The 288,358-nt window shown below is 46.5% G+C and overlaps 1 protein-coding gene across 2 annotated transcripts; it reads right to left on the reverse strand.

Annotated features, from left to right (window-relative positions):
* Positions 1-36,521: 36,521 nt before the first annotated feature.
* On the reverse strand, positions 36,522-208,904 carry LOC144783479 (G-protein coupled receptor 22-like). Of its 2 annotated transcripts, XM_078662440.1 has the most exons (3): positions 208,754-208,858; positions 44,175-44,339; positions 36,522-39,273 (listed from the first exon to the last, which is right to left on the reverse strand). In XM_078662440.1, the coding sequence occupies exon 3, from the start codon at positions 39,218-39,220 to the stop codon at positions 37,928-37,930; it is 1,293 nt and encodes a 430-aa protein (XP_078518566.1). In that variant the 5' UTR covers positions 39,221-39,273; positions 44,175-44,339; positions 208,754-208,858; the 3' UTR covers positions 36,522-37,927. The 2 variants fall into 2 exon arrangements, with proteins under 2 accessions (XP_078518566.1, XP_078518567.1); XM_078662441.1 differs by lacking the exon at positions 44,175-44,339 and having other exon boundaries at positions 208,754-208,904.
* Between the last annotated feature and the right edge of the window lie 79,454 nt (positions 208,905-288,358).

Consider the following 288,358-nt stretch of genomic DNA (forward strand, 5'->3'; position numbering starts at 1 on the left):
TCACTATGTTAGCCTCACTGGGCATGAAACAGGCTTCATGAGCTTGGCACACGTTACTACATAATCATGTTTGCTTTTGTGCCACATTATATTTTCACACAGAACATGCAATTGTTTTCTTATTCTGTTCTTTCCTGGACTTTGTCTGAACAGTAGACAAGGTCAAACATGTTCTGGTCAAGCACTTGCACAACACAGAAATGCAGCATCTCTCTCGATAGACAAATAAGTTGCTGTTTTATTTAATCATATTAGCTCGAAGAGAAATATGCAAATTATGGATAAAAGATACCGCATAAATTTATTTAGATTGGATTAATTCAATTGAGTTTATATTGAAATTAGATTGCACAAATTGAAAGAGAAAAAATATTTTTGGGCTCCATGTATCTCTTGGTTGGACAAGCTCTAAGCTTTAAGAATAAGGTCCAATGATTATGCCTTTTTGTAGTTTAAAGTACCCTAAGATCAGTTCTATGGTGGTCAGTTTGAGGAACTGAATTAATGTATTTCGGATGGGTATCTATAAAAAGTGCTTACAATAAGATCTTCAGAGGTTATGATTATTCCTGGTTATATTCGGTATCAGTGGTTGGTAATAAGGGAAAGATCTTCGAGAATATCTTTTGGCAAATGAGGACAACAAAAAACAACAAAAAAACACAGAAATGCAGCTGTTGATTATGAACATTTAAGCCTTGTCATACAGGGACCCACCTAACCATAACAGAGAGAGAGAGAGAGAGAGAGAAACAGATATTTCATGAGAGAAGATAACGGCTGTATCTGAGATGTTGAACGTCCGTCTGTGTATGCTAAGGTACGGGCCCACTACTTATCCCAGAGATCTTTGCTGTGTAATCAGTTTTCTTCCGTAGAAGGGGAGGGGGGTTTGGCTAATCTGTCTTATAATGTGACAGGGCTTTTCATAATATATGGTTTATTGACAATGCTGATGGTATTTTGTAGCCAGTTGTTTTCTAATTGTGGCACGTATACTGCATTTTAGTGCACAATAGTTTGAATAAACATTTCAAACTTCCTTCGTGTCTCATTCATATCTTATTGTGGACGAGCACGAGTGTGTGAGCAATAGAGAGTTTCCCGTCACCACGATCCCTGAGAGGGTAGGTAGTGCTGTGTTCTGGGGTGCCTATTCACTTGTTCCTCTGATTATGAGTAAGACACTATAGCTAGTTGGACTCGGGCTCATGGTACTGAGGTGGTATGGTGACGCAGTCCCTAGCTACTAATGCTCTATAGTCCCAAGTATAGTTCTGTTACTGAGCAGAATCCCTGCAACATGACGCCACCAACGTGTGGTCTGGTACTTACTTGCATAACCCCTGAGTAGTGCTTGTGATTGTCCACAACACCCTCACACAGTTCTGCAGAGACTTCCGTGGTGCTTGGGACTTTTCCTCCAAGTGTTTAGGACACACCTATTTCTGTTTGTTTTTCAAGCTTGAAAGTTAAAAGAATTGTACCCTCTTTTGTGCTGCATTTTTTAAACCTTCGCTTATTGATTATGAGTGTAGCCATTATGGCAAATTGTCGCCCTGCCGTTACTCAACATTTGCTTGAATGGGGTGTCCCTAATGCAGGGGCATCTGTGGTTTGTGTAATGGAGGCGAACGCAGCATACTGCTTCGAGGTTTTTATTCCTGGGTCACCTTACCGGCTGTCAATAATGCTGCTAATAATATGTTTCATTCTTATACACAGCTGCTGTGCCGAATGCTTATCGTCTTTATTAACTGTGGACGGAGAACTCCGCTGCACCTGCGGAGTGCGCAGAGTTTTGCCTACTCCGTGGTCCACAGAGAACGCTGCATAGGCAAAACTCTGCACCCTCCGCGACGGAGCGGAGTTGGCCCGCTGCCCACCTCCAACCCCATTTTAAAAATGAATTAAAGTACAATAAAGAATTAAAAAAAAAACTTACCTTCACTGCGGCATCCCAGGCTGCCATCCTCCTCTTCCTTGCATCTCAAAGTGATCTGCGCATTCACGCGCGCACACGCATTTGCGTTCCTTGTGAGAAATGCGCATGTGCGGGAGCGCGCGCATGCGCAGATCACACTCAGACACGAGGAAGAGGAGGACGGCAGCCCGGGGACGCCACAGTCGAGGTAAGTCTGTTTTTACTTTACTCCTTATTGTATTTTTATTTAATTTTTAATATGGGGGTGTAGGCGGGTGGCGGAGCGGAGTTCCTCTGAGTTTGTCCCCAACTCCGCCTAGTGCTGCTCTGCCAGCTCGCCCAGGGTTAGTCCTTATGCACTTCTTGAGATTCCTCTTACAGTATGGGAACACCGGAGTTGGTTTAATGGTGCCCTTCCCCATGTCCATGGCATCGTACCTATGGGCCCCTTAAGTGTTGATGGGGCCACCTGGCCTACTCTTGAAGGCTTTACACATTTCCTGAATTTAACTGCATTGGATCTGGCTGAAAAGTTTGCGTTATATGAACACATTGTTCATTTGTACAGACGCTTTTTACAATTTTTTTCCTGTGCCTTTCTGGCAAGTCCACATAGGGCTGATACGCCTGCTGAGGCACAGCAAGCCGCAGGTCTTCTAATTACTCCAGTTATTGGAAATTCATTCATGGGCAAACGCCAACCTAATCATGAGGATGTTCCATTTTGGATTGCCCAGAAAATTGATCATCTTGATGCTGTGTTTCCCCTTATGGGTCCACAGGAAAAACTTAGAATTTTAAGCATGTGTCTGCCTAATGGTCTGGTTCTCCCTTTAGCCGACTGCAACACCTGAGGGACCATGTTTGCCACAGTGTATACTTTCTATTATGGCACTGCCTTGATGGGTGTTCAACCGAACATCCTCAAACAAATACAAAATGAACATGGGGCAGGTCTTGCTGAAACTGTTGAGAACATTTCTGGTTGTCTCCAAAATAATTCCCGGAAAGTTGTCAACAGAAGGAAGGGGACATGATAACCTACTGGCTAGTGACCGCATGGCCCCCTTGGAGCACTTTCCTGGGATAAATATGGCACACCAGGCAACCTGAAGCTCAGATCACATCGGAACCGGAACAAGGACGAAGGACTGCTCTGCTGCCCCTGGACTGCACAAAGAGAGGCTACGCCGTTTTCTGGACTGCACCTGCTGCACCGTGGGGCTCCTGGCATGGGGAAAAGTCAAACCCCAGACCAAAGCAGCGACTCCAAAGATTAGTTGCTGATCCCCTGGAACCAGCTTCAGGGACAAAAGAGCTGAAGAAGCCCATACCAGCAAGTTGGCAGCCATTCCACAATGTCACCGCTGGTTGCCGCTTGGCACCCCAAGAGACCAATCCTTGATGGATAAAAGTTGCCCCCGAGTCGGTTGGGCCTGGGAGTGTCATCAAAGTCCAGATTGGTCACCCAAGAGGGACACTAGGCCCTGCTAAAGCATTTCACTCCAACCACGGTGCTTGGAGATCAGTATCCTAACCCCAGCTGGCCATCTACTGTCTTGAAGAGGACTTTGTGGGACCCCAACCCCTGTGGCCAAAGTCACTCCACATCACCCGTGGATCGAGCACCGGACAGTCTTGATCTCCCTTATCTCAGGTGTGCATCCCTCCCCCCTCCCCCCCACCAGCTCTCAGGAATGTAGCAATCCACGAATCTATCTGGAGGTCCTCCAAGTGCCTCTTCAAAACCTGCTTTACATTATGGAATCCACATGCCTCCACGTGTTGTACCACTCACAAGCACACATACATGACAACACACTCACGCAAAGGAATGTGCGCTGCACTGTTCTACATATTGACATGATGTGGGCCAAGGGTGAGTTAAGTACATAGTAGCAGAACATTACATGGGTGGGCACTCCAGTGATGCAGATAAAAAGGCCTGTTCACTCTACTGATCATAATTACAAAAACACGGTATGCTGCCACCAACGTGCTCTTCTACTTAGGTCTTTGGTGAGGGAGCAGCCCTTTTCCACTGTGTGGGTAGCGCACAGACAGCAATCCGTGAGATAGGCCAAAGTCATGGCACACACGCATGATCCGAACATGGTTTACAAGGTGCTGAAAAGTGGCAGGAACAATCTTGAGTCTGAAGGTCATCACCTTAAACTATTACAACCCCTCTGGCGTAGAAAATGCAATCTTCTCTGGGGCACCTGGTACTAAGGTGATCTGCCAGTAACCACTGGTCAAATGAAGGTGCTCAAGTGCCTTGCAGCACCTAACTGGTCCACAAGCTCCTCCACTCTCGGCATTGGATGGGCATCAGTCTTGTTACTTCATTGAGAGCTCGGTAGTCCACAGAGAACTGCAAGTCTGTAGACCCTTGCTTTGGTATTATCACCACAGGACTAGACAGCAGACTACAAGATCATGGCAACTTCCACTTTAATACATTCCTGAACCCGGTCAACCATTCTGTAGTTTCTGTCCTTCCCTGGCAGACTGTTTCCTGTGTTTATATCATGCACGCAGACAGGTGTCAACCCTGGAGTCAGTTGAGAAGAGGTTGAAAAACCGTCCCAGTCCCTTTTTAGGTCTCGCGACCTGTCAATGCGCATGCGCATTGAGCGGAGCGAGACTATAGGGGCTTAAACAGACTTTAACTAACTGGCGATTTGATGCTGTGCCCGTGCGCTTTTAGGTCAATGTGCAAGCGCATTGACCTAAAATGCGCGTGCACAGCATCAAATCGTCAGCCATCTGTTGCCCAGCTTGGTGCCGCTCCACCCCCTGCGGCATCAAAGGCTGTCACGGCCGGCCGTCCCTGCTTTCAGTTTGCCGCTCCACCCCCTGCGGCATCAAAGGCTTTCACGGCCGGCCGGCCGTGCTTTCAGTTTCACGAGCGCTGCATTGTTTTCACGGCCGCCGGCCGTGACTCGCATTTCTCCTTCCTTCGTGCCCAGCCCCCCTCCCAGCGCTGCCTTGTTTAGTCCATGTTAAAAATGTATTTATAGCACTTGAAGGTGATATAAACTGTCTATGCTGCGGGGTCCCCGCACTGCCTGTCATTGTGCCAAAAGTCATCATACACGTTTTAACAGTCCAGTGTCTCTAAAAGCGGGTCACGTACTTCACCCGGTGTATATGCTTATAACTCCTCACGCATATAAACATGCCTCGTGCTCGCTTCTCTTTTTCAGTATACCTGAGCCGCCTCACCCTATCCGTCTGTGCCTCAAGCGCCTCACCCTTTCTGTACACACCTCAAGCTTCTAACTCACCGGTCTATATGACTGAGGCTCCTAACCCTATGTATATATTCCGCATCCCTCCTCATCCTCTCTTTGTATAACCTGGCATAGCTCAAGCTCCTCACCTCTCGGCATATACCTCAAGCGCTTCATCACCCTGTGTACATGCCTCGAGGTCCAGCTCACCCTGTGTATATATATTCCTCAAACTGATCCTTATTGTATAAACCAGCTGTAGCTTCCTGAAGCTCCTCACCCCGTATATATGCCTCGAGCTCCTACCTTGTACCACCACCACCACTAACACCACCACCACCAGTACTACTACAACCAGTACCACCACCACCACCAGTACTACCACCACTAGTACTACCACTATCAGTACCACCATCACCAGTACCACCCCCACCAATACCACCAGTACCAGTACTACCACCACCAGTAACACAACCACCAACACCACCAGTACTTCCACTAACACCACCACCACCACCACCACCAGTACTACCACCACCAGTACCACCACCACCATTACCACCACTACCAGTACTACCACCACCACCAGTACTACCACCACCAGTACCACCTCCGCCAATACCACCACTACTACCACCACCACCAATACCACCACTACCAGTACTACTACCACCAGTACCACCACTATCAGTACTACCACCACCAGTACCACCACCACCACTACCAGTACTACCACCAATACCACCACTACCAGTACCACCCCCACCACCACCAGTACTACTACAACCAGTACCACCACCACCACCACCACCAGTACTACCACCACAGTACCACCACCACCACCAAAACCACCACCACCAGTACTACCACTACCAGTACTACGGCCAGCAGTACCACCACCACCACCACCACCACCAATGCTACTACTACCAGTACCACCACCACCAGTACTACCGCTACCAGTACCACTACCACCAATACTACCACTACCAGTACCACCACCACCACCACCAATACTACCACTACCAGTACCACCACCACCAATACTACCACTACCAGTACCACCACCACCACCAATACTACCAGTATCACCACCACCAGTACTACCACTATCAGTACTACCACTACCAGTACCACCACCACCAGTACTACCACTACCAGTACCACCACCACCACCACCACCAGTACTACCACCACCAGTACTACCACCACCAGTACTACCACTACCAGTACTACCACTACCAGTACTACCACCACCAGTACTACCACTACAAGTACTACCACCACCAGTACTACCACCACCAGTACTACCATTGCCTGTACTACAGCCACCAGTACTACTAGTGCCATCACCACCAGTACCACCACCACCAGTGTGACCAATACCAGTACCACCACCACCAGTACTACCACCACCAGTACCACGACCACCAGTACCACCACTATCAGTACTACCACCACCAGTACCACCACCACCACTACCAGTACTACCACCAATACCACCACTACCAGTACCACCCCCACCACCACCAGTACTACTACAACCAGTACCACCACCACCACCACCACCAGTACTACCACCACAGTACCACCACCACCACCAAAACCACCACCACCAGTACTACCACTACCAGTACTACGGCCAGCAGTACCACCACCACCACCACCACCACCAATGCTACTACTACCAGTACCACCACCACCAGTACTACCGCTACCAGTACCACTACCACCAATACTACCACTACCAGTACCACCACCACCACCACCAATACTACCACTACCAGTACCACCACCACCAATACTACCACTACCAGTACCACCACCACCACCAATACTACCAGTATCACCACCACCAGTACTACCACTATCAGTACTACCACTACCAGTACCACCACCACCAGTACTACCACTACCAGTACCACCACCACCACCACCACCAGTACTACCACCACCAGTACTACCACCACCAGTACTACCACTACCAGTACTACCACTACCAGTACTACCACCACCAGTACTACCACTACAAGTACTACCACCACCAGTACTACCACCACCAGTACTACCATTGCCTGTACTACAGCCACCAGTACTACTAGTGCCATCACCACCAGTACCACCACCACCAGTGTGACCAATACCAGTACCACCACCACCAGTACTACCACCACCAGTACCACGACCACCAGTACCACCACTATCAGTACTACCACCACCAGTACCACCACCACCACTACCAGTACTACCACCAATACCACCACTACCAGTACCACCCCCACCACCACCAGTACTACTACAACCAGTACCACCACCACCACCACCACCAGTACTACCACCACAGTACCACCACCACCACCAAAACCACCACCACCAGTACTACCACTACCAGTACTACGGCCAGCAGTACCACCACCACCACCACCACCACCAATGCTACTACTACCAGTACCACCACCACCAGTACTACCGCTACCAGTACCACTACCACCAATACTACCACTACCAGTACCACCACCACCACCACCAATACTACCACTACCAGTACCACCACCACCAATACTACCACTACCAGTACCACCACCACCACCAATACTACCAGTATCACCACCACCAGTACTACCACTATCAGTACTACCACTACCAGTACCACCACCACCAGTACTACCACTACCAGTACCACCACCACCACCACCACCAGTACTACCACCACCAGTACTACCACCACCAGTACTACCACTACCAGTACTACCACTACCAGTACTACCACCACCAGTACTACCACTACAAGTACTACCACCACCAGTACTACCACCACCAGTACTACCATTGCCTGTACTACAGCCACCAGTACTACCAGTGCCATCACCACCAGTACCACCACCACCAGTGTGACCAATACCAGTACCACCACCACCAGTACTACCACCACCAGTACCACGACCACCAGTACTACCACTACCAGTACTACAGCCAGCAGTACCACCAATACTACTGCTACCAGTACCACCACCACCAATTCTAACACTAGTACCTCCACCACATATACTACCACTGCCAGTACCACCACCACCAGTACTACCAGTACCACCACCACCAGTACTACCACTACCAGTACCACCACCACCACCACCACCAGTACCACCACCACCAGTACTACCACTACCAGTACTACAGCCATCAGTACCACCACCAATACTACTGCTACCAGTACCACCACCACCAGTACTACCACTACCACCACCACCAATACTACCACTACCACCACCACCAGTACTGACCACTACTGGTACCACCACCACCACCAGTACCACCAACCACCAGTACTACCAGTACCACCACTACCAGTACCACCACCTCCAGTACTACCACCACCAGTACTACCACTACCAGTACCACCACCGCCACCATTACTACCACCACCAGTACCACCACCACCAGTACTACCACTACCAGTACTTCAGCCAGCAGTACCACCACCACCAATACTACTGCTACCAGTACCACCACCACCAATTCTAACACTACCAGTACCTGCACCACATATACTACCACTGCCAGTACCACCACCACCAATACTACCACTACCGGTATTACCAGTGCCACCAGTACCATCACCACCAGTACTACCACTACCAGTACCACCACCACCAGAACTACCACTACCAGTACTACCACTACCAGTACCACCACCACCAGTACTACCACTACCAGTACCACCACCACCACCAGTACTACCACTACCAGTACTACCACTACCAGTACTACCACCACCAGTACTACCACTACAAGTACTACCAACACCAGTACTACCACCACCAGTACTACAATTGCCAGTACTACAGCCACCAGTACTACCAGTGCCACCACCACCAGTACCACCACCACCAGTGCGACCACTACCAGTACCACCACCACCAGTACTACCACCACCAGTGCCACCACCACCAGTACTACCACTACCAGTACTACAGCCAGCAGTACCACCACCACCAATACTACTGCTACCAGTACCACCACCACCAATTCTAACACTACCAGTACCTCCACCACATATACTACCACTGCCAGTACCACCACCACCACCACCACCAGTACTACCAGTACCACCACCACCAGTACTACCACTACCAGTACCACCAACAGTACTACCACTACAAGTACCACCACCACCAATACTACCACTACCACCACCACCAGTACTGACCACTACAGGTACCACCAACCACCACCTCTACCACCACCACCAGTACTACCACTACCAGTATTACCACCACCACCAGTACTACCAGTACCACCACTACCAGTACCACCACCTCCAGTACTACCACCACCAGTACTACCACTACCAGTGCCACCACCACCACCATTACTACCACCACCAGTACCACCACCACCAGTACTACCACTACCAGTACTACAGCCAGCAGTACCACCACCACCAATACTACCACTACCGGTATTACCAGTGCCACCAGTACCATCACCACCAGTACTACCACTACCAGTACCACCACCACCAATACAACCACCACCAGTACCACCACCACCAGTACTACCACCACCAGTACCACCACCACCAGTACTACCACTACCAGTACTACAGCCAGCAGTACCACCACCACCAAGACTACTGCTACCAGTACCACCACCACCAATTCTACCACTACCAGTACTACCACCACCAGTACTACCACCACATATACTACCACTACTACCACCACCACCAGTACCACCACCACCAGTACCACCACCACCAGTACCACCACCACCAATACTAACACTATTAGTAGCAAAAGTACCAACAGTACCACCAGTACCAGGCCCACCACCAGTACCACCACCACCAGTACTAATACCACCACCAGTACCACCACTAAAACCACCAGTACAACTACAAGTACCAACACCAGTACTATCACCACCACCAATACTACCGCTTCCAGTACCACCACCACCAATACTACCACTACCAGTACCACCATCACAAGTACAACCACTACCAGTACCACCACCACATATACTACCACTGCCAGTACCACCACCACCACCAAATCTACCACTAACAGTACCACCACCACCAGTACCACCACCACATATACTACCACTACCAGTACTACCACCATCACCACCAATACTACCAATACCAGTAGCACAAGTACTGACAGTACCACCAGTACCAGGTCCACCACCAGTACCAATACCACCACCAGTACTACCACCACCAGTACCACCAGTACTACCACCACCAGTACCACCACTAAAACCACCAGTACAACTACAAGTACCACCACCAACACCAGTACTACCACCGCCACCAATACTACTGCTACCAGTACCACCACCAATACTACCATTACCAGTACCACCACCACCAGTACCACCACTACCAGTACCACCACCCCAATACTACCACTACCAGTACCACCACCACCAATTCTACCACTACCAGTACCACCACCACCAGTACAACCACTACCAGTACCACCACCACATATACTACCACTACCAGTACTACCACCACCACCAGTACAACCACCACCAGTACTATCACCACCACCAGTACCACCACCCCCACCAGTACCACCACCACCAGTACAACCACCACCAGTACAACCACCACCAGTACCACCACCACCAGCACCACCACCACCACCAGTACCACCACCACCACCAGTACCACCACCACCAGTACTACCAGTATCACCACCACCAATAACACCACCACCACCAGTACTACCAGTACCACAAGTACCACCACCTCTAGATTATATGTAACTCTCACTTCACACTTTGTGTCCGTGTAATTTACAACACTTACACATCTTATTCACTGCACAATTTATCACTACTTTGAAGATGTTGCAGGCCGGACTCTTCCTCTGATATTTACAATCTAACAAGCTGTCTAGAAGGCCCTTTATTGCAATGCAATAAGTCTTGCATTTGCAAAAGTTTAGGTATTGTAAATAACAATGCCTTTTGTTTGTTTTAGAACACAAAACATAAATAAAAGGCATTGTCATTTACAATGGTAATGTCTCAAACTCGTTTTCTCCCGGGACCAAAATAAACTATGTCCGAAAAATATCTAATAAGGCTGCCACACCTCAAAGTCTTGGAATTTGTTCTGGGTAGCAGCTGGCATCTACGGCGAATAGTGGGGTAGGCAAATGGGTGGTGGTTGGGTGCATGCAACATCACACGCTACATGTAAGGTGCAAATAAAATAAATTAAAATAAAAATTCACTTACCTTACGTGCTACACGACACGTTCTCTTTGCTCCAGTCCGGTGTTCAGCACAGGCCCCAGCAAACTCCCTTAACCTATCCTGGCGCTGCTCTCATGCTGTTAACCAGCATGAGAGAAGCACCAAGATTAGAGGGAGCGGCCTCGCTCAGCACTCCCAAGGGCACTGGATGCCTATGCTTGCTCTCAACCCAACTGTCTTAAGACAGCAGGGTTAGAGAGGTTAAAAGTGTGCATGTCTGGCCGTCACAAGACAGCCGGACAAAGGGACATGCACATTTTAAACTTAAGTGCACAGGCAGCCCACCACCACTCCATGACCCTGCCACACCACAGACCCTGTCCTGACACTTGTTCGGGACGGGTTGATGAAAAATAAAATGGTAATAAATTAACTTTATTTTCCATTTTCTTTTCTGGTGGCATTTTATTGGGGGGGGGGTGAGGCACCTCTGCTCTAATGGATGACACATCCCTTTCCGTTCCAAGGTTATGATCATCTTAAAATTTTCAATATTTATGAAGATCACATTTCTTATGGATAGTTTTTACTATGGTATCTCCGATGTACATATTTCACTTTCCAACATATGACATCTTTTTTTAATCCATTTGCAATAGCATGACAGTGCAATAAAAAAATGGCAGATTTACTTTAGCACAATCAGCACATCATAAAAATATCTCCCTTGTTAGATTATGTAGACAATATCAGTTCATATACCTATGTTGGAGTGCAACCCAATATGGTGCTCATCCACCTAATAGCACCAATCAACGATCTTCTACCCACCCACGGTGTGATAGAGTATCATATACAGTTTACAAACTAATACCAGGGCACATCCTTTTCAGCCGACGTGTGTTGCGGTTGAAAAGAGTAGCCTGCTTCCGCGTTTCCTCTACGTAGTTGAATGGCGATGGAACTTATCAAGGCTCCATACAGTGTGCCAAAACCCTGAAAAAACTATTACACGGCTGGATCCAATACGAAAATTAAAACAGAAAGGCTTGAAGGTACAATGACCAAAGATCTCCACTAAATATTGACTTATAATATACATGCTACTCATCTAAAAGCAGCTTGCCTTGAAAAAGCCCGCGAAGGGCGAAACGCGCGTCGGCTGTGACGGATGTAACCAGAAAAATACCAATAAAAGAATATTGAATATCAATGAACATTGTACACGTATACTTTGGATCCTAAAGACTTTTGAGATATTGAATTTGACCTGGCTGGATGCCTATTGGATAATAGTGACTGAAAAGGATGTGCCCTGGTATTAGTTTGTAAGCAATAGCATGACAGATTCATAAAACACTAGAGAGTCTGGTTTGTTGATAATTAACAAAATTATATAAATGCAATATTAAAATAACAAGCATTTGCAATGCAATAGGTATCGCATTTGCGAGAGATTAAGATATTGGCATTGTAAATGACAATGCCTTTTATTTATGTTTTAAAAACCAATACATAAATAAAAGGCACTTGCATTTAAAATGCCAGTAGCTCAAACTCTCACAACGGCGAGACCTATTGCATTGCAAATGTTTGTTTACCTTCACTCTGCAGCTCAGGCGTTTACTCAGGGGCTAACTGCACCCTTTTGACAGTGCACTCCTTCACTATGCATCAGGTCAGAAAGAGGCTCGTCGTCTTCCTCATTAGGGTGACCCGAATTATTTTAAAGCCAAAAACAGGGACATATCACAAAAATAGAAGAAGGACTACACTTTTACTTCAAGCGACGAGAGCGCTCCTCAGCAGAGAATTACAGAACAGGCAGTAAGAACATACATAAAATGCAATTTTTAAAGCCAGTAGCTTGCCTGTTAATTAAATTGTTTTCTTGAAACAATTGCTAACTATCCTTGCAAAACATAAAAAACACCTCCCACCGTTTTCAGTCGACCTTCTTTAAAAACGGGGACATGAGCTACATTTCTTGAAATTTGCTGGGACAGCTGGCTAAAAACTGGGACCGTCCTGGCAAAACGGGGACGCCTGGTCACCCTAAGTAGCCATGATATTCACTGTGTACCCTCTTCAGAGTTAAAGCTTCAGCTCGTTCCCATGGATCTCCATCTGGGGTTCCCTAAAGCCACTTGTGTCCATCAAGTTGTTAAATTCAGAATCTTCTGAACCGCATTGAATCGCCCACACCATGTGTCTTCCAGGGACGGATAGAGGTCAGCACCAACACATCCTGACCCTCCTGGGGCCCGATCAGCATAGCTTTCTAGTCATACCATTCCTTCATTAGCGCTTGGCTGGCCTGAAGGTTTGCTTTTGCCTGGTACATGTATAGCGCTCTAAACTGCCTGAGGCCAACCCAATAGTCCAGCACATTCTTCTGTGGAGACTCTGAGGTGCTGTCCCACCCTTCTCTTACCAAGGCGAGTGGACCCCACACCGGGTGTCCATACAAAGGTTCAAGGTGACTGAACCCTACTCCCTTCTGCAGAATCACTTGGGAAGCAAACACAAGACTTTCCAGGGGAAGATCCCACTTCCTCCAGAGGTTCTCTGGCAGAGTTCCCATCATGCTCCTAAGTGTTTTGATAAACGGCTCCACCGAACCAGGCTTTCCGAGTGAACTACCTGATCCAGAATGCACTGCGGCTGATAATCTGTATCCACAGAAGCACCTTCAAATAAATTATGATAAAACCCTCTGAAGAAAGATTGTAAGATGCCACAAACACAAGAATGTGTTATCAGTCAGAGAGAACCATCAATAGATCAGGAGCAGACATTTGTCACAATAATGGAGGACAGCATAGGGGCCTGTAGCAAGAAGGAACAAGGATAAAGGGAGCTGTCTTTAACCCCTCCGCTGCGCTGAACATTCCGCCCCAGTGCGGAACGTTCTATTAAGCGGGCTGGGCCGCGACGGTCAGCGGACGTGCGCAGCACTACCGAGGTAGTGCACGCGACGTCGGCTGAACGTGCGCAGCACTTAACGGGTTAAAGAGGAAGGAACCTAAAATAGGGACTGCAACAAGGCCACTGCAAAGTCTAAATACCTAAAGAGTGAATGCAGGAAAGCAGACGCAGGACTGGACCACAGGGGCTGTCTTAGCTGGATGTCTCTTGGACAAAGGAAGTTCAGGAGATACCGCTCTCCTGGGGTTGTGCCTTTTATTTGCCTTTCCCGGGTTACTAATTGGTTTCAGGATGTACTATACAAGCTGAGCTTGCAGCCAGCAGCTTCCAGCTCCCTGCATGGTGTTGGTGTATCCAGGAGCCCCTCACTCCCCCAATGCCCAGAGTGCCCATTGTGCTTTTACCCGCTGTTGCAGACTTCAAATGCCACGTCTTCACCTGTAATGAGGCCTTGTGGGTAAGTCTTTGGATGGTGCTACTTTGTGACTATCACAGCACCCACAATCTGCCCCATTGAAGAGAGCCTGTAATTGTAATTGTAATTGCATTTATATAGCGCTTACTACCCCTGTCGAGGCGTCGAATCGCTTTTTCGGCGGGTAGCATGCTACTCCGGGACCCATAGAGGATTAGTGTTGAATTAGTATAGTGAAACATGCAAGTACATTTTAAGTGGTGGACAGGTTATTCAGTTATTTGGATTTGGAATGATAGCAGAAGGATAGAGTAGGACAAAGGTTTGTATTTATTTATCGCTCGCTTGTTGACGCACGCTATTCAGGGAGCCTATAAAGGATTAGTGGTGAATTAATATGGTGAAATATGAGGTAATTTCAGTGGTGGATATTAGTCTGTTACTTGGAGTGAGAAGGATAGCGGAGGGATAAAAGGGGAAAGATTTGCATTCATATAGCACTTGTTACCCCTGATGGGTGTTGAAGCACTTTTTTGGCGAGTAGCACGCCACTCCGGAACCCATAAAGGATTAGTGTTGAAAATTAGTATAGTATAAATATGAAGTAATTTGAGTAGTAGATATGTTATTCAGTTATTTGGGCAGTATAGTTGAATATGGAATATGGAATTTGAGAAGTGAACATGTTAGTCTGTTAATTTTGATAGAAAAAGGATAGTGGAGGGATAAAAGAGTGAAGTTTTTTTTTGTTTTTTTTTTACAAGTATGGGGTTTTGCTAGCAAATTCTGTTTATTAGACTGCCAGCATGCTTTAAAATTAATTTTTTTCCCTGTGTGTACATTGGCAGCGGTTTCCCATATAGTCTTATTAAAGAAAAGCAATTTTCAAGCATGCCTGCAGGACAGGTAAAGCTCCCACCCCAGGTAGCTCCTCTTGCTTAGCAGCAGGGGGTGGGATGCATGGAAGGAAACAGGATGGTTCCCCTCAACACACTGTCCCCCTCCCCCCTCATGGGTCTGAGCTGCACTGTGGTTCTGGAATGATGGCATCAACATATGCCACTCAAAAACCCCTGTAGTGCAGATGCAAAGCTCCATCCCCCCGCCCCCTCCTGCAGCGCAAAGTGCACCGCGAAGCGGGAAACAGGAAGGTGGGATTGTGGCGGGGGCTGCGTTAATGAACTGCTACAGGAATTAAAATTGCTTTTTAATTCAGTTATGGGAGATAGGCAACACCTGTCCATCTGCCATTAGGAGAATTAAAGCTCCCCTACTGCTTAAAGTGCAGGCACGCGACACATCTGGCACTTACACTTGGGCTGATTTAGATCTTGACGGACGGGTTACTGCGTCACAACGGTGATGGTTATCCCGTCCGCCGAAGTATACATCCCATAGGATATAATGGGATTTATTTTTCGGCAGACGAGAAATCCGTCAGTGTTGTAACGAAGCAACCCGTCGGCCAAGATCTAAATCAGACACATAGGGGCATATGTAGGTAATTTCCATTTCCATTTTGCGATTCCCAAATAGCGATTTTTAAGGAATCGCTATTTGAGAATAGCAAAATGGAATGTAGGTAAAAATTCGCAATTTTTTTGCGAATCTCTAACATTCCTTATTTGCGATTAGCAAATTGCGAATCGCAATTAAGGAATGAGTGTCTAATTCATTCCTATAGGCCAAAAGGCCCATAGGAATGAATGGGGATACATTCTCAACTTGCAATTTTCTGTGTGAAAATCGCGATTTGAGAATCGCAATTCCAAGGGTGCCAGGGTGTCCAAAGGACACCTGTTGCACCCCAGGAATGTGCCTATAAGTACATGTGGCGCACATACATGCCCTAAGGGCATGTCTGTGCGCCACATGGCACTTTGAATTTTAAAAAAAAATGCATTTTTGAAGGAAATCGCAAAATACCATCTACCTGAACTAGAAGGTATTTTGCGATTCATTATGCAAAAATCGCAATTTGTAAAGCACCCCTACATAGCATTTAAGGAATCGCAAAATTGCGATTCCTTAAATGGTATAAGCAAAATAAGGAATCGCAATTTTTGCGATTCCTTATTTTGCTAAGTGGCACCTACATATCAAAACGCCGTTTGCGATTCGCAAGCGCCAAATTAGCCCAATTTCGGCGTTTGCGAATCGCAAACGGCTACCTACATATGCCCCTTAATCTGTTGCAGCTTGGTACTAAAGATAGTGCACAGTAGTTACTTAGGGCCAGATGTACAAAGCATTGTTACAGTCGCAAACATTCTGATACAAATGTTGAAGCTGCAAAAATGCTTTTTCTAATGTATCAATCCCTTTTTAGAAGTTGGTAAATTTTTTCCGACTCGTAAAATGGGATTGCGACCCCATCTTGATTTGGTATTTAGAAATGACATGTTGTGTGTCCCCCATTTAAATAACAAATTGGTATATGATAAATTAATTAATTTTGCTTTTATTTTATTTTACAGAGTTTTATATAGCGGGAAATGTTTTGCAAATGTATCTAGTCAACTTCTGAATTGAGGTGGTAACCCATTTGCAAAAAGGAAGAGCCAGGGGTCATCTTTCTGAAAGTAAAAAAAAGTTGTTGAAGAGTATGGAGAGTAGACAAAGGATTTAGGGCCATATGTATGACCCAGTTTGTGTCACTCCTACACAACACAACATGGTGCAAGAGTGATGCAATCCTTAACCCCTTGCATGCTTATGACGAGCTCAGCTCCTCAGGAGGCACAATGGAGCTGTGCTCATGACGAGCTGATTTCGTGATAACTGCCGCGGCCCTCCCGTGCACAGCTAATTCCCCACCTGTGCGGGTGTTCCATGGGAGTGGGCGGAGTCATGACGAGCCCAGCTCGTCATGAGCACAGCTCCACTGTGCAGCATGACGAGCTGGTCTCGTCACGAGCACCACAGCGCCGTGCGCGGTCCCTTCCCCCTCGCACCGCGCGAGAATTAGCCCCGTGTGGAAGGGGTTAAGTCAGATTTTTGAAGCCATGCAAAGCCCCTTTGCATGGCTTTGAGTGGCTCCAAAACTCTGGAGTAATGCAATGCAATGCAAAGCGCTGTGTTGCGTTACTCTGCCATGGTCAGGCATTTCATGGGTGTTGCGCGGGTGTTCACATGCAACTTTCATGGTTTTTTATGCATTCCCAGATTTACAAGACCTTGTAAACCTGGGAATTGCACCAAAAAGATGCGCCTCCTCAGGTAGGACATAAAGAGGAGAAATATCTTAATTTCTCCTTGTTATTTCCTCTTTCTATGTGCGATGCATCCTGCAGCACACATAGAATGAGGGAAATGCCTCTGGGTTATTTTTGTGCAGGAAGGTGTCCCTTCCTGCACAAAACCAATCCTGCCTGCAATGCATGCACTCTTGCACCATGGTGCAAGGATGTCTGCATTGTTGCTAGGCTGCCAAAAGGGCACCAGTGCAAAGAAAAAGGACAGGAATGCACTTTATTGGATAAATACAGCGCCTTCCTGCCCCTTCCCTGTGACACAGGCACAGCAAGGTGACTTTTGCGCTGCCCTGCTCCAAAAACTCATAAATATACCTCTAAATCGCAAAGAAGCTTTGAAAATAAACTTTTTTTAAACACATCCCTATTTTCTTTAAGAAAAATAGGCTTTTTTTAAAAACAAAGCTCTACTTTATTTAAATCCGATCACTGACATGACAGTCTGCTGACCGTAGGAGGCCATCATTCTTGTGATGGCAACCCATCAGAGCGCGCAGTTTGGGGGAACATCCTTTACAACGTGGATGTTACCTCGCACTACAGTTACGACGCGTCTTTTACAACGCAAGTCGTAACCACGGCTTGCGCTGGAGGGCGCTCTAAGATACGGAATAGTAGATTCACTATTCCAACACCTTCCCTACTGTACGTAGGCTGGTGTTGGAATAGTAAATGTAACTATTCTAAGTCCAGCACCCCTACAGCGCAAGTCATGGTAACGACTTGCGTTGTAAAAAACGCGTTGTAACGGTACGCGTGGTTATATCACGCGTTGTACCATCGTACATCCGCAGTTTGTGACCTACCTCATTAATATACACGAGGCCGGTGAGATTGCGATGCACTCTCAACTGGAACTTTACACTACGCACTATTGGTACATAGGTCAGTGTGAAGAAATTTACACTGGTCGCAAATTGTGACCAGTTTTCATACGACCAGTTTTTAATTACATTTAATAAAAACAAAACCTCTTACCTTGCGCTCGCCACATCACTGAGTCGGCGATGCGGCAGTGCAAGGTAAGTGGTTTTATTTAATTTTATATTGAATTTTATTTATCCCGTCATATGTCGTCTTACCCGACCCCAACCCCACCCTCCCCCGCCCCGCCACTCACTGTTGTTGCCTTTGTTGGCCGCTACTGGTTTTACGACCACTGGAAATACTGTTCAGTTGTTGAACACCTGCTATTTGCCCTGTCCTAATGGTGATTCAGTGAACCATCTGTAAGGTGCTTTGGCAAAGTGGCTTTTTTCGACACTGCTTACCGGAATACTGGAACAGGTGTTGCACGTTATAGTAGGTCTTAAAGCCATGGCCCCTGGAATTAAACGTCAAATTATCCGGCAGAGTTGACAAACTGATGCTGCAAGAACGCGGCAAACTCTTAGACAGAATTATTTTGTTATTTTGTGATCTGAACACCTATTAATATTGTGTGGGAAAAGTGGCACCTTGCTAGTACCAGGTTATCATCTGAATACAGCTATTAGTCACTGAATGGTCATCAGTGAACATTTACAAAAGGTCTGCCATTGAGCAGAACAAGATTTTAGCACTTTATTAAAAAAACTTTGATCCATTATAGCTAGATACTGTTTTTTGGGTGCAATCTGAAAGCTATGCAGCAGATGGTGAATTAAGTGACAAAGTGCCCACTTGCCAGTCCCTAAACCTTCCCTTGACTTCATATTAGTCACCACTATGGTAGGCCCAAGGGCAGGGTGCATTGTAAGTACAAGGTAGGACAAGCCCTGATGTGTGTGGCATGTCCTAATAGTGAATTACAGCCATTTTCGTTTTTCACTATTGTAAGGCTACCTGTTCTCCATAGGCCAGAATGGGATGTTAGGATTATTACATTTTATAATCCTAGCAGTCTCAGAGAACATGGTAACAAATTCGAGTTTAGTATGCCTGGACTCAGAATAATAAAATACATCTTTTAGTGATGTTTATTTTATTATTCTGTGTTTGCAAATACCACTTTTAGAAAGTAGATATTTGCTTGCCTAACCATTTGAGCCTGCCTCTGCTAAATTGTCTATTCCTTCGTCTGGTTTTGTGAGTGACAGGGATGGGGGATTCCAAGAGACAGGCTGGGGCAGGGAGATCTGCATCTAGATGGGAGGAAGGAGTTGCACCTAGGACCTGAACAGGGCTTGGCCTTCCCTCTACAATGCTGGCTCCACCTCCTGTGGTGCGTCTGATGTCTCTGCCCTACACCCTGAAAGAAGATAAGGAAGACTGTCAACAAAGTGCTCTAGGACTGTACTTGCCTTCCACAATGCTGGCTCCACCTCCTGTGGGGCATCTGATGTGCATGCCCTGCGATGTGAAAGGAAAGGAGAAGTCTGGTAAACAGAGTGCTTCAGAACTGGCTTGAACTGGGCACATGCCCCCCTCCCCTCAGAGAACAAAGGATTTTGGGGTATAAGTATTGGAGGAACCCTGATCCCAAGAGATTGGATCACTTCTGGACTTACAAGACGAAACAGCTGCTGAGGAGAAGGAACCTGAAGAAATTGAGGAGAGACTATTCCCAAACTGAAGTGCTGCTTGGGGGATTGGCCTGCAGTGGTTGCCTGATTGCCAAAGGGAGGAGAAAGAACTTTGTGGACTTTTCTTTTCTTTCAACTTGTGCAAAGATCTCCAAGGGCTTAGAAGAGAGCTTGCCCCCTGACCGAAGTTCCAGGACCAGCGGACTTCACCAGCCTATGTGAATTGCTGCTGGAAACAAGTGGCTACAGAGGCAGGGAGCTGTGACCGACTCTCACGACCGGCCCGTTGTCCTGTAGGCACCGCATCAAGCAACGTCTGCCTCGAACAACGCAAGCTCTGCGCTCACCGACTCCGTCCTGACGCAGTCACTGAGCTGTAGCCTTGCACCGGGACTGGAAGGACACCGCGACATGCAAAGCCTCGCTACACCAAATCGAACTGGTCTGACTGACGCGGTCACTGCTGCTGACTTCGAGTCCTGTGACCGCATGCTTTGCGACGCACCGCCCGACTCACATCGCTGTCCGGACTGATCGACACCAGCTCCCGAACTCCGGCTCGTTCGCCTCAATGCAAGCTGTAAGCACCGCATCGAAGCACTGCCTCGCCCTGCAAAGCAATCCTTGGATCCACTGACTCTGTCAACGGGCCGCTGCCTGCACCGCATCGAGGGACAACGCGTCCTGCAACGCAACCTTTCTGCACAAGACGATCACTGGGACCGGCTCGCACATCCGTGCCGGCCGCCCCAAGTAAAAGGTACTGTTACTGAGTCTGTCGACATTTGTGTGGGCCCCTACCGGCACGGTCCACTGGATTTGCTAGACTCTGTTATTTTCAACAACGCTGTAGCCCGTCCAGGCTACCGACTCGCACAGAACCTTGATTTCAGCCTTTTCAACAAGAACTCTTGAAAGCTAGTACTGTGGATTCTTTTTGTCGTTTATTGGTCTTGTGGTAACTCTATATAAAATGTACTTATTTTTTATATAAAACCTTGTGTGGTGTCCATTTGTAGTGTTGTCACTGGGTTACTGTAAGTGGTCACAAATGCTTAACACACCGCCTGAGAAATAAGTCTTGACTGCTCGCGCCACGCTACCTAAATGGTGAGAAGGGGTTCTTTTAGGAGTGTAATCCCCCTTACTCTGACTAGAGGAGAGGGTCCCTATTTGTCACAAATACCTACCTGTGCCAACTAGAGACCCCCAATTTTAACAAGGACCTCCACAACCACTGCAGCCGCATGTTGATTCGCCAGCTAGACATCTTGTCTGTGCCCTTTAATGCACATTCATGCAATTTAAAAATGCCCTAGTGACGGTACTAAATTCACAAATACTGCTGTCTGCAAGTTTATTCCTTCACATCAATCAATTACACCAAAATTAACGTTCCCTATACTATAAATTTGAAATTACAGCCAGAACAAGCGCGTTTAATTGTGGATGGCACACTGCAGCCAGATGAACATTTTTTTAACTTTTATTTTACAGAGTTTTATATATCGTGAACTTGACCCGAATCGGGTATCAGAGTGCTTTGCATGGCACCAGTTGCCTTACATGAGGACACATTCATTTTTTGTGAGGCACGTGGAGATTAAGGGCTTGATGTAGGTATCTTCAATTTACCGACTCATAAATACCGAATTTTACCGATTCGGTATTTATGAATCAGTAAATTAGAAGGAGGGAGATGTAGGTAAATTCTTTTTTTGAATTACCGATTCTGTAAAAATCGGTATTTACCGAATCGGTAAATACCGATTCGGTATTGCCCATTGATTCCTATGGGCCTTGAAGCCCATAGGAATCAACGGGCAATACCGATTCGGTATTTACCGAATCGGTAAATACCGAATCCTGCAAGGGTGCAAGGGGTGTCACTTTGACACCCTCTAGCACCCCAAATACAGGCACGTGTAACATGTGGCACACATACATGCCCTAAGGGCATGTCTGTGTGTCACATTGCACAGGTGTGCATGCACAGATGTGCATGCACACCTGTATTCGGTATTTTACCACCCAATAGGAATAGGTGGTAAAATACCGACTCTTAAGGGTCGGTGGCACTCTGTGAAGTGCCACCTACCTCTCATTTACAGAATCAGTAAATTTACCGATTCGGTATTTTACTGATTCTGTATATTTACCGAATCGGTAAATTTACCGATTCTGTAAATGAGATGCCCCCTACATGCCAAATCCTAAATACCGGTCGGTAACGGCCGAAATCGGCCGTTACCGACCGGTATTTGGGCTCCTACATCTGGCCCTAAGTGATTTGAACAGAATCACTGGATTTTCAGTGTCATTGCCTAGACTCGAACCCAGTTCCCCAGTCGAGGTCGACCGCCCTAGCCATTAGGCAACACCTCTGCCCATGGCACTGCCCCCCTGTAACCTGAGAGCCAGTTCAGGCTCCATTCCTTGATCTTATATAAGACAGTGACAGTGTATTTTATTGTCTGCAGCCGCTGTGGGCGTGGCTTGTAAGTGAATAGTAACGCGGGCTGTCAGGAAAGACCTGGGAAATCAACATGTAGAGTGCCACACTTTCCTTAAGTTTACTTTTGGCAGGGGTGGTTCCTCTGTTATGGCCTAAAAGCATTGCCCCCCCCCTGCTGAAAGCCAGCAAAGGCAAAGGACATAAATAAATTCATAATAAAACATTTTTATTATCATTTTAATTTCCGTTCGGCAGGCTGTCAGCCGAGCCGAGGGAGGGGCGAGGGCATCCATAGTGACGCAGCAGAAAGCACCAGGGAGGAGGGGGGAGTGGTGGGCACTGCTAAGTGCGCATGACAGTTTAGTCGGACCCAGAGGTCTGGCCAAAAAGCCATCCGTACTTAGCCTTTTTCCAACCCGAGCTGCCTTTCACAGCCGGGTGGAGAGGCAACACAGACTCTCAGGGGCAGAATTACAAGCCGCTTGTGACACTTTTGCGCTGCCATTGCATCACTTTTGTGACACAACCGCGGCGTAACTAATTTGCCAAATTTACAACGTCACAATGTAAAGCCCTGCGTCACATTATAACTGCATCAGGTATAATGTATGCAGGGTGGGCGTTCCCACGCAGGAAAGCATCATAAAAGTGACGCAGTGAAATCTACAAGATTTCACTGCGTGACGTTTAGGACGCCACTGCGTCAAAACGTTACTCCTGCTTGAAGCAGGCGTAAGGAGTGACGCAGTGTATTGGTAATAGACCGCAACACGCATTGCTGGAGTGGCGTCGTACTTGGGACACAACTCCAGCAATGCGTGACTTTTCCGCCAACAGATGCGTCAGAAGTTTTGACGCATCTGTCAATCCTTGCCCCATAGTGCGCCGTATTGTAAATACAGCGTATCTATAGTGGTGCAAGGGTTTTTCATGCAGGCGCAGGGAAACTGACATATCTATACAGATGCGTCAGTTTCTTGTAAATCTGCCCCTCAGTATCTTTCTGAACGCCGAACCATGGCGCTCAGACCAATTCCCAGCATGAAAGCGGCGCTGGGATTGGCAGCTGGGAGCCAGCTCAGTGTGCAGCAGTTCCTGGAAGGAGGTGAGGATCGGGATGAAGGCGGCGGCTGTTGGAGCAGGTAAGTGCTATTTTATTTATTTATAATTCAGTCTTTTTTGTGTTCTCCTCCCCCGTTCCTCCACTTTATAGTACAAGCGGCCGCTACTGACTTTCTTTTGGTCCTTGAAAAACAGCACATATGCATTTTTTACACCACATTTTTTTTTCTAGAGTGCTTTATCCTAACATTGTTATTGTGATTGACCTACAAAACTTGTACTTAGCTTGTTTCTCGCAACATTTCTCATTTTCTGCCATGTAGGTAGTGATTTATTTTGCAAAGTATTCTACACCAAATGCCAATTTTCTAGGAATGTGTTGTTCTAATTTATCTCTTGAAGACTACAGTTTGCCCCAAAAAAAACCTTTCTTTCCTGTAAATTCAGAGAGAGGAGAAAGTAATAAGATTTTTTTATGTTGCTTTTAATCCCACCACACCGCTGCCATTTCTAATCGTTTCTAGGAACAGCCTGGTAAACCTGAGTGAATTTCACACATTATTAAAACTATATCCCGTTCAAGGTCGTAGAACTCCAAGTACAGATTTAGGGCCATATGTAGGAAGCCTAATTACGAACGCAAATGCTGAAATTTATTTGCAATCGCAATTTGGGCAGTGTGCTATGTAGCACACAAAAACCCACACGCAAAATAAGGAATCACAAAATTTACAATTCCTTATTTTGCATTTGCATTTAAGGAATCGCAAATTGCGATTCCTTAAATGCAATGTAGGAAGCTCCCAAGTTGTGCAAATTTTGGCTTAAGGAATCGCAAATTACCACCAACTTCAGGTTGGTGGTAATTTGCGATTTCTTTGAAAATTTCACTTTTTTGCATTTTTCAAAGTGCCATGTGGTGCACATTCATGCTCTTAGCGCATGTTTGTGCGCCACATGTGCACACATGTTTATTTTAGGGGTGCAAAAGGGTGTCCTATTGACACCCTTGCACCCTTGAAATTGCATTCTCAATTTGCGATTTTCTAATTGAGAATCGCAAATTGTGAATGTCGTACCATTCATTCCTATGGGCCTTCTAGCCCATAGGAATGAATGAGAAGGTATTCCTTATTTGCGAATCACAATTTGCTATTCGCAAATAAGGAATAAATGGGATTCGCGAAAAATGTTGCTAATCCTACCTACATTGCTTTTTGCAATTCTCTAAAAATTGCAATTTGAGAATCGCAAAACACAAATTACATACATAAGGCCCCAACTGTTTTGTTTGCAAATCTGGTCACTAATTTTGGTACACAAAATGTGAGTAAAAATAAGTAAAGAAACCTAAGGCCCTCATTATAAGTGGCCACATAAATGGGGGGCATTTTCCCCACTCAGAATTACTGATGCCTGGGTTATCGGTAAGTCAGGGAGTGGGAAAAATCCAAACCATTACAAGTTGGACTCTGAGGGTCTACTAAGAAATGAGGAAGTATTGGATGAGTGGGAATGCTGGGTCTGATTTCCAAGGTAATCCCTAATCTTCCTTCATACCTTCACATGGTGTTTGTTTGTTTTCAGCTGCCAAGTACTCCAGGTGAAAGTGAAGGGATCCTTTGTATTCCCACGAATCTCATGACTGTGATTGACCTGCCGAAACGCCTCATCAAAGGTTGAGGTATTTAACACTTCTGATAAGTATTGGATAAATGAAATACCTTCCAACTTGTAGTTCCGATCTGTGCGTAAACAGGGGCGTATGCTCTGTTCGGAGTACACCGCGATCAGGCCCTTGGGAGTGTAAAGCTATGCATAAAAAAGGTACTAGGATGACAAATATGTCCAAGAGTACCACCTCTAGGCCTATACATTTCATTCTTTCATACGTCGATGTTGACTGCTTTCGTAATATTTTGTGCTTAACTGCCTGGTGCTCCTACAAAAATTACTTTTTCAGTGTTATCCGTAATCTCTAGAACTGAGTAATGGAAGAAGGCTTTCAGATCTTATGAACCCAACCCGTCTGTAATAGGTGAAATCGCAGAACAGCTATTAAAGTCATCAGGAGAGAAATGATGGGCGACGGTGGGATCTAACCGCTTGGATTCAGAGGCACACAAATCCTGATCCTTTTCATTGAATTGCCCTAAGCTTCTGGTATTCTCTGTAATGCTGCAGTCTAGCCTTGGCGTATTGGATTTCTAGATTTTACGCACTACCTGGATGTTTTCTTATCATTTTTCAGTCTTTTTCGGCTTTTCAGTCTCTATTTTGAACGTGTCTAAAGTAGTAGCCATAATTTTTTATTTATTAGCCATTCAATTCAACATCTTGGTTGGAGTGGACAACATTAAACTAGACATGACTGTCATCAATTATTATTTTCCCTCTGGAGAAGATCGTTCTCGAGGTCTTCTCGATAATCTGGAAGTAAGTGTCTGCAGCACTTTCCAGTGATCTTTCCACTTTGTCTGGTGGTTTCAATGCCAAGGTTGCTCCTGGCTGTATACGGACGGTACGCTGCTCCGGAGCAGGATATGCGCTGGCCTATTCCTGATCCTGTGTTTAATGAAGGTCAGCCAGGTAAAAGGGGTGAGCTCGGAGACCTTTTAGAGGCGGAGCTATTTAACTCGTTATGCACCTGAGCAACCAAAGTTCAAGGTGTATCTTATTCTGTGATTGCTTATACTTTTATCTCAGGTCACTTTTTTCAATTTCTATTGGTTCTTCTCTGTTGCCCTGTGCTCACAATTAAATGCTTTATACTTTAGATAGGAAGATTAATTCAAATTTACCTCAGTCAATGAAACTAGGTCAGATAAGAGAAGCTCTCTACCTGTCTCAGTGTCCAGTTCTTTCGACAGGCGATCTCTAAATATGCACTTATGGTCTAAGAAGGAAACGGTGTCCCGGACGTTTTCTCTAGAAGCTATCATATCTAAATACGATGCAGTCATGAACACTTTTATTAATCAGTTAGTTAGCCTTTGTGTGGAGCTTCAGATTATCTCCATGGCCGTTTCCCACCTCTACTAGGGCTGGACTGGGAACCCAAAGCAGCCCTGGCAAGTTTTGTCAGACCGCCCCGTACGGTGCGTAGGGAATGCAGCGAGCGAGCCTGACCTCTACAAGGAGGGTTAGGGAGGTTCTTCCCCCAAGAAAATGTGTGCAAAAATGGTGCATTCTACAACACATATTCGATTGTATTTGCTTTTAAAGCATAGTAAATGATGACCTTAACCCTTTCCCTGCGGGCTAATTCCCCCGCTGTGCTGGGGGGACGCGCCCAGCACCCCGGGGCTCGTGACAAGCTTAGCTCGTCACTCAGCACGGTGGCGCTGTGCTCATGACGAGCTGAGCTCGTCACGACCACGCCTGTTTCAATAGAACGCTCAGCACAGCGGGGGAATTATCCCCGCGTGTGAACGCTGCGCGGGTCATGACGAGTTCAGCTCGTCATGAGCACAGCGCTATTGTGCCTCATGACGAGCAGAGCTCGCCATGAGTACGGAAGAGGCTAAAGCGTACCAGGATGCAACAGTCTTTGTTGGGGCTCTTCAATGATTCCCTCACTATCACCCTCCAACAGTGCCTCTCATCTCTCTATATCTCCTCTCTCACATGCATTTCATGTGTTTCATAGCGCCTCTCATACCAGTGTAGGGTGTCAGAGCACTGAATCATACATGTGTAAATTAGTGTATAGAAAAGGTTATGTAAGGCAAAGGGGACTTCAAGGTGTAGGATTCCCATGTCAGCCTTACTGGTAGGCCCTTGTTAAGAGTCCTTGATCTGGAGAAGCACAAACACAGCACTCAACACATAACACAGTGGTTAGGGTTAGCTTTAGTAATAACCCCTTACAGCAACATTAGGATAATGAAAGACTCGGGGTGGGGGGGCATAACTTTCTTACCATTACCATGTAGTTTGCATGCAGCACTTTGATGGCAGGTCATAGGTCACTATGCTACATTATAATTGTAATTTATGAACTGCACAGTAAGAAAAGGGTCTCAGTGACAAAAGCAGTAACCCACTGAGCTATGCACATCAAATACTTTTCCGTGGGCTGCACTGTACATGTTCTTTGCAGCAGGCATATTAACCCTTTGTGCTATCTTAGATAAACCGAAACTACCGCTAGACAAAACTGATCTCTCTCCAGCAGGTGCATTAATCACCAGCGTTAACTTGGCACTTTTATTGTTGCCTGAAAACTACCGGATACACAAGGAACTCTGCCCTGGGTGCTTCCAAAACTGCTGCACTGCTTCAAAGAAAGACCCCCAGTATACCCGGTTCTGCCGACCGTGACCTCTGCAGTTAAGTTGTGTAAAAATAATATAATGTAATTGCTACATTTCTACAGTCTGCTTGTGCAGGGGAGGCAGGCATGTGCTTTGCATATGATAGAAAGCTAAAAAAAAACGATAATAACTTATGGTCCGATTCACAGAACTAACTTAAGACAAAATCCTAAACGTACTACCATTTTGGTATTCACAGATGGCACTTACTCATTGACGAGTAAGTGCCTTCTCTGAATACCAAAAATCCTAATTTTAAGACTTTCGGTATTCACAGAAGGCATTTAGGAGTCCTAAAGTTAGGAGTCCTAACTTTACTACTACTAAATTGAGAAAAATCCAAATTTTAAGACTTTCGGTATTCACAGAAGGCATTTAGGAGTCCTAAAGTTAAGAGTCCTAACTTTACTACTACTAAATTGAGAAAATCCTAATTTTAAGACTTTCGGTATTCACAGAAGGCATTTAGGAGTCCTAAAGTTAGGACTCCTAACTTCTGTGAATACCGAAATGAGTAAGTGCCTTCTGTGAATACCAAAATGGTAGTAGGTTTAGGATTTTGTCTTAAGTTAGTTCTGTGAATCGGGCCCTTAATTAAGTGAAAGAAAAATAAAGCTCATGTAGCCAATTGGAACAGGATGCTTTGTGCAATAAAAAATAATAAATACATCTGCTACTCTCCGGGAAGTGTCCAAACATCTCTCTATTTACAATTTACTGTTTGGTCTTACTAAAATACATGTTAAAACGTGTGTTGAAATTTGAGCTAATACCGCCTTTCTTACACTGCATCCATTAGCACACATTTCAGCACTGCCTAAGTAGTAAGTGAGTTGTCTGGCAATGAATGACCACCATGTTACCAGCAGTGCCCAAGGACTTACCTGCTTTATGTGAAACTATGTCTTCTTCCACGTGGGATCCAGGCACAGGGCATATCCATATGCAAATATAAGGAATACCACCAGTTTGCCTATCTGTGGTGCTAAAACCGGCGGCCATCTTGCGGATGTCTGTAATTTGGACACTTACCGTAAGTATTTGTAAGAGTGGCAAGCCTTTACTGCCTGCTTTTGGTTTTTGCTTTTTGTTGGATATTTTCAGCTGATTTAAGGGTTACTGAGTCACTTTAAATGTGGAGGAATGACCTCATGGATAATACAGAATTTGGGGCATATTAACAATGGCCAGCGATAATTATCGCTGGCCGTGCTTAGCGATAATTATATTATCGCAGGCAATCTCTGGAATTTATCACCCTGGTAGCGCGTTATTAACAACACGTTACTCCAGGGCGATAAAAATTCCAGAGATAGCGAGGTCATTGCCCTTTTCCAGGGAACATCGCTGGTTTTCCAGGGATGTTCCCTGCAAAAGGGCGACAACCTTGCTGATACGACCCACAGGGTCGAATCAGCATAATCCACCCCAATGTTAGGGATAGGTAAGTCTGAATTTTAGCAGATGTTAGATTTTGGAGAAAACAGACGTTTTCGCCAAAATCTAATGTGTGCTAAAATCCTGTGGGTTGCCTAGTAAATATCGCGATGTGCACATCAGCGATATTTGCAAGGTAGTCCATCCGGGGTATGCCAGTAACGCCCACTTTGTATCTCATTAGAGATGCAAAGGGAGGCATTGGGGAAAAGGGTGCTAACATTCGATTATGCATGTTAGCACCTCTTGTAAATAGGGCGCTGGTTTTATCTCCGCTTTTTTGGCTTTGTAAGCCAGAAAAGCGGAGATAAAGCCCTTGTAAATATGTCCCCAAGACACTAGTGAATGTAGGTTATTATCAACTGTAGGGGAGTGCCACAAATTCTGAAATTCCCAGTGGTGGTTTTGATTCTGTTGCATTTCAGAATTACCTGCATCCTCTAAACGACTACTAAAGTTTGGACACAACAATGCACCAATATTCTCTCAGAAGGATGATGTGTGAAGTTCACAGTTGCACAAACGATAGAAAAAATGTACACAAAATAGAAGAATTTGCCAAAGGTTCGGTTAAACACAGTACCTACGCCTGATTCAAGAACAACTCTGTAAATTTGCTCTGCTAGGGTACTTCATGGCGATCTAGGTATTTACAAAGAATTCCGGCCCTCCTGGAGATTTTTCTTTCTGAACTGTCACATGCACATTCTTTAATGGTGAACCATAATGCACAATTACATTTGCACTGATGAGCATAACATTGTCTTTCTAAAACCCTTGCTCTGCACATCCGGCAGTTCTCTCCATCTTTTTACACTGAAAACAAAATTGTTCCTGCCATTTTTTGGAGTAAATGTAAGGCCAATAGCTGTTTGCAAAAGATTTGAGAACACTCACAAATTTCTGAGTTTTTTATATTCTTGCAACATTTTCAGGTAATCCTGCCCAGGACACCCCACATACCGTCCCTATAATGAGATTTATATTCTCTGAAAATTATAACTCACTTGTGTCATTTAACATGTTCGTAAAACCATTTACATGTGAAAAGCCTCATTCGTATAAATCACTAATTTAAATTTGTAAATTAGGCTCTTTTCATCCGTAAGAATCCCTTAGGTGTGTTTATTCCTTTGTGATTGAACTACCTACTACTCAAAGTGCACAATAAAACGGTTTCAAGTGCAAACCAGCTTTGAGACATTTTTAACATGTTTCGGTTGGCTAAAATCTTATCAAGTCTTCTTCAGAATGCAACTAAACTGTAAAAGCTCAACTATCTTTAAATAATCTATTAAAATAGCTCCTTATACTATGCAAAGGCACAGTCAATGAAGTGTTCTAATCAGTGCTAAGGTTATCAATGTGTATTCAGCTAGATTTCAGCTAGATTTGGTAAATCTGAGGTAAATATATATTTTTTTCTGTGATATGCAGAAAAATAGCCACAGAGATTCAACATTCACCAAAATGCCTGATGGTTTCTTTTTAGACCCCTGTTTGGAGGAAAGGAGAGGCTTACATTTATGGTTGTGCTGGATATTTAGATTGGTTCAATTGAAAGTGATAAGGTTTCAACCACAAAAATCAAAGTATAATGAGAGCACATACCAAGTTCTTATAAGTTGGAGATCTATCAACCTTTACAATGAACAACTCGTACACAGGCATAGTGAGAGTATTTTTAAGGTGGGGGTTTGAGGTGAAATGCAATTTTTGGTTTATGGATTTTATTGAATGCTTTTATTAGTTTAGTTTGTCAACATTTTACCAAATGCAAATTGATGATTTTTCTGCACAACATTTGAAGCAAGCGGTCATCTCAAATGCTTGTGATTTTTTTAATATGAATAGCCCTGTTATTGGTGTCCCACTTTTGAACATGTTAATATTACATGTGTGTGTGCAGAAAGTCAGTTGAGTGGTGGCTCACATGTATCTCATATCTGCTGAGTTTAGATGAAGCATTACATTTCATAGTGTTCAAATTGCAGATTTCTGTCTGAATTGGTCTAAACCTCCTTAATTGTTTCTTATAATATATCTCGAATATTTTACATCCTTTTCTGAACTCTAAATTTGTAAAAAAGTTCTAATAGCAAAAAAAGGAGATGCCTCAAAAAGTTCCAGCACTGCACACCTTGAGGGGCACATACCACCTTAAATGTCTTTCTGTAACCTCAGCTCACACTTTAAAACACTCTAACCTTTTTCTTCCAGGAAAACAGGGCCCGATTCACGGAACTAACTTAAGGCAAAATCCTAAAGTTACTACTTTTGGTATTCACCGAAGGCATTTAGTAGTAGTAAAGTTATGATTTTGTCTTACATTTGTCTTAAGTCTGTCTTAAGTCTGTCTAAGACAAACTTAAGACAGACTTAAGACAGACTTAAGACAAACTTAAGATAGACTTAAGACAGTCTTAAGACAGACTTAAGACAAACTTAAGACAAAATCCTAACTTTACTACTACTAAATGCCTTCTGTGAATACCAAAAGTAGTACGTTTAGGATTTTGTCTTAAGTTAGTTCTGTGAATCGGGCCCACACTTCCTAGTAAAAACAAAGCCTGAAGCCCAACTCTCCTCCCCTCCTAGAAAGTCAGAAAGGGAACCACACAGCCCTGCATTTAGAGTGCATCTACATTAACAGGCTGCAGCCATGCAGTTTAATAGACAATTTCTGTAAAGCCCCTAAGGTCCGACTCCATTTCTGAGAAGGCTTCAACTTCATCTTAGGAAATCGTTGTCGCCATTTTTTCCACTTTATGCAGCATCATTATCATGTCTCCCATTGACGCAGATGTTGTCTGACCTTATCATTCTAAGAACCGTGAAAGTGTCTCTTCATTCAGACAATGGCTTAGATATCACACCTGACACGACATCAGTCTGGGACAAGTGTTTAGTTATCACTATGTCAAGGTAAAATAAGAGCAAACACTGACAAATAGGGCCCGATTCACAGAACTAACTTAAGACAAAATCCTAAACTTACTACCATTTTGGTATTCACAGAAGGCACTTACAGCCCGATTCATGTACAGGCCGTTTTGCGTGGCCCTAATAGCGAATCATAGCGACTCGCTATTGAGGACACGCAAAACGGCATTCATGTAGGAATTGCTAAATAAATAGCGATTCCTACATGTTCTTTATTTGCGAGTAGCAATTTGCTACTCGCAAAAACTCCCCATTCATTCCTATGGGCCAAGAGGCCCATAGGAATGAATGGGGAGTATCCCTTATTTGCGAGTAGCAATTTGCTACTCGCAAATAAGATAGCGATTTTAAGGGTGCCAGGGGTGTCCAAAGGACACCCTGTAGCACCCCTAAAATGCACATTTGAACAGGTGTTGCGCACACACATGTCCAAAGGACATGTGTGTGTGCAACATGCAACTTAGAAAAATGCTTTTAAAAGCATTTTTCTGAGTTTTTGCTATTTACCGACAGGTCTGACCTCTCGGTAAATAGCGGCCCCAAAAGTGCAAAATCGCAATTTGTCAATGTGTCATGAATAGCATTTGAGGAATCTCTAATAGAGATTCCTTAAATGCTATTCCTCGAATATTTGCTAATTCTTAAATGGCGATTTTTGCATTTGGGATCATGAATACCAAATGCAAAAATCGCACTCGCAAAGGGCCAGATTCTCAGAATCTGGCCCTTTTGCGAGCGCTGTTGGCTACATGAATCAGGCTGTTACTCATTTCGGTATTCACAGAAGTTAGGAGTCCTGACTTTACTACTCCTAAACTGAGAAAAATCCTAACTTTAAGACTTTCGGTATTCACAGAAGGCATTTAGGAGTCCTAAAGTTAGGATTCCTAACTTCTGTGAATACCGAAATGAGTAAGTGCCTTCTGTGAATACCAAAATGAGTAAGTGCCTTCTGTGAATACCAAAATGGTAGTAAGTATAGTATTTTGTCTTAAGTTAGTTCTGTGAATCGGGTCAAAACAGCACAGTCTGAATTTTCGTCTATTTACCTTAGATGGTCATCAGGATATGTTTGGAACATACACCTTGATGCACATAATTTATGTCAGAAATTTCTGAACTTATGTCAGAAATTCCAGTTCCTGATAAGAGGTAGTATAAAAGTGCTGCGACTTGACCACTTGTCAGGAGAGTTCCTTCACCCACATTATCGCACAAAATACTGGATCGTGGCTGCTGCCAGTGGCCCAAGAAGACGCTACATCACACTTAATTCAGATAACGAGCTGAGGCCAGGAGAAAGGACGCTGCTGTGTGATTTCTCTTTCGCAGGGAGCACTGCTTTCGCACATCTCTGATATTCACAGTTTTTGCTGTCAACAAGGTATGCAGTGCGTTGTTTCTTCCTAGGAAAGTCTAGATTGCAAGTTTTACTCCTAGAGTAGCGCAAAGAAGTAGGTTTTAGGGTGTTAGGTTTTACATGACATTTCAACTATATTAGAAATGTTCATTAAATTCTTATTGTTCACAACATGCCTATTTGCTGTTTTTATGATATGCTGTGTGGTTGTTTTAGATGTGCTGGGAAACAGGTTTACCCTCTGACACTAAGGGCCCGATGTAGGTAATCCCAGATTACCGATTCGTAAATACCGAATCATACCGATTCGGTATTTAAGAACTGGCAAATGGGATGTAGGTAATTTTACCGAAAAAATTACCGAATCGGTAAGTTTCGGTAATTACCGAATCGGTATTTATCGATTCGGTAATTGCCATTGATTCCTATGGGCCTTGAGGCCCATGGGAATCAATGGCAATTACCGAATCGGTAAATACCGATTCTGTAAAATTACCGAATAGTCAAGGGTGGCAGGGTGTCACTTTGACACCCTGTTGCACCCCTGATTGAGGCTTGTGTGCCATGTGACACACATTCATGCCCTAAGGGCATGTACGTGTGCCACATGGCACAGGTGTACATGCACAGATTTGCATATACACTGGAATTCGTTATTTACCACCAACTAATAGTTGGTGGTAAATAACGAATTCTTAAAGGCCTGTGGCACTGTTTCCAGTGCCACCTACATCTCAATTTACAGATTCGGTATATTTACCGATTCGGTAATTTACCGGATCGGTAAATTTACCGAATCGGTAAATTTTAAGCCCCCTACATTCCAATCTCCAAATACGGGTCGGTATCGGCCGAAATCGGCCGTTACCGACCGGTATTTGGCGACCTACATCTGGCCCTAAATGCTTTTAGTTAAAAGCGTCTTTTTTTCATAGTACTATTTGTGTGTATGAAATTGTAAAGAGCAAAATAGATTTGTCTTTGGTACCGCAGTGCCCCAGATGTCGGTTTAGGGAGTGTTATTTACCCATAAGCAATGATTCCGCTTCAACAATGTATTGAGTGGGATTCTGCGGGGCTACAATAACCTGTCTTTCACATTCAGGATTGGTGCATTGAATCAAGTTCATCCATGTCACCATGATGGGAGAGCAAAGCTTGTAGAGCTACGCTAGAGTTGTCGTTTACACAACACAATATGTTTGGAAACAGTAAGTTAATAAGTCTAAAAGTGGTGAACCCCAACCTCAGTTTCAGCCTGCTACTTTTACATGCATTGAAAAAGCCGCAGATGGTTCTTCCAGTGGATGTATGACGTTACAACGGATACATTTACATCGCAGTACATTACATCGCGGTTTTTACAATGCAAGTCGTTCCAATGACTTGCGTTGGAGGACGCTGGACTTAGGAGTAGTATAATTTACTATTCCAACTCCAGTCTACGTACAGTAGGGGATGTGTTGGATAGTAAATTATACTAGTCCTTGTCCTAGAGCGCCATCCAGCGCAAGTCGTTGTAAAGACCTACGTTGTGAAAAGCGCAATGTAATAGTATCGCGATGTAATCCCCACGGTGTAAACGATGTTTCCCCTTCCAGTCATTTGCATCATAAAAGGGGAAAAGAGAGAGTGGTCCCGGGGCACACCTCTAGGTTGTGTTTAAAAAAATATTACTTTTCACGGTGCATAACAGCCAGAAGACTTAGAAGTATAGTTTTAAGGTGTAGCAGAGCCCAAACAGCTTTTGGCTTATGTCACTAAGATAGTCAAACAAAGTGGTAGATGTTCATTATGTTCTAATTTGATGTCTCTAATTTGGCTGGTGTCTCTCCTAATAATTTTATTTTGTGATGAGGGTGCATATACTCAATGACATGCCAGTGACATCTTTAGTGTGTGGAGTCTGGAACAATAGACACCTTTGTGGCTGGCGGCTTGCCCAGAATTGGAAATTTGTCCACATACCTGGGCTGAGCTCTGAGGGCCTGATTCACAGAACTAATTTAAGACAAAATCCTAAACTTACTACTTTCGGTATTCACAGAAGTTAGGATTTTGTCTTAAGTTTGTCTTAAGACAGACTTAAGACAGACTTAAGTTAGGAGTTTGTCTTAAGTCTGTCTTAAGACTGTCTTAAGACAAACTTGAGACAAAATCCTAACTTCTGTGAATACCAAAAGTAGTAAGTTTAGGATTTTGTCTTAAGTTCGTTCTGTGAATCGGGCCCAATATGTCTTGTCCAACAGTTTTAAATTTTCTTTCCAGTGAGGATTGCTCGCTTGCTCATCTCAAGTCCAGGTTGAATGTGCTATTTATTGACCACATTTAGAAACTTACACACTCCTTCACCACCTCCTAGATTGTGAGTCTAACGTTTAGTAACAAATAAGTGATCGCATCAGCATGTCGCTAGAAGCCACGGACTTCCTGGATGAGGAGCTTTCTATAAAATAAGTGATCAATGCTCTGTCTCAGCAAAAGTATCTGATATTTATTAGGGAACATAGAGAAAGTGATTGTTAATGCATGATATGGTGTGCATTTAATGGCTCTCTAAAGTCAATGGCAAGGCGAGGTCCACAGCTCCGATGCGCCATTATATTGCACCAACCTCCAATGGGAAATTTCCATTACACACCTTTCCTTGAAAAAAAAACATTTTTGTAACTTGCTTCTATTTTTCCAATGAATCATCAAGCCCTGAGTCATCTTCCTTATAAAATGCAGAGTCTGAGGAACATTTCTCTCCATTCAGCGCTCTGGCCTTCCCCGCTGCCATTTCCCGCTGCCGACGAGTCAGTTAAGCGTTCTTTGTCGGGGCACCAGTCGGCAATCAGCGTCTTCCTGGCAGTGATTCACCATGAGATAAGTCATGAGACCAGATGGTAGACACACAAAAAGACCTCTATAGATGAAAATAGACCTCTATAGATGAAAACAGTAATCTTAAGTGTATGAGGACAAGGCGAAGCTGGACAGTTATGTGTCTTCTAGTTTGGCTTGAATGGCGCCGACAGACTGTGTTTCAGTAAACAAGACAGTGGAGGAAAACAGCAATGAACAACTGAGAAGTTCTTACCTGTGAACAAAACACAACATCATTCGGAATCGTTCGACAGTGCTCAGATTTCTTGGTTCAAAGTTAATTACGATTATCCTACGACAACAAACAACTTTTTTCTAATGGAAATGGGCAAATTTTTTGATTTCCTAAACTAGGCTTGCAAGAATTGGTCCAAACTTGCAGTGGCTCCTACTTGTACAACTTCAAAGAAGAAATGAAAAAGAATCTCCTAAATATAAACATTTCTGCTGGTGTCCTTTCTAAGCCAACCGGGCCGGGTCCTGGCTGCCAACATGGTGGCGGCTTTGCCGGCTTCAGAACAGAGTGGTCTTCTGCTGGGTGAACTTGTTCAGTACACCTCCTTCCCCAAATGCTTTTCCACTTCTGGTAAGTAAAAACACTTCAGTTTTGAAGCACACAATGAGAATAATTTTTATGACAATTCACAATATTTTCTAATCTAGTTAATAAATTTGACACAACGGCCATTTTGGAAGTGGGCGCGTTTGCTGTCAGCAGTTCCTCTCATTACTGGCTCTGTGAGCCATCTACAAATGGCAAAAATCTGCTTGGTTTGGACACCGTTTGCGAACTGGTACCTTTGCTGAAACTAGGCAACAGAGGTGAAATGGCAGTGCGTGAAACGTGGAGCAAGGATTTATACTGTGATAATCTTTACCACGCGCTCGCCACCCTGTGTGTCTGGCTTGGTTATACAGGCTTTACACTGAGAAGTAATCAGGTTACACTGTGACCCAGTTGTCCCTTTTTTGTCCAGAAAAAGTCAACACTTCAGCCTGACCTGCGGCGTGGTCATTCTTTCACTGCGTCCGTTAGGCAACGGTCAGTTGCGTCACTGACTTCCAGCTTGGATCTCCTTTTCTTGGGTTCGATCCAGGAGTTGTGGATAACTGTCCCCCCAGGAACAGGATCGACCTGCAGGACGGAGACCACCCTCTTTTTCATTTTGCTCTTCAACACATTGCGGAACTTTTGCCGCGTGAAGGCGTAGAGGAGCGGGTGGAAGATGGTGGTGCCGTAGGCCATGGCGACGAAGCAGATGCGCATCTTGACTAGCAAGTCGCTGGGCCCCACACAGAGGATGAGAAGGTTCACAATCGAAATGGGGGCCCAACACAACAGAAAGGTGGTGATGATGATAAGGGACATCCGGAAGACACGTTTCTGGCGTGCGCGCCTGTCCCTGTGCCGCTTGACGGCACGCCTCAATGCGATTATCACGGAGACCGAAGCCTGCACTCGCATGGGCGCATTGGCCGCCGCTGCTGGAGGCTGTGTGAGTCTCTTTGTTTCTCCTACACTGCTCTGATCCGAAGGTTTCCTCTTCTTCCGCCTCTTGGTTTTACGCCGTTGACTTCTCTTGAAGTGGTTGCCAATTTTGATGTTCAGAGCCTGCAGGATTTTGTAGTACGTCACCAACATGACCGCCACGGCAGCAAAGAAGATGGGAATCTGGATGACCAGGTGGTAATACATGCCCAACTCTGTGTGGTACTCGTTGACGCTCACGCAGAGCAGGGTCTTGTTCTGCCAGGTGGCCATGTGGTCTGGGTCACCAAAAAACTCTACCTCAAAGAAAGGGATAAAGAAGACCATGAGGGATGCAAACCAGACGCATGATAAGAGCAGCACCATCCGGCTTGGCGTGAGCACTCGATTGGCTGGTCGCACCGAGATGTCATACCTGTCCAGGCTGATCACCAGCACATTAATGGCTGTCGCAATGCTGCTGAATGTCACACAGGCCTCGTGGAAGCAGCAGACCAAGGCAATGTTGTGCTCCAGTGGGATCAGAATGATGACGATGGTCAGCGGGACGCAGACCACGCAGATGATGATGTCCAGCACGTGGAGGTTCATCGTCACCATGTTGCTGACCGAGTCCACCAGGTTGGACTGCATGCAGTACAGCACCAGGACGGTGAGGTTACTGCTGAAGCCAAGGACAATCTCCAGCATGAGGAAGCTCGTAAGCGTAACTTGGAATCCCAGCGGGTATGGTATGTACCAGCTGGCATCTGCACGGGCTCCATCAGTGGTCTCCAGGATCGTGTCGTAGATGTCGGTCTCCATGGCTGACACCATTCTGGGCTCATCTGCATAGTCCCAGAGATGTGGATGTTCTCCCGGACACGTATCTGCGGGAAAAGGAATACACGCGTGTTAGACTGCAGCCGACTAATGACTTTTTACATTTGAATACAAACATGGAACATGAAGGTAGCTCAGGTCCTAAATCTGTACACTCTTTGCCCAAATTATTCCTTCCATTTACAGAAAACAATAAGGGGCATATTATTATCAAGAACAGCGTTAAATTGATCGCCGCTTTATCGGCAGGAAACTGCCACTAAAGCGGCGATAATGGGCTTGATAATATGCCCTTGAGAATTCCAAGAGAAGTACTACTAATCAATGAAAGGGAGGAAGAAATAACTGATCCTTCAGTTTCCTTATCTCAATCCAAAAAATCAAATGGGGAAGGATCACTTGTCCTGCATGAACCAGGGTATGCAGGAGATAGAGCAAAGGTGTCTCCAATAAAAAACCCTCATGCACGTGTTGGGAAGCATGGATAGCAGTATATCTTGGTTCTCCGCTCTTCATACACGTGTGTGCATAATCATAGGGTTAGTTTTGGTATGCAGCCTCCACCAGGAGGATCTTACCCTTGGTTAAAAACAGTAGTGACCCAGTGACGTGGACAGTGTTCAAAATTTTTAAAAAACACCCGGATATCCAGAATTTGAAATTTATTGGGTCTGGGTTCGGGTGAATCCCATGAGGGAATCCTCAAGATCAGTACGTTCTGTTGAAAAGGATTAGGTTTTCTGGACGCACTAGCATTACTTTGAAATAAAAATGGCCGACATGTTTCAGCCCTATCTGCCGGGATTCGGACTTAAGGGCTTTCTTCAGGACCAATAGTGGTAGGTGAAAGTGGTACTGGTTTACTAAACTTTAGCAAGCAAGTGGTTGAAAAAGGGAAATTCTCAACCTGTTTTCTTCTTTGAGGTCTTGATGTACCTGTGAAACAGACATTATATGTACAAACACAACAAGGGAAAAGGGTAAGGAAGACACATAACGTAGTGAATTCACTACTACACAACGCAATTTTGATGCAACTAAAAATGGCAATACTTCATAACCCCCAGTAACTGGCAGTGTCAACTCTCTCTTTCTCCACAAACGTGTACCATGCAAAAAGATTTTTGATTACTGTAGTGATGGTGTGTTCTTATGGTCATGCAAGGTAAAATGGAGCTCAACTATCTCTTATTGGTCAGATAAGCGTGTTTGTCATCTTGAGTCATCATGATCTCTTTAAATATGGACTATAGCGATTTTTCATGCAAAAAAAGTTGAAATTTGTGTGTTTATACAAAAAGCTCATTTTCCATGTGATATTATCGTCCGAATGTTCTTTTCCAATCTAGCCCCCTCGAAGCCCTTGTAACACCCGAAGGAGGTGTAATTGATCTACACTTCAGGTACGCACTCTCGCGCCTAACGCCCATCGGCATGAGCGGCTTAATATACCTATAAAGCGCGCACGATATGAGTATTTTTGACAAGTCGGGGGAGGTGGCTTCTTCGGTCATACGCTCTGAGTACCTGACGAGGACCATATCCGACCATAATCCATTACTGGTCGATCTCCGGTGGCTTCGTGGCGCCTCCTGTGTGCCGACCTGGAAGTTACGCCCAGAATTGCTGGACGACCAGGTGTTCCGTAGTGACCTGGAGGACAAGATTGCGGGATACTTTGAGACGAATGAGGGCACGACCGCTGAGAGAGCCACAGAGTGGGACGCCTTTAAAGTGGTCGTTCGAGGTTATTGTATAACGCAGAAGGTTGGAGTGCGCCGCATAATTCTGGAGGACCTGGCGAAAGCTGATCGAGTCCTCCGCGACCTGGAACTGGCCCGCCCGGGCCGCCCGGAGCTCCAACAACAGACCCTAGCGGCTAAGGAGGCTGTGGCCGTAGAAGTTGAACGACTACGGAGCTATGACCATAAAACTTACCTGACTAGATCACTGGCTGAAGGCGACAAATCGAGTAAGCTACTAGCTTGGCTTGCCAACCCGACGAGACGAACATCGCCGATTGTGGCCATGCGCACTGCGGAAGGCAATGAGGTCTATACTCAACCCGAAATCCTTCACTGCTTCTGGAATTACTATGAGCAGCTCTATCGTAGTCGCTTAACCCCGGACACTACCCCGACGGACACCTTCCTTAGCGATCTGCCGATCCCCGCTCTGGATCCGGAACGGGCGAAGACCCTGGGACGAGACGTGGAGATTGGAGAGATCAAACACGCCATAAAAAACATGGCGCGAAACAAAACACCGGGCCTGGATGGGATCCCAGTGGAGTTTTATGCGGTATACGTTGAGCTCCTGGCCCCCAAACTCCTACAGGTATATAAGGAGGCGAAGACTTTGGGGCGATTGCCGGGCTCGATGCGAGAGGCCCTGGTGATACCTCTACTCAAGCCTGACCGTGAGGGCGTAGAGCCGGCGTCTTATAGGCCGCTCTCCATGCTCACGGTCGACTATAAGATCTTGAGCAGCGTATTGGCCACACGACTGATGGACCACATGCGCTCACTAGTGCATGCGGACCAGGCGGGCTTCATCCCCGGACGTAATACTTCGATGAACATTCGACGTTTGTTCCGACTGTTGGAGGGGGATCATGCCTATGCTCCTGATCCTATGATTCTCTCGATCGATTTGGAGAAAGCCTTCGACAGCTTGGAATGGGTTTACCTCCACAGAGTGCTGGAGAGGTTTGGTCTAGGTGAGGAGTTCCTAAGGTGGACTGCGGTTTTATACTCGTCAGCGGTGGCTAGGGTGAAGGCGGGCCCACTGATTTCTCGGCGTTACCCCGTTGAGCGGGGCACGAGACAGGGCTGCTCGCTCTCCCCATTACTATTTGCCCTGGCGGTGGAGCCGCTGGCTATATCGATCCGCACTGGGGCCCACTACAGGGGATTACAGTCTCCGACGGGCCACCAGTACATATCCCTCTACGCGGATGACTTGTTGCTTTTCCTAAAAGATGCTGGGGCGGCCCTGGCTGGAGCTGATTCAGTGCTCACGACTTTTGGATCGGTGTCGGGGCTTCGAGTAAATTGGGCTAAGACCTGCCTGTTCCCGGTCCGCAGCGATAGTCCCGAACCGGACATTCATAGAGAGATCAGATGGGAGCCGGTTTGCTTTCAATACCTGGGGGTGCGCGTTTACCATCGTCCTGCTGACATACTTGAGGGCAACATATCCAGAGGCATCCGAGCGCTCCGAGGTAGCACGGCCTTTTGGTCCACCCTGCCCTTGTCGGTGGCGGGAAGAATTGCGCTACTGAAGATGGTGGCACTCCCTCGCCTGCTATACTATTTCAGAACGCTGCCAATCTGGATCCCGAGGGCTAGTTTCCAGGGTCTGGAGTCCATGATAGTAGCGTTCTTATGGGGCTCAGGCCGCCGACGAGTGGCACTAAGAACCTTGCAGAGACCTAGGGCGGAGGGGGGATTGGCGGCGCCTGACTTTGAGACGTACTACTTAGCTGCTCAGTTGCAGGTCTATACCCAGGAGGTGGCGCGTGAGTTTCGGGGACCGGAAGAGGTGCGGGGCACTGGCATGCCCAGACATGTCCTATCGTATATTGCACTCCAGCAGAGGATTGATCTGCGAGACCTCACTCAGGAGGAACGCACCATACGCTCGTGTTGGAACAGGACGCATCGTAGACTGGGAAAACTGAGACCTTATGCCCCGGAGATCCCGATGGGAATGCTCACGGCGTTACCCCATGGTGGCGACTGGTCACTATTAGGTGAATGGGAGGAGCTAGGTCTACAGACCGTAGGTGACCTCTACGAGGACGGGACGTTGTTGCCCTTCCAGGAGCTACTGGACCGCTATGATGTCCCTAGAGGCGATTTTCTGCTCCATGCGGCGGTCACGAGGGCGCTCCAGGCGCATTGGAGGATGGGTCAGGGGGAACCGCAGGTGTCGGCGGCGTGCCAATACGTCATGATGTCTGCAGGAACGGTTACAGCTGTCTCCTGCTTATATTCTAGAATGATAGAGGACAGACTGACCCCCTTGTCGGATCTTAGGGCCCGGTGGGAATTGGACATAGGAAAAGACATCCCGGAGACCGCGTGGGCCCAGCTGTTGCGACAGGCCTGGAAGGGCACGCGTAACGCCCGGTTCCAACTGGTCCACTTCTACATTTTACATCGAGCCTATCTGACACCGGAGAAGTTGCAGAAATACTTCAACCTAGAGACCGCGGCATGCCCTAGATGCAGGGCGGACGGAGTGGACCTCATACACATGCTGTGGTCCTGCCCTATGCTGACTGCTTACTGGTCGTTTGCGGGAGAGACACTGACTGAAGTGACAGGTCGGTCGATACAGATAGATGCAGCTGTGGGGATCCTACACTGGTTTCCGCATACCCCTAAACACAAGATTACAAATAAGTTTATAGATTTAGGGTTGCTCCTTGCCAAACGGGAAATCACCAGACACTGGAAGGCGCGAGTTGGTCCTACAGGTGATAAATGGCGTAATGAACTTCTCAAGTGGGCGGGAAGAGAAAGTACGTTGAGATACCAACAGGTGCAGCGGCGAAGGGATGAGAGGGCTCTAGAAGCGGCGCAGGCATGGGAGGCGTTGGTGCAGGCCCTGCGCGACCATGACACACATACTGACTCTGATTATACAGTTGGAGAGGGACCCGGGCCTCAATAACAGATCATGGGTGGGTTGGACCCCCGAGAGAGAACTGAGTCTCTTCTCACGAACTGGTTGACCACACGATACGCTGCTGATGACGAGGGGGTGGGGGGAGGGGGAAAGAGGAGTGGGAGCGCTCTCGGTTTCCGAGGGCACTAGACTACTGTACGACTGCATCTAGCAATTACCTCCTCTGGGGGGATGAATCTGATTGGGGACTGGGGAGGGGATGTTTTGTTTTGTTGGGTTGTTTAGAAAAGCGGACGAGATATACTCATTTCACCTGTTGCACTTTACTGGAATGGAGAATTGCTCCCCTGTGGACTGCTGGCACACGCCGCCCGACCCCCGGGTTGTGGGCTGAATGGCCGTGTATAGAGCTGATTCTATTGACGTCCTCCTGGTTTTTCCTACGTATCAGGTGCCACTAATGTGCCAACTTTATTACCTGCAATAAAAACAAATTTAAAAAAAAAAAAAATGAGTATTTTTGACAACATTGAGGACGATAATATCACATGGAAAATGAGCTTTTTGTATAAACACACAAATTTCAACTTTTTTTGCATGAAAAATCGCTATAGTCCATATTTAAAGAGATCATGATGACTCAAGATGACAAACACGGTTATCTGACCAATAGGAGATAGTTGAGCTCCATTTTACCTTGCATGACCATAAGAACACACCATCACTACAGTAATCAAAAAACTTTTTGCATGGTACACGTTTGTGGAGAAAGAGAGAGTTGACACTGCCAGTTACTGGGGGTTATGAAGTATTGCCATTTTTAGTTGCATCAAAATTGCGTTGTGTAGTAGTGAATTCACTACGTTATGTGTCTTCCTTACCCTTTTCCCTTGTTGTGTTTGTACATATAATGTCTGTTTCACAGGTACATCGAGACCTCAAAGAAGAAAACAGGTTGAGAATTTCCCTTTTTCTACCACTTGCTTGCTAAAGTTTAGTAAACCAGTACCACTTTCACCTACCCCTATTGGTCCTGAAGAAAGCCCTTAAGTCCGTATCCTGGCAGATAGGGCTGAAACATGTCGGCCATTTTTATTTCAAAGTAATGCTAGTGTGTCCTGAAAACCTAATCCTTTTCAACAGAACGCACTGATCTTGAGCATTCCCTCATGGGATTCACCCGAACCCAGACCCAATAAAATTCAATTTCTGGTTATCCGGGTGTTTTTTAAAAATTTTGAACACTGTCCACGTCACTGGGTCACTACTGTTTTTAACCAAGGGTAAGATCCTCCTGGTGGAGGCTGCATACCGAAACTAACCCTATGATTATGCACACACGTGTATGAAGAGCAGAGAACCAAGATATACCGCTATCCATGCTTCCCAACACGTGCATGAGGGTTTTTTATTGGAGACACCTTTGCTCTATCTCCTGCATACCCTGGTTCATGCAGGACAAGTGATCCTTCCCCATTTGATTTTTTGAATTCCAAGAGAAGCCCAGGTTCACACCAGAACATGGGCGTCTATGGGAATTCACAAGGGCATATTATCAAGCCCATTATCGCCGCTTTAGCAGCAGTTTTCTGTCGCCAAAGCGGTGATAATTTTAACGCCGTTTCTTAATAATATGCCCCTAAATGGCCTTTTGATGTTATTAAAGTGAACCCCATTGTAAAAAATCTGATTTTGGTAGATCCCTGCTAATACCATGAGTTACTACAATTCTTGAGCACTGTTTGACCTTGGAGTCAGACCTATTGGTAAAGGATCAGCCATTTAACAAGCAAAGCTCTCTGATGACAAAGGTTTCTGAACTTAAAATGCAACAGCATTAAGGGGAAACACCCAGAGCTGGTGCAAGGGCATTGGCCACGTTGGTAGGTGCAGAGACAATGTGATGCCCCTCCCCACCACCGCCCAGCCTTAAAATCTAGGCGCCAGATTCACTAACACAGTTTCGTGTTACAAACTCCGGGGTCGATTCACAGAACTAACTGAAGACAAAATCCTAAACCTACTACTTTTGGTATTCACAGAAGTTAGGATTTTGTCTTAAGTTTGTCTTAAGACAAACTTAAGACAGACTTAAGACAAACTACTTAAGACAGACTTAAGACAAACTTAAAACAGACTTAAGACAGACTTAAGTTAGGATTTTGTCTTCAGTTTGTCTTAAGACACACTTAAGACAGATTTAGGACAGACTTAAGTTAGTATTTTGTCTTAAGTTTGTCTTAAGACAGACTTAAGACAAACTTAAGACAAAATCCTAACTTGAGTCTGTCTTAAGTCTGTCTTAAGACAAACTTAAGACAAAATCCTAACTTCTGTGAATACCAAAAGTAGTAAGTTTAGGATTTTGTCTTAAGTTAGTTCTGTGAATCGGGCCCTCTGTGATTGGGTAAATTGATGGGTGTGCACAAAAAAATTTTTTTTTAGAATGTACTAAATTCATTTAGCAATTTGATGCCATGTTGCCAAATCGCTAAATGGGTTTAGGAAATCATAAGGAATCATTGTTTGAAAGGGGCATGTTTATAATGCCACTGCCAAGTAGAAATTCCTTGTGGTATGTATTAACGCTTTGCGACTGAAACATTTTTTTTACAGGTGTTTTTTTTCCTGGTTTCCCTTCAAAGAAAACAGGCTGCATTGACCCCCCCCGAAAAAAAATAGCTTTATTTAAAAGCAGTCACAGGCAAGGTGGCCTGCTGAAACCAGCAGGCTACCGTCCCTGTCATGGCAGTAGTGGGTGGCACTTTGCAACCTACCTCATTATTATTCATGAGATAGGTTGAACTGCGACCCATTGTGATTCGGTATTTTCCGTACTGACCTACTGGTACAAAGGGAAGTTTGCAAAATACACTTGGATCAGCTAAAACCTGGTGCACAAATTGCTACCACTTTTAGCTAATACAATGTTGTTCATCGGGCCCATAATTCTGCCCTGAACGGTGGTGCCCTCTGGTGGCGGGCACTCAAAACAGTCTTATGGATTCAGCTAACAGGGAAACATCCTTTACAATGCAACTTTTACCACGCAGTGCCTTTACGACGCAACTTTTACAACGCAAACCATTACAACGCATTGCGCTGGGGGGCGCTCTAGGATAGGGAATAAGTTTAATTTACTGTCCAACACTTTCCCTAGTGTCCACGGGGACTGGAGTTGGAATAGTAAATTAAACTATTCACTATCCAGCGCCCCAAAGCACTATGCGTTGTAAAGGTATTCATTGTAAAAACCGCGTTGTAAAGGCATGCGATGTAAAAGTATGCGTTGCAACGTCATACATCCCAGCTAACACCATTTTGCGCTTAGAAATATCCATTCTTGCCTGACTTGAAGAGTATCGCTACCTCTGCAGGTCCCTCCACCCTACAAGAGTGGGTACCTACTGTGTGTGCGCCGGAGTTTACACAGTGACCCTTTTACTAGCAAACAGTTCAAAGTTTGGGTTATTTCACTTATTAATGGGTGCATACTAGTGCTTAATTTGAGCCGGTAGTTTCCAACGCTCCATACCGGCACTTAATCATCAACACAGGGACTTATGATAGTCTGCCACATGGTGGCGCTGTTTGTCTGATTTATAGACTAGCACAAAAACATTTGTTTACAAATTCAATATACTTTTAGAATGACTAATACTTGATGCCCACGTTTTTTCTTATAATGTTGGGGCCCTGGAATTCTGGATTTTCACTACTAGGGGTCGGATAGTTAGTAGTTGTGTTGGTGGTGTCATTGGTGGCGCTGGCGGGGGCAAAGGGTGATGAAAGCGGTGGGGACCTCCTAAGGAGGGCCCTAGCACTCATTTTTTTTTACAAATTACTCACTGGTGCATGCACAGATGTTTTCACAAGTACATTAACCCCTTTACTGCGGCGGCTATTCCGCCGCAGTGCTAAGGGGGCGGGGCGGCCGCGCGGCGGCCGCATGCTGGTGCCCGCCCCGCTCAATAGAACCCTCAGCGCAGGCGCGGGATTCGCGCCGCGCATGAGCGTTCTATCGAGCGGGGCAGGCCATGACGGAACCGCTCCGTCATCAGCACAGCGCACCCGCAGCTGATGACGGAGCGGTTCCGTCATCAGCGTGCAAGGGGTTAAGTTTTTCTTCAAGTTTTGCATTTTCCATGAAGGGTGCATAGCTTGAAAGCATAACTAGTCTTTAACTGCTAAACGCATGTTGACAGGGCAAAAAGTCAAGGGAAAAGTAGACCTGTCATTAAAGAATTCCTGTTTGAAATGTTTTTCAGAGAAACCACAGAAAGTCCTTTCATTTTTTATAAACGCCTAAAGCAAGGCTGCTTGAGCAAAGTTCAGAAACGTGGCACATTTTACAACCCGCACAGTTCCGTGGCTTTGTGTAACTTCGAGACTTAAGGGGGCAGGACTGGCTGGCAGTGAAGAATTTCTCAGAAGTATTTAAAATCCTGCCTCAAAACAAGACCTTTGTAGTTTAACAGCTCTGAATGTATCATACAGAAGTCTCATGTAACCCGGGGGTGACATCTATGTGGGTTTTATAATACTTCTGCACAAGAAAGGTGTCATGATTTTCGGCACACCAGACAAAACTGAATTTTGACAGCTTGAGCCCTCACAATACACTGAAATAAAGCTACATGCTCGGCCTCATTTCAGTAAATCGGCCCATCTACTACACTATGGGCCCGATTCACAGAATGAACTTAAGACTCAATCCTAAACTTACTACTATTTTGGTATTCACAGAATGCACTTACTACTTTCGGTATTCACAGAAGTTAGGATTTTGTCTTAAGTTTGTCTTAAGACAGACTTAAGACAAACTTAAAACAGACTTAAGACAGACTGAAGTTAGGATTTTGTCTTAAGTCTGTCTTAAGTCTGTCTTAAGTCTGTCTTAAGTTTGTCTTAAGTCTGTCTTAAGTTTGTCTTAAGTTGGTCTTAAGTCTGTCTTAAGTTTGTCTTAAGTCTGTCTTAAGTCTGTCTTAAGTTTGTTTTAAGATAAACTTAAGACAAAATCCTAACTTCTGTGAATACCAAAAGTAGTAAGTTCATTCTGTGAATGCCAAAAGTAGTAAGTGCCTTCTGTGAATACCAAAATAGTAGTAAGTTTAGGATTGAGTCTTAAGTTCATTCTGTGAATCGGGCTCATAGATCCGTCTCACAGGTTAGGAAGGGGGCGTCCCTCCGCGTTACCAGGACAGGTTTGCCTTGGCTGTGTGTGAATTTCCACAAACAACTTCTTGTGCGAGCGTTTACAAACTTGTCACCTTTCACTTTTCACCATAGGTGGGGTCGCATTTTAATTCCAGCCCAGGGGTGCTATGAATCTCTTTCCAGGACGCGAAGGGAAAGAGAGCTTCACCAAATTTGTTGGGGGTAGGGAAAGGATATAACCCCAGAGGAAAAAACATAATACAAACCATGGGGCAGATTCACAAGCCCCTTGCGCCTCTTTTGCGTCACTTCTAACATGGGAAAAGTGACGCAAAAGTGGCGCAAGGGGGTTGTAAATCAGTCCACATGTGTCCTCCAGCTTGTGTTCTCGGCCACACAGTGTCCTGTGCAGAGAGACGGGTATTTGGACCTCTAAAAGTCAGGTAACTCTTGAAGGAATCTGCAACGAACTCTACAGATTCCAACTGAAATGTGTGGGTTCCACAAAGCAGTGAAACTACACTTGAGTTTGAGTTTAAAAATATTTCTAGAGCGCGCGTACACCGAGCGGTTTCATGGCGCTTTGTAGTACTACAAACCCAAGGAAGGAAGAACTAGGAGCCTGGGACCGATTTAAGAGGGGAATGCCTGGGAAAAAAGAAAAGTTTTAAGAGCTTTGTGGAAAAGGGAATACAGGGGACAAGATCTCAAGCAAGGCGGGAGAGAGTTCCAAAAGGCAGGAGCCACAGTGGAAAACTTGGATCCCCCCCATTTTTTTCGTTTGAAGCGGGGGACAATGAGAAGTTGTTGGGTGGCTGAGCGCAATTCTCTGTTCGGGGTGTAGTCGTGGATTGCAGAACTGATAAAAAACAGGGGCAGAACCGGACCGGGCATTGCAGATGATGCAGCCCAGCTTGAATAGGGCACGTTGCTGAACTGGGAGCCAGTGTAAAGATTTGAGAAGGGGCGTGACGTGATGTGATTTGGGTAGGTTAAATACCAGGCGAGCTGCCTGGTTCTGGACCAACTGGAGACGCCTCACGAGGTACGCCGGCATGCCACAATAAAGGGCATTGCCGTAGTCCAAGCGGGACGTCACCATTGCCAGAAGTATAAGTTTGAGGGCAGATGGGGTGAAAAACCGGGAGACTTTGCGAATTGTCCGGAGGGAGAGAAAAGCTGAGGATACAACCGAACTAACTTGGGAATGAAGGGAAAGTTGATTATTAAATTTAAAGCCGAGGGTTTTAACAGAGGACACGGGAGTGGGTGGGGGACCTAAAGAAGGGGGCCAGAAGAGTGAGGACCATGGACTGGAGCAACCACCCGTCAACACCAATTCCGTTTTATCGGGATTGAGTTTCAGGAGGTTGTGGTTCATCCAGTCCTGAATGAAGGTCATAACAGAATGAAAATTGGATATAGACACGGAAGAAGGGGATAGTGAGAAGATAAGCTGGAGATCATCTGCATAATTGTAGACAGAGACCTCCAGCTGTTGTAAAGCAAAAATAAGAGGGGCAATGTATAAATTAAATAACAGTGGTGACAGTGAGGAACCTTGGGGGACCCCGCACTGCACAGGCCGGAAGTCAGCTGAGTAATCGCCCAAGCGAACTGCTTGAGTACGGCCACTCAGGAAGGAGGATAAACAGACCAGGACCGACCCCCCGATCCCCGCCACCTCGACACGTGAAAGTAAGATGGCATGGTCCACCGTGTCGAATGCGGCGGAGAGATCGAGAAGAACCAAGGCCTGGGGCTGATTAGTGTCCATACCCTCTCGGAGGTTGTCCAGGACAGATATAGCCACGGATTCTGTCGAGTGTGCAGGGCGGAAGCCAGCCTGCCTGGGGGCCAAGACACTGTTCCTTTCCACGAAGGTGCTCAAAGTTCTAACTACGTGGCGTTCCAGTACCTTGGCCAGGAAAGGCAGAAGTGAGATAGGGCGGTAGTTGGCTGAAACAGAAGTCTCAGCACCAGATTTTTTTAAGATAGGTACAATTACCGCCGATTTAAGGGATGGAGTGACAATACCCTGGGAAAGTGAACTGTTCAGAAACATAAGGGGTGGTGTGGGACAAAAGGAATACATCTGTTTCAGGATGTAAGTAGGACAGGGATCCAGCGGGGAGCCGGACTTGACCAGAGGAAGAAGGGACAGAAAAGAATCAGCCGTGAGAGGAGGAATAGAATCTAAACGTGCTACAGCTGGGGGAAACGAAGGATTAGTGAAGGAGAGGGACGGGGGGAATATTGGCTCTGATCGTGCTGATTTTATCAAGGAAAAAAGAGTTAAGAGAATCACAGAGGAGTTGTGAGGGAGAGGGTTTGAGTGAGGCCCTGTCGGAATAGGCTAGATCTTGGATAATGTCAAAAATTCATCTTGGCCGGTTCTCGGCGAACTGGATTTTAGATGAGAAATAGGCCTTAGATGGAGATATAAATATCCAGGAGCTTATTTACAAGGAAATGACGCAACGCAGCGCCACAAGGCAGCTTGCAGCGCCGTGCCATAAGGAAAGTGCAAGGATGCGTCGTTTTTACAACAATAAGGTGTATCTCTGTTGTTCCTTGGCACCGTTTAGGCAGCCTTGCGCCAATACAGACACCCTTGCACCATGGAGCACGGGTTCCTGCGTTCAAATCTGGTTGTTTTTGTGCAGGAAGGGACACCTTCTTTAACAAAAACAACTGTTGCGCCTGCCCTGGGGAGGCGCATATATTTGACGCATACCCAAATGTACGCTATGTTCTTTGGGAATGAGCTAAAAACCTTTGTGGGTGAGTGGGAACACCAACTGGATCGCCCACGGCATGACTCCCCAATGCACTGAGAAGGCAACGCAGCGACTTGAGCTGCATTGCTGTGCACCATAAAAGGTCACACAGGGGGGCTTTGTGTGCCTCATAGTTATGATTGAGAGGCCTTCATTAGAAGTGATGCACCAAGGGCGAGGCCTCTTGTAAATGAGGGCCCCAGTGTAGTTGTGCCACCTTCTGTGTGAGTCTAGCCTCTCGGAGAACAGCCATAACAACGTGGGGATTACAACGAAAGCCGTTACAACGACTTTCGCTGGAGGGCGCTGTTGGATAGGGAATAGTTAAATGTTCTATCCAACACCTTCCCTACTGTCAACGTGGGCTGGAGTTGGAATAGAAAATTAAACTATTCCACTATCCAGCGCCCTCCAGCGAAAGTCGTTGTAACGACTTTCATTGTAACCCCTGCGTTGTAATGGCATGCGGGGTAAAAGCCCGCGTTGTATTGACATACAACCAGCCTCTCCGGTCCCTCTCAGGTTGTGCCACAAAACCTTAGATAGACTCCCCTGAGAGCCACCTCGTCACTCAATACCTCTGATTCAGGACGTCCCTCACCTACAAGGTCTGCCGCAAGCAACTCCTCTTACGCAAGGACTGCTCGAAAGAGCTCTCTTGCCCAATGGCTGTTCAGGTGCAAGTGATGTAAACGGGCCAGATGTATCAAAGAGTTTGACCCATTCTGTGTCTATGGGAAAATGTGTTCAAACATCTGGCAAGCTTTAGTTTCTTTTAAATCTTACTTCTCTCGCTCTCTACCCCAGCCTCTTTACAATGCCTAGGAAATGGTGATGTCTCTTTCCAGCCACTAATATTAGTAGTAACATCTCCAACGATTTATTTTAGGAATTATAGTCATAATAAGTATTTATTTCAACTTTTATAGACACAAATGTATCTTTATCATGATACAGAACACATAACATAAAACAATAATAAAACAATGGTACATATTAAGACCAACAATTAAAAAAGTATAAAAGCTTCAGTCTGTTACATGCAGCATCTAAAAACGACTGTAACTGTCCATTATAAAGTGACGACATGCATAGAACCGCAAACATATACTATATAACCGCAGTTCTATAAGTGCAACCACTTAAAAATATCATCAAGGATAGTGGAATGAAAAATTTACAAACATCACATTTCAGTTCACAAAACCCTAGAAACACTGTATCCGCTCGCTTAAGCCCAACCTCCCTCAAGAGGTGATGACCATCAGAAGAAAAATAGAAAAGTAAACATAACATATACCTTTTCATAGATACAGATAGCCTCAGGTTTTCTCAGCAAACTTAACTGTTGCACCGGTCCTTTGTCCCCTACAGACAAGGTAGCAAACATTGCGACATGGACCCTTCATGACGCTCCTAAAAACACTTCAAGCGCAGTCAATGCGCTGCTTGGCTCAGACCTAAGAAGACTTCTTGTTATGAGATACAGATCTGCACATCAAAATGCCTAAATGACTCCGCCCGCTCTACTTGTCAGATGCGTCACAACGTGTAATCACTCAAATTATAGTCAACCTCAACCCTTGGTTACCCCTCAACTCATGGTTAACCCTCAACTCATGGTCAACCCTTCAACTCATGGTCACCCCTCAACTCATGGTTACCCCTCAACTCATGGTCACTCCTCAACTCATGGTTACCCCTCAACTCATGGTTACCCCTCAACTCATGGTCAACCCTTCAACTCATGGTCACCCTTCAACTCATGGTCACCCCTCAACTCATAGTTAACCCTCAACTCATGGTTACCCCTCAACTCATGGTTAACCCCCAACTCATGGTCACCCCTCAACTCATGGTTAACCCTCAACTCATGGTCACCTCTCAACTCATGGTCACCCCTCAACTCATGGTTACCCCTCAACTCATGGTCAACCCTTCAACTCATGGTCACCCCTCAACTCATGGTTACCCCTCAACTCATGGTCACTCCTCCACTCATGGTTACCCCTCAACTCATGGTTAACCCTCAACTCATGGTCACTCCTCATCTCATGGTTAACCCTCAACTCATGGTTACCCCTCAACTCATGGTCACTCCTCAACTCATGGTTACCCCTCAACTCATGGTTAACCCTCAACTCATGGTCACTCCTCAACTCATGGTTACCCCTCAACTCATGGTTACCCCTCAACTCATGGTCACTCCTCAACTCATGGTTACCCCTCAACTCATGGTCACTCCTCAACTCATGGTCAACCCTCAACTCATGGTCACTCTTCAACTCATGGTCAACCCTCAACTCATGGTTAACCCTCAACTCATGGTTAATCCTCAACTCATGGTCACCCCTCAACTCACGGATAACCCTCAACTCATGGTCACCCCTCAACTCATGGTTAACCCTCAACTCATGGCCACCCCTCAACTCATGGTTACCCTTCAACTCATGGTCAACCCTCAACTCATGGTTACCCCTCAACTCATGTTCGCCCCTCAACTCATGGTCATCCTTCAACTCATGGTTAGCCCTCAACTCATGTTTGCCCCTCAACTCATGGTTACCCCTCAACTCATGGTCAATCTTCAACTCATGGTCACTCCTCAACTCATGGTCAACCCTCAACTCATGGTTAACCCGCAACTCATGGTCACCCCTCAACTCATGGACGCCCCTCAACTCATGGTCAACCCTCCACTCATGGTTACCCCTCAACTCATGGTTACCCCTCAACTCATGGTCACCCCTCAACTCATGGTTAACCCTCAACTCATGGTCACCCCTCAACTCATGGTCAACCCTTCAACTCATGGTCTCACCTCAACTCATGGGCACCCCTCAACTCATGGTCACCCCTCAACTCATGGTTACCCCTCAACTCATGGTCACCCCTCAACTCATGGTCACCCCTCAACTCATGGTTAACCCTCAACTCATGGTCACCCCTCAACTCATGGTCACCCCTCAACTCATGGTCAACCCTCAACTCATGGCCACTCCACAACTCATGGTCAACCCTCAACTCATGGTTAACCCTCAACTCATGGTCAACCCTCAACTCATGGTCACCCCTCAACTCACGGATAACCCTCAACTCATGGTCACCCCTCAACTCATGGTTAACCCTCAACTCATGGCCACCCCTCAACTCATGGTTACCCTTCAACTCATGGTCAACCCTCAACTCATGGTTACCCCTCAACTCATGTTCGCCCCTCAACTCATGGTCAACCTTCAACTTATGGTTACCCCTCAACTCATGTTCGCCCCTCAACTCATGGTTACCCCTCAACTCATGGTCAATCCTCAACTCATGGTCACTCCTCAACTCATGGTCAACCCTCAACTCATGGTTAACCCTCAACTCATGGTCAACCCTCAACTCATGGACGCCCCTCAACTCATGGTCAACCCTCCACTCATGGTTACCCCTCAACTCATGGTCACCCCTCAACTCATGGTTAACCCTCAACTCATGGTTAACCCTCAACTCATGGTCACCCCTCAACTCATGGTCACCCCTCAACTCATGGTTAACCCTCAACTCATGGTTAACCCTCAACTCATGGTCACCCCTCAACTCGTTACTTAAAAGTGCTGAAAGTCTAACCAGTGAAACCTAGATGGAGGAAGCATTTAACACAAGAATATTATTGAATGAGACGTGGACCTTGTTTACATGAACTTCAGGCCCTGAGCAGCATACACTATGATCCAGCTCTCAAGCTGAGCTTCAAAATATTCCACAACATATGACTTTTAATTTCTAAGGATCTGCTCCATGTTATAGCCCTTTAAAGTTAGTTAGTCGATTGAATGTGGAATCTCTGAGGGTATGTCACTTGTTGGGGCCTACTGGTGGGGCCAGTTCCTGCAAGATGGTTAAGTGAGTGAGCAGTCACTGAATGTGGATCCCTGGTTGGTGCCTATTGCTATGGGCAAGATGGTTGATTGAGCATAAAACTATATATTTTCCAATTCTGTCCGACCTAAGGCACCTATTGGTGCAAGCAAGATTATCATTGCCTTGAGTCGCTGGCCAGATAATAATGATGGTGCCGATTCACAGAACTAATTTAAGACAAAATCCTAAACTTAAAACTTTTGGTATTCACAGAAGTTAGGATTTTGTCTTAAATTTGTCTTAAGATAAACTTAAGACTGACTTAAGACAAACTTAAGACAAAATCCTAACTTAAGTCTGTCTTAAGTCTGTCTTAAGACAAACTTAAGACAAAATCCTAACTTCTGTGAATACCAAAAGTAGGAAGTTTAGGCTTTTGTCTTAATTTAGTTCTGTGAATTGGGCCCCTGAACATTATGTTTGTCATATCTTTAACATTTTCACATCCCTATGGCTTGACCCTCACTTGGCTCTCTGCCGTCTCTTGCGTGTGGGGGTACCAGACATGTATACATTTTCCATTGCTTGATGATGGCCACAGTGGTCGGCACACACTTCTGTGCCCAGCAAGGAATCTGACATTGTTTGGACTTTCCTTAGGCTAAGAAGGAGTCCCAACAGCTGCCGGCTCCTTGCCGGGGCGCAGATCAGCGTCAAAGGTGTATTTCCATGCTTTGCCTCGATACTGGAGAGGACGCTACGAAATACCCCATAGTTTCTATACTTTCTCTTACAAGCAAAGGGGAGCCAGAGAAATGAATTCTAGCAAGGCGACAGAGGCATGCGATGGCTCACTTACAGGTAATATCATACACGTTTCGGTCTAGTACATATAAATGAGGTATACAGTGATCATTGGGTGCTTGTAAATTATCACTCACCCAAAGAGATATTTCTAGTGACGAGGTACAAGGGACAAAAGAGTCTGTGCTTCTCCTAGTGTAATTGAGAATGTGACTCACTTGCCTGCCCGCCTCAAGTGACCAACGCAATGAAGAAAATGTATGGTATAGATTGAACTAGGGCGAATACCCTTCCAAAGGTAACCAAAGTTGTATTGGTAAATATAAATCATATTGTTCCCTAAGTGCATCAGGCAAATACAACAGAAAGTGTGGTGTGTCATAAACTACGAAAGAGCCACAAGGGACATCCCCTGCCACAAAGTCCAAGATTAAAGGACTTACATTGTAGAACGGGGAGTTGTGAATCCAGCGATTGATACTTTCAGAAGGTCCAAATGTGGTGGATGGTCAGGGACACGTGTTTAGGTCCTTATAGGGCTTTCTCAAGGCTGAAAACTATTTATAATGAATAGGCACCGACACTGTAGTGTATAATATTGAGAAAAAAGGACAGAAGAATGTGCAGATGATAACAAAGAAAGGATTCGTGAAGGAAATCGAAAAAATATGTAAATAAAATGAAAGCAACCCTAGGCCGAAATAGTAAATTTCAGGTGTAAACAGAGAAAAGAAGAAATGGCCAACGTGTAGATCAAAATGTAAGTGAAAGTGACATAGGTGGAAAAACGGCCCCATTATGGAGAAAGGAAGCTGTCTTGAAGAGATGAGGAAATGTAAATTGTGTAATGAAGTGGAAACTGTCTTGTTTTCCAGTAACTCTATAAGTTACTATGTTGAACTGGTGAAGTTTACATGCATAACAGTTGAGAATATCAAAGAAGGTCAATTGCCTAAAAGGTCATATTTAATAAGGAGCAGAAGGCTAAAAAAGAGAAAGTGCTTGCCTTCACTGATAATTGAAGAAAGCAGCCATGGTGGTTGTCATTGTAACTGTCATGGCAGAAAGTAGGTTAATTGGTTCTGTTACTGCAGGAAAAGGTGGCTTGAGACAAGTGCAAACTAGGTTGTTAATTATAACTCATAAAATGGGACCAATAGTCCGCCGAAGGGCAGATTGTAGAAATAAAATGTATAGTAACAGTAGATGAAAAAAAGTAAGTAATTATAAGAAATACAACTTGAGAGGAGAGAAGGAAAATAAGGAGAAATTAAAATTAAAAAAGAAATTGCCAATCAAAAAGGTTTGCACATAATACACAATATTCACAGGACTGAGGGGCATATTACCAACGTTAAGCGATATTTATCGCTAACGATGCTTAGCAACGAATTTTTTACCGCTAAGCATCGTCAGAAATTATCGCAGATAAACCTTGCTATTATCAAGGTTTATCGCAAATGCGATAAAAAACAGCCGCAATGCATGAATATCGCTGAAAAGTCAGCGATATTCATCCATTACCGAGCTAATGCTCTTAGCCATGTTACCCACCTCCCATTGGATAACATGGCTAAGAACTGCTCAGGGCAGGTGTTAGTTTTTGGAGATATTCGCGCTTAGCGCGAATATCTCCAAAAGTTGGTAATAGGAGATAGCGATGTTAGCGACTGTTTCCAGTTGCTAACATCTTGGCACGCCCACTTTGCATGTCATTAGTGATAAATATCACTGACATGCAAAGTGGGGCCCAAGATGGTTGCTATCTCCTACTAGCGGTCGCTAACTGGTGTTAGCGACAGCTAGGTAATAGGGAGATAATTTTATCTCCGCTTTCTTGGCTTTTAAAGCCAAAAAAGCGGAGATAAACCCCCTTGATAATATGGCCCTGAGGGTTTGACGAATCCAAACGAACAGATTAAGGGGCATATTATCAAGGGGATTTATCTCAGCTTTTTTGGCTTTAAAAGCCAAGAAAGCGGAGATAAAATTATCTCCCTATCAGCAACAGGGTGCTAACACGCAAATTCGCATGTTAGCACCCTTTTTCTCTACGCTTCCCCTTGCATCTCTAATGAGATGCAAAGGGGACGTTCCAGAGAAAAATAATAGGAGAAATGTTGTTAAGCGACATTTCTCCTATTATTAAGGAGTTCGCTAACCCTGTTAGTGATAAAAAAGCAGCGCTAACCGCGGTTAGCACTGCTTTTTTACACCTGGTATTTTCCTGACTTAGCCATGATATCCTATGGAAGGTGGATATCATGGCTAAGTTTGAGAGCCCCTATCATCAAGCTAACGGCAAACTTCGAGAGATTATAAAACCAACGATAATCTCTCATTTGGCAGTTAGCTCGAGGATTTGTATCACTTCTGAGATAAACCTTGCTAATAGCAAGTTATCTCTGCGATAATTTCCGGCGATGCTTAGCGTTAAAAAATGTGTTGCTAAGCATCGTTAGCGATAAATATCGCTAATCGTTGGTAATATGCTCCTAAATTCTGTAAGTATGTAGAGTGGAGGGAAAGAGGGGAGATGAGTACATATTTACAGACTTAAATCAGTAAAGTATTAAACGAGGGGTGCTATCAACAACTGTACAATGAGTCTGAGGTACACAGAAAGAAGAGTAAACGGATCAGAAATGAACTTACCCAGGAAGGCACACACGGGCCGAGTGCAGCGCCCAAAATAGCAAGTCATCAAAATAAGCGAACAACAGATGTTAACATACACGGGTCAGAGATGTGAACATACAAGGGTCTGTGCAGAAGTATTGAGAGCAAGGTATTGTTCATAATTGTAAACTATTTATATAGTGCTTTATATAGCGCTTGCCACCCCTAATGAGGCGCTACTTCAGAACCCAAGATTAGAGTTGAAGTTAAAGTTAAATAGTTTGGGTCTCATTTATCAAAAGTGACGCATCTCTGCGTGAAAACAGCGATGCGTCACTTTTCATTGCACCCTCCTTTCGACATGCTGGATGCCCAAGGAGTTAAAGATACGTCAGTATTTCTGACGTATCTGTTAGGCGCAAAAATGACGCATTGCTGGAGTGTGTCACAAAAGGGACGCAAATTCATCAATGGGTCATTTAACATGGGAAAGTCCCTTTTCAATGTGCCTGCGTCAGTCTTACGCCTGCTGTGAGGCAGGCGTAAGATATTGACACATTTGCATCCTAGAAGTGGCGCAGGTAAATCTCATAAATTTCACTGCGTCACTTCTACGAGGATTAATTGCGTCAGGACGCCCACCCTGTATACATTATACCTGGCGCAGGTATAGTGTGGTAAGTATAAAGCCAGGGAACTCCCATGTATAGTGTGGCGCAGGGGTTTACACAGTGACGCATATACCTAGATGCGTCACTTTGTAAATATGACGCACCCTGCTTCATTTCTTTATGCCTCTGCTGCGTCACAAAAAGTGACGCACTGGCGGCATAAAAGTGATGCACGACCTCATAAATAAGCCCCCCAGTATATTAGTAACATGTGCTTTCTTTCTTCCTTGTAGAGCAGTTCTGTTAAATTGATTAGGATTGTGCACTTGAGTTCTTATGCGTTCCGTGGTGTTTTGTGTAGGGACAGAATGATGAGAACAGATCAGAAAAGGGAAGTTGGAAACTGTTATTGGGAGTAGCGGACAAGTGAGCCTGTTTGTTGGGTGAATTGGATAAAAAGGAGAGTTTGAAAGGATGTTTGGCAGTTCATAGTAGTTAGAAAGGTTTGCGATGAGTCAAATTGGAGGAGGGATGGGCCAAAGGTTGACGGGAGTAGATTTCTTTTAACAAAGAACTGAAATGAACATATAATAATCCACATTTGTAAAGCGCTAACAAATCACCCGTAAGGGTCTCTAGGCGCTGGGGGCCGTCGGGAAGATTAAGCAAGCTATTGCCCAGAGTCACATGGTGCTGGGCTAATCCACCACCAGTGCTGGGGATCAAACCGTGATCCCCAGATTCCGGAGTCATTCTTTTGGAATAATTGCGCCACGATATATATATATATATATATATATATATATATATATATATATATATATATATATATATATATATATATATAAGGGTTAAACAAAAGTACGGGGCGGAGGTCATTTGACTCCTCCTTTTCCCCTTAACGGAAATGGTTAAATATCCTCTGTTAATTCCGCGACGCTATCATGTTACCAAGCCTCGTGTCGGAGGCGAAACGCGTCATGCGGACTTGCTGGGTCTATTACTTAAAATAAACCACTGAGTTCACGATACGAATGGGTTTGTTCTTTTCGTCCTTTTTGAGCTGCTGATAAAGAAATTGGCAGTGGTGAGGCGGCGTCTCATCAGGCGGAGATTGCGATATATATATATATATATATATATATATATATATAAAAAGCTCCTGTACACCAGTAACACGAGTCACTCTAATGGCGGGTGCTGTAAACGCGGCGGTGTCCCGCAATACAAATAGTAGCTCCAAATCCTCTGAAAAATACCCAGCCGGGCCAGACAGAAGAATACAGCACTCTCGAGATTTAGGTAGCTTAACAGCACGAATTTATTCTTTAAACAAACGCGTTTCGGGAGAAAGTTCCCTTCGTCAGTGTTTACATCAGAACGTTTTTCGCGGCATCATTTTATAATTGCATTCTGGGTGGTCATAATAGAAATAGGACCAATGTGGTTTACATTTAGGCCCATAGGAATGAATGGGGAGTTATTCCTTATTTGCGATTAGCAATTTGCTAATCGCAAATAAGGAAGCTGTAGGAATCGCAATTTATTTTGCGATTCCTACATGAATCCCGTTTTGCGAGTCTTTAATAGCGATTCCTTAATAATCACTATTAAGGACTCGCAAAACGGGACATTGATGAATCTGGCTGATAGTCCCTACCTGGAAACTAAAAGAACTAACAGAAAATTGCCGGATGTGTGGATACTGTAAGGAATCAATATGTCATTTGATGTGTGTTTATGATCATTTAAAAATAGAACGAAGGAAGTTGTTACTAGCACATTTTAAGGTCTTACAAACTCATACTTGCAGGCAGGCGGTAATAAGCTGGATGAGAGGCACTTCCAATATTTTAATTTGTCGTGATGTAAAATTTATGACCCAGGTGGACACCCTCTTATTGAAAGTAGATAATGAATAAATGCATGGGGGGACCCGCTTAGGGATTTTTAGATTTGGTAACGTTTTAAAACTTTAACTGAAATACGATGCTTTCTATTGGGTGCTATTTATATTTTTACTTCAAGCTTTATGGTTATGATAAACCAAATAAAGTTGTTTTTGACTGACTGACTGACATAGTAATTGCTGGCCAGTGCCCAATAAGTATTTATGCACTTCTAACCCCTGTTGCCACTTAAACATGCAACCAGATGTGTCCAATTCTTGTGCACCTTACATAACCAACCTTGATATGCTCAGGTTGCATCTATCCTCCCGCTGCATGGGCATTCAAATCACCAGTATCCCCAAATCAATGTCTAGTGACATAACAAGGATGGTGACATCACCACGCCGGTAGCTACTGCCTGGTCCTGTACAATCCGAAATTAATGTTCCTTTATCGTTCCACGATATTGTCCAAAGGATAAACATTGAAAACACCACTAGGTAAAAGTGAAAAACAAACATAATAATGAAAAAGAAAAGGGAAACAAACACTACTCTACATGTGTCATTCTTCTAGGAACAATTTGCCATAATTCCTGCCTCTATAAAGGTCTATTCTACGAGTTAACAGCCAAAGAGACTGAAGCCACGTGGAATACCAAAGAAGACAAAGAGGACTATCTCAAAAGCACATTGAGCTCCTCATCCTGGTTGAGGCCACCTGGATGCATGCTGCTGAGTCGAAAGATGTATTTCGGTACAGAATAGTGTAATTATTAGGTTAGCTTGCGTTCGAGATGATCACTAAAGTAGAGTTTCAGTGGTGGCCCTTATTGAATGGTAAAGGTCAAGGTAGGAATAGTTGAAAAGACAAAAAGTATCCAGTACGAGCACACAGAAACATTGTACATTCAATGAAAGGAATATTCCCAAAGTGAAGCACAGCTGCAATGAGAGAGATCCAATCTTTAAAATTCAAAGTTATTTTGCGGCACATTTTGATTAACACCGAAGTATGACATATATGATAAAATTCCCAAATCTGAGCAGACATTTGTTTCCCTGCCTGCGTGCTTTCCGCCAGTGAAACTTAGATTTCCCCCACCCAGCAGGAGCAGAGAAAAAGCATATTTTCTACAGGCGTAAACAAAGCCGTCTCGAGTCCTGATGCACAACACTAGCTACACTACATGAACTATAACTCGCCAGACTACCATACGGATTGTTCTCACAAATGAAGTAATCTGAGATGCCACAACTGTAAATTTAAATGCTATGATTTCATATGGTATAAGTGATGTAAGATGAGTCAGCATTGCAATGTAAAGACATGAGTTATAGTTAATGTAGTGGGATTAGCACATTGACATCAGTGTGTATGGAGGTACACCAGTTATAGTAATTTGAAAGTGACGCGTACATTTTAAATTTGAGGTATAACTATGACTTTAGAATTTCAAATGTTTGTATAGATTAAATTTGTTTTGTATATAAAGAATAAAAACAATTATAATAATCTGAAGGCGGAGTGTGAATTATACTTTTAAGATATATCTATAACTTTAGAATTTCTAATGTTTTTGTACATTAACTTTTGTTTCTATAGAAAGAATAACTAACTATAATAATATTAAACCTTTGGTTTTTCCATTGAATTTCAATGGTTTTTATTTTTTAATAAAAAAGTGTTTCAAATCGTAGAGTGGAGTGTTGTCAACTGAAGTGACTTTAAGTGGACTGTAATAAAGCATAGTAGACTAGGGTGGCGTACAGTATAGGCCTGGGTGTAGTTTGAGAAGTTCCTCTATGTGTACTCCACAAAGTGATAAAAAAACTCTGCGGAGTTCCGCAAGCGGCGGAGTGCCGTGCGAACTGCTATTCGCGCTGATCTTCCTGCTGCTCCAGTAGAAATTCTACCCGAGGGGCAGCTCCTGCTCTCCAACTTACTGTTGGCGAGCACGAGTGGGAAGAAAACTCGGCTCCACTACATGAAGCAGAGTTTTTTCTGCACACCACGAGCTCGCAGAGTGCAGAAATCTCCACAAACTTCACGAATGGAGCGGAGATTGCAGCCCAGGAATAGCGTACAGTGGAATATCACTGAGTGGAGTCGTGTAGAGTGGAATTCGGCAGAGTGGAGTTGCATAGAGTCATGTGTAGTGGAGTGGCGTACAGTAGAACAGCGTACAGTAGAATTGCATAGAGTGGAGCGGTGTATGGTGGATTACCATAGAGTGGAGTGGCATAGAGTCATGTATAGTGGAGTGGCATAGAGTGGAATAACGTAGCATGGAGTGGGGTACAGTAGAGTGGCATAGAGTGGACTGGCATAGTATCCAATAGCATAGAAACGAGTGGGGTAGGGTTGAATACCATAGCGTGGAGAGTCACAGAGTCACATATAGTGGAGAAGCATAGTTTTGAATAGCATAAAGTGGAATACTTTAGAGTTGAATGGCGTACAGTAGAGAAGCGCAGAGTGAAGTCCCATAAAGTCGAATAGCACAGAGTGGAGTAGCATAGAGTGGAGTTGCGTAGAGTGGAATAGAGTACAATGGAGTTGCGTAGAGTGAAGTGGCATAGAGTAGAATGCCGTAGAGTGGAGTGGCGTAGACCGGAGCGTCATAAAGTTGAATAGCATATGGTGGAGTGGGGTAGAATGGGATAACATTGTGGTTCTGTAATTCTCAAACCTGACTCCATTTTAGTCTTGCCCTCACGTAGGCCTGTGAAGTAGGCCCAACGAACAAGTAGTCTGCCCTTCTGAGTTCGTGCATATATTAACTTGGGTTTTTCTGACTCTGAATGAACTGCAGAGAGAGTAACCCTTTTCACCTGAAACTGACCTTTTGCAAAACCAGTTTCATTAGCTGATCGTTGTCTGAAATTGGCAATCACTGTTCAGGACCTCTTTAACCTTTAGTTTCCTTGCACATATCTTATCCTAAACAATATCTAAATTGTTTCTTTCCTTACGACTTTCTTTTCTAAACATGGGTTTTTGCCATGTGTCGTGACTGCCATCTGGTGTTGCCTTTTACTAGGCCTCAGGAGTTAGTCTGCGAGCAAAGCAGTCTGACCTTTTTTGGGTCATATATACATTAACTAAGGTTTTGTTCGTGCACTGGAGTTAATTTCAGAAGCTGGCCTTTCACCTAGAATTGACGCTGCCAAGCCAATTTCCCTGCAAGATCGTTTCCCAATCACCATCCAAGACATTTGTTAACTTTTAAGTTTCTTTACGTTTCTGTTATCTTGCACATTATCTGAAACTACTTTTCTTTACTGTTTCTTCATTTCATGGGTTACGCTTTCAATTAAGGGTTTGTTCGGCCCTTTCAGATTATTATTTAGATATGCCTAAATATTAACTTGTGGGTGGGGACACTGTAAAATGAGCTTTACTGTATGATGCTGTGTGATGTCATGTATTTTCTATTGGTTGAATTTTGGTGCAGGGGCGTGCATTTTAAATGTACCTTTTTGTGTATAAATAGGGATGTCTCGCCTTAGTAAAATTGAGCAGTTTCTTGAGTTGTACACCGTGCGGTATTACTGGGATTTCTGCTACTAGCTGCAGCTAATAAATTTGATCTCTGACGCCACCTAGAAGTATTCCGTGTCTCTGTATACCATGGGCAAGGGAACCCAGGGGACTTTGGGCATGTCCCTGGCGCCGCTGGGTACTTGAAAACCCGGTTCTTCAACATAGAGTGGAATGGTGTATAGTGGCATAGAGTCAAATCAGGTACAGTGGAATAGCGCAGAGTGGAGTTGCTTGGGTCACTTTATATAGCATATGTATGTGTGTATATGCATCAGACAGCAGTTAAATGTGATTAAAATTGTAACACTTTGGTAAAAAGCTTTGCCATTTTTCACCTGGCATAGATGGGACTGGCTAATCCTCTGCTTAAATACTTTGCTGTAAAAATGCAAAAAAATCTCCAAAGGGCTTTGTCACTTGCTAGCCTGCTTCCTACTCAATTTTCTGGATTCAATATTTTGGCAAAAGAATATTTAAAACTCAATATTCTGGTAGAAGACCTACAGAATGTGTGAGGTTTCCAGGAAGCATAGGAATATGTTCACGAAGCTTCAACTTTATTCATTCAACCATTTATTCAAACAACGACTGGCTCTAAGGTGAGAATGATAAGAGATGCTGACCTTGGGAGTGATTCACTGAAGGTGCATAAATCTATGCACGGTGCACTTACACCTATGGCTCTAAGGCGAGAATGATAAGAGATGCTGACCTTGGGAGTGATTCACTGAAGGTGCATAAATCTATGCACGGTGCACTTACACCTATGGCTCTAAGGCGAGAATGACCAGCGATGCTGACCTTGGGAGTGATTCACTGAAGGTGCATAAATCTATACATGGTGCACTTACACCTATGGCTCTAAGGCGAAAATGACCAGTGAGAATGACCTTGGGAGTGATTCACTGAAGGGCATAAATCAATGCACAGTGCACTTACACCAATGGATTTAAGGCGAGAATAACCAGCGATGCTGACCTTGCAAGTGATTCGCTGAAGGTGCATAAATCTATGCATGGTGCACTTACACCTATGGCTCAAAGGAGAGAATGACCAGAGATGCTGACCTTGCAAGTGATTCGCTGAAGGTGCATAAATCTATGCACGGTGCACTTACACCCATGGCTCTAAGGCGAGAATGACCAGCGATGCTGACCTTGGGGGTGATTCACTGAAGATGCATAAATCTATGCGCAGTGCACTAACACCCATGGCTCTAAGGCGAGAATGACCAGCAAAAATGACCTTGGGAATGATTCACTGAAGGTGCATAAATCTACGCACGGTGCACTTACACCAATGGATTTAAGGTGAGAATGACCAGCAATGTTGACCTTGCAAGTGATTCGCTGAAGGTGCATACATCTATGTACTGCGCACTTACACCTATGGTCCTAAGACGAGAATGACCAGCGATGCTGACCTTGGGAGTGATTCACTGAAGGTGCATAAATCTATGCGCAGTGCACTTACACCTATGGATCTAAGGCGAAAATGACCAGCGATGACGACCTTGGGAGTGATTCACTGAAGGTGCATAAATCTATGCGCTGTGCAGTTACACCTATGGCCCAAAAGGGAGACTGACCAGCGATGCTGACCTTGGGAGTGATTGGCTGAAGGTGCATAAATCTATGCACGGTGCACTTACACCTATGGCTCAAAGGCGAGAATGACCAGCGAGAATGACCTTGGGAGTGATTCACTGAAGGTGCATAAATCTATGCGCGGTGCAGTTACACCTATGGTTCTGAGTGAGAATGACAAACGATGCCGACCTTGGGAGTGATTAACTGAAGATGCATAAATCTATGCACGGTGCACTTACACCTATGTCTCAAAGGCGAGAATGACCAGTGATGCTGACCTTGGGAGTGATTCACTGAAGGTGCATAAATCTATGCACGGTGCACTTACACCTATGGTTCAAAGGTGAGAATGACCAGCGAGAATGGCCGTGGGAGTGATTCACTGAAGGTGCATAAATCTATGCACGGGGCACTTAGACCGCTGGCTCTAAGGCGAAAATGACCAGTGAGAATGACCTTGGGAGTGATTCACTGAAGGGCATAAATCAATGCACAGTGCACTTACACCAGTGGATCTACGGCGAGAATGACCAGCGATGCTGACCTTGCAAGTGATTCGCTGAAGGTGCATAAATCTATGCACGGTGCACTTACACCTATGGCTCTAAGGCGAGAATGACCAGCGATGCTGACCTTGGGAGTGATTCACTGATGGTGCATAAATCTATGCATGGTGCACTTACACCTAAGGCTCTAAGGCGAGAATGACCAGCAAGAATGACCTTGGGAATGATTCACTGAAGGCGCATAAATCTACGCACGGTGCACTTACACCAATGGATTTAAGGCGAGAATGACCGGCGATGCTGACCTTGGGAGTGATTCGCTGAAGGTGCATAAATCTATGCACGGTGCACTTACACCTATGGCTCTAAGGCGAAAATGACCAGCGATGCTGACCTTGGGAGTGATTCGCTGAAGGTGCATAAATCTATGTACTGCGCACTTACACCTATGGTCATAAGGCGAGAATAACCAGCGATGCTGACCTTGGGAGTGATTCTCTGATGGTGCATAAATCTATGCTTGGTGCACTTACACCTATGGCTCTGAGGCGAGAATGACCAGCAATGTTGACCGTGGTGTGATTTTCTGAAGGTGCATAAATCTATGCACGGTACACTTACACCTATGGCTCTAAGGCGTGAATGACTTACAAAGCTGAACTTAGAAGTGATTTGCTGATGGTGCATAAATCTATGCACGGGGCACTTACACCTATGGATATCAGGCGAGAATGACCGGCGATGCTGACCTTGGGGGTGATTCACTGAAGGTGCATAAATATATGCACGGTGCACTTACACCTCTGGCTCTAAGGCGAGAATGACCAGCATTGCTGACCTTGGGAGTGATTCACTGAAGGTGCATAAATCTATGCACGGTGCACTTACACCTATGGAACTAAGGCAAGAATGACCAGCGATGCTGACCTTGGGAGTGATTCACTGAAGGTGCATAAATCTATGCACGGTGCACTTACACCTAAGGCTCTAAGGTGAGAATGACCGGCGATGCTGACCTTGGGAGTGATTCACTGAAGGTGCATAAATCTATGCACGATGCACTTACACCACCGGCTCTAAGGCGAGAATGACCAGCGATGCTGACCTTGGGGGTGATTCACTGAAGGTGCATAAATCTATGCACGGTGCACTTACACCACTGGCTCTAAGGCGAGAATGACCAGCTATGCTGACCTTGGGAGTGATTCGCTGAAGGTGCATAAATCTATGCACGGTGCACTTACACCACTGGCTCTAAGGCGAGAATGACCAGCGATGCTGACCTTGGGAGTGATTCACTGAAGGTGCATAAATCTATGCGCAGTGCACTTACACCTATGGATCTAAGGCGAAAATGACCAGCGATGACGACCTTGGGAGTGATTCACTGAAGGTGCATAAATCTATGCGCTGTGCAGTTACACCTATGGCCCAAAAGGGAGACTGACCAGCGATGCTGACCTTGGGAGTGATTGGCTGAAGGTGCATAAATCTATGCACGGTGCACTTACACCTATGGCTCAAAGGCGAGAATGACCAGCGAGAATGACCTTGGGAGTGATTCACTGAAGGTGCATAAATCTATGCGCGGTGCAGTTACACCTATGGTTCTGAGTGAGAATGACAAACGATGCCGACCTTGGGAGTGATTAACTGAAGATGCATAAATCTATGCACGGTGCACTTACACCTATGTCTCAAAGGCGAGAATGACCAGTGATGCTGACCTTGGGAGTGATTCACTGAAGGTGCATAAATCTATGCACGGTGCACTTACACCTATGGTTCAAAGGTGAGAATGACCAGCGAGAATGGCCGTGGGAGTGATTCACTGAAGGTGCATAAATCTATGCACGGGGCACTTAGACCGCTGGCTCTAAGGCGAAAATGACCAGTGAGAATGACCTTGGGAGTGATTCACTGAAGGGCATAAATCAATGCACAGTGCACTTACACCAGTGGATCTACGGCGAGAATGACCAGCGATGCTGACCTTGCAAGTGATTCGCTGAAGGTGCATAAATCTATGCACGGTGCACTTACACCTATGGCTCTAAGGCGAGAATGACCAGCGATGCTGACCTTGGGAGTGATTCACTGATGGTGCATAAATCTATGCATGGTGCACTTACACCTAAGGCTCTAAGGCGAGAATGACCAGCAAGAATGACCTTGGGAATGATTCACTGAAGGCGCATAAATCTACGCACGGTGCACTTACACCAATGGATTTAAGGCGAGAATGACCGGCGATGCTGACCTTGGGAGTGATTCGCTGAAGGTGCATAAATCTATGCACGGTGCACTTACACCTATGGCTCTAAGGCGAAAATGACCAGCGATGCTGACCTTGGGAGTGATTCGCTGAAGGTGCATAAATCTATGTACTGCGCACTTACACCTATGGTCATAAGGCGAGAATAACCAGCGATGCTGACCTTGGGAGTGATTCTCTGATGGTGCATAAATCTATGCTTGGTGCACTTACATCTAAGGCTCTGAGGCGAGAATGACCAGCAATGTTGACCGTGGTGTGATTTTCTGAAGGTGCATAAATCTATGCACGGTACACTTACACCTATGGCTCTAAGGCGTGAATGACTTACAAAGCTGAACTTAGAAGTGATTTGCTGATGGTGCATAAATCTATGCACGGGGCACTTACACCTATGGATATCAGGCGAGAATGACCGGCGATGCTGACCTTGGGGGTGATTCACTGAAGGTGCATAAATATATGCACGGTGCACTTACACCTCTGGCTCTAAGGCGAGAATGACCAGCATTGCTGACCTTGGGAGTGATTCACTGAAGGTGCATAAATCTATGCATGGTGCACTTACACCTATGGAACTAAGGCAAGAATGACCAGCGATGCTGACCTTGGGAGTGATTCACTGAAGGTGCATAAATCTATGCACGGTGCACTTACACCTAAGGCTCTAAGGTGAGAATGACCGGCGATGCTGACCTTGGGAGTGATTCACTGAAGGTGCATAAATCTATGCACGGTGCACTTACACCTGTGGCTCAAAGGCGTGAATGACCGGCGATCCTGACCTTGGGGGTGATTCACTGAAGGTGCATAAATCTATGCACGGTGCACTTACACCACTGGCTCTAAGGCGAGAATGACCAGCTATGCTGACCTTGGGAGTGATTCGCTGAAGGTGCATAAATCTATGCACGGTGCACTTACACCACTGGCTCTAAGGCGAGAATGACCAGCGATGCTGACCTTGGGAGTGATTCACTGAAGGTGCATAAATCTATGCACGGTACACTTACACCTAAGGCTCTAAGGTGAGAATGACCGGCGATGCTGACCTTGGGAGTGATTCACTGAAGGTGCATAAATCTATGCACGGTGCACTTACACCTAAGGCTCTAAGGAGAGAATGACCGGCGATGCTGACCTTGGGAGTGCTTCACTTAAGGTGCATAAATCTATGCACGGTGCACTTACACCTAAGGCTCTAAAGCGAGAATGACCGGCGATGCTGACCTTGGGAGTGATTCACTGAAGGTGCATAAATCTATGCACGGTGCACTTACACCTATGGATCTAAGGCGAGAATGACCAGCGATGCTGACCTTGGGAGTGATTCACTGAAGGTGCATAAATCTATGCACGGTGCACTTACACCTAAGGCTCTAAGATGAGAATGACCGGCGATGCTGACCTTGGGAGTGATTCACTGAAGGTGCATAAATCTATGCACGTGCACTTACACCTAAGGCTCTAAGGAGAGAATGACCGGCGAGGCTGACCTTGGGAGTGCTTCACTGAAGGTGCATAAATCTATGCGCGGTGCACTTACACCTATGGCTCTAAGGTGAGAATGACCAGCGATGCTCACCTTGGGAGTGATTCACTGAAGGTGCATAAATCTTTGCACGCTGCACTTCCACCTATGGCTCAAAGGCGAGAATGACCAGCGATGCTGACCTTGGGAGTGATTCACTGAAGGTGCATAAATCTATGCACGGTGCACTTACACCTCTGGCTCTAAGGCGAGAATGACCAGCGATGCTGACCTTGGGAGTGATTCACTGAAGGTGCATAAATCTATGCGCTGTGCACTTACACCTATGGCTCTAAGGTGAGAATGACCAGCGATGCTGACCTTGGGAGTGATTCACTGAAGGTGCATAAATCTATGCATGGTGCACTTACACCACTGGCTCTAAGTTGAGAATGACCGGCGATGCTGACCTTGGGAGTGATTCACTGAAGGTGCATAAATCTATGCACGGTGCACTTACACCTATGGCTCTAAGGCAAGAATGACCAGCGATGCTGACCTTGGGAGTGATTCACTGAAGGTGCATAAATCTATGCACGGTGCACTTACACCTATGGCTCTAAGGCAAGAATGACCAGCGATGCTGACCTTGGGAGTGATTCACTGAAGGTGCATAAATCTATGCACGGTGCACTTACACCTATGGCTCTAAGGTGAGAATGACCAGCAAAAATGACCTTGGGAATGATTCACTGAAGGTGCATAAATCTATGCACGGTGCACTTACACCACTGGCTCTAAGGCGAGAATGACCAGCGATGCTGACCTCGGAGTGATTCACTGAAGGTGCATAAATCTATGCACGGTGCACTTACACCTAAGGCTCTAAGGCGAGAATGACCGGCGATGCTGACCTTGGGGGTGATTCACTGAAGGTGCATAAATCTACGCACGGTGCACTTACACCTAAGGCTCTAAGGCGAGAATGACCGGCGATGCTGACCTTGGGGGTGATTCACTGAAGGTGCATAAATCTACGCACGGTGCAGTTACACCTATGGCTCAAAGGCGAGAATGACCAGCGATGCTGACCTCGGAGTGATTCTCTGAAGGTGCATAAATCTACGCACGGTGCACTTACACCTAAGGCTCTAAGGCGAGAATGACCGGCGATGCTGACCTTGGGAATGATTCACAGAAGGTGCATAAATCGATGCACGGTACACTTACACCTAAGGCTCTAAGGAGAGAATGACCGGCGATGCTGACCTTGGGAGTGATTCACTGAAGGTGCATAGATCTACGCACGGTGCACTTACACCTATGGTTCAAAGGTGAGAATGATCAGCGATGCTGACCTTGGGAGTGATTCATTGAAGGTGCATAAATCTATGCACGGTGCACTTACACTTATGGTTTATATAGATGTACTCATTTTTGGTAATATAGGGTCACATTTCCTTATGCACATATATTCCACTATGCACACTCCTGGGTACGTAAGGCGAAAATGTGAACATACTTTTTTATGTTACTTTTTTCCTACTTGTGTAAAATATTAGTGTTTTTCTCATGAAAGGGTGATGCAAGATAAGGGTTGACTATAATATGCATCCACAGGCATAAGAGAGTCTGTTATAGGTGTTGATTTCCGCGTGGGCTATCCTCCAGCGAAGAGGCAGGCTTGAGGCCTTCTTCTACAAGGAGAGGTGACATGGGGACAGCTTGGCATCTTTTCCACCAAACACGGTGACAAATGTGCCTGCTAATGCCAAGTGCCGGGAGTGCTAAATAAATTACACACAAGTGGATACAAATGAATAATTTAGGCCAAAACAGGCACAGACGAAAAATCCACAGGGGAGCAGAGAGTGCTTGAGGGGGTTATCCAATGAGCCACCACCAGAGCTGGGAGGACCAGGGGAGGAGTTTCTGTAGGTGGAAAAACTAGCAGTGAGCAAACTTTAATCTTCATCCGCGAAGTAAACCCTCCCAGAGGAAGGGGAAGTGTCCCAACTTTGTCCTAAGTGAAGCTTAGGAAATCAGGAATTGGCTGCTCAGCAGCAAATATATTCCCTGCTACCCCTCTGGGCGGCCATAATCAGACATGACAACATTTTAGGACAGGAAAGTGGGAGATTTTTCAATAGAAATAGGGAGATTGTAATATCCCCATTGACTTCTATTGAACCAGATGCAATTTCAGGGAGATAGTTAAAAGGAAGCCATTTTTGGCTTGAAAAAGCGGGAGTCTCCCGCCTGAATCGGGTCTATTGGCATGTCTGCATAAGTCATGAACGGCAGCAGGTAAAAGCTACAATGCCCGCAGCAGCCGTGAACCATCCATATCCTGCCTGTTCCTACAGGACTTCCGGCTCCTGGGAACGCGCGCGAGGCTGCAGAGCATCGGCCTTTTGTCGGCCATAAGCGAGCTAACACGGTTAGAAATGCCCCCTCTTCCTTAAAATGAAAAAAAACCAAAGGGGCATATTATCAACAACTAGCGATATTTAAATATCGCTAAATGGGCTTAGCGAGTTTCTTTTATCGCCAAGCATCGCCGGATATTATCGCAGAGATAACGTGCTATTAGCAACGTTTATCTCTAAAGCGATAAAATATCCGGGGATAGCAGCAAAATGTGTGAATATCGCTGAGAATACAGCGATATTCACGCATTAACGCCAGTAGGGTCTTAGCCATAATATCCACCTCCCATTGGATATTATGGCTAAGAACTGGTCTGAGCAGGCGTTAGCTTTTGGAGATATTTGCACTTAGCGCGAACATTTCCATCGCTACACCTGCCTTGCTAATAGGCGATAGCGACGTTACCGACTGATTTCAGTCACTAACTGGTTGGGTACGCCCACTTTGCATGTCATTAGCGATAAATATCGCTGACATGCAAAGCGGGCCCCAAACCGCTCGCTATCGCCTAAAAGCTGTCGCTAACTGCTGTTAGCGACAGCTTGCTAATTGGACGATAGAATTATCGCCACTTAGCGGCCGAAAACGGCCGCTAAAGCGGCGATAATCTCTTATCGCCCACCTTGATAATATGCCCAAAGCTTCTCTAGCTTAACAGCTACGGAATTCTTTAAACACTTCGCAAAAACAACGGCGGTCAGAATTTTATTCAAGTTGGTGGGAAGAATTAAGATCCTGCCTCTGATGTTGTTTGAGAGGCCTAATTTTCAATTTGTTAAGGATGAGAAGCTCATGAACGTTGCACAAATTTCTTTTGTGGTCCAATTTTCCAACAAAAAGAAAAATTATAAAATAAAAAGTAAAAAAACACAATTTATTTAAAAGTTTTCCTGCCTTTCAGCGCCAAAGTTCTGCTGTAGAAAGTAACGTTTTTTGCAGGGTTTCACAAACAAAAAACAACATTTTGCACGCTTCTTTAACCAATTTTTCAAGTTTTGCAAATTTACTACAGTTCAGGATTTTAAAAAAAATTGTAATGAAAAATTGAAATTTTGCAAGATAGGTTAGAGAGGGCCTATCCTGTAAGATAAAAGTACCACAACTGTCTACTTTACTTCTAGATGTTACATCCACACTGTGTCTTTACCTCCGCGCCAGTGGTCCGGCTCATGTACAATGCTCTCAAAATGGGAGCATAAGGTTGGTGATGGGAAAGGATGGATTGCAACCATGGAGCTCAGGCCAGGTCATTGTGATCTTCTTTGTTGTGCTTGGCCGACTGGATTGCATTTTTTAAAGTATCATTACCTTTATTTCTGAACTGAAAATATTATGCCGTGATTTGTTTTCCTCACTAGGGGGCAGATGTATCATCACCATCATTTGCGATTCCCAAATAGCGTTTTTTTAGAAATCGCTATTTGGGAATTGCAAATTGGGATGTATGTAGAAATTCGCTATTTTTTTGCGATTTCTTAAAATTTCTTAATTGCGATTAGAAAATTGCTAATCGCAATTAAGGAATAATTTCCCATTCATTTCTATGGTCCAAGAGGCCCATAGGAATGAATTGGAAGTTATTCTCAATTTGCGATTCGCAATTTGCGAATTGCAAATTGAGAATAATTTCAAGGGTGTAGGGGTGTCCAAAGGACACCCTGTTGCACCCCTGAAATATGCATGGGTGCACATGTGGCGCACATACATGCCCTAAGGGCATGTATGTGCGTCACATGGCACTTTGAAAAATGCAAAAATGAGCATTTTTCAAGGAACCAGCAACTTACCACCGACTAGAAGTTGGTGGTAATTTGCGATTCCTTAAGGTCATTTTGCTAATTTTTTTTGCTACATACATTGCATTTAAGGAATCGCAAAATTTGCGATTCCTTATTTTGCACTAGATTTTGTTTCATACATTCCATTTAGCAAATTCGCATTCGCGAATTTCGGCCTTTGCGAATGCAAATTTGCTTAATACATCTGGCCCTTATCTATTTAATCTCTCCCAATAAAATGTTCTAGTCAATTGTAACGTTCCAACATTTTGCATGTCTACATGTAAATAGAGAAATATTTATTTTTAAAAACACGAGAAGATAGAAATGATGCCTTCTGTTGAGTAGGTCCCCATTTCCTGGCACTACAATGTTATGTCTCTGATGGTTGAGTTGCATACTGTGAATTATCGCACTTAACCCCAAAAAGTATGCAAGTGTGTGCGCACACTCACACGCACACACACATTGGTTAATAACATCTATATAAGCTGTATATAATTCTCTTATTCACAGATCAAAAGAAAATCAAAATCGATAAAGGTTTATAAGGTGATGAAAAATACATTTCTGTACATATACATTGAAATGTTTAAAAAAAAATAAAAAATTTTAATGCTGGTTTTGTAGGGTTGTTTAGCGCCAGTCCCGCTTGAAAAAGGGGCCTTGCAATCTCCGGAGATCTTTCACTATTTCCACTTTATTAGCTGGATGGAGGCACTAGTATTTTTAACTCTTTAGGTCCCAAAAATTGGAATCCTGCCACCCCATCAGAAAATGCTAGGAACACCTGTAAAGTTCTGAGCAGTCCATAGACTCAGAGTACGTTCCTGCTGTCTCCTCGTTACATGCATGGATGGTGTGGTTCCATGCGGTGACTACTCCGGCATCACGCGGCTCCGCGACGTTCCCCCTTGAGGTGTACAGAAGAACACGAACCGTGTACGCTTTGTGGAGGGTGACGCGAGATTAATGGGTACATTTCCATAATGAAGGAGCTGCTGATAAGGGTTGGTCTCTTGGTACTCCTCCGACGATGTAAAATGAAAAGCGCGCGTGTCTACTCGACGCGTCTTCGCCGCCGCCATGTGCGGTGACTTCGGACGAGCTAATGATGGGCACTTTGTCTTCTCAGCACGAAGGCAGCTCCCTTAGCATTCTGAGTGAGTCACATCAGTCCTGAAGCATGGAGATAAATGCAGAGATAAATGCAGGGTTCTCCTGACCTCAGCAGTGCAGGCCACTGGTCACACTCTACATCTCAAGCTCCTGCAACTCTAATTAACAAGGAGATTTTTATTCATTCGTTGCAGGCGTTGGGGAGTTCATTATGAGTGTTAGAGATCACACTAGTTATTTCACGAGCAGGCGCGTGAGAGTTGTGCTTTTAGCAATAAACGATGACAGATGTGTATCATCCACTTGTGTTCTGATCCACCTCCTGCCAGATACTGGCTGGCCTCGGCTTTACCTAAGATCAGGAAGGAACAGCAATGTATTCAAGTGCTGGACAACCTTCATGCTTCCCAGGCCTCTCTTCCTCTTGGTAACCATTGTTGCTTCATACCAACACTTCTCAAGTCGTGTCTGAGGCCTTCCTCTTCGCACCAGGCCCACTGTCTGTACACAAAGCCTCCTGCCTTCACTCCAGCCTCACTGGTATGAGGGCTCTTGGCTTCCTACATTCCAGGCCTCTTTTTGTCACATTAAGTCTACTCACAAAGTTAATTTGCTTCATGCCAATCCTTCTAGCTTCATTCAAGCCTCCTTCTGTCTAGGCAAGTCTCCTTGATTCATACCAAGCCACCTTGCTTCCGACTAAGGGGCATATGTAGGTAATTTCCATTTTGCGATTCCCAAATAGCGATTTTTAAGGAATCGCTATTTGAGAATAGCAAAATGGAATGTAGGTAAAAATTCGTAATTTTTGTGTGAATCTTTAACATTCCTTATTTGCGATGAGCAAATTGCGAATCGCAATTAAGGAATGAGTGTCCCATTCATTCCTAAGGGCCAAGAGGCCCCTAGGAATGAATGGAGATACATTCTCAAATTGCGATTTTCTGTGTGAAAATCGCAATTTGAGAATTGAAATTCCAAGGGTGTAAGGGTGTCCAAAGGACACCTGTTGCACCCTTGGAATGTGCCTGTAAGTACATGTGGCGCACATATATGCCCTAAGTTTATGTCTGTGCGCCACATGGCACTGTGAATTTAAAAAAAAAAAAATTTGAAGGAAATCGCAAAATACCATCTACTTGAAGTAGGTGGTATTTTGCGATTCCTTATGTAAAAATCGCAATTTTTTAAGCACCCGTACATAGCATTTAAGGAATATCAAAATTGCGATTCCTTAAATGTAATAAGCAAAATAAGGAATCGCAATTTTTGCGATTCCTTATTTTGCTAAGTGGCACCTACATATCAAAATGCCGTTTGCGTTTCGCAAACGCCGAAATTCGTCGAATTTTGGCGTTTGCGAATCGCAAAATGCTACCTACATATGCCCCAATGTCTCTTCTCTTCCCACTATGCTTCACACCCAGCCTCTTTGGTTCATACCAAGCCCCCTTCTAGCTAACTAAGACTCCGTGCTTCACGTCAAGTCTCCTTGCTTCATACCAAGCCCCCTTCTGTGTACACAAGATTTTTCTATACATTCCATGTCACCTTTGTTCACGCTAAGCTGCCTCTCTTCACACCAAGTTCCTTGGATTCCCATCAAGCCTCTTTTCTTCCTATTAAGCCTCCTTCTGTCTACCCCAGACTCCTTGCTTCATACCAACCCTGCTTAAGCCAACATTCCTTACTTCACATTAACCTTCTTTATTCACAACAGGATAATTAGCATAACACTAAGCTTGATACTTACCACACTTACTTTCTTCACAACAGTCTTCCTTCCTTTACATCAAGCCATCACACTCCTCACCAAACCACCTTGCTCCACAGCAAGCCTTCTTACTTCACCCCCAGGCACCCCAACTCCATACCAAGTATCTTTTCTTCACGCCCACAAAACAGGATTTTCGTTTTGAAAACAAAAAAAGTAATGCTCCCCTTGCCATGGGAGACATCTCTCCTGGTGAGGGAGCATTGTTTGTTTTTTACTGTCCTTCACTTCCAGGGTTTACCTGGAGGTGACGCACAGTGGGTGGACATTTAGGGCCCGATGTAGGTAAATCTGATTTACCGACTCTAGAATACCGAATTTTACCGATTCGGTATTCTAGAGTCGGTAAATCAGATGTAGGAAAAAAATCGGTAATTTTTACCGAATCTGTGTGATTCGGTAATTACCGAATCGGTATTTCCCGATACGGTAATTGAGGCCCATAGGAATCAATGTCAATTACCGAATCGGTAAATATCGATTCGGTAAAATTACCGATTTTGCAAGGGGGACAGGGTGTCACTTTGACACCCTGTTGCACCCCTGATTCAGGCTTGTGTGCCATGTGACACACATACATGCCCTCAGATGTGCATTTACACAGGAATTCATTATTTACTATGCAATAGTATTACATGGTAAATAACGAATTCTTAGGGGCCTGTGGCACTGTTTCCAGTGCCACCTATATATAGATTTACCAAATCTGTATTTTACAGAATCAGTAAATTTACCGGTTCTGTAAAATATAGGCCCCCTACATCTCAATCACCAAATACCGGTCGGTAACGGCCGAAATCGGCCGTTACCTAACCGGTATTTGCTGACCTACATTAGTGCCTTAGTCATTTCTCCTATGGCCCTTACTCCGGCGGGCCAGTGGAGAAGGTTGGCGATATACATCCCACCATCATTTAAATTTAGCCCTTAGTTTGGGAAGCAGCACTGAGTGAGATACAGTATCAAAGGCTGTGGAGAGGTCTAGCAGAACCAGGTTGGCCAAGACGCCTTCATCCAAGATCTGTCTAATTTATCCATGATAGCCAGCAATGCATATTCCATACTTTGTGCTGAACTTTGATGAGTCAAGTATAGAATGTTCTTCAATCTAGGTTAGAAGTTGACCCTTCTTTTTTGATGATTTTAGAAGGAAGGGCAAGAAGAGAGATAGGTCTATAATTGACTACTTCCAATGGTTCGGCGTTGAAGAATCAGGGAGCAAAATGTTTCAGGGCTCAGATCCCAAAGAACCACCATACTTTAAAAAATACCTCAATAGTCTAATGCCCACAACCATAGAGCGTCATTGACAGCCATAGACTACAAAGCATCTGCCAAGGACCACCACAGAGCAATGTAGATGACCCCTAGCCACAATACACCACTGCCGCAGTCAACTATACACCACAGCGATTCACCACACTTTGACAGACCCCATTCCAGAGCAACGTAACGCACTACGCATCAGCACAGACAAGTCATAAGGCTCAGGAATCATAGTGGAGAAGTGTGGCTCAATGGTTAGAGCGGCAGACTCTGATGCTGAGGTCTGGCCCGGGACCAGGGTTCAATTCCCCGCCTCGGCGGGTCTTGGGCTCAAAATTCCACAGACCTGATAATTCTCGCCTCGGTGCCTATTCCAATCATGGAGTCCCACTCTGCAACTCTGGGCAATAGCTTGCTTAATCTCCACAACGGCCCCCACAACGCTAAGGATGCCTGGCCTCCACCTTGGGGGTGCCCAGGAGTGGACACCTCACAGGGAAAGCCAGGATGGGTTCCACAGCGGTATTCGTACAAGCGCCTTGAGACCCTTGCGGGTGAGTAGTGCGCTATACAAGTATCAATTTTATATTTTACATTTTAGGTGCCGATTCACAGAACTAACTTTAGACAAAATCCTAAACTTACTACTTTTGGTATTCACATAAGGCATTTAGTAGTAGTAAAGTTAGGATTTTGTCCTAAGTTTAACTTAAGACAAACTTAAGACAAACTTAAGACAAACTTAAGACAGACTTAGGATAAACTTAAGACAGACTTAAGACAGACTTAGGACAGACTTAAGACAAACTTAAGACAAAATCCTAACTTAAGTCTGCCTTAAGTCTGTCTTAAGTCTGGCTTAAGTCTGTCGTAAGTTTGTCTTAAGTTTGTCTTAAGTGTCTTAAGTTTGTCACAAGTCAAACTTAAGACAAAATCTTAACTTTACTACTACTAAATGACTTCTGCGAATACCAAAAGTAGTAAGTTTAGGATTTTGTCTTAAGTTAGTTCTGTGAATCCGGCCCATAGTTTTCCAAATGCCCCCATAGACCAATGTGGACCACAATACACCACCAACCAACACCACCGCCACAATCACAGGGAATCATCGTGATTTCCCAAGGACCACCACAGAAAGCTGTCGACCATCATAGACTTCCCCAGACTGCCATTGAACACCATCTGCCATAGAAGATATGGAAGGATTATATAAATGTTTTGTTCATTTTATCAATGTTTACTCATAGACAAGGCCATTGGCAGAGAAGATCACTGCTACTCTGATGCCTTCTACAGCTGCAATCCAAAGAAATTGATCCCAAAAATACCCTTCCATTGCCTTAGTGAAGAAAGGCGCGTATACCTGCACATCGCCCATAGTACAATGGCTTGATCGGTTACCAGGAAGCAGTAAGATAGGACTTGTGTTGTTATTTTTGATTAGAGAATAACGTCTGATTACAGCGTGGAGTTGTCTGCATACCTGCCCCCTGTACACTACCGAACTCATTTAAAGATTAACCCAACCTCAGGAAGAGGCTGTGAAAGCCTCCCCTTCAGTGGTCCGGTCCAACTCAGAAGGCCTGATCTGCAATGCTCTGTCCAGCTGTGGAGATTAAATCAGTAGTTTTGTGCCCTGTATTGTTGGCTGCACACCTGGAAGCTTCCTCTCAATGACTGTGTTCAGTTCTGAAGGCCACCTATGAAATGCTGTTTGGAAGTGGTTGTTCTTCATGTGGGCATGTTTCGTCCCACGATGCTTGTTTCCGGTCCAGGGAAGACATGGCTTGGCAGTTCGGGCTGGAGTGTTCCCATGAGGCACAGGGTCAGACTGATTTGCATATGGCCATGTCTGAACTGGGGTGGCAGAGTGGGCTAAAGAATGATGATGGATTAAACCCAGATCAGTTGACTGGGGGTGAGTGCTTGCAATGTTCAACACTGCGTCCATCATCCCCTTTGGTTTTGCCTTTTTTTATTGCATGCAGATGGGTAACAGGATGGATGGATGGATGGATGGATGGGTGGATGTGTGGATGGATGGATGCATGGATGGATGGATGGATGAATGCATGGATGGATGGATGGGTGGGTGGATGGATGGATGGGTGGATGGATGGATGGATGGATGGGTGGATGGATGGATGGATGGGTGGGTGGATGGATGGATGGGTGGGTGGATGGATGGATGGGTGGATGGATGGGTGGATGGATGGATGGATGGATGGATGGGTGGATGGATGGATGGATGGATGGGTGGGTGGATGGATGGATGGATGGATGGATGGATGGGTGGATGGATGGATGGATGGATGGATGGATGGATGGGTGGGTGGGTGGATGGATGGATGGATGGATGGATGGATGGGTGGATGGATGGATGGATGGATGGGTGGGTGGATGGATGGATGGATGGGTGGGTGGATGGATGGATGGAGGGATGGATGGGTGGATGGATGGATGGATGGATGGATGGATGGATGGGTGGATGGATGGATGGATGGGTGGATGGATGGATAGGAGAGGGCATGGGTAAGGTAAGCAAAGCTCTGGGCTTTTTAAACACTCTGAAGTGTCAGCTCAGGCTTTAGACCTGGATTGTTCCCTCCACTCTTTTCCAGACTCATGAAGTGCCCTGCACAGCTCTGGGCTGTATCTCTGTCTTCAAAGACATGCATGGCACCTGTTCACGTTACCAGGTTCCACTATTGCCCATCAAGCATTATTTTATTGATGTGTCAGCATCTCTGCCTTGACCATGTTCCCACATGGTTTGCTGAATCTTCTCTGATTAACACCGTTCTAGTTGTACTCACACACACATTGCACCCACTGCCCTTCTAGGTTGTTGTTTATGAAGCCTCCCAAATGTTTAGTCCCTTTGGCCCTCACCAGCTGGACTACCTGTGACACAAACCATCCATGTGAATCCCTACTAACAGAAACCATGAAACGCATCAGGGAACCTGGAAATTAAATTATTGCCACCTGCTGATTACAATTATGTTTTGCTTCTGGGGCTTCTGGGTGCTGTGATGGAAGGATGACTGTGGCTGGAGGGTCAGAGGTGAAGGGGTGGAGTCTCATGAGAAGCAGTCACTGAAGGCTCTTTGCTTATGAGTATGTTGTTTGCAGTGGGTTGTGAGGGCTGGGAGGAGTAAAGGAGGGCATCCTCAGGTACTGCTAAAGGAGTACGACTGGGTCCAGGGAGGTGCAGAGGCACCAGAGCCCCATAAGCACTAAGATCCACTTTGCATAATCCATTAAACATAGAGAAGGGACTAAAGTGTGGAATTACTTCTGCCCACATTGTTGGAAAAAAAAGTGCCAACCTTTCCAAAATGATAATGATGCATTTCCATAACACAGAATGATTGTGCCATACTTAGACCAATGTGCATTGTACCAGCTTTACCTACAAGAGTAATTTGTCTTTCAGAAAATCCAGGAAAAAGATGCTTCGCTGTTCTTCTTTAAGTTCCTCTCTTTTGCACTATTTCCGAAGGAAGGTGAGTAGCAGTTTTGGCATTGCACGCTGTTGGAATCATCCTGAAAAGGCCCTAAGGACCACATGCATCAAGCATTTTTGTCTTCGCAGAATCGGTACGGTTGGGAACGCAAAGAATCGGTACGGTTGGGAACGCAAAAAATGCTTTTGCGATGTAGCAAACTCTATTTTGAGATTCGGTAAACGAATTGCAAAATTGGTTTGCGATTTGCTATTAGGAAGGGGCGTGCCTAGGGGGTCCCTTCCTAATAACGAATCGCATTGATATGCATGAATGTTTTGCGCCCGAAAAGCAATTGCGAAACATTCACATTTTACCACCTGCTTTAAGTAGGTGGTAACCCATTCGCAAATGAGAAGACATTTTAGAATCTAAACCGCAACCAAAACTTGTAAAATAAAGACCTGTGTCAAACCTAAAATGTAAAAGACATCATCAAAGACAAGGGACCCCTTCCCCTTTGTGAATGTTTGGACCACTGCCTGCTCTTGAAGAATGAAAGAAAAACTTTTCATTATTCTCTTTGTAAAGCATCCTGTTTTCCTTCAAGGAAAACGGGCTGCTTTACAAAAAAAAGATTGCTTTATTTAAAAGCAATCATGGATATGGTGGTCTGCTGACCCCGGCAGGCCACCATCCCCCTGATTTTTGCAAAACATATGGGGTCGCAAATTGCCACCTACCTCATTCATTTTCATAAGGTAGGTAATTTGCGATCCCCTAGGAATCGCAAAAAGTGTTCAACACACTTTCATGCATGCCGTTTTGTGATTTCCTAATTGCGAATCACAAGAATTCTCAATTAGGGAATCGCAAACCGGTTTCTTCATGCATCTGGCGAAATATGTTTTAAGATATAGAATGCAGGTCTTGTCGACGTAGACCGTCTCGCCAACAGTCACTAAAAATAAATGTTCAATAATGTCATTAGCTCCCAAAACTTCTATCCGTCTGGGTGTGAAAGACCTCTTGTGGGCCTTACTAGAAACTTACTGTGGTGGGCTTACAGCAGTGGCAGCTGGTGTGGCATTTAAGTGATGGGACGGCGCAGGGGAGGGCAGTGCGGAGGAGGTGGAGCAGGGGAAAATAATAAAAAAGATAATGTTTACCTGCATTCTGCGGTGTCGGGGCTATTCCGTCCTCTGCTCCTCGACTCACAGCATGCCACAGGCTTTCCTACCCAAATCCAGATGCTGCTCTCATGCTGGTATTACCCAGCATGAAAGCAGCGACGTGAATGGTGGGAGCGCCTTAGTTAGGCGCTCACTAAGGCCCTACAACCCTCTGCCTGTACTCCAACCAACTGTAAAGCTCAGCTCAAGTGGAGACGGCTGGCCAAACTGTGATGCACACTTGAAGCAATGTTACCACTCCTCCTCCTTCCTGCGACTGTGTCGCCATGATTGGACGGCCCGCCCTCGTATCACTGCAGGAAGTAAGCCAGGAAAAATAAAATGAGAATAACCTTTGTTGCTATCATTTTTCACTGCTCAAAAGTAGCGGGCCGATGCTCCTCCGCCTTAGCGGAGAAGCCGCCACTGGCTTACGGTACAAAAGGGGGTGGTGATGGACGGAGCATCTGAACCAATCAAACACTCACACCCAGTCAAAAGATCTGGGTTTGATCCATTACCGTTCTTTAGCCCACTCTGTCACCCCAGTTCAGACATGGCTATACGCAAATCAGTCTGACCCTGTGCCTCATGGGAACAGTCCAGCCCGAACTGCCAAGCCATGCCTTCCCTAGACCGGAAACAAGCTTCCGAGGAAGTTTTTTTCCGGTCCAGGATAACCAGAAGTTGGCAGTTCGGGCTGGACTGTTCCCATGAGGCATGAGGCCTCCCATGAGGCACAGGGTCAGACTGATTTGCATATAGCCATGTCTGAACTGGGGTGGCAGAGTGGGCTAAAGAACGGTGATGGATTAAACCCAGATCTTTTGACTGGGTGTGAGTGTTTGATTGGTTCAGATGCTCCGTCCATCACCACCCCCTTTTGTACCGCCACTGGCTTACAGCACGTCTATTGCTTACCATAGGCTGGCTTTATTGTATTTGTCATTTCCTGGCTTCCTATTGCCTATTTTTTTTCTTTCAGCATGAGAGTGCGTATGTTTTAGCCTTCTGTGCTGCTGTGTTGCTTTCCCCTTACAAACACCTGTGCCTGCTCCATGTTGTTCCCTCTTCACCCCAAACTTGTCCATTCCTTTCCCCACTGCCCACTAACTTTTGTTTTTTAATAAAGAATTAAAAAAAATAAAAAATAAAGATTCCTTAAACCTAGGTTTTTTGATTACTACCTCAAACCACCCACTCCTTGTTGCAACCCCACCCCCATCAGCCCCCTCAACCTCCTCCATTGCTCCCCCACGGTTTGAGATACTCTACATTTGTTTTCTAGATTTAAGAGTTTTGTAAGACCCAACAGCTGCCATTTGTTGCTGGGCCGCACATTATGTCACAACGGGGATTCCTGAAAGTAGGATTTATGTTATTAATTTACTGTTCCAAGTGGCATCTGCTATCTCGGATCAGTAAATAAAGAATCGAAGAAAATGGCGCCCCATCGTTCTATATGCCCACGCAAGTGCGGTGATGCGTGACGGCATCCAGCTTACAGACGTTGCTGCTGGTTGAGATCAGCTCTCATCATGCCTTCATCCTCATCCTCATGCTGTACTACATCAACAGTTTTGCTTTTTTTTGCCAATGCTGCACAGTATCACCAAAAAGCATTGGCAAAGCCAGTAGGTCTGAAAGGCACAATCTAATGGTTTTGCAAATGTTTGTTTTGTTAGATGATATCTGGTTGGGTAAGATTGCAGAACATCTCTAATAATGTCTGATTAGGTTTTACATTCTGGAGTGTCCATTAGGTTGGTGATGCCTGGTTGACTTCTACATTGCAGAAAGTTTCTCAGTTTGTTTTCTAGTGTCTTGTAGGGTTTTGACTGCTTGTTTATGTATTTGATTATATATTTGGGGTTTTAGATTTGAGACATGTCTATCTTTTACAAGTTGTGGATGGGTTTAGATTCTAGAAAGTTCCTTTGTTTGATAGCATTTAGTTGGGGTCTAGAATGTTCATTGGTTTGATGAAGCTAGTTTGAGCTTTACATTCCAGAAGGTTTCTCAGTTTATCGTCCGATGTCTGGTGGGGTTGTGACATGCTAGCTTATGTCTTTGATGATATCTTTTGGGTTTTAAGTTTGAGACAGTCTTTATTTTACAAGTTTTGGTTGGGTTTAGATTGTAGAATGTCTTTTTGTTGGATTATGTCTGCTTAGATTTCAGATTCTATATTATATCTATTTAATCAATGTTTTAGATCTCTTAGATGATGTTGAAGGGTGTTAAGTGGGGTTTTGAATACCTAGATTTCCCTTTGTTTGATGGATTCTGGTGGATATGGAAATACCAGAATGTTCCTTTTGCTCAATGATGTTGGTGGGTTTTAAATTCCAGAATATCTCTTTGTTGGATGACAGCTGGTGATTACATTACAGAATGTGCTTTTGTATGAAGATACCAGTTGGGTCTTAGATAACAGAATACCTCTTTGATGAAGGCTGGTGCGGTTTTATATTTCAGAATTTTTCCTTGCTTGATGGAATCTCGTGAGGTTTTAGATACGAGGTTGTCACTTTGTTCCATGAAGGCTGTTTGTGGTTTGAAATGAATTGCAGCATTAGTCACTACGTAGCATAACCGTGTGTCCTCCACTAAAACAGACTTCGGGAACTTGGTTTTTATAGCAGCATAATGCAAGGCTTTCAATTGTACATACATATCCACCTCTATGATGCTCAGGGGAAGTATAGAATCTTATCCCTCAAACACAGAACTTATTCAAAGGAATTCGAACGAAGCAATCTAGACTCATTTTATTTAGAATTTAATTATCTGATATTGAGGTTATTCACAGGTTTCTGCAGTTGTCATATTAAGCCTCAAATCCACACCAGCATCATGGCTATGAGGGTTGTTTTCCCTCACCAGGCTTTTTAGAGATGGTGCAGTTGTTACCTGCCACGCTAAGCTCTGTCTAGATGCTTTCGTTCAGCCAATACTTTTTTGGTCAAATTCTCTCAGATTGGGCACTCCGGAGCAGGACGGAGGTCCTTTTCCTTCTTAGGACCATCAGCATGGAACAAACTACCCCTGGTGTTGCAGGCCATCTCAACCACTGCTAAGTTTCGGAAGAAATTGAAAACTCGGCTCTTCAATCAGGATTATTGGTTTTGGGTATTTTTAGTTCGAGCCCTGAGACAGCGCGCAAGCGCTGCTCGGGAGTTGATCTATTTTAATTCAATACCTGTGGGAATCCCCGCCTGTCTTTTTCATTGGCTTGTGTCTTTGTCCTTCCTAAATGCTGCCTTCTGATTGGTTTATAGGCTTGTTAGTCCCACCTTATGACGGCATGTCGTCATTTGTATCCTTCCATGGCTACTGGCCCCTTTACTTCAAGTGTTGCACGGTATGTGTTATTTAGATTGTGAGCACTATTTTCTTTAATGAAGTTCTCTTACGTCCCGTGCCTTCTCCACCACCTCCCGCAGTTTGTGCCTTCTCAACCCCCCCCCCCGGCACTCCCGTTTGCAATGCAATAGGGCTCGCGTAAATGCGAGTCCTGTCGCATTGCAAATGGTTGTTTAGTCAGTCAACATTAGAGCTGAAAGGATGTATGACATTACAACGCATGCTTTTACATCGCATGCTTTTACAACGCGGTTTTTACAACTCATACCATTACAACGCATAGTGCTTTTAGGCGCTGGATAGTGAATTGTTTAATTTACTATTCCAACTCCAGTCCCCGTGGATAGTAGGGAAGGTGTTGGATAGAATATTAAACCTATTCCCTATCCTAGAGCGCCCCCAGCGCAATGCGTTGTAATGATTTGCGTTGTAAAAGTTGCGTTGTAAAGGCACTGCGTGGTAAAAGTTGCGTTGTAAAGGTTGTTTACCGAGCTGCAAGCACCAGGACCCTCTTTGGAGTAACAGAGCGCTTTACAAGTGCCCTTTATATTACATTACATAAAACGCCAAACCTATGTTTTAAATGCCGCAACCAGTAATGGGCAAAGTGACTTTAACTGGGGCTGAGAGGGTTTCTGGAGTTCAGGCGAGGCTCTGGCACTCTGTATACTCCCTCTGCCCTACTTGGAGCCTGGCTGTCTCTTAACCACATAGTCCCCTTCCTGTCAGGAATGTGACAAGATAAATGCCCCTTGTTCCAGAGACGCCTGTCAATTGGCTTGATAGGAACGTCTCAGGATCCCTAAGGGAAGGCAAGAAAAATAAGACTGTTGTAGTCTTGGAAACCAAAGTTAAGAGAAGCGAATGCAGCACAAGATAAAAATGGCACAGTAAGTGCCATTTAATTATGTCGAGGGTTTTTTCAGTGAATACTTTTCTTTTCAGCTGGAAAGAGCTGGCGCTCTCTGATGTCCAAACTTTTTGTTAATAAGGATAATAGAGCCACGCGAATGATCATAATACAGGTGGAAGACACAGGCTACCGCCCTGTGGGGTTTATTCCATGGCGGGTGCATTATAAATCCCCAATTCGATTCAGGACTCCAGCTGCCTCTTTCTGTGCATTGTATAAGTGACCCCTTCCGGTCTGTTTGTTCCTCCACCGGAAGCTGGGGCTTTGTTCTGCACTCAGGCTGTGAGAGAGGAAATTTTAAGGGTGCAGCCAGCAGGCTCTTTTAAGAGGGGAAGTGATGAACGGTCGCTGTCAGCAAACGTTTATATTATAAAAAATATAATATTAAATTAAAAGATATATTATTCTCGAAATGCATGAGATTAATAGCGCACATTATATACCTATTACAAGCAGGCTCCATAATTACAATAAAAGTACTTCCATGTGATGTAAATTTGCCTATACGTAACATTATCAAATTAAATTTTTTAAATAAAAAATATAAAAAATAACAGTAAAACAAAACATGTGGACCGTAACATGTCCACATGTACAAGTTCTCAAAAGAATCACATTTGAAGATATCAAACAGTGAGGAGCCCCGAAAGGGGCCCCTAGGCTTTACTTTTCAAGAGAAGGGCTGAGCTAATGTATATTTTTTTATCCGTGATAAGTGGAAGCAAATGCAGAGCCAAGTGCAGTTTTTTGGGGGATCCACTTCCGCCTCTTAATCACAAAAAAACCCAAAGAGAAGGCGTGGATCTGCAGCAGTCCACAGACCGCTGTGAGGTCACATGCAGGCGCGAGATCTGGGCTGTTCTTCTCAGGACATAACACAGGGTCCTATTCTAATTGGTTGAAAGAGTGGCCAATCAGATTAGTCTTTCATAATCAGTGTGAGAATCAGGGGCGGCTCCTCCACTAGGGCGGAGGAGCGTTGCCCCACTGCTTCGCGCAGGGCGAAAAGCAGAAACATAAAATGATAAAAAAAATTCCGTTATTACCATTTTATGTTTGGTTGCGGGAAGGAGGGTGGGACTGCTCTGAGAGCAGGGGTGGGGAGGAGTGGTGTGCCAGCCCACTCCTGAGTGCACAAAGACTGTTTGGTCACCCCCCTGGGTCCGCCCAAGCCAGTCATGCGCACTCTGCCTTTTCTCCATGTAGGCTGCCGACTTGAGCCGACTGGTGAGGAGTCTGCCCTCCCTGGATTGCTTTTTTTGGGTTCTGGCAGACTCGGGCACTGCAAGCATGACTTGTTTTTTCTAGCCCAACTGCGGAGCGAATTTAACAGGTTTTGAAACTAAATATCATCCCACGGTGGTCTAATAAAATAGCATATTGCACCAATTTTACTTCTCTGCGATATTTTTCGAACAATGTTATTTGGGATTAGATTTACAATTGGACTTCCACAGATATAAATGTACTATTTAGTAATTACTTTTGAAAAATATATCCCACACAAGGCCAAGGATATCCCCTAACGTACGGCTAAACCCAAGGGTGAGATATTTCACCGTCAAGAACTCCCCATGTCTCAGCCTGCTGGAAAAGCAAACTCTCAACCTTGTCTCTTGCTCTGACTTTAATGTTCGGCCATAAATGCTGTGATTATCTTCCAAAGCATTGTAGTCATTGTAAGTATAAAATGTCCCTTGGCATAGCTGGATACACACTGCCATTCCTACTAAATTACTTAGGCATCCTCTTTAATGGTACATTTCTTGTCCCAGAGGTGGGTGATTAAAATGCAGTTTGATTGGCTGGCTCAGGAACAAGGGTAAGTATCTGAAAAACACAGGCGGTGGCCGCCAGCCCTGGGTCAGGGCTCAGACCCATGGTCTCTTCTGCCTCTGGCCAAAAAGTCTGATCCATTTATCAGGGCCCGCTCAGCCTGCAGCCGAGCAGTGCTGCCCAGTGGCGTAACGAAACTTGATGGGGCCACCCTGCAAAGTACACGGAGAATCCCCCCCCCCATGTCAGGAGCTCTCAGGCCAGGGGACCACCGCCCATGTACGGTGCCGGAGGCAGCCCCCCACACTGCGGGGATGCAGGGACTAATATGCACCCCTGGTGCTGGCCAGCACCACTGGCGACAAGGGCGTGACCAAAGCGGGCGAGGAAGATGGCCGCTTGCGTCGGCTGCCTTCGACACAGTCTCTGGTCATACCAGGGCTCGCCCTGCCTGCAGCCGAACGGTGCAACCCACTGACGTAACGAAATTTGAGGGAGCCACCCTGCAAAGTACACGGAGAACCCTCCCCCCCTGTCAGGGGCTCTCAGGCCAGGGGACCGCCGCCCATGCACAGTGCCGGAGCCAGCCCCCCACACTGCGGGGATACAGGGACTAATGGATGCCACTGGTGCTGCCCAGCACCACTGGCGAAAAGGGCATGACCAAAGCGGGCGAGGAAGATGGCCGCTTGCGTCGGCTGCCTTCGACACAGTCTCTGGTCATACCAGGGCCTACTCTGCCTGCAGCTGAACGATAATACCCACTGACGTAACGAAATTTGAGGGAGCCACCCTGCAAAGTACATGGAGAGACCGTCCCAAGCCAGCCAGGAGCTCTCAGACCAGTTGACTCCTGCCTTGCACAGTGCCGGAGGTGGTCCCGTGAAGCACGCCCGCCCCCGCAAGGATGCAGGGGCTAATTTACGCCACTAGTGCTACCCAACACCACTGCCGACAAGGGCCTGACCAAAACTGGAGAGGAAAATGGCCGCTTGTGTTTCCTGCCTTCGACATAGACTCTGATCATACCAGGGCCTGCTCTGCCTGCAGCCGAACGGTGCTATCCACTGTCGTAACAAAATTTGAGCGTTGGGAGGCAGAAGCACTGGGATGGGCTGCTGAGGCAAAAGCGCTGGGATGGGCTGCTGATGAAAAAGCGCTGGGATGGGCTGCTGAGGAAAAAGCGCTGCGATGGGCTGCTGAGGAAAAAGCGCTGCGATGGGCTGCTGAGGCAAAAGCGCTGGGATGGGCTGCTGAGGCAGCAGGATTGGGGTGGGCTGCTGAAACAGAAGCAGGGGGATAGGCCCGCTGAGGCTGAAGGACTGGGGGGCTGCTGAGGCAGAAGCACTGGCATGGGCTGCTGAGGCAGCAGCACTGGGATGGGCTGCTGAGGCAGAAGAGCTAGGATGGGCTGCTGAGGCAGAAGCACTGGGATGGGCTGCTGAGGCAGAAGCACTGGGATGGGCTGCTGAGGGCACTTGGATGGGCTGCTGAGGCAGAAATACTGGGATGGGCTGCTAAGGGCACTTGGATGGGCTGCTGAGGCAGAAGCACTGGGATGGGCTGCTAAAGCAGCAGCACTGGGATGGGCTGCTGAGGGCACTTGGATGGGCTGCTGAGGCAGAAGCACTGGGATGGTCTGCTGAGGCAGAAGCACTGGGATGGGCTACTGAGGCAGCAGCACTGGGATGGGCTGCTGAGGCAAAAGTGCTGGGATGGGCTGCTGAGGCAGCAGGATTGTGGTGCGCTGCTGAAACAGAAGCAGGGGGATAGGCCGGCTGAAGGAGTGGGGGCTGCTGAGGCAGAAGCGCTGGGATGGGCTGCTGAGGCAGAAGCACTGGGATGGGCTGCTGAGGCAGCAGCGCTGGTACGGGCAGCTGAGGCAGAAGCACTGGGATGAGCTGCTGAGACAGAAGCACTGGGATGGGATGCTGAGGCAGACGCACTGGGATGGGCTGCTGAGGGCACTTGGATGGGCTGCTGAGGCAGAAATACTGGGATGGGCTGCTGAGGGCACTTGGATGGGCTGCTGAGGCAGACGCACTGGGATGGGCTGCTGAGGCAGCAGCACTGGGATGGGCAGCTGAGGGCACTTGGATGGGCTGCTGAGGCAGACGCACTGGGATGGGCTGCTAAGGGCACTGGAATGGGCTGCTGAGGCAGCAGCACTGGGATGGGCTGCTGAGGGCACTTGGATGGGCTGCTGAGGCAGACGCACTGGGATGGGCTGCTGAGGCAGAAGCACTGGGATGGTCTGCTGAGGCAGCAGCACTGGGATGGGCTGCTGAGGCAAAGCACTGGGACGGGTTGCTGAGGCAAAAGCGCTGGGATGGGCTGCTGAGGCAGCAGGATTGTGGTGGACTGCTGAAACAGAAGCAGGGGGATGGGCTGCTGAAGCTGAAGGACTGGGACGGGCTGCTGAGGCAGAATCACTGGGATTGGCTGCTGAGGCAGAAGAGCTAGGATGGGCTGATGAGGCAGAAGCACTGGGACGGGCTGCTGAGGCAGAAGCACTGGGATGCACTGCTGAGGCAGAAGCACTGGGATGGGCTGCTGAGGCAGAAGCACTGGGATGCACTGCTGAGGCAGAAGCACTGGGATGGGCTGCTGAGGCAGCAGCACTGTGATGGGCTGCTGAGGCAGCAGCACTGGAATGCACTGCTGAGGCAGCAGCCCTGGGGTGGCTGCTGAGGCAGAAGCACTGGGATGGGCTGCTGAGGCAAAACTGATGGGATGGGCTGCTGAGGAAAAAGTGCTGGGATGGGCAGCTGAGGAAAAAGCGCTGGGATGGGATGCTGAGGAAAAAGCGCTGGGATGGGCTGTTGAGGCAGCAGGATTGTGGTGGGTTGCTGAAACAGAAGCAGGGGGATAAGCCTGCTGAGGCTAAATGACTAGGGGGGCTGCTGAGGCAGATGCACTGGGATGAGCTGCTGAGGGCACTGGGATGGGCTGCTGAGGCACTTGGATGGGCTGCTGAGGCAGAAACACTGGGATGGGCTGTTGAGGCAAAAGCAATGGGATGGGCTGCTGAGGGCACTGGAATGGGCTGTTGAGGTAGAAGCGCCGGGATGGGCTGCTGAGGGCACTTGGATGTGCTGCTGAGGCACTTGGATGGGCTGCTGAGGCAGAAACACTGGGATGGGCTGTTGAGGCAAAAGCAATGGGATGGGCTGCTGAGGGCACTGGAATGGGCTGTTGAGGTAGAAGCGCCGGGATGGGCTGCTGAGGCAGAAGCACTGGGATGAGCTGCTGAGGGCACTGGGATGGGTTGCTGAGGCAGAAGCACTGGGATGGGCTGCTGAGGCAGAAGCACTTGGATGGGCTGCTGAGGCAAAGGCGCTGGTATGGGCTGCTGAGGAAAAAGCGCTGGTATGGGCTGCTGAGGCAGCAGGATTGTGGTGGGCTGCTGAAACAGAAGCAGGGGGATAGGCCTGCTGAGGCTGAAGGACTGGGGGGGCTGCTGAGGCAGAAGCACTGGGATGAGCTGCTGAGGGCACTGGGATGGGCAGCTGAGGCAAAAGCAATGGGATGGGCTGCTGAGGGCACTGAAATGGGCTGCTGAGGCAGCAGCACTGGGATGGGCTGCTGAGGCAAAAGCGCTCAGATGAGCTGCTGAGGCAAAAGCGCTGAGATGGGCTGCTGAGGCAGCAGGATTGTGGTGGGTTGCTGAAACAGAAACAGGGGGATAGGCCTGCTGAGGCTGAAGGACTGGGATGGGCTGCTGAGGCAGAAGCGCTGGGATGGGCTGCTGAGGTAGCAGCACTGGGATGGGCTGCTGAGGCAGGAGCTCTGGGATGCGCTGCTGAGGCAGAAGAGCTAGGATGGGCTGCTGAGGTAGCAGCACTGGGATGAGCTGCTGAGGCAGAAGCACTGGGACGGGCTGCTGAGGGAACTGGGACGGGCGGCTGATGCAGAAGCACTAGGATGGGCTGCTGAGGCAGAAGCACTCGGATGGGCTGCTGAGGGCACTGGGATGGGCTGCTGAGGCAGGAGCACTGGGATGAGCTGCTGAGGCAGGAGCACTGGGATGAGCTGCTGAGGCAGGAGCACTGGGATGGGCTGCTGAGGGCACTGGGATGGGCTGCTGAGGCAGCAGCACTGGGATGGGCTGCTGAGGCAAATGCGCTGGGATGGGCTGCTGAGGCAGCAGGATTGTGGTGGGTTGCTGAAATAGAAACAGGGGCATAGGCCTGCTGAGGCTGAAGGACTGGGATGGGCTGCTGAGGCAGAAGCGCTGGGATGGGCTGCTGAGGCAGCAGCACTGGGATGGGCTGCTGAGGCAGGAGCTCTGGGATGCGCTGCTGAGGCAGAAGAGCTAGGATGGGCTGCTGAGGTAGCAGCACTGGGATGAGCTGCTGAGGCACTTGGATGGGCTGCTGAGGCATAAGCACTGGGACGGGCTGCTGAGGGCACTGGGATGAGCTGCTGAGGCAGAAGCACTGGGACGGGCTGCTGAGGGCACTGGGATGAGCTGCTGAGGCAGAAGCACTGGGATGAGCTGCTGAGGCAGGAGCGCTGGGATGAGCTGCTGAGGCAGGAGCGCTGGGATGAGCTGCTGAGGCAGGAGCGCTGGGATGAGCTGCTGAGGCAGGAGCGCTGGGATGAGCTGCTGAGGCAGGGCACAGGTTAGAGGTAGAGATCAGGAGACATGAACCTAGGAGGAGGCAGCACTGGAAGGGTTTCTGGGGTTTTAAGGCAGGGTCAGCCAATAACGACACATCTAGCAACATTCATATGCTGCATGGTTCCTGCTTCTTGTACTAGTTCACACTTTGATTTGCTCCCTCATATTGGTTTTGCTCTTTGATTCCCTCGTGTTAGTTGTTGTAAGTTTGTGCTTTTTTTCTTTTCCCCCTTTGTTGTCCTGCAGTGTTCCTTACTGCTTCTCCACTGGCCAGCCTGGTAAGCGGCCAATCCCCTGGGAGGCTGGAGCCCCAGGAGGGCGGTTTGGCTTCAATGACTGGTGGTGCATGTTACTCGATCCCAGCGGCAACTTAAAGGAGTCGTTCTGGTTCTAGGGTGCCTTAGCACGTCTGCACACGGGGGCTGAATTTATTATCTTTGTGAAGGCTGTTTTAACCCCTTCGCTGCGGCGGCAATTCCGCCGCAGCGCTAGGGGGGAGCGGGTGCCGAGCGGCGCTCACATGCTCATGATGGAGCCGCTCCGTCATGAGCCTCGGTTGAGCTGTGCTCATGACTGAGCGGTTCCGTCATGGCCCCGTCCGCTCAATGGAACGTCCAGCGCAGGCGCGCCGAGCGGGCCATGACGGAACCGCTCCGTCATGAGCACAGCTCAACCGAGGCTCATGACGGAGCGGCTCCGTCATGAGCATGGAAGTGGTTAAGTTCCCAGTCTGGTCCTGTCTCCTGTGCGTGGGGGCCGAGCCCCGTTCTCTCCTGAGTTCGTCATCACCTTCTGTTTTGGTTAAGCAGGTAAGATCCGAAACTTCTGATCTTACACATGTTGAGATGGTTCAGTTCGGAATCAATCATTTGCTCCAACATGTTTTGCAGGATATGGTTACCCCATTCTGGTCTGTGAGAGTGAGCCCAGCCTATTCATCATAAGCTCTGTGGCTCTGATGTCGATACTCCGGCTCTAGCGGGGTCCCGTCTATATCTCCCATTCTCGGTTCGACCCCATCTCTTCCCCTTGGAGTATATCAGACCTTGTTTGGGGACCAAGTGGCAAGCAGGGGCTACGGGACCTGAAGAGTGGCGGTTGAGGTTTACCATGGCCCATCCTTCTATGGCTCTGCAAACAGTACAACTCTTCTGCAGTTGACTCTCAGAGTAGCGAGTGTATTGCAAGTTACCAATGACGCAGCCCTTTTGGCTGCTGATGGACTCCGTAGAGCTGTGACATAATAGCGGAATGCAATGAAGGCTGGTTTAGAATGTTGAGTTCGCAGTGACACGCAGACAAATAAAGTATTGTAATACTAAGCTCCATGTGTGGTGTAGCCATTGGCGGGTACCCAGGCTGGGGAAGACGATACAGCAAGAGTGAGCAATTACAGGCATTTCAGGGAGGTAGTGTGAGTGTGCGAGAGCTCCGAGCTCACTAATCAATCAACAGACCCAATCAAATGAAATCCAGCCCAGTGCTTATCTTTGCAAGAAAGAATGTACTTTAATAACTTAGATTCACTCAATACTACATAATAAAAGAATCAAAACAAGTTAGTCTCAGGGAACTATGTTGGCAGGTACTGCAACTCTCCTGCTCTCTCTGTCCTCTCTGTCAAAAGTTCTCTTCTCGGGTTCAGGCTTCTCCCCCCTTTCTCTGCTGCTAAACAGGCTTAGCATGAATATAACACAAATGCATTTCAATTACTATTAAAGTGTATTTGTGTTCAGTCTCAAGCCCCTTACCCCTTCCAGATTGAGTCAGTCCTCTCAGTCTCACTTTTAAGCTTCCCAGGGCATGGACAGCAAGTCCGCACACTTGAGAGAGGAGTAGTACACTGCACTGGGCGACTTACGTAGAGTTCCTTCGCCCAAGCACATAGCTGCTTTCAGTGGCATATCCACTCTGCCTCAAGCTCAACAGCACTGAGAAGTTATGGTCTTACATAGAACGTTAGTAAGTGTAATTCCTCTGGGTCCTTGAAGATGTTAGTAGCAGCCCCTGCAGGGGCTGGCTGGACCATGGGTGTAGCCTCTGACAGGGGGCCCTTTGGCACTAGGGTAACTGCAGTCCTTTGTGGACCAGTCACAGATTCGGCAAGAGCAGTGCTTAATTTGAGCCGGTGGCTGCCGATAAGGGGCCACCAGCCCTCATTTGTGGGGACCGGCAGTTATTCTGCATCAGACATTGATCGATAAGAAGAGAGGGAAAAGCCCACAAAGGGGAAAGAAGGAGGAAGAGAAAGTCGAAAACACCGTCAGAAAGTGAGAGAAAGCAGGAACCTGGAAGAGTGAAATAAAGGTCTAATGGTGGATTAAAAAAACATGAGGTGGATTTAAGACTACACAGCCCTGGTATTCAGCACGGCAACATTTAATTATACATGCCGCAGGCTTCTGAGCAGAACTTTGGGCACCAGCACTCATGCATTTACAACTGAAGCAATGGGAAAGGGCAGCCTCATACAGGCCGATGACGGATTTGGCCGGTGCAGCCCTGTATAAGCTGAACATCAATATGCAATCACAGGCCCGACCGGGCCTCAGCAGTCAGATTGTCTCCCAGCAGCTGTTCCTGTCTGGAACCGGTGGGAGAGTCCCAGTGAGATCTTTGACACTACACCCTCCTGGACCAGTCTCCAGCAGACTGCTTCTACTGAGTGCCCCACCGCCACAGGGAACAAGCAAAACCTCCCCCCTACCTGGGAAGTCTACCCTCCTGGAGGGCAAGGAGGGTCCTTCCCTCTTTCAACAAGCAGACAGGCTTCAAGGCGCTTCAGGATAGGTGCACAGCTTTTCTAGCAAAAGATCATGGGCCCGATTCACAGAACTAACCTAAGACAAAATCCTAAACTTACTACTTTTGGTATTCACAGAAGTTAGGATTCTGTCTTAAGTTTGTCTTAAGACAAACTTAAGACAGACTGAAGACAGACTTAAGTTAGGATTTTGTCTTAAGTCTGTCTTAAGACAAACTTAAGACAAACTTAAGACAAAATACTAACTTCTGTGAATACCAAAAGTAGTAAGTTTAGGATTTTGTCTTAAGTTAGTTTCAACGCATGCCGTAACATCGCATGCTGTTGCAACGCAAAAGGTGTGCAGCAGTGGGTAGAAGGTGTTGGATTTAACTCCAACACCATCCCTACTGTTGCACACACTGGAGTGGACAGAAAGTCGGGGTAAAGTTTTACGTTACAAAGTCATGCGTTGTAATGGCATGCGTTGTAACGTCACATATTCGTGCAGTGGCGTCACTAGGGGGGTGCGGGGGGTGCGGCCCGCACCGGGTGACACCAACACATGGGGTGACACCAATCTGCCCTGCAGCCTTGCCTCTGCTCTCACCTTTACTGTCGCTCCCTGTGCAGCTTGTTCCTCATAGAGTTCACACTCGCCAGCGTCTCGCAGGAGATCTGCAATGCTTGACTGTAATTTTCTTTTCTCACAAGGCAACTCTATATCAGCCTAGCTCATCTGAGGGTGCATGGTTCCCTATTTTTCAGTATCTTGCAGTCTTCAGTTTTCCAGTGAACCAGTTCCAAATTTCAGCTTGCTCTTCACTACAGTGCAACCTGTTGCTTGGACTCTTGTTTATACAAATCCAGGGAAGACAGATGGAGTAAGACAGAGAGGGAGACAGAGGGAGCTAGAGGGAGTAATACAGAGAGAGGGCGCTAGAGAGAGCAAGACAGAGAGAGAGGGAGCAAGAGGGAGTAACAAAGAGAGAGAGGGAGCTAGAGAGAGTAAGACAGAGAGAGAGGGAGATAAAGGGAGTAAGACAGAGAGAGAGAGAGAGCTAGAGTGAGAGACAGAGAGAGAGGGAGCTAGAGTGAGAAAGACAGCGAGAGAGGGAGCTAGAGGGAGTAAGACAGAGAGAGGGAGACAGAGGTAGCCAGAGGAAGTAAGACAGAGAGAGAGGGAGCTAGACAGAGAGAGGGAGCTAGAGGGTGTAAGATAGAGAGAGAAGGAGCTAGAGGGAGTAAGACAGAGAGAGAGGGAGCTAGAGGGAATAAGAGAGAGGGAGCTAGAGGGAGCAAGACAGAGAGAGGGAGCTAGAGGGAATAAGACAGAGAGAGGGAGCTAGAGGGAGTAGGATAGAGAGAGAGGGAGCTAGAGGGAGTAAGACAGAGAGAGGGGGCTAGAGAGAGCAAGGCAGAGAGAGAGGGAGCTAGAGGGAGTAAGACAGAGAGAGGGAGCTAGAGAGAGTAAGACAGAGAGAGAGGGAGATAAAGGGAGTAAGACAGAGAGAGAGCGGGAGCTAGAGGGAGTAAGACAGAGAGAGAGAGCTAGAGTGAGAAAGACAGAGAGAGAGGGAGCTAGAGTGAGAAAGACAGAGAGAGAGGGAGCTAGAGGGAGTAAGACAGCGAGAGGGAGACAGAGGTAGCTAGAGGAAGTAAGACAGAGAGAGAGAGGGAGCTAGACAGAGAGAGGGAGCTAGAGGGAGTAAGATAGAGAGAGAGGGAGCTAGAGGGGGCAAGGCAGAGAGGGAGCTAGAGGGAATAAGAGAGAGGGAGCTAGAGGGAGCTAGACACAGAGAGAGGAAGCTAAAGGGAGTAAGACAGAGAGAGAGGGAGCTAGAGGGAGTAAGACAGAGAGAGAGGGAGCTAGAGGGAGCTAGACAGAGAGAGGGAACTAGAGGGAGTAAGACAGAGAGAGGGAGCTAGAGGGAGCTAGACAGAGAGAGGGAGCAAGACAAAGAGAGAGGGAGACAGAGGAAGCTAGAGGGAGCAAGACAGAGAGAGAGGGAGCTAGAGGGAGTAAGAGAGAGAGAGGGAGCTAGAGGGAGGAAGACAGAGAGGGAGCTAGAGGGAGTACGACAGAGAGAGAGGGAGCTAGAGGGAGTAAGACACAGAGAGAGGGAGCTAGAGGGAGTAAGACAGAGAGAGAGGGAGACAGAGGGAGCTAGAGGGAGCAAGAGAGAGGGAGCTAGAGGGAGCTAAACAGAGAGGGAGCTAGATAGAGAGAGGGAGCTAGAGGGAGTAAGAGAGAGAGCTAGAGTGAGAAATACAGAGAGAGGGGGAGCTAGAGGGAGGAAGACAGCGAGAGGGAGACAGAGGTATCTAGAGGAAGTAAGACAGAGAGAGAGGGAGCTAGACAGAGAGAGGGAGCTAGAGGGAGTAAGATAGAGAGAGAGGGAGCTAGAGGGAGCAAGACAGAGAGAGAGGGAGCTAGAGGGAATAAGAGAGAGGGAGCTAGAGAGAGTAAGACAGAGAGAGAGGGAGATAAAGGGAGTAAGACAGAGAGAGAGAGGGAGCTAGAGGGAGTAAGACAGCGAGAGGGAGACAGAGGTAGCTAGAGGAAGTAAAAAAGAGAGAGAGGGAGCTAGACAGAGAGGGAGCTAGAGGGAGTAAGACAGCGAGAGGGAGACAGAGGTAGCTAGAGGAAGTAAAATAGAGAGAGAGGGAGGTATACAAAGAGGGAGCTAGAGGGAGTAAGATAGAGAGAGAGGGAGCTAGAGGGAGCAAGACACAGAGAGAGGGAGCAAGACTGAGAGAGAGGGAGCTAGAGGGAGTAAGACAGAGAGAGAGGGAGACAGAGGGAGCTAGAGGGAGTAAGATGGAGAGAGAGAGGGAGCTAGACAGAGAGAGAGGGAGCTAGAGGGAGTAAGACAGAGAGAGAGGGAACTAGAGGGAGCTAGACAGAGAGAGGGAACTAGAAGGAGTAAGACAGGGAGAGAGGGAGCTAGAGGGAGCTAGAGGGAGCAAGACAGAGAGAGAGGGAGCTAGACAGAGAGAGGGAGCTAGAGGGAGTAAGATAGAGAGAGAGGGAGCTAGAGGGAGGAAGAGAGAGAGAGGGGGAGCTAGAGGGAGTAAGAGAGAGAGAGGGAGCTAGAGGGAGGAAGACAGAGAGAGGGAGCTAGGGGGAGTACGACAGAGAGAGAGGGAGCTAGAGGGAGTAAGACAGAGAGAGAGGGAGACAGAGGGAGCTAGAGGGAGCAAGATAGAGGGAGCTAGACAGAGAGAGGGAGCTAGAGGGAGTAAGATAGAGAGAGAGGGAGCTAGAGCGAGCAAGACAGAGAGACAGGGAGTAAGAGAGAGAGGGAGCTAGAGGGAGCAAGACAGAGAGAGGGAGCTAGAGGGACTAAGACAGAGAGAGAGGGAGCTATAGGGAGTAAAACAGAGAGAGAGGGAGCTAGAGGGAGTAAGACAGAGAGAGAGGGAGACAGAGGGAGCTAGAGGGGGCAAGATAGAGGGAGCTAGAGGGAGCTAGACAGAGAGAGGGAGCTAGAGGGAGTAAGACAGAGAGAGAGTGAGCTAGAGTGCGCTAGACAGAGAGAGGGAACTAGAGGGAGTAAGAGAGAGGGGGCTAGAGGGAGTAAGACAGAGAGAGAGGAAGCTAGAGGGAGTAAGACAGAGAGAGGGAGCTAGAGGGAGTAAACCAGAGAGAGGGAGCTAGAGGGAGCAAGACAGAGAGAGAGGGAGCTAGAGGGAGTAAGACAGAGAGAGAGGGAGCTAGAAGGAGTAGGAGAGGGAGCTAGAGGGAGCAAGACAGAGAGAGGGAGCTAGAGGGAGTAAGACAGAGAGAGGGAGCTAGAGGGAGTAAACCAGAGAGAGGGAGCTAGAGGGAGCAAGACAGAGAGAGAGGGAGCTAGAGGGAGTAAGACAGAGAGAGAGGGAGCTAGAAGGAGTAGGAGAGGGAGCTAGAGGGAGCAAGACAGAGAGAGGGAGCTAGAGGGAGAGGGGGCTAGAGGGAGTAAGACAGAGAGAGAGGGAGCTAGAGGGAGTAAGACAGAGAGAGAGGGAACCAGAGGGAGCTAGAGGGAGTAAGACAGAGAGAGGGAGCTAGAGGGAGCTAGACAGAGAGCGGGAGCTAGAGGGAGTAAGACAGTACCTAGCGCCGTACATTTCCGACAGAGGTGGTCCATGCGGTAAGTCGTGGGGGGGTGACACCATGAGTTACCCGCACCGGGTGACACCAACCCCAGTGACGCCACTGTATTCGTGCGAGATGGGTCGTCAGGCAGACGTTAGCCCTGGTTGTTCAGCAGGCCTCTGGGGAGCATTCCCTTTCTTGGTCATGGAGTCAGTGTCACTGGAACAAAGCGGGGTACCTCGTATCCCCCTTTTATACACACCTGATAGACAGAAGACGTGGATGCACAGTCTCAAACTGAAGAACTGGTTTTAGGTGATTCATCTTTAAATTGTACTCTATGGGCTGCTCTGCAGACACAGGCTTTGTGTAGAGTGATGCCTCTCACAGCAGGGTAGACGTCATCCTGGAGTGTCCACAACAGATGCACAAAGAGGTGTAAGGTTTCTGCACCTCACTGGCAGTAGTCCATCTGAAGAAGTAGTCAGGGAAAGACAAACGGCCTGACCTCCCCCGAAGGGGTCCGCATCTTGCGCAACAGAGTTGAAGTCCCACCGTGTCCCCAACACCCAGCAAATCAGCAGCTTCTTTCTAACCAAAAGGCCTCAAGGGATATCTAAAGGAGTCTTCTCTCCACTGCCCTCACTTCAGTGTCTCGCTCCAGCTACAGAGATGTGAGCAACGCACTTCCACTGTCACCCTCCATCCTGGGTCAGGCCAGGGACATCTAAAAGCAACCTAACTGGCCTCCACTACGCCTTCCCACTCACACACACCATGCACTACCACACAGGCAAGTCACACAGGAAATAACCATTACAAAGCAGTCATTACAACGCACTACCTTTACAACGCAGCAGTTACAAGGCGACTGCATTTACATTGTATGCCATTACAACGCAGACATTACAACGCATATCACTACAAAGCATGCCATTACAACGCATGCCATTACAACGCATACCATTGCAACGCATTATAAGGTAAGTAATGGAGGTTTTTTGTTTTAGGGGGTACATGGCAATAGTAATTTTTACCCCTACACTATCCTATCCAACGCTTACCCTACTGTTGCACTCACTGGAGTAGGAATAGTAATTTTTACCCCTACACTATCCAACACTTACCCCACTGTTACCCTAAACGTACCATGCGTTGAATTGGTATGCGTTGTAATGGTATGCGCTGTAATGGAATGCGTTGTAAAGGTAGTTTCTAAAAATGGGTTGTAATGGCATGCGTTATTGAATCATGTGTTGTATAGGTAGCTGCAATGTAAAACCTGCGTTGTAAAGGCATGCGTTGTAATTATTTGGGTTGTAACGTCATATATTCAAGTCACACCAGCATGTTAAAAACACACTCTGGATATTAAAGTAAGAGACTCGTTGAGTGCCTGGAGGTGGAACTTTACAGCAGCCGGCCAGAAGCCTCCAGGCCACTGATCCTTAAAACACCTAATTTGCCACCACCTCTCTATATGCTAAATGCAAAGTCCTCTACCTCAGATGAGGACATGCTTAGTGTGTCCCTCAAGGACACGTCAAGGACCTCTGATAGTCAGGGACAGAGCTCGGCTTCTGCGTCCATGCTAGTTTAACAGGACACCAGGACTAAAATGAAAAAGTAAGGGTACCAGATACAAGCAGTCAGGCACTCAAGGCAGGGGAACAGGCCTATTTAACACGCAGGCATATTACCATCCCAACAGAGTCAATCCGTGGAAACAGGTTTCCATTAACCATTCTGGGGAGAACTTTGGGATTGGCATTGAAGGCCTACTGTGCTAATCTACAGACCGGACACAAAAACTAAGAATTACATGGATTGACTATTTAACCCCTTTAGTGCTGCCGTCGGCCGTTGGACGTTGCGAGCACTACCTTCGTAATGCTGTGCACGTCCCCCGTTTCTTAGAACGTTCAGCACTGGTGCTGAACGTTCGAAGCAAGAAACGGGTTAATTGACACAGTCTGAGGAGACAGGTTGAAACATTTTTAAGGGGGTTGATTTCGTTTCCAGGGGGCCACCAATCGAAAAAGTATTCAGGGAGGGACCGTTATGTCTGAGAGATACATCTGTTCAGTTGTATTTGCAGATATAGTTTAGATTGTTTAATTTCAGTCTGTGATGCCTTGAGAAATCTAAATTAATAAAAAAATCTCAAATGATGCTTTCTATGATATCAGTGGGATAGCTTCCTGTCCGCAATTTCCCCGGATACCTGTTGTAATAGTACATGCAAATGATGCTGAACATGTTGTTATGCTTGAGGGGGGGTCTCTACAAAGAGACTGTGCTGTCCCTTGTTAGAAAGGCTCACACAAAACGGCGTCTAATTTAGTTAGGGACCATGGGGGAAGGATCAGTTACATTGCAAACGTATGGACCTCACTGACCATCAGTTACACCAGTAATAAGTAATCAAGACACATGAGATTTATTCACTGTGTTTGTCATGGCATAGAACTTATAGAGCTGAAGCACTGGGATTTTTGTAATAAAATTGAAGGGAAACTCTTAAGATCCCTATCTACCCTTAACACCTCATGTTCTTTGGCCGCATGTAGGCTCGATTTCGGTCTCAGGAGCAGCTGGGTTCAGGGACTATGTGCCCTGGTAAGATGGGTGGCTTGCTTGGCTAGAGCCGAATCAGTGTCGATGAGAGCCCTCCTTAAAAAGGAATTGCTGGGCAACTTTAAAGAGTTCTCACAATTAGTAAGGAATTTTAGAAGAGCTGTGTCACTTTTAAAACTAGATGAAAGTGTTTTATTCCTTCATTCATCGACACAGCTAAAATTCCTGCTAAAACAGGCATCGTGGGAACTATGTTTCCAAACAGATATGAACACAATACAAGAAAAAGGGGGTTGTGATCCTCTCCTTAATTCTTATTCTATGAAGTTGGCCCAACCCTATGCCACATGGAATATGCCACATGGTGTTCGTAGATTATGGTTTCTTTTACGATATGATTTATTGCCCTTAAATTCACTTCTATCTAAATGGTATGGAACCTCTTCCATGTGCAATTTTTGTAACCTGAGTATTCAGGATCGTATGCATGTCATGCTGATTTGTCCTGCACTTCGCCCATTGCGGCTTAAATGGTTAAAACCGATATGTCTTCAACTGGGTATTTCTGATGTGAATATTTTTTTACAATTTTTACACTGTCCTCCAAATGAAATGTTCTGCTTCCACATTTTTAACTTTTTTAAAGGTTTTTTAGCTATTTATTAAGGATTTTGGAGAGGTCTGACATTGTTTTCTCTTGTCTATTTTTCAATGGATGCAATTAGTTTTGTATGTATGATTGAATCTTCTTTTTTTCTGTCTGTAATCTGTACTGTTAATTTTATGTGGCCCTTATCGAGAGCCAAAACATAATAAAAAAAAAAAAAAATTGGTCACTGTGTTTGTCAAAATTATTTTGATTAATTATTTGCTCTTCATTTTTTGAGATAGCAACCTCACAGACATTTTTTACCACATGAAAAGACATTTAAAGAAAACTTACATATATTTAAAACATATAGACATCAATTCTGATCCTTTAACAGTCTTCTGAACTGTATGGATAATATGACCAACCATATATATATATATATATATATATATATATATATATATATATATATATATATAAACACCAAGTTTGCCTGCAAAGGAAGGAGCCCACAAGCAAGGTGAAATCACAGCTTTTTATTCCTGTTGGGAGCAGCAGTGAAATGGATGCAAATTTCCAGCAACAAGCATCAAAGTCCAGCCTGACGCGTTTCGTAGCCTTACTTCATCAGAGGCATGGGCTTGTACTCGGAGGCAAGCATTTTTATCAGGCAGCAACATACTTCCCGCCTCAGTGGGCGTTGCCAATCAGATGGCCTTGTGGTCTTGGTAGTCACCTGTCCTACTCGAGTGAGTAGCCTGCCCCCAAGCACCTAAATAATGTGATTAGTAAAACCCGAGTGGGGTGTGCTGTTATGCTTCTCAATTCAAAGCTGTCCATAGTCTGCCAACAAGTGCCCCATTGCTTCCATACCAGTGGCGTTTTTAGGCGTCTCCATGGGGGGCCAGCAAGCCCCAGGGCCTCCTTCCGCGGCTCAGGCTCACCGCTCAAACATAAACACCAAGTTTGCCTGCAAAGGAAGTAGCCCACAAGCAAGGTGAAATCACAGCTTTTTATTCCTGTTGGGAGCAGCAGTGAAATGGATGCAAATTTCCAGCAACAATCATCAAAGTCCAGCCTGACGCGTTTCGTAGCCTTACTTCATCAGAGGCATGGGCTTGTACTCGGAGGCAAGCATTTTTATCAGGCAGCAACATACTTCCCGCCTCAGTGGGCGTTGCCAATCAGATGGCCTTGTGGTCTTGGTAGTCACCTGTCCTACTCGAGTGAGTAGCCTGCCCCCAAGCACCTAAATAATGTGATTAGTAAAACCCGAGTGGGGTGTGCTGTTATGCTTCTCAATTCAAAGCTGTCCATAGTCTGCCAACAAGTGCCCCATTGCTTCCATACCGGTGGCGTTTTTAGGCGTCTCCATGGGGGGCCAGCAAGCCCCAGGGCCTCCTTCCGCGGCTCAGGCTCACCGCTCAAACTATATATGTTTGTCCAAGTGCCCAAAAGCTTTGAGGTCGCACTCCCAGCAAACGTTCCTTCGCAGGCATTAAAACACGGAAACCAATCTGGCATCACAGGAATCTTTTTATTGATATGCCAACGCATTTCGAGGCTTGCAGCCTCTTCTTCCCAGGCAGCTGCTGAAATGCGGGTGAGATTTCAATTGCATGGACATATATATATATATATCCATACTAATATTATAAAGCGAGAGCCCAAACCTTTGAGGCGGGTAATCTCAGTAACCACAGCACCAATCACAACTCCCAATACAGCGTTGGAAAGGGCAGTTGCAGCAGAAGGACATAGGCTATGCAGACGGCCACCATATATTTTTTTTTGCAGAGTTTTATATAGCGCGAACTTGACCCGAACTGAATCAGGTATCAGAGCGCTTTACATAGCACCAGTTGCGTTACATGAGGACACACATTCATTTTTGTTAGGCACGGGGAGATTAAGTGATTTGCCCAGAATCACAGGATGTCTGGTGTCATTACCAAGACTCGAACCCAGATCCCCAGGTCCGAGGTCGAGCGCCTTAGCCGTTAGGCCAACTCCTCTATACATTTAAAAGGTAAAAGAACCGTGCCAGCAAAGTAGTCCCTTGTGGGCGTGTCTGCGTTGTGCTGTGGGCGTGGGCTGTGGGCGTGACTAACGCTGGGGGCATGTGGTACGGCCATCACATCATGGGCTGTGGGCATGTGCTGGGGACGTGACAAACGCTGGGGGCGTGACAAACGCTGGGGGCGTGTGTCCGCCCTTCATGCCATGTGAGTTGTACATACAAGCGCCAATTATGTTGCTGCGCAGCATCAAGGGGCACGCTGGGGGCGTGAGAAACGCTGGGGGCGTGTGTCCGGCCTTCATGCCATGTGAACGCAATTGCGCCGCATCAAGGGGCACGCTGGGGGCGTGAGAAACGCTGGGGGCGTGTGCTACGTTCCGCCCTTCATGCCATGTGGGTCGTACATTAATCAGAAGATCTTCTGCTGTGGCCGTGACAAACACGTTCACCTGGAGGCCTGGTAAGTAACGTTACTGCAGCCTCTCCTGCGCACTGTTAGTGAACTCTCTCATTCAACGAAATTACACGCGCCTGCTACCATCAACCAGGGCTCTAGCCGGGCTCAGGCGGCGGATCAGTACACTAATTACACTCGCCTGATAACATCAAACAGGGCTGCAGCTGGGCCTCAAGCGGGGGAACACGCGCCTGCTAACATCAAACAGGCCTGCATCTGGGCCTCAAGCGGGGGAACACGCAATTGAGCGTGTCTGCGGGGACAATTACTGCAGCCTCTCCTGCTCGCTGTCACTCAACTCTCTCATTAAACAGATTTACCCGCGGCAGACAACTCTCTCATTCAACGACATTACAGCCGCTTGCTAACATCAACCAGGGCTCTAGCGGGCTTAGGCGGCGGATCACTACACCAATTACACGCGCCTGCTAACATCAACTAGGGCTGCAGTTGGGCCTTCTCCGTCCCTATTCTAATGAAACAAAAAATGTTGTCTACCGCAAGATTTTTAAATAAATTGCCCTTGCCAAATACACACATTCTATTTCATACCCGGACAACGTCGGGACGGACTGCTAGTACATATAAATAGATATATGTCAACTGCTCACTTTCCGTTTTGCGTCGCCTTGCTGCCAACAAATGAGAGTGGACGCAGAGTAAGTGCAATTTCTATTTATTCACCGCTTCAACAGGTCTTGCCATAACGCGTTTCGGCAGTCGCCTGGCTTGATCACATATATATACATATATATCCAGATTTATCAAGGTCTTCAAAAGAGTTTTCATTTTGAAAAGATTTGGATTTGAGCACCTCACAATATAGCGTTGGTCCAACGTGTTTCGACCTCTGAGAATCGGGACCTTAATTTAACCAGGTCTTCATCAGGGCATGGCCCAACTTAGCAGAATAGGACACAATCTTTGCAGAAGTCAAGGTCAACACTATAAACAATAAATATGCCAAAGAATCATACCATAAGGAGGTTAAAATAAGTCAGCTGTTGTTCAAAATGTGTTATAGCATGCAAGTAGAGTCCTGGTTTGTTGAACGAACTCTTGTACTGCAAAAAAAAACCATATTCTTTCACCTCTTTCCCGGTGACTGTTCATTTTGAGGGCACTAAAACTCTCAAGAACTAAAAAGAATTTCTGAATTTAGCTGTTTCAGAATCAGTTGTAATCTGCTCTGGCGTTCCTTCCACTGCTGGCAGCAGGCTTTGGGACTTCAGAACTCAACTGTCATAAGTTATTACAGTATTTATTTGTTTGCGTCTGTTTTTATTTAGCTCATACCAGGCCAAAAACATTGGCATCAGGGAGCTGTACAAAAAATTGAAGGACAACAGTTGAGCAAGGGGAGGGTATAACAACCAAAAGTATAGTATAAAAAAACCTGAGAACTGAAGTAAAGTGTATGTTACAAGAGATATCCTAACCTCTTTAATGACCTTGAACCTTCAAACACAAAATGCCTAGAGAAAGGCAGTGTGAGATAACACAAAATTAGAAAAGGAACACATTTCACTGTGGCAGAAAGAAAAGCAGAAAGAACAGGGCTATGTACAGTCCCGAAGCAGAGTCACAGCACGAGCAAGTACTTGGGCAGTGGGTGTGGTATTGAAACATCAAAGTCAGAATTGTCCCCAACATAAATATTGTGTTCTAAATATTGTTTACAAAAATATTGATATGCTATCGTCAATAACAGAAAATCTACACACAAATGGAGCAATATTTTAACTTCAGTAAAGTCATCAATATAAAATCAACACATAGGGGCAGATTATGATGGCGGTTTTCCTGCATCCACCGGGCCGGCGGAAGCCACCGCTGGCCCAGAGGATGCGGGAAAACCGCTGCGAACTGAAAAAGACCCCCCGCCAGATTGGGATGGCTGGGGGATCGTTTTTCAGTCCGCAGCTTTTCCGCCGCGGTCGCCTCCCGTCCGCGGCGGAAAAGCACTAACATGGCTGGCGGTGTCTATCAGACACCGCCAGCCATATTATGATGTCTGGAGTAACATGCCTTTACACGGCGGCATTTCCACCGTGCAAAGGCATACGGAGTTTTGTTTCGGGGCCCGTTGTGGGCCCCCAGGGGTGAAGAACGGGGTGGGGGGTGCACATGGGGGGTACCTATGGTACCCCCCTGCATTTGCATGCACTAAGTGGCAGGCACCGCGCGGTGCCTGCCACTTTGTGCATGCAAATGCGCAACATTCATTTTTAACATTGCGGCGGGTGCTGCTTCAAGCAGCACCCGCCGCAATGTTAAAAATACAGGATGTGACCGCCAGGGTGGCGGTCACATCCTAATTTGCACGGAGGGACCGCCGCTGCCCCTGCGGATGGTCCCTCCTACTCTATGGTGGCGGACGGACTCAGGTCCGTACGCCATCATAATCGGCCCCATAATGCAGCAATATCCTCCCACCTACCCCACCAGTAGTCAGTCATAGAAAATCTACAGACTGCAGCGATATTTTTACCGCAGTAGGGTCAATTGTAGAAAATCTACACACAATGGAGCGATATTTTTGACCCAGTCTTGCCAATAATAGAAAATCTATACACAATGGAGCGATATTTTTGACCCAGTGTTACTAATAATAGAAAATCTGCACACAATGGAGAGATATATTTGTAAATGATAATAAAGACTCTATATTTATGCTCTAGTTCTTTGGAGAAAATGATTTTAACCATCAAAAGATTGGTTCCATCTCTAAACAACAGTTTTATTCACTTTGTTGAGCTACAGGAAACAATCATTGCAATTTTATACTCAAGCCAATTTGAAAGTATAAAGGTGATCACAAACAGCGCAACGGTGCAGTGCAAGGGAAATAAGTGAGCGTAAAGTGCGCTGGGGCTAAACACTTCATGTACATAAATAGTGACTGATCCAGGATGCAAAAGTGGTTGGTACCCACTCCCACACAGAGGGAAATGCGCAGAATCAAATAAAAAGAGTGCACTATTATTGTGTCAACGTTTCAACCCTATGCATACAATTTAGACAGAGTCATCATCAGGACGCACGTTTGGGAAGCACACACGGAGGAGAAAACATGTGTCAGTGGGTCTGAGTCATAGGTTCAAACTTCTCCCTTGAGGGAGCACTGTTTTTCTTTACTACTTGATTACCCAGGTCCCTGGGATACTGGCTTGTCCCTTATTCTTATGTACACTATATTTATGCTAGCAGCACCTTTTAAAGATTATTTCTGCATTTGTTATTTCTTACAAGTCGGAGTCTCGAGGCATTACATGGTAGATATTCTGAGTTGGTGATGCTCGCCAAAAAGGAGACATAGCATAGTAGACATTCTGAGTTGGTGATGCTCGCCGAAAAGGACCAGTTTGACTGCCTAGTAGAAAGGTTTGGTAGAGTAGAGCGTTATGCATTAAGAAAGCTACTGGGATCCAAGGGAGCCAGTCCTAGGAAAACAAACATTGACTAACACAGAGCAGCAGTTTGTCATTCAGGATGAACCCGATGAACCCAAGGACGTTATGTTGTTGGAGAGAGAAGGACTGAGTTCATAATAGTGAAGGGAAAAGGCAAAGATCTAAAGGGACCTCTGGAGAGACCGTTCAAAAAAGACACATCCAGGCATTCGAGGGTTGACCCTGACGTTATATTGAAACATCTACGGCATGGGAGGTATTTAGAAATTTGGAGAATGTCTTGGATACCATCTTAAGAGTAAACCCTTAGGTAAACTTTCATGCCATTGGCATAATGATGGTAAAACATCTGGAGTTCTGTAACGGTTCATCGAGATTGAACAGCGAGGGCGCTACGACAGAGGCTTGAGGTACTCCTTGGGAAAGAAGGACCGGACAGAGAAGAGAGTCATCAATCTTTACTGGTAGGACTGGAGGGCCAAGAAGTAGGAAAGCCAATGTAGAATGTGACCTTCAAACCCTAGTCATGGCCAAGGATGCAATGGGTGCCGAGGAGAGTTATTTGATCAATAGTGTCGAAGGCTGAGGATAGATCGAGGAGGATACACAAACTTCTAAAGTCTACTTAGCCGAGGAAGCACAGGACGTCATCAACGATTGGCGGTTTGGTTGCTGTGGCCCGTAGAGAATGAAGACGGGAAGATATTGAGATGCTTTTTTTCAGTATTATACTTTTTTTAGTACAGCAAACACAGATTGTTTTTGCGCTGTCATTTTCATATTACAAGTGACTAGTGATGCCAGAAGTAGACTGTAATAACAAACCAAATTATACATTTATTGCAGACTTTTAATGTATTATATAGGTATTACAGTCTTTCTCGTATTATACTGTGATAATAACAGTTGCCACACATATAAAGTTTATCAAATGAAAGGATTTGCCTATAATCATGCCTTGTAGGTGCTTTTGTTATAGTAATACTAATGCCAATATTACTACTGTTACTACAAGGAAGCATAATAATACACCAATGATAATATAAAAAACAATAACTAACAATAGCAATAACACAACCACCACTACAACCAGCACCACAACCACCAACAATAATCATGAAATACCCATGCCAATATAAAAAAATAGGAATTGTAATAACACAACCACCTCCACAACCACCAACATCAATAACAATAATATTAATGACCATGATAATATAAAAAAAACATACCAGCACCACCATAACCAACAACAATAATAATAAGAATGACCATGATTACATAAAAAAGCCATAACAATAGTAATAACAAGACCACTGTCACAACCAACAATAATAATAATGTCCATGATAATATAAATAAAAAATCATGACAATAGTAATACCACCTCCACCACCACCAACAATAATAATGAGTATGTTGATATAAAAAAACATGACAATAGTAATAACACCACCACCACCAACAACATTAACCCGTTATGTGCGCCCGTTGGCCAACGGCCGTCACAAGCACTACCTCAGTAGTGCTGCGCATGTCCGTGGGCCGACGCGGCCCCGCCCGCGCAATCGAACGCCTGCACCGCAGCAGAATTGCCACCGCGGTAAACGGGTTAATAATAATAATAATAATAATAATAATAATGACCATGATAATATATAAAAAAACATAAGAATAGTAATAACAACCCCACCACCAACAACAATAATAACATTGACCATGATAATATAAACAAAAGAATTAACAACAGCACCACAACAACCAACAACAATAATAATAATATCCATGATAATATTTTTTTAATCCCACAAAAATACTAATAACAGCACCACCACAACCAACAACATTAATAATAATAAAGACCATGAAAATATAAACGCACCATAACAATAAGAATAACAACACCACCATCACCAACCAACAACAATAATAATAATGTCCAGGATAATATTTTTAAAAACCCATAACAATAGTAATAATCACAACACTGTCACCACAACCAACCACCATAATATTAATAATAACGACCATTATCACACCATAAGATGCGTTTTCAGAACTCTTTTTTCTCTTTTTCGCTTATTGAAAAGAAAGACTTGCTCAAAAAATGTACCACAAAGGGCCAGGTATTTTTTTTTTAGCTTACTTCTTAACCTTTTTCTTTTTTAATATTTCATATAGGCTAGATTCACATTACAGCCGCTGCACGTCTGCTGGCTAAAATAAGGCACTTGCGGGAAAAGAAGAGGGCAGAAGCTATTGAGATCCTTCATGTCTGTTCCTTGTAAATTGGATGTGACATCTCAAGTGGCCTTTCTGCCGGAGACGAGCGCTTCGAGTGGGCCGCGGACCGCGCGCCCAATGAGAGCGGCCATCTTGTGCTTCCATGAATGCTTCGCTGATGAGCGAAAACGTCTCCAGCGATAAACACAGAAAGGAGGGATATGGGAAGGCTCCCGGCCTCAATCGCCACACCGCCTGCGTCAAGGCCCCCCGCGCTGACTGAAGCGGGGTCAGTGGGAAAGGGTACTGTGTATTTATTTAATTTATTTATAAAGTTTTATATAGCGCGAACATGATCCCGAAGGATATCAGAACTCTTTACAATTGGAGGGAAGGAAGGTAATAAATGCAGTATCAACATCAGTGTAACAATGACTTCTTTCAACCAGGCGTCATCTTTGGGGTCCAGTTGAGTGATTTTGGAAAATTTAATGAAGTACAAGACACTCTTTGTACATAAAAAAATTCATAGGTGTGAAAGGTCTAACATCTAGAAAAACCTTTGAAAAATAGAGAATAAAATGACAGTGTTGAGAAAAGTGTGATTTTCAGACCCAAAAATATTTTTGCTTTTAACCACTCACGTTTTTAGATTGACAAGGACCCATCAGCTTCCCCAGCAAGAACAGTTTGCAATAACCATGACAAAACAAAGCAAGCATTGACAAATCCAAAAGGCTTGCAGACAACTCTCGCCCTTTTGGCTGTTCCAAAGCTTGTTTAAGAGTCATTTCGGTTTGGTTATATATAGCACTTCTGTTTTTGTGTTTCTCAGAGGATGCATACTTCTCTTTGTTTTCTTTCAATATCAGATTCAGGTACAGATTCCCGAGCTTTCCCTGTTTTTTGAAGAGCTTTGCACTTGAACCGTTTGTCTTCACTTCTTTCTCCCTTTTGCTCGGTCTCACTTTCTCCATCTTCCCACCTGTGTCTCTGGGTGTTTGTTTTTCTTTTTCCCTTCCTTACTCCTGCTCCATGAACGTTTCTCTCTGTCTCATACTCCGGATCTCCCTATCTGTCCATCTTTGTTTCTTTCTGTCAATCTCTCTTTATCTATCACTTTCTCTTGCATGATTTCCCTTTAATCTCGCCTTCTCTCTCTCCCATCTCTACCTTATTCTCTGTCTTGGTCAGTCTCTTTGCTTCTCTTTGACATTCCTCCGCTCTCTCTCTCCACCTCTGTCTTCTATTTCTCTTTCCATTAATCCTCTCTCTATCTGTCTCTCTTTCTGTCTCTCTCTCTCTCTTTTTCTCACTCTCCCTTTCTCTCCTTCAATGTCTTTGTTATATTAAAGATGCTATTTTGAGTCATTGGCAGACACCTTCTCCCTGTTTTTCTCACATGTTGTTCTCTTCCACTCTGCTCATTCGCCCCTTTCTCTTGTCGCTAGCTCTCTTTCACTGGCTGGCACTCTCTTTTACTCTCCAGCCATCTCTGTGTGTCTTTGTCTCCATCCCTCTCTTTCTGTTCCATTCAGTGATGCTTTCTTGGCATAATCTGCTGGTTTACAAGTGTTGCCAAAGCTTTGCATAATTATAGGACCTGCAGCCTAGCTCTACAGATCAGCACTTGTATCTCTGGCAGTGTCAAGGGCTTGTTTCCTCTGCTCCCTTGTCTGTCTATTCCATCTCTGCCTCTATCAGGGCTGCTTTCTCTCTCTCTCATTCCCTCCCTTTCTTTCTGCTTCTCTCTCGTTCTTTCTGTGTCTCTTTCGTTCTCGCTCCTCCTCGCTCGTTAAATCTTTCCTAATCTCCCCTGCTCGCGATCTTGCTCTGTCTATTTTGTTTTCAGTCACTTTCGCTTTCTCTCCCCTCTGTCTCTTTATATATCAATGTTCACTCTCTCACTATATCTTCTATCACTCTGTCTCTTTCTCCCTCATTCTTTTATAACTCACTCGCAACATTTTCCACTTAACCTAGTTTTATTGCTGTCTCCAGCTCTCTGCCCTGCCCTTTGTCTGTGACTCTCTTGTTCACTCTAGCTCTCTTTCAGTGTCACTCTCCTACTTCCTCTCTCTATGGGGCATATTAGCAACAAATAGCGATATTTATCGCTAAATGCGATTAGCGCATTTTGTTTTATCGCTGCCTATCACCGGATATTATCGCAGAGATAACATGCTATTAGCAATGTTTATCTCTAATGCGATAAAATATCCGGCGATAGCGGCTCAATGCGTGAATAACGCTGGAAATCCAGCGATATTCAGGCATTAACGCTAATGGGGACTTAACCTGAATATCCACCTCCCATTGGATAAACAGGTTAAGTCATGGTCTGAGCAGGCGTTAGGTTTTGGCGATAATCGCGCTTAGTGCGACTTTTTTAATCTCACAGCCTGCCTTGCTAATAGGCGATAGCTGTGTTAGCGACTGCCTTCAGTCGCTAACAGGATGAGTACGGCAACTTTGCATGTCATTAGCGATAAATATCGTTGACATGCAAGCCCCAAACCGGTCGCTATCGCCTAAAAGCTGTCGCTAACTGCTGTTAGCGACAGCTTGCTATTAGGGCGATATCATTATCGCCGCTTTAGTGGGAAAAAGTCCCGCTAAAGCGGCGATAGTGCCCTTGCTAATATGCCCCTATATTCTCTCTCTCTCCACCCCCTCATTATATCTCACACGACCTTTGTCTCTCGTCCCCTCATTCTCTCTCTCTTTCACTCTTGCTTGTTCATTTTCTCCTTCCATCTGTCTCTTTCTTACCTATGCCCACTCTCTATCTCTGTCAATCTTATCTGTCTCTCTGCCTCCTTCGTTATCTCTTTTAGTTTTCTCACTATATTTGTCTCCTTCTCGCTCTCTCGCTGTCTCTTTCCTACCTGCACCCCCTCTCTGTCATTCTCATATCTCTTCTCTCAACCCGTCTCTTCATCTCGCTTTCTCTCTAACTTCCCCTTCGTCTCTATTTCCCAATCTCTCATTCTCTCTATCTTTGTATATATTTATTTCATTTTGTCTTTTTATCTCTCTCACTCTCACTTCCCCTCTTTATCTCTAACTTCCCCTTCGTCTCTCTATTTACCAATCTCTCTTTCTCTTTCCCCTCTGTATATGTTTCTTTTTATCTCTCATAGGGCCATATGTATGAAGGTACTGATTTGCGATTCTGAAATTGCGATTTTTAAGAAATCGCTATTTCAGAATCGCAAAATTGGTATGTATGTACAAATTCGTTTTGTTTAGTGAATTCTTAGTATTCCTTAATTGCGATTAGCAAATTGCGAATCGCAATTAAGGAATACTTTCCCATTCATTTCTATGGGCCAGGAGGCCCATAGGAATGAATGGGAAGGTATTCTCAATTTTGCGATTCGCAAATTAAAAATCACAAATTGAGAATAATTTCAAGGGTGCAGAAGTGTCCAAAGGACACCCTGTTGCACCCCTGAAATATGCATGGGTGCACATGTGGCGCACATACATGCCCTAAGGGCATGTATGTGCGTCACATGGCACTATGAAAAATGCTGAAATGTGCATTTTTCAAGGAAATCGCAATTTACCACCAACTAGAAGTTGGTGGTAATTTGCATTCCTTAAGGGCATTTTGCTAAATTTTTTGGCTTCATACATAGCATTTAAGGAATCGCAAAATTTCCGATACCTTAAATGCAATTGCAAAATAAGGAATTGCAAATTTTGCGATTCCTTATTTTGCACCAGATTTTACTTCATACATATCATTTTGCTAATTCGTATTTGCAAAGGCCGAATTTGCAAATGTGAATTTGCGTCATACATATGGCCCTTAGTCTCTCTTCTTCTCTATTTCGTTCTCTTCCCCTGCGTCTCTCTAATTCCCAATCTCTCATTCTCCTTCAGCACTGTATATATATATATTTATTTTATCTCTCTCTGTCTATCTTCGCCTCTTTTTCTCTCTCTTCCCTTCGTCTCTCTGCTTCCCAGTCTCTCTTTCTCCCCCACCCCGTACATCTCTCTGTTTCTGTTTTTCTCTCCCATCCTCTCCCTTTCTCCCTGACCTTCTCTCAGAGGCACTTAGTTGCCAACACATGTGTGAAGCTGACAGGCCCACCCCTAACTACCAGTGTTCTTAGCTCGAAATAGCCATAATTGTCAGCCACTTGGAGCTCCTTCTCACCCTGGCCACTGTGATTAGCGGCCCCTTTCACATGCAGACAGGACTTCCGCAGGGGATTGTGGGTAGAACTGGATCCTGCACCAGACCATGGGTGGGCTGACCCCTACGTGAGGTCACGCAAACTACAAACAAGAATGAGACATTTGCATATTATTGTAGATAATTTCTAATCTCACGATGCAGGACCCACTTTGAATGCTCGTAGCATCCATCATAAACATGGCCACACCAGTGGTCACGTCTCCAGCTTGTCACTGGGGTGTCAGGAGGGCTGGGGTGAGTCAGGAGTGGACCATGTGTGCCAAACTCCACAGCATGTTCCATTAGTCATGTGCAGGTGCTAAATGTTTGCAAAATTGTATTTAAAGCAAACTCACACCAGGTTGAGCAACATTTAGAGACCGCTTACAAACACATTCCAAAACTGTGTGAAGTTTCAGAAAAACACTAAATGAAAAAAAACAGAAATTTAATTTTTTTAAAAATGCAATTTTAGGTAAAAAGTGAAATATTATTAGGTCTTGCCTCCAGTTAGCTTTAGTTGTGTGTTGTGGAAAGACCTATACCATCATTCTTCGATGGGGGACATTGGAGATTGGTACCCCTGCACTCTCACTCCCTGTTTCACAACCCCTGCATACCTGGTGTCCCACCCTCCTCTCCTCTCCCCGCCACCTCAGCTCTCTGTTTCCCCACTTTCTCTCTCTTTCCACTTCCTTCCACACTTCCCCTCTCCTGTTGCTGATATTAGCAAAGTCTCCATCTTGCAATGGTATTGTTTATTTTAAGTTGTAGGTAAAACCATTCAAAGATGTCTGCCAGTGCACGTGCTCCCATATGCACAAACAGATGGCCGGCTTGAAAGGACTTTTTGATTCTCTGTGACGATAAACATTTCACCTGGGTGTGCGCATGCGCAGAATGCAATCTTTGAATGAACCTTCAGTAACACTTTAGATCAACTGAACACATGTGGTCACTCAAACAACGTTGGCATGAACAATTGTAGGAATGTGGGGGCATATTAACAACGGCCAGTGATAATTATCGCTGGCCGTGCTTAGCGATAATTATATTATCGCAGGCTATCTCTGGTATTTATCTCCATCGTAGAGCGTAATTAACAACGCGTTTCTCCAGGGCGATAAAAATTCCAGAGATAGCGAGGTCATCGCCGTTTTGCAGGGAACATCGCTGGTTTTCCAGCGAAGTTCCCTGCAAAAGGGCGATAACCTTGCAGATACGACCCACAGGGTCGTATCAGCATAATCCACCCCCTATGGTAGGGATGGCTAAGTCAGGATTTTAGCAGACGTTAGATTTTGGCAAAAACTGCAGTTTTCGCCAAAATCTAATGTGTGCTAAAATCATGTGGGCAGCCTTGTAAATATTGCGATGTGAACATCAGTGATATTTGCAAGGTAGTCCATCCGGGGTACGCCCAGTAACGCCCACTTTGCATCTCATTAGAGATGCAAAGGGAGGCATTGGGAAAAAGGGTGCCAACATGCGATTATGCATGTTAGCACCCTCTTGTAAATAGGCACTGATTTTATCTCCGCTTTTATGGCGTTGTAAGCCAAAAAAGCGGAGATAAAGCCCTTGTAAATATGCCCCCAAGTGTATTTGAAAATGCAAGACATGAAAAGTGTGACACCTCTTGCACACCAGTAGGAGGCAATGCTATTCTTTACAAACTGGGACATTTGTTTTTGTTGACTGTAGTCTACTTCATCCTTTAATATTCTTCTACTGTAAAGCGCTCTGATGCCCTCGTGGGTCACGTTCGCGCTATATAAAACTCTATAAATAAATTAAATAAATGCTAACCTCGAGCCTGATAAGCCAGTGAAGCCCTTCACTTATATGGCAGTGAAAATAGTTTTGAAACACATAAGATGCGCCCGGCCCAAACTGCCTTCCAGGTGCCCGGTTTAAATATGGCGCCACCCGGTGGCCAAGGGTTTTGACACAGGTTGATTCAGCAGCTTTTCCATATGCCATGATCCTAGATTCATGGCAGGGATCTTTTTTGAATCCACTTTTCATGACGAGTGACTCATCCCTTCCCAACAATTACTGACTAATTGCTCTCTTGGGGGTGAATAAAAAGGCATGAGCAAAAAAAATACTACTGGGTAAACTGGAGACATGGATGAAAGGCTTAGAGCCTGAATTAGATCTCGGCGGACGGGTTACTAAGTCACAACGGTGACGGATATCCCATCCACCGAAATATAAATCCTATCGGATATAATGGGATTTATAATTTGTCGTACAGGTTATCCGTCACCGTTGTGATGGAGTAACCCGTCCACCGAGGTCTAAATCAGGCCCTGAGATCTACTGCCATGATATCCAACAGGGTTCAGGGCTCAATTTAGGACCATGCATGAGATCGAGGTAATGTCGTTGTTGATCGATCAGGTGATCCACGCCTCAGGGGCATGCCTCTTTACCCACTTTGTGGGCTACAATGACTCTTATGACGTAGTCGATCGGGGAAGACTCTGGGCAAAGCTGGCGACATGGGACATTCACCAGCTGGCCACAATACAACAGCTTTATGAAGATATGTGGGTGAAGCTTGCTCAGCGATAGTAAATTTCCCATTGGATCCATATAAACAAGGGACTGAGGAAGGGTTGTGTATCGGAACCCCTGCTTTTACACTGCAGACCTTGGTGCATCCTAAGCGAACGCAATGTCATTGCGTCTACAGATAGGCTCACACCAAATACAGATTCTGCAGAATGCGTATCGTCGGGTAATTTTCTCCACATTAGTATGATTAAGTTATTTTATGCTGTACGAGTCCTAAAGCACAGCTTTTATCCCGGTGTGAGCCATCCTGGCTCTAGTGATTCACATATTAACCTGGAGAAGGCTCATAGCAGGTAGAATAACCAGTTTTTTTTTTTTAACTAAGTGTAGTTTTTCAACTGTAGATGTGTGCTAAATTTGCATAAGTCGCTTTTGCGTAGTTAAGTAAAAATTCTGGAAATTTACATAAAATTACATGTGACTTCATAAAATTCAAAGCTGGCATTAGGCGCTTTATTTTAGTGCGAAATGCAAATTTTGTTCTAAAAAAATTTGCCAAAAAAAATATAATATATCTTTTTTAGTAATGTCTCCTCTAAGCACTACCAGGAAGTGTGCTTAGTGAAAAGCTGGCACCAGATTGGCGCCTGACACACGTTTTTTAATTTTTCAAGAATTATTGAGTATGTGTAAATATAGTGTTTTTTAATATGTATTTTCAGTAATATGGACTTATTGTTTTAATATAGGGGTTTTTCTCCAGCAACAAATTGTTTTGTCCTGATGATGGTCTACATGACGACTGCACATTAGAACCGAAACGTCGACACTCCCATCATCTCCAGGAGCATTGCATTGTCACCAACATACAACCATTGTGTATTGATTAATTTGGTTGTCTGTTAAATAACTAGGAGTTGATGTTTAGTTGTGAACCGATGAGTAGATGTTACATATACCTCTGTTCATGACCATTCTTGCTTGAATCTATTTTTCGTTGTATACCCCCCAGACTTGCATTTGATGCTTTTCTTACTAAATACAAACATACTTTGAATATAATCAATCTTTTTCGTGTGTCTCTTTCCTTCCTCTGCCTTTGTGATTGACTCAAGTTCATTTTTAAGTGTGATAGCCGTAGGATACACTAGAGTTTGATACGTTTGTACGACTCTTAACTGAGACCTACTGTTTGAAACAAATCCCTTGTAGTTCACTTTGACTTGAAATATCCTGTTCCCAAGCATACAAGGGTTTATTGGGTTTCCCCTGCCTTTATCAGGAAGAACCACAGCACCAAAACCACACTTCTCGCAGCAACAGACGACATCCGTGGCCTCCTTGACAGAGGAGAGACTGTGGTCCTCATCCTCCTAGACCTCTCCGCGGCCTTCAACACTGTCTCTCACAGCACCCTAGCCCGCAGTCTCCACGATGAGGGAATCCAGAACTAGGCCCTCAACTGGATCCCCTCTTTCGTCTCCAGCAGAACGCAACGAGTCAGACTCCCTCCTTTTCTCTCAGGAACTACTCCAACCACCTCCGGAGTACCACAAGGATCCTCTTTCAACCCAACCCTGTTCAACATCTACATGGCCCCACTCGAATCCTTCGTCAGAGCACACAGAATTAACATCTCATTGTATTCAGGTGACACCCAACTTACCCTCTACCTATCCAAAAAACCCAAATATTACCAAATGCAACTTTCAAGATGGAATGCAAGCTGTTGTGAGGCAGATGAAGAGCAGCTGCCTACAACTCAACATGGATGAAACAGAAATACTCATCATGGGCCCACAGCTATATCCCTGGAACTACACCTGGTGGCCCCAGCCCTCGGGGTCCCCCCCACCTCCAGGGACCACGCGCGCACGGAACCTCTGGATCATCCTGGACTCCGCACTCAAAATGGACCACCAGGTCAACGCCATCACCTCCTCATGCTACCTTCAAGTGGATCTCTGCCGAGCACAGGAAAACGGTCACACATGCCCTCATCAGCAGCAGACTGGACTACGGTAATGCACACTATGCCGGGATCAACAACAACCTCACCCACATACTCCAGAACGTGCAGAACGCAGCGGCCAGACTAGTCCTCAACCTACCCCGCCACTGCCACATCAGCCAACACCTACCGTCCCTACACTGGCACCCCGAAAAAAGAATCACCTTTACGCTTATCACCCACGCACACGAAGCCCTCCACAACACCAAACCCGCCAACCTGAACCACCGCATCGCCTTCCATGCTCCCCAGTGTTCACTCCGCTCTGCCTAGCTCTCGCTCGCAACGGTTTCTCGATTCAAGAAAAGCCGAACAGGAGGGTGCTCCTTCCTCGCAGCCAAGGAATGGAACTCCCTCCCTCTCCACCTCCGACAGACTCAATTGCTCCCCAAGTTCCTAAAGGACCTCAAGACCTGGCTCTTTGATGGAACTCAGTGAACCTCCAGGATCAGCGGAACCCCCCCCCCCCCTCCCCCCCTCTCCCCACACCCCCTTTCACTCAGCACCTAGAGCCTGGATCCCAGAGAGTAGCTTGCTCTCTTTAAACCCCTGATTGATTGCTTTATTTTTGCACTTTGAAAGGTGATGACTGTTCCCATGTGGTGTTAATGTCCCTCACCGATGGCGTATGAAATGAAATGAAATGAAATGAAAAGATGCTTGCTAAAGCGCACTGCGGCCAAGCGGCTTCCTGGCGCTGGGGGAGTCAGATTCTACAGTGCTACCAAGGGGCTAAACTGGGAAGGCCTGGGAAAAAAGAAAAGTTTTTAAGGCTTTACGAAAGGAGGAGTAGTTGGGAATGGACCGAATAGACAAAGGAAGGCTGTTCCAGAACTGGGGGGCCAAAACCGAAAAGCGGGTGCCACCAGTTCGAGATTTGCGGAAGCGGGGTACTTGGAGGAGAAGATGAGAAGAGGAACGAAGGGTGCGAGTCGGGGTATAGGGAGTGACTAAGGAAACAATAAAGAGAGGAGCAGAGTGGGTGTAGGCCAGAAAGGCTAAGCAGGCTAGTTTGAAGAAGGAGCGGAAATGCACCGGGAGCCAGTGGAGGGACTTGAGGACGGGCGTGATGTGAGAAAATTTGGGGAGATGGAAAATGAGATGGGCTGCTTGATTTTGAATTGCCTGTAGCCGTCGTGATTCGAAGGCCGGGATGCCAACATAAAGGCAATTCCCGTAATCAAGACGGGAAGTGATGAGGGCCATAATGATCGATTTAAGGGCAGTGGTAGAAAAGAAGCGGGAAATTTTTCGGATGAGACGGAGGGACAGGAAACAGGATGAAACAACGGAGCTGACTTGGGCATGCATGGAGAGGTCATTGCTAACCTTGATGCCCAAGGTACGAACAGAGGGAACAGGTGGAGGGGAGGGGCCAAAGGAAGGGGGCCAGTGAGAGGGGGACCAAGGATTAGTGGGACCACCCGTGAGGACAAGCTCCGTCTTGTCCGGATTGAACTTGAGATGGTTCGTGATCATCCAATCCGAAATGAAGATTAGAGCGGAACTAAGAAAGGAGGAAGAGTCAGGAGTGGACAAGTCAAAGATGAGCTGAAGGTCATCCGCGTAATTGTACATGGAGACCCCCAGCTCCTGAAGAGAAAGAATAGGAGGGTAGATATAAAGATTAAAAAGAAGGGGAGAGAGAGAGGAACCCTGAGGAACTCCACACACTAGAGGGCGGGGAGGAGCGGAGAATCCTGCAAGATGGACTGCCTGGGTTCTGCCCTGGAGGAAGGATGCTATCCAAGAGAGAGCAACACCTCTAATGCCGGCTGCGCTGACACGGTCGAGAAGAATGGCGTGGTCGACCGTGTCGAACGCAGCCGACAGGTCGAGGAGCACCAACGCCTGGGGAAGGCCAAGGTCCGCCTTGCCCTTGAGCTCATCCAGAACAGCGGTGACAACAGTCTCTGTGGAATGGCCAGGGCGGAAACCCGCCTGATGGGAAGCTAAGAGGCAGTGTTCCTCAATGTGGGAAGACAGACAGGAGGTGACATGTCTTTCCAAAATCTTTCCCAGGTAGGGGAGAAGGGAGATGGGCCTAAAATTAGGGGGTGAAGAGGGATCCAAGCCCGTTTTTTTTATGATAGGGAGGACTATTGCGGATTTAAAGGAGGAAGGGACGGAACCAAGGGCCAGGGAGGAGTTAAGCAAGGTGAGAGGAGGTCCAGGACAGGAGGTGAAGAGAGTTTGAAGGATTCGAGCCGGGGCACAGTCAGCTGGAGAGCCGGACTTAACCTTAGCAAGCAAAAGAAAAAATTGATCATAGGTGATAGGGAGAAAATGGTCCAGCAGCACAGGCGGCGGAGGGGGAGAAAAGGTAACTTGAATTTGAGGGACTGTGGAAATGTTGTTTTTGATGGCAGTAATCTTGTCAATAAAATAATTATTAAGAGTGAGGCAAAAAGACTGAGATGGGGCAGAACTAATATTTGTGCGGTCAGAGGTAGCAAGCTGCTTGACCAGAGAGAAGATCTCACGGGGTTTATTAATAGAGAGAGCAACCTTCTCTGAAAAGTAAGCTGTTTTGGCCGACACAATAGCTTTCTTATAGCTGTTCAGTAAGAGTTTGTACCTAGAACGGAGCAAGGGACAGTATTTGCGTCTCCAATGGCGCTCCGAGCGCCTGAGACTGAGTTTGAGATCTTTAAGTTCACTCGTGAACCATCTGTTGGCGTCATGAGGCCGGACAGATTTGACTTTCTTAAGGGGAGCAGCGATGTCACAGGAAGAAGAAAGCCAAGAGCTGATAACATCAGCTTGGGATTCAAGAGGGAGATCCGTCAAATCAGGTGCTGTAGAGGCCAGGGAAGAGGAAAGAAGAACGAGGTCCGTCTTGCTCCAGCAGCGGACTGACACATTCTTAGTGAAAGGGGTTTTAACAGGGGAGGCAGAAAAAATACTAAAAGAAATCATAAAGTGATCCGACCAGATACAGGGAAGGATAGAGGGAAGGGAAATTTGGCGACGCAATGACCAAATTTGGTCTAGAATATGGCCCTTGTCATGGGTAGGGACAGTGATGTGAGGAGAGAAGTTCAGTGACTGAAGAGTGGCAGAGAAGTCTTTGGAGGCAGAACATTCTCTGGGATCTTCGGGCCAGTAATTGAGATCCCCAAGCAGGATTACAGATGAGTTGTTTACTGCCAGGGTGGCCAAAAGGTCCTGTAGTAGGGGAACAAACTGAGGCATAGACTGGGGAGGCCGATAGACAAGCACAAAAGTGAGGGGATCAGTGAGATTGGTGGACCGGGCAACCAGAAAGTCCACATGAGGTATGGGAGGGTGGTCAAGAAGCTGGAATCTGAGCGTTGAGCGAATGATCATTGCCACACCGCCGCCGGCTTTGCCCGCCGGGCGATCCATGCGGAGAGCATAGTAGGTGTCTGGGAGAATAGCTAGAAGGTCAGGAAGTGAGTCTGTCGTGAACCAGGTTTCGGTCAGAAAAAGATAATCGGGGGAATCTGAGGATAGAAGATTGGAGAGTTCGATTTGGTGCTTGACTGCCGACCAAGTATTAAGCAGAAGAGCAGAAGCTACGGATGGGGAAGGTGACGGGGGAGAGTGGTCCGTTGGGCAGGAGGTGATGAAATGGAGGGGGGGGGAGAAAGGAAGTGAGCAAGGGCAGTGAGCCGCGAGGACACCAAGTGAGTCAAGGCGAAGTGTCAGTGAAGGAGAGAGGGGGCTGGGGGTCTTCAGTGCAGATAATTGAGCAGGGGAGTAAGTCAAGGTTTGAGCAGGGTATGTGGCCCCTGGTCCCGGCCGGTCGCGGTGTGGAGAGTTTTTCTCCACAACAGGAAACAAAAACTTGCAGAAATGTAATTCGACCAAAAAACTGCAGATACAGTAGTGCATAACAAATGTGTGAATCTGCACAATGTGTATGGTTTTATTTCTTCATTTCTCTGAATGTTCTATTGTTTTTGAGGGGTCACCTGGCCCATACTTGCCATGTCATCAGCATCAGGAGCAATATTTGTAGATTTGGATATAAGTGGCTTATGTCCAACTGAGACTGTCCAAGGTTCCTTAAACCCTGCACATGGAGTGCAACACGGCTGCTGACACATTGCAAAACCAAGTGGCCACCATTCCCCTGCTGCATTCATTCACCAAACCGAGTGTACTGGTTAAAGGGCAACCAGTACACCCGGTAAAGACATGAATTAGGTTATTCTAAAGCATGGCCCCTGGATTTATGTGGCAGGAGAGGGCAAAATTATGCAGCAGGGTTCAGTAAATTATGCGGCAAGAAAAGGCAGATTATGCGGGGTAATGCGGCACATTTTTTATAGTATTATTTCATTATGTTGTACTTTTTACACGTTTTAACACTGTCTGGGCATTGAGTTCACCTCATTAGTGCCAGTTTAGTACACAAATAAATCAATAAGCAACCGAAAGGTGACAAGTCAACCTTTGCAAAAGGCCTTCCACTGCGCTGTAACTAGGGCCACTGCGTTTTTGTAAGGCGTTAACTGTCTGAGCTATAAACAATTTTTTGTTGTTAAAATCTGCAGATCATACAGCAGATGATGGGTTATGTGTGGCAAATGTGGCATTTCTATAATTATGCGAAAATCGCCGCATCCGCACAATCACATCATTCCAGTGGCCCTGCTCTAAGGGAACAACAACCCTGCTAGTTATACTTGCAGAAATAAATTAGTCTTCCAAAGATTATCCGGAGCAAGTGCTAATAGCAAATGTAATAAACTACCGTTTTAGTCTAATGAACGCTAAGTAGAAAAAAAATGAGGAGCTTAGGTGTGTTTGATGTAATTGTCCATGAATGTGACACAAATCACTTGTGTGGCACAAACAATGGCCACATAAATGTACAATAACCAAGTTATACCCATAAACACAAAAAAATTACATGGTTAATTCTAATAATTAGTTGATCATTGAAATGACTCAAGTATGGTAACCAGTGGTGTATTTTTCTTAATTTAGGTACTGTAGGTATTAGAGAAAATGAGCGAAGGTTTGAAACAGCTGGGAGGAGGGGGGATGGGCGAGGAGCTCACGCCGATGATACTCAATGGTGTTTATTTTTATTATCCCCTGAGGGGTGAAAGGCTAAGTTGGGCATAGGAGGATCCGAACCGGTGAGCTGAATCTTGCACACTGATCTCCACAGCAGGCACATTAACCCGCCATGCTGGCTTCCTTTGATCTCAATACACTTCAGCTGCTCCATGCCGGTCACTTAGGTCGACTGTCACTTGAAAAGGCCATTGGTTTCTCTTTACAGGACTGTGTTCTGGCAGAATGCCTCCAGAGAACCAGCTAATTGAATAATGCCAGAAGTTCCACATGCCACATCCCTTGTCACCTGTCAATCAGCGATCTCTGGCTGTAACTGTGCTATTCATGGCGGGTCTCGCCTCCTGGCGCTATCTCACTAATCGCAAATATACACAGACTGTGCGACAATCCTTGTCCCCCTAAAGCCACAGGAAGTTTCCCTGTTGGACGGAAATCTCCCTGCTGTTAACCCAAACGTCATAACGTGTATAAAAAGGCGCCCAAATCGCCCTGATTAGCAAAACATGCCCTAAGGTTAAACGTTTCCTGAAACAGACACAGTGCGGAAAATCCTCAAGTAGACAATAATGGCTTTTAGTTTTATTATATTAATGCGTCCATTTTCCTGTTGAATTTATTATCCAAGTGCATTCTGCTAATACATAAACTGCACCCACCGACAGTTTCTCAGGCTACATTCCAGTCCATCATTTTTTGCCCATTGTGCCACTCTAGATAGAGACCAGCCATGTGTCACTAACAGGCAGATTCATCAACGAAAAATCGGCTCGCAGAGGGCCAGATTCTCAGAATCTGGCCCTTTGCAGGCGCAATTTTTGCATTTGGGATTCATCATCCCAAATGCAAAAATCGCAAATTGCGAAATCGCTTAATTGCGAGGGAATCTCTATTTGAGATTCCTTAAATGCAATTCATGATCCATTTTTGAATTGCGAAATCGCTATTTTTAGCCGCTATTTACCACGAAGTCTGACTTCCTGGTAAATAGCGAAAACTTAGAAAAATGCACTTTAGTGCATTTTTCTAAGTGGTGTGTTACACACACACATGTCCTTTGGATATGTGTGTGCGCAACATCAGTCTACATTTACATTTCAGGGGTGCTACCACCCTTGAAATCGCTTCCTTATTTGCGATTAGCAAATTGCCAATCGCAAATAAGGATTGACTCCCCATTCATTCCTATGGGCCTTTGGGCCATAGGGATGAATGGGGAGTCATTCCTTATTTGCGATTAGCAATTAGCTAATCGCAAATAAGGAAGCTGTATAAATCGCAAATAAAATTGCGATTTCTACATGAATCTCGTTTTGCGAGTCCTTAATAGCGATTCCTTAATAATCGCTATTAAGGACTCGCAAAACGGGACAATGATGAATCTGGGGGTTAGTCTTTGTCGCGCTCCAATAGGAACAGTCCATCCCAAACTTCCAGCCCAGACAGGGAAACAAGTAACCCCTCCTAACCTGGTCTACTCAAGTGAGGGTCAGGTTGAGTGTAGATACAGTGAGCACGAGACCCATATCTGGACATGCCGTCTGCCCACAGGGCACGTGGATAAACCGGTCACCAGAGGGCAACCTGTGCAAGACTCATGTGAACCTTCAATTAACTCCATACCTTCTCCAGACCCATTGATTCCACCTTCCTCCAGGGGTCCCCTACTCTATGCCCTCCTGAAACACCGCGGCTTGACGACTGTGGACCAAGAAACCACCAGCTGTGAGTCTGCCATTATTGGAGCCATATTACAGTGCTTTGACCAATCAGTAGACAGGTCACGTACTTGGGTGTAGCTTCGGGGGTGGGGGTGGGATTGGGGTGTTGCACCCCCTAATAAATACATTTTTTGATGTATAGTTGGGGACAGGAGCTTTCAGTCGGGTATTGTGAGGTGTCTGTCGGATTTCACCTGGGATTGTTACACACACACACACACACACACACACACTCTCTCTCATCTCTGTTTTGAAAGTCCTCAAATATTGAATATTTTAGAAACTATTGGGGCATATTATCAAGAAACGGAGTTAAAATTATCGCCGTTTTAGCGTCAGAAAACTGCAGCTAAAGCGGCGATAATGGGCTTGATAATATGCCCTTGTGAATTCCAATAGAATCCCATGTTGTGGTGTGAACATGGGCTTCTATTGGAATTCTCAAGGGCATATTATCAAGCCCATTATCGCCGCTGTAGCTGCAGTTTTCTGCCGCTAAAACTGCGATACATTTTAACTCTGTGCTTGATAATATGCCCCTTTGTGTTTCTCTCACTTTTTACTCCTATCAATCCGAATTCCTCTCCCTTTCTACTGCCCCTTGAGCCACTCTCATGCACCCTGCTTGTGTACAATGTATTTTAACATTATTTGCCTGTGTGATTGTTGGGGAATCAGAAACTCACCCCCACCATCTTACTGACCAAGCTACACCCTGCAGACACTCAGGGCCCGATTCACAGAACTAATTTAAGACAAAATCCTAAACTTACTACTTTTGATATTCACAGAAGTTAGGATTTTGTCTTAAGTTTGTCTTAAGACAGACGTAAGACAGACTTAAGTTAGGATTTTGTCTTAAGTCTGTCTTAACACAAACTTAAGACAAAATCCTAACTTCTGTGAATACCAAAAGTAGTAAGTTTAGGATTTTGTCTTAAGTTAGTTCTGTGAATCGGGCCCTCACACAGGCCCAGAGCTGCACATTGTTAGTACTACCCTGCAGTTGTATTTACACAATACTTTATACCCCTGAAGAGGTACCGAAGCATATTGGTGGAGGCTGCTACTCTTAGGCGTGTTTTGTAGCGAAAACAAGTGAGGGATGTGTTGTGTGTCTTTATGTCAGTTGTTGTGCCTACTTGGAGGAGTCTGGGCTGAGAGAGTGGCTTATGTGGGAATTATTTCAGTGTCATGCATATCTGTTTACATTATATAGGTCAAGCCGATACATGTTAAGAAGGGTACTGGGGGCTTTACATGCACACATGTGTTCAGAGGACTACTGAGTGTGGAGGGAGCAAGCAGTCATAGTTAGTGACAGTGAGGTGGTGTTTTGATGCTGCTTTAAGGAAACACTTACAGATGTATCACAGCTGTTGTTGCCTAGTCCTCAGCCTGGCACTGCTCACCTGCTTTCACCAGGTCTTCCACAGCGCAGCAAACCCACCACAGAGAGCAATGTTATCTTCAAATGAGGCTGGGGCACAGAGTTGGATAGATGATTCAGTCCGGGACTCGTGTACCCAGCATGCACCCCCTCCTCCAAACAGTGTACAGCTTCAGTGCTTAATTTGAGCCAGTGGTTTCCGGTGCTTGGCACTGGCACTTAATTGTCAACAGCGGTGCTTGTGAAAGTCTGCCACATGGTGGCGCTGTCTATCTACTTTAAAGGTGAGCTTAACAACAGTTGCTTATTACTTCCAAATAGACTGAAAATGACTATTACCTGCCGCCCAAACCATTCTCATAGCTTTGGGGGTCTGGAATAGTCTGAATTGTCACACTTGCAGGAGTGTGATGGTTAGTAGTTGTGTTGGTACTATCATTGGCAAGGCTGGCAGGAGCAACGTGTGGTGCAAGCCGCAGCGGCCTCCTGACAAGGGCCCTGGCACTTTTTTGTTTTTTACCAAATAAGCACTGGCAGCTCTCCAGGCAGGCCTAGCCTCAGATGTGTCCCCAACCTCACAGTGAGACTAGTGACCCAGGATTCCAGCCCAGGCAGGGTAGACATCTCAGACTCCCCGCTGTGCCTCTCCATCCTTGGTCCTGGGAATCCTGGCGCAGTGGACCGGGATTTCTGCACAGTGGTAATCTTTGGCTTGCGGATGCAGATATGAATTCCAAGACCCCCTTTCTGCGGTGGGTTGTTATATTTTTTATGATATTGGTGCATTACATGCACACTGTCCCACCCGGAAGAGGCTGTGGAGCTGGGTGTGCCCTGACAGTGGGGCCAGAGACAAAAGGAACATGCAGGGAGAGGCCTCCCCACCCAGCGACTACATGACACTGTCTGCAGCAGCACCTCTGGGGAAGCAGGACTATGCAGGGGCTTCCTTTACATGTCAAAGGGGTGCACACGTCAGATGGGTGGGTCACTATGCTCCAGCCACAAAACCCAAGCTCACTTTACAGGGGAGGATTAGAAACTTTCCAACACCTTCTCCCAACGAGGGACCCGAGAAGGCTCACCCTAGTGCTCGATGGACCCCCGCTCATGCAGGACAGTCCCAACATGGGACAGCCAATCAAGGACATGCACACAGGGTCACAACCCACCCGCTGCCTGCATGGAGCTGCAGGTTCACTCCACATCCATGTTACAAGCAAATGGAGGGAAGGAATCGATTGAGGGGCTCTAGGCAAACCTGTTTTTTCACAGACAAAGCTAGGATGCATCCCTCCTCGGGAGGTGACACGCAAAAAGGGCCTGTCCCTACCATTAATATATGAATGTTGCCACCGTTGCCGTTGTCTGGAGTATCGGGAGCTTATTTATGGGCATTAAGGCACCTTGCTGTGCTGCCCTACAACAAAATGAAAGGGCAGGACTGCACCGTATTTAAGCAATCAATGCAGCACACATAGAAAGAGGAAAAACAAGGAGAAATAAACATATGCCTCCTCGTTACACCTCACTTTAGGAGGCGAACGAATTAGGTGTTTCCCCAGGTTAACATGACTGTGAATCTGGGGCAGCGTCTAATTCCATGGAAGGAGAAGTGTGCCTCAATGGTTAGAGCGGCAGACCCTGATGCAGCGGTCTAGCCCGGGACCAGGGTTCAATTCCCGCCTCGGCAGGTCTTGGGCTCAATCTCCCCGGACTTGATAATTCTCGCCTCTGTGCCTATTCCAATCATGGAGTCCCACTCTGCAACTCTAGGCAAAAGCTTGCTTAATCTCCACAACGGCCCCCACAACGCTAAGGATGCCTGGCCTCCACCTTGGGGGTGCCCAGGAGTGGACACCTCACAGGGAAAGCCAGGATGGGTTCCACAGCGCTATTCGTACAAGCGCCTTGAGACCCTTACGGGTGAGTAGTGCGCTATACAAGTATCAATTAACATTACATTGCATGGGAAAACCCATCGCAACGCTCATGGGACGACTCCCGGGTGCAGAGTGAGGTAATGGAGCAGTTTGTGCTGCGTCGCCTTACTTGGCACCATAAATCGAAATGAGAGCCCCGCGTCACGCAAGTACCTCTTTACACGGTGCAAAAGTGACACAGGGCTCTCATAAATAAGCCCCTCGGTCCTTTCCATAGGACGTCCTCACTGCGCACGTGTGATATCCAAGTTCACTGAGGGAGAAATCAAACCTCTGTGGAGGCATTCTTCCACTTTACTTGCATTCCAACAGAGATTCGGAGCTTATGCTTCCCAGATCCACGCAGGGGGCATTTCTGCCCGACAAACGCCCTTTCATAAACCTTTATGAAAACACCCATGGTGTGTATTGAACAGAAACCCCAAAGTTTCACCAGCACAAAGGTACAAGCTAGTACTGGAGACAGGACAACTAGATATGGCATTTAAATTCTATGCAGCTGTGAAACAAAGTGAAGTTATCAGACGAGCCGAGCTGTCATCCTCCACAATAGAAGGATGCTCGATTCTTCAGTCTGCCGCTGACACAGCAGGCCGGACCGCTTTGATGAGATATCCATCGGCTTCTTACAGATCTTACAGGAGAGGACCGCAGGCCTTTCGGATAAGCTTGTAAGATGCCGACATGTCTTTTTTATTCTCTCTGCTGCTATGTTTTCATGATCTGCGCAGTTTCTCCCCAGTAGGGACTTCCACAATATATTTTCTAAGGCCGCTGCAGGCAGCTACCTTATGGCATTACTATAAATGGCTTCAAGAGGGCGCCAGAGTACAACAAATAACCTGAATAAGCACGTGTTGCAAGGGAGAAAGGAGCACCCGAACAGTAGTACCTAATTTTGCTCAGGGTTTTAAAATTCTAGTAGTAGAGCAAAGAACGCAGTATGTGGTTGCATAATGTGGTAGGCGCATCAAAGATTCTTTCATAACAGCATCGTGATGGGTTGACGGCGAGGCTTGTCCTATACGGTCAAGTTACATAACCGTACATCACTGGCCTCTTTCTTTAGCTGACATCACACGCCATGTTTTTGCCGAAAAACTTGAGCCTGAATACTTCGTAGGAGATTGTAGTGCCTGAAGGCGGACTCATTATTCAGGTGGCACTATGCACCCTCAAGTTTCTCCATGAGATTATACACATTGTAATGAATGGCATTCTGCAATCCGTGTATAAACGCCAGTCTCTGATTCCTTTATAATCTGCGACATGTGACGCACGCAGTCACCGAATATAAAGAAAAGACGTCAGAACTCAACTATTATAAGTTATTACAGTCAAATTTTAACATCACAATGCCTGCTGCCAGAGCCAGCATCTGAGGTGAAAGACAGGTCAGGTCACGGAGCATAATTGAAGCGGCTGTTTAAAGCAGTGACAATGGAACATTGCTTTTCTTTCTTCTGCTCTATTTTAAAAGTTTGCAATGAAAAGCCAAGAGAATGCTTATTTTTTGCACTCCTTAGATAGAGAAAAGCCAGAATCTTTCTGCATGTTTCAATACACTCGGAGCTACAGCAGCTTTTGTTTTTCAAACTGATGTGAATTGAACTGCTTCCAATATCTGGTTGCCACAAATATCTTTCAGGTTTTTGGTGTGTTTTATTTTGCACTAGAGGTGTTATTTTTATTCTTCATGTTTGCAAACATGCTCACTGTTTCATATGAATGACTATGTACCCAGGTTTTAAGTGGTTTGTTGTAAAGTGATGGTATGACAACATATTATATGGGATAAAGTACCCACTGCCTTACATGATAAGGGATATTGCGAGTTCCATAACCATAAAATGGAACGAGGCCTTTGGCCTCATTTCCCTATATGGTTATGGAACTACTCGGTGAGTTATCTAGGGGGAATCACGAACCCCACACACCGGCATAGGCTTACCCTCATTAGATTGTGCACTGTGCACTTTAAATTTGCTTTTCCTACACCAGGGGTTTCAAAGCAGGACTTACCACCTTGTGGGTGCAATAACATCTTGATACAATGCACTAGTCACTTATTTCGGTTTTGTCCCTTGTATAGAGGGCCGAGATACTTCTTCCTGGTGCCGCTATTGCGTGTGGCTAATGTGTGATAGCATAAGGAAGGATTAATATTCCTGCAGTCTCTAGGGTCACCAGAAATCTGCGGTGCGGTCCTCAATTTTATTAAATCAGTTTTATATATAAGGAGAAGATATGAAACCTATGAATTTTATGGAAGCTACGTGTGTAACTGGTATTTGCTATGGGCCCGATTCACAGAATGAACTTAAGACTCAATCCTAAACTTACTAATATTTTGGTATTCACAGAATGAATTTACTACTTTTGGTATTCAGTTTGTCTTAAGACAAACTTAAGACAGACTTAAGACAAACTTAAGACAGACTTAAGACAGACTTAAGACAGACTTAAGTTAGGATTTTGTCTTAAGTCTGTCTTAAGTCTGTCTTAAGTCTGTCTTAAATTTGTCTTAAGTCTGTCTTAAGTCTGTCTTAAATTTGTCTTAAGACAAACTTAAGACAAAATCCTAACTTCTGTGAATACCAAAAGTAGTAAATGCATTCTGTGAATACCAAAATAGTAGTACGTTTAGGATTGAGTCTTAAGTTCATTCTGTGAATCGGGCCCTATATTTTGTTTATGTTGTATAAATAGTCATCAATGGCTAATGCATGAATTTTAATTATAGCACACCAAACTTGATGATTGTAAGCTATATTTCCATACCTCTTGACAAATCAAATGAGACTATTTCCTCGTGTTACAGATATTTCGCCTTGGGCCACAAAATGGAATTTTATTTAATTTGTTATGTGATAATTTTGTCTTTTGTTTACGATCCTGGAATATTGTGAAACCTTTTACACGGGCAAAATCATGTTCGGTTTTTTAACTTATTATGTTTTTATTATGTTTTTGAGCTTTTATGACCATTGGTCAAAAAATATAAGTTTGACTGTGACTACTCGATGACTTGCAATTTCCTTATTGGGGGTACTTTGTCCCTCACATATTGTCCCCACAACTTCACTTCATAAGAATTGTATATGCTATAGAAGACTTTTGTGCAGAGAAAACCCGTGCTGATGTTATTAGTAACATGAACTTGATGGGTGTAATATTATGTACAGTATCTACATAGTAATTTGTGTTGTTAGGATGAAGCACTGCGTTAGGTAAATGTTTTGTAATATTGAGAAGAGTTGTCTTTTGTTTTGGAAAGCTCAGCTGTCCGGGCGTAGTTCGCGCAGTCGCGCTACTACGCAAGCTACGCAAACTACGCAAGCTACGTCTAGCTACGCTAACTGCGTAGTGCGGTAGGGAAAATGCTGTTCGCACTGATTGCACAGTGCCGGATGCTTGTCCGCACTGTGCAATCATTGCAAACGGCATCTTGCACAGTGTAAGTGTTCGTTTTCTGCCGCTTGAGTAGATTTGTACTCGAGCGGCAGTTTTCTCAACGCGGACTGGTAGTTTCTCATCGCGAGCGGTCGCAAGCATACGCGACCACATCAATGAGAAACCTGACCTCCCCTCATTGAGAATCTCGCCGGGAGGTTTATTTTCCACGCTCGTGATCAGCAACTTGATGTTGCTGATCGCGAACGAGGAAAAATTCTCGCCGGGATGTTATTTTGCTCTTTCGCGGTCGCCAACTTGACGTTGAGGACCGCGAGCAAGGAAAAAATGCCCGCTACGTGCAATTCGCTTAGCACATAGTGGCTCAAACTATGCAAGTGTAGGGTAGTCCTACTCCCAGGGTTAGCCTTAATGCCACCCTGCCACCGTTCATTGAGGGTGAGCCTCTGAATGCCCCCGCTGTCCAGCTGTGAGTCTCACCTGCGGTGGTAAGTGCATTTTGACAAAACTGCCAAGTCACACTATATCACGGTTGTCACACGGTATAGGCTCCCTACTCATGGTCATCTGGTGAAGAAACAATATGATACTTTGTCACTGTGTGTTACACAATATTGGCTCCCTACACGCAATCACCTGGTGAACATCCGAAATTCCACTTGCTACAGTGCGACACACAATATTGGCTCCCCACACACAGTTACCTGGTGAAGACACAATATCACACTTTGTCACTGTGTGTTACTCAATATTGGCTCCCTACAAGCAATCACCTGGTGAACAGCTGAAATCACACTTGCTACTGTGCAACACACAATATTGACTCCCCACACACAGTCATCTGGTGAAGAGCGATAGCACACTTGCCACCGTGTGTCACGCGATATTGGCTCCGTGCACATTGGTCACACGGTGAACAGCTACTTTCACTGGGCGTGCAGCGGATGAGATGGAAAGTCCTGCACATAGTGGATTTCCAGTTTCCAGCTCGGGTCAAGCACTCTACAAGCTGATGCCCATCATGGGACACCTCTCCTAGAAAGCGGCAACTGCCTCATAAACCTTAATTTGTATTTTGGGGAGAGGGTAGCAGGTTTTCTTCAGGACTTGCTGGGCTGTGTGGTGTTGAGCCTCAGACCTACATTACATGAATGATATAGACAGGGGCACCAGGCGAGATAGTTAGATAACTGGCCACGAGCACGTGCACCCGGGCCTTTTTATTAGCGGGGCCAAGTCACTCGTGACACCTGTGATGGATGGGTGTGGGGGTGCAGTGTGTCCAGCCCTGAAGGGAGTGGCTGGAAGTCTAGCTTCCTGCAGAACACTAGAATGTGTCAGGCTCTAAGCCACACCCTTACTTGCCCCCGCCCCCTCCAAGGACCCTTCATGACTGGAAGAGCGGTGATCGACACAAGACCCTGCCTCCTCTCCAGACTCAGCCTTTCCAAGGCCCACCCCCTCGTCTCACAATAAAAATAATTTCAAGGTTGGCAGATCCCTTTATTGTCATAAGTCGTGAAAAAACAGAGCAAGGAAGAATTATGTTATACTAGTACTCGTATTAGATTCTAATTATCCACCACAGCCTATCAATGAAATATTTTTTTTTTTTTTTTAAACCTTTATTGAACAATGAAAGCTCACAAATACTGGCCTACAACCCCACGGGCTGGCCAGAACAGAATGGTCAAATAACCAGCATACAAAAAGAAGATCTGCACAGGATATAACATCAGGAGCACTGGTGAAGCAATAAAAACCATCGAGCGTTTAGCAAGAGCAGGATAATAAAGGTTAATTTTCTAGCACGGGGAGGGGACCAAAGGAATAACGGGCCGTATATGAGAGTACAAGGGAGGGACCGCGGCAAGCCGCCATTTTATAGACACAACGTAAGAAAATGAAACCATATAATCAAATCTAGCAAAGGACAGAAACAGAATCAGACCATCAAATAGCGACAGTGGCAACAGTCAATCGAGCTCACTCACCTCCGCCCCTACCCGAACAAAGAAGACGTGGTCAAAAAGCCCCATCACAAAGACTACGCAATACGCACCCCAACGGAAAGAGGGAACCTCCATAAAGGAGGAAGGGAAAGAGGGAGAAAAAGACAACAAAAGGAACACCCGCCAGACCATGCACCCCCAGGGGGAAAAACAGGACAATAAGACCGGCATGCGATGTAACAGAAACAAGATACCAGAATAGGCAGCGAACCACAATCAGCCACGCACCGGAAGAAGGACAGAAAACCCCCGGGGGAGACACGAGGTGACAGAGTCCCGAAAAAGTGAATACACAAGAGCCATAGAACAAAAAAGGGGAAAATAAGGGGGGAAAAAGACCCCCCGACACAAACAGACCCCCCCCACCCACCCTGAAGCCCACCCTGCACCCCTGCAGAAGGCTACGGCCTACCCCCCCCCCGCAGCGTGCCTGTCGCCCTAAGTAGAACCCGAAATATAGTGGAGCAAGAAAAGTTGGAATTAAAAGACAAAAAAAGGGGGGGGGAAGGAAGGGAAGGAAAGAAGGGAGTAAAGACATACAAACATACACACGGGGGAGGGCCAAAGACAGGAGTAAACGCACCCATCCACCCGCCCGGGTTAAAGGTCCAAGTCCTCGGGAAGCCAAAGAGTATCAGGCCAAAGTCCAGGAGCACTAACCAGTTACACCGAACCATATCAGGACAAGGAGATCATCCAAGACGTTCATGAGCTACCGCATATAAGAGTCAGTTTTCATCAGCCCTGACCCTTTTTATCCAAAGCAATAAGGGTCCGATCCAACGAGGACCCTGCCAGAAAGAACAGAAGGCAGGCAGCAGGAGAGTCCAACGGCAGTCCAAAAAAGTCACAGGAAGAAAAGCACGGAAGATCCAGGAAAATCACAGAATGTAGCAAACGATGCAGGCACAGTTCCAAGGATATATCCAGAAAAACCGACCCATCCGGGCCGGCACAGGAGACGTCATCGGGCAGTGGTGATTGAGAGGGACCAGGAGAATCATGAAAGTCCGGCAAAACAAAATCCAGCTCCCGGGCCAAGGGCAGAGGAGGCAGCACAGGAGGAGAAGGCGCCATCAGGTTACGCACCTCCGGGGCGGCAGCCGGGACCGAGTCCGCCAGGAGAGTACCAGCCACACCCCGCGATATCAATGCCTCATCCGGTCGTGGGGGCCCGGGAAGCCCGCAGTGAGGAACCGTCTCCAGAGCCAGGAGCGGCGCGGCCACCGAGAGCCGCCAGGATAGCAGGATTTGTAAGATCCCCTTAAGTGCAGGAAAACCTTCACAGTATCCGACACCCGGGCCTTGCGGCGGGCCCCCAGTGTTCGTCCGGGCCCGGCCCAAACAAATGGGGTTGGTCGCCATCTTGAGAGCCCGAACAGGCCGCGCGGCCAACAACCTCCGCCGGGGCGGCAGTCAAGCAGATGAAGTCCCGCCGACAGGCAGAATAACACCCCGGACAGGAAGGGGGGCCACCAGAAGAAGGGGATTCGCCGGCCCCCCAATGTCGCCAGTCCCGATCTCCGAGTCCGGGCGGCAAAGAACAAAATGGCCGGACCGGAGAACAAAGGGGGAGGAAGCTGAACACACGAGGAACCCCAATAATGAAGGGCAGCGTCACCATCCAAGGCTGCCGCCACACAGGAGTCTCTCAGCCAGGAACCTCCGGCTCACACGAACAGCGGCCCTCCAATCACCTCCAGTGCGCCCCGAAGGGCAAGCCCGCAGGCTGCATCCGGCCCAGGAGCCGGGACGAAGAATCAGGCCAGTCCGCTCTCGAGTCCCGGGAATGGTCGGGGGCACTGCACCGGACCCACAGCAGCCAGGACAACCGGAACAAGTGGTAAGTGCCTGCAGTGCGTCGTAGTAGTACCACACAGCAAGGAGGGCTTCCCGGGGCAGGATAAATGCAGGATAAATGTGAAAAACACAGGCGGGCGAACGGAGCCGAGCTAAAGCGCGGCCATCTCGGTCGCGAGCTAGGCTCCTCCCCCTGAAATATTTATTTAGCTTCATTTTATTATGAGTTTCCATTGTAGTTTGTATAAACCCCTCATTACGTCTTCTTGAGTCTCTCATTATTAAATCAGCCCACGGCAAAATTAATTACTAATTTAATGCACAATTGAGCTTTCTTTGGAGACAGTCGCAGGTGAGCTGCGTTTAATTACCCTCCTCTCCTGTTACTTCCTATCATTACCCTGAGATGTGGCTTAAGAGCCCTGCGATGTGCGTGAGCACGTGCCGTGACGATATTAGGATGGATGGGGCTGAAGCTCCTGTTTGTGTCGTCCTTGTGAGGGACTGAAGATGACACAGTGGAGGGAGGAGGGCTATTTTCAGGTGATGAAGACTTATTGTGATTGATTCGATACACAGGGCCTGACTCACAAAGGTAAAGTTAGACTTTTTGTCCAAGTTTAGACCAAAAGTCTAAGTTTACGACTTTGGTATCCACAAAGGTAAGTTATGAGTAGTATCTTTATGTCTGCACTCGGGTGGAGATTGGGTGGAGGGCAGAGATTACGCCCGAGTGCGGAAACTCTGCCCGAGTGCGCACGTAAAGATACAGTGCCGATTCACAGAACTAATCTCAGGCAAAATCCTAAACTTACTGCTTTTGGTATTCATGGAAGGCATTTAGTCGTCTTAAGTTAGGATTTTGTCTTCAGTTAAACTTAAGTTAAACTTAGGTTTGTTTTAAGACAAAATCCTAACTTAAGACAAAAGCCTAATTTAAGACAAAATCCTAATTTAAGACAAAATCCTAATTTAAGATAAAATCCTAACTTAAGACAAAATCCTAACTTAAGACAAAATCCTAATTTAAGATTACTATATGCCTTCTGTGAATACCAAAAGCAGTAAGTTTAGGATTTTGATTTAGAGATTAGTTCTGTGAATCGGCCCCACAATTCGTAACTTACCTTTGTGAATACTGAAAGTCCTAAAGTTAGATTTTTGGTCTAAGTTTACCTTTGTGAATCGGGCCCATAGAGAGGGGCTTGGGTCAGCCGCTTTCCATGACCGGGTGACGTTCTTGTCTACCTTCGCTGCTCCTTATTTGAAAGCCTCCCCTGTCATGTGCTTGTTTGGTCTCACTGTGTTTTAAATGGATGCCATATATCCCTCCACTGTTGACATTAGACTTGCAAAGCAATGAACATGAAAAACATTTCCCCCTCCCTGCAGTCCTTTGCTCCCGCCCAGCCTCTTTCTTTATTAAAACGCAGCCGCCCAGTGCAGTCTTGCCCCCTCAGCCTCGTCACATTCTGAGCGCCGTCTGCCAGTGTATCAGAGGGCATCGACCTTAAAATGGCTGTAACTATTGCATGATGGCAACCCGTGAGCAAGTGCTGCAGCCATCTTCGAATTGTTTTTCTTACGTTTTTTACGTTAGCACGCATGCGATACATCACAGGCCATTACAACGTGGTCGTTACAACGACCGCGTTGTTACATTGCATACCAGAACATTGCAAGTCGTTACAACGACTTGCTGTAGGGGGCGCCCTGGACTATAATTTACTATTCCCAATCCAGTTTGTGCAACAGCAGGGAGGGTATTGGATTGTAAAGCCAACACCTTCTGCCCCCTACAGCGTCATTGTAACGACTTCTGATGTCATGGTTTGCGATGTAACAACGCGTTCGTTGTAACGACCGCATTGTAATGGCATGCCATGTATCGCATGTGAACTAAACAAAGTCTCCCATCTGCTGCTGGCCTCTTTGAATTTATATTTTTAAAGCAGACGAAAATTCAGTCAGCAATGACAGCTGCTCTAGTGCTGGCAGCCAGAAGCTATTTTGGAAAAAAATAAACATTTGCAAAGCCAAACGGTTTAATGAGCGAAAACTATGTGTTGGGATGGGAATGTCACCAGCAGGGGAATGGGTGTGTACCTCTGCCCTGAGTGCCTAACTACATAATGAAACCCTGGAGCCATTTTAATCCATGTCAATGTGAGGCCCAGGACCTATCCATGACCCAGAGCGGCACACCTAGCCTCTATAGACAATGGACTACTGTTCCTGTGCTGGATGTATCATGTAAAGCTGTGGTGAAAACATACTGTGTTTTGTGATTTATAGTTTGACCAGCCCTTTCTTCCCTGTGTCAGTGAGTGCATGGTTTACTGACCCTCTTGTGTAAGGTCATGCTGTAGTGTGAAAACCATGACTTTCTGTCGACATCCCATGTACATGTGAATGCACACGTGTGGGCGTGCAGTGAGCGTGTGATACCAGTGGGGCACTAGGACTCTATGTGGGCGTGAGTCTGAGTACTGAACCCAGTGGGACTCATGCTGGACACCCCTAGCTTGGCACGGCACAGGATGGAGGAGGGAGACCGCTTTCCCAGACAGTGGAAGTGTATTGCCTTCATTCATCCCGCTGGAGAGAGAAGACAGACTCAGAAGTGAGGAGAAGGGAGGCAGGGCTACCTTTGTTAGCAGGGGGCATCTTCATGGTGGTAGGCATGAGAGCTGTTGTTCAAGGTGGGGAAGGTTCTAGGCCAGGCCTGGTCTTTTGCCTGTCCCCGATCACGGCTTCAAAAAGGCTCATAAGAGTCAGGTGCCAAGAGCTCACACTTCACTGTAACTATTCTACAGGTATTTCTTGCTTAGCCGCTCACAAGCCACTACCAGTGGGTAGGTTGTACGCCAGCTGCGTATGTGACCAATTGTGGTCTGACGCCATTAAGCAGGACCCCGCTACCGACGATGGGGCTAGCCTCGACAGTCGGTTCATTTACTAATTACTCTACGGTATCATAAATACTTTGTGTGAACGGCGTAGGGTACGGCTGTTAAAAAACCACATACACTGACTGACCCAACCCTGAGCAGTCTGGCCTTTATTTGGTCCTGAAAAATTGTCATGATCAGTATTGACATTAGAAAGGCAAGAAACATGTCGACCGCCACGTAATTTTGAGAGCCAACATGGACCATTGCATCCATCTCTGGCGATCACTTGCTTGTAATATAACAAAGCAATCCAGATATTAAAATTTTCTTTTGGATTAGCCTTAGTTATTTTTAACTCACTCCACAGCAACCTACTGACCTTATCACACCTACACCGCACCTCACGCTTCACGTCGGCAATGAAAAGAACTCAGGCAAAGAGCCTCTCTGAGGGACATCAAAGTGCCGGCCCAACGAGGAGCTGCCGATGATGAAGCAAGACACCCCTTGGCGTGTGTGAGGGCTCTTGCTCCTGATGGATTAGATTGCTTGATCTGGATTCTCAGGGGCTCCCGACCTGTCACCCTTCTTTTAAGGAGCTGCATACCTTTGATAGTGCATTCCTTGCTTGGAGACAGACCCATCATTATCTGCTGTGAGAAGCTTCACTTTACACAAAGGGTGCATCTGGGGAGCAGCCTGTCAATGACACAACTGGTTCTGAAGCACAAGACAGTAGATCCACATCCCCCGTCTGAAAAATCTGTTTTAATGTAGGATCCAACCGGCCCCTTTGTTCCAGTTCCAAGTTCTTCATTTTTTAATGATACCTTCATGAAATCTTCTCAACAACATTGATGTACCAGCCATCAAATGGCCACTTCCATGCAACAATCCTAGCATTACATAGTAGTGAGTATCACAACACAAAATACATCTATTCCAAGTTCTTCATGACCATGGATAGAAGAGCTCCTCAGAGTGCATCAAGGATTGTTTTGTGACCAAGGTTAGTGTCTTTCTGACAGCCAGTCTACTAGAGGTTAGGGGGTGTCACCTGAAGTGTGCACATTCTGCTGGAGGAGCTGGGGGTCTGCCTAGTGTCTAGAAGCCCATCCCCCTCTGAAAGAAGGAAAGAGTCTGTCTGGACTTGCAGAAAGTAACCATGTACGTTAGGGAGGCGCCCAGCATGGGCTCAGTATGAGGGCAACCAGAGAAGGTGGACAACTTCATCAAACCAATCAATCATTCAGGGATTTTAAGTCACCGGTGAGGGTCTCAAGGCGCTTGGGGGGGAGGGAGCAGGTGCGGTCAGTCGAAGAGCCAGGTCTTGGGGGTCTTCCTGGAGATGTGCAGGGTGTGGGTGCGTCTGATGTCGGTCGGGGGCTCGTTCCAGGTCTTAGCCGCTATGTTGGAGAATGAAGCCAAGAGTGACCTAGGCTGTGAGTGCGTCTCTGGCTCTCTCTCCACACCGCCTGCTGAGAACAGCACCCAAAGACTGCACAAGTTCAACAACCATCATGTCTGCCTGATACCCGCTGCAGACCATGATGGGATGCTGCTGTCACTGGTCATGACACTAATGAGGTTGAGCCGGACAACCTGGGGAGTCTGTAGCTACCAGGGATACATCCTCACTGACCATCGGCCCACAGGGGGGGGTTGCAACTCCCTTTCATTAGTACCCGTCTGCATCCGGCCATTGGAGGGCCGCAACTACCAAAGGCCCCGTAATTTCTACAACCGGACACACTGTGCTGCGTTTATCTTGCAAATCCCGTTCTGAAGGGCGGCCTCCACGCATGTTGATGGCAGAGGGTGCGCCCCACTTTCCCCCACTACGGCTGCAGAGTTAACTGCAGTTAACATGGGCCTATGCCTGTGTGTGGAACAAAGACACAGTCATATGTGCTGAAGACACATGCATAAGGAATTGAAACTTTTCTGCCCACATCTGTAATGGGGGTATGAACAAGCAAATCGATTACATAACAGAACCTGTGGTCTAAGCATTAAGTAATCTGCTCCTGCCAGAGAATGCTGGACACGATATTTGATGGGGTCACCCGGGTGGGAGAGAGTACTGGAGAGGGGGGAGCAGCATCCATGAGAGATAAGGGTGGGCGTAGTTCGCGAAGTAGCGCTACGCGAAGCTACGCGAAGTGCACTTCGCACTACGCGAACTTCACTTCGCACTACGTGAGCTGCGTAGTAGCAGGTTCGCACTGTGCAAGATGCGTTTTCAATGATTGCACAGTGCGGACAAGCATCCGGCACTGTGCAAGCATTGAAAACGGCATCTTGCACAGTGCGAGCTGTGGTTTTCTGCTGCTCGAGTAGATTATTACTCGAGCGGCAGCTTTCTCAACGCGAACAGGTAGTTTCTCATTGAGCGCGGTCGCGAGCATGCGCAACCACTCAAAAATGACAAACCTGACCTCCTCGCGATGAGAATCTCGCCGGGATGTCATTTTGCTTGCTCGCGGTCGCGAACATGACGTTCAGGACCGTGAACAAGCAAAAAATGACCGCTGCACTACGCTACGCTGCACTACGCATGTTCGCACTGTGCTACGTGCAGCTCGCGTAGTGAAAACTTCGCAAACTCCGCGAGCGTAGCGTAGCGCTTCGCCCAGGGTTAATTGTAACCTGGTACGGCTGTGTAATGGAACCACGCATGCCTTTACAACACGGTAGTTACAACATCGGTACCGTTACCACGAGTTACCTTTAACATGCAGGATGTTACAATGATTATGCCTTTACCACACATGCCTTTACAACTCATTTCGAGCATGAATGGTAAAGGCAAATGCGTGGTAAAGGTTTTTTCACAAAAGCCAATACCACCCAGCCCTGAGCCCTAAAACTGGCCCCTGGTGTAAAACCCCTGGCCCTCAGCCCTAAAAAAAACCCGGCCCCAGTACTGAGACCTAAAGTCAGACCCCAGCTTCCGCCCGGGCCCAGCTTCAGCCTGGGCCCAGCTTCCGCCCGGGCCCAGCTTCCGCCCGGGCCCAGCTTCCGCCCGGGCCCAGCTTCCGCCCGGGCCCAGCTTCAGCCCGGGCCCAGCTTCAGCCCTACAAATCCCCTTTCCGGCCCTGAGACAGAAAACTCACACCTTCCACTCCCCAAACCCATTACCACTTCTGGCCGGCATCCTCAAACCTACTCCCAATCCTGAGCCCTAAAACCGACCCCTGGCTAACCCTGGGCAAAGCACTACGCTACGCTCGCGGAGTTTGCGAAGTTTTCGCAACTTCGCACTACGTGAGCTGCACGTAGCACAGTGCGAACATGCGTAGTGCAGCGTAGCGTAGTGCAGCGGTCATTTTTTGCTTGTTCGCGGTCCTGAACGTCATGTTCGCGACCGCGAGCAAGCAAAATGACATCCCGGCGAGATTCTCATCGCGAGGAGGTCAGGTTTGTCATTTTTGAGTGGTTGCGCATGTTCGCGACCGCTCTCAATGAGAAACTACCTGTTCGCGTTGAGAAAGCTGCCGCTCGAGTAATAATCTACTCGAGCAGCAGAAAACTACAGCTCGCACTGTGCAAGATGCCGTTTTCAATGCTTGCACAGTGCCGGATGCTTGTCCGCACTGTGCAATCATTGAAAACGCATCTTGCACAGTGCGAACCTGCTACTACGCAGCTCGCGTAGTGCTACATGAAGTTCGCGTAGTGCGAAGTGCACTTCGCGTAGCTTCGCGTAACGCTACTTCGCGAACTACGCCCACCCTTACCCCTGGCACAACCCGCCTGGCCCCAGCCCTAAAAAACCTACTCCCAGCCCTGAGCCCTAAAGCCGGACCCGGCGTGGCACCAGCTCTAAAAAAAAACTGTCCTGAGCCCTAAAACCTACTCTCGGTCCCAATCTGGGCGCTAAGCCTTAAAATGCTCTTGTGTACATTAGGCCCCATGTTCACCTATGGCAGGAAACAGGTGGATGGAGCTGTACCAGTTTGACTTGATCGACCCTGACACGCAGATCTTTTTAAGGAGAAGCGGAGAAACAAAGCCAATGGCGTCTTCGAAGACTGACGTCTATCCTTCCTTCCAGCTTTACCAGGCATATGCCTTTACCACCTTTACCAGGCATATGCATTTACCACCTTTACCACGCATATGCCTTTACCACCTTTACCAGACATATGCCTTTACCACCTTTACCACGCATATGCATTTACCACCTTTACCACGCATATGCCTTTACCACCTTTACCACGCATATGCATTTACCACCTTTACCACGCATATGCCTTTATCACCTTTACCACGCATATGCCTTTACCACCTTTACCACGCATATGCATTTACCACCTTTACCACGCTTATGCCTTTACCACCTTTACTGTAAAAAAAGGTGAATTTCCTTTCTGTGTTCTTCAGTTAAGTCTCAATTATTTAGCATATAGCAGATATTCTCAATCAATTTTTGCATGACATGTAGAAATATTAGATACAAAAACTCTATAGATTTCTCATTTTTTACAAATTTATTATTCGGAAAAAACCTAGTTAAAATTACAGTACACAAATTAAGAACAATATTAAAACAATATGCAATCAATTACTCAAATCTAAGATCTTCCCACTTTATGCATTTCTGATTTGATCTATAAATCTTAGTTTGCATATATTGCATAAATTTGACATACAACATACAAATTAGTACAATTTTATACAGTATAGTTAAAAATCATATGGAGTCCTTATGTCGACGCGTTTCGGTGCTTGAGTTTGAGTCGAATAAACACCTTCCTCAGGACTGAACTTTATTAAAAACCAGGTGTCTTCTTTCTAGAAAGACGAATACATAAAATTAGTCTAAAATTTTCCTAAATGAGAAATCGGGTCCCTACTCCTACATGTTATGTATCTATCTGCATATATTGCGTCCCTTTACATTGACCAATATGTTGAGCTTACTTTTATTGCATGTTCATCATGATTTTCTTGGAATACTGGACCATCAAATTTACTTTCCAGGTCCTCTTGTGGGTACTGATTCATATATATCAGCCACGATACCTATACAAATGGGTGAGCGAGTGGTCAAAAGTTATTGTCTTTAATTGACCAAGAGAATTCAGATGTTCGGCAAAGTACTTAGTCAATGTTACTTACTTCACTATTGGAGTTACAATCATATCGTCTGCATCTCCTTTGAGCTTGGTCCTGCTGACAGGTGGACCTTCTGTAAACTGCAAAGCAGAGCCGGCCAGGACAAGAGGGAGACAAAGAAAAGAAAAAAATCCCCGATCACATACTAAGTGACATAAAGATAAAGTCAAAATCGCCGCAGCTTTATGCAGCATGAAGGTCTCTAAGTAAGTGGGGTAGGATTAGAGAAAATCTTTACTGCATAGCCCAGAGTACCTAGGGCCACCAACAATGTAATTATTTTTTAATCCTTTAGGCCTCAAAGGTAACGTCATGATTCTAACCGGCACAAATAACACAGTAGCATAGACAACAGAACCAAGCTCAAAGGAGATGCAGACGATATGATTGTAACTCCAATAGTGAAGTAAGTAACATTGACTAAGTACTTTGCCGAACATCTGAATTCTTTTGGTCAATTAAAGACAATAACTTTTGACCACTCGCTCACCCATTTGTATAGATATCGTGGCTGATATATATGAATCAGTACCAACAAGAGGACCTGGAAAGTAAATTTGATGGTCCAGTATTCCAAGAAAATCATGATGAACATGCAATAAAAGTAAGCTCAACATATTGGTCAATGTAAAGGGACGCAATATATGCAGATAGATACATGACATGTAGGAGTAGGGACCCAATTTCTCATTTAGGAAAATTTGAGACTAATTTTATGCATTCGTCTTTCTAGAAAGCAGATACCTGGTTTTTAATAAAGTTCAGTCCTGAGGAAGGTGTTTATTCGACTCAAACTCAACCACCAAAACGCGTCAACATAAGGACTCCATATGATTTTTAACTATATTGTATAAAATTGTACTAATTTGTATGTTGTATGTCAAATTTATGCAATATATGCAAACTAAGATTTATAGATCAAATCAGAAATGCATAAAGTGGGAAGATCTTAGATTTGAGTAATTGATTGCATATTGTTTTAATATTGTTCTTAATTTGTGTACTGTAATTTTAACTAGGTTTTTTCCGAATAATACATTTGTGAAAAATGAGAAATCTATAGAGTTTTTGTATCTAATATTTCTACATGTCATGCAAAAATTGATTGAGAATATCTGCTATATGCTAAATAATTGAGACTTAACTGAAGAACAGAGAAAGGAAATTCCCCTTTTTTTACATTATCTATACCCAGTCCTTTCTGGTTTATCTGGGAAACTCTCTTCTTTGGAAGGTTTACCACCTTTACCACGCATATGCATTTACCGTTCATACCGTTACAACATAATTCGTTGTAAGAGCATTCTTCGTAAGGCATACTCGTTGTGAAATCACACATGGTAAAGGCTATGAGTGGTAACGGTAGTCGCATTATAAGCGCTGCATTGTAATTGTATCACGTGATAACTTTCGCGTTGTAATGGCTGTTTCCCCCAGGTACCACACTGTATTCGTTAACTTAATTTTGCTGCATACTATTTACTTCTGCTCATGTGTGATTAAAAGTACATTCTTACACGTTAAGACAAGCACTGAACCGGACAGCGAGTTATTGTGTCTCTTGGTTGATTGTTGAGTTATAAGCTCCTGGCGCCCACACTACCTCCCTGGAAAACCTGTGACTGCTCGCTCTCTCTACCCTGAGAGTAAAGTTGCACTTGACCCAGTTTGCACAGCCCTAGTAAGACAGAACCCAGGACCTCATACTCAGCCACCACACCATAGTTGTGGCCCAGTTGCCTCTGTCTTTTCTGTGCCCCCACCCACCCAGCCCCGTGAACCGCATCTGACATATTGCTTTTACCAATACTTGTTTTAGTAGTACCTAGATCACCTAGCCACTTTGGGGAGATGGACCCACCTCAAGGAAGTATGTTCTGGGAAGAGAAAGGGTAACTGGAGTCATAAAGATTACAAGTAAGTAACAGGCACATTAATTGAGGTCTTGGCAGAGGATAAGTTGAGGTGGGGAACATTTTGTGGATGTTAGGCAGCTGATAGCAGGAGAGAGAGCTAATGGAAGAGGACAGCCGCGTCACGGCACCACTTTGTATTCTTGTCCAGCTCTTCCATGCTGTTCTGCATTCAGTCCACTCCTGGGCCTGTAAATGGAATCTGCCTTCTCAGCTACCTTCCCTTCCCTGGTGCCTGTCATACTGAAGCAGCGGCACAGAGGCCGGCTTGCCCAAAGCCTCTGCCGGGTATGGGGCTTGTGCCACCACTCTTGACAGGTAAATCTGTATTTGTAAAGCCCAAACTACTCACCCTTATGGGTCTCAAGGCGCTGGGGGCCGTCGTGGAAATTAAGTGAGCTATTGCCCAGAGTCACATGGTGCTGAGCTGAGCTGCCTCTGGAGCCGGGGATCGAACCGTGAACCTTGTGCTCCGAAGTCAGCTGCCCTGGCCGCTGCATCACACCTCTCCATATGTATGCATCAAACATTCAGTGATCCACTCACTCATCTCCTGAGAACCATTTTCAGTTTTTATGATAATGCTTGAGTCTTGTCTCATATGGATTGCTGTCAGGAAAGGTCAGTTTTGAAATACTGTCAACCCTCTCTAGCCCACTGGCTACATGATTCACTCAGGTGTAAAACAGTCACACTAACTCCACACGCAAAGGGGCATATTTACATGTCCCTATCGCCCCCGGCGCGTCACTTTTTCTCACGCTCTGGTGGCGTTGTTCTCAACCCAATATTTACAAGGGGGCATTAAGCCACTTAACATGCCTTAGTGACACCTTGTAAATATGCCCCTGACCGCAGCAGTCTACTGTGGAAAAGGGGCAGAAAATAGGTGTTGCTGTGGGCATTCCTCAGCGACACCCATAGCTTTTTGACAATGCCCCATATATACAAGGTTTGGGGCAGCGCCAAAAATAAGACCAGGAAATACCTGGTCTTAAACAGTCAATACAAGGAGAAATTATGAATTTCTCCTCGTATTTTGCTCTATCCATGTGTGCTGCAGCAAATTGCCTGTAAAGATTGTTTAAGGGGTCCCCTCCTGCACATAATCCCCCCTGCAGCATAGGCACCATTGCAACATGGCCTATGGGTGCCTGAGCTGGCCCTAGGCAGCTTTTTTAGCTCCAGTGCTAGGGGAAATTCAGGGGTGGGCTGTATTTTTGTGCCTGTGGTTTTCACTGGTGGGCAAGGCACTCATATTTGGGACCAGGGCTTATTTTTCATCATCAGACTTTCACTCAAATTCAATGACAGGTGGGCTGAGAAAATAGGGAGCAGGAGGTAGAGAACAACAATCAAACAGCAACAAAAGAGTAAAAATGAACCCGCAGGAGTAAGATAATGAGAAAGGCAGTGCATGGCAGTGGAAGATAGAGGCATGAGGTGGGATCCAGACTAGACAATCTGGGTAATTGTGAGATAAAAAGTCAGGAAGTGGGTGGTGGAGGTAAGAGGTAAGAGGTGGAATCAGGACTGGGCAACCTTGGAATTCATGAAATAAAGAGATAGGAAGTGAACAGTGGTGAAAGAGGTAGAAGACACACTTGAGACCAGGCAGCCTTTGTATTCATGAGATACAGAGACAGGAAGCATGGGGAGTCGGAAGAAAGAGGCATGAAATGGAAAGTGGCATATGAGGCAAGAATAGGCTGGCTTTGTATTTATGAAATAAAGAGACACAGGGCCCGATTCACAAAGGGACTTACATGAAGTAAAGTTAAGAGTGCGGAGTCTCCGCACTCGTGTCGGAATCTCTGCTCTGGGAGTGGAATCTCTGCACTCGGTGCGGAATCTCTGCACTCGGGGTGGAATCTCTGCACTCATGTTGGAATCTCTGCGCTTGGGGCGGAATCTCTGCGCTCAGGGGGAATCTCTGCACTTGAGGTGAAATCTCTGCACTCAGGTCAGAATCTCTGCACTCGGGGCGGAATCTCTGCACTCGGGCGGAATCTCCACACTCATGTTGGAATCTCTGCGCTTGGGGCGGAATCTCTGCGCTCAGGGGGAATCTCTGCACTCAGGTTAGAATCTCTGCACTCGGGCGGAATCTCCACACTCATGTTGGAATCTCTACGCTTGGGGCGGAATCTCTGCGCTCAGGGGGACTCTCTGCACTTGAGGTGAAATCTCTGCACCCAGGTCATAATCTCTGCACTCGAGGCGGAATCTCCAACTTGTGTCAGAATCTCTGCACTCAGGTTGGAATCTTCGCACAGGGCACTCTCTACAGTGATTCCGCCACAAGTGTAGAGACTTTGTACTGGTAACTGTGCTACAGGTAAGACCCTTTTTGAAGCGTGCCCTCAAATTGCAAGAGGGAGTAAGAAATTGCTATGAGGTGGAATCAAGATGAGGCAGCCTTGGTACTGGCCAAACCTGCCATTCTGCAGTGCAGCAATGGGCTCCTCAGGAAACGTTTTGGGCCCCTGCTCTTAATTTCTGTTACACAGAGAAATGGAAGCATCATGGGTGAACCAGATAAAATGAAACCTCAAAATGTCTTTGTGAGCTCGTTTCTCGGACAGGAAAACAGGCATGTACGTCAATGTATCCAAATGCCATCGGTAACAGATTGTACCCCTTGGTGACGTCACAGTGATGAGCTCATGTCCCTCTCCTTTCAGTATCCTCCTATCTGCAGGTGAGGGGCTTTGGACAGGTGAAGAAATAAGGCTTGGAGCCCTGTTGTCTTCCTGGTCCTGCACTTCTAATCCCTGAGACCTGGGGTATCTGGGGCAGGGTCAAGTACATCAAGGAGCCAACCAGAGACAGCAGGTGATAACTGACTTCCATGCCTGACATCTGGTCTGGAGACAGTGATGTTTTAAGGTCAGTGGACATGGGAGAGGATGTACCTGATGTCTATGCGGTCTTGGAGCAAACTCCACAAACCACTCTGCATCTTGGGCCTTCCTTGTGAACCCCCTCTAGAAGTGGACCAGCTCATGATGCTCTCATAACCAGCTCATGATGCTCTCACAACCAGCTCATGATACTCTCATGACCAGCTCATGATGCTCTCATGACCAGCTCATGATGCTCCCATGACCAGCTCATGATGTTCTCATGACCAGCTCATGATGCTCTCATGACCAGATCATAATGCCCCCATGACCAGCTCATGATGCTCCCATGACCAGCTCATAATACTCCCATGACCAGCTCAGGATGCTCTCATGACCAGCTCATGATGCTCTCATGACCAGCTCATGATGCTCCCATGACCAGCTCATGATGCTCTCATGACCAGCTCATGATACTCTCATGACCAGCTCATGATGCTCTCATGACCAGCTCATGATGCTCTCATGACCAGCTCATGATGCTCTCATGACCAGCTCATGGTGCTCTCATAACCAGCTCATGATGCTCTCATGACCAGCTCATGATGCTCTCATGACCAGCTCATGATGCTCTCATGACCAGCTCATGATGCTCTCATGACCAGCTCATGATGCTCCCATGACCAGCTCAGGATGCTCTCATGACCAGCTCATGATGCTCTCATGACCAGCTCATGATGCTCTCATGACCAGCTCATGATGCTCTCATGACCAGCTCATGATGCTCTCATGACCAGCTCATGATGCTCTCATGACCAGCTCATGATGCTCTCATGACCAGCTCATGATGCTCTCATGACCAGCTCATGATGCTCTCATGACCAGCTGACCATGCTCAGGCACTTGGATGCACTAGAGTGCTGAGGTCAGCTACAATGTATCTGAGGTTCAGCAGGTAGCTAACCAGATGTTTGTTGACATAGGTGGCTTTAACCTACCATGGAGCGGTATGGTTCAAGAGGGGAGCAGCCCTGACCACGAGAGATGCTCCAGAGGCCAACTTGAGTGTGGTGTTAGCTCCGCCACAAATAGGTTAATGTTTGGAACGATGCTTCTTTCTAGGGGTACATCCTCAAGCAGTGGGGAGCGATCTGGAGAATCATTTGTCACCCCTAACAATAGCTTTTAAGCCTTTGTGTTGTGCAGATTGGGCTTGTTTTGGTGGTAAAAACATCAAATCTCCTGGCTTTACAATGCTTGTTTATCTGGCAGTGCAGGGGAGTTAGTGTAGAGAAACGCTCTGAACAATAGGGGTGCAGAAAAAAAATTATGCTCACTTCCCAGTAGTACCTGGCAGCTAGACTCTTGATTTCAATGTGTAAACAAGTCTCTCCTGACTTCCAGTTTGTTAGAGAAAGTCACAAAAGTGGACCTTCAATTAAAAGCCCTTTAACGGGTGCAGATTTGACTTTCAGGAACTCACAAGAATTTACATAAATAGGCTCGTAAAAAGTACTCCTAGCAAACGCCTGTGAATTACATTCTGGCAAAGATACACCACATATTTGCTTATGTGAAAATCTGCTGAGAGATTACAAATTTACTTGCCCTACGCCCCCTTGTTCATCATCCAGGAAAAATGTTTACTCCTGCCCTTGTTAGGAGTAAATTTCCAACCTTCTCCAGTGTGGAAGGAGATTAGAGTGGAGCTGGTGAATACTCTTAAACATATTAGCTTGTGGGTGTACACAGACTCACAAGGTGTTCCACTGCTTCTCGCCTCCCTCCAGCCCCTGTCCCTAGATTTGTGGATGACTGCCCAATCAGAGCCCTGCTTGTATCCATGCTCTGCTGTGAGTCATAACACAACCAGAGAGGCGATTATCAGAGCTCTGGTGTCATCAATCAATCAATCAGGACATTTGTTAAGCGTGCTACATACCCGTGAGGGTCTCAAGGCGCAGGGGGGGTGCCACTACTGATCGAAGAGCCAGGTCTTGAGAAGTCATCTGAAGGCAAGGAGGTCTTGGGTCTGTCGTAGGTTGGTGGGGAGGGTGTTACAGGTCTTGGCGGCGAGGTGGGAGAAGGATCTGCCACCGGCGGTTGTTCTTCGAATGCGTGGCACTGTGGCGAGGGTGCGGTCGCCGGTGCTTGCGGGTGGGGGCTTAGAAGCTGAGTCGTTTGTTGAGGTACGCTGGGCCGACGTTGTGGAGGGCCTTGTGTGCGTGGATGAGGAGCTTGAAGGTTATCCTCTTGTTGACGGGGAACGAGTGTAGGTTTCTCAGGTGAGTTGTGTGATGTGGTTGTGGCGGGGGATGTCGAGGATCAGTCGCGCAGAGGCGTTCTGGATGCGTTGCAGCCGTTTCAGGAGTTTGTTTGATGTTCCTGCGTAGAGGGCATTTCCGTAGTCCAGCCTACTGGAGACGAGGGCCTGCGTTACTGTACTTCTCGTTTTGATGGGGATCCACTTGAAGATTCGGCGAAGCATTCGTAGGGTGTTGAAGCAGGATGAGGAGACGGCGTTGACCTGTTTGCTCATGGAGAGGGTGGAGTCGAGGATGACCCCCAGGTTGCGTGCGTGGTCAGTGGGTGTTGGTGCTGTTCCCAGGGCGGTCGGCCACCAGGAGTCGTCCCAGGCTGAGGGTGTGTGTCCAAGGATGAATACCTTCGTCTTGTCCGAGTTCAGCTTCAGTCGGCTGTTCCTCATCCATTCGGCGACGGCCTTCATTTCTTCGTGGAGGTTGGTTTTGGTGGTGTGGGGGTCTTTGGTGAGGGAGATGATCAGCTGGGTGTCGTCGGCGTAGGAGATGATGTTGAGGTTGTGCTGGCGGGCGAGGGGTGCCATGTATATGTTGAACAGTGTTGGGCTGAGGTAGGAGCCCTGGGGTACGCCGCAGATGATCTCGGTGGCGGAGGAGCTGAAGGGGGGGAGGCGGACGCTCTGTGTCATGAGAACACTGCTATAATATTGTACCTCACTGCATGGCACCAAAGGGGTCAAGTGGATTCTTTGCAGGACAAGCAGATTTCTGAAGCTCCCCTTCCCTTGGACAGGTAGATATGGGGGTGAATAGCAGAAGAAACTGTCTTGACAAAGCCTGGGATGCCAAATGGATTTATGTATCAGGCTATAGAAGAGTGATCATAGCTCGGTGAGTCAATGCACCTGCTGGCGGTGCAGTCTGTGTTTTATGGGGGTAGCCGTTTAGATCTGTAGCTGCAAAACTTTTGAAACTGAATAAAATAATTCAAAAAGAGTGGGCAAGAACATTAAAGTCTATTGCTTTCTGTGCTTAAATAGTACAGTGGAATACAAAGTACTTGCAACTATAGCAACTGCAATTTAATGTTATTACCATTATTATTGTTGTCAGTATAGTAATAAGTGTGTTTTTATACTTCTGACTGATAATTGTAACAGAAATTATTATTACTATTGTTATTTTTGTTATTATTATTGTTATTATTATTGATATTTTTGTTGTTATTATTATTGTTGTCATTTTTCTGGTTGTTGCTGTTCTGATGTTTTTATTTTTGTTATTATCATTCCTGTTACGAGCATCACCCTCTTTGTTACTTGAGTTATTGTTATTATTATTATTATTATTATTATTATTATTATTATTAATTCTACAGCTGTTTTTACATTATAGTCATCAATGCTTTTTATTCTTTGGATTTTCATTAGTAGTCATCGCATTTTAATAATATTATTGTTGTTGCCTTTTTCTTCTTCTTAGTATTATTGTTACCGTAACACAAAAACAGCCTCCTCTGGACCTGTTTCTTGCAGCCTCAGCCCTCCTGTTGGTTCTTCCTAATTGGTCTCCGGGAGCCCTACGCAAGACTCGTCGCCAATGCTGTGCCTGGGGCAGCATGAAGCTCAGTTGTACCCGCAGTTTTTTTTTGTGCTTGGATTGACAGCCCCCGCCACGTTACTGCTTTCTACCGAGGCTCTTGAAGTCACCATGCCCACCAGGCCATCTCGTTCACACGCAGAGGGATCTTTAAATTGGAAATGGCGGTCCCTGCGGAAGTGTTGCCTGTGTTTCCGGTTTGGAGTCCGTCTCTGAAGCGTCTTTATCACACAACTTCCTGATCCACGCAGAGGGAGTGGGAATGACAGCTCCGCTAACGCGGGCTCTCAAGGGTAAATCTTCATGGATACATTTTCACACTCCAGACGGATCACTTTTCCGCCCAGAAGAAATTGATCCAATTGCTGCCAGCAGGTGATGATGGCAATTGCACTGCTCCGGGCTACTCGCAGGATCCCCCGCGGGGACTAGTTAGTGCTGACCTCCTTACACACCTGCTTTGTGGTTCCATTCAGGTCATTCTGGCTTTTCTATTTCATGTTTAGAGATATCTCACAGGGGATCGGTTGGACGCGCTCCCTGTAGACCTCTTGCCGCGGCATCGCCAGCTGCCCCATTCTTGGAAGATGTCCCACCGGATGACTGCACGCGCTCTATTTTCTGTGCGGCGTCCACGGGGAGCATCGATGCGAGGTATTCTGAGCGGCTGGGGGTCACAAGGCTCTTTACTTATTTATTGCCTTCAAATCCCTTATTGATTTCAAGTAATAGATGAATAGAAATGTTGGGGTCGCGAGGTGCCTACTAAAATATTGATAAACCATTGTGGAAGTGCTTTATTTGTAAATAAATAAATAAATAAGTGCAGGGCTCAAACTTTTTCTGTACAAGTCCACCTCTGCACTGCCGAATGGTGTGTTGTCGAATAACAAAGGTGTCGCCTGGTCTTGATTCCACCTCGCGCCTCCATTGATTGATTGATGACCGGCATGTCTCAATCTCAATCTGTTTTTTTTTATTCCATCGTTCTATGGTAACCACTGTTCCCTTCTTCTTCCTCCACCTCATTACTCTCTCTTCCACCTTCTATTTCTTGATCCGGGTCAAAGTCTGATGATAAAAGATAAGTATTAGTCCCCATAAATGAGTGACGGCGTCACCCACCTGCACAAATGAACCACAGCATCCGGGTTGCAATGACCAGCAACATACATGTGCTGCAGAGCAAGTATACATGTACAAGTGAAATATTTTCCAGATGGAGAATAATGAACTTTTGCAAAGTATTTACACCTGTGTAAATACACCTGTTATGGCTAGTATGCACGACAAAACTTCCTTTGTATTAGGGGTGGGTGGAATTTGCGTAATCGCGTTACGCAAATCTCCGTGAAACGGTAAAAAATCTCCGCAACCACTCAGAAATTCTGCGGACACGCGGAATTGCTTGTTTGCGATGCTTTTTACTGTTCGCAATTGCTGTTTGCGTGCTCGGGGGTACATATATCGCAAACACGCATTTGAGAACGTGAACAAGCAAAAAATGTCGCGAAGTTGCGGAACGCCGCATTTTGGACAATTTCACGTTCTCCGCGGAACGCGAAATTACCCAAGTTCCACAAATTCCGCGAGCGGAACGGAATTTACCGCCCAGGCCTACTTTGTATGAGAGTAACCTGGAATTCAAAAAGAAAATTCAAGAGTGATCCTGCGACCCTGTGGTTGTCGCAGTTGCTCTGTAATACTGCAATACTCTTTAAATCCAAAAAAAGCCACTGTAGACTTACACTTAATGGCTTCTATTTCACTTCGGATTTGTTACCCATCAGTTCCAAAGAGAGGGATTGGAAATAACAAATGTCTCAAAAAGTGTCTCTGTTTTATCACTCTCAGGCAGCAGTCTCACTTGTCGCCTGTCACTCTATAGCGCCAGAATACTCTCTAGGTGCGTAGCATGGCACTATACTTTGGTATTCGGCTAGGATTATTCGAGCGTACTTATGCCATTGGTATGGCTTCAGAAGGCTTTGGCGTCTGGGCATCCTTTCTGCAGTGATCTGGGCTTTCTATTGACTGGAGTGATGGAGCTCTGGGGCCATCAGTATGGTCAGTGTTTAACTGGATAAAATTAGACGTGTTCGATCCTACAAGAGAGCTGTGTGCTGGATACTACTTACATAGGTCTTCATTCCATTCCACCAGTTGGAAGAGCTGCCCTTTGCTTGGTGTGAAGTGTCTTTGCTGTTGGGTCACCAACTACACTGTTTTAGTGCAGTGCTGTGCTGAGTGGGTGAGGTGCTGCTTACCTAGCAGATACTGATGGTTCGGTGAGGTGTGAGCAGTTGGGTTTTGATGGTTTTGGTGCCATGGTACACATAAACTTAGACTTCAGGTCTAAAGTTATATTTCAGGTCTAAAGATAGACTTTAGATCTAGAGATAGACTTCAGGTCTAAAGTTAGACTTCAGGTCTAAAGTTAGACTTCAGGTCGAAAGTTAGACTTCAGGTTGAAAGTTATACTTCAGGTCTAAAGATAGACTTCAGGTGTAAAGTTATACTTCAGGTCTAAAGTTATATTTTGGGTCTAAAGATAGACTTTAGATCTAGAGATAGACTTCAGGTCTAAAGATAGACTTCAGGTCTAAAGTTAGACTTCAGGTCTAAAGATAGACTTCAGGTTTAAAGTTATACTTCAGGTCTAAAGTTATACTTCAGGTCTAAAGATAGACTTCAGGTGTAAAGTTATACTTCAGGTCTAAAGTTATATTTTGGGTCTAAAGATAGACTTTAGATCTTGAGATAGACTTCAGGTCTAAAGATAGACTTCAGGTCTAAAGATAGACTTCAGGTCTAAAGATAGACTTCAGGTCTAAAGTTAGACTTCAGGTCTAAAGATAGACTTCAGGTCTAAAGTTAGACTTCAGGTTGAAAGATAGGCTTCAAATCTAGAGATAAACTTCAGGTCTAAAGTTAGACTTCAGGTCTAAAGATAGACTTCAGGTTTAAAGATAGACTTCAGGTCTGAAGTTATACTTCAGGTCGAAAGTTATACTTCAGGTCGAAAGTTATACTTCAGGTCTAAAGTTATACTTCAGTTCTAAAGTTAGACTTTAGGTCGAAAGTTATACTTCAGGTGTAAAGATAGACTTCAGGTCTAAAGTCAGACTTCAGGTCTAAAAGTTAGGCTTCAGGTCTAAAGTTAGGCTTCAGGTCTAAAGTTACGCTTCAGGTCTAAAGTTAGAGTTCAGGTCTAAAGTTGGACTTCAGGTCTAAAGTTATACTTCAGGTCTAAACTTAGCCTTCAAGGTCTAAAGTTAGACTTCAGGTCTAAAGTTAGACTTCAGGTCCAAAGATAGACTTCAGGTCTAAAGATAGACTTTAGATCTAACTTAGACTTCAGGTGTAAAGTTATACTTCAGGTCTAAAGTTATACTTCAGGTCTAAAGTTATACTTCAGGTCAAAAGTTATACTTCAGGTCTAAAGATAGACTTCAGGTGTAAAGTTATACTTCAGGTCTAAAGATAGACTTCAGGTGTAAAGTTATACTTCAGGTCTAAAGTTATATTTTGGGTCTAAAGATAGACTTTAGATCTAGAGATAGACTTCAGGTCTAAAGATAGACTTCAGGTTGAAAGATAGGCTTCAAATCTAGAGATAGACTTCAGGTCTAAAGTTAGATGTCAGGTCTAAAGATAGACTTCAGGTTTAAAGATAGACTTCAGGTCTAAAGTTATACTTCAGGTCTAAAGTTAGACTTCAGGTCGAAAGTTATACTTCAGGAGTAAAGATAGACTTCAGGTCTAAAGTCAGACTTCAGGTCTAAAGTTAGGCTTCAGGTCTAAAGTTAGGCTTCAGGTCTAAAGTTAGGCTTCAGGTCTAAAGTTATACATCAGGTCTAAACTTAGCCTTCAAGTGATAAAGTTAGACTTCAGGTCTAAAGTTAGAGTTCAAGTCTAAAGTTATACTTCAGGTCTAAACTTAGCCTTCAAGGTCTAAAGTTAGACTTCAGGTCCAAAGATAGACTTTAGATCTAACTTAGACTTCAGGTGTAAAGTTATACTTCAGGTCTAAAGTTATACTTCAGTTGTAAAGTTATACTTCAGGTCTAAAGTTATACTTAAGGTCTAAATTTAGGCTTCGGGTCTAAGATTACCTTGTTGCTCAGCTTCCATGGTGACCTTTGAAAACTTTGGTCGGACAATCGACCCAATTTGCGCCACAGATCTTCAATGGTGTCTACTTGGGTGACAGTGAACGTGCACACGTGCCGGAGGATGCCTCAGGATCAAAGGACCAGGTGGAAATGAACAAAGGGCTGCCTGAGGTCGGGTGGAGAACAGAGAAACTGGGAGATTTCCTTAGCGAGTGGCTGCGCCTGAAAGGCCAGGAGGGCTGGGGAGGACTCGTGAAGTATCCCGCCCACCTAATACTTGACTAGGTCTGTCCGAGCTACCCCTAAGGGGAAGCCTGCCTTTGTCTTACTTGACCCCCCCAATGCCTCAAGTGACCACAGACCGAACATGGTGCGTCCTCAAACCCCCCAAAGCATCTGTCAGTCAAGGGGAAACTAAGGGTGCGCAAAGTCGCATTATTTTTTCCGTCGAAATTTTGCAAAATTCCTGTAAAATTACACTTTAAGACTTAAATGTGACTTGCTGGTTTCTCACATCACTTCCTTCACATGAGTGTGCATTTACCATTCCAAGGGCGTGCAAGACACCGGCACGAGACTGCTATTTTTAATTAAAACGCTATTATTGATTTCCACTTCTTCTAATCAATAACATTAAATAATTAATTCCACAGCTATCATGTTATTTGGGGCAAATCAGCGAATGAGCAGGCGTTTCTTGGGGAGTCATTTGTGCACAAAGGGCCCGATTCACAGAATTAACTTAAGACAAAATCCTAAACTTTCTACTTTTGGTATTCACAGAATGCACTTACTACTTTTGGTATTCACAGAATGCACTTACTACTTTTGGTATTCACAGAATGAATTTACGACTACTAACTTTACGTCCGCACTCGGGCCGGAGATTTCGGCCTGGAGGCGGAGCTTCCTGCTGAGAGGCAGAGCTTCCGGCCGGGAGGCAGAGCTTCTGGCCCGGAGGCTGAGATTCCGGCCCGAAGGTGGGACTTCCGGGCCCCTAGGTGGGACTTCCGACCCAGAGTCTGGACTTCCGGCCCGGAAGTGGAAATTTTGCCATGGCCGGAATCTCCACCTCCGGGCCGGAAGTCCCACCTACGGGCCGGAATCTCCGCCTCCGGACCGTATTCTCTGGCCCGAGTGCGGACGTTAAGTTAGTACGTAGTCATAAATTCATTCTGTGAAGACCAAAAGTAGTAAGTTCATTCTGTGAATACCAAAAGTAGAAAGTTTAGGATTTTGTCTTAAGTTAGTTCTGTGAATGGGGCCCAAAGAGTCCTCCACGGACATAAAATGACATGAAATAGCGCAATGCATTATTATTGAAAATGTTGCATAACGCCAAATTTAGAAATCACGCAAACTTCGTAGTTTAAGTTAAATTTCGACCAAGCCTGCAAAAGTTTGTTAATACTCATTCTTCTACAGGCGGGCCCCCTCAAATTACGTGGCATTGAAGTACCACATTTTTCGCAGGGCACGCTAATTATGCAGCAAGTAAGGGCAACAAGAAGCATAGTGTAGCGCTCTCTCTGGCAGCGTGATTTGACTATTTTTACATTTCGAAGCGCTTTAACACTGTCTAGGTTATTAGCATCAGTTTTAACAACAAATCACTGCAATCAGCGACCACAGGTGCGCAGCCGACCTTCACACAAGGCCGGTCACAGCCGCACCACCTGTGTGGCACGGTTCTGTAACTTTGCATCTGTTTGTACTGCAACAAACACTTTTGAAAACAGCAAATCGTGCGGCAGGTGGGGGGTGGATCAAGAGGCGAGTCTGTGACATTTATAATTATGGGGGAATTGCTGGCGCTGCAGAAAGGGGTGCTTTCCGAGGCCCCGCACGAAGGTGAGTCGGCACGCGGCGTTCGCTGCATGAAAAAGATGTTTTTAAACATAATTTAGCATTTTTCCAATGCCAAAATTAGAATAAAGTCCGATCTTGTTCTAAAGGGTATTGTTACGGCTGCACGTCCGTCCCAAGGAAGGGAGGGGAGGGGGCTTTTATAGAAATACATCGAATAATCGTTCTTTATTCGGATGAAAATGGGCAGAATAATTTCTGTTTACTGACGTGTTTTTCTTTCTGCAGGGAGCTGCAGTTTGCCTTACGTGTGACCTAGATTCGCGGCTGCATTCACCGAGCCGGTGTCTGGCTTTTATACAATCTTTTTATCCCACTCGAGAAATTATAGACTTGAAGTTTGGCGTCAAAAAAGCAAAAGCACAAGCTGGCTCAAGCCGGCCTGACAATACTTTGCTTTCTGCCCGCCAGCCTGAGCGCCAGCCTTTGTAGGGGCATCTCTGCAAAGCCAGGGAGGCATTTAAGTGGGTTCAAAAAACTGTGGGGCAGATATACTACTTCTGGCCAATCTCTGCTAATCAGCAGGGATGCGCCAGAAGAGTTGCGACGCATCTACCTACCCATGCGCCACCACTGATGCGCCGCATTTACAATGCGGCGCACCGTGGCGCACGGATGGGCATTTGCGTGTCGCATCCCCCGTCGGAGAGGGGGCGCATGGCTGGAGTTGCATCGCAAGCTTGACGCAGCTCCAGCAAGGCTCGGGGGTGCCCTAGTCTTAAAATGCTGCGTCAAACCTTATGCCTGCTTCAAGCAGGCGCACGGTTTTGACGGAGCATGGGCTCAAAAGTGACTGAGTGAAATCTTGTAGATTTCACTCAGCCACTTTTGGGAGGCGTTCCTGCGCTGGAAAATTTATATATAATTATATATAAAGTAAAAGAGGCGCAAGGGGCTTGTAAATATGCCCCTTAAAGGCCTCTTAGCGGGGCGTGGCCTGTGTAAGAGAGGGTGTGGTGTAAACATGTAAGCTACATTTCTGTGGTTCCCATAGTGTGCCACCCCACCAATATTTTGCTTCATCTCAGCTTTCTGTTATTGCATCCAGATATATAACGCAAGTGTCATGCACCTAAAATGAGCCTGGACTGTTGGCTTTGTCAATGGTTGTTAGCTCTTTAATATACAGAAGTGACAACAATGGCTTTGTTGTAAATAATTAAGATTGAGAAGGTTTCAGATCTAAAACTGTGAGGCTGTGAATTAGACATTACTAAAACCTGTGGAGGGGGTATCGTTCCACAGTGTGTTTCAGTCACTCCTTTTATGTGTTTTATGTATTTTTTTCATGTGTGACCATCTCCTCTCCACATTTCGTACATCTGCATACCTCATCTCTTTCCTCTTCAGCATCCTATTTTCACTCTGTCCTGAATGCACTTCTTTTTATCTACTCACTTCAGCACCCCCTAAACACACACTGTGCCCACTCACCTCTAAGCACTGCATTTGTTTTACTTTCTCCTTGTCAGTATTTTGACACCGGTGTACCTCCACGTGGCCACTGTTCTGTGCGCTCTGCAGAGATGCCAAGGATTGGATGAGCGTGTATTCTGACCACCTTTCAGACCTGCTGAAAGGCACTGTGAGAAACTCACACTGCCTTACGCATCAACCCCAGGGCTCTCAACGGTGGCGCTATAGACACCTGTCCTGGCAGCAACTCCGTTCAGAGTATGCACTAGGCAAGAGTAATTTTGACACACAGAAAAAAACAGACAAGTATCATCTTGGAATTAGCAAACACTCCTAGGTTTTAAGATTAACCCCATTGCCGCGGGGCTAATTATCCCGCGGCGTGGGGGGAAAGGGGCCCGTGCACGGCGCCGCGATGCTGATGACGAGCTCGGCTCGTCATGGCCCCGCCCGCTGAATGGAACGCCCAGCACAGCGGGGTAATTATCCCCGCGTGGGCGTTCCGCGGAGGCCATGACGAGCTCAGCTCGTCGTCAGCACAGCGCCACCGTGCTGCATTACGAGCTGAGCTCGTCATCAGCATGGAAAAGGTTAAGTAAACCTGAAATATGAACAGAAACAAAATAGCTGACAGGGATTGCATTATCGTTTCTTACAGTCGTTGTTCAGAAACTGATCAGTGTTTTTTGCCCTTTACATTAAGAAAATTAACATAGGGCCTGATAGAGGCCTGTGTCAATGTCCGTTTTCAGTTACTACCGGGTCTGAGACCTGGAGGGACGCAGCCCACTTAAAGCCTGCTGCCAGCAGGCCCGGACTGGCCGTTGTGGGCACCGGGCAATCCCCCGGTCGGCCGCAAGGGTGGGGGCCGGTTTTGGGCCCTGGGGGCCGTTTTTGTTGCAGAGCCGTTTTTGCAGCATAGCTGCAAAATCGGCCCTGTAACAAAATCGGCTGAAAAGCGGCCCTGGCAAAGCGCTCGCCCCCCTCCCACCCGGGGGGCGGGGGGGCCGGCCGAGCACTTTGCCAGGGCCGGTTTTCGTTCCCAGTCCGGCCCTGGCTGCCAGGCTCACTCAGTACTACTCTCTGCTGCACCACTAGCACCATAGCGAAGTTCAGAATAACCCTGGGTAGAGGCCGGAGAGTTCCATGTAGCAGAAGTCCGCAAAGTGCAAAAAAAACCCTGGTGCGCTACGCGGAGCTCCGTGAGCAGCGGAGTGCATTCGTTAATTGCTGCTCGCTGTGATTTTCAGTGCCAGGCGCTTGTCCGCACTGTGCAATCATCACGAACAGCACCATGCACAGCCCAAGCCGGCTCAACAGGAGGAGGTTCTGTTCATGAGGTGAGGTGTGGGCAATCGCAGAAATACCGCCATGGAGAGAAGGCAGGCAGGCAGCGTAGGGTAGGTGACCCTCGGAGAGAGTAAGGCATGCAGACGATGGAGGGTAAGGAGAGGATCATTCGATCGGAAGGAAGGAGCGAGGACAGTCATTCCTAGTCAGTCCATGTCAATTGTACAGACATGGTTTTAGGAATATAAAGGAAGATTTATGAGATATTATGCAATCTGAGGATGTAATCTGTAGAAAGAAACATTATTTGCTTGCGCACAGTAGCATTTGTATCGTGCTTACTACCCTCATATGGGGTGCCCGAGCGTCCATCTACACAGGTAGAACAATACTCTGAGATATGTAAAATTACGTAGAGAAACACCTACGGCGAAACAAAAATTAAAATAGAAACTTGTAAAAACACTCAGAGCCTCATTTATAAAAAGTGACGCATCGCTGCGTGAAAACTGCGATGCGTCACTTTTCATTGCGCCCTCCTTGCGACATGCTGGATGCGTCATATTTACAGTATGACGCATCATGTCGCAAGGAGTTACAGATACGTCAGTATTTCTGATGTATCTGTAGGCGCAAAAATGACACATTGCTGGAGTGTGTCACAAAAGTGACGCAACTCCATCAATGAGTCATTTCACATAGGCAAGTCCCATTTCAAATGTGTCTGCGTCCGTCTTACGCCTGCTGTGAGGCAGGCGTTAAATATTGATCCATTTGCGTCCTAGAAGTGATGCGGTGAAATCTCATAGATTTCACTGCGTCACTTTTATGAAGCTTACTTGCGTCAGAACGCCCCCCCTGCATACATTATACCTGGCGCAGGTATAATGTGGCGCAGGAGTTTACAAAGTGACGCTTCTACCTAGATGCGTCACTTTGTAATTATGACGCAACATGGCACATTTTTTACCCTGCTGGTGCGTCACAAAAAGTGACGCAATGGCGGCGCACAAGTGACGCAACAGCTCATAAATAAGCCCCTCACTTTCTCCCTTGATCATTGGAGGAGAGTTGGATGGGCATCTATTTATAGACAGCGAGGCCTGACTTTGTGCGGCACTCATCTTTTTGAACAAGATCACACAGATACTCTGATGGATAAGCTGGGATTAACCAGCTCAGAGCCATTCTTCTGAACTAAAAGAGATTCTCGGGGCTGCAAGCTTCGCTGGCATACATTGGAGGCTTGAATGGAAAGAACAGCAGCGCCAATGCTTTCTTCCTGTAAGCTGGAATTATTAGACCCTGTGCTACCCTGGAGAGTGGGCACGGAAAATATAGAAATATTGGGGTAGACAATACAGAGCAGGGGGATGCAAGAGGACGGAAAACAGGAAAAAAGTAAATAAAAAATAGCAATCCAAACCCTAAAAATACAAATTTAGAGCTAAAATTATTTTAAACAAATTTCTTCTATTGCTTTTTCTGTCTTTCGGTTTTTTATTTATTGCAGTGATTTGGTGGCGACAATCTCTGGAACTCTGCAGGCCACAGAGGAGGGTAATTATTTTCTCTCCAGGATCCGCTTTGGACCAGGCGGTTCAGGCCCGCTGGCCCACACTGCTGGTGGCCATGACAGAGGCAGGTGTGAAAAGCTTCATTCCGACCCCTCCCCCCTTAGGCTGTTATAAATCCCCCTGCTGGCTTTTGTAAATGCCGTGGCGGCCCCCGCTGACACCCTGACAGCACTGGGAAACTGTGTTAAAGTATAACAATCTTCAAGGGAAGGAACCTTTCATAACAGTGTCTGCCCGGGAGAAGCTTGCGCTTGTTCACGGACGGCTCCTCACTGAAGCCTCACAGAGGAGATGTAGGGAAAAGATACATCGAAGGCCACTGGCCCTCTCCTGTTATGTTATGTTATCCTACGCTACGCAATGTTTTGTGTTATGTCATGTAACGTTATATGGTACGTTATTTTATGCTAGGTTACGTGTAATGTTACATTCTACATTACGTTTTGTTATGTTATTTTAAGGTCGAGGCTACCGTCGCACTGCGTAAGCAGTGGGCGGAGCCGAAGATTTTATGTTGTGTAGTATGGGGGCTTGAACCCACCCCTCTTCTCCATTGGCTGGCCACGTAAATGCTGGCCAGCCATTGGAGGAGAGGAGCGTCACTCGGTTCTAGCCCCGGCTTGAGCAGATTCGGAGGCGTTTTTCTCTCTTTTTTTAAGCCCCGCCCCTTTTCTAGTGGTGGGCGTTACACCCTCCCTCTCGCCGAGGTCCCAGTCTGACCTAAACACGCCCCTCAATCCAAAAAATTATGAGTGTTTCTCCGAGATCGTAAGGCAAGAGAGAAGCGCTCCACACCACCATGTTTCTCCGAGATCATTCACAAATGGCTTGGAGAAATGCCCGTCATTTTCGGGGGGGAGGGGGCTGGCGTAATTCCGCCGTGAAACTTTACGGGAAACTCTCCATGCTGCAGTTGTTTCCTTGCTCTCTAACTTGTTCCAAGGTCCAGCTAAAACAGGAGAGTTCGATGTTGGCAGGTGGTCCCTCCTCCAAACATCAAACACTCAGCAGCTGATTGGCTGCCTACGTCACGATCCGAGAGCCTGCGCGAGGTAGATTTTTTTTTTAATGAGCATGTCTCAGCAGCAGCCACATGTACGGAACTGGAGTGATGGATTCTCAGAAGTCATAACACTTGATGCACAGACATCCCTTCATGGCACGCAGCCTGCCAACCACTAGACTACAAACGTCACTGTATATTTAAAGCATTGAATGCCACATGGCGATCAGTCCATTCACACAGGCGAGCATAGTCTGAGGAGCTCACACCGTCAGTAAACATTCTCTTATAGCAACTTGTACCGGTGCGCGTGGGATCTTTGCACCACGTTGGCAACGGATGCCGCAGCAACAGCATCAAGGAAAACAATGTATAAAAGCAGACAACTCTGAGGCAAACACGTGAAAAGTTAAAAACATTAAAAGCCTCCTCCTTCAGAAATACCATTGGTACCTCTTTTACGCTCCAGTCATAGCTCTGATGAGCCCAGGTATAGATATATTTAGCAGACCCCAGACTTGGGGTGAAGACTTCTGCTTTGGATATTTGTTGAGCACAGCTGTGCGCTTTCCACTGGAGCATCTCCATAAAATGAATAACCTGCCTCGCATCTTGTGACTAAAAAAGATGAAAGGAGGACCCTATGCAAATTGGCAATTAATGGACCACCTAGCATTCCTCGGAGGGACAATCGCGACCGTCATGTAACTTTTTTTTTCACCAATGAAACACTCCATTTACCTCAGCATCGCCGGAGGAGGGGTATTTTCGTGAAGAAGACCACAACAGAAACACAAACACCATGGCTACTTTAAGATGTAAAACTTTCACGACCGCGACGCCCCTGAAACACCCAGTCTGAGTCACTGTCATAGAGAGTGGAAGAAAAACGCGCTTGTCGCAGACCAAGAAAGAGCTGAAAAAAATGAAAAGTTGCCATTAAATCAGTCGAGGCATCTCTCGCCTTTTGAGACTGAATTAGCATTGCGACATGACAGTAGGAGAGACGGTGATGTTTACACGTGTTCCGTTTTAGAAAAGGAAAGTTAGCAGGACCGGTGGAAATTTGTAGGAGCCTCCGGGGCATAACTTACCGTCCGAGCTGACGGTGTCATAGGGGTCCCGGGATCCCTTGCCCGTGTCTCTGTAGTCCACCCAGCTCAGTCCCGCCTGGCTGTCATACTCCACCTGCTTGTCCTCCACCGGCACCACAGTGAAGTGGGGCATCTTGCTGGCCGGCTTTGCCAGTAACTTTGCTTGAAAACCGCCCTCTTTCTGCAACGTGGAGGAGACACAATCCTTCCCTTGCCTAGCATTCCAGCATCATTGGATCACTTCATAGCCTGGGCAGGCCGTTGCTGTACAGGAAGTGCACAGAGTACCTAGCACCTTCACCCAGGCAGCAGCAGAACTTTTGCTGTTCTAAGTCGAAAAGAGACAGTAACCCGAGCTACTCCGAGGGGAGAAAACACGCTGTAGCAGCCACTTCACCGATGTGTGCCACAGCCTCATGCCCTCTCCCGCTGCTCTGTTGTTCCTTCTGTCCACCTCTCTGAATAAAACAATAACAAATACGGCCTACTGTGAAGCAACCCACCTAGAAATGAAGCAGCAAAGGGGCGAAAATTCACGTAAGTTTAAAAATTGTTCCGTATGAGCGGGAGGTAACGCCGAGGGAGATGTTACTTTAAATCTGGGCGCCTGGTTTACTGAATTATGTAACTGCATGGCTTATGTAACTTTATAAGCAATTGTTCCTCACTGGCAGGCTAGGGGGAAGGCGGGGGACTGGCCATTTTACTTTCTAACGCTTCCTTTTTTTCCCCACTGGTTATTGCGATCCCCACTTCCTCTAAACCCGGAAGCGGACGTCTGAGATGAGGCCCTTTGAGATCAGGAAGAGGTCACGTGACCGGTCAAGGCAATGTCAGGTCACGCGAGACTCACCAATAAGTTTTTAGTAGCAGCTGTCGGGCACAAACTTCTGCTACGAATCGGGCTTTTTAAAATCAGCCAGTAACAAGATGATTTTGGAACTAACGTTGCCCAAAAAACTTCAACAAGCGACTGACTAAATTATTTAAAAAAGTGGGATGAAAGGAGCTCACTATCGCTTACCAGAAGCGTGGATGACAACACGGGGCTGTCTTTTCTAGGGGCGGGTAGTTTTTCTAACCAATCGTAGGATACATGGACACTAAGACTTTCCTTTTACTTTCCAGTCTCCTGTCAATCATAATAAAACGAGCTTTCAGATTATATCCTCTTAGCTTCATTTACTGAAGTTGGTTAGAGTCTGCAGAAAGGCAAAACCAATTGGATTTTTCCGCAAGTTTGGAATCCGGGAGGTAAGACTCATATTTGGGAATCTCCCGCCTGATTTGGGAGTGTTGGGATGTGCTGCTTTTGGTCGACAGCTGTTTGCCGGTATTGCAGCACCCCTGGCGATTGAGGTTATCTGAAGTTTCTTTGATCTTGAATATGAGCAGTAGGCAGAACCTAAAACGTGAGCATTGTTATGACTACAAGAGTGCGGATGTAGCACAGAACACAGCCGGAAGAAAAGTGGTGTATACCCAGAGCGTACTTGGGTGTTAAGCGCATTATTGTTATTTAAGGAATGGTTGTGGCATCCAAATGATTTGTTTTTTTTTGGGAAAAAGAGTCAGTTTTATAGAAGAACAAATTATTTTGTAACTTTTGTATTTCTTTTTCAAGCGTGTGGGGCTCTGCGTGTGTGTGTGGGGCTCTGCGTGTGTGTGTGGGGCTCTGCATGTGGGGGGGCTCTGTGTGTGTGTGTGTGTGTGTGTGCGGGCTCTGTGTGTGTGGGCTCTGTGTATGTGGGCTCTGTGTGTGTGGGCTCTGTGTGTGTGTGGGCTCTGTGTGTGTGTGGGGGCTCTGTGTGTGTGGGGGGCTCTGTGTGTGTGTATGAGGGGGCTCTGTGTGTGGGGGGCTCTGTGTGTGTGTGGGGGGCTCTGTGTGTGTGGGGCTCTGTGTGTGTGGGGCTCTGTGTGTATGTGGGGGGCTCTGTGTGTGTGTGTGTGTGGCTCTGCGTGTGTGTGGGGGGCTCTGCGTGTGTGTGTGTGTGGGGCTCTACGTGTTGTGGGCTCTGCGTGTGTATGTGGGGCTATGCGTGTGTGTGTGGGGCTCTGAGTGTGTGTGGGACTCTGTGTGTGTGTGTGGGGCTCTGTGTATGTGTGGGGCTCTGTGTGTGTGGGGGGGCTCTGTGTGTGGGGGCTGTGTGTGTGTGGGGCTGTGTGTGTGTGGGGCTCTGTGTGTGTGTGTGGGGCTCTGTGTGTGTGAGTGTGGCTCTGTGTGTGTGAGTGTGGCTCTGTGTGTGTGTGTGGCTCTGTGTGTGTGACTCTGTGTGTTTGGCTCTGTGTGTGTGGCTGTGTGTGTGTGTGTGTGTGGCTCTGTGTGTGTGGCTGGCTCTGTGTGTTTAGCTTTTTTTGTAGGTGGCTCTATGTGTGGATAGCTTTTTTTGTAGGTGGCTCTATGTGTGGATAGCTTTTTTTGTAGGTGGATCTATGTGTGGGTGGCTCTGTCTGTGTGAGGGTGGCTCTGTGTAGGTGGCTCTATGTGAATGACTCTGTGTGGGTGGCTCTGTGTGGGTGGCTCTGTATGTGTGTGTGGCTCTGTGTGGGTGTAAATGCAATAGGTCATGCATTCGCGTGCGAATAAGCTATTGGCATTGTAAATGACAATGCCATTTATTTAACGATTAAGCTATTGGCAATGTAAATGACAATGCCATTTATTTATGATTTAAATAAAAAAAATGTCAAGAGCAATGCCAATAGCTCTACCTTTAATAATGCAGAGACCATTGCATTGTAAAGTGACCCAGCCTGACCTCGTCAGTGCCAGTCGCTCTACCCGCCGCGTGGTCCCCTCCAGGAAGTCACCCGGTCCCCTGCTGCCACCGCCGCTCGAACCGCTGCCCTGATTGTGACCCCTCTGTGGACGGTAGTATCGCCATTGTACTGCCCCACCTGTATTGTTTGTTCTGCTGCCATTTTGTGCTCAGCCCCTTGTTGCCGTATTGCCCCATTTGTATTGTTTTGTTGTGCTGCCATTGTTTTGCCCCATTTGTATTGTTTTGCTCTGCCCCCTGTCGCCTGTTGCTCTGCCCCCTGTTGCCGTTTTGCCCCAATTTTAGTGTGTTGTTCTGCTGCCATTTTGTGCTCTGCCCCCTGTTGCCGCTGTCTGCCCTAGCGCTTCTGGCCCCGCTGCCCACCCCGCTCCCAGCCGCTGCTCCCCCGTGGCCCCGCCCCCACTCCTGCTGGTTTCCCCGACCCTCTCCCATTCGCCACCCCGCTCCCACCTCCCAGCTGATCCTCCCTCGCTCCGCCCCCTCCACTCTCCATTTATGGCAGAGCCCGCGCGTCCGCGCAGCGTTCACGCGCAGCGGGTGCGCCAAAGGCAAGCCCATCTACGCCCGTCCACGCCTGGACCGCGCCAAGTGCCAGACCCCCTGGCCCCCGCAGGTGCCACCCCACCCGCCGGACGTACGACTCCGCCACCCTCAGCGCACTCAACACCGGCCGCCTCCCCAGCTGCTACCGAGCCACCCCAGGACGCACCCACGGACCCTTCACCTGCCAATCCTGCAAGTTCTCCTGCATCCGGACCTGCAACTCACCCGCAACCGCCAAGCCGAGCACCAACAGCAACCACCTGAAGTGCATCCTGCTCAACACCCGCTCCGTCCACAGACACGCCGTGGAACTATGGAACTGCTTGACACCACTTCTCCGGATGTCGCCTTCCTCACGGAGACGTGGATGAACGCCTCCTCAGCACCCGACATCGCCATAGCCATCCCGGACGGTTACAAGATCATCAGGAGGGACCGCGTCAACCAGACAGGTGGAGGCCTCGCCATCGTCCACAAGAACACCATCCGCATCACGACCAACTCCGACGACACCCTCACTGCCGCCGAACATCTCCACTTCCAGATATACACCGACCCCAAGACCACACTCAGAGGCACCCTCATCTACAGACCCCCAGGACCACGCACACAATTCAGCGAAGATATCGCAGACTTCATCAGCCCACACGCCCTCCCCTCCGCTGACTACATCCTCCTAGGGGACCTCAACTTCCACCTGGAAAACAACAACGACAACAACACCACCACCCTGCTGGACAACCTCGCCAACTTCGGATTCAAGCAACTGGTGAACACCCCCACCCACTACGCCGGACACACGCTTGACCCAATCTTCTCCTCCAGCAAACACATCTCCTTCAGCCACTCCACCGGACTCCACTGGACAGACCACAGCTGCGTCCACTTCAGCTTCAGAAGGACCACGACTCACCACCTCCCGCAACAGGTTCCCCGCAGGAACTGGAACAAGATCACCACCGACCAGCTCACCACATCACTGAACCAGAACCCTCCCGCCAGATCAACGGACCCAAACCAAGCAGCCCTCAACCTCGCACAGTGGATCACCAACTGCGCCGATGACCTTGCACCCCTGAAAACCCATCCCAACAGGCCCGGAAGCAAGAAAGCCCCGTGGTTCAACGACGACCTCAAGAACTCCAAGAACAACTGCCGCACCCTCGAGAAAGCCTGGCGAAAGAACCCAACCACAGACAACATGACCGCCCTCAAGCACGCCACCCGCAAACACCACCAGCTGATCCACACCACCAAGAAGTCAGCATTCAAGGAACGACTAGACAACAACGCACACAACAGCAAGGAGCTCTTCAGCATCGTCAAAGAGCTCTCCAACCCCAGCGCCGGAAACAACGACATCACTCCCTCACAAGACCTCTGCGACTCACTCGCCACGTTCTTCTACAACAAGATCGCAGACATACACAATAGCTTCAGCGATCAGTCCACGCACCCAACCACAGAACCAACGCCCCCCACCACCACCCTCCGCGCCTGGACCCCAGTCAACACCGAAGACACCATCCACACGATGAACTCCATCCATTCCGGTTCACCGACTGACCCATGCCCCACCACGTCTTCAACAATGCCGACTCCGTCATCACACCCCAACTCCGGGACATTATCAACTGCTCCTTCAACACCGCCACCTTCCCGGAGAGCTGGAAGCATGCCGAACTCAGTGCCCTCCTGAAAAAAACATCAGCAGACCCCACCAACCTCAAGAACTACCGCCCCATCTCGCTCCTCCCGTTTCCTGCCAAAGTCATAGAGAAGACCGTCAACAGACAGCTTGCCGCCTTCCTTGAGACGAATGGATCCCTCGACCACTCACAGTCCGGATTTAGAGCCAACCACAGCACCGAAACCGCCCTCACCGTAGCCACTGACGACATCCGAACCCTGCTCAACCACGGGGAAACAGCGGCCCTCATCCTCCTGGACCTCTCCGCAGCGTTCGATACTGTCTGCCACCACACCCTAGTACAACACCTCAGCAACGTCCGAATCCAAGAGAAGGCGCTGGAGTGGATCATCTCATTCCTCGCCGGAAGAACCCAGAGAGTCCGCCTCCCCGTTCAGATCCGAGGCCACCGAAGTCATCTGCGGCGTACCACAAGGATCTTCACTCAGCCCCACCCTCTTCAAAGTCTACATGAGCCCCCTCGCAGCCATCGCACGCCAACACAACCTCAACATCATCTCCTACGCCGACGACACCCAGCTGATCCTCTCCCTCACCAACGACCCCGCCACCGCCAGAACTAACCTACACGAAGGGATGAAAGAAGTAGCCGAATGGATGAAGAACAGCTGCTTGAAACTGAGCTCAGACAAGACGGAAGTCCTCATCCTTGGATCATCACCATCTGCCTGGGACGACGCCTGGTGGCCCCCAGCCCTATGCAGCGCACCCAAACCAACGGACCACGCTCGCAACCTGGGCTTCATCCTGGACTCCTCCCTATCGATGACCAGACAAGTCAACGCCGTCTCGTCATCGTGTTTCAACATCCTACGCATGCTCCGAAAGATCTTCCGATGGATTCCCACCGAGACCAGGAAGACGGTCACCCAGGCACTTGTCAACAGCCGACTGGATTACGGAAACACCCTCTACACCGGAACCACAGCCAAACTGCAGAAAAGACTCCAACGCATCCAGAACGCCTCCGCTCGACTCATCCTGGACATCCCCCGTCACAACCACATCTCCGGACACCTGAAAGACCTGCACTGGCTCCCCGTCAACAAAAGAATCACGTTCCGCCTCCTCACCCATGCACACAAAGCCCTCCACGACCTAGGCCCCAGGTACCTCAACAACCGCCTGACCTTCTACACTCCCACCCGCCAACTAAGATCGACCAACTACGCCCTCGCCGCCGTTCCACGCATTCGAAGAGCCACCATGGGAGGAAGATCCTTCTCCTACCTGGCAGCCAAGACCTGGAATTCCTTCCCCATCCACCTCCGCCTTACCCAAGACCACCTCTCCTTCAGGAAACAACTCAAGACCTGGCTGTTCGAGCAGTAGCGGACCCCCCCTTCCCAAGCGCCTTGAGACCCTCCGGGTGAGTAGCGTGCTATATAAATTTCAATGATTGATTGATTGTTTATTTTAAGTTTACAGAGTTTTATATAGCGCAAACTTGAACCGAATCGGGTATCACAGCGCTTTACATAGCACTAGTTTCATTACATGAGGACATATTCATTTTTGTTAGGCCCGGGGAGATTTAGGGGCATATGTATTAAAGTGTGGTTTTGTGATTTCCAAATAGCGAATTTTAGAGAATCACTATTTGTGAATCGCAAACAGAGACATATGCGAATCCTACATATTGCTTAATTGCGAATCGCAAAGTGCGATTCACAATTAACCGCTTAACCGTGGCGCAAATTCTGCCGCGGTGCAGCAATTTAATTAAGTGGGCAGGGCCGCGTCGGCCAACCTACGTGTGCAGCACTACGGAGGTACTGCTCGCGACGGCCGTTGGCCGACAGAAGCATCGAAGGGGTTAAGGAAACTCTCCCCATTCATTCCTATGGGCCTACAGCCGGATGTATGACATTACAACGCATGCTTTTACATCGCATGCCTTTACAATGCGGTTTTTACAACGCAAACCTTTACAACGCATAGCGCTTTGGGGTGATGGATAGTGAATAGTTTAATTTACTATTCCAACTCCAGTTCCCGTGGACACTAGGGAAGGTGTTGGATAGTAAATTAAACCTATTCCCTATCCTAGAGCGCCCCCCAGCGCAATGCGTTGTAATGGTTTGCATTGTAAAAGTTGCGTCGTAAAGGCACTGCGTGGTAAAAGTTGCATTGTAAAGGATGTTTCCCCCTAGAGCCCCATAGGAATGAATGGAAAGACATTCTCAATTTGTGATTAGCAATTAGAGAATCGCAAATTGAGAATGCAATTTCAAGGTTGCAAGGGTGTCAAAAGGACACCCTGTTGCACCCCTGAAATAAGCATGGGTGCATGTGTGGCGCACATACATGCCCTAAGGGCATGTGTGTGCGCCACAATGCACTTTGAAAAATGCAAAAAAATGCATTTTTCAAAGAAATCGCAAATTACCACCAACTTCAAGTTGGTGGTAATTTGCGATTCTGTAAGGCCAAATTGCACTTTTTCTGTGCTTCTTACATTGCATTTAAGGAATCGCAATTTGCGATTCCTTAAATGTAAACGCAAAATAGGGAATCGCAAATTTTGCTCTTCCTTATTTTGGAGGCAGTTTTTCATTAATACATACCACTAACCACAATTGCAAACGCAGAAATTTGAGAATTTCTGCGTTTGCGATCGCAATTTGGAATGATACATATGACCCTAAGTGGTTTGCCCAGAATCACAGGATGTTCAGCGTCATTGCCAAGACTCGAACCCAGTGCCCCAGATTCGAGGTCGACCGCCCTAGCCGTTAGGTCAACTCTTCTCCCCTTGTCTTCTTTATCTTATGTTACATTATGTTTTATGTTATGTTATGTTTTATGGTACACTGTGTTATGTTACGTTACGTTACATTATGTCATGTTATGTGTATTAGTAAAGCGCTCTCTCACACGTGAAGGTACCCTGGCGTTGAGCAGGTGTGTGCCTAGCCATGCCTAGGGTAGGTTGGTAAATTGAAAAGCCAGGTCTTCAGCTTCCGGCGGCATTCAAGGAGAGGGAGGCTCTGATATGGAGTGGGAGGCTGTTCTTTCCCCAGCGTATAACAAGATTCACCCAGCCCCCATTTCTGCAAGAACACACAAGCCCTCAGCCTGCTCTCAGGTCAGGGGCTATTCTCCTGCACTCTGGATGTGAAACACCACATTTATAGCACTCAAAGCCGCCTTCCAAGCTGCTGTTCGCAGGTTTACTGAAAAAAGAAAATATAACTTCACTCCTACACTCAGAAACTTTCGCTGGCAAAGGGGCGTGGCTAGCAATCAAGATGGCTGCCGCAAAATTTGGCCCCGCCACCAGCCCCGTTTAAACTGACATTATCTGGCGGTTGCAGCCCGCAAACTGGGGTGGAGGTGTCTGAGGAGGATCCTGTCTCCCCCAGGGGCGTATTGTTTTGAACTGCGGGACGGGAGGTCATACGTAGGGCACAGGGGTGGAACATCGGCATCGGCCTGCAGCCCAGAGGCCATGTAGGCGTGGAGGGGAGAGCGACTGTGGCGAGGCAGAGTCTGGAATCCGATCCCAACAGAACAAGCGGGCTTGCAGTGATGGCGCTGCAATGGTGCTCGGCTTATGGCTAACCCCGGGCAGAGCACTTCGCTCCGCCCACGGAGTGCACGTAGTGTTGCCTACTACCCGATTCACAAAGTAGGTGTAGTAGGCAACACTATGCACACCCGTGGACGGAGCAAAGTTGCCCGCCGCCCGCCACCCTCCCATCCTCTTCTACACCCCTAATTTGGATTTTTAACAGGTTAAAAGGTAAAGAAAAGCACTTACCTTTTATGCGGCGTCCCGGGGCTTCATCTTCTTCTTTGCGCCGACTTCATCCAACCAAATGTGCATGCGCGGGCGGCCACGCATGCGCATTTCTTGCGAGAAACAAGAAACAAGCAACCGCCTTACCCGTTCATGGGCTGGAACCCGGCATTTATGCCACCAACAAACTTCCAGAACCAATACCAACCTCCTTTTTTAGAAGGAGGCCGGAGGGGGAGAGGGAAGAGAAGAGGCGCCAACCGGCTCTCATGGGAAGAAGATGATGCAGTGGGCAACCACACGCGCAGCAAAACCCCCCAACCGGGAACGAGCGGACAACAAGCCTTATAACTAACCTATCGAACAAAACTGCAACAGAAACAATGGTCCTCGAAAAAGGCCTAGGTTTTGTTCCCACCTCACGCCCTGACAAGTTTAAGCTTCATTGTGAACTTGCGGGGTTTTTTCGTAAACTGAAGCTCAAGTCCTTCTTTGAAAATAAAGATGACCCCAATGAAGCAATTCGCCAAGGAGATACGGGTTTAAGATTAAACTCTACCTTCACTCCTCCACCGCACACTGTACCAGCAGCCATCATAGCCTTTGAACAGGCAGTATTCCAGGACTTGGAAACATACAAAGAACCTAATACGTTTGGCAATTTTACAACCGCTGAATACCAAGCTCTCCAGAATCTCCAAAATGACCCCAACGTCACCATCAAACCGGCGGATAAGGGCTGCAGAATCGTAATCCAGAACACAACGGATTATGAGAAGACCTGCCAAGATCTCCTGGCGGACAGAAAAAATTACATCCCTCTGACACAAGACCCTACTACGACAAATCACCACCATAGTCAGAAGAGAGGAGGAGAGCGGACAACTGTCTAAAAATGAAGCTGACTTTTTGAGCTCCAACAACAGTGTCATCCCCTATTTCTACACATTGCCGAAATTGCATAAAAATAGGCTACCACCTCCCGCACGACCTATCGTCTCCGGCATAGGTTCTCTACTAGAACCATTGTCACGGTTCTGCGACTACTACCTCAAGCCCATTGTGCAGAATACCCCAACCTATCTCAAGGACACCAAAAGCCTTCTACAGCTTCTTAACCGCATGCGCGCTAGCGGTTTTCCCGCTGCGCGCTGCGATTCGCAAAAACCCTCGTTACGTGACAAGGTCAGCTCGTCACACGCGCAGCGCAGGTCACGCCCATGACGAGCTGACCTTGTCACGCGCGTCGAAGGGGTTAAAGGGATCTCCTTTGCTGAAAACACAGTGACACTAGTAACTCTAGACGTAGAAAGTCTTTACACCAGCATCCCCCAGGACGACACCATCAAAGTCCTGGGGGCAGCCTTGGAGTCAATAGACTGGAACTACCAGACATCCAAGGCATTCATCATTGAATGCGCCACTATCGCTCTGAAGGAGAATTTTTTCTCCTTCAAGGGGCAGCTGTTCCTCCAGTGCACGGGTACCTCCAGGGGAAGTACCTTTGCTCCCAGTGTGGCAGGGTGGTATGTGGCGGATTTTGAAGCCAGACATATCTTACCGTCAAATGGACCATTCTACCCCTACATACTGCTATGGAAGCATTACATCGACGATGTCCTGTTGTTATGGGAGGGCAGTGAAAATGATCTTGAGAACTTCTTAACCTGGATCAACACACTGGATCATAACCTGAAGTTTACACACACCATAAGCAAAACAGAAATTGTCTTCCTTGATGTGATCATTACCATGACTGGTACTTGCCTCTGAACTAAAACGCACTACAAGCCCACAGCCAAAAACAACCTGCTGGAGTTTACTAGTTTTCATCCTAGCCCCCTGAAAGAAAACCTACCGTATGGACAATACCTGAGGCTTAGGCGCAATTGCAGTGACGTGCATGATTTTAAGACACAATCTGCTGACCTCACTGTTAAATTACAAAGCAGAGGATACCCACAAACTATTCTGAACAAAGGCTACAAGAGAGCGCGTAAACAACCACGTGAGGCGCTCCTTGAAGATAAAACCATCACCCCGGTTGATATTCCTCTCACTTGTGTGACCACATATAACAGCCTTTCCAACTTCATGAAGAAAACTGTTAATAAGCATTGGAAAATCATTACAAGTGCAAAAAAGACCTGGGAAAAAACGTTGTTTTCCTTAAAAAAAGGGGCATAGTTTGAAAGATGCGCTAGTACATACACGCCCCAAAGAAAAGACACCACCTGGAGCACGCTCAGTGACGGACTCCTGGCGTTTACCCAAAGTAACTGGGCACTTCCCTTGCTCAGACTGCAGTGTGTGTCACCTGACGACACCATCAAAGACTTTAACACTAGAACAAGGAAAAGTGTGGACGCAAAACGCACACACGAATTGCAACGAAAAGCTGAAAACATTCCTCTTCAAATCCCTAACTGACTGATCTCCTGCCTAGTTTATTAAAATGTTGACGAGTCTTTTCTGTTCTTTGGTTGTGCCAAAGGCGCGGAGATATTCCTTCGGGAATCGATTCATAGCGCCATACAAACCTGGAAATAAATAAATAAATAAATAAACTCACTAAATGTGATATACCTCATCACCTGCCCTTGCGACCTACGATACGTTGGGATGACCACACGAAAGCTTAAGCAGCGCATCTGTGAACACAGGAGTAACATCAGGTGTAAAAAGATCACAACCAAAATGAGTAGACACTTCCTTGATAATAACCACACCACCAACGACCTACGGTGGACAGTGATAGAACAAATCAATGGGAGCAATAACATCACTAATCGACTGTTTGAAAAAGAGCAGCGGTGGGTCTACCGTTTGGGGACCCACCTCACTGGATTAAATGACGAGATCCCGTGGAATTCAGTACTCAAATGACTTGCTCTTAGGAGCAATCTGTCTATACCTAATACTAGCCGAAATGACCTACACCGAATAGCCCATTGCCTAGCTTAGTGTGCTCTCACGAATGATGTGTCCTTGAGTGGTTTTACCAACTCGTCCCCTGTGCTTATTCTGGCACCACTAGGTACCTAATGACGTGTCTTTACCTGGTGATGCACCATCGAGACCCGACTGATAACGCCACTGCTTCATTTCAAACGATTAGTACTGTCTAGGACGTCACATCCTTGTCGCCGGAGCGCTTTGTGCCCTCTGAATGTATATATTCCACCCAGTTCCAATGTGCCCTGTGTGCTTTGAACTTTACACATTGTTGATCTTTACGGCGCACAACTCTAGCGCCGTTCAGTTCTTTACTTTGTGATTGTCCTATTCTTTGAAGTTCACAGAGGATGGCACCAAGTTTCGTTGTGAGTTTCAATAAAGTTACCTAGTCTTGAACAATCAATCCCAAACTACGCTCCTGTTGCAGAGATTTCCGTTCCACGTGACCTACGGCATCATTACATGCAGCGAGCATTAGCGATTGGCCAAACCGCACCGTCATATCCAGCAAACTTCGGTGATTGGCTAAAGCACTCCAAGCACGCCCACCCATACTTATGACCGCGCCCAACCCGGAAACGAGTCGCTCTACGCGGCTTGGATTTAATCTCACTCCTCGGCGCCGCAGTCCATCGTCGGGGTCCGGTACGAGGGAGTCACAGGTTCCAGAGGGTGCCTGGCGTCGAGGGCGTGAGTGTGCGAACGATTCCAGCAGCTTTATTGAGATAAGCATTGGGCAAATACCTGACAATACTTTTCTTTCCTGCATTTAGGGTGTGCCAATTACGCCTCCACCCCCCTCCCGTGACCCATGGTGCAGATCGCAATTTTTCCTACAAGTGAGACAATTTTAATCAATACTGTACATTCATGACCGGGTCACTGACCTTTGGCCCATTGTTTTGAAACCGGAGCAGATGCTCCCTCGTTTTTAACCCTTCTAGCTACTTTGCTCGATCTAGTCCACCTGTAGCTCACAACACTCCCTAACATTAATGTTAGCTTCCATAGGGTACAGAGGCTGGTGATAACCATATCGTTTAGTTGCCACCCACTGTCCTCTCACACATTTGGAGCACCACAGATGTACGTTTATGAACAAGACCAGCTACTTAATGTTTGTTTTGTCTTCTATGTATGTCTGTGTCTTTTTCCTTTTCCAGGTGCAGAAACCTGAATTTGGTAAGCCTCCTAAACCAGGAGTAACTGGGACTGGGCACTTGCTCTTTCCCCCTTGCACTTTCACCTTTTTAACCCTTTTTTTCACTTTCACGTCCCTAGGTAAGGGTGAGCCTTAGGGTGCTCATACCGCAAGGGTTTAGCACAATTAAAGGTCCTGATGAATGCCTGGTAAACTTACACCGTTTCAGAGGCAGAAACATGTTGACTGATTTTATTAGTGATTGGAATTAACCAGACAATTAATTTTGGATAAAATTCCTAACACATAAACTAATCTTTTTTAACCGTGTCCTAGTGATCTATAAATAAAGTATTTTTTTTATACACTTAAGACACTTTTATCTTTACTTTCACTGCACGTCTTTACACCAAAAAACCCGCTCCGCAGTAATTCTGGCATCGCAGCACACTAAAGAGGCGCTCAGCCTCTTTAGTGGGGCCTGATGATGAAGCATGTCACCGACCAGGTCGGTGAGTGAGGGCTTTTTTAACTGACCTAAGTCAGGCCAGTTTCATCTTTTGCTCCTTTTTGTGGTTTATTCTCATTCCACTGACCTCTCTTTTTTTGTTTGACTACCTTAACCGGGGATTAAGAGTGTGTCTTGAATCTCCCTACCTCTCTTCTTGTTGTCACGTAGAGGGTGTTTCCACAGTCCAATATGCTGGTGACTAGGGCGTGAGGAATATGCCTCCTTTTCACACATGCCGTCACCCCGCATGCAATTACAACACGATCGTTACAATGACCGCGTTGTAACAACGAATACCATTACCCAGCAAGTCAGAAAAACGACTTGCGCAGGGGGGCGCTAGATGTTGGAATAGTATAATTTACTATTCCAACTCCAGTCTGTGCGACAGTAGGGAAGGTGTTGGATTTTAAATCTAACACCTTCTCCCCCCTCTGCAAGTTATTATTACGACTTGCGGGGTAACGGTATGCGTTGTTACAATGCAGTCGTTGTAACTGCATGGTGACGGCTTTGTTGTGAGGGCTGTTTACCGGGCTTGAGTGACAGTTTTCTACTGTTGCTTGGGAGCCATTTGAAGATCTTTATCTGCAGCTTCAGGGTGTTGAGCAGGATGCAGTGATGGTGTTGACTTGTGCAGTCATGTCCAGTTCGCTGTTGATGATTATTCTGAGGTTCCTGGCATGGGTTACACGCGTGGGTGCGAGTTCGGCCGGCTACCAGATGGAGTCCCATGGTGAGGTGTTCTTGCTAAAGATCACTACTTCTGTCTTGTCGGTGCAGGTCTTGAGACAGTTGGTGTTCATCCAGTTAGCATCTTTGGTCATGCAGGTGATGAACTTGTTTCTTGTTTCGCATGTGTTCATCAGTGTGCACTGTTGCACCCATCACTGTTCCCAACCTTATGGTTTCGTCTTCACCCGAGGCAGCATTTGCTATTGTGCTATCACTCTAGATGTCCATTTTCATGAACATATTTCATCTTGATTTATGCCTTTTTTAATAAAAAAGGCAACTTTCATGAGGCTCATAAAGGTGACAACACTTTTAAAATACACTTCACTAAATAGACGAGACCAAACTGGCTGCCATATAGCAACCCTATCAGCTGCAGAACCATCCAGAGCTTTATCTCCCTCACAGGTTACCTTAATATACACATTATACGTACCTTACCAGATATGGCATTTGAGCCATTCCGTATTGCTTTCTACGGTATATTTACAACCTGGTGCAACTGAACACCAGTACTTAGTAAATATAAAAATGATTACTGATTCCCCAAAATCTTGGGAGTCTGAATGAGGAGGGGGACTGGGAGAAAGCCACGGAGGCAGGCCTTAGTTTCACTGCATCTGCAGTTGCACTACCACTGGGCATGGTGTCTACTCATAAATTAGCCTGGCCAGGGGGACAGAAAGCCCACGGTGAGGGCTAGCCGTTGATCAGCGGGCACCCATGGGCGAAATCCAATTTAGCACCCTCCACCACCATCATTTCATTGAAAGATATCATCTGCTTGTTTTGAGGGTGAGACTGTCATACAAGTTCCTACTCCCAGAGTCTTTAGTGCAGACCTGTGGCATGAACACATATACAGTTAAACCAAAGGGGGTAAAATTAGGGCTATTCTTTACACAGGTCCAGCATACATGCCCGTTGATATATCTACAAAAATGGCATGCAGTTCCTAATGTCTCGAGCAGGTAGTTGTGTATGATCAGGGACTCCACATAATTGTGTGGAGTTAGGAGATCAGGAGAAGAAGCTCCTCCTTTCGTAAAAAGACCCTCACACACCCAGCCAGCTAGGTGTCTTGCATCATCATCGGGTCTGCTCCTTATCGGGTTGGCTCTGCAATACTCGATCGGCACCCGCGATGGGGCCTTCTTGGCGGAGATCTTTATTCCTTATGTTGTAGGGTGAAGTGCGTGTGAGGGCCCTAGATCAGTGTAGGTGATGGTGATGTGTAGGGATGTGGATTAAAATAGGGAAGGCGGTCCACTCAAAATAATTTTAATGAAACATGGCCGCCACCCTAATTAAAAGTAAGAAAGGCACGTATCTTCACTCTAATGATGTGAGGTTATACGCTTGTGACATGGGTCAACATGTTTCTTGCCCTTTTATTAATTAGATGGCAATTCTTCAGGACCAGATAGTATCTACCTACACTTTTTGGTAATGGTCAACAACTTGGTGAAGTGAGGTAATGACCACCCTTACAGCACCCTAAAAAGTGGTACCTGTAGATCTAAAAACAACCTGTAACAAAACAGAATAACAAACCATAATGTATCATGTCAGAATATTCTAGTCTTAATGAGAAGTTTGTGCACCATTCGGTATCAATGGTGCACCATACGCAAGCTGGACGCAAGTGACTGGTGGCCTGCGTGAGGTGAGAGCTAGATATATTTAGAGCGATAAAAGCAACATGTTAAAAAGTGGCAGCTGAGAGTAGCACTGGTCAAAAAACTCACCCAATTAGGGTCAAGGACGCACGCATCAGACCTAGCATCACTTACAGTTCCATTGGACACAGGACGGTGTTCGTCCTACCCTTCACTGAGCCGGTCCAGGCAATGCTGATTGCGTGGGTAGCTCAGTCAAAAGTACCCGTGGCCGGCAGGAAGTGAGGGCAGTACTTCCGGTGAGTGATGGTGCTACAGCACTCACACCATCACTCAACTCCCTGGAGGACACAGGAAGTAAGTGATGCTAGGCCTGCTTTTCCCTGAGAGGTCCAGGAGGACTAGGAGGCAGGCCTGGTCATCGTCCAGACACCTGTGTAGGCCGTCAGTACTTCATCACGACACAGTGATGTCATCAACTGTGAGGCTTTTCCAAATGGCAGGGGACGGGGGAGGAAACAAGAGGGTGCAGGCCCCAGGATAGGGGGGGGGGTGTTTTCGTCGACGTTTCGACCCTGACGCGGAAGGTGTAGTTGTACTCCTCAGCTAAGGGTCTTCCTCAGGACGGGGGACGGGTGGGGACCTAAGTCGAATTATGGAGAGCCCCCCCAAGTAGTGACTATGGTTTAAATGACGTCAGGGGCAGGCTCCTCCCATGGCTAAGGATTACTAACCTTGGCACATCGAATAAGTTGGAATTATCTACCTTGAATGTATTCTTTCTACCCCCTTTTATCTTGCTTCACCGCACAAGCACCACCCTTTGCACTTCTTTCATAACAGCACTTGCTAGTAACCAGAAAATATTCCTCCTGTAATTATTTTATGTAATGTAATAACCAAGAATAAACTGCCATTACGCTATTGTTGGCTTGAAACTCACTTGTTTATGTTTATAAATGCATTAGGCCTATTCTCTCTCTTCTTTTTTTTTTTTGCAGGTCATAACCACCTATGATGATTGTATGTAATGTTTTCTTTTATTGACGATTGAAAATATTTGTCTGCGACCATTTGTTTCATGTACCAATTGCTACCCAGGCCCTATTGACTATTTGGGTCACCCCATTCTTAATAATGTGCTGCCCCTGACCAGCAAGGATTAAACTCTCTGTCGTCTGTTTGACGTCACTAGCACTACCCCGGTCATTCTGGTAGAGGCACATCAAAGCTTTTATTTCCATTGACATCCGTCCAGACACACAGACCTGCCTCTGGTGCCCAGCTGCAGATGTGTAAACAGCAGCCTGGGTTTGTTCAGTGTGAGAGGCACCAGTGGGAGGCTTAGCAGAGTCTGTGGTGATGACGCAGGCAGAGAAATTGGCACACTTTGAGGTTCTGGGGGGTCTTTATCAGCGGTCGATACCTATTGATCTGTCTGTGGAAGGGAAGCTGCAATCGACAAAGCATGTGAAGACAATGTTTAAAGCAGCAGCTTCAGAAAGAAAGGGGCGTGGCAGGGGAGGAGAGGGCATTCATTGGTGCACCTGCCCTTTCTCAAGGCTGGCATTACTGGCCAAGGGCCCGTCGCAGGACTAGCTGGTGTGGGTTAGTTAGAGCTAGTTACCTGCAGCTCTTGTCTGACTGTAACATGCAACAAGGCACATTCGGAGTGCAGCAGGTGCAGCTGATTCACCCCTGGGAGGTCATAGAAAGCGCCTCTATTCTGACACAGCATGCACTGATATACTCCAGTACTGCGACACGCACGGCTCTCCGAGGGATGGGACATGCACTGATACTCCAGTACTGCGACACGCACGGCTCTCCGAGGGATGGGACATGCACTGATACTCCAGTACTGCGACACGCACGGCTCTCCGAGGGATGAGACATGAACTGATACTCCAGTACTGCGACACGCACGGCTCTCCGAGGGATGGGACATGCACTGATACTCCAGTACTGCGACACGCACAGCTCTCCGAGGGCTGGGACATGCACTGATACTCCAGTACTGCGACACGCACAGCTCTCTGAGGGATGGGACATGCAATGATACTCCAGTACTGCGACACGCACAGCTCTCCGAGGGATGGGACATGCACTGATACTCCAGTACTGCGACACGCACAGCTCTCCGAGGGCTGGCACATGCACTGATACTCCAGTACTGCGACACCCACAGCTCTCCGAGGGCTGAAACATGCACTGATACTCCAGTACTGCGACACCCACAGCTCTCCGAGGGATGGGACATGCACTGATACTCCAGTACTGCAACACGCACAGCTCTCTGAGGGATGGGACATGCACTGAGACTCCAGTACTGTGACACGCACGGCTCTCCGAGGGATGGGACATGCACTGATACTCCAGTACTGTGACAAGCACAGCTCTCCGAGGGATGGGATATGCACTGATACTCCAGTACTGCGACACGCACAGCTCTCCGAGGGATGGGACATGCACTGATACTCCAGTACTGCGACACGCACAGCTCTCCGAGGGCTGGGACATGCACTGATACTCCAGTACTGCGACACGCACAGCTCTCCGAGGGATGGGACATGCACTGATACTCCAGTACTGCGACACGCACAGCTCTCTGAGGGATGGGACATGCACTGATACTCCAGTACTGCGACACGCACAGCTCTCCGAGGGATGGGACATGCACTGATACTCCAGTACTGCGACACGCACGGCTCTCCGAGGGATGGGACATGCACTGATACTCCAGTACTGTGACACGTGCGGTTGTGCGAGGGCTGGGACACGCACTGATACTCCAGTACTGCGACACGCAGGGCTCTCCGAGGGCTGAGGCACGCGCTGATACTCCAGTACTGCGACACACAGAGTTCTCCGAGGGCACGTGACATCCACTGATACTCCAGTACTGTGACACGCAGGGCCCTCCGAGGGCTGGGACATGCGCTGATACTCCAGTACTGCGACACGCACAGCTCTCCGAGGGCTGGCACATGCACTGATACTCCAGTACTGTGACACGCATTACTCTCCGAGGGCTGGGACATGCACTGATACTCCAGTACTGCGACACGTGCGGCTCTGCGAGGGCTGGGACACACGCTGATACTCCAGTACTATGACACGTACGGCTCTCCGAGGGCTGAGACTTGCACTGATACTCCTGTACTGCGACACGCAGGGCTCTCCGAGGGCTGAGACTTGCACTGATACTCCAGTACTGCGACACGTACGGCTCTCCGAGGGATGGGACATGCACTGATACTCCAGTACTGTGACACGCATGACTCTCCGAGGGCTGGGACATGCACTGATACTCCAGTACTGCGACACGTACGGCTCTCCGAGGGCTGGGACATGCACTGATACTCCAGTACTGCGACACGTACGGCTCTCCGAGGGCTGGGACATGCACTGATACTCCAGTACTGTGACACGCATGACTCTCCGAGGGCTGGGACATGCACTGATACTCCAGTACTGCGACACGTACGGCTCTCCGAGGGATGGGACATGCACTGATACTCCAGTACTGTGACACGCACGGCTCTCCTAGGGCTGGGACATGCACTGATACTCCAGTACTGCGACACATACGGCTTCCCGAGGGCTGGGACATGCACTGATACTCCAGTACTGCGACATGCACGGCTCTCCGAGGGCTGAGACATGCACTGATACTCCAGTACTGCGACACGCATGACTCTCCGAGGGCTGGGACATGCACTGATACTCCAGTACTGCGACACGCTTGACTCTCCGAGGGCTGAGACATGCACTGATACTCCAGTACTGTGACACGCATGACTCTCCGAGGGCTGGGACATGCACTGATACACCAGTACTGCGACACGCACGGCTCTCCGAGGGATGGGACATGCACTGATACTCCAGTACTGCGACACACACGGCTCTCCGAGGGCTGAGAAATGCACTGATACTCCAGTACTGCGACACGCACGGCTCTCCGAGAGCTGAGACTTGCACTGATACTCCAGTACTGCAACATGCACGGCTCTCCGAGGGCTGAGACATGCACTGATACTACAGTACTGTGACACGTACGGCTCTCCGAGGGCTGGGACATGCACTGATACTCCAGTACTGTGACACGCATGACTCTCCGAGGGCTGACACTTGCACTGAAACTCCAGTACTGCGACACGCACGGCTCTCCGAGGGCTGAGGCATGCACTGATACTCCAGTACTGTGACACGCACGGCTCTCCCAGGGCTGACACTTGCACTGATACTCCAGTACTGCGACACGCACGGCTCTCCGAGTGCTGAGACATACGCTGATACTCCAGTACTGTGACACGCACGGCTCTCCGAGGGCTGAGGCATGCACTGATACTCCAGTACTGTGACACGCACGGCTCTCCGAGGGCTGTGACATGCACTGATACTCCAGTACTGCGATACGCACGGCTCTCCGAGGGCTGAGACTTGCACTGATACTCCAGTACTATGACACGTACGGCTCTCCGAGGGATGGGACATACACTGATACACCAGTACTGTGACACGCACGGCTCTCCGAGGGATGGGACATTCACCTACACTCCAGTACTGTGACACGCACGGCTCTCCGAGGGATGGGACATGCACTGATACTCCAGTACTGTGACACGCACGGCTCTCCGAGGGCTGAGACTTGCACTGATACTCCAGTACTGCGACACGCATGGCTCTCCGAGGGCTAAGACTTGCACTGATACTCCAGTACTATGACACGTACGGCTCTCCGAGGGATGGGACATACACTGATACACCAGTACTGTGACACGCACGGCTCTCCGAGGGATGGGACATGCACTGATACTCCAGTACTGCGACACGAACAGATCTCCGAGGGCTCGGACATGCACTGATACTCCAGTACTGTGACACGCGCGGCTCTCCGAGGGCTGTGACATGCACTGATACTCCAGTACTGCGACACGCACGGCTCTCTGAGGGCTGAGACTTGCACTGAAACTCCAGTACTGTGACACGCACGGCTCTCGAGGGCTGAGACATGCACTGATACTCCAGTACTGCGACACGCATGACTCTCCGAGGGTTGGCACATGCACTGATACTCCAGTACTGCGACACGCATGACTCTCCGAGGGCTGGGACATGCACTGATACTCCAGTACTGCGACACTCATGACTCTCCGAGGGCTGGCACATGCACTGATATTCCAGTACTGCGACACGCACGGCTCTTCGAGGGCTGGGACAAGTACTGATACTCCAGTACTGCGACACGCATGACTCTCCGAGGGCTGGCACATGCACTGATACTCCAGTACTGCGACACGCCCGGCTCTGCGAGGGCTGGGACAAGTACTGATACTCCAGTACTGCGAAACACATGACTCTCCGAGGGCTGGCACATGCACTGATACTCCAGTACTGCGACGCGCCCGGCTCTGCGAGGGCTGGGACAAGTACTGATACTCCAGTACTGCGACACGCACGGCTCTCCGTGGGCTGGGACACACGCTGATACACCAGTACTGCGACACGCATGACTCTCCGAGGGCTGGGACATGCACTGATACTCCAGTACTGCGACACGTACGCCTCTCCGTGGGCTGGGACACACGCTGATACACCAGTACTGCGACACGCATGACTCTCCGAGGGCTGGGACATGCACTGATACTCCAGTACTGCGACACGCATGACTCTCCGAGGGTTGGCACATGCACTGATACTCCAGTACTGCGACACGCATGACTCTCCGAGGGCTGGGACATGCACTGATACTCCAGTACTGCTACACGCATGACTCTCCGAGGGCTTGCACATGCACTGATACTCCAATACTGCAACACGCATGACTCTCCGAGGGCTGGCACATGCACTGATACTCCAGTACTGCGACACACATGACTCTCCGAGGGCTGAGACATGCACTGATATTCCAGTACTGCGACACGCACGGCTCTGCGAGGGCTGGGACAAGTACTGATACTCCAGTACTGCGACACGCTTGATACTCCGAGGGCTGGGACATGCACTGATACTCCAGTACTGCGACACGCTTGACACTCCGAGGGCTGGGACAAGTACTGATACTCCAGTACTGCGACACGCTTGACACTCCGAGGGCTGGGACATGCACTGATACTCCAGTACTGCGACACGTACGCCTCTCCGTGGGCTGGGACACACGCTGATACTCCTGTACTGCGACACGCATGACTCTCCATGGGCTGGGACACACGCTGATACTCCAGTACTGCGACACGTATGCCTCTCCGTGGGCTGGGACACACGCTGATACTCCAGTACTGCAACACGTACGCCTCTCCGTGGGCTGGGACACACGCTGATACTCCAGTACTGCGACACGTATGCCTCTCGTGGGCTGGGACACACGCTGATACTCCAGTACTGTGACACGCATGACTATCCGAGGGCTGGGACATGCACTGATACTCCAGTACTGTGACACGCATGACTTCCCGAGGGCTGGCACATGCACTGATACTCCTGTACTGCGACACGAATGACTCTCCGAGGGCTGGCACATGCACTGATACTCCAGTACTGCGACACGCATGACTCTCCGAGGGTTGGCACATGCACTGATACTCCAGTACTGCGACACGCATGACTCTCCGAGGGCTGGGACATGCACTGATACTCCAGTACTGCGACACGCATGACTCTCCGAGGGCTGGCACATGCACTGATATTCCAGTACTGCGACACGCACGGCTCTTCGAGGGCTGGGACAAGTACTGATACTCCAGTACTGCGACACGCATGACTGTCCGAGGGCTGGCCCATGCACTGATACTCCAGTACTGCGACACGCCCGGCTCTGCGAGGGCTGGGACAAGTACTGATACTCCAGTACTGCGACACTCATGACTCTCCGAGGGCTGGGACATGCACTGATACTCAAGTACTGCGACACGTACGCCTCTCCGTGGGCTGGGACACACGCTGATACACCAGTACTACGACACGCACGGCTCTGCGAGGGCTGGGACATGCACTGATACTCCAGTACTGCGACACGCATGACTCTCCGAGGGCTGGCACGTGCACTGATACTCCAGTACTGCGACGCACATGACTCTCCGAGGGCTGGGACATGCACTGATACTCCAGTACTGCGACACGCATGACTCTCCGAGGGCTGGGACATGCACTGATATTCCAGTACTGCGACACGCACGGCTCTGCGAGGGCTGGGACAAGTACTGATACTCCAGTACTGCGACACGCTTGACACTCCGAGGGCTGGGACATGCACTGATACTCCAGTACTGCGACACGCATGACTCTCCGAGGGCTGGCACATGCACTGATACTCCAGTACTGCGACACGCATGATTCTCCGAGGGCTGGCACATGCACTGATACTCCAGTACTGCGACATGGATGACTCTCCGAGGGCTGGGACATGCACTGATACTCCAGTACTGCGACACGCATGACTCTCTGAGGGCTGGGACATGCACTGATACTCCAGTACTGCAACACGCACAGCTCTCCCAGGGCTGAGACATGCACTGATACTCCAGTACTGCGACACGCCCGGCTCTGCGAGGGCTGGCACATGCACTGATACTCCAGTACTGCGACACGCATGACTCTCCGAGGGCTGGGACATGCACTGATACTCCAGTACTGCGACACGCATGACTCTCCGAGGGCTGGCACATGCACTGATACTCCAGTACTGCGACACGCCCGGCTCTGCGAGGGCTGGGACAAGTACCGATACTCCAGTACTGCAACACGCATGACTCTCCGAGGGCTGGCACATGCACTGATACTCCAGTACTGCGACACGCATTACTTTCCGAGGGCTGCGATATGCACTGATACTCCAGTACTGCGACACGCAGGCCTCTCCGAGGGCTGGCACATGCACTGATACTCCAGTACTCCGACACGTACGCCTCTCCGTGGGCTGGTACACACGCTGATACTCCAGTACTGCGTCACGCATGACTCTCCGAGGGCTGAGACATGCACTGATACTCCAGTACTGCGACACGCATGACTCTCCGAGGGCTGGCACGTGCACTGATACTCCAGTACTGCGACATGCATGACTCTCCGAGGGTTGGCACATGCACTGATACTCCAGTACTGCAACACGCATGACTCTCTGAGGGCTGGGACATGCACTGATACTCCAGTACTACGACACGCATGACTCTCCGAGGGCTGGCACATGCACTGATACTCCAGTACTGCGACACGCATGACTCTCCGAGGGCTGGGACATGCACTGATACTCCAGTACTGCGACACGCATGACTCTCCGAGGGCTGGGACATGCACTGATACTCCAGTACTGCGACACGCACGGCTCTCCGAGGGCTGGGACATGCACTGATACTCCAGTACTGCGACACGCATGACTCTCCGAGGGCTGGGACATGCACTGATACTCCAGTACTGCGACACGCACGGCTCTCCGAGGGCTGGGACATGCACTGATACTCCAGTACTGCGACACGCATGACTCTCCGAGGGCTGGGACATGCACTGATACTCCAGTACTGCGACACGCACGGCTCTCCGAAGGCTGGCACATGCCCTGATACTCCAGTACTGCGACACGCACGGCTCTCCGAGGGCTGTGACATGCACTGATACTCCAGTACTGCGACACGCATGACTCTCCGAGGGCTGGGACATGCACTGATACTCCAGTACTGCGACACGCACGGCTCTCCGAAGGCTGGCACATGCCCTGATACTCCAGTACTGCGACACGCACGGCTCTCCGAGGGCTGTGACATGCACTGATACTCCAGTACTGCGACACGCATGACTCTCCGAGGGCTGGGACATGCACTGATACTCCAGTACTGCGACACGCATGACTCTCCGAGGGCTGGCACGTGCACTGATACTCCAGTACTGCGACATGCATGACTCTCCGAGGGTTGGCACATGCACTGATACTCCAGTACTGCAACACGCATGACTCTCCGAGGGCTGGGACATGCACTGATACTCCAGTACTGCAACACGCATGACTCTCCGAGGGCTGGGACATGCACTGATACTCCAGTACTACGACACGCATGACTCTCCGAGGGCTGGCACATGCACTGATACTCCAGTACTGCGACACGCATGACTCTCCGAGGGATGGGACATGCACTGATACTCCAGTACTGCGACACGCATGACTCTCCGAGGGCTGGGACATGCACTGATACTCCAGTACTGCAACACGCACAGCTCTCCCAGGGCTGAGACATGCACTGATACTCCAGTACTGCGACACGCCCGGCTCTGCGAGGGCTGGGACATGCACTGATACTCCAGTACTGCGACACGCCTAGCTCTGCGAGGGCTGGGACAAGTACTGATACTCCAGTACTGCGACACGCACGGCTCTCCGAAGGCTGGCACATGCCCTGATACTCCAGTACTGCGACACGCACGGCTCTCCGAGGGCTGTGACATGCACTGATACTCCAGTACTGCGACACGCATGACTCTCCGAGGGCTGGGACATGCACTGATACTCCAGTACTGCGACACGCACGGCTCTCCGAAGGCTGGCACATGCCCTGATACTCCAGTACTGCGACACGCACGGCTCTCCGAGGGCTGTGACATGCACTGATACTCCAGTACTGCGACACGCATGACTCTCCGAGGGCTGGGACATGCACTGATACTCCAGTACTGCGACACGCATGACTCTCCGAGGGCTGGCACATGCACTGATACTCCAATACTGCGACACGCATTACTCTCCGAGGGTTGGCACATGCACTGATACTCCAGTACTGCTACACGCATGACTCTCCGAGGGCTGGGACATGCACTGATACTCCAGTACTGCGACACGCATGACTCTCCGAGGGCTGGCACGTGCACTGATACTCCAGTACTGCGACGCACATGACTCTCCGAGGGCTGGGACATGCACTGATACTCCAGTACTGCGACACGCATGACTCTCCGAGGGCTGGCACATGCACTGATATTCCAGTACTGCGACACGCATGACTCTCCGTGGGCTGGCACATGCACTGATACTCCAGTACTGCGACACGCTTGACACTCCGAGGGCTGGGACATGCACTGATACTCCAGTACTGCGACACGCATGACTCTCCGAGGGCTGGCACATGCACTGATACTCCAGTACTGCGACACGCATGATTCTCCGAGGGCTGGCACATGCACTGATACTCCAGTACTGCGACATGGATGACTCTCCGAGGGCTGGGACATGCACTGATACTCCAGTACTGCGACACGCATGACTCTCCGAGGGCTGGCACATGCACTGATACTCCAGTACTGCGACACGCATGACTCTCTGAGGGCTGGGACATGCACTGATACTCCAGTACTGCGACACGCATGACTCTCCGAGGGCTGGCACATGCACTGATACTCCAGTACTGCGACACGGATGACTCTCCGAGGGCTGGCACATGCACTGATACTCCAGTACTGCGACACGCATGACTCTCCGAGGGCTGGGACATGCACTGATACTCCAGTACTGCGACACGCATGACTCTCCGAGGGCTGGCACATGCACTGATATTCCAGTACTGCGACACGCACGGCTCTGCGAGGGCTGGGACAAGTACTGATACTCCAGTACTGCGACACGCCTGACTCTCCGAGGGCTGGCACATGCACTGATACTCCAGTACTGCGACACGCCCGGCTCTGCGAGGGCTGGGACAAGTACTGATACTCCAGTACTGCGACACACATGACTCTCCGAGGGCTGGCACATGCACTGATACTCCAGTACTGCGACACGCCCGGCTCTGCGAGGGCTGGGACAAGTACCGATACTCCAGTACTGCAACACGCATGACTCTCCGAGGGCTGGCACATGCACTGATACTCCAGTACTGCGACACGCATTACTTTCCGAGGGCTGCGATATGCACTGATACTCCAGTACTGCGACACGCAGGCCTCTCCGAGGGCTGGCACATGCACTGATACTCCAGTACTCCGACACGTACGCCTCTCCGTGGGCTGGTACACACGCTGATACTCCAGTACTGCGTCACGCATGACTCTCCGAGGGCTGAGACATGCACTGATACTCCAGTACTGCGACACGCATGACTCTCCGAGGGCTGGCACGTGCACTGATACTCCAGTACTGCGACATGCATGACTCTCCGAGGGTTGGCACATGCACTGATACTCCAGTACTGCAACACGCATGACTCTCTGAGGGCTGGGACATGCACTGATACTCCAGTACTACGACACGCATGACTCTCCGAGGGCTGGCACATGCACTGATACTCCAGTACTGCGACACGCATGACTCTCCGAGGGCTGTGACATGCACTGATACTCCAGTACTGCGACACGCATGACTCTCCGAGGGCTGGGACATGCACTGATACTCCAGTACTGCGACACGCACGGCTCTCCGAGGGCTGGGACATGCACTGATACTCCAGTACTGCGACACGCATGACTCTCCGAGGGCTGGGACATGCACTGATACTCCAGTACTGCGACACGCACGGCTCTCCGAGGGCTGGGACATGCACTGATACTCCAGTACTGCGACACGCATGACTCTCCGAGGGCTGGGACATGCACTGATACTCCAGTACTGCGACACGCACGGCTCTCCGAAGGCTGGCACATGCCCTGATACTCCAGTACTGCGACACGCACGGCTCTCCGAGGGCTGTGACATGCACTGATACTCCAGTACTGCGACACGCATGACTCTCCGAGGGCTGGGACATGCACTGATACTCCAGTACTGCGACACGCACGGCTCTCCGAAGGCTGGCACATGCCCTGATACTCCAGTACTGCGACACGCACGGCTCTCCGAGGGCTGTGACATGCACTGATACTCCAGTACTGCGACACGCATGACTCTCCGAGGGCTGGGACATGCACTGATACTCCAGTACTGCGACACGCATGACTCTCCGAGGGCTGGCACGTGCACTGATACTCCAGTACTGCGACATGCATGACTCTCCGAGGGTTGGCACATGCACTGATGCTCCAGTACTGCAACACGCATGACTCTCCGAGGGCTGGGACATGCACTGATACTCCAGTACTGCAACACGCATGACTCTCCGAGGGCTGGGACATGCACTGATACTCCAGTACTACGACACGCATGACTCTCCGAGGGCTGGCACATGCACTGATACTCCAGTACTGCGACACGCATGACTCTCCGAGGGATGGGACATGCACTGATACTCCAGTACTGCGACACGCATGACTCTCCGAGGGCTGGGACATGCACTGATACTCCAGTACTGCAACACGCACAGCTCTCCCAGGGCTGAGACATGCACTGATACTCCAGTACTGCGACACGCCCGGCTCTGCGAGGGCTGGGACATGCACTGATACTCCAGTACTGCGACACGCCTAGCTCTGCGAGGGCTGGGACAATTACTGATACTCCAGTACTGCGACACGCACGGCTCTCCGAAGGCTGGCACATGCCCTGATACTCCAGTACTGCGACACGCACGGCTCTCCGAGGGCTGTGACATGCACTGATACTCCAGTACTGCGACACGCATGACTCTCCGAGGGCTGGGACATGCACTGATACTCCAGTACTGCGACACGCACGGCTCTCCGAAGGCTGGCACATGCCCTGATACTCCAGTACTGCGACACGCACGGCTCTCCGAGGGCTGTGACATGCACTGATACTCCCGTACTGCAACACGCATGACTCTCCGAGGGCTGGGACATGCACTGATACTCCAGTACTGCAACACGCATGACTCTCCGAGGGCTGGGACATGCACTGATACTCCAGTACTGCGACACGCATGACTCTCCGAGGGCTGGCACGTGCACTGATACTCCAGTACTGCGACATGCATGACTCTCCGAGGGTTGGCACATGCACTGATACTCCAGTACTGCAACACGCATGACTCTCCGAGGGCTGGGACATTCACTGATACTCCAGTACTGCAACACGCATGACTCTCCGAGGGCTGGGACATGCACTGATACTCCAGTACTACGACACGCATGACTCTCCGAGGGCTGGCACATGCACTGATACTCCAGTACTGCGACACGCATGACTCTCCGAGGGATGGGACATGCACTGATACTCCAGTACTGCGACACGCATGACTCTCCGAGGGCTGGGACATGCACTGATACTCCAGTACTGCAACACGCACAGCTCTCCCAGGGCTGAGACATGCACTGATACTCCAGTACTGCGACACGCCCGGCTCTGCGAGGGCTGGGACATGCACTGATACTCCAGAACTGCGACACGCCTAGCTCTGCGAGGGCTGGGACAAGTACTGATACTCCAGTACTGCGACACGCATGACTCTCCGAGGGCTGGGACATGCACTGATACTCCAGCGCTGCGACACACACGTCTCTCTGATCGCTGGCACATGCACTGACACTCCAGTACTGCGACACGCACGGCTCTCCGAGGGCTGGGACATGCACTGATACTCCAGTACTGTGACACGCATGACTCTCCGAGGGCTGGGACATGCACTGATACTCCAGTACTGTGACACGCACGGCTCTCCGAAGGCTGGCACATGCCCTGATACTCCAGTACTGCGACACGCACGGCTCTCCGAGGGCTGTGACATGCACTGATACTCCAGTACTGCGACACGCATGACTCTCCGAGGGCTGGGACATGCACTGATACTCCAGTACTGCGACACGCACGGCTCTCCGAAGGCTGGCACATGCCCTGATACTCCAGTACTGCGACACGCACGGCTCTCCGAGGGCTGTGACATGCACTGATACTCCAGTACTGCGACACGCATGACTCTCCGAGGGCTGGGACATGCACTGATACTCCAGTACTGCGACACGCATGACTCTCCGAGGGCTGGCACGTGCACTGATACTCCAGTACTGCGACATGCATGACTCTCCGAGGGCTGGGACATGCACTGATACTCCAGTACTGCAACACGCATGACTCTCCGAGGGCTGGGACATGCACTGATACTCCAGTACTACGACACGCATGACTCTCCGAGGGCTGGCACATGCACTGATACTCCAGTACTGCGACACGCATGACTCTCCGAGGGATGGGACATGCACTGATACTCCAGTACTGCGACACGCATGACTCTCCGAGGGCTGGGACATGCACTGATACTCCAGTACTGCAACACGCACAGCTCTCCCAGGGCTGAGACATGCACTGATACTCCAGTACTGCGACACGCCCGGCTCTGCGAGGGCTGGGACATGCACTGATACTCCAGAACTGCGACACGCATGACTCTCCGAGGGCTGGGACATGCACTGATACTCCAGCGCTGCGACACACACGTCTCTCTGATCGCTGGCACATGCACTGACACTCCAGTACTGCGACACGCCTGGCTCTGCGAGGGCTGAGACTTGCACTGATACTCCAGTACTGCGACACGCACAGCTCTCCGAGGGCTGGGACATGCACTGATACTCCAGCGCTGCGACACACACGTCTCTCTGATCGCTGGCACATGCACTGATACTCCAGTACTGTGACACGCCTGGCTCTGCGAGGGCTGGGACAAGTACTGATACTCCAGTACTGCCACAATCCTGTGCATTGCACTATTATTCCAACACTGGGACATGCAGAACTCTCATGAAGCACTCCTATTCTGTGCTACACCGTGCACAGGGACCTCTGTACTGAGACCGTCACAGTTCACACGACACACCTCTCAATCATGTGCATCATCAATCATTCAATCAGGATTTATAAAGCGCAGCTAATCACCAGATAGGATATCAAGGTGCTTGCAGGTCCCGGAGGCTTATTCGCTCAGCCATGTTCTGAGGGTCATTCGGAATTCCGGAAACGAGGTGATGGGCCTGAGGTGCATGTGGAGACTGTTCCAGGTCTTTGCTATGATGTGGGGGAAGGAGCGCCCTCCAATTTTTTTTCGGTAGATGTGGGGAGTATGGGCAAATGAAAGGGAGGCCGAGTGTAGCCTTCTTGATGGTTGGTGGAAGTTCAGGCGTTGGTTAAGGTATGCGGGTCCTTGCTTGTGTAGAGCCTTGTGTGCGTGGATCAGCAGCTTAAATTGCCGCCTGTTCCGTACGGGGAGCAAGTGAAGTTTCCTGAACTGGGGTGTGATGTGGGTTCGTCAGGGAAGGCCGAGGATGAGTCTGTCTGCGGCGTTCTGTATGGTCTGACGTCTCCGAAGAAGCTCTGCGATGATTCCTATGTACAGGGCATTGCCATAGTCCAGTCGGCTGGTGATGAGAGCTTGTGTCACGGTGCGTCTCGTGTGTAGGGGTAGCCACTTGAAGATCTTACGCAGCATGCACAGACTGAGGAAGCAGGCATGCACTATTATTGCAACACTGAGAGGTGCAGAACTCTCATAAAGCACATCTATTCTATGATACACCGTGCACAGGGATTTGTCCTGAGACCTTCAGAGCTCACAAGACACACCTCACAATCCTGTGCACTATTATTCCAACATTGAAACATTGATATAGGAGGACGTGCAAAGGGCACTGGTCGTCAGTACCAGCAGCATGACACGAGCTGGTAACAGATCAGTGACGTGCACACGTCACAGAGCATTGTGCAACTGTCAGTTTATAGGTTAGATCCCTGTAGGATCTCTACAGGTGCGGATTGTCCAGCACAGACATCCTTGTTTATCCAGGAGGTCAGAGGATCCGATGCAAACAAGGCTGATGCAGAGAGGCCTGGGTAACCTCTATCGATGAGATAGAACGCCAGGTCAAGGCACATGCGGCAGATGTATGTGGCTCACGCTTCCTAGTGCTGGTTAGACAGGCCATGGGGGCCACGTGGCTCGTGCAGGGAGGTGCTCGTGGCCTGCAGGGCACATGCTTCCATCACAGTAGGACAGCCTCGGTTGTTGACAGAGCTCCTCCCCCTGCAGGTGACAGGCTCCCGCCCCTGTGGGACAGCTGGGGGTGTGAAGGAGGCGAGGAAGCAGCTATTAGAACTCCTTGTCACTGCTGGAAACAAGTCCCAGTCTCAGCAGAAAAGCTTTGCAGTTCATCTTGATCCTACCCGAGGACCCAGGAGATCACACGCTGACGACTCCGCCTTTCATCCTTTCAAGGTTGACACAACAAGAGCATTTAAGTGCACCAGTAATAGCTGCTGTTTCTCAGTGGGAAGGTGGGATTGGGGAGGGTTTGGGTATTTTAAGCTCTGAACTCCATATGAATACAAAGTACAAATGCAGGCCTAGGAGAATAGGAGTCTACCGTGTATGGTTTTGGTGACCAATCCCTGTCACCCAATAAACAGAGGAGCCTTAGGGGACACAGAGGACAAACAGCGCCCCCTGTTGTTCGCAACACGGATATTTTCACACGGTTGTCCCCATTGGTTGAGCGAATGGATCCTTCCTCCTCCATGCTCCCGCCTCCCACCGCTCACCTTCCAATCACAAGGCAGGGCGGAGGTGGGATGCCACCAATTGAAAGGCAGTCTCTCCGACCACGCCCATACTAGGGCCAAATCTGCAGTGCCAGGAGGGGGTGGCAGTGCTTCCTGTCAGGTTTACACATGGGCTGACCAGAAGGATGTGTGGGGGCGTAGCTTGGTCAGTAAGAATGGCGGATGTGAGCTTCAGGTTTTCCAACGACCTAGCTAGTATATCCTGTTATAATACATTATAGGAGAAGCAGTGCAGGAAAGGAGTTTAAGGGCATTGGAAAAGGAGAGGAATTCTTATTGTAAGTGGAACTTATAACTAGACCTGGGCGGTAAATTCCGTTCCGCTCTCGGAATTTGCAGAATTTGGGTAATTTCGCGTTCCGCGAAGAACGCAGAATTGCCAAAAATTCTGCGATCCACGGATTTTTTTGCCTGTTCGCACTTTCAAAATGCGTGTTTGCAAGATATTTCTCCCCGAGCACATAAACAGCGTTTCCGATCAGGAAAAAAGCATCGCGAACAGGCAGAACCAGCAATCCCGCGTGTTCGCTGAATTTTTGCGTGCTCGCGGAGATTTTTTACCACAGCGCGGAGCTTTGCGTAGCGCGACTACGCAAATTCCGCCCACCCCTACTTATAACACAATATGTTTGTAAAATGACCAACATGTTAAAACCTTTTAAACAGAGACAGGGCGTGAGACAGTGTGTATGTGGTGTGTGTTTTTGTCTCTGTGTATGTAAAACTCCCAAGTGAAATCAACAGACTCCTCACCAGACCAGACTAAAACCACCTGTACCCAGCTATTTACTAGAGAATAGACTTTTGAGAAGAGTGTGCCACCCCAATACACCTCTCCTGAAGCTACTCCCCTGAGGATGTGGTGGGTCCGGCCAGCTCTGACTGACAGTGGTCACGCTCGTCTAGATGTTGGGATGACTTGGAGGAAATCTGCAGAGGGGGAAAGGCTGTTGTTGCCACATTCGCAAAGCACCAAAGTAAACCTTGGGGTCACCTTCTCTTCCCACCTCTGACAGAAGGGTATCCCAAAGTCATAGGGCCTGATTTAGAGTTTGGCAGATGGAGTTTACTTGTCAGGATGGCAGAGGAAAGTACTTCAGCCATCCCCCGAGACCTCCGCCTGCCAAATTTAGAGCAAACAGTTGCCCCTCAGACAACCCTTTCCATTGACTGGAACCAGCCATGAAACTTTTTTCTAAGAAATAAACTCCCAAAGCAGGTTTGTTTTTGAAAAATAGAACACTAATAGTGCCCTCTCCCTGGGAGCTTTCTCCTGGGGTGTAGGTGTAATTATAATATTTTTTCCTGTCCCTTACTGCCGTTTTCGCCCTGCTTCCAGCAGAATCGGCCGCTCCTCACACAGCTCCCCGCAGCTAAGTGGTATCGTAGCGCTTTGCAACAACACACCGCTGCCTTCCTGCTCGCCTAGCTGCTGCCATTGCCAGAGATCGTGCATTACATTTTGCTTGCCATTGCCAGAGATCGTGCATTACATTCTGTTTGCCATTGCCAGAGATCGTGCATTACATTTTGTTGCGTGGCTTGTGCTGATTGATTTTCCCTGATTGTGCCGCTGCCTGTGCCCCAACCCTTTGGCGATTTTGGCTCGCTGCCATTTTGTTGGATCTGTTGTTGTTGGTTGTGCCGCCCTACCCGGATCTCCGCCCCGCTTCCCGCCTCCCAGCTGACCCTCCCTCCCACTGATACCATCTACCCCGATCCCCGTGTGACTCGCGGTGACCGCCCTGCTTCCAGCAGAATCGGCCGCTCCTCACGCAGCTCTCCGCAGCTAAGTGGTATCGTAGCGCTTTGCAACAACACCGCTGCCTGCCTGCTCGCCTAGCTGCTGCCATTGCCAGAGATCGTGCATTACATTTTGTTTGCCATTGCCAGAGATCGTGCATTACATTTTGTTTGCCATTGCCAGAGATTGTGCATTACATTCTGTTTGCCATTGCCAGAGATCGTGCATTACATTTTGTTGCGTGGCTTGTGCTGATTGATTTTCCCTGATTGTGCCGCTGCCTGTGCCCCAACCATTTGGTGATTTTGGCTCGCTGCCATTTTGTTGGATCTGTTGTTGTTGTTTGTGCCGCCCTACCCGGATCTCCGCCCCGCTTCCCGCCTCCCAGCTGACCCTCCCTCGCCCTTCCCCCCCCATTATCCACTTATGACAGATGGTTTTGCGCGCAGCGATCGCGCCCCATGCGCGCTGAAGGTGCGCCAAAGGTAAGCCCGTCTGCGCCTGGACCGCGCCCAGCGCCAGACCCCCTGCTTCTGCTCCCCGCAAAGCGACCTCCTCCATCATAACGTATGACGCCGCCACCCTCCTAGCCCTTAACCCCGGATGCACACCTCTATGCTGCGTAGCTGCCCCAGGTCACACCCACGGTCCCTTTGCCTGCCACTCCTGCAAATTTACCAGCATCAAGACCCATACCACTTCCACTAACCCCATACACAGCTCCGACCCCAGCCACCTGAAATGCATCCTGCTTAATACCCGCTCGGTCCACAGACACGCCACTGAACTCTGGGACCTTCTTGACACTGCCTCTCCGGACGTCGCCTTCCTTACTGAAACATGGATGAATGCATCATCAACACCCGACATCGCCATAGCCATCCCGGACAATTACAAGATCATCCGAAAAGATCGCACCGTCCAAACAGGAGGAGGCATCGCCATCGTCCATAAGAACACCATCAAAATCACGACCAGCTCCGACGATAACCTAGCGACCGCCGACCACCTCCACTTCCAGATCCACACCGACCCTAGGACTACACTCAGAGGCACCCTCATCTGCAGACCTCCAGGAACCCGTAAACAATTCAGTGAAGACATCACTGACTTCATCAGTCCACATGCCCTAGCCTCCGAGAATTACATTCTACTAGGAGATCTCAACTTCCACCTGGAAAAGAAAAACGACAGCAATACCACCACCCTACTTGACAACTTGGCCAATCTCGGCATCAAACAACTTGTTGACACCCCCACCCATGCAGCCGGACATACGCTCGACCCAATCTTCACCTCCAGCAAACACATCTCCTTCGATCACACCACAGCTCTCCAGTGGACGGACCATAGTTGTGTTCACTTCAGCTACAAAACCACCTCGACCCACAACCCCCACAACCTATTCCCCGAAGAAAATGGAACAAAATCACCTCCGACCAACTCCTCACATCGCTCAACCAAAACCCACCCGCCCTCTCATCGGACCCAAACCAAGCTGCCATCAAATTCAAACAATGGATCAATCACAGCGCTGACGAATTAGCACCCTTAAAAAACCATCACACCAGACAAGACAGCAAAAAGGCCCCATGGTTCAACGATGACCTTAAGAAATCCAAAAAGCTATGCCGTACCCTCGAGAAAACATGGAGAAAAAACCCAACCACCGACAACATGACCACCTTCAAGGCAGCCACCCGCAAACACCACCAGCTGATTCGATCCACCAAGAAATCAGCATTCAAAAATCGACTCGACAACAACGCCCATAACAGCAAGGAACTATTCAACATCGCCAAAGAATTCACCAACCCCACCGCAGCCTCAAACGACATCACTCCCTCCCAAGACCTCTGCGATTCATTATCCTCCTTCTTCTACAACAAAATTGCCGACATACATAACAGCTTCGAAAACAGTTCCGACGCACAATCTTCTCCACCTACCTTAGAACCTAAACCGCCCTCTAATAACCTCAGCGCCTGGAAACCAGTCACCACTGAAGACACCACCCGCCTAATGAATTCCATCCACTCTGGCTCGCCAACCGACCCATGTCCCCACCACATCTTCAACAAAGCAGACTCCATCATCGCACCCCATCTCCGTGATGTCATCAATTGCTCCTTTATCTCTGCTACCTTCCCAGAAAGCTGGAAACATGCCGAAGTCAGCGCCCTCCTGAAGAAACCCACAGCTGACCCCTCGGAACTTAAAAACTACCGCCCCATATCCCTCCTCCCATTCCCGGCCAAAGTCATTGAGAAAGCCGTCAATAGCCAACTCGCCACCTTCCTCGAATCCAACAACTCCCTCGATCCCTCACAGTCCGGCTTTCGAGCCAAACACAGCACTGAAACCGCCCTCATCGCAGCAACAGACGACATCCGCACACTACTGGACAACGGAGAAACTGTGGCCCTCATTCTACTCGACCTCTCCGCCGCCTTCGACACTGTCTGTCACAGCACCCTCATACAACGCCTCAGCAACATCGGCATAAATGGAAAAGCCTTGGACTGGATCATCTCGTTCCTAGCTGGAAGAACTCAGAGAGTCCGACTTCCCCCGTTCAAATCAGAGGCCACCGAAGTCATCTGCGGAGTCCCACAAGGATCATCACTCAGCCCCACCCTCTTCAACGTCTACATGAGTCCACTCGCTCCCATCGCGCGTCGACACAACCTTAACATCATCTCCTACGCTGACGACACCCAGCTGATCCTTTCCCTCACCAAAGACCCCAACACCGCCAAAACCAATCTTCACGAAGGCATGAAAGAAGTAGCCATATGGATGAAAAACAGCCGCCTTAAACTTAACTCAGACAAAACGGAAGTGCTCATCCTAGGATCATCCCCCTCTGCCTGGGACGACTCATGGTGGCCTTCAGATCTGGGCTCAGCACCCATACCCACAGACCACGCACGTAACCTTGGCTTCATCCTAGACTCCTCACTCTCGATGACCAAACAAGTCAACGCCGTCTCATCTTCCTGCTTCAACGTACTTCGCATGCTCAAAAAAATCTTCCACTGGATCCCCACCGAGACAAGAAAGACGGTCACCCACGCTCTGGTTACGAGTCGACTAGACTACGGAAACACCCTCTACGCCGGAACTACAGCCAAACTACAGAAAAAACTCCAACGCATCCAAAACGCATCAGCGAGACTCATTTTGGACATCCCTCGCCAAGACCACATTACCGGCCACCTGAAAGACCTTCATTGGCTTCCCGTCAACAAGAGAATAACAATCCGTCTCCTCACCCACGCACACAAGGCCCTCTACAAACTTGGGCCCGAATGCCTCAACACTCGACTATCCTTTTACACACCCACCCGCCAACTAAGATCCTCCAATCAAGGCCTCGCCTCAGTCCCGCGCATCCAAAGATCCACCATGGGAGGTAGATCCTTCTCCTACTTGGCGGCCAAGACCTGGAACTCACTCCCCACTCACCTCCGCCTTACACAGAACCACATCTCCTTCAGGAAAGAACTTAAAACCTGGCTATTCGATAAATAATGAACCCACTCCCCAAGCGCCTTGAGACCCTGTGGGTGAGTAGCGCGCTATATAAATTCCTGAACTTGAACTTGAACTTATGATTCTGACTGATAACATAACATGTGTATTTGTAAAGTGCACGTTCACCCAAATGTATCTTGGCACTGAATAATAGATGTCAATTATTAAACAACTCAATGGTACTCGTTTCATCGACCTCAGAAGGATGAGCGGATAGAAAACAAAAGACTTTACACCGTCCACCCTAAATAGGGCAAGCAGTGTAATGTCCTACCTCTGACAGCCCCTACTTCCTCGGGCCTTTGGAGGAAGTGTTCCGCTGACGGAGCCAACCGAGGTTCCGTCAACAGAATACTTGTGAGAATTGCGGGCACTTACCCTCTCGAAATAAAAAAGTGCCGGTACTCTGTACTGGACAGTACCGGCCCATTTAAAGCACTGCTTGTGATTGTCTCGACTCTTTAATGATGCGGGTAGACCAAGGGTTTGGCAGACAGAATACCCTGTCTGCAAAGCTCTAAATAAGGTACTAGTGCTTTGGGTTTTGGGGGTCTCTCCCTACAGCAGGGCATGCAGACCAATGTGGGTCACAGGAGAAACCAGGGGTCTGGATTCCCTGGGTCTCAGGTAGGAACAGTTTCTGCTTTTTAGATGACCATACCGACCAATCATTAGGAGCATGACCCCGAGCAGGACAGTGCTTCCATCACCACGCTGATGTCACTTGGCCTACCCTGTAATAAACACATGCATCCATGGTGAAGTGCTCACGCCTCACCACTGGGTAGAAAACAACAGCGCCCTGCTAGCACCCAGCATCCCAGCAGCTTATTATCAGAGCTCAGTACTAACTGACCTACTTTCTGGGAGTACTTCCCTCTTCCAGGAGCTCTGCCTTGAAGCGCTCAATGAAAAACACAAGATCAATTTGTGCACAAATTCGCAAAACTGACTGCACTCTGCCTGTGCATGCTCCTATGAACACAAGAGTTAATTTCCTTGCTGCTGAATTTGCACAGTTTTACTGGTGCCAGGTCAAATTTAAATTTGCACTAACACCATTCAATGTCTACATGGTCCCCCTCGCTGCCATCCTCCGACAAAACGGCCTCATCGTCTCATATGCTGACAACACCCAACTCATCCTCTCCCTCACCAAAGACCCCACCACCGCCAGACTCAACTTTCAGAAGGGGAGGCAGGACGTCGCATTCAGGATGAGCAACAGCTGCCTAAAACTCAACGCCAAGAAAACAGAAGTCCTCGTTCTTGGAACCATCCCCTCATCATGGGACAATACCTGGTGGCCGCCTGCGCTCGGAAGCCCACCGACTCCCACGAACAACGCTAAAAACCTTGGCATCGTACTCGACTTATCCCTCACCATGAAATGACAGGTCAACGCAGTCACCTCCAGCTGCTCGAACACCCTCCGCAAAACTTTCAAGTGGATCCCCCCTGAGTCAAGGAAGATAGTCACCCACGCACTCATCATCAGCAGACTGGACTATGGAAACACGCTCAAGGCCGGCATAAACAAGTCCCTACTCTGCAATATCCAGACAATACAGAACACTGCCGCCAGACTTGTCCTCGGCATCCCCCGGCATGATACACATCAGCCAACACCTACGGAAGCTCCACTGGCTCCCCGTGGAGAAAAGAGTCACCTTAAAAATCCTCACCCACGCCTACAAATGCCTGCACAACACCAGACCAAAATACCTCAACGACAGAATCAACTTCCACATACCCTCAGATCTTCCAACCTCGCACTGGTCAAAACCCCGCGCATCCACAGAGCCAAAGCAGGCGGAAGATCCTTCTCCCACATTACATCCAAGATCTGGAACAAGCTCCCGGAAGACATCAGACGCGCCCCCTTCCTAAACACCTTCAGGAAGACACTCAAAACCTGGCTCTTCGGCTAACGGATCTGCTGGCCCTGCTCCCACCCCATCCCCACACCCCTCAGCGCCTTGAGCGACTCACGGGTGAGTAGCGCACTTATAATAACCTGAGTGATTGACACATAAGAGAAAATGTACTTACAGAACCGCCCTTTTGGTGCCGACATACAACATGCTTGTAGTTTTTGTCAACCCACCTGCAGCTCTCAAACCTACGGGACGGGACATCCTTTAAATCCACTTGAGCAGAGCGTCCGAGGCATCAACTCTCACATCCTGGTGTTAACCAATAACTTTCCTGATTTCTACAAAACCTTCGATTTGTTAATTCTCAAGACGGTTATTGTTTCCTGTTTTACAGCGTCACGTGCTGAGTGAAAAAGCAAGACTTGCTGTGGTGTGGACTTTTAGGTCTGGCTGGACAGATCCTTAGCTCCCTTAAATGTCCAAACCTATGGAATGGATTGCCAAATCAACTCTCTCACTGTCACATGACAGGAAGTGCTGAGAGGAGCATTTGAAGTAATACGAAGGGCGTGCCTCCCAACGCGTGACAACAACGCATAGTGCGCGTGGTCTGCGACTGGCCGAGGCCCCCACAGCGGGCCACTAGAGAGGTCAGCACTCTAGTGTCGCCTGGGCACCCCACACCCTTCGCCCCCTTCAGGGGCAGGGACTCTGGGTGGAGTCCCCCTAGCCCTGGTTGCGGCACGCGAGGGCCGTCACTTCCTGGGCACCAGGACTCGGGGAGGGTATATATCCCTCCCCCACCATTTTGGCGCCCTCTTTTGCGCGCCTGAGACTCCGTCTCCCTCCCTACCGCTTACCCGGCGTGGTTTGTGGCAGGCAGGAGGCAGAGAATGTTGTAATGTTTTTCTTTTTTATTGCAGGAGGAGTTACAGGGCGGTCTGGAAGCAAATGGGTTCAGAAAAATACCTCTGCGCGGCACCATAGGGGGTGCCAAAGCCACGGCCCAGGAGCCTCATGGGAGGTTCCTAGAGAACCGTGTCAGTGCCCCGTTAGTCCTTCGGGCGGTTGTGGGCCTGAACAACTGGGCTACGCTCCGCCCTGAAAGGGGGGTGAGTAAGAAGGAACGGTACGTGATCCGGGAAGAGGATCACCACAAGTGGCAGCACAGATGGGGTTTGCCTCAGTGCTGCTTGGCTCATCAGGCGGGCAGGCGGCCCAGTTGGTTGCCTGCCCTTGAATCGCCCATAAGATAACCCACCATATTACATAACGGTGTATGTAATAAACCTGCAGCAACTTTACCCAAACAAAAAATTGTGTTGTGTGCTTATTTATTTGCATGTAGGTTATGTTGGAGGGGTGGGAAAGGATGCTAGTGACGATACTATGCCCAAGTGCCTGTCAGTTACATAAAGCAAAGACTCCACCGCTGGACCAGGACACCCTCAAGGGGGTGAAGGCTGGAGTGGGCATAAAAGAAGTACAAATTCACCCTCTTACTTTCTAACCACTACCTGCCCCAAATCATGTCGTCAGAAAGCTGGGAAAATGTGTACTTGTTTGAAAAACAATGCTTTGATCAGTTCTGACGTCACCCCATTGGCAAAATAAAAATTGAGTAAAGAAATAAGAATTATATGGAAATGTGCAAGACTTACCTTTTTCCCTCTGTGCCGACAGAGGATGGTTGGGCCCTTCCCTCACAATGTGCGGATCTCGGCCGGAGGGCCGCTCTCTCCCGTCTGAGGCTCTGTCACGCAGCTCCCAGAAGCCCGTGTAGCGCTGGTCTGTCTCTCAGCCGGAAGAAACCTAGCAATGACAGACAGAATGACCATCAGTGTCCTGCTCTGTAGGGTCCAGCATCAGTATATTCACTTTGGGACACTTGTGCAAGTAAGTACAACCGGGTGTGCTAGCAGACAGGCTTATGAGTGAAAACCACACGTGGAGTTTAAAAAATGTGTATTTAGCAGTGCAAAAATATCTACAAATTCATGAGAGCAACTCTGCCAGGTGCAGGAAAGGAGCGTCACAGGATGGTTGAAAACACCCACAAACGGCCTGTTCAGACAAGGTCGAAAAACCACTACTGTGACAAGCGGCGGTAAATCCGCAACCGGGGTCAGAATGGGAGGGAGCGGAAACCCCATAACCTCTGAGGGAAGGGGTCTCTCAAGAGAATAACTATTTACTTCTTGTAATTGTATTTATATAGCGCTTACTACCCCTGACGAGGCATCGAAGCACTTTTTGGCAAGTAGCACGCTACTCTGGGACCCAAAAAGGATGAATGGTGGGTTAATATAGTGAAATATGAATTCGTTTGGGCAGTGGACATGTGAGTCGGTTGGACTGAAAAGGAAAGTGGAGGGATAGAAGTGGGAAGGGTCTCGAAAGTGTTTATTTGGAGATTATGGCAGTTGGAGGAGGTTTGGGGTGAGTAAAGGAGGGGGGAAGAGTCTCTGGAAGTGGATTTGGGAGAAAGGTGAGGTATCGGATGAGTCTAGGAGGGCTAAAGGAGGGAAAGGTTTAGAAAGGCTTGTTTGAGAGATCTCAGTAGTAGAAGATGTATGAGATGATGCAAGGAGGGGTAGAGGAAGGAAGAGTCTAGAAAGGGTTATTTTGGAGATCATAGTAGTGTTATGGGGTTTGGGATGAGTGAGAGAGTGAAGGTAGGGGATATCTTGAGAGAGGTATATGGAGGGAAATAGGGTAGTGCTTTGGAGAGGCGCACTTTTTTAATTTGTTTTTATATTTTATTTAAATTCTATTTTTACAGTAGTAGTAAAGTAATAAATATCTAGTCAAGTCAAGTCAAGTCATAACATTTATATAGCGCACTACATACCCAGAGGGTTTCAAGGCGCTTAGGAAGGGGAGGAGGATTATTTGTCAAATATCCACGTTTTAAGCTGCTTTCTGAACGCTAGGTGATTCTGGGTGAGGCGAAGGTAAGCGGGGAGTGAGTTCCATGTTTTGGCAGCCAGGTATGAGAAGGATCTGCCTCCCATGGTGGTCTTGTTGATGCGAGGTACAGTGGCGAAGGCTTGGCTGGAAGAGCGAAGTTGTCGGGAGGGGGTGTAAAAGGACAGTCGAGAGTTGAGGCAATCTGGTCCGATGTCGTAGAGTGATTTGTGTGCGTGGGTAAGCAGTCGGAAAGTAATCCTCTTATTGACACATAAGTACACGGAAGGTATATGTGTAAGGGAGGTAATACATCAGGATATAAGTTGTGTTTAATAAACTCAGACTTTCAAGTGTTGTACTTTAAGCTAAATGTGTTTTTCTTTTTTTATCTTTCAGTAATTCAGTGGTGAAGCAATCGTAGATACATAGTTATGATAAGATGCATATTGTGATGGATCAATAAACAGAGAAACATAAGCATCTAATCAAGTAACTTACATGCAAACGATGAAGTGACCTATATACATGTTATACCAAGGGGGATGATGGACGGAGCGTTTGAGCAAATCAAACACTCACCCCCAGTCAACTGATCTGAGATTAATCCATCACCATTCTTTAGCTCACTCCACAACCCCAGTTCAGACATGGCCATATGCACATCAGTCTGATCCTGTGCCTCATGGGAACAGTCCAGCCCGAACTGCCAAGCCATTTCATCCCTGGACCGGAAACAAGCTTCCTGGGACCGGTTTCGGATTCATAACCCACATCAGCCAGGCTATATTTGAATCCAGTGGCAGAGTGAGCAAAGGATCCACGTCTGGGCATACCCTGCCAACTTAGGGAGAACAAAGCGATACCAAAGGGGATGATGGACGGAGCGTTTGAGCAAATCAAACACTCACCCCCAGTCAACTGATCTGGGTTTAATCCATCATCATTCTTTAGCTCACTCCACCACCCAATTCAGACATGGCTATATGCAAATCAGTCTGACCCTGTGAGTGTTTGATTTTCTCAAGCGCTCCGTACATCATCCCCTTTGGTATCGCTAAATACATGTTAAGCATAGAATAATATCACCATAATATGTACATTTGTTAAGCAGACCTAAAGGGTATCTATATATAGTTATAAACATGATTATTATACACACTTATACAAAGGAATACACATATCTAGGTACACATATATAAAGTCCAAATAAATGCTTATATACACAGGGATATGCTGTATATGTATGTTTGAGTATGGTGGTTATGTCGGTAAGAGCCAACTCTTGAGTAGTCTGCTGAAGATAAGTTAGTTATCAGTGGATCTTATGTTTAGGGGTAAAGAGTTCCATAGTTTGACTTATTGAACAGAGAAGGCTGTTCCACCCATGGTTTTTCCCTTGTATGGTGCAATTTTGAGGCGAGGCGCCACTCTAGAGCGGAGGTTCCTTTGTTGAATGTGTTTGGTGATTTTATTCCTGATGAAGAGCGGTCCCATTCCATGTATCGTTTTGTGGGTGATTCAAAGCAGCTTGGATTTGGATCTTCTGGCAACCGGTAACCAATGTAGAGCTTTCAAGGCAGGGGAGATGTGAGCTTGTGACTTTATGTGTTAGAGGAGTCTGGCAGCCGAGTTCTGAATCCGATGTAGTCTTTTCATAGTTGTGAAAGGTGATCCATGGTAGAGGCTATTGGTGTTATGAAGTTTAGACAGAACAAGAGAAATAGTAGCCAGGACATTGTTTGGAAATTGCAGGTGGGGGAAGATGCGTCAGAGAGTTTTTATAGTAATAAAGCTTGATGTTGCTAATTTGTCCACTTGGGCATTCATTGGTAGCTTGGAGTCCATGGTCATTCTAAGGTTTCTTACATCCTTAGATACTTTAGGGAGTGTTCCCAGATCTTCTTGAATAACAAAGCGAGATTGTAGGTCAAGCCTAGGCAGCACGCATGCGCTATCTACAAGACCTGTTGTTATCTTCTCTATCTGCATTTTGGCATGCCCATGAATTGCCATTTGTTCATTGTTGTGCCACTTAGGAATACATGGTTTTTATTGGTGCATTGGGTCTGATTCTCCCACCTTTGCGTGCTTGGGTCACACCCAGGCGATTTCACTCATTGTTTGCTTGCGTTGACCATCCCAATACGTCCACAGTTCCTCCTGGTCATCCTGATCTGCGTTACTATTTTGTAGGCTATCAACATTGTTTTCGGCTTTCAGGCCGTTCCACGGAGCAATGCTCTGTTCGGCACCTGCAAAGTGGCAATTTCTGTCCGGTAGCTGTTGAGGTATGCCAATAGCTCTGACTAAGAAAAATGTGAGACCTATTGCATTTCAAATGCTTATTTAAAGGACTGTTGCACTGCAGAGTCACATGTTTAAATATACACACAATACAAGCTTTCATTTGATTGGTGTTTAATTCCAAAGAAGCTGCCTGTGTCCCTGCTTTGAAGGAGACTCCGGGGAGGCGGGGCCACAGTATCACTGTTGAAATAATATAGACCTGAAATAATAAGAATAATAATGTTGCAGGTCTGTACTTTTGACCATGATATTGTGATATACTATTCTCTAGGAATGTTTAATGAATCCCACAAACATCAGAAATTTGCTTCAAATCTAGAAGTAAATCTCAAAGTATTCTGCTGAGGACTGACTCTCCCACCAAACTTATCTTTTACAGGATTTTTCCTTCACTTTTATTTATAAAGTCCATCAACTGGGGGATGTCTGTGAAGCCGGGTCTGGAGGCTTAGTGGACTAATGCGACATAGTGGCCTGTGTTTGACCTCATGGTCAAAGGTTCAAATCCCAATGGGCCCACTGAGCCTTTCATCCTTCTGAGGTAAGAAAAATGTGTACCATTGTGTTGGATAACAAGGAACATCTGTTATTCAACACTGATAACTTCTGTATGAACGTGCCCTTTACAAATAAATTATATGTCTGTGCATTTGTCATCAAAAAGATACAAAATTGGCACCACCTCGCTAGAGTGTTCCATTCCCTTTTCTGTCAGGTTTCTTCCAAATTGAGTGATTTTACCCAGGTGCTTTGAGGATTATGGAATATGAGTGATATATAGCATTATTTATCAAAACATACTCCTCATCCAAGCCCATTATGGTTTGCGCAAACGCTATAACTGCTTAGTGTGCTATGGAAGGCTGCGCTGTTGCTGCACATGATGCTCCTGCTGTGTGTGGGGGTGAAGCTTGCACTGCTGCAAATGCTGTATCTGCTCAGTGACCAACGGAAGACTACGCTGGTCCTACCTCACATGATGCATCTGCTGTATGTGTGCGACGCTTGAACTTCTGCCAACGCTGCTCCTGCTCAGTGTGCAGTGGAAAACTGCCCTGCTGCTACTGCACATGATGTGTTTGCATCTGTGGGTGAAGCTTGCACTGCAACCAAAGCTGTACTTGCTCAGTGTGTCTTGGTAGGCTGCACTGATGCTGCACATAATGCCTCTGATGTGTGTGTGTGTGTGTGTGAAGCTTGCACAGCTGCCAATACTGTACATGTTCAGTGTGCAACGGAAGACTACGCTGCTGTTACCACACCTGCTGTGTGTGTGTGTGAAGCTTGCACTGCTGCCAATACGGTACCTGCTTAGTGTGCATTGGAAGGCTGCACTGTTGCTGCACATGCTGTGCTTGTGTGTGTGTGTGTGGAGCGTGCACTGCTGCTAATGCTGTACCTGCTCAGTGTGCATTTGAAGACTGTGCTCCTGCTGCACATGCTGCGCCTGCTGTCCTAGTGTGAGTTTGACGCTTGCACTGCTGCCAATGCTGTACCTGCTCAGTGTGCATTTGAAGGCTGTGCTCCAGCTGCACACGATGCACCTGCTGTGTGTGTGCAAAGCTTGCACTTCGGCCAACCCTGTACCAGCTCAGTGGGCCATGGAAGGTTGTGCTGCTGCTACCTCACATCAAACACCTGCTGTGTGTGTCTGTGACGCTTGTACTCCTGCTCTGTATGCTGTACTTGCTCAGCGTGCAATGGAAGCCTTCGCTGCTGCTGAACAAGCTATACCTGCTCTGAGTGCAACAGAAGCTTGCACTGTTCCTGCTGCATATGCTGTGGCTGTTCTGTGTGTGACGGAGGCATTCAGTGCTGCTGTGTATCCTGTACTTGCTGTGCGTGTTAGGGAAGCTTGCACGGCTGCTTCATGTGCTGTACTTGCTCTGTGTATGAGGGAAGCTTGCACAGCTGCTTCTTGTGCTGCACTTGCTCTGTGTGTGAGGGAAGCTTGCACCACTGCTTCATGTGCTGTACTTGCTCTGTGTATGAGGGAAGTTTGCACCACTGCTTCTTGTGCTGCACTTGCTCTGTGTGTGAGGGAAGCTTGCACCACTGCTTCTTGTGCTGCACTTGCTCTGTGTGTGAGGGAAGCTTGCACCACTGCTTCTTGTGCTGCACTTGCTCTGTGTGTGAGGGAAGCTTGCACCACTGCTTCTTGTGCTGCACTTGCTCTGTGTGTGAGGGAAGCTTGCACAGCTGCTTCTTGTGCTGCACTTGCTCTGTGTATGAGGGAAGCTTGCACGGCTGCTTCTTGTGCTGCACTTGCTCTGTGTGTTTGGAGTGCTTGCACAGCTGCTTCATATGCTGCACTTGCTCTGTGTATGAGGGAAGCTTGCACAGCTGCTTCATATGCTGCACTTGCTCTGTGTATGAGGGAAGCTTGCACAGCTGCTTCTTGTGCTGCACTTGCTCTGTGTGTGAGGGAAGCTTGCACCACTGCTTCTTGTGCTGCACTTGCTCTGAGTGTGAGGGAAGCTTGCACCACTGTTTCTTGTGCTGCACTTGCTCTGTGTATGAGGGAAGCTTGCACAGCTGCTTCATATGCTGCACTTGCTCTGTGTGTGAGGGAAGCTTGCTCTGCTGCTGCTTGTGCTGCACTCGCTCTGTGTATGAGGGAAGCTTGCACGGCTGCTTCATGTGCTGTACTTGCTCTGTGTGTTTGGAGTGCTTGCACAGCTGCTTCATATGCTGCACTTGCTCTGTGTGTGAGGGAAGCTTGCACTGCTGCTTCTTGTGCTGCGCTTGCTCTGTGTATGAGGGAAGCTTGCATGGCTGCTTCATGTGCTGTACTTGCTCTGTGTGTTTGGAGTGCTTGCACAGCTGCTTCATATGCTGCACTTGCTCTGTGTGTGAGGGAAGCTTGCACTGCTGCTCCTTGTGCTGCACTTGCTCTGTGTATGAGGGAAGCTTGCACAGCTGCTTCATATAGTGTACTTGCTCTGTGTATGAGGGAAGCTTGCACCCCTGCTTCATGTGCTGTGCTTAGTCTGTGTGTTTGGAGTGCTTGCACTGCTGCTTCTGTGCTGCACTTGCTTTGTGTATAAGGAGAGCTTGCACAGCTACTTCTGTGCTGCACTTGCTCTGTGTACGAGGAGAGCTTGCACAGCTGCTTCATATGCTGTACTTGCTTAGTGTGTGAGAGAAGCTTGCATGGCGTTTTCTGTGCTGCACTTGCTCTGTGTATGAGGAGAGCTTGCACGGCTACTTCATATGCTGTACTTGCTTAGTGAGTGAGGGAAGCTTGCACCGCTCAAGAAGCACCGCTGCTTCTTGTGCTGCACTTGCTCTGTGTATGAGGAGTGCGTGCACCGCTGCTCATATACTGTACCTCCTGTGTGTGTGAGGGAAGCTTGCAAGGCTGCTTCATATGCTGTACTTGCTCCGTTTGTGAGTGCTATATATGAATTTAGGACCCTAGTGTAATTTTCCCGATTCATGACCATATATAGGTATAAATCACCCTATCCTTATATAGGCATAGAAATCATAATCATATTTAGGCATGGCTACTTCCACTAGTTCCGAAAATCCACAACGATTTCTTGGAAAACCTCGCCTTCAGCAGTCAGGGACTTCCTCTTGCTTGAATATTGATTTATCCAAGAACTCATGGAGTTTTCAAAGAACTGAGTCTTTGATGACGTTATTATGTCCAACCTTTCGTCAAACTCGGCAGCTTCAAGGTATAAATATGCCCACACTTGCCCTAGCAAACAGACAGTGGTTTGGAGCAGTTCGACTATCTACTTGGCCGACGCAGCTCGCTACAGCAAGTGCCGAAGGAAGCCGACCCTCCAGCAGACGCACTGAGAAAGACGCTATCTTTTCTCTTGCCGAGAAACCCAGCTCCAGTGTTTCCAAGCTCCCCTTGCGGGGTGTTGGGAAATCGAGTCCTGAGAGAGAGCGATACCAGACCTCCTTCATTCTAAAACCAAGGTACGGAGCTGATTAGACCCTCAGAGAAATCTTAGATAGATTCTTGGCAAATAATACTGAAACTAAGCTTCACCTCTCTTACTTCATCCCTTGTACTAGACCTAGGTTAGGTACACGGGGTAGGCGTATTTTAGAGGCACCAGTTGAGTACTTTTAGTCTTTATTTATTAATGTATGTATTCTATGTATTTTATGGCTTAGAAACCATATCATGCTTTTACAGTATTATTTTATAATACTCTTCGTACTGTACGCATTGTACTTTGCAACCAGTATAACGATTGTAGCAGTTCATTTCTTCTGCATGAGAAAGAAGACTGTTCAATAAATACTTTTATTGAAAACACCCGTCTCTCTATTTCTCTGCACCTCTGGTGAAACGAAGCATGCACGATTGACTGAGTGAAATATCTATCTATTGTTTCCGCGACTCTGGAGATAGGTTTTTATCTTGGGAAACAAAGTTGTCATGTTTTAAGCGGATGTCAGAAACGAATCCCTTCTTGTTTATTCGAGAAAGTCTCTAGTGACCCCTGAGCTAGCTGGCACTCACAATTAAGTCTAATATATTCGATAGAGACCTAGTCGACCTCAATCCTACGTCTAATCTATAGTATATATTATTCCAATGCGCAGAGTCTATTGGGAATATAGGAACTACACTACATGAAGAGAGCTTGCACCGCTGCTTTGTATGCTGTACCTCCTGTGTGTGTGTGTGCGCGGGAAGCGTACACCACTGTATCGTATGTTGTACTTCATCTGTGTGTGAGGGAAGCTTGCACCGCTGCATCGTATGCTGTAATTCCAGTGTGTGTGAGGGAAGCTTGCCTCGCTGCTTTATATGCTGCAAATCCACTGTGAGGGGAGCTTGCAGTGCTGTGGTTCCACTATTTAATAGTGAAGATTCTGAATACCTTGTTCAGCATTAAAAACCTGCACTATTGGCTTTGCCAAGGCTTCTGTTTTCTGCATCTGTGCCAGGCTGTTGCCCGCGAGCACAACAGCCTCTTCCTTGATCACCTCCCAGGGGAGCCCGTTCCCTTTTATGTTAAGATAAAAGGCACAAACAACTGCTTTCAGAAGCCACTGTTCGGAAATGAATCCAGACATGAAAGGCATCTTTCTGAAGTGGGCGGGGCCTCTGGGTGAGGCCCAAGGACAGCATCATCCTTCTCCTACGAGATGACACTACTCGCTTCGGGATGCATCTTATGCACCTGCTTGTCTCACTAAAGGACCCGCCCCCGCCAGGAAGAAAGACTCTGGAACAACAACACTCGGCCGTCATTGCGAGTTGAGCGGAGCGGTACCCCCGGGGGAGGAAATGGGAGATTCTGCCCCCTAAGAATGTTGCTTGGTGCGGTCTCACCGCCGCAAATAAAAAAACTTTTCCCTGACATTTTCTAGCGTTTTAACGTAGGTGAAAAGTAAGTATGGGCGAAATTTGCAAATTAGCGGTATGCAAATTCATGCAAAAGCAAATTCGCGGTCGGCAAAATCCGCAAATTTGTGCGAACTTGCGGATTTTTTTATTTTTGCGTGTTCGCTGTTTTTTTTTCAGCGCGGCTACCACGAACTTATCCATGCGGTCGTTTTTGGGCGTGGCCATCTTTTTCGTGGGAGGAAAACAACTCGGCAAACTCAGAATCAAGGTAAGTCAACGCACCGCGTGGAGATTGTACTTTTGACGCGCGAACAAGCAAAAAAAATTCGCGGACCGCAAAATTGCCAAAAATCCGCAAATTCCGCGAGTGGAATGAATTTTCAGCCCATGCTTAGTGAAAAGTGTCAGTGAAATGTCCTGGATTTGGGAATAACATGTAAAACAAGCATTGGTAATGGCATAGCTCTGGCTTTAAAGTAAAGTTTCATGGTAAAATTAATCATTTCAAGTACATTCACGTTAATTGAGTTTCTTTTGTCAAATTACTCATCCTTGTTTTATTTTGCACGATTACTCATCCAGACAATGTTTGCACGTGGTTTGGTGACTGTTCTCGAACACAATTAGTTCCCACGCTCAGGATAAATTGTTCAAATTCACTTGTACATGCATGCTGCACCACTGTGATATTCAAAATATATTTTTGTGTGATATAGGCACTTAAGCATGAATGCAAAATTGTGTATAATTTATACATGTATGCCTGTGCCTGAGGATGTTTTCAATTCTATTTTCGCTTATTAGCAATTGTAGTTTTGTATTATTTTAAAAACGTCTGCACCCTCCCTTTTGAAGCCCTGAAGAGGCCATAAAGCAGATTGGCCGAAACGCGTTGACTATATACCATGGGGAGTCCACGTTGAAAGTTGAACAAGAAGAATTGACACTTGGACCATCAGCCTAATTATGGTGAATGGTCTACATGTTACCATTAGGTGATATCTACAACGAAAGTGGACTATCTCTTGACGGACACGGCTTTAAAAAACCCGTATTGGGCCGTCCGCTCATATGTTTAGGACAGTGGGACTGTGGTCTTAAAGTTTTAGTATTCTCATTTCCAAAAAAGTATCTATATAATAAATTATTGACATATTGTAACATTGGAGGAGGTGTCTGGAAAAGTAATGATGACATCCAATAATAATATACGTGTCAATGTTGACGAAAGTGTTCTGCTAGTTGCCGTTAGAGTTACTGTTCTGTTCCTTATGAATGACTAGCCGCAAACTCTAGATGGTGGTATGGGCCACCCCCTTCGTTTAGTGGCATTACAAGTAAATAGCATGGGAATAAATATGTGTTTGTGTGGAAGAAAAGAACTGTAGGATAATATTAGTGTGAACGTTCAGGTGACAGTTGCACTATCAAGCACTAAAAATCCATGGTTAATGACTGCCCTTCTCCCATCTGTGCTCCTGCCACCGGAGAAAAATAACATACATGGACTAGTTATCTAAGACACTTTAATAGCATTCAATTTATTTTCAATTTCAAAAGCTTTATTCGACAGTATGTCATAAAAGTACGCACACTATATATGTCACAAAACAGAATAAATAGTACATAACCATACACAAGATAAAAAGTTATTAAATTCCAATGATACAAACGATAAAAATCAAGTAAAAATACATATAAATCCAATAAAAATTATTCATAATAAAGGAACAACATTATTAGCATCATTCGTCGTACTAACAAGCAGCGGGTGGCAGTAAAGAACGTGTATGGATAATTCAGGCCCACCTTAAAAATGTGGCTACAGCAACAACTATGCAAGGGGTACAGTCTGACTCTAATATCCTTAAGGCTTCTATGTGCCGCCGGGTGCCCAGGTTTGAGCAAGTGGGTCTCAGCCATTTAGCATTACAATTACAATGTCACGTGTGCACCCCTGAAAGTTCAAGCTGAGGCAGCTGGATAAGCAAACACAATGATCACAGCTGCGTGGAGGGAAGCACTTTTTTAATAGAAGCACACAACTTCAGTCCAATCAAAGCATGAGCTCCTGACTCCCAACATGTGGGCGGGGCCAAAGCCCCTCTCTAGTGAAGCCAGACCATCAAAAGGACCTGGTAGTTCCGGGTCTGGAATGCTACTATGAATTCTGGAGTCATGCGCAGTTTTCTCAAAGAATTACCCAGACAGTGAGGAAGAGGAGGAGGGCAGCCCTGGGACGCCGCATGCCAGGTAAGTGGTTTTAATTTAATTTTAATTCATGTAGAATTAATTGTTAACATGGGGGGGTGGAGGCGGGTGGCATAGCGGAGCGAAGTTAAATGGAGTTTGTTTGCAACTCCATGGACCTCCGAGTAGCCCAGCCACCACACCAACTACGCCGGGAGTTACCCACGAGTTCAGTGCGTTTTGAAATAAAAGATATGTAGCAATATTATTACTCCTGGAACCCCCTTCTCCACACTGTGACCTATATTTTGCAGGGTCACCATCTACATTCTCTTGAGCTGTGTACATTCAGTTATTAAATCTGATTCACTCCAGCACCTCTGTCCATCCCCATCCTCCGATGTAGACTGTGCCGTAGCTATCAAGGGTGCAGCAAGTGCAGGGGAACCGGGGCCCAAAGGCCTGATAATTTCCATACTTTACTACCCAAAAAGCAGAGAGGGGACCCATGGTCCTTCCTTTGAAAGGGGCAGTGCCGGTGGATGGAGAACCCTGGACCTCTCCTCACTGCACTCAAGGAACTCATTGGATGTTTTCCAGATGTTTTTGTTTAAAGGGGTCGCCGTTAGGTTTCGGACTAATGCTGCGTGTGCTCGGCCTCCTCCAATCTCTATGCATCAGAAAATTTAAATAATAGAAAGGCGGGACTGTGGAAAAGGCAGGATGCTGTGGACCAGAACGATTGTATTGAAGGGAAGAAACGTAATGATGGATTCTTAGCAGATGTTGAGGAAAAAACAGAAAACACAGCGACTGAGTTCTAACGCAAGAGCTGGGGAAGGACAATGGATTTATCCTCTGAGTACAAAATGAGTTGTGGAGAAGTGTGGCTCAATGGTTAGAGCGGCAGACCCTGATGCAGAGGTCTAGCCCGGGACCAGGGTTCAATGCCTCGGCGGGTCTTGGGCTCAAAAATTCCATGGACTCGATAATTCTCGCCTCGGTGCCTATTCTAATCATGGGTCCCACTCTGCAACTCTGGGCAATAGCTTGCTTAATCTCCACAATGGCCCCAACAACGCTAGGATGCCTGGCTTCACCTTGGGGGTGCCCAGGAGTGGGCACTTCACAGGGAAAAGACAGGAAGGGTTCCACAGCGGTATGCGTACAAGCGCCGAGATACCCACATGGGTCGATTCGTGCGCTATACAAGTACTACTACATTTACACTACATTTACATTACAAATAAATCCCTGGAACAGGATCCTGCAGAGTAGTATTATAGCCACTGAAGGATAAACTTTACAAAAATTATGCCCTTTGCCCCATTGTCAAATATATAGACGTGACCTTAAACGTCCAGGTAACACACTGTATGGTGCTTTCCTCTCCCTCCCCCTCAGCCCACCCCCATTTGACACCATCTCCCCTCCCCCGCTCACTTTACAAATTCTCTGGGTTTTGGACCCTTCATATTTTGGTTCTCATTCTGGCCTGATGACGGTCCCTCCAGCCTGTTTCTTCTCAATGACCCAGTGGTCCTGCCTTATCTTGCACCGACCAGGGCTCTGGCGAGTCTGACACCACAAGCGCAAGCCTCTGAGCCAGGGCTTAATTTGTAAAATAAAGACATGCGAGGGCCCTCTGCAACTTGCACCACCTATTGTCCCTGCCATCTCTGCCAATGACAGTACCAGTACTACTTAAAGCATCAACTCCCACAAGCATGACAATTCAGACTATTCCAGGTCCCCGAAGCTATAAGGATCGCATTTGTGACCGGTATTAGCCATTTTTACTGTATATTACATTAATAAACACCTGTTGCTGTGCTCATAGACAGACAGCGCCACCATGTGGCAGACTGTCATAAGCGCTGGTGTTAACAATTAAGTGCAGGTGCTGAGCACCGAAAACACCAGCTCAAATTAAGCAATCGGAGTCTGAGCAACTCAAATTCAAACCGCACAATGTAAACATCTGTTCTTAGTATGTCTGTTGATGCGAGCCACCGTCCTCCTGCATGGATGTATACATTGATATTTCTATAGCACAAACTAAATGTTAGGAAAACAGTTTTCCTTCATTTAACACACTTTTTGTATTTAGAGAAAAGTATTAATAGTGTATCAAAAGTGAGGTAATCCCATTTCACTGCATGGGAAAAGTGCTCCCTTTAGCACCATCAATCACATAGCGGCATTCAGTCACTTTTAAGTGTGGATAAACAGGGGATGTATTTCACTGCGTACTATTTCTTACTTATTTCCACATTCATGGTAATATAACTATCCCTTGTGGTAATCAAAATCTTTGAATCGTGGTATTACCATAAATGGTGTGACCTTCCCAAAGGACCTTCCTAAGCTTCCCCCTTTCTCTTCATCCACAATGAAAAACAACTTTATGAAGTCAGCCATCTCTGAGCGTCTTGCTGTGAAGTGTTTACACCGCCCAACCAGAGGCTCAAGCAGAGAGAAACACATAAACACATCAGGCTAATTTAATTAAAAACTCGACGTTACAAAATTACAGCTCATTACCTGAAGGTTCCGCTGAATTAATTTCTTCTGATCCCGCTGACAACTCTTAAGCGACAGGGAATGAGGGCGCAAATGAGCGATTTTTGGATATTACGTATGGAATTGCAGGGTTCGAAGGTAGGTGACACTTTACACCACTGTTGCACTAGTGGTAGTGGTGCACTCGAAGGTGGGTCAGATCCACATGTCTCCTGCCCCTGGCTCTCGGCTCAAGTGATCTGTCAGTGGCAAAAATTAAAGGGCCCGATTCACAGAACTAATTTAAGACAAAATCCTAAACGTACTACTTTTGGTATTCAAAGAAGGCATTTAGTAGAAGTATAGTTAGGATTTTGTCTTAAGTTTGACTTAAGACAGACAAGACAGACTTAAGACAAACTTAAGACAGACTTAAGACAGACATCAGTTAGGATTTTGTCTTAAGTCTGTCTTAAGTTTGTCTTAAGTCTGTCTTAAGTCTGTTTTAAGTTTATTTTAAGTCTGTCTTACGTTAGTCTTAAGTCTGGCTTAAGTCTGTCTTAACTTTGTCTTAAGTCTGTCTTAAGTCTGTCTTAAGTTTGTCTTAAGTCTGTCTTAAGTCTGTCTTAAGTTTGTCTTAAGTTTGTCTTAAGTTTATCTTAAGTTTGTCTTAAGTTTATCTTAAGTTTGTCTTAAGTCAAACTTAAGATAAAATCCTAACTTTACTACTACTAAATGCCTTCTGTGAATACCAAAAGTAGTAAGTTTAGGATTTTGTCTTAAGTTAGTTCTGTGAATCGGCCCGATGGACCCAAGTCAAATTCTAGATGGTGTCCTGAGCACCACAACCAGACAAATTGAATCTTTGTGTGATGGTCTAAGGGCCAGAACATGTCTGACTTGTAGATCTCCACACCTACGCCTCAGGATGCTGATTTATCCCCAAAAAGTCTGGAATCTTCTCCAAACAAGGTGAGTCAGGTCCTAAGCACGTCCGGGAGGCTCATGGGCTGGGACGGGGGCATTCGCCGATCATGGAAATGGGGTGAATAAGTGTGTGACTAGTAACAGCTCAGATGGAGGCTTCAGGTCTTCACCAGTGAGGAACCATCACCTCCCCAAACCCCCAACCAACCTCTCCCTACATGGGTCAGGTGGTAACAGAATGCAAGGAGGAGGAGAAGGCAAGAAACCAGTTAACACCAATATGTGATGTTATGTTATATTACAGAGATTTATCTAGCATAGCTTGGCATTAGGTTTTTTTTACAGCAGTGTTTGAGCTTGGGTAACTTTATGACCTGCTGTGATGATTCTGTCACGGACCGTAGAAGGTTTTCTGATTGTTTGAATTTAATAACCTTTACGTCGGTGCGCATCGGATCCGTTCGATAGGTGCACACGTACTACTAGGCCTCAACCGTGGAGTTAAGGCCAGTCATATCCTGGACCCCATCCTACTATGTCTCTGCAAACTGGGTCAAGGCCGAACCCGTCCATCCTTGACTCTCAGAGCAGCAAGAGAGCAGGCAGAGGCTTCTCAGGGAGGTATTGTGTGTGTGTGTGTGTGGGGGGGGGGGGGCAGGCTCAGAACTCAACAACCAACCAACAGACACAACAACCTCAAAATCCAGTCCAGTGTTTGCCCTTTTTGAAAAAAAAGCACTTATTAATCACACAACAGTAGTAAATGATACATAGTCCAACACAGGAAGCCAGCCAGCGACCCCAGTGGCACTACTCCCTTGTGGAGTTACACCTGCTGTGTCCCTCATACTAAACGCTCCCTGGCGACAAATTGGTGGCCAACCCCCAGTAGGTATGGCAGAAGCGTGAACCAGGCACAGATACAGTCTCAAATGTTCCACACAAGTCAAATGTGCACTAAGTTCACTTTGTTTCACGCCTCTTATCACTTGTGGTGTAGGGGGTAAAGTTGTAGCTAGTATCCCTACACTATCCAACACTTACCCTACTCTTGCACCCCCTGGAGAAAGAATGGTAATTTTTACCCCTATACTATCCAATACTTTCCCTACTGTTGCACCCCCTGGAGTTAGAATAGTATTTTTTACCCCTACACTATCCAACACTTACCCTACTGTTGCACCCCCTGGAGTTAGAATAGTAATTTTTACCCCTACACTATCCAACACTTACCCTACTGTTGCACCCCCTGGAGTTAGAATAGTTATTTTTACCCCTACACTATCCAACACTTACCCTACTGTTGCACCCCCTGGAGTTAGAATAGTAATGTTTACCCCTACACTATCCAACACTTACCCTACTGTTGCACCGCCTGGAGTTAGAATAGTTATTTTTACCCCTACACTATCCAACACTTACCCTACTGTTGCACCCCCTGGAGAAAGAATGGTAATTTTTACCCCTACACTATCCAATACTTACCCTATTGGTGCACCGCCTGAAGTTAGAATAGTAATTTTTACCCCTTTACTATCCATTACTTACCTTAAATGTAGTGGAATGGTATGCGTAGTAAAGGTAGCATGCGATGTAATGGAATGCATTGTAAAGGTAGTTTCTAAAAATGCGATGTAGTCTCATGCAATGTAATGGAGTGCGTTGTAAAGGATGTGGGGATGTAAAAACTGCATTGTAAAGGCATGCATTGTAAATGTATGCGTTGTAACGTCATACATTCGGCTGAAGTTGTCAACACAGCAGATGCAGTCCCAGCAGGCGAAACAGCCAACTGTAGCCCTAATTGCCTCAATGTCATCAACATGACATGCCCTGACCTGGCCAAAACTGCCGGTCGCTTAGAGGACTTCCCATCAGCAACCAGGTTGAAACCCAGTGGTACACTCGCCAGCACGCATCGCTGCTAGCTTGCTCGCAGGTTGTCCGCTTCCTCTGAATGTCCCACAGCCCCAGGGACATGATGGGTTTCTCCTACTTTCGCAGTCTCTTCTCCTAGAGTCCTTCCTACTCTCAGCAGGCAGGCAGACATCTAACCACTCTGACTGCCCTTCATAGGGCGACACAACCGTTCCTGCTTCTGGGGGGGGGGAGGGGGGGAGGGGGCTGCTGCCCCTGTCTGAAGGAGCCCTAAGCAGCCCCTAGGGTGGTGGCCTGACCTCGACTCATCCTTGAATCTCAGAATGAGATATTACATTTTCATCAGAGCACTTATAGCTTGGCATACTGCTTCCACCACAGCATCAGCCGCCTATAAAATAACACATCAAATAAGCACAAAACACACTCCAGCGACAGCAAACAGATTCCAAATGAGACCATCAGAATGGAAATGAAGTTACCAGATGTGAAACTGCTTGGTTGTTTATCTGACTTGATTTTGAAGTTTTGTGTTTTTGGTGAGCTCGCTTCAGGCGGCCATCTTGGATTTAGACTGTGCATTTTTACCCGGCATTTTGGGTGTCAATTGGGGCGACACATAGAAAAAAAAGATCATAGGACTTATTTGTCACGCCTTTAAAATGAGTTTAAATGGAACCTTCCAAAAAAAGGCAAACAAATAACATTGCATGGCCATGTTTTGTCCTGTCTCTGAATATTGTACCGCTTAAGGTCAATCTTATAGATGCATCCATCTTCTGAAAGGTTCTTTCCACTATAGGGGCACCAGAGATCCAATCACACGTGAGATATAAACCCTCTTGACGCCTCCACCTTGATTGACACTAGTCACTGCAAGTGAACCTGGCGTGGCTCTGGAATGGTTGAAAGTTACCCAGTTCCACCATCACTTCAATGGTCCTTAGCATCCACCCAGACCTCATTTCAGAGCCATCCTTTATAGAAACAGATAGCATCAGTCTTTGTTATGTCATTGATGTCTCCTGGAACATTTATACATATCTTTGGGGATATCAGGGGCCACCCATGGGGATGTATTTAGGGCAGTAGTACCTGCCTTCACCTCATAGGAACACAAGCTCAGATCTACCTCTCAAACCTCAAAACCGAAGCAGGCGTGTGCACAACATCTGTGTACATGAGTCCAAGCACTCATAGATGTCTAGCACACTGCATCCAGCACTTCCCACTTAGGCCACTCGCCAGCTGCGCCCTGTCCCATTCAAAGCGCTGCGCTCCAGACTGCACCAGTGTTGGACACAAAAGCGCTGTGAGACCATGATAGTGGCAGACCTGCTACCATCTGAAAGGCTTTCACTGTGTGACGTGGGGAAGGGTCTTGAGTCTTGGAGGGGGGCAGGGCTCTGTGCTGAGCACAACCTGAGGCTCTTTAACTCACGGCCTCCCAACAAGCATTGGCAAAGCCAATAGGTGTCACCTGTGTGAGATCTGTTGGCTTTGCTAATGTTTCTTAGCCTTGTTGTAACTTGGCTGAAAGGAAAGAAAAAAAAAGCTGTATGACACAGCCACAGTTGACTACGTCATAGTGCTTTTGTTTTATTTTTACTTTCAGCCATGCTACACTGAAGCCAGCACTGCTGTGCAATATGATTAAAAAAATCATTGACAAAAACAATAGATCTTGCATAGGCAAGACCTGTTGACTTTGCCAATGCTCGTTTTAATTGAGCAAGCACATCTACGCCATTGAACAGGCTGCCGACATGTAAACGAATAGGATCTTAGATATGCCGGCACTGGTGAGGTTTTTGCTGGGTGCCTTACTCAAAATAGCATTTGAGGTTGATCACTGAATTGTTTGAATAAATATTTTGAGTGTTACTGATTGGCCATATACATACTATAGAAAGGGCCATCCTTAAGTGGTATGTATCGGCAGGCTGACGCTTACATTCAGAATGCAAAGCCCTGTTCCAGATAAATTAATAAAGGCATATATTTTAAAATTTCCAGGAGATGTCTTTTAATCACAGCATACTGCACACAGCTCTGTAGGATTCCTTTTGGGGTTCCTGCAAGTCTACATTGATCTAAAAAATGATTTGTTAATATGTAGGGGTCCCCCACCCTCCACCCCTTTGTTGAAATGTGAGAGCTCTATGCCATATGCGATGGTGGTGCCAAGAGCCAAGTAGCTTTGGCAATACAAGGTGGCCAGAAGGAAAAGGGTGACTTAAGGGTTCTTTGTGGACAGCCCTCAAACAAGTCACTGTCGCTCGACACTCCTTCGTGGCGAGGAACACCTTTCGTGGAGACACTGATGTGCTACTTTAAGACAGCTCTTGGGGGTTTGCTCAGTCATCATGCTGCAAAGCCAGCCGATCAGCAGCGGTCGGTACAGATGTACTCACAGCCAGATTGGCAAATAAACTGATCTGTGGTTTGTGTTAAGGCTGAACGGGCTGGAGTGAGTCAGTCATATGTAATGAGTCTGACAGGGTATAATGACAAGTAACAACCCCAGGCAAATCAAAATTCCAAAGTGCAATGAAAACCAGCAAATTAAAAAATGACACTTTACTAAAAATCGATTTTTATAAAAAAATCATCAGAGTATTTAATAATTTTCTTAATACAAATTACACAAAAAATGCATGTATTTTCTAAAAAAACATATACATAATAATTAAAACAGACATGAACATAAAATTTAAAAATGATGGTAAGGGTGAAGTAGTGACGGTTTCTTCAACGCATTTCGACACCAAGTGTCTTCGTCAGGAAAGTACCATCATATAATTAATCTTAAAAATTGGGCTTACGGCACTGCACCGTCAGATTCTGATTTGTCTTAGTGATATTGATGTTAATTGCGCGAACGTGTCAATCACCATGAAAACGCTAAAAATATTAGTACGGAGATTCCGCTGTTAACGGGGCTGATCGGACATTCAATTGTGCAGCACTCTGGCTGTCGTTTTAAAGAAGAACACGAATCTCTAATAGGCCAAATAGACCTTTGGAAGTTTTATATATTGCCGAAATAACAAGGAACTGCGCAGTGATGAATCACGATCAGCCTCACTGTTCGGCAATTTCAAAGCGTATCTTCAAGGGGCAATAATGAAATGTTTTCATTTGAAATGCTTTCAGCAGAAGCGGCCGCTCCACTCACTGCTCCCTGCCTCCTGGATGTGGTATTGTAAACGCTGAGACCCGGTCTCACTCCCTGCTTGAGCCTGCATAATTTAAAAGAAGCGCCTAGTCAGTGATTAGCGCTAGATCACCCCGACCGCCGAGCATTTCTTTAGAAATCCTGCATAATTTAAAAGAAGCGCCTAGTCAGTGATTAGCGCTAGATCGCCCCGACCGCCGAGCATTTCCTTAGAAATCCGCCGAGACCACTCACAGCACCTAAGTCCCATAGTGCGCTTGTGCGACAGCAGCTCCTGCACCGTGCTGCCTGAAATTACATTATTGCCTGCAATTGTGCTTTGAATTTGCATCGCGCTCGCCTCCATTGTGCCCCTGTGTTGTTTTGGGATTGCCTGCTTGCTGCTGCCATTTTGTTTGTTGTTGACTCCTTCCCCTGATCTCCACCCCGCCTCCCTGCTGACCCTCCCTCCCACTGATACTGACCTCGCTGCCCCACCTCTATCGCGCTGTGACCGTCCTGCTTTCAGCAGAAGCGGCCGCTCCACTCACTGCTCCCTGCCTCCTGGATGTGGTATTGTAAACGCTGAGACCCGGTCTCACTCCCTGCTTGAGCCTGCATAATTTAAAAGAAGCGCCTAGTCAGTGATTAGCGCTAGATTGCCCCGACCGCCGAGCATTTCTTTAGAAATCCTGCATAATTTAAAAGAAGCGCCTAGTCAGTGATTAGCGCTAGATCGCCCCGACCGCCGAGCATTTCCTTAGAAATCCTGCATAATTTAAAAGAAGCGCCTAGTCAGTGATTAGCGCTAGATTGCCCCGACCGCCGAGCATTTCTTTAGAAATCCTGCATAATTTAAAAGAAGCGCCTAGTCAGTGATTAGCGCTAGATCGCCCCGACCGCCGAGCATTTCCTTAGAAATCCTGCATAATTTAAAAGAAGCGCCTAGTCAGTGATTAGCGCTAGATTGCCCCGACCGCCGAGCATTTCTTTAGAAATCCTGCATAATTTAAAAGAAGCGCCTAGTCAGTGATTAGCGCTAGATCGCCCCGACCGCCGAGCATTTCCTTAGAAATCCTGCATAATTTAAAAGAAGCGCCTAGTCAGTGATTAGCGCTAGATCGCCCTGACCGCCGAGCATTTCCTTAGAAATCCGCCGAGACCACTCACAGCACCTAAGTCCCATAGTGCGCTTGTGCAACAGCAGCTCCTGCACCGTGCTGCCTGAAATTACATTATTGCCTGCAATTGTGCTTTGAATTTGCATCGCGCTCGCCTCCATTGTGCCCCTGTGTTGTTTTGGGATTGCCTGCTTGCTGCTGCCATTTTGTTTGTTGTTGACTCCTTCCCCTGATCTCCACCCCGCCTCCCTGCGGACCCTCCCTCGCCCCTCCCCTTCCACTATCCACATATGTCAGATGCATTTGCGCGCAGCGACCGCGCCCCATTCGCGCCGAAGGTTCGCCAAAGGTAAGCCCGTCTACGCCCGTCCGCGCCTGGACCGCGCCCAGCGCCGGTCCCCCTGGTCCCCGCTCCACCCATTCTACCCGCATTACATACGACGCCTCCTCTCTCTCTGCACTCAACCACGGCCGACTCACTAACTGCGCCCAAGCAGCACCAGGACACATCCATGGACCCTTCACCTGCCACTCCTGCAAATTCACCTGCGTCAAGTCCCAAACCAAATCCACAAACACCAAACAGAGATCCAACACCAACCACCTTAAATGCATCCTTCTCAACACCCGCTCGGTTCACAAACACGCCATCGACCTTTGGAATCTACTCGACACCATTGCTCCGGACATCGCCTTCCTAACAGAAACCTGGATGAATGCCTCTTCAGCTCCAGACATCGCGATCGCCATCCCGGACGGCTACAAGATCATCCGTAAGGACCGCCCCATCCAAACAGGAGGAGGCATCGCCATCGTCCACAAGAACACCATCCGCGTCTCAACCAGCTCAGATGACAACCTCTGCTATCGCCGAACACCTTCACTTCCAGATCCACACTGATGGAGCGAGATAGAAAACAAAATTTTGTTTAAACTCGCAAAGTCACATTTCCATAACATGAATAAAATTATTAATGATTTGTGATATGTTGTGCTAATACAACCTAGATTAAACTTTACACGTGGGGGGACTAACATGTGTGCTCATAAATGTGCATAAATGTTGCATCTTTTTGTTCGTGCAAAATAATAAAATAATTTATTGTTTTCGTTTTTGTCATTACTAACTGCTGCATATTTAAAATAAGCATGTGCTTGTTTTGCTTATTCTTGTCTGTATGATGTCATTTCTACTATTCTAGGTGCATATGGGTCTCATAGAAAAACGGAGACTGGTAAATATAAACGCTGCTTTATTTGTTTGCAATGGCTAGGTAACAATTTGATTAATCGGGTGGGTTAATTATTTAGTAAACCATGGGGTGGATACAGAATATACTTTATTTCTTACATTAATACTTTTCTTGTGTTTGTTTTATACTAGAAATCATAAGTTGCCTGCTTTTGAGGCCTAACTATTTGAGCCGCACAAAAAGAGCTAATTCATATTTCTGCAGAAAGTCACGAGACGCCCATTCTGAATTAAAACGTTTATTGAAGCTGCATTCACAAAGCAAAAACTGATGAGCTGACATCATTCTGTCGGACATGGCCAAGGTCGAAAGTGAACTTTTTGTCAGTCCTTAACTTGGCATCCGCGGAAGTTGCTCTGAAAAGCTATGGAAGCTGCGAGGATGACTTAAAACAAAGTTGCAATCGCAGGAAGCCTCTGGCTTCACGTGGAAGAGACAATGGTCTTTGTAAGACATGATTTTGTGGAACTTTTTAAGAATCGGGTGACATGTCACTTGTCACTCTCAGCCAATGGGACGTCGAGTATTTCTGAAAACTTTCCTTTGCTAGTTTAGTTAGCGTAGAAAGGTATAAAAAGTCATGCCCTTAGGGTTGGGCTGGCTGCTGCTTTCTGACTTTCCGATGAGGGTGATGTGCTGCTGGACTTTGCGTGGAGCACGTAAGAATCCTCAAAGAACTTTACTTTAATTTCTGTCTATTTAGCTCAGTTAGGGAAATAGGTTTTAGAAATGCTAAACTTTATATAATTTCTTTAAATTTGATTAAATTGCTTAAATTGTATTTTTCCATATTTCTTACTATCATGCTTGCTTTATTGCAAATAAATTTCATTTATAAAACTTACAACTTATATACCATAATTTAGAAAATAAAATCTTACTTTTGACAAACAAGCTGGTCTTGGTTATTTAGAAGTATAGGTTACCTTTAGCTAGATCACGTCGCCTATGGTGGTCGTTTAAATGGTTGGGTTTTATTCTAATGACAATATTCTTTCTGCAAATGTATAAATATGTTTATAGTTTGTAAATAATGTGTATATAGATTTATTTGACCACCTGATTCAGTAGGCCCAAAAATATATCAGGTTCATAAATGGGTCCATGTATAGTTTAGAATTTTGTTTATAGGTTATGAAATTGGGTAGCGTAGTTTATGATATATTTTCTATAGCCCGCTGGATCAATTATCTGGTAGCAGAAATTGATGGTTGCTAAGGAGTAACCAAGGTAACATGTTGGTTGCTAAGGATTGCGTCATGGTATGCAAATAGGATTGATGTTTTAACACTTGTTAAGTTCGTTTTTCGTGCCTATCTGTAAGCTATACCGGTATAGATTGTGTGGCGAGAAATTAGTCACGCAAGCCATCTGTTCGTTTGTAGTGATATCGCCGAGTATCACAAGAGGTATCGCCGTGTACCATAGTGTTGTCGCCGAGCAGCACAGTTTTAGGGCTAGGTCTGAATCTTGTATAGTGAGGAATTTCTAAGAAATCAAAGCAGCATGAGAATAGGGACAAAGCGCCTTCCATAAAACTCACTGTGATGAGAGTATTAGTTATATCCGAGCTTGAGTGAAGGGTAAAATTTAACGTCGGTGCATGATTATCTATAAACAGGTTAGAGTCCTGTACGGGTACATGTTTCATATCTATAAACAGGTGAGAGCCCTGTACGGATAACGTCGTTATTTTGCTAACGGTGCATGATTTCTATAAACAGGTGAGAGTCCTGTACGGATTTCGTGTGTGTTTGAAATTAGGGAATTTTCCGTGTAAAAGTGCGAGTTTGAATTGTATTTTATGTTCAAGTGGAACTCTTAGAACTTTCACTTCGCGGTGGGTTCAGAGCAAAGCGAGTTCATAATTATACGTGTTAGAAGGGTGGGGTAAGGTTACTCTACTGACAATTGAATATTATCCTTAGTGTGAATAGCGCCGTCTATTCCGAAGTGTGGATACTTGAATGTATGTAAACTATCCTAATTAGTGAAACGAACAGATGTTGTCTTTATAAGTCATTGTTAAGAATTAATTTACACCGAAAAGTGTTCTTAAAATGGCGCTGTGAAAAGATTTTGTGAAGGAGGGGTAAGCGCCAGGAGTGAGAAGCGAGAAACCGCAGCTGCTGTGTACGTCACAGAGCCGCGCTGGGATTGGGTGACCTGCGTCACAAGCTGTATTCTGATTGGCTCCTGAGTCTCTGACGGCCAGTGAGCTGATTGGTAGTTCAGAAAAACTCTAAATTTATTGGTCGAACTGAAAAGTGACTCAGCTCAACTGCCATTGGCTTGTTAGTGTATTTCGCGCACGGATTGGTTGTTTTGCGGAACATCCCGGAAATATTTACGAACGATTTTGTGAATTAAATTTTACTTTTGAAAATGAGTTATCATTTTAAACATGTTGAGAAAAAGACAACATTATTTCAGAAATTTAAGAATTTATTTTCACCTGACAAGAAAATCGAAACGCGAGGTGGTAAACTACTTCATAAGTATAAAACACCTGCAGCATACATGGAAGGTGAATATGGATATCATACTGTCTTATGGTTCGACAGTTGGAAACGTTATACTAAAAACGATGGTGTTTTGACTTGGCCTGATGATGGTTCATTTAATGTAAGAGTTTTAAGAAACTTACGAGAGAAAATGAATGCTCTTGTTCCAAAACCGAGACCAACTCAATTTGAAGCTTTAGTTGAGTGGGAAGATGAGATGTATCAGTTACAAAGAGAAGCTAGTGGAATTAAAAGACCTTCTAAAAATCCATCATGGAAAAGAGAAACTCATGAAGATAGATTACGAATGTGGAGACAGGGAAACATGAGTGAAGGATTGTATTTAATTCATGAAATGGTAATGGGTTCTCCTACAGGAAAATCTATGGAAAGTGAATCTGAGGATGCAATTATGGAAGAAATATATACAACTGCTAAAAATAAACAGCCTAATCAGCCTTTGAGACCTTCTAGATCATGGTCTACTCCGGTGGTTTCTACTGAAACTTCACCGAGTGCACCTCCAATTAGTGAAGCTCCTAAACTTTATCCAAATAATTGTGAAATCACTGAAACTCCTAGAAGACCAGAATTTGAGAATGCTCGAAATGAGGGTAGACATTTTTCAATGACTCCAAGAGCAAGGGAACCTCCAAAAGAATATACAAGAGAGACAAGAAATGTTGAGGATGATGATTATAATGAATACTTAAGGTCTAAAGAAGAATTAATCAAAAGAATGACAAAAGGCATGGAAGCTGTTACAGTTCCAGTAACAATAGGTCCTGTTCAGCCTGTATTTGAACAAAGAAATACAAACAAAACTGGATTAACTATTCCTTTAAATACAGAAATTCAAAAGCCTGCTGAAAAATTTTATTCAGATTTGACAGAATTAAACACTTCTAGATCGAGAATGCCTGATTTAACTTTCAATGAGGATTTATCTCCAAAAACACCAATGGGTGCTATGTCAGATGTAGGAAGTCCTGAAGTCAGGGTAACTACACCAAAGCTTGATGTGGCCAAATTAAAAGCAAATATAGAAGAATTAATAATTGGAACAATTGGCCCAGATAGTTTAAATTACTATCGGGATGATGAACTACTATTCATTTGCAAAAGTATTCAGTGGAAAACGAAAAATAAATATGATCAATTAGAGGATCTAGCTGCAGAACTTGAAATCGATGTGAGTAAACAAAAGAATTTTGCAAAACATTATAGATTAGATTTCTCAGAAAGCGACATTGAGAGTTTGAACTCAATGGGAAGAATAGTTCACATTAAAGATTTAATTGTCTATATCAAAAAGCTAGGAGAACTGAACAAATGGAGAGTTAAATGGACCAAAAGAAAGGAAGATGAAAGATTAGAAAGAATGTCAAAACAATTTCCAATGAGAGAAGTTGCAGGTGGAGGATATGTTCATGTCCCATGGTCGAGACAGGACATTCTGTTATTCACAAATGACTTTCCAAAATTAAGAGAGAAACCTGTTGAGTGGTACAGGCAAGTCGATAGATTTATCAAAGTATCAAAAGTTCTGTGGATTGATTTGGATGGATTTTTTGACATTGTTGTTCCATCTGATCTTTGGACAGAATGTAAAATATCTATTAGTTGGCCAAAAACAGAACCTGAGCGAATTAAAGAAACAGGTGCCCCAAATCCACTTGTAATGGATTTTTATGAGAAAGTAATTGTTTGGATGAAAAACAAAATTCCACCCAAAGAAGTTGATTGGGTTAAAATAGAAAGAACAGAGCAGGAAACAAAAGAATCAGTTCATTCTTTTTATGAAAGGCTACTGTTAATCTTTAAACAATACAGTGGTTATGAAAAATTAGATGAGAAAGACATGAGTCATTTTATCTATAGATTTGTTTATGGACTAAAACCTGAAATTGGAGAAATGATCAGAACTAGTATTGTCGGATGGCAAGCACTATCTATAGATGATATTCTGAGAAAAGCAAAATATTGTAGCGATGAATTAGAAGTAAAACAGAAGAAGCTAAAGGAGAAAGCCATGTGGGCACAGGTAAAGGTAGCTGAGCAACAGATTGCCAGCATGGGAAATAAGAACACTAATTTTGTTCAAACTGGAAATACGAACCAAATACAAGGAAAGTTTAAAGGTAATAATTTCCAAAAGAAATTTAGCCCAAAAATAGAAGAGCTGAAACAAAGATTACCTTGTTTTAATTGTGGCGAAATTGGACATTGGAGGGACGAGTGTCCTCATCCTCCTAGAAACTTAAAGAATCCCTTATTGAATCCACAGATGCAGAATGGTGTTAACGTGCAGCAACAGCTACAGATGCAACAGGGGTTAAATGAATTTAATATTCAGCGACAATTACAACAACAGCAACAACAACAGGTGAATAATCGTCAGGACCAGTTGCCACAACCACCTTTTCCGAATTGTGGGGGAGTTCAAAAATATAATCCAAAAGTGGGATTTCAGGGATGTGAACAGGTAATAAAACCACAAAAACAGCAAAAGCAGCAAAGGGTTCAAATGCAAAATGCTTCACAACAATTTTTATTAACAGAAAGCCAAGACAGTGATTCTGATGATTATTGCTGACGGTGCCCGAGAGAGGAGGAAGAGTGTGTTGTTGGAGCCACTCTTGAGGTTGACCAGTCTGGTCCTTATGTAAACGGGAAAGTTAATGATGTAGACATCACTTTTCTAGTGGACACTGGTGCTACTCGTTCTACTGTTAGATCAGTGGAAATTGAAAACCTACCTCTCTCTGGGGATACCATCCAAGTTGTCGGAGTAAGTAATCAGCAAATTAAAACAGACTTAACTGATCCAGTACCAGTTGAAATTGGAAATTACAGAGACAAACACAGATTTGTGGTTTGTAATAGTAGTCCAGTAAATCTATTAGGTAGGGACATCCTATGTAAAATGAATTGCAGAATATATTGTTCTCCTGAAGGAGTTGAATTACAAACAATGGAGGAAGATGGTTTGTATAGAATGACAATGATGATGATGGAAGCAGAAGAAACAAAATTGTTTCCTGCATTTGAAGAAAAAGATTTACCTGAAGAGCTAAAAGAAACAGTGAAATCTGAAATATGGGATTTTACTGGGAATGAGATGGGTCTGATGAAAAACGTAGATCCTGTTAAAATTGCATTGAAGCAGGGAATAGAATTTCCAAACACTCCACAATATAAAATGAAAACAGAGACAATTGAAGGTATTACACCTGTAATTGAAAAATTAATCAAGCAAGGTGTATTGAAAGAAATGAAGAGTAGCTCTTGTAATTCACCAATTATGGGAGTTAAAAGGCTAACGGAACATTTAGGATCGTACAAGATTTGAGAAAGGTTAATCAAATTGTTATTCCATGTTGTCCTGTAGTTCCAAATCCAGCAGTAATTCTATTTCAAATTCCATATGATGCTGAATGGTACACAGTCATTGACCTTTGCAATGCATTCTTTACTGTTCCTCTACACCCAGACAGTTATGAAATCTTTGCTTTCAGATTCCAAGGTAAGACTCTTGGATGGACAAGAATCCCTCAGGGCTATACAGAAAGTCCTTCAATCTTTAACGAACTGTTAAAAAGATCATTAGAAGATTTAGACTTACCAGGTAGGTCTACGTTGGTGCAGTATATTGATGATTTGTTAATTGCTGCAAAGACAAGAGAAAATTGTGTAACAGACACAATAATTCTGTTAAATCGCCTTGCAGAAGAAGGACATAAAGTGTCCCCAGCAAAACTACAGTTTTGCAAACAGGAAGTAAAATATCTTGGTCACAGAATAGCAAAGGGAAAAAGACAAGTAACAATAGAGAGAATAAAAATGATTCAAGCAATGTTACCACCAAGAACACAAAGACAGGTCAGAATGTTCCTGGGAATGGTAGGTTACTGTCGACAATGGATAAGTGGATTTTCGGTAATTGCGAAACCACTACAAAGACTGACCAAATCAGATGTAAAAGATCCAATTATTCTCAATGATGTTGAAATGGAATCTTTTGAGAACTTGAAAAAGAGCTTATGCCAAGCTCCTGCTTTGGGTATGCCAAATTATGAGAAAGATTTTGAACTGTATTGCAGTGAGAGAGAAGGATGTGCATTATCTGTGTTAATTCAGAGACATGGGAACCTAAAGAAACCTATTGCATATTTCTCTGCAGTTCTTGATCCAATTGCGAAAGCATTACCAGGTTGTTTAAAAGCAGTTGCAGCTACAAGTATCAGTCTTGAACAAAGTGAAGGAATCATTATGGGATTTCCTGTAAAAGTTTTTGTGCCTCATTCAGTTGAAATATTACTGACAAGAGGTAAGACTCAACATTTAACAAGTAGCAGATTGACAAAGTATGAGAAAATCATACTAGGAGCAGATAATGTTTCGATTTCAAGATGTTTGAATCTGAATCCTTCTACATTACTGCCTGATTCTGAAATTGTTGATGACATCGAGACAGAACATGAATGTTTAGATGTCATGGAATTCTGCACAAAACCAAGAAAAGACATCAAAGACAGACCTTTGCCTGAATCGGATTTTGTCTACTTTGTAGATGGCTCATGCTTAAGATCCGAAGGTGGTGTCTTGAAAGCTTCATACTCAGTTTGTACAGTCGAAGATGTTGAAGAGGCATCATGTCTTGAAGGAGTTCGTTCAGCACAAGTGGCTGAATTGATTGCTTTAATTCGTGCATGTGAAATATCAAAAGATATAAGAGTTACCATCATTACTGATAGTCAGTATGGGTACGGAGTTGTGCATGATTATGGACAACTCTGGTCACAGAGAGGATACATGACATCAACAGGATCACCAATTAAAAATGCAGTTTTCATTAGAAGATTAATTGAAGCAATACAATTGCCAAAAGAAATTGCCATAGTCAAGTGTGCAGCACACACTAGAGGGACTGATTATATTTCCAAAGGAAATGCCTTCGCAGATGAAACAGCAAAGTACTGCGCAAGGAAAAATTATTCTTACAATCGGAATAGAAGTACAGAAACTGATTCAAATTCATTAATGCTAACAACTATTGTAGAAACATGGAATGAGATTAGAGATTTACAAAACGAAGCAGATGATGAAGAAAAAGACCAGTGGTTAAAATCAGATTGTAGACAACGTGATGAAGATGGAGTGTGGGTTTACAAAGATGGGAGAGTAGTTTTACCAAATTGCATGATTTCTGACATGGCCAGATTATATCATGGTCCTGCACATTTAGGAAGAGATTCTATGGTCAGACTGTTTAAAGAAACATGGTTCAATACCAAATTTAGAACCATTGCAGAATCTTTTTGTCAAAGGTGTTTGTCATGCCAACAAATGAATCCAAACAGAAAATCAGTGGTGGGGACAGGAATAATTGGTCGAGAGGGTGGTCCCTTTACCAGGTTACAAATAGATTTCATTGAAATGCCATTACACAACTGTTTGAAATATGTACTTGTAATTGTATGCTTGTTCTCAAGATGGGTAGAGGCTTTTCCTACAAGACATTGTGATTCAATTACAGTAGCAAAACTAATGCTCAGAGAAATCATCCCAAGGTACGGTTTTCCAGTCACTATTGAGAGTGATGGAGGAAGTCATTTTGATAACAAACTGTTGAAATTAATTTGCGAAGCTATGAGTATTGAGCAGAAAATACACTGTGCATACAGACCAGAGGCATCAGGTGTAGTTGAACAAATAAATGGAACTATCAAAAACAGAATTGGGAAAATGTGTCTAGAGACAGGAGTGAAGTGGACTGATGCTCTTCCACTTGTTTTGATGTCAATAAGAAGTACACCAGATAAAAAGACAGGTTTGAGTCCTCATGAAATTTTGATGGGAAGAGTTATGAGGCAAGCTTTTGTACCTGTAGGTAAACTGTTGAGCATAAATGACAGTGCAATTTTGGATTACTGTAAAAGGTTATCTGATATGGTAACTTCTGTATCTAATCAGGTGGGAACTGAAGCACAATCAAATGACAAAGTTTTGACACATGATCTGAGACCTGGAGACTGGGTCAGAACGAAAGTACATCGGAGGAGGAATTGTCTATCTCCTAGATGGCAGAAACCTAGGCAGGTAATCTTGATCACTACTAATGCTGTAAAGTGCAGAGGATTGAAGCGTTGGATTCATCCAAGTCATACTATTCCAATACCAACTCCTGAGAATTCTGATGTTGAAAGTGATACCACAGATGACTCTGATTCTGAAGCAGAAGACAGAACAGAAGGTGAAGTAATTCCAGATTCTGAAGATCGACAAGAAAGCCGACATCTGGAAACTGTGCCGGTGAATGGAAATCTGACAAGAAAAGACTTAGAAATAATTGAAATAGATTCTGAAGGTGAAGAGAACCTGTTAAAAGGAAAGATAACTGAGGATTCGGTTGTCTATATTGAAGACAGAGAAGCTGAACCAAAAGAGGTTTCAGACCAGGAGAGTATCGAAAGGCAGAGAACAAGCTCTGAAGTAAGGAACAAAAATCCGAAATCTGGGAAGCTAAAGGTAATTGAGGAAGAGGAGGAGAACGAATTACCGAGTACCAGTGATGGAAGACAAAGTGAAGTTCCTGAAGGAGTGAAATTGCCATATAGAGAAGTTCCTGAGTCAATTGAAATTTCAGACTACGAAACTGAGGAAAGTGACGTAGAAGGTGGAAGTGAAAACAGAAAGAAAAGGACTTGGAAATCAGAATCGAATAATTCTGAACCAAAGAAGAAGTACGTGAGAAAAGCAGACTACTGGCCTGGTGGAAGATTGAGAGTCAGATTGATTAAAAAGCCAATAGAACAAGTTGAAGAAATCAGTAGTCAAAAGAGTCCTGGAAAAGAGGTTGGAGTTGGAAGGAAAATAGAAGTGATATCGAGAAAAGGGAAGAGAATAATTAGACCAAACCAAAAATACAAGTCTCCTGAGTGGACTTACTTAGTAATTCCACCTGTTATAGACATATATGATAGTAGTGAAGAAGAAAACGAAATCCAAGAAATTAGTGACAATGATTGAAGTACAAATTTATTAAATTGGCATAAGGCTGAAGAAATCCTGTTAGTTGACACAAGGTCGAAGAAAAACTGTCTAGTAGAAGAAAAACTTATGTATGACATAAGGTCGAAGAAATCTTGTTTAGGGTTATAAAAGAAAAATATATTTTAAAAGGGGGGTGTATATAAAATTTAAAATTTATTTTTATTTTTTAAAGGCTAAAACTAACCTAAAAATGCCTTACATTAAGGAGAGCACTTCAAAATGCTCTGTTTTTAAAAGATGCTGTAAGATGACTCTGGTATGTCTGCTCATTTTAGTTCTGCTCTGGTTGATACTAGCTGTGATTATACCTTTAGAAATGAATAGAGAATTACACAAAGTTAACTTAACAAGCAAAGCTCTAGTTAGCCAAACTAAACATAGTGCATCTACTAAAGTAATTGATCATCAACCTAACATTCATCAAGATAAATCAATAGGTGATTTTTCAAGCAATACATTCACAAAGCTTTTGAGTGAATATGTAAAGGTAATGGATGCAAAGGATTGTTATGTGTGCGTTAAGTTACCCGCTTCTGTTTCTGAGGGAGTAACATATAATATGCTTCCTCTCACTTATGCTGTTACATGTAGTGTATTAACTAGTTTATTTTATCAAACTGGTCGTTTAGAATATTACTATTCAAATTATGATGAGATTTTTGCTAATGTCAAGATTGATAATGCTTTAAATAAGCATAAGAAAGCTAAACAATTGAGAGAATATTTCCTTGTTACTAATGAACTCACTTATGAGTATGCTTACAAGAATAATCTAACATGTAAATTAAGTGCTGAAGGGAAGAAATTTCTGAATATGGTTGAGGAGAGAAGAGCAATTTATAAGAGAAATGAATTAGTCAAGCAGACTAAGTCATCATTCTGGCAAAAAGAGGATGAGAAACTAAATGGCAAAATGCTTGAAAATATTGCAATTCACATAGACAAACCTGTTAGTGGAAAGCTTTGCATTAGAAGAGATAACACACTTTTTGATAATTATTTTGTAGGTGCAAGCAACTGTGAAGATACTTATCAGATTATGGGAGGTTGGGGATTTAAAGGTGGAAAAGATCCTATCTTTCCTGGAATTTATTTTGTTTGTGGTGACAAAGCCTACTACAACCTTCCAGACCATTGGTATGGAACTTGTTATGTGGGAATTGTTTTTCCTAAAGTGTTTCATGTTGACAGAGATTCAGAAGGATTATTTAAAATCCATAATTATGTAAATAGAGCTAAAAGAGAAACTTTTACTGAAGTTCTGGGAGATATTTTTCAAGCTGTAATACCTTTTGTTGGTATAACCCTAAATGCAGGGAGAATCAGAAAATTGTCCACTATAGTTGATAGATTATCAACTGACACTGCTGATGGATTTCAATTAGTGAATGTTGAAGTTATTGCAATTAGATCCATGGTAATTCAAGACCGTCTTGCTTTAGACATACTCTTAGCAAAAGAGGGAGGAGTCTGTGGCATTTTACATGTCCAACATTGCTGTACATATATACCGGATGAAAGTAAAAATATTGAAATGTATATTAAGAATATTACACAAATGCATTCTGAAATAATTCCTTTAGAAGAAGAAGATTTTACTGGGAAACTTTCAAATAGGTTTCAAGCAATTAAAAACTGGTTTCATAATATCGGAAGTTCAATTCTTGGCAAGATTCTGGCACCTTTGATTATAATTATATTCATTTTTATTTTGACTAAAGTAGGTTGTTTGTTGCATAAAAGAAAGAAGCATTTGAGAGAAAAGAAGAGAATTTATAAACTCAGAAAAGAAGAGGAAAGGGAGATTGAGTTGCAGGAGTTACATAGAGAGCGTCATGTTAATTGCAAGGATTATGCTGAAACAGACTTTTAGGTTTACTAATACAATGAATTTGAATCGATTTCTTATAAATTAAATTTACCAAAATTTTGAGTGCTGGTGTGGTGATTTGTTAATCACCAGATGAGGGAGTTGATGGAGCGAGATAGAAAACAAAATTTTGTTTAAACTCGCAAAGTCACATTTCCATAACATGAATAAAATTATTAATGATTTGTGATATGTTGTGCTAATACAACCTAGATTAAACTTTACACGTGGGGGGACTAACATGTGTGCTCATAAATGTGCATAAATGTTGCATCTTTTTGTTCGTGCAAAATAATAAAATAATTTATTGTTTTCGTTTTTGTCATTACTAACTGCTGCATATTTAAAATAAGCATGTGCTTGTTTTGCTTATTCTTGTCTGTATGATGTCATTTCTACTATTCTAGGTGCATATGGGTCTCATAGAAAAACGGAGACTGGTAAATATAAACGCTGCTTTATTTGTTTGCAATGGCTAGGTAACAATTTGATTAATCGGGTGGGTTAATTATTTAGTAAACCATGGGGTGGATACAGAATATACTTTATTTCTTACATTAATACTTTTCTTGTGTTTGTTTTATACTAGAAATCATAAGTTGCCTGCTTTTGAGGCCTAACTATTTGAGCCGCACAAAAAGAGCTAATTCATATTTCTGCAGAAAGTCACGAGACGCCCATTCTGAATTAAAACGTTTATTGAAGCTGCATTCACAAAGCAAAAACTGATGAGCTGACATCATTCTGTCGGACATGGCCAAGGTCGAAAGTGAACTTTTTGTCAGTCCTTAACTTGGCATCCGCGGAAGTTGCTCTGAAAAGCTATGGAAGCTGCGAGGATGACTTAAAACAAAGTTGCAATCGCAGGAAGCCTCTGGCTTCACGTGGAAGAGACAATGGTCTTTGTAAGACATGATTTTGTGGAACTTTTTAAGAATCGGGTGACATGTCACTTGTCACTCTCAGCCAATGGGACGTCGAGTATTTCTGAAAACTTTCCTTTGCTAGTTTAGTTAGCGTAGAAAGGTATAAAAAGTCATGCCCTTAGGGTTGGGCTGGCTGCTGCTTTCTGACTTTCCGATGAGGGTGATGTGCTGCTGGACTTTGCGTGGAGCACGTAAGAATCCTCAAAGAACTTTACTTTAATTTCTGTCTATTTAGCTCAGTTAGGGAAATAGGTTTTAGAAATGCTAAACTTTATATAATTTCTTTAAATTTGATTAAATTGCTTAAATTGTATTTTTCCATATTTCTTACTATCATGCTTGCTTTATTGCAAATAAATTTCATTTATAAAACTTACAACTTATATACCATAATTTAGAAAATAAAATCTTACTTTTGACAAACAAGCTGGTCTTGGTTATTTAGAAGTATAGGTTACCTTTAGCTAGATCACGTCGCCTATGGTGGTCGTTTAAATGGTTGGGTTTTATTCTAATGACAATATTCTTTCTGCAAATGTATAAATATGTTTATAGTTTGTAAATAATGTGTATATAGATTTATTTGACCACCTGATTCAGTAGGCCCAAAAATATATCAGGTTCATAAATGGGTCCATGTATAGTTTAGAATTTTGTTTATAGGTTATGAAATTGGGTAGCGTAGTTTATGATATATTTTCTATAGCCCGCTGGATCAACACCGACCCCAAGACAACACTTAGGGGCACCCTCCTCTACAGGCCACCAGGACCCCGTACAAAATTCAACGAAGACATCACTGACTTTATCACCCCACACGCCCTCCCTTCGGAAGAATACATTCTACTTGGAGACCTCAATTTCCATCTGGAAAAGAGCAACGACAGTAACACCACCACCCTTCTGGACAACCTCGCCAATCTCGGACTCAAACAACTTGTTAACACCCCCACACACTATGCAGGACACACACTCGACCCGATCTTCACTTCCAGCAAGCATATCTCCTTCACTCATACCACACCCCTCCACTGGACGGACCACAGCTGCATCCACTTTATTTACAATAAGACCTCGATCCACAACCACCCTCAACCAACTCTGCGAAGAAATTGGAACAAAATCACCATCGACCAGATCTCAACATCGCTTCTTCAAAAACCCCCTGCCTATTCATCGAACCCTAACCAAGCCGCCATCAACCTCACACAATGGTTAACCCAAACCGCCGACAAATTAGCACCCTTGAAAAAACATCAAATCAAGCAAGGAAGCAAGAACGCCCCCTGGTTCAACGATGACCTTAAGAAATCCAAGAAGCTCTGTCGTTCCCTTGAGAAAACTTGGAAAACAGACCCAAACACTATCACCCAAGCCGCCTTCAAAAACGCCACCCGCAAACACCACCAACTAATCCGGACAGCCAAGAAATCAGCACTCAAAGACCGACTAGACAACAATGCCCACAACAGCAAGGAACTTTTCAACATCATCAAAGAATTCACCAACCCCACCGCCAGCTCTAACGACATCACCCCCTCTCAAGTCCTCTGCGACTCCCTTGCCTCATTTTTTCATGACAAAATCGCCGACATCCATAACAGCTTTGACAACCAACCTGTAAACCAGTCCACCCCACCCACCTCCGAACCGTTACCTCCTCCGAATATCCTTTTCGAATGGAACTCAATCACCACAGAAGAGACCATTCGCCTGATGAACTCCATCCACTCAGGATCTCCTACAGACCCATGTCCCCATCACATCTTCAATAAAGCAGACTCCATTATCGCACCCCATCTCCGAGATGTCATCAACTACTCCCTTAACTCCACCACATTCCCAGAAAGCTGGAAACACGCCAAACTCAGCGCCCTCCTGAAGAAACCCACAGCTGACCCCACCGAACTCAAAAACTATCGTCCCATCTCGCTCCTCCCATTCCCTGCCAAAGTCATTGAGAAAGCCATTAACAATCAGCTCGCCACCTTCCTCGAAACCAACAAATCACTCGACTCCTCACAGTCTGGCTTCCGAGCCAAACACAGCACCGAGACCGCCCTCATCGCAGCAACAGACGACATTTGAACACTACTGGACAACGGAGACACAGTCGCCCTTATCCTCCTTGACCTCTCCGCAGCCTTCGACACAGTCTGCCATAGCACCCTGATACAACGCCTCAGAAACATCGGAATTCAAGGAAAGGCATTGGACTGGATCATTTCGTTCCTCGCTGGAAGAACTCAGAGAGTCCGCCTCCCCCCTTTTAAATCAGAGGCCACCGAAGTCATCTGCGGCGTCCCGCAAGGATCATCTCTCAGCCCCACCCTCTTCAACATCTACATGAGCCCCCTCGCAACCATTGCACGTCAACACAACCTCAACATCATCTCCTACGCTGATGACACTCAGCTGATCCTTTCACTCACCAAAGACCCAACCACCGCCAAAACCAACCTACACGAAGGGATGAAAGAAGTAGCCGAGTGGATGAAGCACAGCCGTCTGAAACTGAACTCGACAAAACGGAAGTCCTCATATTAGGCGCATCCCCTTCCGCCTGGGACGACTCTTGGTGGCCAACGGCCCTAGGAAAAGCCCCCATACCGACGGACCATGCACGGAACCTGGGCATCATCCTGGACTCCTCACTCTCGATGACCAGACAAGTCAACGCTGTCTCATCTTCATGCTTCAACATCCTACGCATGCTCAAAAAAACTTTTCACTGGGTCCCCACCGAAACAAGAAAAACGGTCACCCACGCACTGGTTACAAGCCGTCTGGACTACGGAAACACCCTTTACGCCGGTTCCACCGCGAAACTACAGAAAAAACTCCAACGCATCCAAAATGCTTCAGCCAGACTCATACTAGACCTCCCCCGCACAGACCACATCTCCGCTCACCTGAAAGACCTTCACTGGCTCCCCATCAACAAGAGAATAACGTTCCGTCTCCTCACCCACGCACACAAAGCCCTATACAAACTTGGACCTGATTGTCTCAACATGCGCCTTTCCTTTTACACCCCCACCCGCCAGCTGCGTTCGTCCAACCAAGCCCTCGCCGCTGTTCCGCGCACCCACAAGGCCACCATGGGAGGAAGATCCTTCTCCTACTTAGCGGCCAAGACCTGGAATTCCCTTCCCATCCACCTCCGCCTTACTCAAAACCACCTAGCCTTCAGAAAACAACTTAAAACATGGATATTCGATAAGTAAACCCCCCCCCCCCTTCCTCAAGCGCCTTGAGACCCTATGGGTATGTAGTGCGCTATATAAATTCTGACTTGACTTGACTTGAATAATGGCCTCCTGGTGATTCCTCTTCTCTGGTCGATGCCGGTCCGAAACATCTATCAGCCTTTCAGAGGCACCAGCCTGGTTCATAAACTGACTAGTTTGCCATTATGCTACCATCTCTTTGAATGCAGCATATATAGGGTGACCAGGCGTCCTGGATTTGCCCGGACAGTCCTGGTTTCTCACCAGCTGACCCGGCAGATTTCGGCAATTTCGGCTCATGTTCTGGTTTTTAGAGGGGGTTGACTGAAAACAGTGAGAGGCCCTTTTCTGGGTGTTCTAAAGCTGTGCTAGTTAGCAGCTGTTATAAGTACGCAATTTAATTGATAGGTATGATGTTGGTTGTAGAAATGACATTTTATTAATTTTCTTAATGCATCTTCTGTGAACCTATGTTCATGAGAGCTGTCATTCTGCGCAATTCTGAGGATGAAAAATTGTAGTCCTTCTATTTTTCCAAAATGTCCTGTTTTTTGGTTCCCAAGATATGGTCACCCTAACCATATATAACTAGATCTGTATTTTCTGCTGTTGTCAACAAACAAATGGGGGAAAGCGTAATTAAAAAATACCGCATTTTTGGCATACAGTCCAATATGAACGTATAGTTTAAATAAAACAATGACAAAAGAGGTTTCCAAAACATGTAATGAAGCGAACGTAGCTTGAACGCAAACTGTCAAATTTCCCATGCTTCTGTAGCAAAATGAAACATAAACAGGCGTACAATGTACCAAAAAATCAAAGGCTTTCCAGCAGACATTGAGGTACCTTAGCAATAAGAGGAGGGGGGAGCTTTCTGTAACAAACAAAAACAAGCATTTACAATGCAATGGTTTCGCCTTTTGAAAAGTTTGCGCTATTGGCATTGTAAATGACAAAATTTGTATTTATGTGTTGGTTTTGAAAACAGATAAATAAATGGCATTGTCATTTACAATGCCAATAGTTTAATCTCTAGATCGAAACTTGTAAACAGCTACTCCAACCGGAGTGTTCCGGCGCAGCGAGTGTTAAACCGATGTATCAATTGTAAAACGTGCTGCCTTGTAATGTCCCAATTAAATGTGACTGTCCCATTACATCTCAGATGGCTACCACATACCATACTGTTCAATCTACAGCAGTGATACTCGAAGTACAGCCCTGGGGCCGCATGCGACCCTCCTGACCTTTACATGCCGCCCCGGAGCAGCAGCAGAACTGAGCTGCTGTTTAGTTGACTCAGCATGAGCATTACAAGAATGAAATATACCGCCAGCACTTATTTAATGGTTAATTGTAGTTAAACAAAAGGAAGTGGCTAGGCATGTGAAATAATGTGAAATAACAGGAATCACGAAGGTGTGCATCAATTATTGTGATGGGACGCATAAGTCAGAAGATGCTATCCCGAGGTCTTCTACCCATAACAGCTAAGAAAGTGCTTAAGTACCAAGCAGAGCCAAACTGAGAACCAAAACCAGCCCATGCAAAAACGTTCAAACCGCCCCCCTGTACGAACCATATTAGTGTCACAAGCAAGCCTGCCTCTCTCCCGTGGATCTGAAGACAAAGATCTTTCATCAAAGGAGGTTTTAGGAAAAATAGGTCTAAATGATGCAAATTACAGCGTGGTTTATTAAATAGATTAGATAAAAAGCCATCTAAACTGCAAGCAGCTCTGCAGGAGAACTAATGAAATACTGCAACAGTTCAGACTCTGCAGCAGTTGTCAGCAGCATAATGGCACCAAAGCAGAAAAACAAACTCCGCTATGGCTGGTCCCAAGCCCAGCTGCAAAAAGAGGAGGGTTAAGCGTTTGGCTACCTACCCCACTAAGTAAAAAAATAGTATTCTAGCTACAAAAATGTGAAACAAAAGACCAAGAGACATTCTGGGCTTTGAGTATAGCAGAATCTCCTGCAGGGAGAGAGATGACAACACGTGGTAAAAGCTAGAGATCCCTGGCACCCACAAAGCTGACCCACCTGCGTTCAACCAAGACCATCTGCATCGGGACATGAAACATGAGGACCATGTACGAGACAGGTAAGACAACCCAAGGGCAGCAGGGATGAAAAGATACGACTTTTCCCTGCTTGGCATCAGCAAAACCAGATTGATACAGTTCGGTCAAAAAAGACTGGCTCCAGGAGGAATGCTTCTGTATTCTGGACATAAGAAAGAACGCCCCACATACTTAGGAAGTAGCACCAAAGCTAACACCTGCAGTCAACGGGCCAACAGAGTACTGATTGGAAGGGAAGCCACTGTCCCAGAATTATCACAGCAACCTTCCACTCAAAGAGAAAGTGGATCAACAGGAATGTGTACTGACTGATGGATGGACTATATATACCCCCAGGAAGGGTAGTAGGCATAAATATGAAAAACATACAATCGTAAATAAACCATGTGACAGATACAGAAAAACTCTATGAAAAGAAGGCAAACATTTGTATCACTGATGATGATTAACTAGGACAATATTCTAGGCATTACAGTCCTGAACACTGGCTACCTGTCATGGGTGCAAGTTTAAGTTTGTAAAGTAAACTGAGCACTCTGTAGGGTGTGGACATTGGTATGGGAACACAGCAAGAATAGGGCCTCTGGCGGTCTCAGGGCTGGATCTCGATACTCCAGCCCAAAAAAAGATCGCAATTTGGAGTCCACCAGGAGGTGCCAGTATGTACAAATTACCAGCACAAATTAGTCAGTACATGTGAAGGCAAAGGTGTAAATTAGGACCATCAGACTTTGGAACAATCAGTCTGACAACAGGAGGGGGTGATATCCGAGATGATGGGGGGTGGTGGGGCATATGTAAGGATGGAGAGAGATACTCCTCGAGAAGGAACAGTGAAGGCACGCTTTATAGCGCTCCCTACAGCCCTGCAGAATGGAAGAGGGGCAGCGCCTAGATGCGACTTCAGAGACCGTGGGAACTAAACACTGTGCTCTCCAAGTGAAATAATAAACACATCCCGCGCTTTCCAAGTGAAATACGCAGCATTTTCAGAGAGCGGTAAAACTGTCTTGCGAGCCCAACTCCCCCCTCCCGAGCCAGGAGTTTAGAGGGAAGTCATCACCTCAGGCAAGCCATGTCCGAGAGCGCCAGCATTGTCCGGGACATCCCGGGAGCAGTGTCTGGGAAGTGGCAGCACCCCTCCCCCGCAGCCTGCCCAGTGAACACAGCACGTCCCCCCAACATCACATGTGTTTACTCTGGTGGAGGGCTGAGTCTGACCGGGGCTCGCGTGGTGGTGGTGGTGGTGGTCACCCACTTACCGTTCACGTCCGCAGCAGCAGCCGTTCCTTCATCTCACGGGCGGGGGGCGGCCGCAGACAGGCCCGTCGGCTCCGCAGACGAGGGGGTCCCAAGCGTCCCTTAAACCCCGTTTCAAGCAGGCTCCACAAACTCCTGATGGGCCAGGCAGAGGCGTCCTTCTCCGGGCGGCAGCGTTGTCTGTGACAAGAAGGGTGAAACTAGCAGAGGAAGGTAGAGGAGGGGAGCGGTACAACTCAGCACAGCACAACCGGGGGAGTTCTTGTCGGGAAACTGGCCCGGACGGCGGGAGGGGGCGGGAGAGGACACGGACGGCGGGAGGGGGCGGGAGGGGGCGGGAGAAGACACGGACGGCGGGAGGGGGCGGGAGAAGACACGGACGGCGGGAGGGGGCGGGAGGGGGCGGGAGAAGACACGGACGGCGGGAGGGGGCGGGAGAGGACACGGACGGCGGGAAACGGGCACAGGACAGCGAGGGGGGCGGAAAGGCACACGGAGGGGGCGGGAATGGACAGCGCATCTGAATTCACTTTCAGTGAAAGGGGAGGGAACAGAAAAAACGTAACTCCGCCCTGGGAAAAAATCTCGGGAACGCCCCCGAATCTGGTCCGGCCTTGACGGACAGATCCGGCACTCAATGGCTAGCCTCCATTTATGGAGCTAGCCAATGAGAGCCGGGGGACGTTCCCGAAGTGCTTATTGTCGACATAGGATTTCACCTGCGCTGAAAAGCTGCGCAGAGCGCAGCCTTCGTCAGGCGAAACCCAAAAATGGCAAAGGATTTCTTAATGGCTCACATATCAGGCGCACCAAAGACAACATTTATTTGGTGCTCAGAATAAATATATTTAGAAACTTGAAAGTAGCAATATGAACTGTACAAGAAAATAACCACAGACCTGCTCTACATGATCAGGGAATAACTGGCTTACTTCAATTCACAAGCAAAGTTAAGATGAACGTTTTTGGGTGCATCGTTTTCCCATTTTTATTTCAGGGAATGAAGTGTGAGGTTTAACAAACAGAAGTACAAATTATGCAATAAGCGTCCCCAAGGAAACCACCACCTCAATACCTAAAATCGTGTGAAAATAGAAAAAACAGAGTTGAATAAGATCTTCCCGAAACAGCACACAGAAAAGGACAACTTTGGAACTCAGTGGCCACTGCTGGAACATGACGAGGACCACATAAGCACTGTTCACTCACCAAGACTTCTTTAAGCGCCGTCAACCTATCGGCAATGGTATCGGCATGAGACTAGAGACTATAGTGCCCGAGCAGGGTTGTGTTCTCTTACTAAACTAATACACCACATTGATCCCTTACTCCCTGTGTATACAAGCCACGCTAGACATTTCACTTGCACACATTCTTGTCACTAGCACTTTATCAGCTATAACCACTCTGCAATATTTAACTCTAGCACTTTACTACATCAAATCACTTTACAGCTCTGTATGTATGCCACTTGTTGCTGCTGCTATATTTTAGACGATTGCACAAATTGTTGTTTTTAAACAATTTAAATGTATATATTCATGATCGAATGTATTTGTTTTCTCGTGATCAGAATATTGGAAAGATTTTAATTAAATAAATAATAAACCTTACAAATACCAATATAATAGGGATGACATTTCCTTTTATAGTTGCTACTTTACTTTGAGTCCAAACGCTCTTTCCCTTTAAACTTGCCAGAGTCTCTGCTATAAACTGCCGATTCTGTGCACCTGTTCTGCACACATATGCAAGTGTCACATACAGCACATTACCATCCCATACACATCTTTGCCAGTTTCTGCACGAAAGGAGGCAATATGCATCAATTTCCGATGGTTTGACCGACAGCGGTGATTAACAGGAATGATCCACTGAATAAGAGTAACAGAGACAGCATAAAGCTAATGGTCAAGCAACTTTTCTGGGGCTCATGAAACCCAAGGGTAACCAGTCATGCTATGAGGCAAGTACTGCTGTTGTACACAAAGCCACATTAGCCAGATACTTGCAAAGGTCAGGAGGTGCTAAGCTAAAGAGCTGATTGCCCGAAAGCTCTCCGAGCACAGCAGGTAGTGTCATTTGGATTGAAGACCTTTTCTTACACTGGCCAAGAGTGTCCTAATGTTTGAGCAGTCCTCCACTGACCCCATCAGTCACTTAGACAAGTGTCTCTGGGCTATCAACCACCTGCAACTGAAAAGGACTAGATGTTGATCAGCCATTTACTTGCCTGATCAACAGAGTTTAAATCCGGCGCCAGGTGCCTTGGTCAAAACTCTTGTGCGCCAAATTCAATCAACACCTTGTTTCTTAATATTATAATGGCCCGGACGGCGGGAGGGGGCGGGAGAGGACACGGACGGCGGGAGGGGGCGGGAGGGGGCGGGAGAAGACACGGACGGCGGGAGGGGGCGGGAGAAGACACGGACGGCGGGAGGGGGCGGGGGCTTGTTATGTCAGGTGTTCCTAGACATGTGTACTCCGCCTTTATTTATTTTGGAGCGAGGAGTTGTGGAAGCATATACGATGTTGGATTTGACAATCACAGCTTTGTTTACATGCACCGCTGAAAAAACTCCCTTTCTAAATAACGGGTGTTTTCACGCACTGTAATGACATATGCCAGCATTTAGCAACACCTAAAGAGGGAAGGTTAATAGGCTTGGCTAAAATTTGGACGGGGGATAGTTCCCTATTCCCATGGATTGGAGTGGAGGTAATTTTTAGCTGGCGGAAGCTGAAATGCTGGCATTTTTGCTACAATCTAAAATCTAAATCGGATATGTAAAACGTACTCAAACGAACGACCTCAAAAGGATGAACAGCTGATTTCACCTTGCTCGCTTTTGAACCGTTGAACTTGAATTTGCACAGTAGTGCACTCTGACCGAAAGGTACGTGAATACAATATCCAGCGAGCCCCGGTCTCTGAATATCTTTTCACGTTTATGGAGTACCTACTGCGCTTTTTCAATCCATTTTGCCTGTTGCTCACAGCCAACCATGTTTATGCGGTACTGCTCTTTTCTAATTTACATTAATATTCTGTTACTGTTTCACGCCGCACCTCACGTTATTTCACCTACAAAGTAACCCTTGTTCTATTTTCTCATATTTTGCACAGGACGAGGCGGTGACACTTTGTTCTTACTGAAAGGAAGCGTGTTTGGACACAAACATACCCCAAGCCAGACCCCTCTTTTCACAGAACCAGTCCGGCACAAATCACTGTCAACTGCGACTCTGTGGGGAGAAGGGACCCGGGCCGTGCCATCTGCTGGTAGAAACACAGAAGAGGCGTTCCTTGCTTTTGTTTATGTGTGTATGTTTGCAGTTTTTTTTCTATTTCACGCCGCCCCCTCAATCTATATTGCATGTAAAATTGTGAACAGATGGGTGGAGAGGAAACCTTTCATCAGTGCCATCCATATGGGAGATACTGGATGTTTGCTTTACCATATCAGGTTAAGAGTACTCCTGTATTGCAGTCAATATGGCGGTCGTGGGTTTTAAGTGGGCAGTGGGATTCAGCGACTGCTGCTCTTTCACTCAATCATCTCGGATTTATAAAGCACCGCCACTCACCCGTGGTTGTATCCAGAGAAGACACGGACGGCGGGAGGGGGCGGGAGAAGACACGGATGGCGGGAGGGGGCGGGAGGGGGCGGGAGAAGACACGGACGGCGGGAGGGGGCGGGAGGGGGCGGGAGAAGACACGGACGGTGCAGTCAATATGGCGGTCGTGGGTTTTAAGTGGGCAGTGGGATTCAGCGACTGCTGCTCTTTCACTCAATCATCTCGGATTTATAAAGCACCGCCACTCACCCGTGGTTGTATCCAGAGAAGACACGGACGGCGGGAGGGGGCGGGAGAAGACACGGACGGCGGGAGGGGGCGGGAGGGGGCGGGAGAAGACACGGACGGCGGGAGGGGGCGGGAGGGGGCGGGAGAAGACACGGACGGCGGGAGGGGGCGGGAGGGGGCGGGAGAAGACACGGACGGCGGGAGGGGGCGGGAGGGGGCGGGAGGGGGCGGGAATGGACAGCGCATCTGAATTCACGTTCAGTGAAAGGGGAGGGAACGGAAAAAACGTAACTCCGCCCTGGGAAAAAATCTCGGGAACGCCCCCGAATCTGGTCCGGCCTTGACGGACAGATCCGCACTCAATGGCTAGCCTCCATTTATGGAGCTAGCCAATGAGAGCCGGGGGACGTTCCCGAAGTGCTTATTGTCGACATAGGATTTCACCTGCGCTGAAAGGCTGCGCAGAGCGCAGCCTTCGGCAGGCGAAACCCAAAAAGCGTCCTCGGAAGACAGCGGTAACGTTGGACCTCGGTCTTTGAATGCCCAGGAAATGTGACGCGATAGGAATAATATTTATAGGACGGTTTATTACAGAAAACAAGTTTGTGGAAGAATACTGTAATTACGGCTTTCGCGTGGGGAGGTACGAACTCAAGCTGCACAGCCTAAAGCAAATAAAGCCAGCGAATGGGAAGCAAGAAAACATGAGTTACACACCACTAAGCCAATGGGAAGCGCCGGCAGAATGCGTTCCCGGGACAACTTTCTGATACTCCACAAGATGTCTTTTGCATACCACACAGCTGCGCTGTCTGGTAGGCTGCAACCTAAAAAAAACAAAGCTTCAGAGGGCTCCGCCCATGTCCTGGGGAGGTTTCACACCCGTAATGGACATTGGCTGCTCACAGCGGGCCAACAAGCAACAAGAAAGCTGCCCTCTCCAAGCTTTCAGAGACTGTTACAGGACATGTGATATCAGCCCTCCCCCAGGTGAACATGTGAAGGGAGCGAATATGTGATGTTAAACTTAAAACGTGATGTAAATGATCGCCGTATGTTCAGCTCAGCCTTTACAGCGCAAGTCGTTACAATGACTTGTGCTGGAGGGCGCTGGACTTAGGAATAGTAAGATTTACGATTCCAACACCAGTCTACGTACAGTAGGGAAGGTGTTGGAATAGTAAATCTTACTATTTCTTAGGTTATAGCGCCATCCAGCGCAAGTCGATGTAACGACTTGGGTTGTAACGGCTGCGTTGCAACTGCATGGCGGTGCAATCACCGCGATGTAAAGGATGTTTCCCGACGGTAGTCAATATCGTTTGAAACATGGTTGTTCTGCATGAGATGAAAGGGCTGTAGCAGGGGTGTAACACAGGCCCTCACTGCCCACGCGATGTGGGGATGCCCCCTCAGCACAGTGCTCCGGCCTGGGAGCTCCTGATTGAGCCCGAGAGGGGCCCTCCACGTACTTTGCAGGGAGGCCCCCTCACGTTTTGTTACACACTGGGCTGTAGTGATAGAAGCACACCACACAAATGAAAATAAGTGTTACAGAAAATTATACCCACTGTGTGCCATGACAAATGAGAATGCGTCCTTCTTCCTGCAGGGGGCAGCAGTCACTGAGTGGCCTCCATCTCAGATTGTCATCACAGTTTGTGAGCACCTCCTTGGCGTGGTGAAGGAGCTCTCCCGTGGAAATGCATTGTGCAACCAGTGCTTGTGAACTGGGGAGGGAGCACTGGAGGCCAATGCGTACTTTGATTTAGGTTCACTCCAGAAGCAGACTGGTGTGAAGGAAAACTGGAAGAATTCCAGACAGGCCATGTCCTCTGAAAGGCCAGCAGAGTTTGGGCTGGGTTATTCAAAGGTCAGGCACTGCCTAACATGCCTGACTTGCAAATGGCTGCCCAATCCCTCCCGGTAATGTTTTTACATTGAACTTCAGAGCACTGTTTTGCTGTTTCTAAGCACTGTAAATAACAAGTGTTATTATTACACAATGTAGTGCGACTTAGTTTACCAACCTTCAAGGTAAGCTGGCCTTGCCAGGATTTGAACCTGTGATTGGCAGGTCACAGCAGATGTCAGTTGCAAACATTAAAGTCACTGGGCCATATTGTCACAAAGGGCTTGTTCATCATACTCACAACTGAACATTCCTCAAATGGCTCACTGAAAACTGTTGCCAAGGTGCCATCCTTGTCATGATTTCTTTACAGTTTTCCTTTACAATACAAAGACACCTGCTGTTAAAATCACTGCTGCCTGCCCCTCACTGTCCTCATATGCTACTATTGCACTGAGTGCATTCTCTTTTGTCGTGAGCTGTTTCCCCACGCACTCAGCTCAAGAAACTTCACCCTGCATGTCAAGAAAACCACTCAAATAAGAGTTTATCACTGAGCTGTCACTAACAGGAGAGGGGGACTCTCCCCTTCATGCTGACTCACAGCCTCTCCTCAACACCACTGCAGACCGAGTTGTTGTTTTTCTTTGTCTATAGTCTTTAAAACCCCCCATCAGCAACGTCAAAATGTATCACCGCTTAAGACTGGCCTTTCAGAGAGGCCAAGAAAGGAATGGGCAGGGCATCTAAACTTTTGATTCTAATGCTGCAGAATGTTTGGAGCCTATTGGCGCCTCTGGCTTACACTGGTTACCAGCACACAAAAGGTTCGCTTCAAGATACTTCTACTAGTCTTCAGAACATTCAGAGCCATGAAACCGAAATACTTGACTGCCAGATTCACTCACCCACAACCAAAAGAACTCTGAGATTCTCCCCTGCTAATCTTCTCAGCCCCCTGCTATTTAGATTTAAAACCTGAGGCGGCAAATCCATCTCGGTTCTAGGATGAATATATGACGTTACAACGCATTTTTAAAAACTACCATTACAACGCATTCCATTACAACGCATACCATTACAACGCATGATTTTACAATGTATGCCATTACAACGCATTTTTTAAAACTACCATTATAAAGCATACCGTTACAATGCATACCATTACAACGCATAATAACTTTAGGGCAACAGTAGGGAACGTGTTGGATAGTGTAGGAGTAAAACCTACTATTCCCATCTACCCCAAAACCCATACCCACCCAAACATTACAAAATCTCCATTACTTACCTTATAATGCGTTGTAATGGCTTGCGTTGTAATGGTATGCATTGTAATGGTATGCATTGAGATGGAGCTGATGGCTTCAGGGAAGGATTTCAGGTTTTGAAAATGTGCTTCTAAGGGAACCCTTTTGTACCCCCTTTTGTACCGCTTTGTTCATCATAAGTTGGCAGGGTATGCTCAGACGTGAGTCCCTTGCTCACTTTGCCACTGGATTCAAGCAAGCCGGGCTGAAGACGGCTGTAATGCCAGAAACCGGTCCTCGGAAGCGTGTTTCCGGTCCAGGGAAGGTATGGCTTGGCAGTTCGGGCTGGACTGTTTCCATGAGGCACAGGGTCAAGACTGATTTGCATATGGTCATGTCTGAACTGGGGTGTTAGAGTGGGCTAAAGAATGGTGATGGATTAAACCCAGATCTGTTGACTGGGGGTGAGTGCTTGCATTGTTTAACCCTCCGTCCATCATCCCCTTTGGTTTTGCTTTCTTTGCCCTAAGTGTGGCAGGGTATGCCCAGACGTGGTTCCCTTGCTCACTTTGCCACTGGATTCAAGCAAGCCTGGCTGAAGACGCTGGAATGCCAGAAACCGGTCCTAGGAAGCTTGTTTCCGGTCCAGGGAAGGCATGGCTTGGCAGTTCGGGCTGGACTGTTCCCATGAGGCACAGGGTCAGACTGATTTGCATATAGCCATGTCTGAACTGGGGTGGCAGAGTGGGCTAAAGAACGGTGATGGATTAAACCCAGATCTTTTGACTGGGTGTGAGTGTTTGATTGGTTCAGATGCTCCATCCATCACCACCCCCTTTTGTACCTCTAAGGGAAGAAGCTTACCTCTTCTGTGTTTGGCCAGCTGCATGGAGGTTCAGCCTTCCTCCGGGCACCCACCACCGCTCTCAACCATGGGTGAAATCACCCCTCTGGAAACACCAGGGAAGGCAATCGGTCCACACTGCAGCGGCGTCCGAGGCGGCCCATCCACCTGGTGGCCACACTGACCCGGGCAGACAGATGATGCTTCACATTATGAACATTGTAAACATATCAATCCAGCCTTGAAAGGGTACATTGGCTCCCAGTGGACACAAGGTTCAATAGATGAGGAACAGTAATAAACTTCCAGGCAGGATTAGAAATTAAAAACTAGAGCCTTGAGGTTTTTAAAGGCAAATAAAGAGCACCAGAGGGCGTTTGTGCCTTTCCTTGTGACAGCAGCCGAAAAGGCTATGTCATAAAATGAGGCTATTTTTATCTTAGTTTCATGACATTAAATGTCTCTATTGGATCAGAAAGAAATTGAATTGTACATATATATAGTTATAGACAGGTCAGAGTTTTCATAGGAAAGGCCTTTGGGGAGTTTCAGCTGAAGGAATGTAGCCTCTATGGCAAAGCAGGCTCTGTGTCTGGTATCCTGTGAGACAGTCTGTTATAGTCTGTGACTGAATCTCTGTAAGTGTTACACAGGGGTTTAAATCTGACTGTGAGCCAATGTAAAGGTTTGAGAGCTGAAGGAATGTAGAATCTCTGCTATAGCAGGCTCTGTGTCTAGTATCCTGTGTGAGAAAGTCTGTTACAGTCTGTGACTGAGGCATTATAAGTGTTACACAGGGGTTTAAATCTGACTGTGAGCCAATGTAAAGGTTTGAGAGCTGAAGGAATGTAGAATCTCTGCTAGCGCAGGCTCAGTTATCATGTGAGACAGAGGGGCATATTATCAAGGGGGTTTATCTCCGCTTTTTTGGCTTTAACAGCCAAGAAAGCGGAGATAAAATGATCTCCCTATTACCTAGCTGTCGCTAACACCAGTTAGCGACAGCTAGTAGGAGATAGCGACCATCTTGGGCCCCGCTTTGCATGCCAGTGATATTTATCACTAATGACATGCAAAGTGGGTATGCCAAGATGTTAGTGACTGGAAACAGTCGCTAACATCGCTATATCCTATTACCAACTTTTGAAAATATTCGCGCTAAGCGCGAATATCTCCAAAAGCTAACACCTGCCCTGAGCAGTTCTTAGCCATGTTATCTAATGGTAGGTGGATAACATGGCTAAGAGCATTAGCTCGGTAATGCATGAATATCGCTGACTTTTCAGCGATATTCATGCATTTCGGCCGATTTTTATCGCTTAGGAGATATACCTTGATAATAGCAAGGTTCCTAAGCGATAGAAAATCGCCGCAGCTCGGCGATAAAAATATCGCCGCTCAACCAACATAGCGATAATTATCGCTAGTTATTGGTAATATGCCCCAGAGTCTGTTATAGTCTGTGACTGAGGCATTATAAGTGTTACACAGGGGTTTAAATCTGACTGTGTGACTGTGAGCCCAAGTAAAGGTTTGTGAGCTGAATGAATGTAGAACCTCTACTAGAGCAGGCTCTGTTATCCTGTGAGACAGAGTCTGTTATAGTCAGTGACTGAGGCATTATAAGTGTTACACAGGGGTTTAAATCTGACTGTGAGCCAATGTAAAGATTTGAGAGCTGAAGGAATGTAGAATCTCTGCTATAGCAGGCTCTGTGTGTGGTATCCTGTGAGACAGAGTCTGTTATAGTCTGTGACTGAGGCATTATAAGTGTTACACAGGGGTTTAAATCTGACTGTGTGACTGTGAGCCCAAGTAAAGGTTTGGGAGCTAAATAAATGTAGAACCTCTGCTAGAGCAGGCTCTGTTATCCTGTGAGACAGAGTCTGTAATAGTCTGTGACTGATGCATTATAAGTGTTACACAGGGGGTTGAATCTGACTGTGAGCCAATGTAAAGGTTTGTGAGCTGAAGGAATGTAGAATCTCTTCTATAGTAGGCTTTGTGTCTGGTATCCTGTGAGACAGAGTCTGTTATAGTCTGTGACTGATGCATTATAAGTGTTACACAGGGGGTTGAATCTGACTGTGAGCCAATGTAAAGGTTTGGGAGCTGAAGGAATGTAGAATCTCTTCTATAGTAGGCTTTGTGTCTAGTATCCTGTGAGAAAGAGTCTGTTACAGTCTGTGAGTGAGGCTCTGTAAGTGTTACACAGGGTTTGAATCTGACTGTGAGCCCATGTAAAGGTTTGGGAGCTGAAGGAATGTAGAACCTCTGCTATAGCAGGCTCTGTGTCTGGTATCCTGTGAGACAGAGTCTGTTACAGTCTGTGAGTGAGGCTCTGTAAGTGTTACACAGGGGTTTGAATCTGACTGTGAGCCCATGTAAAGGTTTGGGAGCTGAAGGAATGTAGAACCTCTGCTATAGCAGGCTCTGTGTCTGGTATCCTGTGAGACAGAGTCTGTTATAGTCTGTGACTGAGGCATTATAAGTGTTACACAGGGGTTTAAATCTGACTGTGAGCCAATGTAAAGGTTTGAGAGCTGAAGGAATGTAGAATCTCTGCTATAGCAGGCTCAGTTATCCTGTGAGACAGAGTCTGTTATAGTCTGTGACTGAGGCATTATAAGTGTTACACAGGGGTTTAAATCTGACTGTGTGACTGTGAGCCCAAGTAAAGGTTTGTGAGCTGAATGAATGTAGAACCTCTACTAGAGCAGGCTCTGTTATCCTGTAAGAAAGAGTCTGTTATAGTCTGTGACTGAGGCATTATAAGTGTTACACAGGGGTTTAAATCTGACTGTGAGCCAATGTAAAGGTTTGTGAGCTGAAGGAATGTAGAATCTCTTGTATAGTAGGCTTTGTGTCTGGTATCCTGTGAGACAGAGTCTGTTATAGTCTGTGACTGATGCATTATAAGTGTAACACAGGGGGTTGAATCTGACTGTGAGCCAATGTAAAGGTTTGGGAGCTGAAGGAATGTAGAATCTCTGCTATAGCGGGCTCTGTGTCTGGTATCCTGTGAGACAGAGTCTGTTACAGTCTGTGAGTGAGGCTCTGTAAGTGTTACACAGGGGTTTGAATCTGACTGTGAGCCCATGTAAAGGTTTGGGAGCTGAAGGAATGTAGAACCTCTGCTATAGCAGGCTCTGTGTCTGGTATCCTGTGAGACAGAGTCTGTTACAGTCTGTGAGTGAGGCATTATAAGTGTTACACAGGGGTTTAAATCTGACTGTGAGCCAATGTAAAGGTTTGAGAGCTGAAGGAATGTAGAATCTCTGAAGAGTACATTTCAGCAGTTGAGTCCAGAGAGGGCGAGCGGGATTATGGCCAGAAGTCTTTGAAGGTAGGCCATGTAGGGGGTGCCGTGGATGGCGTGGAGAAGATAGAAAAATGTGTGTACTGCTTTGTTAGCATAGGGCTCAAGGGAGAATTCTGCTTCCACAATTACCCCACGACTACTCGCTGAGAATTCTCACCTTGGCCACTCAGCTTGGACCTATGCGGATCCACGCTTACCCCACGACTACTCACTGGCATAGGCCCAAGCTGATATTATCACTGCCCCAATCATGTCGCATCAGATCAATATGTCTGGTTTGTCTGGCTGAGTTTACTTATTTATTTTATTTAAAGAGTTTTATATAGCTCTGGCTAGACCCGAAGGTATCAGAGCGCTTTACATGAGTTTCAACAATGTAACAGAAAAAGATCAACAATTACACATTACATCAAAAAAACATAAGCAATGCATTAGGAGAGGAGAGAAAGAAGAGAGAAAAGTAGTGGAGGGGGGAAGGGGAGGTGAGGAAAGGGGGGATAAGGGAAGACACAACAGGAGAGACGAAAGGAAGTCTGTCTAAAGGCCGACTGGGTAGGTGACGACCAAGGAGGGAATCCACGGCCCATCTCCCCTATAGCTAAACCAGGTAGCTCCATCGGGCATCAGACAAAATAGCTCGGTCTCAAGTGACGAGGGAAGAAGTTCACAGAAACACAGGGTGGGGACAAAGGGCAAGGGCAGGTGAGGGGAAAGGACAGAGGCTGGAAAGAGTAGGAACGGAGGGAGGTGAGGGGTGGGGGATGGGAGAGGGAGTGGAGATAAGGTCAGGGGAGACGTGGGAGCGTTTGCCCAAAGTATGGCTGGGTAGGTGATGGTCAGCAGAACGTTGATAAGGGTTTTGGCATTTGATTCCGGTAGGTTTGCTAGTTCTGTCGATGATCATCAGATGAGGAAGGTCAGCGGTGTCATGAATGCTTTGAAAAGTGGGGGAGCTGGTGACTTCCACAGGACAATGGACTGTTCTTTACAGAATGAGGTACCATGCGTATTGTTTGAGTTCTGTTTGGAAGAAATGATGTGAACCGGATTGGAGCAGAACCCTTGACCCTCAGGACTCTCAATCTGTTGGGCAGAATCCAATGGTGTACAGTGTCGAATGCTGCAGAGAGGTCCAGGTCGATTAGGTTACCTGCGTTATCATCGTCTCTTGTGGCATTTAGATCATCCCATGTAGAGACCAGATCTGATTCTGTTCTTTTGAATCCTGCTTGTGCTCGATAGAGGGCAGAATAAGATTCTTGTTGTAACATGAGTTGGTTGAAGCCATTTTGCATCCAGGGAATACTGGAATATTAGAGTTCAGAATCTTGGAGTGGTCCAAAGGATGTAGGGAAGATTTTTTGTGTATCACTTTGACTTGAGCTTCGTTGACGTGGGAGGAAGAATACATGAAGGAACACTGATCTTTTCCATCCTTTCTGCATCACTGCAAAGATATTGTGACTAGGGGTGGGTGGAATTTGCTTAGTTGCGCTATGCAAAGCTCTGTGAAACGGTAAAAAATCTCCGTAAGCAGGCAAAAGTTCTGTGAACTTGCAGAATTGCACGTTGACGATGCTTTTTTCCTGTTCGCGAATGCTGTTTGAGTGTTCGGGGGGAAATAACTCGTGAAAACACGCATTTTGAAAGCTCGAACAAGCAGAAAATTCCACGAAGCCGCGGATCACAGCATTTTTGGCAATTCCACGTTCTCTGCCGAACGTGAAATTACCCAAATTTCGCAAATTCCGCGAGCGGAAGAGAATTTACTGCCCAGGCCTAATTTTGACATTGCGTGTCTGGAACCTCAATGTAACTGTTCAAGAAATAAGTGAAATCTTCTCTCGGAATCACAGTTTTCAAATCTGATATACATCTCTGCTGTGTCTTGTCACAAAGCCATCGGCTTTATCTTAATGCAAGTCGTTCATTTTGTTTTTATCGAATCAGCTGTGTGAGCATTGGGTTAATGTTGTGCATTGAGATGAGGTGTTACTGGAAATGAAGCCTTCAAAGATTTTGTTGGAAATGTGTGCCTGTGTCATGAGGGTTGTGACCTCAACCCGTGAATGCACGACTGATGGGAGGCACCCTGCATGCTCACATGAAGACACGTCAGAAGTGCCAGGAAGCTCTGACTTATAGTTAATTCACTAAACTATAACTGGTGAATTACAGGGTTGTTGGGCCCGATTCACAGAACTAACTTAAGACAAAATCAAAACGTACTACTTTTGGTATTCACAGAAGACATTTAGTAGTAGTAAAGTTAGGATTTTGTTTTAAGTCTGTCCTAAGTTTTTCTTAAGTCTGTCTTAAGTTTGTCTTAAGTCTGACTTAAGTCTGTCTTAAGTCTGTCTTAAGTCTGTCCTACTACTTTTGGTATTCACAGAAGGCATTTAGTAGTAGTAAAGTTAGTATTGTGTCTTAAGTTTAACTTAAAACAGACTTAAGACAGACTTAGGACAGACTTAAGACAGTCTTAAGACAGACTTAAGACAAACTTAGGACAGACTTAAGACAGACTTAAGACAGACTTAAGACAGACTTACGACAAAATCCTAACTTCACTACCACTAAATGCCTTCTGTGAATACCAAAAGTAGTAAGTTTAGGATTTGGTCTTAAGTTAGTTCTGTGAATCAGGTCCTCCGTGTTTTTTAAACATTAGTTCTTATCTCATTTCAACACCTATCTATAATGTCATTTAAACTTTGATTTTTCTGTGACTTTTTAAAACAAATATATATATATATATATATATATATATAAATATATAGATATAGAGACTAGAAATGGATAGATATAGATATATTTTCAGTGATTTATATTATGGTCGGTGAACATTGGGTCTACCTGAATTCTTCAACACCTTCAAGCTTCAAGTTATACAAAGTCTTTGCAGCTAAATTGATACTCGGTGTCCTTTTCCACAGCGTGGATACAGGCTCCTAACGTAGCCGACAATAACACTTCAGGTACCACGCACAGCTCACAATGACCTCCCAACAAAAATAGGAGCGGCTGACAACCAAATGGAATTTAGAAGACTGGTTAAGAGCTGGCTATTTCGAACCTGAACATCATGGATTTCCTGACGCGCCATGTTGTCCAAAACAGGAGAGGCAACATGGATAAAGCCCTCTCTGTTGACAAACGGAAGGTTTGCCAACTTGTAAAAGTTTTATCCAAGGACTCAATCAAATCTACCTGGTAACAGATCCTCCTGTCACCTAGGCCCTGTATAATTAAATACAAATTGAAATGACCCACAAACACACAAATAGTCCATACTATTCTACTCTCACCTGCCCCAGATTGCAAGAAATAAAACAAGCTTCCTCCTGCTATGCTCCATAATCCCTCAACAAAACAAAAAGGACTTTGATTTATGACCATTCAGTGAGGTCAATACTTGGTCTGCCCTGCTCCCCTCACTTGAATCTTATTCCAACTTGATTCTCCATGCTCAGTACAAACAGAAAGCTGCAAGTCCTCTTGCTTACATGTACTTTTCTGATTTGCCCCTTTCTCAACCCTCAGACTATAACCTCTTCCTTCACACAATCTGATAATCACCGGCCTGCAATCTATCAATCTTCTGATCTTTCTCTACCCTATCCATTCACCCAACCATTCATACATACTAACTACCCTATCTATTCACCCAACCATCATTCACACAAACTAACCGGCCCCTGACCCTGCTAGTGTTGCATCTAACTCCCCAGTGAAAGGGGCCCATCTACGCTACCTATGTACCCCACCAGTCATTGTCAACTAACATATCCCCACCCCTATCCAGTTGGGACTTTAAACTCCCCTGATTCCACCATAAACAAACTCTGGTAATGCAGACAAGGGTTTCTTCTGAGAACATAAGAATCAAATCACAAAAACCACTAAAGGAATGACTAACCTTGGGCTCTTGAGTAGCGTGCTACTCACCATTAAGCGCTTCAATGGCTCATCAGGGATAGAAAGCGCTATATAAATGCATTACACTACAATGGTATAGTAGGAGAAACTTGACAGCGTCCCTACTTTCATCCGTGACCAGATACAACATTATCACCCGGTAAGACCCCTCAGGGTTTCCTATCAGTGTTTCTTGAACGCCCCCTTTGGGGTCCCCCATTTCAAGAGACGGAAACTTTTGGGGGGCCGTTTTTCAGTTCACGCTCTCTCTCTGTTGAAGTAGCCCCTACCCAAGTGTGAACCGTAAGTGACGATAAAATTTCACAAATGCTTGTAAACGTGTCTGTTTTCAATGTCCTCTAATGTGATAGCCTTGGATTTAGTGCCATGAAACATAAGCAGGTGTGAGTGGGGATAGGTTGTGGCACTATGGCCAGAACTGTCGATTTTGGAACTTGGAAACATAGGGCCATATGTATCAAGCCTTTTTCATGTTTGCGAACGGGCAGATTCTCAGAACCGGCCCGTTTGCGAATTGGAAAAAGTCTTTTGGAATGTATCATCCCAAAAGGCCATCGCAAAATACAGAATTGCAAAATTTGCGATTCTCTATTTTGCAAATGCAATTAAGGAATTGCAAATTGCGATTCCTTAAATGCAATTCTGGAAGCACCAGAAATTTGCTATTTGTCCTTAAGAAATTGCAAATTACCACCAACTTCAAGTTGGTGGTAATTTGCGATTTTCTTTAAAAAATCACTTTTTTGATTTTTTAAAAGTGCCATATGTCGCACACACATACCTTTAGGTCATGTATGTGCTTAATATGTGCACACAGTTTTTCGAAAAAAGAGTTTGGCCCATGTGGACAGAAGTGGGGTAAGGGCCCAAATACTTTGTAAAAAAGAAGAAAGGTACCCACACTTCACATTTCACACCATTCAATTTCGGATGAAAAAAGATAAACAAAACTTAATATGTTTATCTTGGCAATTAATTGTGCCGTTTTATTCAATAAAAAGCAACCTTTGCTGAGTATTCTTTAAGTCAAGAGAAATACCATTGCCTTTCATGTACTAACCATGAATGTCGCGATGTCTAATTTTTACAACACAACACAGAAACATGAATCAAATTACATATACGCGTTTCGAGTTTGGGAGGGTTCTTCACAAACTCTCATCAGGGCCAAATGAATTCTTTCCCTCGTTTCTTAAACCTAATAGTGCTCCGGCATACAACATCTGGGAGCAAGGTGATATTTATTACTGAAAGTGGGTAATCCGCATTTTTTTAAAAAATGTCTTTCAGTGCTGTATGTGAAAAAAACGAGGAAAATAAACGAGTGGCAATATTCCTAAATAGGAAACGGCAGAAATACAACAGGCTCTCCCCTTACTTTAGATTCAGGTACGAGACAATTGGTTTTTGTCTTTTCTTTTTTCCAATTTGCATTTTAACTTGCTAAAATTACACACAATCAGTATCTGATGTAAAAACACGTTTTTTTAGAAAGGCGCACAGACTCTACGAATCCATGAAATTTGCTTTGGATCAACTGAACTTACCTCAAGTCCCCTGAGGTATGTTCCATTTTAAAAGTTGTACATATGAGAAGGATGGAGCAGGTTGAGGGGAGCAATTTATAACGAGTGTCCACAATTTGTTTATGTTTTCACTATTAGGTTTAAGAAACGAGGGAAAGAATTCATTTGGCCCTGATGAGAGTTTGTGAAGAACCCTCCCAAACTCGAAACGCGTATATGTAATTTGATTCATGTTTCTGTGTTGTGTTGTAAAAATTAGACATCGCGACATTCATGGTTAGTACATGAAAGGCAATGGTATTTCTCTTGACTTAAAGAATACTCAGCAAAGGTTGCTTTTTATTGAATAAAACGGCACAATTAATTGCCAAGATAAACATATTAAGTTTTGTTTATCTTTTTTCATCCGAAATTGAATGGTGTGAAATGTGAAGTGTGGGTACCTTTCTTCTTTTTTACATAATATGTGCACACATGCATATTTCAGGGGTGCAACAGGGTGTCCTTTTGGCACCGTTTCAACCTTTAAATTTCATTCTTAAATTGTGATTCTCTAATTGGTAATTGCAAATTGAGTATGTCTTCCCATTCAGTCCTATGGGCCTTCTAGCCCATAGGAATGAATGGGAAGGTATTCCTTATTTGCGAATCTCTATTTGCGATTCGCCAATATAGAATATGTAGGATTCACAAAATTTTTAGCAAATCCTACATACATTGCATTTTGCGATTCTCTAATTGCAATTTGCTAAAAATCACAATTTGAGAATCGCAAAACTCTTTTTTGATACATATGGCCCCAGGTTCGAGATTCGACTTTGCCTCAACATCCTGTGAATCTTAATCTCCCTGTGCCTAATAAACACGAAGAATGAATGTGTCCTTGTGAAATGTAACTGGTACTCATGTAAAACGCTCCAATACCTTCGGGTCAAGTTCGTTTTATATAAAACTAAAGAAAAAAGTGCGGTATCTTAGAGCCTTTTATAACCTGACCTATGTGCTGCTGTGCACATGCCGGCATGAGCCGGCTTTATGCAGCCAGGCAGTGCGCCGGGCTCTCTTCCCTCCATCTAAGGCCTCTAGGCACCACAGGGTATTAACAATGTATGATCTGATGCAGCCATGGGCATCTGGGCACACACTGGCACTCAGTGTGCAGAAGGATTAAACTTTCTTCCAGTCTTTGGGGACCAAAACCCGCTCGTAAATGTGTGTGGATTTTTAATAAATGTCTTTTCCATGCTTTTTGTCGAGCCTAAGTGTCTTGCAAATTAAAAAGTAAACATGAACACTTTAGCAGGGAGGGCAAAGGGTCTACTTTACAATTTGGTGAAGGAGAAGTACGGATGCAAATCGATGTGGGAGCATTTTGTAGTTTTTACTGTCCCTTACTGACAGGGGGCATATTAACAAGGGCGTTATCTCCATTTTTTGGCTTTAAAAGCAAAAAAGCAGACACAATCTTAACTACCTATTTACAAGTGGGTGCTAACATGCATTAGCGCATGTTAGCACCCTTTTACCCGATGCCTCCCTTTGCATCTCTAATGAGATGCAAAGTGGGCGTCACTGGGCAGTACTTCCTTGCAAATATCGCTGATGTGCACATCGCGATATTTGCAAGGTTGCCCTAGCATTTAAGCAAATGTTAGTTTTTGGAGAAAACCGCTGTTTTCGCCAAAAACATTTGTCTGCTAAAATGCATCTCTAATATTGGGGGTGGATTATGCTAGACGACCACAGGGTCGTATCAGCAAGGTTATCGACGTTTTGCAGGGAACATCGCTGGAAAACCAGCGATGTTCCCTGCAAAACGGCGATTTCCCCGCTATCACTGTAATTTTTATAGCCCTGGAGAAACGCAGTGTTAATAACGCGATAAATTCCAGAGATAGACGGCGATGAATAAAAAAGCGCTAAGCGTACTTTGCGTTATTTATCGCCGTCCCTTGATGATATGCCCCTTGGTTTTCTTGGAGGTGACGGGTAGTGATACCTCACACCTCCACCCATCTAAATTAGGTGGGCGGAATTTGAGGTGAACCTCCGGCGACCCTTACACCGTTGGGTCATCGGAAGGATTTAATCAAGGTGGAGACAGAGCAGTCTCCACCATGATTAAACGAAAGGTCCACCCACCATTAAATTGGGCGGGAGGACCACACTCTTGGCGGTATGGATAATCCATCACTGTCGCAACAGAGTATCCACACCGCTAAGATATAAATACGACCCTAGGTCTTCGGGCCTCAATCCAAGCTCTTGAAAACTTCTGTGTTGATCTGCCTTAGATCAAAATAGTTTTATGCACAACCCATCTTGACAGATGTCAATACCACCCCAACAAATATGGAAAACCTTTTCAAACATTTGCAACACCCTAAAAAATAAATTATAACACATAGATTTTGACATCCTCTCCTCTCTGTTTAAAAAAACAGCTTCCTTTGATGCTCTTAACAATCCTTTGGCAATGCAGATGACAGACGACAGCAAACATACCCAGAAACACGCCCATTAAGTGAAATTCTGCCATCCTGCTTTCAATACTCACTGGGGAAAATCCTTATGTATACTCTAGTCCCTCTAGAGAAATATTGAGTCCTAAACATTGTGTACAAAAATATAAATTATCACCAGATAGGGTTCATAATAGAAACTCTACACCCACGGAAGCCATGTTTGCAAAGGATATTCAGGACACAATATTTCTGTCATACGGTATTTTTCCTAATTATTTTCTGCCAAACTTAAACCACACCCTCTCTCTGCCATTGAAATTACCCCACACTGTCTGCGCTTGGCTCGCAGAAGTTCTCGCCAGCCCAGTGTTGAAGGCTGCTGGGTAGAAGCGGCCGTGGTTCTCAAGCCTGGGGATTCCTGCCCTCTTCTCGTTCTTTCCAGACCTCCAAGACCAAGGGTGTTTACCATTCAAGTCCAGCAAACCTCAGTTAATGTGAATAAGACAAAGCACCTGCAATGTTATTGTGATTCTTAGCACATCTCAGGCCCTAAATACAAAGCTGTGGGTCTGGCAGTGCTTAATTTGAGCCAGTGGTTGCCGGGGGTGCCACGGGCACTCATTTTTGAGGACCAGCACTTATTGTTCTGCGTTAGACTTCTACTGAGAGCATGAGATGGAAAAACAAAGCCGAATGAAGATGGAAAAGAAAGACGGAAAACCTATCATGAAGGGAGAAAGCAGGAACCCGCCAGAGTGAAAAAAAGGGACAGGAACTGTCCGGTACTGGATTAAAGAGGCTTCAGTTGGATAGACGACTATTCTGTCTTTATTTGGCACCAACATTTAACTGACCGTCCACAGGTTTCTAGACATAGCTGTGGCACCACCACATTACAAATTAAGCACTGGTGGTCTGGCACTTCATTTTGACCTCGCGCCCCATACCACAAGCATTGAAACCTTCTCATCCCTGGCATTCTGCCCACTGACCTCTGTTTCAGTATCATTTTTTAATATAGCCGTTTTAAGGCATGGGCAAAGTGGCAGCTAGCCAGGGCGATAACTTGCAAGGGGCCCCAGGTAAAGTGATTTGGTGGCAATTCAACAATTTCTCTATTTGAAAGTTGGGGGCGCACACTTCACAGATGTTTAGTGGACATGCCTGGCCTACAGGGACGGACTGGCCATAGCGGGCATCGGGCGTTTTCCTGGGAGGCTGGAAGGGTGGAGGTTTTGCAGCAGTGGGATGGGGGGGTGGTTGTTATTGGGGTTGGGTTTTGCAATATCAGCCCCCAGTAACAAAAGCAGCAGTGCTTTACACTTGCACCCCCACTACGGGGGGGGGGGCTGATCCTACAAAATTGCCATGGCTGCTTTGGGTTCCCAGTCCAGCCCTGCGGGGCTGCCCAACCCTCACCCATGCAAACATCGACAACAACATTACAAAAGAAGTATACTGTCAAGTACCTCTAACCTTACGTCTTCTCTTCAACCTAACCCTCTCACTTCCCCTCTCACTCTCTCTTCCTAGCCTCTGTTCCTATACCTCTGTGTCTTTCCTGTATCTCAATTCTCCCTGTTTCCTATATGATTATGACCTGTCTCTACCCACCTCACCTGATCTTTACCTCTCGTGGTGCCATTCCCTCCATCTCTGCCTCTCTATCGCCCTCTCCCTCAGTTCTCTCGCCCCCCTCACCCCTCTCTCTGCACCTCTCTGCTCTCTTCCCTCTCACCTCTCTGCATGTCTCCTATGCTCATTTCATATCTCTCTCAGCAAGTCATGAGTCAAATTCTAATTTCGCCCGAAAATTTTACATAATTTCTGAACTTTGTGTATGCAAAATGTGTGAACATTTACATTATGCAACTTTGCGTTGTTTTTTTGCACGCAAATGACTCCTTCAAACAGAAAGTGCCTCGAAGAGACACATTTCCTGCTTGAACCACCCACCTGCTCGTATCTCTTTCGACACTTGTCCACGGAGTGCGACTTCTCCAAAATGTGCCACATCAGATACCAGCAAACCACATTTGGCCCTAAAAATATAATTTTGTTAAACATTTATAGAATTTTGCAGAGTTTTGCGATTTTTTTTTATAATTTTGCTGATTTCTACTGTCATCTCGGTCCTTACCTCACTTCTGCATTTCTATCTTCATCTCTCTATACATCATCTCTCTCCTAGCCTTCTCTCTGTCTGACCACTCTCTCTCTCTATCCAGTGCTTAATTTGGAAAAAACGTAGTGCTGGGGCCCTCGACAGGAGGAAACTAGAGCTTGCACCATCCGTTGCCCCTGGCAGCACTGCCAATGACAGCACAAACACACTGCTAATCATCACACTCTTAAAAGTGTGACCATTCATATTATTACAGGCCCCCAAAGCTATAGGAAAGGCTTTGGAGGCAAAAACTAATAATTGGAAATTTTAATTGAAATAATAAACAGAAGTTGATGTGCTCGTACCTAAATTTGCAGACATCACTACCATGCCAGACAGTCAGAAGCCCCGGTGCTGGCAATTAAGTGCTGGTGCTGAGGACCGGAAAGCACCTGCACAAATTAAGCACTCTAACCTCTCCACACCATGTTCTTTCTCACAGACCTTTATCTACCTCATTTGTCCCCACCCCACGTTTCTCTCTCTGCCTCCGCATCTCCCTCTTTCTACGTCTATAAGAACCTCCTCTTTCTCTGGCCCATCTTTGTATTTGTACTTCATTTTAGTTCCATCTACATGTCATCTCTCTTTCTACACTCGTAGGGCCCGATTCACAGAACTAACTTAAGACAAAATCCTAAACTTACTACTTTTGGTATTCACAGAAGTTAGGATTTTGTCTTAAGTTTGTCAAGACTTAAGACAGACTTAAGAAAAAATCCTAACTTAAGTATGTCTTAAGTCTGTCTTAAGTTTGTCTTAAGTCTGTCTTAAGTTTGTCTTAAGTCTGTTTTAAGTCTGTTTTAAGTCTGTCTTAAGTCTCTCTTAAGACAAACTTAAGACAAAATCCTAACTTCTGTGAATACCAAAAGTAGTAAGTTTAGGATTTTGTCTTAAGTTAGTTCTGTGAATCGGGCCCTTCTGCCTTTCTCCCTGCTTCGTCACTCTTTTTACCTGACCTGTCTTTCTTTGTCTCTTCTCATTTTGCCCCTCTTACATCGCACTACATTACTTCTCTCGCTAACTCACACCCCCCCACAGTAAACTCCTTCGCCCCTTCTACATTTCATTTATCCTATCTCTAGCTTTTTATACCTCACTTTGAAAAGTAATTTCTTCTCTAATTCTCTTTCTACTACGTACCTCTCTAAGGGCCAGGTGTACGAAGCTAATTAGAATTTGTTAACGGAACAAATTGCAATTTTGGTTACTTAAGAAATGCTAAATTGCCTTTTCATATGTACAAAGGCAGATAGGGAATCGCAAATATGGATTACCTATTTGTGATTTGATAAGTACATGTACAAACCATTTTCTTAATGCGAAATAGGCATTGAGAAAATGCTATTTCCTATAAGGAAATCGCAAAATAGGAAATGCAAAACCATTTGTATCGTTGGGCCGGATGCCCATAAGACCAATGTATTTGCATTTCCTAAATAGCGATTTCCTAATAGCAATTCCTACTCTGTAGGAATCACTATTAGGAAATCGCTATTTTTGTACATTCCAATTTGCTTTTCCAAAATAGCGATTTCTTAGGATTCTCCATTTAGGAAATGCTAAATTGGAATTTCGTACATCTAGCCCTCTACCTTTCGATCTGGCTACCACATCTTTCTCTCTTTATCTTATGTCTTTCCCTAACCCATCTCTCTCTCCTCTTTTCTATCTCTCCTTCCTTTCTTTTTCGCCTTCACCTCTCTCACTGTATTATCTCTGTACAGCTGTGCCATATTCTCGGCACCACCTCAATTTCTCTTACTCAATAGAGTTAGAGTTTACAGCTTAGCCAGAAAAGGGCAGACATAGAAAGAGGAGAAACAAGGCAGAGGAAGAGAATTATCAGAGTTCACCAGATGCATTGGTGAAAATTCTCAAAGAAGTGCTTTGATTATCACTGTTGCAGTGAGAATGCCAGTTATGAAGGGGTATTTTTTTTTTTAGTAATATTCTACAATTAAAGCGACAACTCCAATCACTACATGCATGTCTTATTTTAATATTATGCACTAGTTCACTAAACATCTACCAAGTCACCCTCTTGGTATGTTTTTTAAAATGGAGGATACAGGCTGGTTAGACACTAAATGTAATATAAAAATATTCTTGTTCTAGGATCAAAAATCCTGATCCAAGTGCAAAAAACGTCTTTATCAATGCTTGTTTGAGGTTTATTTTTATTTTATTGGGTGGTGAACATCTACAGTCAGCTCGAGGGCTCAGCTGGGGATACATGATGAACACGTTTAACGTACAATTCAATATCGCTTGGCATGAGGAGGGCTTGAATTAGCGGAACATGCATAATAAATTCAAAGTATTTCTGACAGGGACCCCCTAAATGCATTGTGTTAGGGGTCCAAAATTTCCGTAAGATGGCATTATGTTCACCTTCTTGTTCAGCGGTTCCTTTCCCCACATGGACCCCCTAAATGCATTGTGTTAGGGGTCCAAAATTTCCGTAAGATGGCATTATGTTCACCTTCTTGTTCAGCGGTTCCTTTCCCCACATGTCCAGCGGATATACGTCAAAATATCAACAGTTTTATATTGCCGTGCAATAATATTGTATCCATGATATTGACTACCAATGTATCATAAGTGTAAAGAGGCAAGTACAGATTTACATTCATTTCATTTTTTTCATTTCAAAATCTTTATTCGAATTCCAAGAATTCATAAAAGCATGTCACATTTATAAAATCTAAAATCCATATAAAAACTTTGCAAAATAGGCGTCAGACAGTTATAAGAATCAATATACAGCAGAAAATCAAGGATTGTCCATCATTTTACGGGCTCGAACAAGTCTCAAGAAAGTGCTAGTGCGGAAAACTATTTCTTTAGTGTCCAAGGAAAGCAGCATCTGATAAGATTCCCCCAAAGAAAGGGGTCTATGTTTTTTTTAAAAAAGGAGTTAAAAACCATTTTACATATTTTAAATAATATTTACAGAAAAAGAAAAAACTGCAAATCATTCTGGGAGCTCACTCCATCACAAGGGCATGGTATATATTCTAAGTTTGGCCAATATCCCAAGGGAAAACTCAATAGGCATCTTACGGTTCCCGCCCTTAATCGACATAAAAGGCTTCTTTCCCAATTTGCCATTCCTTAATTCTACGTCCACATATGTTGCCTATATGTTGGTAGTCCAGATCATGGTAACAATAATATTACAAAAAACACAACATAGTGGTGCAACACAGGCAAACGCCGCCTCCATTGGGAAAAAATCAAGGCTGGGCTGGATTCCGCCTCACAGCATGCACATGCAGCGCACACGCATACATGCATGCACACATGCACACACACACGCATACACGCATGTACACACACATACTATCCTGCTCATTCCTTCCGAGCCTTCCCACAAAATCCCACATTTCTGCTCCTCTCAAACCCCTGTGCTACCCCACAACATCCCAGGAAGCGCCCCCATTTGTAGCCAGATCAATGGCAGCTATTATGGAACTGCCCCTGCACCCCCTTTCCCCACGGTGCAATCCCTCACCCCTGCCTCCTGTCCCCATGTCTGAGCACTGCTGAACCTACCACTCACCCAACCAAGCCGCCACCAGACACAACATCCCAGGCCCCTTGGTTCTGGCTCTAACGTGCCCAACGTCTTCCATGTTGGGCTCCTGGTGGCGTCGGCTTGCCGGCTTTCACAACCCTCGCCCTGTCTCCGAGGTTGACCCATTGGCTCCCTCGCCCTGCCTTCATCCCACCTCCATGTCCCTAGTGCCACCATAGGCCATACCTGACCCCATACAAATGGCCCCCTGTTGTAGCTCTCCACCCTCTCTGGTGCACCACTACCTGCTCTGATGCAGCACGCTGGCTAACCTCTTCCAATGGCCATCACTTCCTGCTCGCCCAGCGCCCTCTCCCTTGGAGACCAAGTAAGTGAGAACATGAGTGCCATCTCCCTCAAATGCCACCTATGTTCTGGTAGAGTTCCTGGCAGATGCCTTCCCTCCTCAAATGTGCCCACGGTACAGAAGTGGGTCACAACGCCCTATAAGGCAATCTGGCAGACCAGAAGGGCCAGTCTGATAGGTCAGTATGTGGTCCTGTTTTGTGGTTGTGTTTGGGCCAGTTTTATGGTCTAGTGGGACAGTTATGTGCCTGTCTCTGGGTTGTTATTATTGTGAATTTTTTTGTAAAAGTTAGGATGCAGGAGAAGATAGCAGTGCATAGACAACAGTAGTTTGCACAGGGCGCACCGAGCCGCGCAGGTGTGGCGGTGCACACAGTATGGAAGGAGCTGTTGTGATTTGAGGACGCCATCTTGAATGTCTGCTACTATGGTTTCTGAGTTTATCCCTTTGGGTGGCTCTCAACACCTCCATAGCCGCTATCAACATTGACCAAGACCTAGTATATGGTGGCTATGCCCAATGCCCGCTCATCTACCCCCAGTTTACCTAAGTACAGAAGGAAACACAATATGCTGTCTATTTAACTTGGTGGTGCTGTCGTTGTGCCAACACCCGCCCCCCTTTGGTGCAAATCAACAGCACTACAATGCAGTGCAGAATAATGTCAAAACACAAAAATGGCACCAAAGTACACACAGTCCAGTTTGCATTCGTTAGTCTTTTCCTTGTTAAGTTACAACTTCTCAGTAGTTAAATCCAGTCCAAACATGAACGCTAGATGGTTCTTATTTAATTCAGGAACACATCCCAGTACATCATTGTTCAAAACACACTGCAGCAGACACGTGTTTCGTCCTCCTGGACTTTTTCAAGGCCATGTCGATTTACAGACGTCCACAGCGTTTTGTAATCTCATTTAAATCTCAGTAATGGATTTGTTGGTTTGCACAAAAAGAGAGATTGGAGTAGTTCCTCTATGTTTGATGTCACCTACCACTTAGTTAGTGGTGGTGAGATCGGAGATGGGTCAAGGAGGTAGAGGAATGGGGGACCCCGCTTGGGCGGAACTAGGGTCCTCACACACCCAGCAAGCTAGGTGTCATGCTTCATCATATGGACCTGCTCCTCGTTGAGCCGGCGCTGCAATGCTCGACGGGCACTCGCGAAAGGGCTCTTTGTCGGAGATCTTTTGTTCCTTAGCCGTATGATGAAGTGCGGGTATGTGGCCCTTGTGTGTGTAGATAATGGATGGATGGATGGATGGATGCGTTTTTATATAGCGCAATATCACCGCCAGGTCTCAAAGCGCTTTGCATTGGGAACCCGTCCTGGTTTTTCCCTGTGAGATAGCCCCTACTGGGTATCCCCAAGGTGAAAGCCAGGCATCCCGCTGCGGGGGGCCGTAGTGGAGATTAAGCAAGCTATTGCCCAGAGTTGCAGAGTGTGAACCTGTGATTCGAGTAGGCACCGAAGCGAGAATTACCGAGTCCGTGGACATTTTGGGCTCAAGACCCTGCCGCGTTGGGAATTGAACCCTGGTCCCGGGTCTGATCTCAGCGTCCGGGTCTGCCTCCTCTAACCAGTGATAATAGGGTGGTGCAGTGAGTGCGTTGTTAAAAAAGGTTGGATATTCCAAATAAATGCGTTTATTCTGGTTGGTAATCCACCTCGAATAAAAAAATTATAATATATATAGAGTGGCAACAGCCCTGGTGAGGGGTATGGTTAATCTTGTGCTCTACTCTATGGGTCGACATGTTTCTTGCCCTGTTGGTCAATTAGTACCGTGGCAATTCTTCAGGACCAATAAATGTGACAATGTGTTTGTGAAGCGTGGTGTTTGGTATCTACACTAAAATGGTGCCTCTAAATAGTTGCTACCAATAATGGTTGACTACATGTCCAAGCTTGTGTAGCCATGATTTGCAGCACCTCGCTCAATGGTGCGAGGCGCTTCAACATGGGCTGGCGGATCGCCGGGGCGCCTCGTTAGTAGGAGCCTTGTGCCTGATAAGTCCGCGTTGGGAACCTCCCCTCGCAGCCCGTCCCACAGCCGCCTGTAACACAATGTTACCGGTCAGAATAATATCCCCCTTCAAGCTTGTCGTGACTCGTCATTCAGTCTTGAGGTAACCCGGCGTTATTCTAAACCACACATCCCTAATGTGGTTAGGGTCCACCCGTACGTGGATTAGCAGGACCCGGATCAGCCTTGCAGTTCTATGTGAAGTGGGACACGACCTCCCGGTCTGCAGCTTCCTCGTGCGCATGGCGTCCTAGACCACTCATCTTTGCAAAGGGCTTTCCATTGCGCATGAGCACATGTAGCCATGTTTTTAATCAGTTTGAGCTACAAACACTTTTATAGTTAAAATCTGCAGATAAGTAGAAGATGAAGGGGTATGTGGCAAATGCGGAAAATCAACATTGTGCCAAACAATGCCACCACCACAGAATCACATAATTCCAGTGGCCCCGAGCTTGGCCTCTTTACCACCCTTTTGGTGGGATACTTGTACCTTCCACTGCTACCATGAGGGCTTGTATTTCCACTGGTCCCATTAAGGGAAGCCTCTCTGTATCCCATACCTCTCTCTTCGCTCTCTCTTCTCTCGCTCCTCTCTCTCTCTCTCTTCTTCCCTCTCTCCTCTCTCTCTCCTCCTCTCTCTCCTCTCTCTCTCCGTCTCCGCTCTCTCTCTCTCTCTCTCTCTGTCTCTTTCTCTCTCTCTCTCCCCCACCTCTCTCTCTCTCTCTCTCTCTCTCTCTCTCTCTCTCTCCTCCTCCCTCTCTCTCCCTCTCTCTCTTTCCCTCTCTCTCTCTCTTCTCTCTCCCCTCTCTCTCTCTCTCTCTCTCTCTCTCTCTCTCTCTCTCCTCTTCCTCCTCCCTCTCTCTCCCTCTCTCTCTCTCCCTCTCTCTCCCTCTCTCTCTCCCTCTCTCTCTCTGTCTCTCTCTCTCTCTGTCTATGTCTCTCTCTCCTCTCCTCTCTCTCTCCTCTCCCTCTCTCTCCCTCTCTCTCTCTCTCTCTCTCTCTCTCTCTCTGTCTCTCTCTCTCTCTCTCTGTCTCTCTCTCCCTCTCTCTCTCTCTCTCTCTCTCTCTCGCTCTCTCTCTCTCTCTCTCCCTCTCACTCATCTCTCTCTCTCTCTCTCTCTCTCACTCTCTCGCTCTCTCTCTCTCTCTCTCGCTCTCTCTCTCTCTCTCTCTCCCTCTCTCTCCCGCTCTCTCTCTCTCTCTCTCTCTCCTGTCTCTCTCTCTCTCTACTTTGTCCTCTCTCTCTCTCTCTCTCTCTCTCTCTCTCTCTCTCTCCCCCTTCCCTCCAGACAGTGCTCTCAGCACCCCCTTCTCTTGCTGTTCCCTCATCCCTCTCTCCAGCTCATCAGCGTTTTATTTATGTCTTCTGAAGGCCTCCCCAGGACCAGCTTCAAGCCCCAGCCTCACCCTGATGCCTCCTTCCCAACCCCTCCCCTCCTCCTCTTCCTTCACTGTTCCCTGAATTCCTCACGGTCCACATATTATTTCATATTTTATATTTTTTGGAGGGGCAGCTCACATTTACAGCCAGTGGTGCTCCACGGTGCCAAAGTGCTTTTGGGTCACATTGTTTTTTAATAAACAGATCCAAGTGGCTTCCTCCTTCTTGGATCAGTATATACATTACAAAATAGGACATATGTCATTCTTTAGACACCTGTATAAGGTGACACATGTCATCACGCATGCGCATGCCAAGGGAATAATGTGACCGCCAGCAGCAGCCGCGGCAGGTGCCTTTTTTTCAGTATCGATTAAAAATATTGTCAAAGCCAATGCGTCAATAAAGTGAGACCTATTAGCCTTGCCAATGCTTGTTTAAAGAAGACAGTGTAATCTTTCCTCTCCCACCAGCCCCAGAAAAATGTAAAACCGGCTCCCCCAATAACAGCTGCTTTAACTTATTCCTGGCAGCATCCTGACCACCCACCTTACCTCCCCCAGCCCTCCTTACACCCGCTCGGAGCCACAGGCGCACACACCTGAGCTGAAGCTCGTATTTGCATCTATAATGAGCAGATGCGCTCCAGCTGCGGCGCCTCCCGCTGGCAGCGGCGGGCAGCATCACAGGGCCGCAGGTGGGAGGCCTGGCGCCGAGCCTTGTTACCGCTCAGGGAAGCGGCCTCCAGCTGACAGCGTGTAAGACACACCTGCCCACCTGCCCACCTGCCAGCGGCGCCCAGCGGGCGAAGAACATGGCATGTCTTCAACTGGCATCCGGCGGCAGCAGCGGTTAGGGGCTAAAAATAGCCAATGCCGCCTAATGAGGGCGCTGCGACAGGCTGCAGCCCTCACCGCATCTGTGGGGTGTCACCGCAGGCGGCCAGGTGAGACAGTAAAGCCTTGGCCGCCATCAAGAGGGTCAGTAGATTAAATGTCTGTGATTGGTCAACACCTTTGAGAGGTTTCTGTCGCTTGGTGGTGTTAACGATGAAAAGTGGTAACTTGCAACATAAGAAAAGCTCATAGTGGCGTGCTACTCGCCAGGAAAGCGCTTCAACACCCATCAGGGGTAACAAGCGCTGTGTGAATGCAAACCTTTCTTCACCTTTGATCCCTCTGCTATCCTTCTCACTCCAAATAACTGACTAATATCCACCACTGAAATTACCTCATATTTCACCATATTAATTCACCACTAATCGGTGACACCATAGCAGAGAGAGTCCTAAGGTTTTCTAACTTCCTTTTGTTGGGCGACCTTAACTTACATCTGGACTCGGCAGAGTCGTCGGACGCCGCTGATTTCCGGGATATTCTCCAGTCAGCCTTGCTCTCCCGGTGGGTGAGTGCCCCAACCCATAAGGGGGGCCATACGCAGGACCTTATTTGCTCCAACTTTCCGGTTTTGGTCCAAAATCCTCTCCCGTTTACATGGTCAGACTACTTTCCAGTGTTTTTTTCGTGGACGGCCTTGAAAGGTCGCCATGTACCATCCCGCCATCGCGCCCCGAAGGTCAGAAAGATTGATACGGCGCTGTTGAGTGCTAAGTTGGTGGCTTCGCGCCCGACACTTGGGAGCACCCTTCCGGAGAACGTTACTAGGTTCTCGAATTGGATTAGTGACGCTGTCACGGGCCTTTCGGCCTCTGGCCCCCGTAAGCTGAGGAGAGAAAGCCCCTCCAAGCCTTGGTTCAACGCAGAGTTGAGGGATCTCAAACACTCTTGCAAGGTCTTGGAGAGAATATGGAGGGCCAGTGGCTATTGTCCTATGGCCAAACAGGCTCTTAGGGACAAACAGAAACTGTATTATTCAGCCATCTCCGTGGCAAAAAGCACCTATTTTGCAGTGCGCATTGACAGGGCTAACAATAATGCGAAGGAAATCTTTGCTATTGTGCAGAGCTTTGTGGCGCCGCGTGCACAGGAGATAGTGGCCACGCCCTCAGTCGTCTGGGCAAATACTGTGTCCGATCATTTTAGGGAGAAATTCAGGGATATCCAAGACTCTTTCCCAAAAAACCTGACGCCTCCATGGCCCCAGCGACGGCTTAGTATGGCGAAGGACCCAGAGCATTCTTTCTCGGCCTTTTGCTCCATTGACCTCTTGGCCTCTCGCAAAATCCTTGGGGTGTTGAAATCTGGTTCCCCCAACGATCCTTGCGCGGTTCGGCTGTTGGCTGACCTAGCCGATACGGTTAATCTGGAAGTTAACATTCTGATCAACCAGTCGCTTCGCGAGGCATAGGTCCCGCTTGCTTGGAAGCAGGCCCTCTTACTTCCATTACTTAAGAAGCCCACCCTTGACCCCTCACTTCCCGGTAATTACAGACCCATTTCGCTTTTGCCTAGTTTGGCCAAGGTCTGTGAAAAGGCGGTCACCTTGCAGCTAACCAACTATGTGACGATGTCAGGCGTGCTACATCCTGCGCAATCGGGGTTCCGGGCAGCCCCTAGTACGGAGTCGGCACTGTTGGAGGTGGCTGAGTCTATCAGGGACTGTTTGGATGCCGGCGGGAGAGCAGCTCTGGTGATGCTGGATCTCTCGGCGGCATTCGACACGGTTCCCCACTCCCTCCTCCTGGATCGACTTACTGACATCGGCATTGCGGGTTCGGCGTGGAGCTGGCTGCAATCCTTTTTGGAGGATAGGTCACAGCAAGTCTGGCTCCCTCCGTTTGCCTCGTCCCCCTCCCCTCTCTCCACTGGTGTCCCTCTGGGCTCCTCCCTTAGCCCCCTTTTGTTTAACATCTTTGTGACTCCCCTGGTCTATCTAGCGGAGTCTCTGGGGGCTAGGGTGATGGCCTATGCGGATGACACGCAGTTATTGTTTACCTGGAGAAGGGGCGAGGACTCGGTCAACACGGCTCAGCGCTGTCTCTCCGCGGTGTTTCGCTGGTTGGCCAGTGCACAACTTAAGTGCAATGAGGAAAAGTCGGAGGTGCTCCTGTTTGGAGCTTTTCCTGCGGATTTCCGATCCAGACTGTGGCCTACTGACTTTCCACCTCCCCAATCAGACAAGGGCCTTGCAAAAAACTTGGGTGTTTGGTTCGAGGAAAATTTGAATTTTGCGACACATGTCAAAAAACGTACAGGGATCTGTTTTGGCATACTTAAAACCCTGCGCAAATTCCTCCCCCTTCTGCCGGATGAGGCTAAAGAAACTGTAGTCCGGGCATTGATCCTCTCCCGGCTGGATTATTCCAACGCGCTCTTAGTGGGATGTCCAGGCTATCTGATAAAAAAGATTACAGGTAGTTCAAAATGCGGCTGCGCGTCTCCTTCGGGGTCTTTCTTCCAGGCAGAGTGTGCGGGTCCTTCTCCGCCACCTTCATTGGCTCCCTGTTGAGGCCCGTCTGAAATTTAAAATGCTGGTGATTGTCCATCGGGCCTTGTATGGACTTGGCCCACTATATCTACAGAAGCGCTTTTCCTTCTATATTCCTTCCAGCACTCTGCGGTCTTCGGACCAACTTCTTATTCAGAACCCGCGCTTTTTACGCCAGAGGCTAGGGGGCTGTTCTTTCACCCGTAAGGCTGGTTTAGCTTGGAATGAGCTTCCTCTTGCTCTTAGGAGGATTGCGGATCCGGCTGTCTTCAAAAGGAACCTAAAAACACTACTATTTTAAGTCCATCTTCCTGTTTAACCTGTGGGGGGGTTTAGGGTAGCAGCGCCGGGACACTCTGAGTAGCTGAGCGCTTTAGAAATGCAGTGTACCATAACATACCTAATCCTTTATGGGCTTCCTGAATAGCGTGGGTCAACAAGCGATAAATAAATACAAACCTTTGTCCTACTCTATCCTTCTGCTATCATTCCAAATCCAAATAACTGACCAACCTATCCACCACTTAAAATGTACTTGCATGTTTCACTATACTAATTCAACACTAATCCTCTATGGGTCCAGGAGTAGCGTGCTACCCGCCGAAAATGCGCTTCGACGCCTCGTCTGGGGTAGTAAGCGCTATATAAATGCAATTACAATACAATACAATGCAATATCGGGACCACTTTGCACCAAACATTAGAAATAAAAAGGCAAAGTGACAAGAATGACCTCAAACAAGGTAGTTTTTGGGTTGAAACCTTGCAGACAGCGCAGATGTCTGGATTGCTGAAGGCATCGTGGGGACATTATGAAAGCTTCCCTGGGAATGCATTCCGCCCATTGCTTACCATTGCCTCTGTGGTTTGTAACTCACATTTCCTTGCTTTCTATGTGCTGGCTCGATTTGTTATAGGCTGTCCAGCTTGATTTCGTCCTCTGAGGGAGCTTGGTGTTTACTTTTCTTTCTGTGACTTTAAAGTGAGAGCATTTATATGAAAGCAAGTGGACTGCAGATCACTCTCCCCATGGAGACGGCCCCTCCAACACTCCAGTTTACGAGACTGTAACATACCCCTTAAGACAGGCCTGCCGGGAGGAGAAGCAGGCACTAAACAAATATTCATGTACAGGTTCTTCTATCAAAGCACTGTTGGCTTTTGCTCTAGTGAATGTCGAATGATCTTGCAGTTTACAGCAGTGGCGTAACAAAACTTCAGGCCCCCCTTGCAAAGTACATGGAGGGGGCCCCCGCTCTCTGGCCCACCATCTACCACTTTTGCTGAGGAGGCCCCCCGCACCGCGGGGGCTGCAGGGTTTTTGTTACACCACTGGTTTACATACAGTCAGTGGGTCCGAGTGACAAACCCTCTTAATAATTCCTCGCATTGTCAAGCCAAAAGGTGAAGACTACACAACTACACACTTATTAAGCAACAGCCTCAGTGTGTGCAACACGTGCAGCAGCACCGTGTCATAAAATATAGACAGCACAGATTACTGCTTTCCTGAAAACTACAAACAGGAGCCAGGAAACCCACTACATTATTTGCACTACAGCGTTAAACTTCCTCCCTGTATCAAAACATAGATTTTATACTATTTAGTGGATGCGTGCGTTGTCAACAATGAAACAGGTGAACATGTTTTACTGAAACAACAACGGTCTTCCACCAGGGCGGACTTTGGCACCACTGGCATTCAATCATTCAACTAGTCAATCAATCAGCATCTTGTATAGCGCAGCTACTCACTCGTGAGGGTCTCAAGGCGCTGAGGGAGGTGGGCTGCTGATCCGTTTGGAAGTGGAGATTCAGTCGAAGAGCCCGGTTTTGAGGTCCTTCCTGAATTGGGTCGGTGACGCTGATAGGCTGAGGTTGAGGGGTGGAGTGCTCCAGGTCCTAGCGGCGAGGTGGGAGAACGACCTTCATCCAGTTCTGGTCGTGTGGATCCTGGGGACGGAGGCCAGTGCGAGTTGAGAGGATCGGAGTTGTCTGGTGGGTACCTAGAATGTGAGGCGGTGGTTCAGGTACGCTGGTCCTTCGTCATGTAGGGCCTTGTAGGCACGAGTGAGGAGCTTGAAAGTGACTCTCTTGTTGACTGGGAGCCTGTGGAGTTGTCGGAGGTGTTGCGTGATGTGGCTGTGGCGGGGGATGTCGAGGACCAGTCTGGCTGCGGCTTTTTTGACATTCTGAAGTTTCTTGACCTGTTCCTAGGTGACACCGGTGTAGAGTGCGTTGCCGTAGTCGAGTCTGCTGGAGATGAGTGTGTGGGTGACCGTCTTTCTGGATTCAGTGGGGATCCACCTGAACATCAGAACATTCAGCGTCTTTTTCAGTTCCTCAGAGACCCAGGCATTGATTAAGGAGCTATTGCAACATCCAGCAGGGGATTAGGCTAACTCTGTAAACGCATCTTTCCAAGATTTAGGTGGATGGTGGTCTAAAGGAGAGCTGGATTCGATGGTGTAAAGAAATCTCTGTAAACTATTCCATGGAGAGCAAATCCAGATGACCTAGTCATGGAATTACTGATAAATTTCCAGCAGACATAGAAGTGTTCATCGTTAAAACCTCCCGGATCAGACATGTTAAAATCTGCAAGACAAGGTCCCTATTTTCCGAGTTGAATCCGGTGCCGAATATGCCGGAGAGCAGCATATAGCAACAATTTCATCCTTAAAATAGTTCAATAGCTCATCTGTGGATCCCTCAGAATGCTCAACACACCGGTGCTGACAGAGACCAAACTATTGCACAGTTTTATTTGAAGGAAGTCTGAGCACCCGTGATCTTTTTAGCACAGTCATCTGCTTTGGCTTAAACCATCATTCTATAATAGACGTTACGGGGGTCTTTAGCCTACCTTTGGTCGAAGAATAATCCATACGCCAGGTCCTGTCCAGTTACTTGCAGTCACACTTGGCCTCTTTGAAAGAAGGGGTACACCAAGGGACCGAGGGCCGTACACGTCTGTGTCCAACCTTCAGAGGCTGCTCCGCGTCCAAGGCCGAGTTAACTCACAGAGCGTAGTTCACATAGTCATCCGTTTGGAGCCCGTCTTATGGGCCTGTACAGTTGTTCTAAGGCTATCAACAAATTTAGGAATAGATAGTTTAGCCCAGGAGCGTCTCAGCTTGGGACCTCTAGGCGTGAACTGATCCCAGTCAATATTTCTGCCATATGTGATATCAAAGTTGACTAATTAGTGATCCGCCTCACCTGTGTTAAGATTTCTTGACTATGCATTATACCTCTCAGGCCAAAAACCAGATCCAATGTATGGCCTTTCTGATGTGTTGAGCCAGTTACTAGTTGGCATGGCTCTACGGCCGCCATCAAATCAATGAATCTGGAGGTCTGATAGCTAAGTGGCAATTCTGCCCAAATGCTCAAATCCCCCACCACTATTAAAGCCGTATAAGACAAGGATAAGGGTAACAGAAGGTCCACAAGGGCGTCGGAGAATGTCCCCAGGGGCCTGGTGGATGATGAACATGAGACGCCACTCACCAGGACAGAGGCTGAGGATGAAATGGAGAGTTCTGCTAAAGAGAACTTCATGAGAGTGAGATCCATAATTTAAATCCCTGAATTTACTATAACCACCACCCCAGACCCCAGTTTCTCAAAGCAAAGCGGGTGCAACAATTTGCAACCTACCAGGCATATTGTGGAAATACCAAGGGCTGCTGCCATTTTTCAGCCAGGAACAAGACTTCCAGCCCACCTGAACTAAGCAAATCAAAGATTACCTTCACATATTTGACTGCGGACCGGATATTGTTCAAGGTGCCCCTTAGGAGCCACTTAACAGGCGCCTGATGACCTAGAACAGGAAGACCTGCCTGTTTGTAGCACACTGGACCCCCCCCTTAATCTTCTGCCATTCATATTTCACCATAAGGTTGTAGGTAATTTAGGGAAAAATCTGTCAGACAATCCACTTCACCAATGCCACACACTGGAACCTTTCTCAGACCAGTCTTCACAATTTCATTGTGAACTTCAAGAGGATCAAAACAAGCAGAAAACTGCCTAGGGCCCAGCCATTTCCTACCTAAATTAGGTAAATATTCCCTTGATTGCTCGCCTTGGATATTGGTATCAAGTTATGATTGGGTAAAAGGGCAGAGTGGCTGGCACTGAGTGTGACCGAAGCGTGGATGGGTGTGGATGGGCTTGCCGTGGTGCTCCTTTGGCGCGCAGCAAGGACAGCCATTGCGCATGTCCACAGCGTGGTCTTCAATCCCATATTCCATATGTTGGCCCCTTCGTGTCTACAGATAACCAAAACGGCAACAACTAGACCGCTAACAGAAAAGGACGACAGTTGGTCTAGTCGAAAGGGGAAAAATGGTGGCAAGCAGGCCGGCACGTAGTCCGCGTCAGTCCAGTCAGAAAAACCAGCCTTTGGCAATAAAATATTCATTCATTGCCCTGTAACCAGCAAGCCGCGCCCTGTACAAACTCAGGGTGATAGAGCTTTGTGCCAGTGAAAAACCCTTCAACGCACTCCATAAGTGAGATAATACTGCTTATTAAAAAATAATCAGTGCAAAATACATAAGAACACACAAAACACATAACACACAAAACACATAATACACTTTAAAACCACTGACTATGTCAATTTCTTACATGAGAGACATGCAACAAATGGCCAATGACCACACTGCATACTGAAAGCCACATGCTGGTTGGCCATGTATTCTCTGACCCATGCTGCCAATCACCCTGTGTGTGACATGGAAGAGAAGAATGCTGGCCCCCTGCTGGTGGCAGAGGGTTAGCTGACAAGGCGTGCGCATGTGTGTGTGTGTGTGTATGTATGTCCAGGCATGTGAGTCTGGGTATTTCCATTTGTGTGTTTGTCTTGTGCTTTGTATGTGTATCAGCATATGCTTGCGTACAGGCACCTGTTAAGGCAAATTCCTGAATTAATTTAAATTTGTGCGTTTACTTAGGTATATGGTGGCCACCACCGGCCATCATGCGGCTAACAGTCCCTTGAATAAGGTGACCCTTGACCTCTGGTGTCCACGCCCCCCAATATGGCTGCCATGACGCCCCCCAATATGGCTGCCATGACTTAAGGACATAATATAGGACTGAGGGGCACAATGTAAAAACAAAATGATATGGAAAGCAGTAGAAGTAAAGAAAGATGCCATATACATTTAAAAAAATGGTAGCATTGCAGGCAAATTATGTAACAAGAATTTCTTGATTTATCTCTGAAACCTAGGGCTTTTTAGTCAATATTTTAAGGAAATGGGCAGAAGGAATTCAGTGTTTTGCCCCAGTTTTTAGTTTACATGGTGCAGGAGTATCTCTGCCAATCAACTCCCTTACCACTGACAGGGCCAGCTTGGCAGGCCAAGAAAGCACTGAAATTTTGTATCAGGGTCCTTTCAGACCTGCAGTAAAACCTATGCCTTTTTGGCCCATTTAATGCAAAATTGTACCATGTAAGGCACGAAATGGGGTAGTAATACATCTAAGTTTATTAGGATGCATGTCAATTAAACAGGTTAAAAAATACAATACTACGAATCTCACCATCACCTAGTAAAGTTAAAACCAGCAGACTAACCCAAGCCAATTTTCTATATTTGATAAAAACTAGAAACCGTCTGATCCCAACATCAAAAAGTGCATAATACCTCCTCCTCTCTTCCCTCTCCTCCCCCTTTCCCTCCGCCTTAAATCGTCATAAAATGTTTTTTGTCTTTTAATATTTGATATCAGCCCTGTTAATGTTCTATACTACTTTTGAATATATCTCCTCTTTTATGCTGATGTCTTTATACAATAACTGTTGTCTAAATAAAGCTTTTTTATTTTTTTTAAAGTGCATAATACCCAAAAGTGCAGTTGTCTCATATCTTACACTAGTTTTGAAAACGTCCTATGAACAGGTACATAAAAAGGACAGTCAATAACATGACAAATCGAGCTGTTAGAATTTAGGATACAATAACACACACCCTTTTTCCCCGATATATTCTTATACAGTTCGGTTACAAGCAACGAACCGCATCTTAAGTATTTCTATACACAGCTTGAGATCTGGTAAACTTGTTAGGTCAGAGAAGAAATCCACTAGAGGTAATGTATTAAATGTGAACATGATAGACGTCTTCGTAGGAAAGAAATCCCATTTCCAGGTTTTGGGACACTTGAAGGGTGGAATCTTTCAAATTATATTCATTTGGAAACAGATCCCACGTTGCTCCAGTCCTAAATTAGCTGTGCATAGATTTAATTGCATTAATTATTTTGACCAAAACTGTGACCCATTTTCTTTCACTAAATTTAATTTCCTCCTAGCTTATCCTAGATTTTTTTGTTAAAGGTAAGGATAACAGGTGCTATACGTACTGGGGGTCGCAGTCATTGGGCTTCACAGCATAGACTTCAGAAGATCTCTTCTCTTGCGATTCAGGCGGAATATTGAGGAGAGTCTGCTCAAGATACATCTACATCAGTTACTGAAGATATTATCCTTAAGTTCAGATTAATGTGCACAACCTATGGATGGTGCACCACGGACACACTTTCCCTGCCTAAGTTATTGAGGAGAGTTTGCCTAAGATATTCATTCACATCAGTCTCTGAAGATATTATTCCTAAACTCAGATCAAGGTGCACAACCTATGGATGGTGCACCACGGATACTCTTTTCCCGCCCAAGATCATTTAGGAGCGAATTATAATTTCAAAAGTTGATAGCATATTCGTAAGCCCGTGCTTGCCATCTACTTTGGAGGACAGAATCTACATAATTCTCGTTCCGGTTACCCTTGATTGTCCAACGTTCTTTTTACTGCTTCAAATACCACAACAACATTCACAACAGGGATCAACTCGCCCCTGCCGTTGCTACATGACCGTCTACACC

Source organism: Lissotriton helveticus, chromosome 9, assembly GCF_964261635.1.
Source record: "Lissotriton helveticus chromosome 9, aLisHel1.1, whole genome shotgun sequence".
Taxonomy (NCBI): Eukaryota; Metazoa; Chordata; class Amphibia; order Caudata; family Salamandridae; genus Lissotriton; species Lissotriton helveticus.

Bases quoted from the DNA above. Each gene is read 5' to 3' on its own strand.
- LOC144783479 (XM_078662441.1), bottom strand. From the start codon at position 39,220: ATGGTGTCAGCCATGGAGACCGACATCTACGACACGATCCTGGAGACC.